Raw genomic sequence first — 265,907 nt, 5'->3', positions numbered from 1 at the left:
CATGCCAACCTTCAATGACTGATGTACCATGACACCCAGGTCTCATTGCACCTCCCCTTTTCCTAATCTGTCACCATTCAGATAATAGTCTGTCTCTCTGTTTTTACCACCAAAGTGGATAACCTCACATTTATCCACATCTGCCATGCATTTGCCCACTCACCTAACCTATCCAAGTCACTCTGCAGCCTCATAGCATCCTCCTCGCAGCTCACACTGCCACCCAACTTCGTGTCATCCGCAAATTTGGAGATACTACATTTAATCCGCTCGTCTAAATCATTAATGTACAATGTAAACAGCTGGGGCCCCAGCACAGAACCTTGCGGTACCCCATGAGTCACTGCCTGCCATTCTGAAAAGTACCCATTTACTCCTACTCTTTGCTTCCTGTCTGACAACCAGTTCTCAATCCACGTCAGCACACTACCCCCAATCCCATGTGCTTTAACTTTGCACATTAATCTCTTGTGTGGGACCTTGTCAAAAGCCTTCTGAAAGTCCAAATGTACCACATCAACTGGTTCTCCCCTGTCCACTTTACTGGAAACATCCTCAAAAAATTCCAGAAGATTTGTCAAGCATGATTTCCCTTTCACAAATCCATGCTGACTTGGACCTATCATGTCACCATTTTCCAAATGCGCTGCTATGACATCCTTAATAATTGATTCCATCATTTTACCCACTACTGAGGTCAGGCTGACCGGTCTATAATTCCCTGTTTTCTCTCTCCCTCCTTTTTTAAAAAGTGGGGTTACATTGGCTACCCTCCACTCGATAGGAACTGATTCAGAGTCAATAGAATGTTGGAAAATGACTGTCAATGCATCCGCTATTTCCAAGGCCACCTCCTTAAGTACTCTGGGATGCAGTCCATCAGGCTCTGGGGATTTATCGGCCTTCAATCCCATCAATTTCCCCAACACAATTTCCCGACTAATGAAGATTTCCCTTAGTTCCTCCTCCTTACTAGACCCTCTGACCCCTTTTATATCCGGAAGGTTGTTTGTGTCCTCCTTAGTGAATACCGAACCAAAGTACTTGTTCAATTGGTCTGCCATTTCTTTGTCCCCCGTTATGACTTCCCCTGATTCTGACTGCAGGGGACCTACGTTTGTCTTTACTAACCTTTTTCTCTTTACATACCTATAGAAACTTTTGCAATCCGCCTTAATGTTCCCTGCAAGCTTCTTCTCGTACTCCATTTTCCCTGCCCTAATCAAACCCTTTGTCCTCCTCTGCTGAGTTCTAAATTTCTCCCAGTCCCCGTGTTCGCTGCTATTTCTGGCCAATTTGTATGCCACTTCCTTGGCTTTAATACTATCCCTGATTTCCCTTGATAGCCACGGTTGAGCCACCTTCCCTTTTTTATTTTTATGCCAGACAGGAATGTACAATTGTTGTAGTTCATCCATGCGGTCTCTAAATGTCTGCCATTGCCCATCCACAGTCAACCCCTTAAGTATCATTCACCAATCTATCCTAGCCAATTCACGCCTCATACCTTCAAAGTTACCCTTCTTTAAGTTCTGGACCATGGTCTCTGAATTAACTGTTTCATTCTCCATCCTAATGCAGAATTCCACCATATTATGGTCACTCTTCCCCAAGGGGCCTCACACAATGAGATTGCTAATTAATCCTCTCTCATTACACAACACCCAGTCTAAGATGGCCTCCCCCCTAGTTGGTTCCTCGACATATAGGTCTAGAAAACCATCCCTTATGCACTCCAGGAAATCCTCCTCCACCGTATTGCTTCCAGTTTGGTTAGCCCAATCTATGTGCATATTAAAGTCACCCATTATAACTGCTGCACCTTTATTGCGTGCACCCCTAATTTCCTGTTTGATGCCCTCCCCAACATCACTACTACTGTTTGGAGGTCTGTACACGACTCCCACGAACGTTTTTTGCCCTTTGATGTTCTGCAGATCTACCCATTAAGATTCCACATCATCCAAGCTAATGTCTTTCCCAACTATTGCATTAATCTCCTCTTTAACCAGCAATGCTACTCACCTCCTTTTCCTTTTATTCTATCCTTCCTGAATGTTGAATACCCTTGGATGTTGAGTTCCCAGCCCTGATCATCCTGGAGCCACGTCTCCGTAATCCCAATCACATCATATTTGTTAACATCTATTTGCACAGTTAATTCATCCACCTTATTGCGGATACTCCTTGCATTAAGACACAAAGCCTTCAGGCTTGTTTTTTTTAACACCCTTTGTCCTTTTAGAGTTTTGCTGTACAGTGGCCCTTTTTGTTCTTTGCCTTGGGTTTCTCTGCCCTCCACTTTTCCTCATCTCCTTTCTGTCTTTTGCTTTTGCCTCCTTTTTGTTTCCCTCTGTCTCCCTGCATTGGTTCCCATCCCCCTGCCATATTAGTTTAACTCCTCCCCAACAGCACTAGCAAACACTCCCCCTAGGACATTGGTTCCGGTCCTGCCCAGGTGCAGACCGTCCGGTTTGACCTGGTCCCACCTCCCCCAGAACCGGTTCCAATGCCCCACGAATTTGAATCCCTCCCTGCTGCACCACTGCTCAAGCCATGTATTCATCTGCGCTATCCTGCGATTCCTACTCTGACTAGCACGTGGCACTGGTAGCAATCCCGAGATTACTACTTTTGAGGTCCTACTTTTAATTTAGCTCCTAGCTCCTTAAGTTAGTTTCGCAGGACCTGATCCCTTTTTTTTACCTATGTCATTGGTACCAATGTGCACCACGACAATTGGCTGTTCTCCCTCCCTTTTTAGAATGTCCTGCACCCGCTCCGAGACATCCTTGACCTTTGCATCAGGGAGGCAACATACCATCCTGGAGTCTCGGTTGCGGCTGCAGAAACGCCTATCTATTCCTCTCACCATTGAATCCCCTATCACTGTCGCTCTCCCACTCTTTTTCCTGCCCTCCTGTGCAACAGAGCCAGCCACGGTGCCATGAACTTGGCTGCTGCTGCCCTCCCCTGATGAGTCATCCCCCCCAACAGCACTCAAAGCAGTATATTTGTTTTGCAGGGGGATCACCAAGGGACCCCTGCACTACCTTCCTTGCACTACTCTTCCTGCTGATCTTCCATTCCCTATCTGGCATTTTGGGACATTTTATTGCATTTGGGATTTTAACTACTTTGCCCAGGAGGAACTTTATATTACGATCTTGCTATTACGTTAAATTCAGCTCACAAAGGATTAAATCAATTCAGCACACAAGCTACGAAAGCAAAATACTACAGATGCTGGAAATCTGCAATATTAGCTCCATTTCTCTCTTCACAGATGCTATCATCATAGGAAGTCCCTCGAAATCGAGGAAGACTTGCTTCCACTCTAAAAGTGAGTTCTTTGGTGACTGAACAGTCCAATACGGGAATTACAGTCTCTGTCATTTCTGCGGCCGCAACCGAGACTCCAGGATGGTATGTTGCCTCCCTGGTGCAAGGGTCAAGGATGTCTCAGAGCGGGTGCAGGACATTCTAAAAAGGGAGGGAGAACAGCCAGTTGTCGTGGTGCATATTGGTACCAACGACAGAGGTAAAAAAAGGGATGAGGTCCTACGAGACGAATTTAAGGAGCTAGGTGCTAAATTAAAAAGTAGGACCTCAAAAGTAGTAATCTCGGGATTGCTACCAGTGCCACGTGCTAGTCAGAGTAGGAATCGCAGGATAGCGCAGATGAATACATGGCTTGAGCAGTGGTGCAGCAGGGAGGGATTCAAATTCCTGGGGCATTGGAACAGGTTCTGGGGGAGGTGGGACCAGTACAAACCGGACGGTCTGCACCTGGGCAGGACCAGAACCAATGTCCTAGGGGGAGTGTTTGCTAGTGCTGTTGGGGAGGAGTTAAACTAATATGGCAGGGGGATGGGAACCAATGCAGGGAGACAGAGGGAAACAAAAAGGAGACAAAAGCAAAAGACAGAAAGGAGATGAGGAAAAGTGGAGGGCAGAGAAACCCAAGGCAAAAAACAAAAAGGGCCACTGAATATAAAGGGGCTGCAGGAGGGGTCAAAACTAGAAATCATGGTTTAAAAACTAGGATTAAAACACTCTACCTAAACGCACGCAGCATTCGAAATAAAGTAAATGAGTTGACGGCACAAATCATTACAAATGGGTATGATTTGGTGGCCATTACAGAAACATGGCTGCAGGGTGGCCAAGACTGGGAATTAAACATACAGGGGTATCTGACGATTCGGAAAGATAGACAAGAAGGGAAAGGAGGTGTTAATAAAGGATGATATCAGGGCAGTTGTGAGAGACGATATTGGCTCTAATGAACAAAATGTTGAATCATTGTGGGTGGAGATTAGAGATAGTAAGGGGAAAAAGTCACTGGTGGGCGTAGTTTATAGGCCCCCAAATAATAACTTCACGGTGGGGCGGGCAATAATCAAGGGAATAATGGAGGCATGTGAAAAAGGAACGGCAGTAGTCATGGGGGATTTTAACCTACATATCGATTGATCAACTCAAATCGCACGGGGTAGCCTGGAGGAGGAATTCATACAATGCATACGGAATTGTTTCTTAGAACAGTATGTTACAGAACCTGCAAGGGAGCAAGCTATCTTAGATCTGGTCCTGTGTAATGAGACAGGAAAAATAAACGATCTCCTCGTAAAAGATCCTCTCGGAATGAGTGATCACAGTATGGTTGAATTTGTAATACAGATTGAGGGTGAGGAAGTTGTGTCAGAAACGAGCGTACTATGCTTAAACAGTGGGATGAGGGCAGAATTGGCCAAAGTAGACTGGGAACACAGACTAAACGGTGGCACAATTGAGGAACAGTGGAGGACTTTTAAGGAGCTCTTTCATAGTGCGCAACAAAAATATATTCCAGTGAAAAAGAAGGGTGGTAAGAGAAGGGATAAACAGCCGTGGATAACGAAGGAAATAAAGGAGAGTATCAAATCAAAGACCAATGCGTATAAGGTGGCCAAGGTTAGTGGGAAACTAGAAGATTGGAAAATTTTAAACAACAGCAAAGAATGACTAAAAAAGCAATAAAGAAAGGAAAGATAGATTACGAAGGTAAACTTGCGCAAAACATAAAAACAGATAGTAAAAGCTTTTACAGATAGATAAAACGGAAAAGAGTGACTAAAGTAAATGTTGGTCCCTTAGAAGATGAGAAGGGGGATTTAATAATGGGAAATGTGGAAATGGCTGAGACTTTAAACAATTATTTTGCTTCGAGCTTCACAGTGGAAGACACAAAAACCATGCCAAAAATTGCTGGTCACAGGAATGTGGGAAGGGAGGACCTTGAGACAATCACTATCACTAGGGGGGTAGTGCTGGACAGGCTAATGGGACTCAAGGTAGACAAGTCCCCATGTCCTGATGAAATGCATTCCAGGGTATTAAAGGAGATGGCGGAAGTTATAGCAGATGCATTCGCTATAATCTACCAAAATTCTCTGGACTCGGAGGAGGTAATAGCGGATTGGAAAGCAGCTAATGTAACGCCTCTGTTTAAAAAAGGGGGCAGACAAAAGGCAGGTAACTATAGGCCAGTTAGTTTAACATCTGTAGTGGGGAAAATGCTTGAAACTATCATTAAGGAAGAAATAGCGGGACATCTAGATAGGAATAGTGCAATCAAGCAGACGCAACATGGATTCATGAAGGGGAAATCATGTTTAACTAATTTACTGGAATTCTTTGAGGATATAACGAGCATGGTGGATAGAGGTGTACCGATGGATGTGGTGTATTTAGATTTCCAAAAGGCATTCGATAAGGTGTCACACAAAAGGTTACTGCAGAAGATAGAGGTACGCGGAGTCAGAGGAAATGTATTAGCATGGATAGAGAATTGGCTGGCGAACAGAAAGCAGAGAGTCGGGATAAATGGGTCCTTTTCGGGTTGGAAATCGGTGGTTAGTGGTGTGCCACAGGGATCGGTGCTGGGACCACAACTGTTTACAATATACATAGATGACCTGGAAGAGGGGACAGAGTGTAGTGTAACAAAATTTGCAGATGACACAAAGATTAGTGGGAAAGCGGGTTGTGTAGAGGACACAGAGAGGCTGCAAAGAGATTTAGATAGGTTAAGCGAATGGGCTAAAACAGGGGCTGCAACCTCGTGCACTCAATAAAAACATGGAACACGGACTCCTCCAGACCGCAGAAATTGCAGGCAGCCTGGGAGTCCATGAACCGGCTTAAAAATTTGTTGCACGGCACTGCTCCGGCCACCACCCTCCAGGCCAAGTCCCCGATGAATAGTGGGAGGACTCCCGCATAGAATGCCCTCCATCGGGGACCCCCGCCTCCTCCAGACGGCCGGCGAGGATGGCAAAGTTGAGAGTGTGCAGGAGCAGCCTGTACAGGAAACCCCTCCGCGCGGAAATGAAAGGCACGGAGGGGATTTCCCCGAGGCGGCTCAAGTTGTGAGGCGCCAGCCCCCGAGGGAGGTTCCGGGGTTTGGCGCCAATGAAGAATTCCGTCCAGATGGGGGTCAGTTCGGACGGGATCTCCCCACGTGCCTGAGCCTCCTCGATGCACCTAACAGAGTCAGGGCTCAAAGCTGTTTTTAGCGACTCGATGGCTTCGGCCGCGCGGCGGATGTCTGCTGAATTTAGGCGCCGCGCCAGCATGCCTGGCGCCATCCAGCCCGCTCCTCCGCCATCGAGCAGGTCCCTGACCCTGGTCACCTCACCAGCCACAGCCCTCTCTTCCGACCGCCACATAAAACCTCGGTCGTGGAGGTACAGATTCCCGAGCAGCGGCTCCTGCAGGACGGCCGCCACTCCAGCCGACGGAGAGCTGCGCTTGGTGGAGACTTTGTTCCAGACCCTGATGAGTTCCTTGTAAAAGACAGGCAGCTCCTGGAGGGCGGTCCTGACACCCCCCAAGTTCACAAACAGGAGCTGCGTGTCGTAATTGAGGTCGCGCTGCTGGCGGAAGAAATATGTCGCCAGAGCACACCACCTAGGAGGGGGCTCGACGTAAAGGTATCTCTGCAAGGTCTGAAGACGGAAAGTCGCGAGCTGGGCGCTGACGCACACCGACGATTGACCGCCCTCCTCAAGCGGGAGACTCAAGACCGCGGCAGAGACCCAGTGCTTCCTGTTGTTCCAGAAGAAGTCCACCAGCTTCTTCTGTATCTTGGCGACAAACTCAGGGGGAGGGGTCAAAGTGACCAGCCGGTACCACAACATTGCGGCCACCAGCTGGTTTATGACTAGCGCTCGACCCCTGTAGGACAGCACTCGCAGCAGTCCTGTCCAGCGCCCTAGGCGAGCGGCGACCTTGGCCTCCAGCTCCTACCAGTTCACCAGCCAGGCTTCCTCGTCGGGGCTAAGGTAGACTCCCAGATAGAGGAGATGGGTCGTGCTCCAGGCAAAAGGCCTGAGCTCCTCCAGCAGGGAGTCCACCCGCCACTGACCCACCAGGAGTCCGGAACATTTCTCCCAGTTGATCCTGGCGGAGGACGCGGCCGAGTAAATCTCCTGGCACTCACGTATCCTCCGCAGGTCAGCGGGATCCTCTACCGCGAGGAGCACGTCATCGGCGTAAACCGAGAGGACGACCTCCATGCCCGGCCCTTGCAGAGCCAGTCCCGTCAACCTCCTCCGCAGGAGGCGCAGGAAAGGCTCCACGCAGACGGCATATAACTGGCCGGACATGGGGCATCCCTGGCGCACCCCTCTCCTAAAGCGAAGGGGCGCCGTCAAGGACCCGTTAACCTTAATCAGACACTCCGCGGCGGCGTACAAAAGTCGGATCCGGGCGACGAAATGCGTCCCGAACCCGAAAGCGCGCAGAGTTCCGAGCAGATAGTCGTGATCCACCCTGTCGAACGCCTTCTCTTGGTCGAGAGATAGGAAGGCGACCGACAGACCAGCCTCCTGGGAATGATGGATGAGGTCCCGGACCAGATGGATGTTATCGTGGATTGTCCGGCCCGGGACTGTGTAGGACTGGTCGGGGTGGATCATGTGGTCCAGCACGGCGCCAAGGCGAGCAGACATCGCCCTGGCGAAGATCTTGTAGTCCGTGCTGAGGAGGGAGACCGGGCGCCAGTTCTTAAGGAGGCGGAGATCACCCTTCTTAGGCAGCAGGACGATGACTGCCCTGCACCAAGAGAGGGGCATCTCCCCGGTCGCCAGACTTTCCCCCAGGACCCGCGCGTAGTCGCTCCCCAGGACGTCCCAGAATGCCCTTTGGAACTCCACGGTCAGCCCGTCCAGCCCTGGGGAATTTCCCCTCGAGAGCCGGTCGAGGGCACCGGTCAGCTCCGCCAGGCTTAGCGGAGCTTCTAGATTTTCGGCGCCCTCCGGGCTGACCTTCGGCAGGTCCTCCCACAAAACTCTACGCGCTTCCTCGCTGGACGGCTCCGGAGAGAACAGGGCCCTCCTTGTGCATGAATCCCAAAAAGTTAGTTTGCAGGTGCAGCAGGTAATCAGAAAGGCGAATGGATTGTTGGCCTTCATTGCGAGAGTGATGGAGTACAAAAGCAGGGAGATCCTGCTGCAACTGTATAGGGTATTGGTGAGGCCGCACCTGGAGTACTGCGGCAGTTTTGGTCATCTTACTTAAGGAAGGATATACTAGCTTGGAGGGGGTATAGAGACGATTCACTAGGCTGATTCCGGAGATGAGAGGGTTACCTTATGATGATAGATTGAGTAGACTGGGTCTTTACTCGTTGGAGTTCAGAAGGATGAGGGGTGATCTTATAGAAACATTTAAAATAATGAAAGGGATAGACAAGATAGAGGCGGAGAGGTTGTTTCCACTGGGCGGGGAGACTAGAACTAGGGGGCACAGCCTCAAAATACGGGGGAGCCAATTTAAAACCGAGTTGAGAAGGAATTTCTTCTCCCAAAAGGTTGTGAATCTGTGGAATTCTCTGCCCAAGGAAGCAGTTGAGGCTAGCTCATTGAATGTATTCAAGTCACAGATAGATAGATTTTTAACCAATAAGGGAATTAAGGATTACGGGGAGCGGGCGGGTAAGTGGAGCTGAGTCCACGGCCAGATCAGCCATGATCTTATTGACTGGCGGAGCAGGCTCGAGGGTCTAGATGGCCTACTCCTGTTCCTAATTCTTATGTTTCTTATGTTTATGTTTCTTATGTCACAGGTGGGACAGACAGTCGTTGAAGGAAAGGGTGGGTGGGCAGTCTGGTTTGCCGCATGCTCCTTCCGCTGCCTGCGCTTGCTTTCTGCATGCTCTCGGCGATGAGACTCGAGGTGCTCACAGCTCTCCCAAATGCTCTTCCTCCACTTCGGGTGGTCTTTGGCCAGGGACTCCCAGGTGCCGGTGGGGATGTTGCATTTTATCAAGGAGGCTTTGAGGGTGTCCTTGAAACGTTTCCTCTGCCCACCTGGGGCTTGCTTGCCGTGTCGGAGTTCCGAGTCAAGTTCTTGCTTTGGGAGTCTAGTGTCAGGCATGCGAGCAATGTGGCCTGCCCAGCAGAGCTGGTCGAGTATGGTCTGTGCTTCGATGCTGGGGTATTGTGTTCCTAACACCGATGAGACTGCACACAGGGAGGTTAAAGTAACAGTGACCTCATTCTTTATTAAGACACTCCAGAGTGAGGAACAGGCCTTGGGGGCGGCTTATATACAGTGCTCCCAAGGGATGCTGGGATCCCTTGGGACTTCAGGAGATGCGCTTCCTGGTGGCGGAACACGGGAGTGCATGCTTTACAGATACAGAACATCACTCCCCCCCCCCAAAGTCAAAGTGAAAACTATTTACAAGGTGAGGCGGTCGGGAGCCTTTCTTTCCCTGGTGGACTGCCTCGGTACAAATGTTTGTTCTGGTGTGTTGGTTGTGCCCTCGCTGGGCTGGCGTGTTGTTGGCCCTGCAGTGCTGCTGGGTGAGCCTGGCCTTGCTGGGCGAGCCTGGCCTTGCTGGGCTGTTGGGCGTGATGGGTTCGATTTCCTGGTCCGGGGTGGTGTCGTTGATCCTTTGGTTGTGTGTTGTGGGCTCGCAAAAGGTGGTGTCTGCTGTGGGTTGTTCAGGACAGTCTGTGAACCGCAGCCTCGTTTAGTCCAGGTGCTTTCTGCAAATTTGTCCATTGTCTAGTTTGACTACAAACACCCTACTCTCTTCTTTAGCTATCACAGTGCCCGCGATCCACTTGGGACCATGTCCATAGTTTAGCACATAAACAGGGTCATTCAGATCAATTTCCCGTGACACAGTGGCACGACCATCGTTTACATTTTGTTGCTGCCGCCTGCTTTCTACCTGATCATGCAGGTTGAGGTGAACCAGCGAGAGTCTGGTTTTAAGTGTCCTTTTCATGAGTAGCTCAGCCGGGGGCACCCCTGTGAGCGAGTGGAGTCTCGTGCGGTAACTGAACAGTACTCGGGATAGGCGGGTTCTGTGACTCGTTTGAGGCTCTGTTTGATTGTTTGTACTGCCCTCTCTGCCTGCCCATTGGAGGCTGGTTTAAACGGGGCCGAGGTGACATATTTGATCCCATTGCGGGTCATGAATTCTTTAAATTCGGCACTGGTGAAACATGGCCCGTTGTCACTGACCAGTATGTCAGGCAGGCCGTGGGTGGCAAACATGGCCCTCAGGCTTTCAATGGTGGCGGTGACGGTGCTTCCCGACATTATTTCACATTCAATCCATTTTGAAAAAGCATCCACCACCACCAGGAACATTTTACCAAGAAACGGGCCCGCATAGTCGACATGGATCCTCGACCATGGTCTGGAGGGCCAGGACCACAAACTTAGTGGTGCCTCTCTGGGCGCGTTGCTCAACTGAACACACACGCTGCATTGCCGTACACAGGACTCTAAGTCAGAGTCGATACCGGGCCACTACACGTGGGATCTGGCTATCGCTTTCATCATTACTATACCCGGGTGTGTGCTGTGGAGATCCGAGATAAATGTCTCCCTGCCCTTTTTGGGTAGCACTACGCGGTTATCTCACAACAGGCAGTCTGCCTGAATGGACAGCTCGTCCTTTCGCCACTGGAACGGCTTGATTAGCTCTTGCATTTCAACGGGGATGCTGGCCCAGTTCCCATGCAGTACACAGTTTTTTACTCGGGACAGCAGAGGATCTTGGCTGGTCCAAGTCCTAATCTGGGGGGCCGTGACAGGTGATTTATCATTTTCAAACGCCTCCATGACCATCAACAAGTCTGCGGGCTGCGCCACCATCAACAGGTTTGCAGGCTGCGCTATTTCCACCCCCATGATAGGCAATGGTAGCCGACTGAGAGCATCCGCACAGTTCTCGGTGCCTGGCCTGTGGCGGATGGTATCGTTATACGCTGACAGCGTGAGTGCCCACCTTTGTGTGCAGGCTGAGGCATTAGTATTTATCCCCTTGTTTTCAGCGAACGGGGATATGAGGGGCTTGTGATCAGTTTCCAGCTCAAATTTTTGAGGCCAAACAGGTACTGATGCATTTTCTTTACACCGAACACACACGCTAATGCCTCTTTCTCAATCATGCTGTCAGCCCTCTCGGCCTTAGACAAGCTCCTGGAGGCATAGGCGACAGGTTGCAACTTCCCCGCAACGTTAGCTTGTTGTAATACACACCCGACTCCGTACGACGACGCATCACATGCTAGCACAACTCTTTTACATGGGTTATACAATACAAGCAGCTTGTTGGAGCATAAAATGTTTCTGGCTTTCTCAAAAGAAATTACTTGGTTTTTTTTCCCCCATACCCAGCTCTCATCTTTACGCAATAACACATGTAGGGGCTCTAAGAGGGTGCTTAACCCCGGTAGGAAGTTACCAAAATAGTTGAGGAGTCCCAGGAACGACCGCGGCTCCGTGACGTTCTGTGGCCTGGGCACGTTCCTGATAGCCTCTGTCTTGGCGTCTGTGGGCCGAATGCCGTCCGCCGCGATCTTTCTCCCTAAAAACTCCACTTCCGTGGCCATGAAGATGCATTTCGACCTCTTCAGTCGCAGCCCTACGCGATCCAGTCGCTGGAGGACCTCCTCCAGGTATTGTAGGTGCCAGTGTCCCGACCCATGACCAATATGTCGTCCTGAAAAACCACCGTGCGTGGTACCGACTTGAGTAGGCTCTCCATGTTTCTCTGGAAGATCGCTGCAGCCAAACGAATTCCAAACGGGCATCTGTTGTAGATGAACAGTCCCTTGTGCGTGTTGATGCAGGTGAGGCCCTTCGAAGACTCCTCCAGCTCCTGTTTCACGTAGGCCGAAGTCAGGTCGAGCTTGGTGAACGTCTTGCCTCCTACCAGCGTCGCAAATAGGTTGGTCACACATAATATGTTGGAATTGCCCCATTCGTGTCAGCACAGTGGAGTCGGGGTGAGGTTGGGGGTAGATATCAGGTTTCGTTGGCAGCTCAACAGGCGAATTGCAAGCATGGAGAGCTGGAGGAGATTTAGAGGTAAGGGGGCCGAAATTGCCCCTTTCTATAAGAGCCGTGACCGCCACGGATCGGTAAGGACTTACCGCTCGGTTGGCACGGAGGGGCCGCCATTTTGAAAATTGCCCTCCTTTATTTTTGGAGCGGTGTATGGGACAGCCCCGACCGTCTTTCCGCCCGTTGGGCACGTGCTGACCCCTTACTGACCGGCAGCAACCCCCTTTCCGTCCCGCTTGGGAAATTGCCCCACGGGAGCGAATTGGCTGCTGCTCGGTGTCCCCGATAGCTTTCTCCGACGGGAAGCTTCTTGTGGCTGGGTGGCGCGTCCGCCCTTAAAGGGGAGGCCGACTGCCAGGTCGGTCCGACAGTGGTGGCCACGGGTTCAGCCGAGCCAACAGGCAGCCCGCCACCCCCTCTTGGGTACCGGGCCGCTGGAAGGCCGAAATCCTCCCTGGTGGCCCAGTGTTTGCCACTAAAGTGGCTGCAGAGTTCGCAGCAGCCCTCCCCTTTAACTGAACTGGATGTTGTGACTTGCTGATGACTTGGAGCGATGGCTGTTCCGACCCGCCCGCCCTTCCACCCCACTGGCAACCCCACATCCGCCTCACTCCAACAAAAAAACCAGAGCTGAATTTCTCTGGATTGTCTGTGCCATGCAGTGGGGCAGACAGAACACTTAAAAAAACGCAAGGTGCGCCAAGTTGCAGAGGGCAATTTCAGCCCCAATGTCTTTTGGCTTTCTGTCTAGCTGAAGTGAAGGAATCAATTTTAAATGCAAAATTAGTTTCAGGGATTTTGCCAGGGCATTGTGAACCAATTTCTAGACCACAGGGTCTGGATCCAGGAATTGTTTATTTTAAAGAAGTTTTTTTATCATGGGGAAAGGAAATAGCTAAATTCTTCTTGTGCTCAAAGTCATCATAATTAACACAGTATTTGTCAAAGAAGATTTGTCAAACAGTCTTCAATAAATAGTCTTCAATTCTGATGAAGAGTTACCCACCTGCAACATCATAACCTGTCTTTTCTCTTTACAGATGCTGACTGACTTACTCTGTATTTCTAGCATTTTCTCATTCTATTTCAGACTTCAATAACGATGGAGCTTCAAAGATACTTGCATCAGACTTGCCCAAGGGCAGGTTACCTGCTGCTCACTTGGTCAAGTCGTGAGTGGGTAACTAGAAAAGATAACTGTTATGTCTTGAATAAAGAGTCAGACTAGGTACTGCAAGCTCAAAGTAAGTATGACCATAGTCCTTTATTGCAAATCTCAGAGTGCCTCTCCAGCCTATGAGGTCTCCTTATATACAGGTGCTCCCAAGGGATTATGGGATCCCTTGGGACTCCAGGGGATAAGCCCTCTGGTGGTCAGACATGGTAAATTTGTTCATAGGATGTGGGCATCACTGGCAGCATTTATTGCCCATCCTTAATTGCCCTTGAGAAGGTGGTTGTGAGCCGCCTTCTTGAACTGCTGCAGTCCATGTAGTGAAGGTACTTTCCACAGTGCTGTTATGATGGGAGTTCCAGGATTTTGACCCAGTGACAATGAAGGAACGGTGATATACAGGTTGAACCTCTCTTATCCGGGACTCCCTTATCCGGCACCACCCCTCATCTGGCACCATTCCCGGCCGCCGGGTGGCGTATGCGCAGACACTTCTCGGGACCCGCCGGCCCACCAACACTTCTCGGGACCCGCTGGTTCCACTGACCTCGGGCGACCTCCCCCCCCACCCCCCCCCGGGCTGATGACCTCCCCTCATCCAGCAAAATCCCTCATTCGGCACAGGCCAGGTCCTGTGGGTGCCGGATAATGGAGGTTCAACCTATACATCCAAGTCAGGATGGTGTGGACTTGGGCGGGCACTTCAAGGTGATGGTATTCCCATGCACCTGCAGCCCTTGTCCTTTTAGATGATAGAGGTCCTGCCGAAGAAGCCTTGGCGAGTTGCTGCAGTGCGTCTTGTAGATGGCACACACTGCAGCTACGGTACGCTGCTGATGTAGGGAGTGAAGGTTTAAGATGGTAAATCGGGTGCCAATCAAGCGGGCTGCTTTGTCCTGGATGGTGTTGAGCTTCTTGAGTGTTATTGGAGCTGCACTCATCCAGGCAAGTGGAGAGTATTCCATCACACTCTTAAATTGTGCCTTGTAAATGGTGGACCGGCTTTGGGAAGTCAGGAGGTGAGACATTCGCCGCAGAATACTCAGCCTCTGACCTGCTCTTGTAGCCACAGTATTTATGTGGCTGGTCCAGTTAAGTTTCTGGTCAATGGTGACCCCCAAGAATGTTAATGGTGGGGGGATTCGGCTATTGTAATGCCATTGAATGTCAAGGGGCAGTGGTTAGACTCTCACTTGTTGGAGATGGTCATTGCCTGGCACCTGTGTGGTGCGAACGTAACTTGCCACTTATTAGCGCAAGCCTGAATGTCGTCCAGGTCTAGCTGCATGCGGGCATGGACTGTTTCATTATCTGAGGAGTTGTAAATGGTACTGATAACTGTGCAATCATCAATGAACATCCCCACTCCTGATCTTGTGTTGAAGCAGCTGAAGATGGTTGGGCCTACGACACTGCCCTGAGGAACTCCTGCAGCGATGTCCCTGGGGGTGTGATGATTGACCTCCAACAACCACAACAATCCCTTCGTGCCAATGGAGTGTTTACCGCCTACTTCTCATTGACTTCTGTTTTACTAGGGCTCCTTGGTGCCATACTCAGTCAAGTGCTGCTTTGATGTCAAGGGCAGTCACTCTCACCTAACCTCTGGAATTCTTTTGTCCATGTTTGGACCAAGGCTGTAATGAGGTCTGGAGCTGAGTGGTCCTGGCGGAACCCAAACTGAGCACCAGTGAGCAGGTTATTGGTGAGTAAATGCTGCTTATTAGCACTGTCAGCGACATCTTCCATCACTTTGCTGATGATTGAGAGTAGACTGATGGGGCAATAATTGGACAGATTGAATTTGTCCTGCTTTTTGTGGACTGGACATACCTGGGCAGTTTTTCACATTGTCGGGTAGATGCCAATGTTGTAGCTGTACTGAAACATTTTGGCTAGAGACGCGGCTAGTTCTCTAAACATTCACAGATGGGAGCAACTGCTGTAACAGGAATAGAGGGCGGAAAGAGGGATTGGAGGTAGATGAGAATGCCAGTTTCACTTCCAAACTGGTCGATTTATTTTACTTTTCTTTTTGCCAACATGAGAATGTAACTGATGACAAGCACTATTTTCCAGCGTTGCTTCTGTTGTATTGTCCACCATTGTCAGATGGACAGAACAGATCCCAGGGCACTATATGAAAAAGAGCAGCTCTCCCAGCTTCCCAAAATCCTTCCGTTAACCAACACCACCAAAAACAAATTATCTGGTCATTCTCATTCGTTCATTTGTTGTTGATGGAGACTTTGCTGTGTGCAAATTTGCTGCTGCAATGACAATAGTGACAGCATTTTTAAAGGAATGCATTAGTTGTAAAGTGCTTTTGGATGTCCTGAAGCTAGATAAGCTTTATATAAATACAAGTTTGTTCATTCTTTTTTTCTTCCCAAACCTTTACTAGAATAAGGTTATCGATCCTGGAAGAGATCATTTACCTTCTCTAGGCAGAATTGTTCCAATGGAAGCCAAGGACAAAAATATATATTATTTGACCCTTTGGGCCTTGGGGAGTTGGGGGGTGGGCGCTCTGTTCTGCTTTAGAAAGGCGGACCAGCTAGGGCTGCACCAGCTATGCAAATGACCCAGTCCCAGCCTTGAGCAAGGGCAGGGTCCCAGGAATTTCCAGGCCAAAGTTCATTTAGGTATGAGAAACAGTTAATATTGATTACCAGGCTGTGAGAAGGTGCCAAAGCTAATTGTTTGGGATTGGTGAGCCACGAGGGTGAAAGACTATCAGTCACTTTATGAGACGTTGCTTTGTTTCACAGATATAAATATATCAGGATAGCCTGTCAAGCAGCCTGTGTGCCTTTGAAATCTATTCATGTTTGATGGCTGAATGAGATTTTGGAAGACACCTTTTTAATATTTCTTTGTCCCAGTAATAGTACAGAAAAAAAAAAATCCAATGAACATTAAAGGAATCACTAGCCTCAGGAATCTTAAAAGTATTAGACAGTAAAATAAATTTTCAGTAAAGGCAAATTTAAAGGGCGGGCCCCTGAAAGAAATAAAAGTCAAAGAGGAGCAGTTAAGAGATGTTAAATCAAAAGGGAAGCACCTGGGAGAACTAGAAGTCAAAGGCCAGGATCTGAAAATGTAAACATTAAAAGGGAGCATGTCAGATAAATAAAATAAGGAGAGCACCCAAGGGAAGTAAAAATAAAAAAGGGCGTCTAATACAAGTACAATTAAAAGATTGCACCCGGGAGAAGGATAATCGAAATGAGAGCACCCAAGGGAAGTGCAATTAAGATGGATGCTATGAGTTGTGTTTGCTATCAGATGTTTATAAATGAGAAAAACAGGTATGATAGATGAAAAAGAGATGCAAATGTTGTCTGTTGACACAACGGCAAACAACTCTGTATTGGCTGATGACAACTGGGTCTTGGCCTGACCAGGAAAAAGACCTAGAAATCAGCCTGGGGACTTCTTTAACCAAAGTTTTAAAATTTCATTGAGTTGGTGCATGGAGACTGCCAGCTGAACAGCAAGATCCTGTTGTCAACCAAAGCCACATATAAGTATGCATTACTGAATCATGACCCCTGTATTTAGGAGTGGGTCTGCTGGAAGATATTGAAGCAGAAAAGGGTTCCAAAGTTCTCCATTATATAAACAGCATAGAGAGGAGTCTTGACAAAAATGGCGAAGTTGGATGTTGCCCTTTAGCCCTCGCCTGGGTGGGCCATTCAGCCATGTGGCCCAATGCTGTGTGAATAATACTTTGAAATTCCATGTTGAGGCTATATTTGAAAAGCCATGTGATAGGCAGACCTGATGGTCAACTAATGCAAAACCAAGCTCTCTTTGAGTCAAGTGGCACACCTAGTTATGAAAAATTGGAACCAAGTCAATACCCTGTAATTGAGAGAGAGAGAGCGAGGTCTACTGTACACCAGGACACTGCTTAGCTTAGCTCATTAATATGACCAAGGGTAGACTTGATGTCGGGATTCTTCCCCAGATAACCATGCAAGCCAATGCCCTAATGGGTAGGTAGTTTACTAGTGTTCTTTGTTGATTGATTGTGCAGTTTTCAGCTAATTCAATTCCAAAGGAACCCCTGAGAATACTTGAAATCCCTTTGCTGTTGTCTATCCGCACTAAAGCTCTCTGGAATTAGGTAAATAAAGTGTGTTCCCACAGGGAAAGATATGTACTCCCCAAGCAGCAAACAGAAACTATCTGTGTGAATTTCTGGATAGCTTGGTTTGGAGACCATGATGGTGGGTTTCTGAAGGTGTCAGACAACCGTCTGATGCAAAAAAATTACTTTTTCCCAAACGCTCCCCATGATACATCAAGATTCATGATTGATAAATACTCAGTCTAACAAATTAAAGGGGCAAAATTGCCCTGCGCCCCGATTAGGTGTAGTAACCTGCTAGGGCCGGAACTTACTGTGCCCGGCGCAGAAGAACCGCCCACCCGCTGAATTAGGCATTCCACCCCTCAAAGGAAGTGGAGCACAATCTCGCTCGCTCCACTTCTTTTAGGGGCGCGATCGGGAGCACTACGTGGATGCTCTGGGTAGCACTGACGGGCTTTAACGTCTCTCCCTGTTAAGTATGGAAGAACTCCACAAGACTGAGTACTGTGAGCTAAGACTGGCGTGACCTTAGTCTCTTTAATACAACTCCAGAGTGCCGAAGCAGCATGGCAGACAACCTTTTATACTCCCTTGCACGAGGCGTGCAGGTGACCCTTGGGCCTCCAACAGTTGCGCCCTCTGTGGCAAGTCTTACACAGTTACAATGTTTACATACATAACATCACTCCCCCCTGCCCCCCCTCCAAAGTCTTTGATACAAATTATTTACAAGTTGAGACGATCCGGGGCCCTATGCTCCCTGGTTGATCGTCTGAGCTCAAACTCTGGCATGGGTGAGTTGGTCGGACCATTGCTGCACTGCAGCGCGGCTGGTCTGACAGGACTGTTGGGAATGGTGGGTTCATCCTCTTGATTGACAGCGAGGTCGATTGCTGATTGGGTGTATGTTGGTGGATCGATGATGGTGATGTCCTCTTCAGGTTGTTCCTGGTTGTCGGTGAACCACAGTTTGGTCTGATCTAAATGCTTTCTGCATGTTTGTCCATTCAGTAGTTTGACTATAAACACTCTATTCCCCTCCTTGGCCAAGACAGTGCCAGCAATCCATTTAGGACCATGACCATAATTAAGGACAAACGCAGGGTCGTTAACATCAATGTCAGGCGATACAGCCACGCGATCATGGTACATGTTTTGCCGGTGACGCTGGGTTTCCACATGATCATTTAGATCTGGGTGGACTAGGGAGAGCCTGCTTTTGAGTGCTCTCTTCATTAACAATTCTGCAGGGGGAACCCCAGTGAGCGAGTGGGGTCGCGTCCGGTAGCTGAGCAGAACCCGAGACAAGCGGGTCTGCAAGCCGTCACGCGTTTCAAGCTCTGCTTGATAGTTTGGACTGCCTGTTCCACTGGATGCGAGCTTAAACGGGGCAGACCTGACATGCTTGATGCCATTGCGGGTCATAAACTCGTTGAATTCTGAGCTGGTGAAACATGGTCCATTGTCACTGACAAGGATGTTGGGCAAGCCATGGGTGGCGAACATAGCCCGGAGGCTTTCAGTGGTGGCAGTGGATGTGCTGGATGACATGATTATGCATTCAATCCATTTAGAGTAAGTGTTCACTGCAACTAAAAACATCTTTCCGAGAAAGGGGCCAGAAAAATATACGTGGATCCTGGACCACGGTTTGGAGAGCCATGACCACAGACTCAATGGAGCCTCCCTTAGTGCATTACTCAGTTGTGAGCACGTGTTGCACTGGTGTACGCATGACTCTAAGTCCGAGTCAATGCCGGGCCACCAAACATGCGACCTGGCTATTGCCTTCATTATGGCTATGCCTGGGTGGGTATTGTGTAGGTCACGTATAAGCATTTCCCTGCAAAAACCACGCGATTACCCCATAAGAGACAATCCGACTGGATGGACATTTCATCTTTGCGTCGGTGAAACGGCTTAATTTCATCTTGCATTTCCCCGGGAACAGCCGACCAGCTCCCATTGAGGACGCAACTTTTTACAAGCGATAGCACAGGATCCTGGCTGGTCCAGGTCCTGATCTGGCGAGCAGTAACGGGTGACCCCTCACTCTCAAAAGCATCCATGACCAGAAGCAAGTCTGCGGGCTGCGCCATTTCCAACCTGGTAGTGGCCAATGGTAGCCGACTGAGGGCATCAGCACAGGTCTGTAGCAGATAACATAGTCATAGGTGGACAATGTTCGTACCCATCTTTGGATGCGGGATGAAGCATTGGTGTTTATACCTTTGCTTTCTGAAAACAGCGAAATGAGCAGTTTGTGGTCGGCTTCAAGCTGAAATCGAAGTCCAAATAGGTATTGGTACATTTTCTTAACCCCATATACACATGGTAACACCTCTTTCTCGACCATACTATAGGCTCTTTCAGCCTTAGACAGACTTCTAGACGCATATGCAACCGGTTGAAGCTTGGCCGATACATTGGTTTGCTGTAACACACAGACGTACTAAGATGCGTCACAAGCTAGCACTAATCGTCTACACAAGTCATACAGTACAAGTAACTTATTAGAACAAAGTAGGTTTCTGGCCTTCTCAAAGGCTGTCTCTTGAGATTTACCCCAAATCCAGTCATCACCCTTATGCAGCAACATGTACAAAGGTTCCAGCAAAGTGCTTAACCCGGGTAGAAAGTTACCAAAATAGTTGAGGAGTCCCAGGAACGAACACAGCTCCATCACATTCTGAGGGCTGGGTGCATTCTTGATGATCTCTGTCTTTGAGTCCGTGGGTCTGATGCCGTCTGCGCAATCTTTCTCCCCAAAACTTCGACCTCTGGCACCAGGAAAACACACTTGGAGCGTTTCAGCCTGAGTCCCACTCTGTCTAGTCGAATGAGAACCTCTTCCAGGTTATGCAGGTGCTTGGTGGTGTCACAACCGGTGATCAGGATGTCATCTTGAAACACAATGTGGGAGATGCAGCAGCCAATTTGTGCACAAGCAAGCTTCCACAAACAGCAATGTGATAATGACCAGATAATCTGTTTTTTTTTTGCTATGTTGATTCAGGGATAAATATTGGCCAGGACACGGGGGAATAACTCCCATGCTTTTCTTCGAAATAGTGCCATGGGATCTTTTACATCCACTTGAGAGAGCAGACCGGGCCTCGGTTTAACGTCTCATCCAAAAGACGGCTCCTCCAACAGTGCAGTGCTCCCTCAGCACTGCACTGGAGTGTCAGCCTACATTTTTTGTGTTCCAAGTCCCTGGAGTGGAACATGAACCCACAACCTTCTGACTCAAAGGCAAGAGTGCTATCCACTGAGCCACAGCTGACACTGTATAACTATATGACTATATAAATGCAAGCTATTTTTTTCTTCCTCACACTCCTACCTGAGTGCTGCTACTACGTGAAGAGACTCTGGCTGTTGCATTCTATAGGCGGGAATTCCTGTCCTTATTAGTGGAAGAAGCGACACGGAGGGAAGGGGTGCCTGGTCCACCCTATGTTTTGTCAGAAAATGTTGATATATGAACCAAGCATCATCATCATAGGCAGTCCCTCGAAATCGAGGAAGACTTGCTTCCACTCTAAAACTGAGTTCTCAGGTCAATACAGGAATTACAGTCTCTGTCACAGGTGGGACAGACAGTGGTTGAAGGAAAGGGTGGGTGGGTAGTCCAGTTTGCCGCACGCTTCTTCCACTGTCTGCGTTTGGTTTCTGCATGCTCTCGGTGACGAGACTCGAGGTGCTCAGCACCCTCTCGGATGCTCTTCTTCCACTTAGGGCGGTCTTGGGCCAGGGATTCCCAGGTGCCGGTGGGGATGTTACACTTTATCAAGGAGGCTTTGAGGGTGTCCTTGTAACGTTTCCTCTGTCCATCTTTGACTCGTTTGCCATGAAGGAGTTCCAAGTAGAGCACTTGCTTTGGGAGTCTCATGTCTGGCATGTGGACAATGTGGCCTGCCCAACGGAGCTGATCAATTGTGGTCAGTGCTTCAATGCTGGGGATGTTGGCCTGGACGAGGACACTGATGTTGGTGCATCTGTCCTCCCAGGGGATTTGTAGGATCTTGCAGAGGCATCGTTGGTGGTATTTCTCCAGCGACATGAGGTATCTACTGTACATGGTCCATGTCTCTGAGCCATACAGGGCAAGTATTACTACAGCCCTGTAGACCATGAGCTTGGTGGTAGATTTGAGGGCCTGGTCTTCGAACACTCTTTTCCTCAGCCAGCCGAAGGCTGCGCTGGTGCACTGGAAGCGGTGTTGAATCTCCTCATCAATGTCTGCTTTTGTTGATAAAAGGCTCCTGAGGTATGTTGTCCAGGGCCGAGCCGTGGATCTTGCTGACTGGGGGGCAGTGCTGTGCGGCAAGGGCAGGCTGGTGGTGAACCTTTGTCTTACAGATGTTTAGCGTAAGGCCCATGCTTTCGTACGCCTCGGTAAATACGTCGACTATGTCCTGGAGTTCAGCCTCTGAATGTGCGCAGACGCAGACGTCGACCGCGTACTGTAGCTCAACGACAGAGGTTGGGGTGGTCTTGGACCTAGTCCGGAGGTGGCGAAGGTTGAACAGCTTCCCACTGGTTCTGTAGTTTAGTTCCACTCCAGAGGGGAGCTTGTTGACTGTGAGGTGGAGCATGGCAGCGAGGAAGATTGAGAACAGGGTTGGGGTAATGACGCAGCCTTGTTTGACCCCGGTCCGGATGTGGATTGGGTCTATAATGGATCCATTGGTAAGGATCACGGCCTGCATGGTGTCATGGAGCAGGCGGAGGATGTCGACGAACTTTTGGGGGCATCCGAAATGGAGGAGGACGCTCCATAGACCCTCGCGGCTGACAGTGTCAAAGGCCTTTGTGAGGCTAAAAAAGGCCATGTATAAGGGTTGGTGCTGTTCCCTGCATTTCTCTTGTAGTTGTCGCGCGGTGAAGATTGCTCAGTAAGATAATGGGACTAAAGGCAGATAAATCCCCTGGACCTGATGGCTTGCATCCTAGGGTCTTCAGAGAAGTAGCGGCAGGGATTGTGGATGCATTGGTTCTAATTTACTAAAATTCCTTGGATTCTGGGGAGGTTCGGCGGATTGGAAAACTGCAAATGTAATGCCCCTTTTCAAAAAAGGAGGCAGACAAAAAGCAGGAAACTATAGACCAGTTAGCCTAACATCTGTGGTTGGGAAAATGTTGGAGTCCATTATTAAAGAAGCAGCAACAGGACATTTGGAAAAGAAAAATTTAGTCAGGCAAAGTCAGCATGGATTTATGAAGGGGAAGTCATGTTTGACAAATTTGCTGGAATTCTTTGAGGATGTAACGAACAGGGTGGATAAAGGAGAACCAGTGGATGTGGTGTATTTGGACTTCCAGAAGGCATTTGACAAGGTGCCACACAAAAGGTTACTGCACAAAATAAAAGTTCACAGGATTGGGGGTAATATATTAGCATGGATTGAAGATTGGCTAACAAACAGAAAACAGAGAGTCTGGATAAATGGTTCATTCTCTGGTTGGCAATCAGTAACGAGTGGGGTGCTGCAGGGATCAGTGCTGGGACCCCAACTATTTACAATCTATATTAACTTGGAAGAAGGGACTGAGTGTAACGTAGCCAAAGATGGGAAGAAGGGCAATGTGGGAGGAGGACATAAAGAGGCTGCAGGAGGACATAGACAGGCTAAGTGAGTGGGCAAGAATTTGGCAGATGGCGTATAATGTTGGAAAGTGTGAGGTCATGCACTTTGGCAGAAAAAATCAAAGAGCAATTTATTATTTAAATGGAGAAAGATTGCAAAGTGCTGCAGTACAGCGGGACCTGGGGGTACTTGTGCATGAAACACAAAAGGATAATATGCAGGTACAGCAAGTGATCAGGAAGGCCAATGGAATCTTGGCCTTTATTGCAAAGGAGATGGAGTATAAAAGCAGGGAAGTTTTGTTACAGCTGTACAGAGTATTGGTGAGGCCACACCTGGAATACTGCGTGCAGTTTTGGTTTCCATATTTACAAAAGGATATACTTGCTTTGGAGGCAGTTCAGAGAAGGTTCACTAGGGGATGAGGGGGTTGACATGAGGAAAGGGTGAATAGGTTGGGCCTCTACTCATTGGAATTCAGAAGAATGAGAGGTGATCTTATAGAAATATATAAGATTATGAGGGGGCTTGACAAGGTGGATGCAGAGTGGATATTTCCACTGGTGGGGGAGACTAGAACTAGAGGGCATGATCTTAGAATAAGGGGCCATTTAGAACTGAGATGAGGAGAAATTTCTTCTCTCAGAGGGTTGTGAATTTGTGGAATTCGCTGCCTCAGAGAGCTATTTAAGACCGAAATAGACAGTTTCTTGAGCGATGGGGAGATGAGGGGTTTTGGGGAGCGGGCAGGGAAGTGGAGCTGAGTCCATGATCAGATCAGCCATGATCTTATTGAATGGCGGAGCAGGCTCGAGGGGCCTTATGGCCTACTCCTGCTCCTATTTCTTATGTTATGTCTGTAATGCATTTATGAATGACTCCATGAGGCAATGTGTTGTACTCAAACTGTAGTGACCTTGGTCCTTTATTCTTAACTCCAGAGTGAGGCACAAGCATGGTGAGCAGCCTTTTATACTGGGCCCTGCACACCTATGCAGGTGACCCTCAGGTCTCTCACCACAGTGCCCTCTGGTGGACAGCCTCTGCCACAGGGGCAGAAAACCCCAGTCTCCACCAGTTGCACCCTCTAGTGGTGCCAGCATAGTATATACACAGTGTAAACCTTATTGATAGTACATCAGGTAACAAGTCTCCATCTTATGCAACTATATAGTGACTACACAGAGAGTATATCTATAGTTTACATATATAACAAAGATCGTGTCTGTTGTACTCCTTAGTGGAATCCGCATTGTGACTCTGGAAGGAGCTCTTCAGCCACAGGGAGAAGATTATTGAGGATTCTAGCAATGACTTTCCCAGTGGTCGACAGCAGGGAGATTCCTCTGTAGTAGCCGCAGTCGGACTTGTCCCCCTTTTTGAAGATGGTCATGATTATGATATCTCTGAGGTCCCCCACGGAGGTGTGTGGGGGACCTGACCCATCCACCTCCATGGCACGAACCTGGTATTGCAGTACTTCCAGGAACGGTGCAGTGGCTCTAGGCCTTTTGGCTAAGAGCATTGGCGCAGAGTGATCCTTGACTGGTGCAGGGTGACCTCTGGCGTTTGACAAAGAATTGTAACGATTGGATAACGATTGGACATGAATTAAAAAAAAAAAAAAAAAAAAAATCTCTGAGATCTCCCGGCATGCTCTCCTCCTTCCAGATAAGAGAGATGAGTTCATGCATTCGTACCAATAGTGCTTCTACACCATACTTTAGTGCCTCGGCGGGGATTCCGTCTGCTCCTGATGCCTTGTTGTTCTTGAGCTAACGGATGTCAGCATAAAACACTTCACAGTTGGTATGTCTGGTACTGGTGCCCTTGAGCTGCACCCCACCGAGGAATTAATACCTTCAGAAAAGGAATAAACCAAAGGAGTGAAAGTTGGACAAAAATTGTGATAATAAGACTGCAGCTATTATTCTAATAGTGAATTTGTGATATTCTAATAACTCGACTTCAAAAATATTCATGACAGTATTTTTTAATTCTCTAGCTAGTGAGTCAATTTATGTTTTCACATTATTTGGGTTCTTCAACAGTTAGTTTTCAATACCTGGGATAGTTTAAGTATCCTGAACTTTTTTAAGAGTTTTGAGCCTTATCCCTTAAAGCCATAATAATGATTAACATTGCACCGATGGTGCTGCAGACTGATAAACAGCTATTGCAGTTTCCACAACCTCGTTTTTGCAGCTTCTTCTAATTAAGTATTATTCTACTGATGTACTGCATCTTTCTTTTATCTACTAATAAAGGGACCTATTATCATTCTGTCAGAATCCGAGCTCCCAATCTCGAGCAACTGATTACTGTAAATAAAAATTCAGCAAATAAAACCGTGACATCAAACCCAGCAGAAAGTTTGCCATCAATTGCAAGGCTTGGAAGTAGTGCAGGAAGAAGGGCCACAAAGCTGATCCTAAGGCTAGAAACCCTTAGACTCATCAGCCTTGTACAGAGGTAAATGAGGCATAATCTTATAAAGGTTTATAGAGATTAAGTGAAATATAAATCCTGACAACTATTTCAAGTTAAACCATGACTGCAGGAGAAAGGAATATTCTAGTAAAAGCCAAGTTCAGAATTGATGTCAGGAAGCATTTCTTCATGTAAAGAGTGATTAATACTGAAATGGTCTTCCAGATAGTGGAAGCAAAATCTTTTGGAATTATTCAAGAGATACCTAGATGCTGTGATGGGTGAACTGTCGGTTTCTATGAAAGAGTGAGCTGAATGGCCTCCTTCACTTGTTCTTGTCATTGTGAATTTCCCATTTTAATCTTTGCTTTCATTTTCTCCAATAATTTATAAACACTTTGCTTCACATCCCGTGACTTGATGTATAACTTCTGTTTGTCCACATTAGTACTGGATAGCCAACATATACCAATATTAAAGACTTAAGGGGCCACATTTGGTCAAGACCTCTGCCCGCCCAAGTGCCGCTGAGGTACCGGACGGTACTTTTGGCAGGGTTTTCATCGCCGAGGTCCCTCGAAGGTCGGCGGGCAGCAAACCAATGACGTATGCTGCCAATGTGGGCGGCAGCGGGCAGGAGGTCTCATTCTCGGTGGCGGAGGCGCTTGCCGCCCAAGTGTCGCCGAGGATGGAGTCGGGCCCACGGAGGGTCGAAGAGGTAAAAATAAAAATCAGCAACAAAAAAAAAGAAACATCTGACGACCTTCAGGGGACCCCATTTAAAAACATTCCACTTACATTTTTTACAGGATCTTGACACTCACCATTCAGGACAGAGCAACCTCCACGCAGTGGTCCACTGCCGTCCTGCTGTTGACTCCCGCCAGGATGAATATGGCATCTCGTCTACTTACGCGCATCGGCCGTCCGCTGACGTCGGCGGCCGCTTCCCAGCGGCTCTCCCCTCCCGCTCGCTCCAGGCCCGTCAAAAGTGGCACCGGGCATTCAAACAGAGGAATGTTGGTGGCAGTGGGCGGTAAGTTCATCAAAATCAGCCCCTAATATTTAAACACAAATATCTGATATACAAGTACAATGTTTGTTATATATTTATTTTATAATATTGATTTTTTTTCCCCCAAACCTCCTCTTCACCCATACACACTGCCTTTCCATAGAAACATAGAAATTTACAGAGTAGAAGGAGGCCATTTCGGCCCATCGTGTCCACGCTGGCCGACACAGAGCCGCACGGCCCTTGATCAGCAGCCCTGAAGGTTACATATAAACCTATGAACAATGACGAAAAGGCAAAGAGCACCCAGCCCCACCATTCCGCCTCACACAACTGCGACACCCCTTATACTGAAACATTCTACACGCCTCCCCAACCGGAACCATGTGATCTCCTGGGAGAGGCAAAAAATCAGATAAAAACCCAGGCCTAGCATTGTTTCTTCTACCCAATTCTAGTCCTCTGCTTCACTTTCCTTTTTCAGGCCTATCATTTGCTCTTTCTTCATTCTTCCAAGCCTCTGCCTCTCTCCAGGTGAGTGAGGGTTATATTTCCGCTATGGGAGACTAAGCTTGCCTATCCTGCATTCATGCTCCTCCTGGTACACAAAAATAAAATAAACAATCTTACCATTCCGTTTTCCGAGCAGCCTCCTGCAGTCCCTTAAAGGGCCACTGGTATGGCCACTCTATGTTCAATTCCACTGGATAAGGCTTGTGCAGTGGAAGCCCAACATTACATCAGGATCCTAAATCAGAGCCTGCGCACATTGGGCAGGCCTCGATCAGAAACTCTGTAATAAGATTTTTGTTCCAATTTTCATCTCGCTACTTTCCCACTCGAGTTGAAAGACAGGACTGCAGTGAGACAAACATTGCCTCCATGATGTCTGGTGGCATGCTGGCACAGGTTGAACCTCTCTTATCCGGGACTCCCTTATCCGGCACCACCCCTCGTCTGGCACCATTCCCGGGTGGTGCATGCGCAGAACATGACCGTCAAAATCCTACTCACCAATACAATCTTTCTCCTCAATAGGCTACCTCCTCCTCATCACCCTGCTGGAACTCCTGCAGCCACAGTTCTCGGGCTGGCTGCTCCTCCCCACAGCGCTCCCTCCAGGGGTTGGGCCGACTCTTCGGGGCCTGCCGACTCTTTGAGGCCCACTGGGGCCTGCTGACGCTTTTGGGCCCGCCGGGGCCCGCTGACTCTTCTCGGCCTGCCGGCTCTTCGGGGCCCACCGATTCTTCTGTGCCCGCTGGATTTTCGGGGCCCGCCAACTCTTTGAGGCCTCCTGCACACTGACTGGCTGACTGACAGTCAATGCAGCCAATCAGCGCACACATGTACTTACCCCAGCAACAGCACTGAAAGGCGTAGTCCACCCAAACACGTGGCCACCCCACATCCGGAAAAATTCTTCGTTCAGGACAGACCTGAGGGTGCCGGATAAGGGAGGATCAACCTGTATTTCTAAAGTGGTGTGCCCATCGAGGGGACCTTTTAGCCCCTCGAGTCTGTTCTGTTATTCAATGAGATCATAGCTGATCTGTATCCCAACTCTATAAACCCACCTTGGTTCCAGGAACATTACAAAGCAAAATTTGACCCCGAGCTACATAAGGAGAAATTAAGGCAGATGACCAAAGCCTTAGGTAGGTTTTAAGATGAGTGCAGCTCCAACAACACTCAAGAAGCTCAACACCATCCAGGACAAAGCAGCCGCTTGATTGACACCCCATCTACTATCTTAAACATCCACTTCCTCCGCCATCAGCGCAACATGGCTGCAGTGTGTACTGTGTTCCATCAACAAGATGTACTGCAGCAACTCCTGATCTGGAGTGCTGCAGTGGAAGCTCAGATATCTGTCATGCAAGCTCAGCTTGCTGCCACGCAAGCTCAGACTGTGTCAGCATGGTTGTGGTTACCAGTGTCAAAAGGGGCTTACAGTGTGTCACAGCAGTCCAGCAATCTGTCCTCCAACAGATTACTAGGATTGCTGAGGCACCAGTCCAGGGGAGTGGCAGTGGCTCTGTGGAGCATGAACCTGCTGTCATCTCTCAGAATAACAGCATTCGTGCTCCCACTGCCAGTGCCCTTGCTTTTGCCTGTCAGCCAGCCTGGACTACTGCCACCCGCTGAGATAGTGCAATCTGAAGCTGGGCCTTCTAGGCACAGAGCTTCTCGAGGTCACCCACCGAGGCCATCTGCAGTCTGAATGGGGAATTGGGGTTCATTCACTGGTATGAGTATTTGGATGAGTCGATCACAGATAGCCCAGCCAGAAAGGAACTGTGCTGATTGCCTTCTCCCTTCCTCCTGCTCCTCTTCCTCCTCCTTTTCCTCCTGCACAGCTCTTCGCCGTATACCTGGTGGCAAGAGCTACGGCCTCATGATAGTGAGGTTGTGTATCATGCAGCAGACCCTGACGAATCTTGAGGTGCTCTCTGCAGAGTACTGCAGGGCTCCTCCAGAGAGGTCCCAGCAGTGGAAACATTGGTTAAGCATGCCAATCGTCTGCTCGATTTTTTTTTCAAATTGGAGAACTGCCCTTATTCTTTCAAAATGTCTTTTTTATTAATTACTTGCAGATGCACACTTCAGCAGAGAATTAATTAAACACAAGTGAATGTCTATGTTCTGTGTTTTAGGAACTGTTCCAAGATATATGATATTTCTTTTGCTCTAATCTTTCCACGGTGCCCTAAATGGTTACTAGCTCTCCAGAGATAACTGTCTTTGTTCTTGCAATTATCATTGCCCCATGATAAAATATTTTCAAAGATAAAGGGATACTTGTGATTCCTGATTTAATTGTTTTAGCAACAGAACTCTGGGGTGCTACTGATGGGATACGAATTAAATGCATCCACACATATACATCTGCACAATCTTAATTGACAAGATACAGTATAAAAGCAAATGAAACTATTTTAAGACCTTTGAAAAGCATCATCATTGTATATCACATAGAATATATTCCTGAGTAGATATTATGAGGACATGATATATATACAAGCTTTGTCTCTGAACTGGAGCTTGAACCCTCAACCTTCTGACCCAGAGGTAAGAGTGCTCCCCACTGAGCCACAGCTGATCACGCCATAGCACTAGTTTTAACTCGGAGACATGAATTACACATTCGAGGGCCGAGACAGCAAACCATCCAGACCTCTGCAGCATGAGACCTAGGAAAGTTTAATTCCCGGGCCTCATCTACATCGGCCCTGTCAGCCTCATGCCCGATCCCAGCAGGAGGTGTTAGCTGCCAGGGACCCGAATGAATTGTCCACAACACCAAAGTTAGTGGTTAGGAGGGAGGAAGTCAGGAGGGCCTCTTGAGTACTCCTGCTCCTTCTGGCCTGAAAAAAAAATCCACTTACCTTTCTGGGCATCTTCTGGCCCCAGCTCCTCTTGCTATCAGGTTGGCCTGGTGACGAAGCCACAACAGCTTCCCTGTGCAGGATCTGGTTAAAATTGTCGACATACCCAGATGATGTAATTGGAGCCCGATCTGCATATTTAAAGATGGACCCCACTACCTTCCAGCAGGTATCTCTCTTGTCCACTCAGAAGAGCAGGATAAGATCGCAACCCACAGGTAGGAAAGTGGTTTGTTGCAGGTAAGTCACACCGACCATTTTAACTACCCGAAACCTGGTTTCCGGTGGACAGGCAGGGTTAAAATCGGCCCTATGTTACCACTGGTCAGAATGCAGTACCTACGATAATTAGTGCTATAAGCACTTTTCATATTATATTAAAATCAACTTTAATTATCTATATGCAAATAGTATAATAAAGATTGGAAAAAATCAAAATACAAACGATAAAGTAAGGAAATAAACTGTAAGTCAATAATGTGCAAGCTTAAGTAGCTATCATACATGCTATAAAGAAAAAAAAGAAAGACTTGTATTTATATAGCACCTTTCATGACATCCCAAAGTGCTTTACAGCTAATTAAGTTCTTTTGAAGTGTAGTCACTATTGTAATGTAGGAAATGCGGCAACCAATTTGTGCACAGCAAGGTCCCACAAATAGCAATGTGATAATTACCAGGAAGTCCGTTTCAGTGATTCAGTAAAAGATAGACATTCTGTAGCCTAAGCGTCAGCATTGTGGAGTCTGGAAAGTCCACCTGGTAGACCAGCATGAAATGAGCACCAATTCAGTAGTTGTATGGCATCCTGAACTGAACCACAGCTTTAATTGCATTGACTAAAATCAACAAAGCCAATAATTTGGACCTTGTCTCATATGAATGAGCTGGGCTGGTGTTTTTCATACTTTGGGGAGTGGAATAAAGCACGTGCCATCTCAATCACACTTTAAATAGTGCTGAAATACATTGCACCTTATTACATTAATACCAGTTTATAAATGTCACTTTTTTCCACTGAGTATAAATGTGTTGGAAATTATATAACTGTGGCTCAGTGGGTAGCACGCACGCCTCTGAGTCAGAAGGTTGTGGGTTCAAGTTCCCCTCCAGACACTTGATCACAAAAATCTAGACTGACATTCTGGTGCAGTGCTGAGGGAGGTCGGTGTTGTTAAACCACTCTGCTCTTTCAGGTGGATGTAAAAGATTCCATAGCACTATTAAGAAGAAGAGCAAGTGTCTTGGCCAATATTTATCCCTCAATCAATATAACAAAAACAGATTATCTGGTCATTATTCTGTTTGTGGGAGCTTGCTGTGTGCAAATTGGCTACTTCATTTCCTACGTTAAAACAGTAGCTCCACTTCAAAAGTACATAATTGGCTGTAGCTTTTTGGGACATCTAGTAGTCGTGAAAGGCGCAAGTTTTTCTTTCTTTAACTGTAAAAATGCATTAACATTCACAATGTTGCACTCATTTAGGATTTTTGGAATTTTAGAGCAATGAATGATTTATAGAAACAACCTAAAATGCATTGTCGTAAAGAGTTGATACAAATATAACATTAATGGAAGTTACATAGTATACTACCGTTCTCAAGAATTACTTGGCACAAGACAAACCATCGTCCACAAGCATACTGTCATTAGGAAAGCTAGACCAAGAGGATGAAACTACCACATGTGCTGACCTTGAAAATATACAGAACCATATACCAGAATCACCTTTGGATTTTTAAAAATATATGACATGATAACTGGTTTCCAGCTTTGACGTGGTCAGCAAATAGACTGCATAGTCGCACTGCATGGATACCTTTCTCCCATCCTAATTGCATACGCTGATGCAAATATGTTGTGTTACTGTGTGCACATACTGCAGCTGGTGTATTATGAAGTGTACTTTAAATACCACCAGGTGGCAGATGCGGAACCATAAAGCTGAACATACCTATACTGTTCTATTCAGATTTAGAAAATAGCAACGTATTACATCCCTTACTGTAGGATACTGGAATTTATCCAGATGGCGAATTCTTATTTCAGATAAGGTTGTATAGTGAGTCACTTCACCAGAAGCAGAGAAATAATCTGAGCCTGAGTACACCAGGGTAACAGACACAACGGTCCTGATATTTACACAGAGGTAGTGCAGGAAAAACTCGGCGAGGCCGGGCACACAGAGGTCCCATCGAATTTAACAGCAGGACCTCATCACAATGTTTTTCCTTTATGTGGATGAATGTGAGGTTATCCACTTTGGTGGGCAAAAACACAAAGGCAGAATATTATCTGAATGGCGGCAGATTAGGAAAAGGGGAGGTGCAACGAGACCTGGGTGTCATGTTACATCAGTCATTGAAAATTGGCATGCAGGTACAGCAGGCGGTGAAGAAGGCAAATGGTATGTTGGCCTTCATAGTTAGGGGATTTGAGTATAGGAGCAGGGAGGTCTTACTGCAGTTGTACAGGGTCTTGGTGAGGCCTCACCTGGAATATTGTGTTCAGTTTTGGTCTCCTAATCTGAAGAAGGATGTTCTTGCTATTGAGGGAGTATAGCGAAGGTTCACCAGACTGATTCCTGGGATGACAGGACTGACAGATTGGATCGACTGGGCCTGTATTCATTGGAGTTTAGAAGGATGAGAGGGGATCTCATAGAAACATATAAAATTCTGATGGACAGGTTAGATGCAGGAAGAATGTTCCCAATATTGGGGAAGTCCAGAACCAGAGGACACAGTCTAAGGATAAGGGGTAGGCCATTTAGGATTGAGATGAGGAGAAACTTCTTCACTCAGAGAGTTGTTAACCTGAGGAATTCCCTACCGCAGAGAGTTTTTGATGGCAGTTCATTGGATATATTCAAGAGGGAGTTAGATATGGCTCTTACGGCTAAAGGGATCAAGGGGTATGGAGAGAAAGCAGGAAAGTGGTACTGAGGGAATGATCAGCCATGATCTTATTGAATGGTGGTGCAGGTTCGAAGGGCCAAATGGCCTACTCCTGCACCTATTTTCTATGTTTCTTCTGTTTCTTGCCTGGCAACCGGCCAAGTTGGCAGGCTGGTCAGCTGTCGGGCAGAAAAACCAGCAGCCAGAAGCCACAGCATGGGAGCTTTGAAGTTGGTACCAGCAATCGGGAGGGAGGGAGCTACAGATTGAGGGGTGCGATTGGCCATCTCGGGAGGGAGCAAGAAATCTGGTTGGAGGGGTTGGCCATCATGAGAGGGAGTGAGTGGAGGGTCAGGTCGGGGGGGGGGGGCGGCGGTGGTCAGCCATCGCAAAAGGAAGGGAGCAGGAGATTTGGTCTGGGGAGGGAGGTTGCGAGAGGTCGCCGATTATGGCGGGGGGGGGAGGGAGATGCCGTGATCGGCAGAGGCAAAGGCTTCCTTGGGTCAGGGGAAGCACTCTGCTCCTCCTGGCCCACAGGATTGCTGCAAGAACATAAGAATTAATAGCAGGAGTAGGCCATATGGCCCTTCGAGCCTGCTCTGCCATTCAATAAGATCATGGCTGATCTTTGACCTCAACTCCACTTTCCTGCCCAATCCCCATATCCTTTGATTCCCCTAGAGTCCAAAAATCTATCGATCTCAGCCTTGAATATGCTCAATGACTGAGCATCCTCAGCCCTTTGGGGCAGTGAATTCCAAAGATTCACAAACCTCTGAGTGTAGTCATTTCTCCTGATCTCAGTCTTAAAAGGCCGTCTCCTTATCCTGAGACTATACCCCCTAGTTCTAGACTCTTCAGCCAGGGGAAACAAACAATATCTATCCTGTTAATCCCACTCGGAATCTGATATGGTTCAATGAGATCACTTCTCATTTTTCTAAACTCCAGATAGTATAGGCCCATTCTACACAATCTCTCCTCATAGGCAAAGTCTCTCATCCCAGGAATCAATCTACTGAACCTAGTGGAAGGTTTATTTTCTTAAGCCAGCAGCGCTTGCCTCCCTTTATCAGTTTTGTCAGTTTTCCCGAGTTCTGGGAAACCTGTGCAGTAACAATTACATTTAAATCAGGCTCCCAATTACACTGTGCTAAACATGTTAAAGTGTCTTGCCTCTCGACGGCAAGTGCACAGTGGCTTGGGGACGCGTTCTCCGTTTTAGATTTTTAACTCCTCCCGATCCTCTCCCGCCCGTTGTCGGAGGGTTAATATCAAGGCCAATGAGTAGTTCCAAGACACATAGATAAAAATCCAGAAGTGTTTCACCTGTGCCTTTGGTAGGAGAGTGACACTGGGCAAAATCTGAAAACTGAAGTGAGGGTGAAGAAATCTACTTTAAAATATTGCTGTTGTTCGCTTCTGTTAATCTATTTCTGTTCCGGGAAGTCAAAACTTGTCCTTGAATTAAATTACAATCAGCCCAGTGGCAACTTAGTACTTTTCTGAATGAAGAAGCCACAGAATATCAATATATTTGGTCGCTTTGGGATATTTATGTCTCCACTAATATGAGCCTCTATAATTACACTTTATTCTCATGTAGCCAGACTCTGTAAAGCAGACTAATTGACTTCAGTCAGATTGCCTTTTCTTTTTGCCACAGATCTGTGAAAATTGCTCACCATAGTGCATACTGCAGTGCAAACCTGCCCAGTGGGTGAAAGTATAGCTGTGAAAATGGAGGCATCAGAGCTGCAACAAGTGATGTACCCAAATAAAACCCCAAAACAGCAACCATGCCTCATTAATATACTTAAAACCGAATATGGTACTTGTACCGAATATGATACTGGTACTTTCCTTATTCTGTTTCCAAATTAATCTTAATCTCAAACTTTACATGCTAAACATTAACTAGTTGATCATAAACATTCTTTACTGTATCTCTGTATGTTCTGACGAAAGGTCATCGACCTGAAACATTAACTCTGTTCCTCTCTCCACAGATGCTCCCTGACCTGCTGAGTTATTTCCAGCATTTTCTGTTTTTATTTCAGAATTCCAGCTTTCTTTTTTTTTAGAATTAGGAACAGGAGTAGGCCATCTAGCCCCTCGAGCCTGCTCCGCCATTCAACAAGATCATGGCTGATCTGGCCGTGGACTCAGCTCCACTTACCTGTCCGCTCCCCATAACCCTTAATTCCCTTATTGGTTAAAAATCTATCTATCTGTGATTTGAATACATTCAATGAGCTAGCCTCAACTGCTTCCCTGGGCAGAGAATTCCACAGATTCACAACCCTCTGGGAGAAGAAATTCCTTCTCAACTTGGTTTTAAATTGGCTCCCCGTATTTTGAGGCTGTGCCCCCTAGTTCTAGTCTCCCCGACCAGTGGAAACAACGGCCCAAGTTTCCACACGCGGCGAAAAAGGCGCACCTCAGAGCTGGGCGCCTGTTTGTCGCGCCAAAAACGGCGCCGGAAAAAAACTGCGGTATTCTCGAGCTCCTTGGAGCTCGATGTCTGCTTGGCGCGGTGCACAGGGAGCGGAGCCTACCACTCGCGCCGATTTTGTAAGTAGGAGGGGGCGGGTACAATTGAAATGAGGCTTCTTGGTGCCGGCAACCCTGCGCGTGCGCGTTGGAGCGTTCGCGCACGCGCAGTCTGAAGTAAACATTGGCACTCGGCCATTTTTAAAAGTGCTGCAGAAAAAGTGAAGATTTGTTTCTTGGACCCCTGCGAAGGCTTGTATTTTAATTTTCTTGATATTTCTGTGTGTGAGGGAATGTTTTTAGCAGCACTGCTGAATAAATCACCTGCTGAAATCAGTGAGTTCAGCTTTTCACTGCTAAACTTGCAGAACCGTTGCCTGAAAATTAAGGACTGTGTGTTTGGAGAAATAAAAGTGCCAATTCAACTTTGCAATGGATCAACTTCCACCAAGAACAAAGAATTTCTTGCATGAGGAAGCAAACCATTGCATAATATGTGGTGCACCCATTCTGCAAATTTAAATATAAAGATGTCGATGTGGCTGCCTCTCCCTGTCCAAATGGCCTCAGTCAGTCCCCCTCACAGCTCGAAGGCTGCTGCTGTTCTTTCTTCGGCTCCCGGCCAGCCACTGACGCCGCTGCAATCCCATGGCCGAATGGCCTCACGTCCGCTCCTGATTCTTCGGCTGCCTTCGAGCCACTGACGCCGCCCCATAAGCGTGGCCGAACGGCCTAAAGAATTTTAAATCTGCAGCTGCATGTGTCCTGTGTTCATTCTTCGGCTCCCGGCCAGCCACTGACACCGGTGCAATCCAATGGCCGAATGGCCTCAAGCCCGTCCAGGTGCTGCATCTTCGCGGGGAATGAGGGCCTGCCTCCAGCACCGCAGCTCAGCTCAAAGGCTGCTTGCTGCCACTGCCGTCGAGACACTGACGCCACATCGCTGCCTGAAAGGCCTGCCTGAAGCACTTTCACACAGGTAGGAACATGGTTTATTAAATCTTTTCTTTGCTTATAAATTTTTATTCAGGTTGGATTTATTTGTATAATATTTGTATAAGTATAACCAAGGATTGATTGTAGAATTTAATGACTTCCCTTCCCCCCCGCCACCTCATTCCCTATGCCTAATTTGTAACCTGCGCCTGATTTTTTAAAGTGTAGACAAGGTTTTTTCAAGCGTACAAAAATCTTCACTTACTCCATTCTAAGTTAGTTTGGGGTACGTTTTCACTGTGGAAACTTTCAAATCAGGCGTCAGTGGCCGGACACGCCCCCTTTTGAAAAAAAAATTCTGTTCCAAAGTGAAACTGTTCTACCTGACAAGAACTGCAGAAAACTAATTGTGGAGAATTCCAATTTCTAAGATACTCCGTTCTACACCAATTGCTCCTAAAAATCAGGAGCAAATCATGTGGAAACTTGGGGCCAGCCTCTCTGCCTCTATCTTGTCTATCCCTTTCATTATTTTAAATGTTTCTATAAGATCACTGCTCATCCTTCTGAACTCCAACGAGTAAAGACATAGTCTACTCAATCTATCATCGTAAGGTAACCCCCTCACCTCCGGAATCAGCCTAGTGAATCGTCTCTGTACCCCCTTCAAAGCTAGTATATCCTTCCTTAAGTAAGGTGACCAAAACTGCACGCAGTACTTCAGGTGCGGCCTCACCAATACCCTGTACAGTTGCAGCAGGACCTCCCTGCTTTTGTACTCCATCCCTCTCGCAATGAAGGCCAACATTCCATTCGCCTTCCTGATTACCTGCTGCACCTGCAAACTAACTTTTTGGGATTCATGTTTGGAGGTGGGACCAGTACAAACCGGACGGTCTGCACCTCGGCAGGACCAGAACCAATGTCCTAGGGGGAGTGTTTTCTAGTGCTGTTGGGGAGGATTTAAACTAATATGGCAGGGGGATGGGAACCAATGCAGGGAGACAGAGGGAAACAAAAAGGAGGCAAAAGCAAAAGACAGAAAGGAGATGAGGAAAAGTGGAGGGCAGAGAAACCCAAGGCAAAGAACAAAAAGGACCACTGCACAGCAAAATTCTAAAAGGACATAGGGTGTTAAAAAAACAAGCCTGAAGGCTTTGTGTCTTAATGCAAGGAGTATCCATAATAAGGTGGATGAATTAACTGTGCAAATAGATGTTGACAAATATGATGTGATTGGGATTACGGAGACGTGGCTCCAGGATGATCAGGGCTGGGAACTCAACATCCAGGGGTATTCAACATTCACGAAAGATAGAATAAAAGGAAAAGGAGGTGGGGTAGCATTGCTGGTTAAGGAGGAAATTAAGGCAATAGTTCGGAAGGACATTAGCTTGGATGATGTGGAATCTATATGGGTAGAGCTGCAGAATACCAAAGGGCAAAAAACGTTAGTGGGAGTTGTGTACAGACCTCCAAACAGTAGTAGTGATGTTGGGGGAGGGCATCAAACATGAAATTAGGGGTGCGTGCAATAAAGGTGCAGCAGTTATAATGGGTGACTTTAATATGCACATAGATTGGGTTAACCAAACTGGAAGCAATACGGTGGAGGAAGATTTCCTGGAGTGCATAAGGGATGGTTTTTTAGACCAATATGTCGAGGAACCAACTAGGGGCGAGGCCATCTTAGACTGGGTGTTGTGTAATGAGAGAGGATTAATTAGCAATCTCGTTGTGCGAGACCCCTTGGGGAAGAGTGACCATAATATGGTGGAATTCTGCATTAGGATGGAGAATGAAACAGTTAATTCAGAGACCATGGTCCAGAACTTAAAGAAGGGTAACTTTGAAGGTATAAGGCGTGAATTGGCTAGGATAGATTGGTGAATGATACTGAAGGGGTTGACTGTGGATGGGCAATGGCAGACATTTCGAGACCGCATGGATGAACTACAACAATTGTACATTCCTGTCTGGCGTAAAAATAAAAAAGGGAAAGTGGCTCAACCGTGGCTATCAAGGGAAATCAGGGATAGTATTAAAGCCAAGGAAGTGGCATACAAATTGGCCAGAAATAGCAGCGAACCCAGGGACTGGGAGAAATTTAGAACTCAGCAGAGGAGGACAAAGGGTTTGATTAGGGCAGGGAAAATGGAATACGAGAAGAAGCTTGCAGGGAACATTAAGACAGATTGCAAAAGTTTCTATAGATATGTAAAGAGAAAAAGGTTAGTAAAGACAAACGTAGGTCCCCTGCAGTCAGAATCAGGGGAAGTCATAACGGGGAACAAAGAAATGACGGATCAATTGAACAAGTACTTTGGTTCGGTATTCACTGAGGAGGACACAAACAACCTTCCGGATATAAAAGGGGTCGGAGGGTCTAGTAAGGAGGAGGAACTGAGGGAAATCCTTATTAGTCGGAAAATTGTGTTGGCGAAATTGATGGGATTGAAGGCCAATAAATCCCCAGGGCCTGATGGACTGCATCCCAGAGTACTTAAGGAGGTGGCCTTGGAAATAGTGGATGCATTGACAGTCATTTTCCAACATTCCATTGACTCTGGATCAGTTCCTATGGAGTGGAGGGTAGCCAATGTAACCCCACTTTTTAAAAAAGGAGGGAGAGAGATAACAGGGAATTATAGACCGGTCAGCCTGACATCGGTAGTGGGTAAAATGATGGAATCAATTATTAAGGATGCCATAGCAGTGCATTTGGAAAGAGGTGATATGATAGGTCCAAGTCAGCATGGATTTGTGAAAGGGAAATCATGCTTGACATATCTTCTGGAATTTTTTGAGGATGTTTCCAGTAGAGTGGACAAGGGAGAACCAGTTGATGTGGTATATTTGGACTTTCAGAAGGCTTTCGACAAGGTCCCACACAAGAGATTAATGTGCAAAGTTAAAGCACATGGGATTGGTGGTAATGTGCTGACATGGATTGAGAACTGGTTGTCAGACAGGAAGCAAAGAGTAGGAGTAAATGGGGACTTTTCAGAATGGCAGGCAGTGACTAGTGGGGTACCGCAAAGTTCTGTGCTGGGGCCCCAGCTGTTTACACTGTATATTAATGATTTAGACGAGGGGATTAAATGTAGTATCTCCAAATTTGCGGATGACACTAAGTTGGGTGGCAGTGTGAGCTGCGAGGAGGATGCTATGAGGCTGCAGAGCGACTTGGATAGGTTAGGTGAGTGGGCAAATGCATGGCAGATGAAGTATAGTGTGAATAAATGTGAGGTTATTCACTTTGGTGGTAAAAACAGAAAGACAGACTATTATCTGAATGGTGACAGATTAGGAAAAGGGGAGGTGCAACGAGACCTGGGTGTCATGGTACATCAGTCATTGAAGGTTGGCATGCAGGTACAGCAGGCGGTTAAGAAAGCAAATGGCATGTTGGCCTTCATAGCGAGGGGATTTGAGTACAGGGGCAGGGAGGTGTTGCTACAGTTGTACAGGGCCTTGGTGAGGCCACACCTGGAGTATTGTGTACAGTTTTGGTCTCCTAACCTGAAGAAGGACATTCTTGCTATTGAGGGAGTGCAGCGAAGGTTCACCAGACTGATTCCCGGCATGGCGGGACTGACCTATCAAGAAAGACTGGATCAACTGGGCTTGTATTCACTGGAGTTCAGAAGAATGAGAGGGGACCTCATAGAAACGTTTAAAATTCTGACGGGGTTAGACAGGTTAGATGCAGGAAGAATGTTCCCAATGTTGGGGACGTCCAGAACCAGGGGACACAGTCTAAGGATAAGGGGTAAGCCATTTAGGACCGAGATGAGGAGGAATTTCTTCACTCAGAGAGTGGTGAACCTGTGGAATTCTCTACCACAGAAAGTTGTTGAGGCCAATTCACTAAATATATTCAAAGAGGAGTTAGATTGAGTCCTTACTACTAGGGGAATCAAGGGGTATGGTGAGAAAGCAGGAATGGGGTACTGAAGTTGCATGTTCAGCCATGAACTCATTGAATGGCGGTGCAGGCTAGAAGGGCCGAATGGCCTACTCCTGCACCTATTTTCTATGTTTCTATGTTTCTATGTCTATGCACAAGGACCCCCAGGTTCCTCTGCACCGGAGCATGTTGTAATTTCTCCCCATTCAAATAATATTCCCTTTTACTGTTTTTTTCCAAGGTGGATGACCTCACATTTTCCGACATTGTATTGCATCTGCCAAACCTTAGCCCACTCGCTTAACCTATCTAAATCTCTTTGCAGCCTCTCTGTGTCCTCTACACAACCCGCTTTCCCACTAATCTTTGTGTCATCTGCAAATCTTGTTACACTACACTCTGTCCCCTCTTCCAGGTCATCTATGTATATTGTAAACAGTTGTGGTCCCAGCACCGATCCCTGTGGTACACCACTAACCACCAATTTCCAACCTGAAAAGGACCCATTTATCCCGACTCTCTGCTTTCTGTAAGCCAGCCAATTCTCGATCCATGCTAATACATTTCCTCTGACTCCGTGTACCTTTATCTTCTGCAGTAACCTTTTGTGTGGCATCTTATCGAATGCCTTTTGGAAATCTAAATACACCACATCCATTGGTACACCTCTATCCACCATGCTCGTTATATCCTCAAAGAATTCCAGTAAATTAGTTAAACATGATTTCCCCTTCATGAATCCATGCTGCGTCTGCTTGATTGCACTATTCCTCTCTAGATGTTCCGCTATTTCTTCCTTAATGATAGCTTCAAGCATTTTCCCCACTACAGATGTTAAACTAACTGGCCTATAGTTACCTGCCTTTTGTCTGCCCCCTTTTTTAAACAGAGGCATTAAATTAGCTGCTTTCCAATCTGCTGGCACCTCCCCAGAGTCCAGAGAACTTTGGTAGATTATAACGAATGCATCTGCTATAACTTCCGCCATCTCTTTTAATACCCTGGGATGCATTTCATCAGGACCAGGGGACTTGTCTACCTTGAGTCCCATTAGCCTGTCCAGCACTACCCCCCTAGTGACAGTGATTATCTCAAGGTCCTCCCTTCCCACATTCCCGTGACCAGCAATTTTTGGCATGGTTTTTGTGTCTTCCACTGTGAAGACCGAAGCAAAATAATTGTTTAAGGTCTCAGCCATTTCCACATTTCCCATTATTAAATCCCCCTTCTTATCTTCTAAGGGACCAACATTTACTTTAGTCACTCTTTTCCGTTTTATATATCTGTAAAAGCTTTTACTATCTGTTTTTATGTTTTGCGCAAGTTTACTTTTGTAATCTATCTTTCCTTTCTTTATTACTTTCTTAGTCATTCTTTGATGTCATTTAAAAATTTTCCAATCTTCTAGTTTCCCACTAACCTTGGCCACCTTATACGCATTGGTTTTTAATTTGATACTCTCCTTTATTTCCTTGGTTATCCACGGCTGGTTATGCCTTCTCTTACTGCCCTTCCTTTTCACTGGAATATATTTTTGTTGAGCACTATGAAAGAGCTCCTTAAAAGTTCTCCACTGTTCCTCAATTGTGCCACCGTTTAGTCTGTGTTCCCAGTCTACTTTGGCCAATTCTGCCCTCATCCCACTGTAGTCCCCTTTGTTTAAGCATAGTATGCTCGTTTGAGACACTACTTCCTCACCCTCAATCTCTATTACAAATTCAACCATACTGTGATCACTCATTCCAAGAGGATCTTTTACTAGGAGATCGTTTATTATTCCTGTCTCATTACACAGGACCAGATCTAAGATAGCTTGCTCCCTTGTAGGTTCTGTAACATACTGTTCGAAGAAACAATCCCGTATGCATTCTATGAATTCCTCCTCAAGGCTACCCGGTGCGATTTGATTTGACCAATCGATATGTAGGTTAAAATCCTCCATGATTACTGCCGTTCCTTTTTCACATGCCTCCATTATTCCCTTGCTTATTGTCCGCCCCACCGTAAAGTTATTATTTGGGGGCCTATAAACTACACCCACTAGTGACTTTTTCCCCTTACTATCTCTAACCTCCACCCACAATGATTCAACATTTTGTTCATTAGAGCCAATATCGTCTCTCACAACTGCCCTGATATCATCCTTTATTAACAGAGCTACCCCACTTCCTTCCCCTTCTTGTCTATCTTTCCGATTTGTCAGATACCCCTGTACGTTTAATTCCCAGTCTTGGTCACCCTGCAACCATGTTTCTGTAATGGCCACCAAATCATACCCATTTGTAATGATTTGTGTCGTCAACTCATTTACTTTATTTCGAATGCTGCGTGCGTTTAGGTAGAGTGGTTTAATACGAGTTTTTAAACCATGATTTTTAGTTTTGACCTCTCCTGCAGCCCTGTTATATTCATACATATTGTCCCTTCCTATCACCTTGTGATTTACAATTACCCCAGTGCTACTCTGCTCTGTTGCCTCCTGCCTTTTGCATTCTTTCGCAATATTTTGCTTTTGGTTTACTGTATCGAATTTTGGATCATTAAATTGCAAATAGCTGTCATTCTGAATTACTGAAAGATATCGGGGGGGAGGGGGGGAATTAAGTAGTGCCCTGTTTGGGGGTGGTAACAGCTGCGAGGGAGGAGTTCCTGCGGCAGGTGCGGAAGTCCCGCCCCGCGACCTAAATTCGAGTTACCGCCCTGAGAGCAACTGGAGCGCAAAATAACACGCTCCACTTGCTCTATGGGATGCAAGCGGGGTGGAAGGACTCCGTGAGGGTGCCTACCTGGACCATTCGGGAGCGGGGTGCCGTGGCATTAGCCAGGTACTCAAGCGGAGTTCCGGGCTATAAGATCGCGACACAGACCCCGTGATCCAACATGAAGCAGGCTGCGACCAGTAGGGTCGGCTGAATTTTTTTTCGAAGCACCCTTCCCCTTTAAATACCACCGCTAAACTCCCACGGAATTTTGCAGGAGTCATGAGCGGAGCCATGCCCAGGTGAAAAGTCGTTTAAAACACAGACGTTGAAACATAAAGATTTCTACAGTATTTATTTGAACCTCTTAAATTATTTTTACATTACATAGAATTTACAGCACAGAAACAGACCATTCGGCCCAGCTTGTCCATGTTGGTATTTATGCTCCATACTAGCCTCCTCCCATTCTACTTCATCCAACCCGATCAGCATATATCCTTCTCTTCATTTCTTCCTCATGTCCTTATCTAGCTGTCCCTTAAATGCACCTATGCTATTTGCCTCAACTACTCCATGTGATAGCGCATTCCGTATGCTAACCACTCTCTTCTCCCACTTGGAATCTGTGGATCCTCTTCTTGTTGGGAGATAGTGATGATCTAGATCACAGGTTACTTTATGATATGGTTCTGCGGTTGTCTTTCTAAAGTTGTAATTCAAGTGGGACAAATCTTTTGCCCCTTCCATGATTTAAGGTTTTCTCTTTCGTGCGCATTTCATCAAGCAGCCTGATCAAGAACTCCTGAGTTTCGGTGATGGGTAACCTTTTGATCCTTTCAGATGAGAGCTTTAAGATCCATCCCTTTGAGCCACTGGATTGCTACCATGCTATTTTTAGACAGGAATATTTTAAATAGAAAATCGTGTGGGCCACCTTCCGTCCTGCCAGTTGGTAGATGCACCCTTCAGTGTCCGAGGTTCAAACCCCAGGCTGTGCTGAGTTCGTTGATCTGAGCTGGGGCAGCAGTAGGGGCACTACAATTGGGCTCAGTGCCCCTGGACTGGGAAGGGGTAAGTGTGAATGTGTGAAAGGAAGAAAAAGATGGAGAAAATTAACAACAGTAAAAGCAGCAAGGTATTGTTTATGCACAACTATCTGTCCCACCTGTGACAGGGACTGTGGTTCTCGTATTGGACTGTTCAGCCAGCTAAAGGCTCATTTTTAGAGTGGAAGCAAGTCTTCCTCAATTCCAAGGGACTGCCTATGATGATGATGATGATTTTGTAGATGGTTAATTGTTACAGTGGCTGTTTGCAAGTAGATTGTAATGTTTTTTTCTTTCTCTCCAGGTCTACCCAGACCTATTGGGCCAGTGCTACACTATCTGATAGTTAGGTTCTCAAAATCGCCCTCCTGATTGTCATCCTCCTTGTCGGGAAGCACCTTCGCTTGGCAATATGGCTGACTTCAGAAACTGGCTCTAAGGGGTATAATGGGCATGAATCAATATTCAGGTTGGAATAGTTCATTTATTTCTGTTTTGCAGGATTGCTTGGCTTTGCAACAATTAATGTGAGTTCTGTGTCTGCCGTTATCTTTAATATTCCCAAACCACCACAATTTGTAAGCTAAAGCTTGTGAAAGGAAGCCTTTAAATGTGTTAGGCTAGGGAGGCAATAAAGATTATCAAGCAGATTCAATGATACAAATTGTATCACTCTTATCATCCTATTACCCCTGTATTTAGTTCTGGTAACTCTTCTGCATTCCATTCCATTGACAGCTCCCTGATAAAATGGATAAAGTAACTGTGCTGTGTTACATTGATTCCTCTCACGCTACATTCATTTTGTGCTCACAGAATTAAATGCATTTCCCCCAATATTATTACATTTTGCAAGATTGACTTTCTGGCCTAAATTCTGGACATAAATTGGGACTGATCAGACATTGGGGTGTTGGCCTGTCACACCAGTTCTCCATCTGTTTATCAACTCCTGCAAGTTTCTACTGCCATTTTCTTCTGGCGCCTGGTAAGTTGATAGTCTTTGTGTGTAACTGAGGTCTTAATGAAGTATCAACATCATTTATGCAATTTTCTGGTGCTCCCATTGGGATATCGCTGTTTTATTAACCATCCAATATAAAATAATAAGACGCCAGGGTTCGAGGGCCTGAGCTGTTGATGGAAGTACTTCTAATCTACCCTTGGGAGAGCAAAGTGTGCACATCTGACAGGAAAGATAATAAGGGAAACATCGACTGAAGACTGATCCTGTCTGTCAACTGTTTCCCTTATGTTTTTTTAATTTCTTTGTTTTGTCACTTAGGGGCTCGGGTACCTATGTGACACCTGTTATGTGATTGTCACTTTTGCCTCAACTTCAGTAATTGTACCACAATGAGTTTCCCCATGGGAACAACCCCATCCTGTGCTTGTGTTTATTGGTCAAAGAGGAAGCGAGCCAATGGAGGGATGCAAGGCAGGTCAGACAGCACCAGAGCCATTCTGCACCCACTCATCAATGCACTCACACCACAGTTACAGACTGAGATGCACATGCCTCCAATTGCAGTCCAACTCATCCACAGGCATGCCACTGTCACTGGCTGTGAAGGTCAAACATTAGTAACATCTTTTAAATTCTGTGCTTCTGGATCATTCCAAGGTGTCCTTGGCAACATCACCTGCACTATTCAATCTGCAGTGCATAGCTGTACAAAGCTAGTGATAGATGCTCTGCTTACTTAAGCAAGCAGTTTGATATCCTTCCCCATGGACATTCAGCAGCAGTATGAGAAATCTGTGCAGAAAGGATTCTGAATGTTCAGCTCATTTTCAACCATCAGCACCAAATTATGCAAGTCAGTGCTCGCTTCCCACGCAGCTGTCGCCATGCACTCATTTTAAGACATTCCATGGTCCCATCAGTATTTGAGCCACAAAGACAAAACCTGTGCTACCCGAAAGATGGCGGATGTGGGATTGCCAGGTGCTTTCTATATATAAGAACCTCTTGGAATTGAAGTGACACTCACCTTCCAGCAGCTGCACACTGACATGGATGAGTTGCAGTAACCGCCAATTCTACAACTGTGCAGACAGCCTGGCACTGCGCGTTGTCTGCCACATGTAAAGCCATCGGAAGGGGCTGGTGGGAGAGACTCGATGTGTTGCCATACTGACAGACAATACCATCATCTGTACCCATTCCAGCTGTGAGTCTACTGCTAGCACTGCCTCATCAGGGCACTGAACGGTGTGACAGCAGAACCAATGACATCAGTGAGATCTGTGAAGCCCTGCCTCATGATTGTCACTAGCCCATCTCCAAGCCTGTCAAAGCGGGAAGACTTTGCCCATTCTACCCTGGAACCAGGCCTATTGTGATAACTGAGCATTCGCCGAGAATCACTAATTGGCTTTAGAGCCTCTAATGGGGAAGGGCTCCACTGCAAACATCCCTAGAGCTGCCGTATGCGCCATGGTGGGACGAAGTGTTGCAAAGCTACATACAAGGCTGTGCACATGCAGCTAGTGGACTTCTGAACCCTGTCAGCAGATTCCTGCCCTCCCTCTGCCACTACTATCTGCTCCTGCTCGCTTGTCCTCTCAGTCTCACCCAATTCACGCCATCTGCAAATCGCTATCTAAATCCCCTGGGGCGATGTATCTGACCTGGTGCTTGAGCAGGCTAGAGTGACGGTGTATGGTGTGAAGCGCAAGCATATCCAGTGTCACTGTGATTTTCCGATACTCCCTAGCGGCAGGCAAGGTGCTTTATTGATGTTGCAGACTTGGAAAATGGAGGCTTCTAGCTTCCAATAGGAGGGGTGACATGGTAAAGTGCTCCAGTATATCATTCGTTACCAATAAGGAAACGAGAATAGGATAAGAAAAAAGCCGACGGAAGTGGTTAGTGGCAACATTAAGCTCAATCAGTCCTCCTACTTCCCCATCTCCAGCCCCTTTATTGGCATATCTGTCCAGAATTTGCAGAGCTCCTTCCGAGTACAGAGTTAGTGCACAAGTGTTAAGGATGCCTCCTCCTGTGTGCGTTCTCGCTTTTGTTACAATCTACCATCTGCTGCAAGCAGAGCAGAAGAGATGAGAGATTACAATTGTCATAATGATATACAGTGTTGCCCAAGTGTCAGCACGCTGCCCACAGTGGGTGTGATGACATGTGTAACATGCAGCTACTTTAGAGGGGACAATTACTGAAAGCAAGTGAGGATGTGATTAAAGAAACACTTTCAGGAGAAGAGCAATGGTGCTGAGTACTGTATACATAATGGACATTCATAGTAAGCATTGCAAATAATTTAAGACAATAGCCCTGAAAATTCGTCAGGACCGTATCCTGGCATAAGTGACAGGATAGGCTTGCCAGTGACCTCTCCTGACCCCACCAGAGTATACAGGATCAAGGGGTTGGGGCGTCACTTCATTTTAATATTTGCGATGAATGCATCATTTGATGGGGAGGCCGGTAGTTCAGTGGTGGCTTCCCACTCCGTGGGAGGAGGGTTCTTGGGCTCAACTTTGGAAACATTCTGCCAGGTTCCCATTGAACGCTTTGTAAAGGAGCTAAAAAAAGAATCTTTGGAATTTGTTTTATGGGGATCCAGGCCACAACCTTTTAGGTAGGCTCCACTTGCAGTCCTGCAGCAGCCAGTGTGCACCCTTTCACTGGGTGTACCAGTCACTGCTGTTCTTCCAGGCCCCTGCCCGGTCAAGCCACCTTTGACTAAAGTTCCACCTTAAACAAGGTCCCACAAAAACTGCCTGGAAGACTAAAATTAGGAAAGGGTGGGTATTGAGGTTCTGGCTTAGTTCCTGCTGGATACTTGGTGGGTATGAGTTGGAAGGGCAATGGATTTTCAGCCCTAATATTGTGGGGGGGGGGGGGGGGGCGGTGGGGACAGTAATTGCAAATGTAATGAATTACCGGAAGCTGTTCTTACCTTGGCTGATCTGGTAAAGTCATTAAACTTCCTCCTGAATTTTAATGCAGGAAGAAATGCAATGACCTCACTCGGCCCCCAATGTTCCATAGGCCGTTATCCCAGCACCTATGTTGGGATCATGCCTGCTGGTGTCCTCCAGCAGTACCCCACCAGAATGTGTGTGGTCAGCAGAAGGGCACCTGATTATTCTGGGGCCAGCAGATGCTCCCTTTGTAAGAGAGCCACAGTTGTGAAAATAATTTCACCATAAATTTTTCTTTGTGGGTCTAGGGGCAGACCCAGACCCAGCTTGTGCACATCAGGAGGTCAGTAAGTCTCTTCTCATTCAGGGTACCAGCCTCCAAAGCTATTCTGGGTCATTGTGAAGCTGGGGACACAGAGCCATGCTCGGTCACAGATTCCTGAAGTGAGTACCCCGGTAAAGCACTGAGTCTGTCTAATCAGGATGCAAAGAAGATGACAATCAGCCCATGGTGTCACCTATGCTAAATGTTTGGAAAGGTATTCCATTTTTTAAAAGATATTTATGTGGGCAGAAACTGCCGAATTAGTTTAGCGGCAGTTGGCAGTGATATATTTGTTGGTTTACAGTGCAGTCTCTCCCTTGTCTTTTAGACTTCTGTTGAAGAAGATTAATTTATTTTCTGGCTCATTAGTGCCTTTGATATTTTGCTTTGTTCTTGTAAAATATGTGGTCTTTTATGTAAAACTCATGGCAATGGTTTTTATTTTCCCAAATTAGTACAGCATGCAAAGATTCTATGTGTTGAAACAAATATGAAATATAGTTATTTTAAAAATAGTATTTTTATATTATATCTATAACTGTTAACCCTGGGAACTTGACATATTATTCCCCCAGCAGTTGAAATGCCATTAATATTTGACATGAATATCTAGTTATTGGACTGCCTGGTCAGATTAAGCACTTAAAGGTTTTCCATAGCACATTATAGTGAATGGAACAGCAATAATAGATTATTGACCAGGCACTTCAGCTTTCCTGAAGTGTCCCACTCAGTACATAAAAGCTCAAGAGTAATTTCATAGAATGTTACAGCACAGATCCAATCTATTTAGCCCATCACATCTCTGCAGGTGTTTTTCTCCACATGAGCCCGTCCAGGGGGAATTTTCTGACTTTGCACTCCCAGCAGGCAGCCTTAGATGTTAGAAGCGCATATTGAAAGTTAGGGTGAGCATTACAGCCATTGAAATTGGTATTGTATGCTGCTTGTCCCAGTCTGTGGGATATTGGGGAGAGGTAAAAATGCAGGGGGCGGGGGGGGTAAGTGGCAAAGCCCAGCCCATTTCTCGCCTTTGTCCACCCCAGTTCCACAGAATAGTTGGCAGAAGAAGGGCAGGAAATCCCAGCCTCACTGTACAGGTTGACACGAGAGTAACAAACACTTGGATAAGTAACCTGGCACTCTAGGACCCATAACCCAGCAAGGAGTCAGCATCTTCGAGAAAGGAAGGAAGGGGCAAAGGGGGGAGAAAGTTTTTAAAATTGCAATCTTAATAAAAGCCAAGATAAAATGCGTAAACTCTACACTGTGAGAACTCAGATTGTCGCAGATGTACAGTTTGCAGCAGCGCAAACGTTCCTGAGTGGCACAACATGGCGGCTCCTTACCTGAACAAACCTAAATGAAAACTCATTAACCCATTGTGAACGCATTCAGTTTTACATAATTAAATGATAATGAACAGGAATCATGTGGTTACCATTGTGTACATGGTAAATTATTCACTTGTCAGGTATAATATACCCTGAAATGAAACTTGTATTGCTTAATGTAAAATATATTATCTGACACACACAAACTCCTCTTAACTATGTTGATCTAGGTAGGGAGTATTTACTCTAGTTTCCAAATTTATAATTATTGAAGTTGAATGAGGATGTGTTCTAATTGCCTGTATATTATATCTCACTTGTAGCAATCCAGTTTACACGTTTCTTGTAACAGTTACCAAACTTGTTTTCATTCTTTTTAAAGACAGAATTAGAAAATTAACAAACCATTTCTCTTCCCTTAATACTCTTTAAATAAACTGAAAATTTCAACTTTGTATCTTTTACATTTGGACAAAATATACTGTAGTCATAACCAGTTTTGCATAATAGCCATAAAATTGTAACAGCTATGGGTGCTAAGAAATTGCACATAGTAATGGTCTGGTTCTGGGATCCTGCATAACCCATTGAGCACTTCCTTTGGAAATCAGAGTCTGCTCAGGCATCGCGCCACATAAAGTTGGAAGCAAAAGTTGCATGCTCTAATACTCTTTTTCCTACATTAAAACACTTCAAAAAATGCTTCGTCGGCTGTAAAGCTCTTTGGAACGTTCGGTGGTTGTGAAAGGCGCTATATAAATGCAAGTCTTTCTTTTTTTCTTTCTGTTGGCTGAATAGCTCCAATGCAGACAGACTCTTCTCTGGCCTTTTTGCTCCTCCTCATTGAGGAAGGCCAAGTACAGAGGAATGTCCAGAGGTAAAATTATTTTCACTGGCACCCTAAAGGGAATTAGGTAATTGAGACTCCTTCTAGACCTCTCCCAGCCTCGCCCAACTGCTTCACTCCGGAGGAATAGGTGCCTTTAAGTACTGATGGGCCTTGTGAGTGATGCATGGAAGGGCAAGATAAAAGGAAATCTTGTGGATTTTGTCATCCTGCCCGCATTTAAATCCTTTCACTGAATTGTTGCCAGATGTCTGGAGGGCACCCTACATTTGGGAGCATAATGCTAAGCCAGTTTCTGCCCACACTCACCACTTCAGCATTCATTTGCGGGTGAGTGGACGAAATATCCAGACCTAGATTTCCTCAGCATGCATTGGATTTGGTATTCAACACACCATGAGATCATGTTGGGAGGCGAGGGGCTTCCGTGCTGCTTTGTGCTTGCAGTAATGAAGTTCCCACCTGTTTTCCACAGGAGCTTCCATTGCTTGTACCAGATCCAACCAGGGAATTTGTCACATAATGGATAAAAATCAGGCAGAACCAATTTACAATTCATTATTCGGGGGCATAATGGACACCAGAGTCAGCCACCTTTTCTGTGAAGAAGATGCCTTGGGATGCCAAGCACTTCTAAACATGCCTGAGCAAATAGGTGATTTGTGCCTTCTCCTTGGGTGACTAGCAAAAGTGAAGCATCCCTTTAAATACCTGCTTCAGCTTCCATGCCCCTTTCTGCTTGTCCCCCTCCACATCCCACCCCCCAACATCCACTGTGGCTATCCTTGGGAAATCCCATGAGATCTGGCCAGTGTGATTTTGGTGAGAGCTACGTTTGCTGCTCCAAGTTGCTGCTAGTGCAAAGCTTGGATACTTTTCCCTTTAGTTCCCAGCAAAACACTGCGGCAAAGAATATTGGTAACAATTGTCACTGAAGCTTTAAACAGAATGTAGTGCAAATTTTATTTATTCAGGGCAGGAAAACACACTTCCTCAGAGAATGCGTATTTTACCTTGGGAATGCTGGGCTGGGTGATGAATTCTGGGTTGGAATGCATGACTTGAACACTGTTTCTGTTTGACAGAAATCCCTTAATTGAGGTCAAACATTTATTTTACATTCTCTTTGATTTTACGGCGTTTTCATCAACCAGGGAGCTTTAATAAGCTGAATAAGAACGAATGAATGAACAAATGAGTGGGTGAGTGAATCATCCTTTAGATTAGATGAACTGCAGCTTTTCAGGTTGAGAATTGACGTAATATGTGAGCATGTGATAATCACTGGTCAGTCTGGTTCTAAAGCCACTATTTCCTCCTTTGTTGTTTGCTTAGCTTAGGCTCTTAAAGGGACACAACCTTCATGGTAAAGTGTTTGCCAATGTTTATTTTTTGCTTAGGTAGAGTGAAAAGACAGAGAACAATGATGCATTGTGATGTGATTTGCATTGATATGAGGCCCAAAACATTTTGAGCACTCTTTCATTAAATGGTACATCCTCAAAGCCGAGGCCCATGCTTTCGTACGCCTCAGTGAATACGTTGACTATGACTTGGAGTTCAGCCTCTGTATGTGCGCGGACGCAGGCATCATCCGCGCACTGTAGCTCGCCGACAGAGGTTGGGGTGGTCTTGGACCTGGCCTGGAGACGACAAAGGTTGAACAGGTAAGACAAAGGTCCTCCACCAACCTATCCCTGCCGCACAGCACTGCTCCCCAGTCATGAAGATCCACGGCGCGGCCCTCGACAACGTAGACCATTTCCCATACCTCGGGGGCCTCTTATCAATAAGAGCAGACATTGACGACAAGATTCAACACTGCCTCCAGTGCACCAGTGCAGCCTTCGGCCACCTGAGGAAAAGAGTGTTCGAAGACCAGGCCTTCAAATCTGCCATCAAGCTCATGGTCGACAGGGCTGTAGTAATACCTGCCCTCCTGCACAGCTCAGAGACATGGACCATGTACAGTAGGCACCTCAGGTCGCTGGAGAAATACCACCAACGATGTCTCCGCAAGATCCTGCAAATCCCCTGGAAGGACAGATACACCAACGTTAGCGTCCTCGATCAGGCCAACAGCCCCAGCATTGAAGTACTGGCCACACTTGATCAGCTCCGCTGGGCAGGCCACATTGTTCGCATGCGCTTCACGGCAAACGAGCCAAAGGTGGGCAGAGGAAACATTACAAGGCACCCTCGAAGCCTCCCTGATAAAGTGCAACATCCCCACTGACACCTGGGAATCCCTGGCCAAAGACCGCCCTCAGTGGAGGAAGTGCATCCGGGAGGGCGCTGAGCACCTCGAGTCTCATCGCCGAGAGCATGCAGAAATCAAGCGCAGGCATTGGAAATGGCGTGCAGCAAACCAGTCCCACCCACCCATTCCCTCAACAACTATCTGTCCCACCTGTGACAGGGACTGTAGTTCTCGTATTGGACTGTTCAGCCCCTAAGGACTCATTTTTAGAGTGGAAGCAAGTCTTCCTTGATTCCGAGGGACTGTATATGATGATGAGTGCCTTACAGAACTTGATGATAAACCAAAATAATCTTAAAATAGACACATAGAAACATAGAAAATAGGTGCAGGAGTAGGCCATTTGGCCCTTCGAGCCTGCACCGCCATTCAATGAGTTCATGGCTGAACATGCAACTTCACTACCCCATTCCTGCTTTCTCGCCATACCCTTGATCCCCCTAGTAGTAAGGACTACATCTAACTCCTTTTTGAATATATTTAGTGAATTGGCCTCAACAACTTTCTGTGCTAGAAAATTCCACAGGTTCACCACTCTCTGGGTGAAGAAGTTTCTCCTCATCTCGGTCCTAAATGGCTTACCCCTTATCCTTAGACTGTGACCCCTGGTTCTGGACTTCCCCAACATTAATAAGAACATAATAACATAAGAACATAAGAATTAGGAACAGGAGTAGGCCATCTAGTCCCTCGAGCCTGCTCCGCCACCCAATAAGATCACGGCTGATCTGGCCGTGGACTCAGCTCCACTTACCCGTCCGCTCCCCATAACCCTTAATTCCCTTATTGGTTAAAAATCTATCTATCTGTGATTTGAATATATTGAATGAGCTAGCCTCAACTGCTTCCTTGGGCAGAGAATTCCACAGATTCACAACCCTTTGGGAGAAGAAATTCCTTCTCAACTCGGTTTTAAATTGGCTCCCCCGTATTTTGAGGCTGTGCCCCCTAGTTCTAGTCTCCCCGACCAGTGGAAACAACCTCTCTGCCTCTATCCTGTCTATCCCCTTCATTATTTTAAATGTTTCTATAAGATCACCCCTCATCCTTCTGAACTCCAACGAGTAAAGACCCAGTCTACTCAATCTATCATCATAAGGTAACCCCCTCATCTCCAGAATCAACCTAGTGAATCGTCTCTGTACCCCTTCCAAAGCTAGTATATTCTTCCTTAAATAAGGTGACCAAAACTGCACTCAGTACTCCAGGTGCGGCCTCACCAATACCCTTTACAGTTGCAGCAGGACCTCCCTGCTTTTGTACTCCATCCCTCTCGCAATGAAGGCCAACATTCCATTTGCCTTCCTGATTACCTGCTGCACCTGCAAACTAACTTTTTGGGATTCATGCACAAGGACTCCTTGGGTTATTTCTGCTCAGGTTACAAATATTTTTGTTAATCTGGTAAACATAATATGCGTTTTGTTCATGTTCTGGGCAGAGTTTTAAAAAAAAGAAAGTCCATCTATTTTCCCTTTTTTCTCCCTGTTCAGCTGTCACTAGGAATGAATCTCCTGCATCCAACAGACCATTGGCTCTGTCAATACCAAACCATGCAACAGCAGCCTGCTAATCAGTTTGCCTCAATTTTCTCTTCCAACTTGCAGGTGGAGAGGATGTGGGTAAGGGAAGTAAATGAGTAGTAGTCAAGTGAATGAGACCAGGACCTCAGTGGAATGCAAGATTCAGTCCTACACTTCCCTATTTTGTGGTAATGTGTGCAGATGCACCAATGCACCGAGGTACATGTTCCAATTTGGGCCTCTCGTCAGATATTAGTTGAGTGGTGTGTTATCAGCACCTGCTTGACCGGTGTGCTGACCCTTTGTGCGATCAGATTCATGTACATAATGTGGGTGAGCTTCCAGTCCACATTGGGGGGGGGGGGGGGGGCGTTGGGAGCTTTCCAGAGGCAACACGAAATATTGTGTATAAGCAGTTCTCTCGTGAATTTTTGTTTTTTCACTTCTCAGTCAGGTGAAGGTGAATGCGCTCTATTTTTTTTTAAATAACTTGTATTTATATACCACCTTTCAAAACCTCAGGATGTCCCAAAACATTTTACAGCCAATTAAGTACTTTTGAGGGGTAGTCAATCACTCTTGTACTGTAGGAAATACGGCAGCTCATTTATGCACAGCAAGGTTCCACAAACAGCAATAATGACCAGATAATCTTTTTTAGTGATATTGATTGAGGGATAAATATTGGCCAAGACAACAGGGAGAACTCCCATGCTCTTCTTCGAATAGTGCCATGGAATCTTTTACATCTACCCGAAAGGGCAGACAGGATCTCGGTTTAAGATCTCATCCGAAAGATGGCACCTCTGGCAGTGCAGCGCTCTCTCAGTACTGCACTGAAGTGTCAACTGAAATGATGTGCTGACATCTCTGGACTTGAACCGGCAACCTTCTGAGTTAGAGGTGACAGTGCTACCAACTGAGCCAAGGCTGACACTATTTTTGGAAGGAAAGATAAACATCACCCAGCAGCTCCTGTCAACCAAATCACAGAATCAAATAACAAAACGATTGAACTGTTTGTAGAGAAGTCTGTGGCTCAGATTGTTCAACCTCCAAGTGGAAAATAATAGGGTCAGCGGTCCCTGTAAAGATTTTCTATGCATTGGCTATGTGATCTTCCCTAATTACATTGGTAGGGCTGTCCCCTTCTGAGCTACTCTTCAGTTCTTATTTTACCAGCATCAGCATCAAATGCATTGTGATCTGTTCTACCACATCGACAGATAAACAGCATGATTTGGTTTCAGAAATTATGGTGATTTTACTTTATTTTTAGGGCTGTTTTCTCTGATTTTTATACAAGATAGTGCATTGAATTTCAATACAAAATGTAAAACGACATATTGCTGAGCAGACTCTCATGCAGAGTGCATCCCGTTTTGCTACATTTTTCGTCAAAGCATCAACCATGTGACCTACAGTCAATGTATTGACCATATTAAATTTGACATTGGTTTAATCCTCAAACAAAGAAACGTTGGCTTTCCAGGCTAGCCATATTAATCCATGCAGAAATGACTGCAGGATCAGGAAAGGCCTCAATATACAAGGTTGCACACCACGGCCCAGAGTTAGGTATGGAGATAGCCCCGGATTACAACACTCTGAAGGGCTTTGCTGAGGCCGCAATTACCAGATCAGGAAAAAGAAAGATTACCAGATCAGATAATAAAAATAATACTTCTACAACAAGACACTTTAAGGAAAGTGCCACCTGAAACTGCATTTGAATAAAGTATTGGATAAAGCAAATGTAGTGTGCTATCAACAAAAATTGCAGGGTTTTTTTTGTTTCTGACAATGATTGAGTTGCAGTCTGAGAAATGGGCACAAGTGAGGTAGATGTTTGATTCAGATGGGCATCAAGGTAGAGACTAACTTGGTGTTGATTCCTTTACAAGTTTTGTTTTAATGAGATAAATAGCAGAATGGCCAACTATTCAAAATGCTTACCTCGAAAGCAGATTATCACAGTACAGCATTCCTACCAAGATTATAAAATGGATAAAGAATGTTACTTTCATAAAGTGGAAGAGATCAACAGGACCTCAAGCATCATACTGGCAGCACAACGATTTCTGTGCCATGGATCTTGTGCATTCAGTTATGAGAAATTGAGAGAGCAGCGCTGATGGATCTCTGTCAGCTTAACCCACAACATAAAACCACAATAATCAAGCCTCCTGTGTCTCTGTTGCCGCCTTTCCTCTCCTAATACTGTTCAGCCACAAAACCTCTTAATTGGTTGTGAAGCACTTTGGGACGTCCTGAGGTCCTGAAAAGTGCTATAGACATATACGTTCTTTCTTTTTCTTTTGGCTTTGGTTTTATTAACGGTAACATGGATATTTGGTAACCCCTTTCTATACTGAAACTAATCACCACTGCTGCTCTGTGACTTTCTGGCAGGAATTACTGAAGTTTGATGCGCGTATCATTTGTTGATTTTAAATCTCATCAACTAGCCGCTTCACCTCTATTTGGTACTATGCAGATGACCTGACAGAAGTTAGCCAGTAGTGAAAAAGGCTCAGTATAGATGCCAGATGACGTTGTCATTTGAGCCTGAGGCCGCCAGTGCATGGATGGCAGAGAGATAATAGGCTTCCCTACCGGACCATCAAATATATTTATTTTAATTGGCATCTTTCCTCAGTATTCTCCCTTCTCTTCTGCAGGGCCTGACTCTCAATGGGGTTTGGTCTCATGAGTTTCAACAGCCCTCTCTGGTACCTCACACAGGAGATTGTTTATGTTTAAGCCTAGATAGTATTAGCTGGCTATTTAACTATGGAGAGCAATACACACAAGCCCAGTCCTATCCTCACTTGATCTCCACATATGCACATTTTCTAACAGAGATCATTGGATAGTGATCAGAAGTAGGAATTCTCTTTAATTGTTCCCTTATCTGGCCCAAGGGGCTGAGATCAATTGCAGGATCCCAACTGCTGCCCTGGCTAACATCAGCTAACTCAGCACAGAGCAAGAATCATACCTACTAATCTGTATGTCACAGCATCACACAGTGCATTTACCCCTCAGGCCATCAGTAGTGCTGCGTATTTCAATTTTTATTAGCTTTGTTACTTGTTTTCAATGGTTTGTTCAGCATTGCCAAAGAGCACATGTAATAATATATTGCCACTGCCCAGGAGAAGTGGCGATACCATATTTGCTGGGGATAGGCCAACTTTAGAGAATCGTTTAGTTTGCACACCTGTCAACAATATTGAGTCTCCCAAACTTCAACTAAAACATGGTAGATCACACCCCTGCCACACCTGTCCTCATGAGACGTTACTGGCTTCCCGTGCCCTGTAAATTTACTTTTAAATCCTATCCTTGCCTTCAAATCCCTCCATGGCCTCGCCCCACCCTAAAGTACATCCAGTTACACTCTGTACTTCTTATTCCCCATTCCCTCTGCTTCACCATGGATGCCCCGTTCCTTTGGAATTCGCTTACCTTTTGTTATTTCCTTTCCTGCATTTAAAGGCCTCCTTAAAGTTCTCCGGCATCTTTACCCCTCCCAACCCATCTTTTTCTGTTTCCCCTCCTCCTCAATGTCTACTTTTTGTCCACATCCTGTAAAATATGTTGAGGTGACCTTCTGCACATGAGTGTTATAGAAATGCAAGTTATTATTGTTTACAGTCAGATAGAGAATGAGCCTTTGAAAAAACACTGGGAAGCAGTGTGATTCAGATGGTAGCACACAATGCCTCTGAGTCAGAAAACTGTGTTTCAGCATTACTCAAGACTTAAGCACTTAATGTGACCTGGCACTCAAATAGTGTACTGAGGGGATCCTGAATTTCTGGAGGTCCTGCCCTATGACTAAGACATTAAAATTAATTACTGTTTGCTTATATAGGTAGACATTAAAGATCCCATGGTGCTAATCAATGAAGGACTGGGAATTCTCCTGGTATCCTGGTCATGCTTTCTCTTTCAACCAACATCATAGAATTACATAAAATATACAGCACAGAAACAGGCCGTTCGGCCCAGCAGGCGTATGCCAGTATTTATGCTCCACACGAGCCTCCTTCCACTCTAATTGCCTCTTCCCACTCTGCCCCCATTACCCTCTATTCCCTTTGCCCTCATGTATGCATCAAGCCTTGCCTTAAATGCATTTATGGTATCTACTTCAATCACTCCATGTGGCAACGAGTTGCACAGTCTCACCATTCACACTAAAGAAATTCCTCCTAAATTCTTTATTTGATCTGCTAGTGGCATCTTATATTTATGAATGCTCTTGTTCTGGATTTACCCACACGTGGAAACAGTTTATTTCACATCCACCTTATCAAATCCCGTTATAATTTGAAAGATCTCTATTAGGTCTCCTCTTAGTTTTTCTTTTGCAGAAAAAAACTCCAGCCTGCTTAATCTTTCCTGATAGTTGCATCCTCTCAATTCTGGTAACATCCTTGTAAATCATTTCTGCTCCTTCTCCTGTTTTCATAGTATAGAGATCAGAAATGCACACATTAATCCATGTGGTCTAACCAAGGTCCTATATAAATTTAACATTACTTCTCTGCTTGCGTATTCTATTCCTCTAGAAATGAACCCCAGTACTTTGTTTTCACTCTATATGCCCTTATCAACTTATTTTACTACCCTTAGCAATGTATGCATCTGTATTCCCATATCTCTGTGCTCCTCTACCCCATGCTCTCTCTCCTGAGTTCACTGCCCTCCTTTCCTCCCTTAATCTCACCCTCCATATAAACTCCCCTACCCATATTCACAGCTACTCCCTTGGCTTCACTACTCCCATCGTGTCAATCACAGATAAGGCCATCTCTGATCAATCTCCTATTGCTCTCCATCCACATCCCCTTCCCCCTTCCAACTCTACTTTTTCCTCTGTCTGGCCCTGGAAAAACTCTCTCCCAATTCACTTACAACTGAACTTTCAAAATCCCAACTGTCTAGCTTTTGATCCTCGATTCACTTCCAAAATTCTGCAGCTACCAAACTGCTCAATCACACCCCCACCTCCACCTTTGATGCCTTGGTCTCCATTAAAACCATTACTCTTGTTCACCCTGATCATTCCCCCGGTATGGCCCTCATCTCCGCTCCCTTAAGTCCAAAGAATGCAGACTTGAACGTTTATGGCGGACAACTGGTTTAGCCATTCATCTTCAGACCTGGCTGGATCACATAAACCACTATTGGGTCCAGCTCTCCTCTGCCAAAACTGCTCACTATTCCAGGATCATCCTGGATTGCAAAGATAACCCCCGGCTTCTTTTTTGCATTACAAACCGTCATTTTAAACCCCTTTCCCCCTACCTCCTCCACCCTCACCTCCAAAGAAGGCTCATGGATTTCTTTGTCACTAAAATTGAGACCATCCATTCTGCTGCCTCTGCCGCTTCCCTCCCTTGCCTTAGCCCACTGGGCCAAACGTCCCCCTTTCCTAGCTCTGAGCTCACATCTTTCTTTAGTTTCTCTCGTTTCTCCTTCCTGCCCTCTCCGAGCTCATTTTGTCCATGAGATCCACCTCCTGCTCTCTTGACCCTATACCAAACTGCTGACCACCCAACTTCTCTTCCATGCCCCCATGATAGCAGATATTGTTAACCTTTCTCTCGCCTCAGGTACTGTCCTCCTCTCCTTCAAATTTTCTGTCATTACCCCCTCCTCAAAAAAAAACTTGACCCCACTATCCTTGCAAACTACCACCCTATCTCCAATCTCCCTTTCCTCTCCAAATTCCTTGAATGTGCTGCTGTCTCCCAAATCCATGCCTATCTTTCCCACAGCTCAATGTTTGAATCCCTCAAATAAGGTTTCTGCCATTGCCACAGTATTGAAATGGCTTTTATCAACGTCACAAATGACATCCTATGTGGCTGTGATCATAGTAAACTATCCCTTTTCATCCTTCTTGACCTGTCTGCAGCCTTTGACACGGCTGACCACTTCATCCTGCTCCAGCGCCTCCTCTGTCATTCAGCTGGGTAGGACTCCACTTGCCTGGTTCCATTCTTATCTATCCAGTCATAGCCAAAGAATCACCTGCAATGGCTTCTCTTCCCGCTCCCGCATCATTACCTCTGGAGCCCCCCAAGGATCTATCCTTGGCCCCCTCCCATTTCTCATCTACATGCTGCCCCTTGGTGACATCATCGGAAAATACAATGTTAGGTTCCACATATATGTTGACAACATGCAGCTCTACCTCACCACTACCTCTCCTGACCCCTCCACTGTCTCTACATTTTCAGACTGCTTGCCCAGTACTGGATGAGCAGAAATATCCTCCAACAAAATATTGGGAAGACATTGCCTTTGGTCCCCGCCACAAACTTTGTTCCCTAACCACCGATTCCATCCCTCCCCCTGGCAACTGTCTGAGGCTGTTCGCAACTTTGGTATCGTATTTGACCCCAAGGTGAGACTCCGGCCACATATCCGCACTTACATCCACCTCTGTAACATCGCCCAACTCCGCCTCTGCCTCAGCTCATCTGCTGAAACCCTTATCCATGCTTTTGTTATCTATAGGCTTATCTGTTTCAATGCTCTCCTGACCGTCCTCCCATCTTCCACATTCCATAAACTTGAGTTCATTCAAAACTAGGCTGCTCATGTCCTAACTTGCACCAAGTCCCATCATCATTCACCCATCATCCTGTGCTTGCTGTCCTCCGGTTGGCTTCCGGTTGAGCAACGCCTGGATTTAAAAATTCTCATCCTTGTTTTAAAATCCTTCTATGGTCTCACCCCTCCCTATCTCTGTAACCTCCTCCAGCCCTATAACCTCCCAAACATCAGGTGCTCTTCCAATTCTGGCCTCTTACACATCCCCAATTTTAATCGCTCCACCATTGGCAGCTCTACCTTCAGCTACCTGGGCCCTAAACTCTGAAATTCCCTCTCTAAAGCTCTCCACCTCTCTATCTCTCTTTCCTCTTTTAAGATGCTTCTTAAAACCTACCTCATCTTAAGTGGCTTTGTGTCAAATTTTGTTTGATAACACTCCTGTGAAGCACTTTACTACATTAAAGGGACTGTATAAAGGTAATTTTACTACGTTAAAGGGACTATAAATGCACGTTGTTGTTTTAGTTTCTTGCCTTCAAATAAATAAATGGCCTCATTACTCCTCCTACTAAAATGAACCACCTTTCCCTTTGTTATATTGAATTACATTTACTATTCATCCACCCACTCTGCAAGCCTGTTTAAGTCTTCCTGCATTTTGGTGCACTCTACCTCCCTGTTAGCTATATCCCTAATTGCAAATTTCAACACCATACCTCCAATTTCTGGGTCTAAATCATTTGTGTACATGGTGAATAACAGTGGTCCCAACAAGGATCCCTGGGGGATACCTTTTTCCACTTTCTGCCAGTCTAAGAAACTTCCCTTAACTCCCACCCTTTTTTTATGTTTTATTGCCATCTTTCAATCCATTCTTCTACCTGATCCCTGACTCTTATGTGGCACCTTATCAAATGCCTCTGAAAGTCCATATATTACACATCTACCGCTTTGCCCTTGTCTACTGTTTCTGCTCCTTTGTTAAAGAATTCAGTGAAGTTGGTTAAACATGGTCTTCCTTTTCGAAATCCATACTGACTACTTTTTATTATACTCAGTCTCTTGACGTTCTGTTATCTGATCATTTAGCAATGATTTTAGTATCTTTCACCAGGGGCCATAGTCTTAGGATAAGGGGTCGACCATTTAGGACTGAGATGAGGAGAAACTTCTTCAAGCAGAGAGTTGTTAACCTGTGGAATTCTCTGCCGCAGAGAGTTGTTGATGCCAGTTCATTAGATATATTCAAGAGGGAGTTAGATGTGACCCTTACGGCTAAGGGGATCCAGGGGTATGGAGAGAAAGCAGGAAAGGGGTACTGAGGGAATGATTAGCCATGATCTTATTGAATGGTGGTGCAGGCTCGAAGGGCCAATTGGCCTACTCCTGCACCTATTTGCTATGTTTCCGATGTACATTGAGCTAACTGATCTATAGTTCCCTGGATTAGCTTTATCTCACTTTTTGAAGAAGGAATTACATTTGCTGATGGCCAGTCCTCTGGCACTATTTCTTTTTCTTTGAATTTTTATATGTGCATATTAGTGCCTCTGTTATCTCCCTCCTAGTTTCCTTGAGTATTCATGTGTGCAGTCCATCTGGACCGGGAATTTTGTTCTCCCTAGGTTTGGCTAGTATCTCCTTTCTTTCTATCTTGACTTCTTCTACTGTTGTAACTTCCTCTTTGTTGCCTCTTCAGGAGGCAAAGTATCTATTCAGCATCACCAAAATTAGATTGTGTGCATTCATCACATTGCTATGTGGCATCTTGCTTTGTTCAAACATGGCAGGTCACACTTGCCTTAACAATCTCTGCACTTCATGTAACTCATTGTATGTGAAGCGGTGTGAAACGTTTCAGAAAATCGTGACATATAAATGCAGGTTCTCTTCTGATGTTTATTTGCGTCGTTTCTAAAATGATTTGAACGCGGATCGCACACAGCTCCATTCTTCACACTACCTGCAACTGAGTAATCTGAAAATCATTCTTTTGAACTGGTTACAATCGCGTTCTACTGTTGCCATCGTAACTTGACAGCAACATTCCAGATTACGTCATAATGATACCTGTCCCGGCCCCGCCCCCACCACCACAAGCAGCCATTCATGAATTTGAGGAGGCGGGAGTCGTCATCGCGCAGTGACGTAGAGCCGGGCAGTGGACAAGTGGTGCTCGCTCGCAGAAGTCAGTTCTATACGGTAATAGTGCAGCTACCTGCAGCGGAGGCTCAGCAGTACATGGTTCACAGCTACCGCGGGAAACGCAGTGAGACCATGTCCAAACACCACAGGACACCCGCCAGAACTGTGGACAATATTGTCGAAGTGAAAAGCAAGGTAAAATTTGCTTATTACTTGATTTCTTATGTAAGTTCAGTATTTCCCTCCATGCGAAACTGGCTTCCTATAGCCAACCTTTTATATCACCGTGGGATTTTTGTTGTTGCAGTGATGTAAGGTGGTTCAGGTTATGTAACAATGCAACAAAACGGGTCTCGGTTCCACCGATCGCTGCTCTCTGGATGTTTACCACGGACTATATATGTGTGTGTCATGTTCGCAACTGCGCACGGACCACGGCTGCTTGGGACGTGCTGCTCCTGGGAGCGAATTGATCCGCTATTCATGTAAACAAACCTCACCTTCCTGAAGAAAAAATCCAAGGCGTTTGCAATGGTTAGAGTCTGGCGGATTATATTGCTGCGGCTCTTGGTTTTCAGCCAATTCTTTTGCTTCCTCGACCGACACACTCTGAGCGATGGTGCCAATTTCTCGCCATCATAATTCACGTTATTGGCTGTTAATATTGGAGCCATATTTAATGATATTACGCATTACAAAGAGTTTGACAGGCAGGGGTTTGCTCCTAGGAATGATTGCCCTGTACAAAATATACATTGCATTTTTCAAACCGTATTTTGGAGCATTCGGTTAGTGTAATTTGTATTTTTAATGAATTAGAAAGCTGGCTACTAACGTGCAGGTGCTGCAAACTCTTCATTTTCCCAATTTATTTTTTTCGCAGTTTGATGCTGAATTTAGAAGATTTGCTTTAAAACGTTCAAATGTTGGAGGTTTTCAGGAATTTTACCAGCTGATTCAAGCTGTCCATCAGATCCCCTACGTGGACGTGTTATTGGGATACACCGACATCCACGGGGACCTGCTGCCCATCAACAACGATGACAATTATCACAAAGCAGTGTCGTCTGCCAACCCTCTACTGCGAGTCATCATCCAGAGACGGGGTAAGTCCAAAACCTGGCAAACGGCAACCTTTCATCGCAACGCTGATCGTCAGAGGTGTTTCGCGTAAAAAGAATTTGCCCTTTCAAGATTTTAGGCGAGAGTGACGCGGAATCTGATAGTGGGCTAAATGTTTTAGAAAACGAGTTGACACCACGGCTGGTGAGAGTGCCCTATTGTAATGTGCCTTAATCACCTTTCATCTTAAATACTCAGGGAACCTTGTAACCCGCATCCGGGCTCTGCCGGTGGGCATAAAGGTCTTAGCTATGCAAGGAATCCAGTTTATCCTGACTGTTTGAAAGAACCAGAAAAACGAATAGCGTTAGTGTGTGGTACTATTTTTAACCAAAGATTTCTCCATTATTCACTCTGGCTGTATCTTATATTTAGCACAAACAAGACGCAGTGACTCACTGCTGCCGGTGCCAGACTTGGGATAAAAATGGCTGTAAAGTAGATTTTGTGAGACATGAACTAAACGCTCGGTTCTTCGTCACATTTATTGACTAAGTTTCATGGGTTGAAGTTTGTTTTTATTTTGAGGCTGGGGCAGTGACTGTACAGGGTTGCTGGTTCCTGGTAAGACTAAGGAGAGCACTTTGAACCAATAATGCTCCTTCTGTGCCCATTCTCACCAAGCTATTGCAAAGGTACCCAAATGCTCACCCCATATTGAAAGTTAAATACTAGTCTTCATGGAGAAAGGATTCTTGCCTTTGTAATGTGCTGATACACAACTGAAATTTTCACTTTCCCCTCCTGCTCATTGTGGAGTTTGTAGAGAGTGAATGAGATGGCTGATGGAACACAAATCAAAACTTCAAATTGGGCTACAAACCATTAAACACATTACTGTAAAAGATCTCTCTTCCTCCCCCCCCCCCCCCCCCTATATTGATATTTAAAAGTGGAGAACAAAACTGTGGGGGTTTGCAGCTTTCAAGTGCCTTGGATCAGTGGTTGGCAATGTGCTCCAAACAAATGTGGTAGGTTAATGGTGTGGCCTATTGGGCCTTAACGATGCAACACAAACCCAAAACAGCACAATTGAGAAGTTATTGTATGCACAAACATAGTTGTTCTTTGATTACCAGCTGTCATTGTATATATAGGTAATAAAACGGGATGAGGTCCTACAAGCTGAATTTAGGGAGCTAGGAGTTAAATTTAAAAAGTAGGACCTCAAAGGTAGTAATCTCAGGATTGCTACCAGTGCCACATGCTAGTCAGAGTAGGAATTGCAGGATAGCTCAAATTAATATGTGGCTTGAGGAATGGTGCAAGGGGGAGGGATTCAAATTCCTGGAACATTGGAACCGGTTCTGGGGGAGGTGGGACCAGTACAAACTGGACGTCTGCACCTGGGCAGGACCGGAACCGATGTCCTCGGAGGAGTGTTTGCTAGAGCTGTTGGGGAGGGTTTAAACTAAAATGGCAGGGGGATGGGAATCTATGCAGGGAGACAGAAGGAAGTAAAAAGGGGGCAGAAGCAAACGGGTGGAGGGCAGAGAAATCCAGGGCAAAAATCAAAAAGGGCCACATTACAACATAATTCAAAAAGGACAGTTTTTAAAAAAAAAAAACAAGCCTGAAGGTTCTGAGTCTCAATGTGAGGAACATTTGTAATAAGGTGGACGAATTGACTGCGCAGATAGCTGTTAACGAGTATGATGCAATTGGGATTACGGAGACATGGCTCCAGAGTAACCAAGGCTGGGAACTCAACATCCAGGGGTATTCAACATTTAGGAAAGACAGGAAGGAAAAGGAGGTGGGGTAGCATTACTGGTTAAAGGAGATTAACGCAATAGCAAGGAAGGATATAAGCGTGGATGATGTGGAATCTATATGGGTAGAGCTGCGAAACACCAAAGGGCAGAAAATGTTCGAGGGGAGTTGTGTACAGACCACAAAACAGTAGTAGGGAGGTTGGGGATGGCATCAAACAGGAAATTAGGGATGTGTGCAATACGGGTACAGCAGTTATGATGGGTGACTTTCATCTACATATTGATTGGGCTAACCAAACTGGTAGCAATACTGTGGAGGAGGATTTCCTGGAGTGTATAAGGGATAGTTTTCTAGACGAATATGTCGAGGAACCAACTAGAGAGCAGGCTATCCTAGACTGGGTGTTGTGTAATGAGAGAGGATTAATTAGAAATCTGGTCGTGCGGGGTCCCTTGGGGAAGAGTGAATATAATATGGTAGAATTCTTTTAAGATGGAGAGTGACACAATTAATTCAGAGACTAGGGTCCTGAACTTAAAGAAAGGAATCTTCGACCGTATGAGACGTGAATTGGCTAGGATAGACTGGAGAATGCCTATCCACTGTCAACCCTTTAAGTATCAATGTCAGACATTTAAATATAACATGGATGAACTACAACAATTGTACATCCCTGTGTGGCGTAAGAATAAAAAAGGGAAGGTGGCTAACAAGGGAAATTGGGGAAAGTGTTGAATCCAAGGAAGAGGCATATAAATTGGCCAGAAAAAGCAGCAAACCTGAGGACTGGTAGAAATTTAGAATTCAGCAGAGGAGGACAAAGGGTTTAATTAGGAGGGGGAAAATAGAGTATGAGAGGAAGCTTGCAGGGAACATAAAAACTGACTGCAAAAGCTTCTATAGATATGTGAAGAGAAAAAGATTAGTCCCTTGCAGTCAGAATCAGGTGAATTCATAATGGGGAACAAGGAAATGGCAGACAAATTGAACAAATATTTTGGTTCTGTCTTCACTAAGGAAGACACAAATAACCTCCCGAAAATACTAGGGGACCGAGGGGCTAGCGAGAAGGGGGAACTGAGGGAAATCCTCATCATTCAGGAAATGGTGTTCGGGTAATTGAAAGGACTGAAGGGCAATAAATCCCCAGGACCTGATAGTCTGCATCCCAGAGTACTTAAGGAAGTGGCCCTGGAAATAGATGCATTGGTCATTTTCCAACATTCCATGGACTCTGGATCAGTTCCTTTTGGATTGGAGGGTAGCTAATGTAACCCCACTTTTTTTTTAAAAAAAAGGAGGGAGAGAGAAAACTGGGAATTATAGATTGGTTAGCCTGACATCGGTGGTGGGGAAAATGCTGGAATCAATTATTAAAGATGTAATAGCAGCGCATCTGGAAAGCAGTGACCGGATCGGTCCAAGTCAGCATGGATTTTTATGAAAGGGAAATCATGCTTGACAAATCTTCTAGAATTTGTTGAGGATGTAAGTAGTAGTGGATAAGGGAGAACCAGTAGATGTGGTGTATTTGGACTTTCAAAAGGCTTTTGACAAGGTCCCACACAAGAGATTAGTGTGCAAAATTAAGGCACGTGGTATTGGGGGTAATGTATTGACGTGGATAGGGAACTGGTTGGCAGACAGAAAGCAAAGAGTGGGAATAAACTGATCCTTTTCAGAATGGCAGGCAGTGACTAATTGGATGCCGCAGGGTTCACTGTTGGGACCCCAGCTATTTACAATATACATTAATGATTTATACGAAGGAATTGAAGATAATATCTCCAAGTTTGCAGATGACACTAAGCTGGGTGGCAGTGCGAGCTGCGAGGAGAATGCTAAAAGGCTGCAGGGGGACTTGGACAGGTTAGGTGAATGGACAAATGTATGGCAGGTGCAGTGTAATGTGGATAAGTGTGAGGTTATCCACTTTGGTGGCATAAACAGGCAGGCAGATTATTATCTGAATGGTGACAGATTAGTAAAAAGGGAGGTGCAAAGAGACCTGGGTGTCTCTGTAAATCAGTCATTGAAGGTAGGCAAGCAGGTACAGCAGGCGGTGAAGAAAGCAAATGGCATGTTAGCCTTCATAGCAAGAGGATTTGAGTATAGGAGCAGGGAGGTCTTACTGCAGCTGTACAGGGCCTTGGTGAGACCACACTTTGAATATTGTGTGCAGTTTTGGTCTTGTAATCTGAGGAAGGACGTGCTTGAGGGAGTGCAGCGAAGGTTCGCCAGACTGATTCCTGGGATGGCAGGACTGACCTATGAGGAAAGACTTGATCGGCTAGGTTTATACTCACTTGAATTTAGAAGAATGAGAGGGGCTCTCATAGAAACATAAAATTTTGACGGGACTGGACAGGTTGGATGCAGGTGGAATGTTCCCGATGTTGGGGAAGTCCAGAACCAGGGGTCACAGTCTAAAGTAAGGGGTAAGCCATATAGGACCGAGATGAGGAGAAACTTTTTCACCCAGAGATTTGTGAACCTGTCATTCTCTGCCACAGAAAGTTCTTGAGTCCAGTTCGTTGGACATATTCAAAAGGGAGTTAGATGTGGCCCTTACGGCTAAAGGGATCAGTGGGGTGGGGTACTGAGGTTGCATGATCAGCCATGATCATATTGCATGGCGGTGCAGGCTCGAAGGGCCGAATGGTCTACTCCTACACCTATTCTCTATGTTTAGTTTGTGTGCAACAATATGCCAAGGTGGCTTCACGAGCCAAGAAAGAGCATTTTCCTTGCAACCCATAAATTGAGAGTGGTTGTGTGTGCTCAGTGGAGGTTATTTAATCATTTAATTAGGTATTTTGAATGCTTAAGGGTAATTGAATGGCATCTTGTTCTGAGGGCCAAGGTACGTTCGAGGCCTTCCATGACTGGAGAGCTTCATCACCCCTGGGAGTAGAATTTTAATTAGATTTATTATGGTTTGTTTTTAATGGGTTTTTTTGTGGTTAATTTACAGGTTTTTGTGATTGTGCCCCTTTTTAATAATAGTTTAAATAAATTGGCAATTGTCAATTTGAGTTGTAGCTACAATTCCACTAGAAACCATGATTTGTATTTTATATCTTTGCCCTGTTGCTGTTGTCAAAATAACAGAACTCACAACTGAAGGCAAATTCAATTACAAAATGTTTTAAATTAAGGTTTGACATGAGTAGGATAGAAAATATCATACTACATTATGGTGCTTAATGGCTCAAGAGCATCAACTGTTTGGATAGAGGAGATTTTGCATATTTCTCTTGGGGGAGACATTTCATGCTTTATGACCAGAACAAGTAAAATGTGACCATTTTCCAGGACTGCTGAACCATATTCTAACAGTATTTAAAGATGCTGCTCTGACTGAAGATGGATTTTGTAATGTTGTCAGACTTGGTGCAGTCACTGACTGAGTTAACTTATTGATGATGATTTGATTGATTTAACCTAACACATTACAAGTAGTTTTTCTGTTTTTAAATGAGACTGTTTATTGTTGCAGTGCTTTCCTGGTAAGTAAGCAAATGGCATGCAGCCAAGATTCAAGAATGCAGGGGCAGATATTCAAGAAGTTTGGCTATAGATGAGCAATGCTGATAAAGATATACAATAGAGATCTCTTAAATCCAATACAGCATCCATGTATTCAGTGTCGATTTGAGTTAATTTTGTGGACTGGTTTCTACTATCTGAAGTATATATATTGAGGATTTTCTGGGACAATGCAAAACTGGCTAGAAAGGGTTAACTTGAAGGTCATTGGTTTCTATGTATTAACATGGTTGTGCTAACTAGGTGAGTAATGAGCCCCCACCCCCCATGTGATCATGCAATTAGAAAAGCCAAGGAGAACAAATGTTGACTTGAATGAGTAAACTGGAGTTTAATGTGCCTTCACAGCAAATGTCTTTTAAAAAGGTATATTAACCATGTAAACCTTGCAAACAAAAGAAAATGGCAAAAAATACTGTCCTTACCAGCCCCTACCCCTTGTTCTGCAGGCTGTATTTTCAATTTTAAATGTGGAGTGAACAGGGCTTCTCAATTCTAAACAGTTGCATCTAACACACTTCCCCTTAAACCTGGGCTTGCAAGTTTTTTGGGAAAACAGAACTACTGCAGCTGTACCCCAGTATTCTTCGTCAGTCCAAAACCTCCACATGGAGTACCAGTGGTGATGCCAAAATGCTACCTGTACCACAATAAATCACTACTGTCAAGTTCATACACCATCCATCTATGTGAGCTTTCCTGCTCCATGTTCACCACCTTGTGAAATCCTCAGACATTCTTTTTAAATGAGTAGTTTTATATAAATGTTCTAGTTGGCTTCAGCTGTACCCACTTTTACCATTTTAATACTGTGTTTGTGTCATGGTGACTAAATCCTAGATAGTGTTTAATAACTTCCATTAAAATCATAGCTTTTCCTTTTACTTGTTGGAAAAGTTTATTATGATGCATTTTTGGGCAAATTTAATGAGAGCTAAAGTGTAACATTTACAAGATGTTTGGCACAATTTGGGAAATCATAGCAAGTTGGAACAATTAAATAAATAATGGATCTGGGTTCATTAATGTAGCTTGCTGATTTATTGTGTAAAGTGCTTTGGGATTTTTTTCTATTACTGTGTCAATAGATGCCATATAAATGCAAATTATTGATCTATTTCTGGAATAAGGAGTAAATTGCGAAGTGTAGCAGTCAGCCACAGTCACGAAGCAATTGTCTCTAGCTTTTAGGAAATGTAGGCGATCAAATTGAATGCTTGCTGATGCAATGTGCCACTAGCTTGGTGACCTCTGACCTTTTAAAAGTGGATAGGACTCTGTCTTTTATAGTACTTCAATTAGCTAGCTGGTAGCAATGCTGTATACATCAAATTCTGGTCAGCAAAATGATTCATTGTGTTCAGCTGACTTTCTTGTCTACAGGATTAAATGTAGCAATGCTTGTATCCTCTTTCCTCCCTCTTTCTCCCCCCCCCCCCCCGAGCCAATTTACAACCTAGATGAATGACCAAATTTGAACTGTCCAATGCATGGACAGGTCCATAGAACTGGTTAATGTCACCCTTTGGTTCTTGCAACAGGAGACCACGTCCACCAGTTTCTCACTTCCTTACAACTGTTTGGCCAAGAATGACACGTTTCCTCCAGGAGAAAATAGAGTATGAATGTAAATCATGGCTTGTATTCCGAGTCTGGTCTCTTGGGTCAGTGTTTTAGGAATGTCGCTGCTGGTCAACTAATTAATCAGTAATTATTTTTAAACTAGCAAATTTGGTGGTTAACCCTTCTATTTGAGGTACATTTGCAAGTGGGAAGCAAAAGATCTGCTTACATGGAGGTTTTAATGGAGCACAGTGTAAATTTTGACATCACTTGCTGTGTAAGTAGTTGGTCTCTTGCTGGATTTAGAGGTTTATTTGGATTTGCTGACCTGTCAATGAGGGTTAGTGTTCCACAATGTGATTCCTTTGTGTCCACAAACAGATTTCTCAACCCTTCCTGCCAACGCTTTGTACATAAAACTCTGACTGTGTGGAGTATGTTTTAAATATACTGCTATTGTTGTAAAACTGTCCATGTAAATGCTACCCGATACACTACATGATCATGAGCGGCTTGTAAATTATATCACTTACCCGCACTGAAGTGACAGGATTTGATTTAGTTGATCTAATGGGCAGGCAGACCAGTGAAATTGGTATATATTAGAGACCATATATGCATTAAGCTAGTTGAATAATACTAATGCTATTGGAGAGCTCTTATCAGGATTTTCTTTTGGATTTCCAGCATCTGCTGTGTTTTGCTTTTTGTTCACCTGAATGTGGGACCTTGATTTCTAGGGTCCAGTTACTCACTGAATGAACTCCTGAGTCATCTATTGGTATCTTAAGATCGCATCCCCACTTTGCATTTTTGCACAATGTGTTGGCATTTCTAGGGTAGATGTTAATTTGTGTGTCTTTATTTCTCTTGGATATTAGATGGACAATTGATTCATCTAACTTCAGCATATCTGTTGCACTTAACTCGTGTGGATTTTTATCATGTCTTCAAATTTGAAGAGTCAAATGTTTTTTTAACTCATTTTGTGTGCTGTAGTTGGCTTGGAGCACTACAATATTATGCAAGATCAGTTTAGTGTAAACTACCTTCTGAGCTACTGCATAAAAGTTGTATTGTTGAATTCTGACTGAGAAGTGATCTGAAGTAAAAACACAAAATGCTGGAAATACCCAGCAGGTCAGACAGCATCTGTGGAGAGGGAAACCAAGTTAACATTTCAACTTGCTGACCTTTTCGTCAGAACTGGGAAAAGTGATCTGAGGTGTCTAATTCCTATTATCTCGGCAAATATTTCAACTGAGCTGTAAAACCGGTTCCAATTGGTTTATCGATAAACTGATATTTTAGCTAATTCAATATGTGGTTGGTGGGGGGGGATGAAAGACCCATGTCTGTGATAATTGTCAAGCAAGTCTTGAGATCTTGTAACGTCCTTTCCTAAGTGAAGGGATGGCTGTGCTGTACGTACAATTGCTTCAAAACCACATGCAGAAAATCTGTTCGTTAGGTTTACGTTTGGGAGTGCAAGTCCCTTGTAGAATTTCTCTACTTGACTGCTGTAATCTCCAGGGTAGGGTTTCTTTTCATGGTTAGGAGTCAGGCAGACCAGAGCTGCTTTTATCCTGAGCGGTGTTGGTGCTACTGGATCCATATGCATGGGTCTTGTGCAGACATTGGCAGACCCAAACATGTCCGTTCTATTTCCCACACCTCTGCTCTCACCCCTTCTCCTTCCTCCCAGAACCATGACTGGGTTCCCCTTGTCCACGCCTTTCACCCCACCAGCCTCCATGTTCAGCGGATCATCCTTTTTGCCATTTCCGCCACCTCCAGCATGATCCCACCATCAATCACATCTTCCCCTCTCAGCATTCTGAAGGGACCACTCCCTCCATGACACCCTGGTCCATTCTGCAGTCACCCCCTCCCCTTCCCACAGCACCTTTTTGTGCAAATGCAGGAGATGCAACACCTGCCCTTTTACCTCCTCCCTTTCCCACTATACAGGGCCCCAATTACTACTTCCAGGTGAAAGTGATTTACTTGTAATTCTTTTCAATTTAGTACACTGTATTTGCTGCTCATAATGTGGTCTCCTCTACATTGGGGAGATCAAGCTTTGCGGAGCACCTTCGTTCAGTCCACAAGTGTGACTGAGCTTCCGGTCACCTTTAATTCTCCACTCCATTCCCACTCTGACCCCTCTGTCCTCGGTCTCCTACACTGTTCCAACGAAGCTCAACACAAGCTCGAGGAACAGCACTTCATCTTTCGTTTAGGCACTTTACAGCCTTCTGGACTCAACATTGAGTTCAACAATTTGAGTGTAACTGCTGCCAAACTTTGGCTCCCTTCCCCCACTTCAGAGCTGCTCTCGCTCCCTTTTTTTTTCCTTCTCCTTGTCTCTAATGGCACCACCATTCACACCCTATCTTGACTGACTAATGTTTTTCTAACTCCTGGCATTATCATTTGAATTTGGGCCATCATCCCTTTTTGTGTCTCATCTCTCCTGTTTTCCAACCTATTGCAGACCTTCCCCTTTGTTCTTTGTTCTTCCCCTCCCCCTTTCAATGCTTAAGAATCTGTTCTTTCCGAACACTCCAGTTCTGACGAAGGGCCATCGACCCGAAACATTAACTCTGCTTTCTCGCCACAGATGCTGCCTGACCTGCTGAGATTTACAGCATTTTCTGTTTTTATATGTCAACTTTGCTAAGACTGACTGCTGGCAAGACTTTATTTTTTTTTTAAAGCAAGTCTTTAAGATGCTGATCTTGGCAAATCTGACAAGATTACTTTGGGGATGCTGACTGCATTAGCATGGCACTTATCCCAATATAAAAGCAACTTCAAGTTACACTGCACCTTGAGAGTTGTGAAGGGTAGGTCATGTCTTACTGACTAATTATAGTTGAATTTTATTCAGGCGGTCACTAGCGTGATGGATAGGGGAGTGCATGAAACAGTTAGTATGCAGGTACAGCAAGTAATCAGGAAGGCAAATAGAATGTTGGCCTTCATTGCAAAGGGATTGAATATAAAAGCAGAGAAGTCCTGCTATAACTCTACAAGGTATTGGTGAGGCCACACCTGGAGTACGGTGTACAGTTTTGGTCTCTGTATTTAAGGAAGGATATACTTGCATTGGAGGCTGTTCAGAGAAGGTTCACTAGGTTGATTCTGGAGATGAGGGGGTTGACTTATGAGAAAAGGTTGGGCCTATACACATTGGAGTTCAGAAGAATGAGAGGTGATCTCATTGAAACATATAAAATAATGAGGGGCCTCGACAAAGTGGATGCAGACAGAATATTTCCACTCGGGGGTGGGGGGGTGGGGGGGGGAACCAAAACTAGGGGACATAGTCTTAGAATACGAAGTCGCCCATTTAAAACTGAGATGAGGACGAATTTCCTCTGAGGGTTGTAAATCTAAGAAATTCTCTGCCCTAGAGTGCTGTGGGGGCTGGGTCATTGAAGGCAGAGATACAGATTTTTGAGCGATAAGGGAGTAAAGGGTTATGGGGAGTGGGCATGGAAATGGAGCTGAGTCCATGATCAGATCAGCCATGATCTTATTGAATGGCGGAGCAGGCTCAAGGGGCCAAATGGCCTACCGCTCCTATTTTTTTAATGTTCTTGTGTCAACAGATGTTGTCTATGGACTTTCCAGAAGACATTTGATAAGGTTCCATGCTAGACTGAGTAAATATTGAAAGTTACATTGTGACATGGCTTGGGAGGCCAAAGTAGGGATAAATTGTTTTCTGGTGAGATGTGATGAGTGGTGCTCCCCCAGAAATCTGTATAGGGGTCTAGCTTTTCATCTTTTCATGATGCATATTAATGAGTTGTATATCTAGGTTTGCAGATGACACCAAGTTGGGAGGCACAGTACGTTGTGTGAATGGGAGCAAGAAGTTACAATGGGACATAAACAGACTAAGTAGGCAAAACTATGGTAGACTGAGTTCAATGTGAGGTAATCCACTTTGGAACTGACCAATCAGAATATTAATGGCAATAGACTAGGAGGAGCAAAGGATATATGAACAAAGGGATGTTCATGTACACATCACTAAAAGCTACTGCAGTTACAAAAAATAATCAAAGTCCAATGGAGTTTGGCCTATATCTCAAGGGGATTGTAATTCAAAAATGAGGATTAATGAGTTGGATGAAGCAATAGTGTTAGAAATCCAAGTTTGCAGATGATACTAAGTTGAGGTTGGAATGCATAAGTGAATCATCATACTTCAATTATACAGAGCCTTTGTCAGACCCCATCTAGAGAACTGCATTCAGATTTGGGTACTGCAGCTCTGAAAGATGTATAGAAGTTGCAGTGCATAATCAAAAGAATGATACCAGGCTAATTAAGGACAGATTGTTTAAAACTTGGTTTGTATTCCCTTGAGCTTAGAATGTTGAAGAGTGCTCTAGAGATGTTTAGAATGATAGATAAATTTGATTGGGTAGATAGATATTTGTCTTGAGAAACATTGTGGGACGTTTTACTAAGTTGGAGGCGTTCTATAAATATGTTGTCAATGATATGGGAGCATAATCTTAAAATTAGAGCACAGTCATTTCAAAATGAAATTGGGAAGTGCTTTCCCACATAAAGGGTAGTGGAAATTTGGATCTTTCTCCTCTCTCTCTCTCTCTCTCTCTCTCTCTCTCTCTCTCTCTCTCAAGGCTGTGGATGCTGGGTTAGTTGGAATTTTTGAGGGATATGAAGCAAAGTCGGGTAAATGAAATTGAGGTACAGAACTGTCATGATCTGACTGGTGGAACAGGCTCAACTGGAGATGTTAAGAATATTTTAAATCCCAGATGAATTTTGCTTTTTGTATTCAAACAAATTCGTTAAACATAAAATGGCTCTCTTCGGTGAAGCATTGTTTTGTATAGTTGACTCTGTTCTAAGCTGGATGAATCCTGTGTAAATACAGAAGCTAAATGAATGTGAATTTATTAACACCAGGAACTTTTATGGTAGAGCTTGGGTTACAGGAGACTCGAGAAATTCTTGGCTAGTAAAATTAAGGAAAAACCTACGATATTCTATAAATGAGTAAAGGGGTAGGGCCTGTTAAGAGACCATGAGGGTAATCTTTGTGTGGGGGCGGAAGATATTGCTAAGGTTCTTAACGAATACTTTGCATCTGTTTTCACAAAGGAAAGGGGCAATGCAGATACTGCTATCAGGGAGGAGTGTGATTTTCTGGATGAAATAAATAGTGAGAGGAAGTATTAAGGGGTTTAGCAGCTTTCAAAGTAGATAAGTTCCCAGGCCCGGATGAAATGCATCCCAGGCTGTTGAGCGAAGTAAGAGGAAATAGCAGAGGCCTTGACCGTCATTTTCCAGTCCTCTTTGGATTTGGGCATGGTGCCAGAGGATTGGAGGACTGTTTAAGAAGGGAGAAAGGGTTAGGCTGAATAATTACAAGCCTGTCAGCCTAACCTCAGTGGTGGGAAAATTATTACAAAAAATCTTCAGACAGGCTAAATCTACATTTGGAAAGGCGAGGATTAATTAGGGGCAGTCAGCACGGACTTGTTAAGGGAAGATCGTGTTTGACTAACCGATTGAATTTTTGAGGCGATACCAGAGGGTCAATGAGGGTAGTGCGTACAATGTAGTGTATATGGATTTTAGCAAAGCTTTTGATAAGGTCCCACATGGTAGACTGGTCACGAAGGTTAAAGCCCATGGGATCCAGGGCAAAATGACAAGTTGGATCTAAAATTGGCTTAGAGGTAGGAAGCAAAGGGTAATGGTTGATGGATGTATATGTGACCTAGAAGGATGTTTCTCGTGGGGTTCTGCAGAGCTCCGTACTGGGTCCCTTGCTTTTTGTGGTATATATTAATGATTTAGATTTGAATATAGGGAGTATGATTAAGAAGTTTGCAGATGACACTAAAATTGGCTGTGTGGTTGATAATGAAGAGGAACATCAGGGGCTGTAGGATAATATCAATCTACTGGTCAGGTGGGCAGAGTAGTGGTAAATGGAATTTAATTCAGAAGTGTGAGGTGATGCACTTTGGGGAGGGCTAATAAGGAAAGGGTATACACATTAAGCGGTAGGCCATTTAATAGTGTAGATGGACAAAGGGACCTTGGAGTGCTTGTCCGCAGATCCCTGAAAGTAGCAGGCCAGCTGGATAAGGTGATTAAGAAGGCATACGGAATGCTTGCTTTTATTGGCCGAGGCATAGAATATAAGAGCAGGGAGGTTATGCTTAAATTGTATAATACTTTGATTAGGCCACAGCTGGAGTACTGTGTTGCCGTATTATAGGAAGGACGTGATTGCACTAGAGGGTGCAGAGGAGATTTACTAGGATGCTGCCTGGAATGGAGAATCTTAGTTATGAGGACAGATTGGATAGGCTGGATTTGTTCTCATTGGAATAGAGGCGGTTGAGAGGAGACCTCATTGAGATGTACAAAATATTGAGCGGCCTGGACGTAATGGGTAGTAAGGGCTTATTTACATTGGTGGAGGGCTCTATTACGAGGGGGCATAGTTTTTAAGGTGGTTGGAAGGTTTAGAGGGGATTTGAGGGAGGACGACTTTACGCAGAGGGTTGTGGGGATCTGGAACTTGAGTGGTGGATGCAGAAACCCTCGCCACTTTTGAGAAGATTGGATGGGCACTTAGTGTGCAGTAACCTGCAGGGTTATGGACCCAGAGCTGGTAATTGGGATTAGACTGGATTACCTTTTGTTGGCCGGTGCAGATATAATGGTAAGTACTGCAGGGAATCTAATATGGCTAGGGTGATCTCTTGGACTAGTTTTGATCGCCTGAATGGGTCGGAGAGGAATTTTCCCAGATTTTCTTTCTCTCTAAATTGGCCTGGGTTTTATCAGGTTTTTGCACCTCCCAGGAGATTACTTGGCTCCTGTTGGGGCGGAGTGTAGAATGTTTCAGTACAAGGGGTTTTGCAGTTGTGTGAGTTGGGCTGGGTGCTCTTTGCCTTTCCGTCATTGTTCATTGGTTTATATGTAACCTTCAAGGCTGTTGACCAGGAGTCGTGCGGCTCTGTCGACTGGCGTGGCCACGATGGGCTGAAATGGCCGCCTTCTGCGCTGTAAATTTCTGTTTCTATGTACTCCAATGGATATGAGTGACCTACATGTTGTACTCTACCAAATTTACTTTGCCATCTGCATCCACTTTTGCTTTGGAGGCTGGCTACTGTGCAACATTGTGCAGGTCTCTGGTTTTCACAACTCTGTATGCATAAACTGGGGAGTTTAGCAAGAATCCTAATCCTATTTACCATCAAATGTAGTCTTTCAAATCCTATTTTCTTGCATCCTATTTTTTTAAGATAGCATCCCCATAATAATATAGGGCAGGCCTGGAAATAGACTGACATCCACAGCACATTGACTTGTGAAGCAAATTCTGTATGTTTTAGCAGGTAAATACCAAAGGCATCAAATCTAATTGGCTAGTGATAGTCCACAAAAATATGTGTTTTACCTAATGAGAAGAGACGATTATATAGCATTGCATAGGGTATACGGCACACAAGCAGGCCATTCAGCCCAACCAGTCCATGTCAATGTTTGTTTATGCTCTACTTGAGCTTCCTTGTCTTTCCTCATCTGAATCTCAGCATAAACTCTCTCTTCCTTTCCCCCTCATGCTTATCTAGCCTCCCCTTTGCTTCTCTAACCCACCCAGACTCTTGCCCTCCAAGTACTTAAGTGACCTCCCTATTCTTCCTACCAAAATGTAAAACCTCACATTTATGTGTTGAAATTCATTTGCCAATTATATGCGCATTCTGCAAGTTCGTTAATGTCTTCTTGTAATTTGTTGCTGTCCTCCTTCGTATTAACTATTCTTCCCCCCCCAATTTGGTGTCATCTGCAAATTTAGAAATTGTGTTTTTCATTCCAAAGTCTAAATCGTTAATATAAATTGTGAACAACCGTGGTTGTAGCACTGATCCTTGTGGAACATCACTACCCGGTTTCTGCCACTGTGAATTGCGACCCTTTACCCCTACTCTATGCTTTATGCTTTCTGTCTTGAAGCCAGCTAGCTAACCATTCTGCTACTTGTCCCTTGACATCACATTCTCTGACCTTATTCAGTAATCTATTACATGGTACCTTATCAAAGTCCTTTTGAAAATCTGGATACATTTCATCTACTGAATTATCCTTGTCTATTCTGTTACCTTCTCAAAAATTCAATGAGGTTGGTCAAGCAAGACTTTCCCTTTTTGAAATATATGCTGACTCTCATTATATTTTCGGCTTTGAGATGTTCTTCTCTTTTCTCTCTAGTAGGGATTCCATTATTTCTTCCTACCACTGATAAGCTGACTAGTCTATAGTTCCCTGGACATATTCTATCTCCGTTCTTAAATATAGAAACATAGAAAATATGTGCAGGAGTAGACCATTCAGCCCTTCGAGCCTGCACCACCATTCAATATGATCGTGGCTGATCATGCATTTCAGTACCCCATTCCTGCTTTCTCTCCATACCCCTGCATCCCTTTTAGCTGTGAGGGCCACATCTAACTCCCTTTTGAATATATCTAATGAACTGGCCCCAACAACTTTCTGTGGTAGAGAATTCCACATGGCCACAACTCTGAGTGAAGAAGTTTCTCCTCATCTTGGTCCTAAATGGCTTACCCCTTATCCTTAGATTGTGACCCCGGTTCTGGACTTCCCCAACATCGGGAACATTCTTCCTGCGTCTAACCTGTCTAAACTCATCAATTTTACATGTTTCTATGAGATTCCCCCCTCATTATTCTTCTAAATCCCAGTGAATATAAGCCTAGTCGATCCAGTCTTTCTTCATGTGTCAGTCCTGTTATCCCAGGAATCAGTCTGGTGAACCTTCACTGCACTCCCTCAATAGCAAGAATGTCCTTCCTCAGATTAGGAGACCAAAACTGTACACCATATTCAAGATGTGGCCTTACCAAGGCTCTGTACAACTGTAGTAAGACCTCCCTGCTCCTATACTCGAATCCTCTCTATGAAAGCCAACATGCCATTTGCCTCTTCACCGCCTACTGCACCTGTATGCCAACCTTCAATGACTGATGTATCATGACACCCAGGTCTCGTTGCACCTCCCCCTTTACCAATCTGTCACCATTCAGATAATCAGCCCTCCTGTTTTTACCACCAAAGTGGATAACCTCATATTTATCCACATTATACTGCATCTGCCATGTATTTGCCCACTCACCTAACCTGTCCAAGTCACCCTGCAGCTTCTTGGCATCCTCCTCACAGCTCACACTGCCACCCAGCTTAGTGTCATCTGCAAACTTGGAGATATTACATTCAATTCCTTTGTCTAAATCATTAATGTATATTGTAAATAGCTGGGGTCCCAGCACTGAACCTTGCGGTACCCCACTAGTCACTGTCTGCCATTCTGAAAAGGCTCCGTTTATTCCTACTCTCTGCTTCCTGTCTACCAACCAGTTCTCTATCCACATCAGTACATTACCCCTAATACCATGTGCTTGAATTTTGCACACTGATCTCTTATGTGGGACCTTGTCGAAAATCTACTGGCGCTTCCTTGTCCACTCTACAAGTTGCATCCTCACAAAATTCTAGAAGATATTTGTCAACATGATTTCCCTTTCATAAATCCATGCTGACTTGGACTGATCCTGTCACTGCTTTCCAAATGCACTGCTATTACATCTTTAATAATTGATTCCAACATTTTCCCCACCCACCGATGTCCGGCTGACCGGTTGATAATTCCCTTATTTCTCTCTCTTTCCCCCTCCTTTTTTTAAAAAAAAAGTGGAGTTACATTAGCTACCCTCCAGTCCATAGGTATTATGTTAGCTACCTGCCAATCCTCTGGCACTATTAGTCCTTTGTGATACTATCATGCCCTTGTATTACAATTTGAGGATTAATGGCATGCTGAAATCTGTTCTGTAAGAGCAGTTTTATGGTTCCTATCAGTCACAAAATAATTCATGCTGGAATGAATGAGTCATTGCTGGTTTCTACATAAATTAGACTAGTCTAAGCTCATTGTGTTCTGTTACTACAAAATGTTGATTGTACTAGTAAAATTCATATTATTCCAAACTAATTTACCTAAATAAAAATGTTTCAATTCGAACCAATCTTGGCACAGATTTGACATTGTGCATGTATATTGGATCTTTGTACCAGTTTTGTGGAATTGTCAAACAGTTGATGTAATTGACGTGCCCTTGAGAGATTTTATGGGAATTGGAAGCTGGTAGTATACTGTCATTGTGGTATATAATGGCATTCGATACGTCTTGGCAAGATGGTGAAACTTTTGGTAGTGGCACTGTAGAGTTTTGGTTGAGTGAAATAGTAATGGAATATATCCACTTTTTTTTTGTGGTGGGTAAAATTTGTGTTGCCTCTGGAGAATTTCTAATGAGATTCTGATTGTCTGTCTTTAATCCGAGCAGATTAATTAACAAGATAATGTGGAATATCCATCCCCCCCCCAAACTGGTGGTGGTGTTGAAACACATCAAAGGAAAGAGGGTGCCAGTTCTTGCCAGGATCTAGGTTTTGGCACATGTGAAATGGATTTCAGCCTATGGACCTTCATTGTCAGCCTACCGAAAGCCTGACTTGTACTGACACACTTAATATGAATTGGATCCAGGAATCAATGAGCAGCTGGCAACCAACTAATGCTGACATGCTGTTTCAAATTGCTAGCTGCAAAATTTAGATGGTTAATTTTTGCTGGTTAAGGATATATCGGAAGCAGAAGGAACCATTATAGTGGAACAAGTCTGGATTTAATTGCATCAATGCTCAAGCGAGGGGGGAAAAATTGTGCCTGACAGACTGTGAAAATTAGGAATACAATCCAATTTTGCTTCCAGGAAAATGAGCCCCCTACCAAATAAAAATGGATATTTAGATTGTCACATTGACCATGTAACTGCACAGGTCAGTTCTACACTGCTGCAAAAATAGTATAGAAGTAACTTTAGCATTGCTTTGTGTAAACTGTTTTAAAAGCTGTTTTGGTTTGGGGTACTGTGATCTAATACTGTTAAATATGTAAAGAATGGTTTTATTAGAACTAAAATTTGCTACTCCATCTTTTATATTAGTAATCTTGCATATTTCAGAATGTATGATGTAGGAAATATTAATTCCTACAGCAAACCCTGCCTGCCCCCCCCCCCCCCCCAAAAAAAAACATGGCAGCATTCATGTTGCTGGCTGCCAAAAAGTCCTGTATGAAAGGTGACTGGTATAGAGTGGTAATCAGGAAGTATGAATTACAAGATTGTCCCCAGTGTCCATGGGATGAGGTTTTCATGAATGGTCAGTTCTTTAGTGGTTTATTTTTCAGCGAGATTTTGGTTTGAGGGGAAGGGGAGAGAAACTAACCCTCAACAGTCCTAAACAGAAAATGTTGGTGACTCTCAGCAAGTCAGTCAGCATGTGGAGAGAACAGAATATTTTGCAAAAAGTTGTACAATTTTGTTTTTAAATGTTTGAGCAATGCTCTGAGGGAGATCTATTTATCTGTAGATGTGTGTTATTTTTCATTAAACATCACTGCTTATTACTGCTTGTATCACTCCAAGTTAATTTAGATGCACTCCGACACTGCACCATCAACCCCAGCTTTTCCAACCTCTTGTGTATTTAGAATTTGTCCTGTGTTGTCCCACCAACCCTCAAATTTCATCCCACCCACTAATAGGGGAGGAAGGCAAACTAGTTTATTTTTAATTTGATCCAATTTCTTTCCCCTTGTGAATACAGCTATATAGTACCTCCTAGGTATCTTATGAGCTTGCCTTCTATCAGTATTAGTTTTACTTTTCATTGTTAAGGAGCTACCGAGGCAGTGGGCTCATGATTGCCCTTGTAGTGTAAAATTCTGTTGGGTTGGGAGTCACCTTGGTACAGAAAATGCAGTTTTCCAGCTGTGGTTATCGCATCAGTATGACTTCACAGTTTCACTATTTAGAATGTAAATACTTGCCCTTTTGTGTCATGCATATAATCCTTTTGCGGGAGAATTGTTGCCCTCTAGCCAGAGGCTAAACTACATTCCATTAAACAGGAAATGGAAAGGTGCTAAAATAGGATTGTGTGCAAGGTGTGCACTTTGAAATGTCACTGATTTGCCAGTGTTTTGCAAAGCTATATGTGGGCCAAAGGTGTGCTGTTGGCTTGTGGTGAATGTAGGAAATCTTAGCTGGTACCAAATATATGCATCATGATGTAATTTTTACAGACTGGGTTGCCCCCTCAAGCAACATCCATTTCCATTCTCTTTTTTTTTTACACACTGGCTGGTATGCATTGAATGACTTCCATTTATATAGTGCCTTTTAAATTAGAAAAGCATTAAAGGTGCTATGCAAGTTGTTCACTAATGTTAACTAACAAAGCTCTTGGGAGTTGTAAATAAAACTCGTGTATGAAGCTCATGTAGAATTTGAAAATGACAAGATGTAAATACTTCATCTTAAAACAGCCAATTCCATATCAAAAATGGTTTTATTTCCAGTCATGAAAACTTTGTTATTTAGCTAAAAAGCTATATAAATTTAGCCAGTTACTCTTGGATTTGTTTAACAATTGCCAAATCTAGCTTTCTAACTTATCTTGTTAAAAATACTCTTTTTTTTTTTATAAAAGAACCCCTGACATTCTAGAAAAGACCAAACATTGAATGTATCCACTTCCACATCTCCTGCGATCGGAGATCAGTGTTAGCTGTTTTGACTCTCCAAGCAGAGGGTGATCATTTCCTGTTAAGTAGCAATCCTGCCATCATGACAAGATTAATTATGCTTTCTGAAATGACATCCTTATTGAGTGTTTAGTGCACATGATGGGTTAGTCCAGAGTTCTTGAACAATAATTTAACCCTGACTCTGAGGGGGTGCACGCAATTTCATTTATAATCATTAATGTTTATGCCTCACCTAATAGCAAATCCTCACACGGCAAGTCAATATTTCCAAATGGAATTGGACTCGTGGACTATAACTGTCTGAGGGCAGGCAAGCTGTTTTAGGTGCTTATTGTCCTTTGCTAAATGAAGAGAAGGCACATGACTTCATCTCATCTGCACTTGACCTGTCTAAGTATTTACATTTGATAGCTTCCTCAATGAGAACAATAGCTGATACATTATACCACCTCCAGGAAAGTGCACCAGAGACTCAGCAGCTTAATTCACTGTGTAGAATTAGAGACTGCAGGTAGTGTTGGTGTACAGAGCTGGGGTTGCCTATTAATCCTTTTTGATCAAACAAGTCAAAAATAGAATTGCTTTATTGACTTATCTTATCAAAGTTTACAATTTTACCTGACAATTAAATGTCAAATAATTTTAACCAAGATGTACAGTACCTTCAGTTGTAATGCATGCATAACTGCACAAAGTTTTGCATATTCCATTTTCTGTTAGGATATAGATGCAGCCAACTCTAGTCCTTCACTCAACTGTCTGCACCCTTCTGATATTCATGTATGCTTCCAGTAGGGGGTCAGTGCATCGTGAACCCGGATGAGAATCTCAGCATTTTTCACCCTGTACCTCTTGACTTGGCAGTATTGAGGCCAATGCTGTCTTGTTTGCAGTCAGCTAACTTGGCACCTGGAACTTGATCCATTCCATTTAGAATTGCTCAACTCAAATTTTTTTTTGCACTAGTTGGTATGTTGTTTTCATTGCTTAATTAAAATAATTAAAAGTTCAATTTATTATCTCAGAACTGACTGGATTATTAAGGGTACACTGTTATACCACTTGGAGCTATAATTGTGTCTTTTATTTTATTTATTTTTTATTTATTTTATTTATACATCTGATATTTTATGCTAAATATACCAACCGGAATTACTGAATTGCTTAAACTTGAAATCAAATTAGGATAGTTTCTGTAACTTGCCAGTCTGACTTGTGCTGCAATGATGTAGCATCACTACAAACAGTCCTATTCCAACTACCCTGTATACTAAATGAGCTGGCACTCGTCTTCGGTGGCAGAGTGCCAAGAGGTGCTTTCTCAAATGTAAACTGATCGCACGTTAAGTTATTTGAAGAAAATTTTGATTTTCCATTATATTTTTCTTTGGTCACATTTTGCAGCTTTAGAAAAAGTCACCGGACATTTTCAGATACATCAGTTAGCCATGAAATCACATCGATGTCTGACAAATAATAGTGAAATTTATACATCAAACACAGGCTGCAATTTACAATAAGAACTTTGTATATCAACACTAATGCGAAGCCAATTCACAAAACATAGGTAACTAACCCCTGTGAACTAGAAATTTTGTTAAACCATGTTTGGGAAGGATACTGTGCTTTTTTTAAAAAAAACATGCAGCTAATCTTGGAGGGTTGTGGGGTTGGAGGAGGTAACAGATGTGAGGGGCGAGGCCATGGAGGGATTTGAATTGCGACCAGGGAGCACAGAGGTGATGGGGACGATGCAAGTTCGGATGCAGGAAGCAGAGTTTTGGATGAGCTCGAGGTTACGGGGTGGGTGCAAGATGGGATGCTGGCCATGAGTATTGGAATTGTTGAGTCTTGAGCTAACCAAGGCACAACACTTGTGTTGTAAATGGCACATGAACTAAATTGAGTTAAAGTACCCGGAGGAATGTATCTATGCTTAGCTTTACATTCAAGTTAGACCATAACATCTTTTACATTTATACAAGTTTAGTATTGGCGCTAAGCTGACCTGCTTTGCACCAGCACTGACCTTGTGTAACTGCACCCTTTATTAAGCACGTGCTCTTGTTCTATTGCCAAATTTTGTTTAAGAATAATAGTATTAATTACTTCACCTAGTGACAACCACAGTCAGTTACTGAGAAAGCAATGCTTTTATTTAAATTGTTTGTGACATTTAGAAACTTGAACACTTTTTTTGGGTAGGGCCTAAAACTGTGATTCAAATTGTCATTTTAACTATTGTAACAAATGTCACTGAAGGTGATGATCTCCTCCCATTATTGACTCAATTCTCAGGAGGCTCATCTGTACATTGTGATCTTCTACGTCACACAAGTGGAGAAAATTACCTGAATCCAAAAAATATTGTGTGGTCTAAGCATTAGAGTGCTGTGGTTTTACAGTCTATTGTAACTCCAAATCAATTGAGTCATTCCAATATAAATACTCATAACATGAAAAGAGATTCCTTCATTATTGGCTGAAGAAATGATGTTGATTTTAAAGGGAAAAGCCTCTAATTATACATAACTCCAAATTACTCTCTCTAAACTACTTTTAGTTGCAGGTGACTGGATGTGAGTGGTGGTTTTTATGGACAATGCAAATATTTAGTTTCCGATGGGCAATCTGATTATGATCCTGATGATGACTGGAAGGATAGTGGTGGGTTTCTTGGAGGTCCTGCTGAATTTAATGGTGGGACCTGATTTTTTTTAAATTCAGTTTCCTGGCCACAGCCAGCCAGGTTAAGGCTCGGCTGGCTGTTGGGCAGATAGACCTGTGGCTCCCGGCCCCATCCAGGGATCTGTCATTGGGAAGGAAGGGGGGGAGGGGGAGAGAAAGGTCAGTCAGGTTGTCCAGGGGAGGGGGTCAGACAGAGAAGATTACCCCTACATGTTTAAACTCAATGGGCTCATTTTATTAATTATCATTCAGGTTGGTCAACATTTTTTTCTATTGGCTAAAACCTATTAATTCTCTCATGCCACTCCAGGATTCTTAGTCTTCAGAAATGTCTCCATTTAAGGTGTGGGAGAAGATTTGTTTGTTCCTAGTGGATTTTAAGACATTTTATTCACTGAACTGCATTTAATCACACTTTCCAAATGTTTTGGGTTGGCACTATTTTGGTCTATATCTGGTATAACACTTTGTTCCTCACTCAAATTAAATTGTATGAAAGCACCATCAGTGCCTTTTCAGAGAAAAGTACAAAATATTAAGCAAGCATAACCAGAAGAAAATTGTATTTTCTTTTTGAAGTAAGATATTGGCAGTAAATAGGGATACTTGTAATACATCTCGGGAGTCATTTTATTTGGCCTTCAGCAGATCTGCTCTAATTAAAGAAAGGGATGTGCTACTGTGTTTCTTCAACTTTTTAATTAAAAAAAATCTAAAGTTGCTTTGTGGCAGGTCTGCAATGGTCACCTCCCAGTAAGTAGTGTGAGCATAAAGCATCTTTGTGTAGTCTGAAAACTCATCTTTTCTAGTGAAAGTTAATGCCGGGCAAGTGCCCACTTCCTACACTTAGCTCTTACTCTCGCCCAACAGATATTACGAAGAACCTTTTCTTTAAACTGATAACTACCTTTTTTCCCCTCCCCCTGTAAATTAAGAATTCCAGTCTGTCTAACCCTCTCCTCTGCTGCTGAGAGGAAGGCCTCTGGCTTCATGGGTGGTCATCTGTGCTGCTGTAGCTGAGTGTTGAAAGTTGATTGGGTACAACCCATTGTGACTTTTTTTCATTTCCCTCTCACCCCCACCAGGTAGATGTGGTATTCTCCACTTGGATTCCACCCACAACTGATATGTCCTTACTATACAGTATAAATGCACATGAGGCCCATACTTGAGAGAAGGCCACTCTGTGACCAGTTACCTTTATTACCAAGATCTCAAGTGATGAAGGTGGGTGGAACTTCCCCTTTCCCCTTTTATACCTGAGAGTCCAGGTTAGGAGTGTCTCCCACAAGTTCACCCCCTTGTGGTCAATGTTCTCAAGGTGTATAACTTGGGTCAGCTTACACATGGGTTACAATGATAGTTGAATACATGACATCACCTCCCCCTCCCCCACCCCCGCCCCCCCCCCTGCCCGAAGTCTTATTGGGCTCACAGCTTGAGTCTCTCTGGTGGTTTACGCACCCTTGTAGAGCACCTGAGTTGGGGCTCCGGTTGTTGGGCGCTGGCCTGAGTGTCTGCTGTTTGGGGTGCCTCAGGCCTGTCCGGATTGCCCACAGTGACTGGGCTCTCCTCCACTTGGTTCCGGTGTTCGGTCACCTGTGGTGGAGTAAACTCTACGTCGTGTTCTTCCTCTGCTTCTATGGGGTTGCTGAACCTCCTTTTTAGTTTGATCCATGTGTTTGCAGCAGATTTGTCCATTGGTAAGTTTAACTACCAAAACCCTATTTCCCTCTTTGGCAATCACAGTGCCTGCAAGCCATTTGGGCCCTGCAGCGTAATTAAGGACAAAAACGGGGTCATTGACATCAATACATCGCGCCCTCGCATTCCTGTCATGGTAGGCACATTGTGACTGACGCCTGCTCTCAACAATTTCTTTCATAGTGGGGTGTATAAGGGATAACCTGATTTTGAGCGTCCTTTTCATTAGCAGCTCTGCGGGTGGAACCCCTGTGAACAACTGTGGTCGGGATCTATTGGCCAATAGGAGGTGTGATAAGCGGCTTTGTAGGGAACCCCCTTGGATTCTGAGCATGCCCTGTTTGATTAGTTGCACTGCTCGTTCTGCCAGGCTGTTTGAGGCTGGCTTGAATGGTGCTGTTCTGACATGGTTGATTCCATTGCCTGCCATGAAGTCCTGGAATTCAGTGCTTGTGAAGCACGGGCCATTGTCGCTGACCAAGACATCCCGTAGACCATGGGCGGTGAACATTGCCCGTAGACTTTCCACCGTGGCAGAGGATGTGCTTGAATTTAAAATGGCGCACTCAATCCATTTTGGAGTAGGCGTCTACTACAACCAAAAACATTTTTCCCATGAAAGGACCTGCGTAGTCCACATGGATGCGTGACCATGGCTTGGCAGGCCAGGATCAGGGGCTAAGGGGGGCTTCCTGGGATGCGTTGCCCAGCTGAGCACACGTGTTGCACCTGCGAGAACAAAGTTCCAGGTCTGCATCTATCCCTGGCCACCAAACGTGTGACCTGGCAATTGCCTTCATCATGACAATGCCCGGGTGCTCATTGTGAAGTTCTCTGATAAACACCTCTGCCCATCTGGGACATGACTACTTGGTTTCCCCACAGTAGGCAATCAGCCTGAATTGAGAGTTCATCCTTGCGCCTATGAAACAGTTTAAATTCCTCAGGGCATGCCCTGTATGTGGCTGCCCAGTTCCCATTCAGGACACATTTCTTAACTAAAGATAGTAGCGGGTCTTTATTTGTCCAAACTTTAATCTGACGGGGCTGTCACAGGTGAGCCTTTGCTTTTGAAAGCTTCAACAGCCATGACCATCTCAGCATCATGCTCAGTTGCCCTCTCAGTGGTGGCTAGTGGGAGCCTGCTGAGTGCATCGGTGCAGTTTTCAGTGCCCGGTCTGTGCCAAATTGTGTAGTCATAGGCGGCTAACTTAAGTGCCCACCTCTGTATGCGGGCCGATGCATTCGCATTTATGGCCTTGTTGTCGGCCAAAAGGGACGTTGGGGGTTTGTGATCTATCTCCATCTCAAATTTCCTGCCAAACAGGTACTGGTGCATTTTTTTAAATTTTTTACTGCATATACACATGCTAGCGCTTCCTTTTCTACCATCCTGTAGCCCCTTTCTACCTGGGACAGACTTCTGGTGGCATAAGCTACCAGCTGTAACTGACCATTGGCATTCACATGCTGCAACACACACCCGACCCCATAGGATGACTCATCGCACGTTAAAACAAGCTTCTTACACGGGTCATATAATGTTAATCGTTAGAGCACGCAATTTGTTATGCTCCATCAAAAGCCCTTTGTTGGCTGTCCCCCCAGACCCAATCGCGACCTTTGCGTAGGAGCACGTGTAACAGCTCTAACTGCGTGCTCAATTTGGGAAGAAAGTTACCAAAATAGTTCAGGAACGAACGCAGCTCCGTCGTGTTACGGGGTCTGGGTGCTCTCTGGATCGCTTCTGTTTTGGATGCTGCTACCCTCCTCCCCAGGAATTCTACCTCTGGAGCTAAGAGGACGCATTTCGCCTTTTTCAGTCGTAGCCCTACCCGGTTCAGTCTGCGTAGCACCTCCTCCAGGTTGTAGAGGTGTTCTTCAATATCGCGACCCGTGATGAGGATGTCGACTTGAAAAACCACCATCCTTGGAATAGACTTGAGGAGGCTTTCCATATTTCGCTGAAAGATCACGGCAGCCGAACGAATCCTGAACGGACATCTGTTATATTCAAACAACCCCTTGTGTGTCGTGATGGTAGTCAGCTTCTTCGACTCACTCGCCAGCTCCTGGGTCATGTAAGCTGAGGTCAGATCCAATTTTGAAAAATGTTTGCCACCGGATAGCGTCGCAAAGAGGTCCTCCGCTCTTGGTAGCGGCTACTGGTCTTGGAATGACACCTGATTGATGGTGGCCTTGTAATCGCCACATATCCTGACTGACCCATCCGCCTTGAGCACCGGTACAATCGGGCTCGCCCAGTCACTGAATTCGAATGGCGAGATGATGCCTTCCCTCAGCAGGCGGTCCAATTCTCATTCTATCTTTTCCCGCACCATGTACGGCACCGCTCTGGTCTTGTGGTGTACTGGCTTGCCGACCGGGTTTATGTGAATCACTACCTTGGTCCCCATGAAAGTGCCGATGCCGGGTTGAAAGAGTGAGTCAAATTTGTCCAGGACCTGTGAGCATGATATTCGCTCCACAGAAGAAATTGCATTGACATCGCCCCATTTCCAGTTCATGACAGCAAGCCAACACCTCCCCCAGTAGTGCGGGACCATCCCCTGGGACAATCCAGAGTGGCAACTTGTTCTCCGAACCTTTGTGGGTCACGACTACCGTGGCGCTGCCTAGCACCAGAATGATCTCCTTTTGTATATGTCCGTAGCTGTGTGTCAATCGGCGATAATTTTGGCCTCCTGGCCTTGGACACCCACAACTTGTTGAACTGTTTGATACTCATCAGGGACTGGCTGGCCCCCATGTCTAGCTCCATTAATACTGGGATGCCATTGAGGAGCACTTTAATCATTATTGGTGGCGTCCTGATGTATGAATTGTATATGTGTTCCACATCAACTCTCTGAACTTCAGATTCCAGCGATTTCCCCCAGTATTCATTTGGCCTCGTAGGGCTTACATCGGGCCCATCCTCCTTGTACATCAATCTGGCTGCAGGCTTCCTGCACATACCGCTGGCGTTGCAGTTTCTGCAGGTATATTGCTGATACCTGCAAGCTCTGGCTGGATGTTTGCCTCCACACCTCCAGCATAAGCTGGAGGCCCCGTTGTTGGAAACAAAAGGTCCAATACCAGTCGATCATCTCTGACTGTCTCTGTAACTGTCCTTAAGTGCACCATTAACAGGTGTTGATGGCCGCATTGTCCATTGCGATGGCATGAATCGCCATTCAGCTAGCCATTGTCTCTGTTGAATTCCCCCTTTGGATTCGACTACATGCTGGGACCGATTGCCCTTGTCTGCCTAGAGAACTGTGTGCTGCGTTAACAATGTTGACTCCCTGATCATTTGCCACATTTGAGCTAAGATTGCTGCCATAAATCATTCTGGTCTCTTTCTCCCCTGAGATAATTGTCTGGACTATCTGAGCTGCCGCTTCCAAGGTCAAGTCTTTGGTCTCAATCAGTTTCCTGAAAACCCCAGCGTGCCTGATGCCCTCAATAACAAAAAAAGTCTCTCAGCATCTCCGCTCTGCATGCATCTGTGAACTTACATAGGCTCGCCAGTCTTCAGAGATCTGCCACAAAGTCTGAAACGCTTTTCCCTTCTTGCCGCCGGTGCGTGTAAAACCGGTGTCTCGCCATGTGCATGCTGCTCGCTGGTTTAAGGTGTTCCCCGATCAACTTACTGAGCTCTTCGAATGTCTTGTCCGCCGGCTTCTCTGGCTTCATGGAGTACGTTCTGTATCCACAAACCATCAGATGAGCCCTGCATTTGTCGGCCGAATCCTGTCCCAACCATTCCTTAGTGACAAAACTTTGCTGTAGTCTCTCAATAAAGTCGTCCCAATCATCACCAACACAGTACCTCTCTTCTGTGCTGCTAGTGGCCATGCTTGCGTGGCTTAAATCCCAGTTTATCGTCGTCAATGATATGTCCTTACTATGCAGTATAAATGCACACGAGGCTCATACTTGAGAGAAGGTCACTGACCAGTTACCTTTATTACCAAGACCTCAAGTGATGAAGGTGGGTGGGGCTTCCCCTTTTATACCTGAAAGTCCAGGTTAGGAGTGTCTCTCTCAAGTTTGCCCCTTGTGGTCAATGTTCTCAAGGTGTACAACTTAGGTCAGCTTATACATGGGTTACAATGATAGTTGAATACATGACGACAACCAACAAAAAACCTGCTGTGGTTTCTAAATAATGCAGAGCATTGTTACCTTTTTTTTTAAAAAAAAAAAGTATGGTGCTCTTCTAGGAAGTGGTAATTTTTTGGGACAGTTTTAGTTCCTGGAATGGCAATACTGTGAAAACTCGTAACAATGAGGTTCTGTCATTGAGAAAGATTAGATGTAGCTGATAATGAAAGCTATTGTGGCAGTTTCATGCGTTGTTTTATTTCCCCCATTTTGGAGCAAGGTACGATTTTTGACTGTGCAATTTTGTATTCGTTTATAAATATCTCGTAAATTGATCATTTTACCAGCATGCAGGTTCAATATTCATTCCTTTTTGCCATCTATTTTCCACTTGCCATTTCCCTACTTTTCTCCTCACCCCAAACTTAGTTTCCTCAACATTGTAGTCAAAACTGAGGCCAGGCATCCTCTGCACAAAGGATGGAAAATTATACATGGAGGCATCTTTCCATTTGCAACACCAGTAACCATAACACTTCAAACCTAGGCTGGAGCTGTGTGTGTGTGTGCTTCCTGGTAGCTGGTATGTTGGCCATAAAGCAACATATCTACTTTAATCTCTGCTGCAGAAAGGATAAAGGAGAAAAAATAGTAACAATGTCGAGGCACAAGTATACATAATCTGTTACCATTTGTACATTAACATTTTTTCTTAAAGCAATTGTACAAGTCTTCAAAATGCAACCCAACCCTTGAATTGCAAAGTAAAAATGAAAGATTTAATGCATGGATATCTCTGACCCCCTCTGAAATTTGAAATATATTTACAATAGATGTACAGTACCTTTTTGCTAAAAGATAAACTTTATGGACCAAAAGGACTGCAGATTCCTGCAGTGCTTGTCTGCAGATTTCTGCTTCACTGCTGTGGGATGCACAAAATTCACTTGGGCATCTCATAACGAACTACTAGTCGCATTGGGTGGTGAGGTTTTCTCAATTACTGTTTACTGCTTGGATAAAGCAAAGAGTTCAATCCATCCATCAAAAAAAAAAGGTATTTCTTGCAGGCTGAAGTATATTGGAAACCATTAGCACCATTTCCTCTAGGTTTAGGAGATGTGCTGAATCCTCCCCAGGGCTCAGTTTATTGATCGGAGTGCACTTGCATTAGACTAATTTAATAGTGCGGGCTATACACAAAGCATGAATTCAACAACCCATGTCGTCAAGGGCTACCAAACAAATATTAAGAGCAGTGGGTCTAGACAATAAATAAAGGTTGTCCATTTCAACCAGGCCACAAATGTTGGGAAGCACTACTTAAATTTGCATCCAACTAAGTGCAATATTTAAGATTAAAAAAAAAATGCTTTGCTCCTTGTCTGTTGCTCACAAATTTAAATGTACACTATTTACCTTTTCTAACAATACTGTAGCCTTCCCAAAAGGTTCAGTACTATTTCAAAATAATTTTGTAATTTTATATAGCACTTTAGAAAAATGGCCCAAGGAACATCAATGCCATGAGGGGATAAAAATGGACACTAAGCCAAAGAAAGGAGATATTGGGAAGGGTGACCAAAAGCTTGGTCAAAGAGATGGGTTTTAAGAAGGAGGAGATGAAGGGGGCATCGGGAGGGAATTTGAGTTTTGTAGCTGAAGACAAGGCTGTCAACATTGGGGTGGAAAAAGAGGGGTATGCACAAGAGTCCTGAGTCAGAGGAACAGAGATTTGGGTTGTAATGGTGAAGTTGGAGATAGGGAGGTGTGAGGCCATGGAGTGATTTTTTTTTTTTGGGTGGAGAATTTTAAATTTGAGCTGTAGGGGAATCAGGAACTTGGGTCAGCAAGAACTGGAGATGGGCAAGCAAGACAGTGCAGGGAAGGACTTTATGGAGTGTGGAAGATGGAAGGCCGGCCAATAAATCATTGGAATAAGTAGTTTGGATGTAACAAAAGACATAAGATGGTTTTACCAGTAGTTAGGCTAAGGTAAAAGTGGAGGCAGGCACACAATCTAACATGGTCTTTGTGCTGAATAGAATATGGGATCAGAAACTTGGCTCTGGGTCAAATAGAACTCTCTTGGCCAGCCTCCCAGCCTCCTACCCTCCACAAACTTCAATTCTACAGTTGAGAAGGATAGGGTGGATGATGCACCCCGGTCACGTTCGTGCAGAATGTTTGGGTTATTGTGGTGCTCTGAGGGGGCTGGAAACCTGATTGGAGCAATTCAAATAGGGTATGCACGTGACGGCTGACACAAGATCACAAGAGTGCCTCATCTTTTTAACATTTTGTCTGCATGTGAACCAAAATTGCATTCACCTTGAGCCACATTAATGTTGCATTCTTTAATTTAAATTAAAAATGTTTTTATTTCAGATTGGATAAAAAAATAAATTTGTATGCCAGTTTTGATTTAAAAGCGGCCAATGGAAATTGAATGAAAGGACCTCTTATTTCGAATTTATTTTCTTCCTCCTCCTGAAGACTGATTCTTTCCTAGAGCTTGGTTGCTCCTTGATGGTGTATGGTGTACAGCTAAGCTAGATCCTGTCCTGTCGTCCCTTTACTTGTACTCCTGATCCTTGGGTTACTGGATAGTGATTTGATTTTTGACATGTTCCCTTCCTTAAACTGGTAACATTAAAGCCAGTTGTAGCTTTATTATCACAACTGAGTTCAGCTAACACTGCACAGTGTGATCAAACCTGGCACCTTGTTGGTCTATGTAGGTTAGCTACTCAGTGGACAAACACGGATATATGAAGGACATTCCACTTTTGGGATCATTATTCATTTTCAGCACATCTGATAGTGGAAATAAACAGTTGTAATAATCACTCCCATGTATGACAAATGATTAAGCTGGGAGAAAATGTATTTATTTGATATGATCCCATGTGAAAGTTGCAGATTTATAGGGCAATAATAGAATTGGCCATTTATAACACTTGAGTGTTAAATATAAAGTCGACAGGCGAACAGCCAAAATTGTATTCACAGAATCGGACTTGCTATTTTTTTCACGCAACCAGCAATTTATCAAGTTGGTCATTAAGTTCAATTATACAAGCCATTACTATTCAAGATTGTCATACGAATTATAATTTAAAACAATTTATTAAATTGGAAGCCTGCCAAGGTGGCATCATATATTTTTGTTTCTTATTACTATGTTTGAGCCCATATTCCTCTTCCTACATAATAATTGGAGAAATTACAAGTTTGATTTTGGTGTAAGTGACACAATATTTTAAGTGCAATGCAGAACGGTACCAAAGTGTTCCCCCTCGAGTTTGGCAGACATTAAAGGGAATGAAGCATTCTTTGATTTGGAAGGAAACTCAATTACTTTTTTTAGTTAAGTAAGTACAAATGCTGTCACTTCCATCTGGTAAGCAAGTAAAAGTGGATTGTTTGGCGGTGTAATGCTTTCAACACTCTGGTGTTCTCAAGTGAAACTTTATCATGATACATGATGTAATCCACATTTATGAAACCTCTTCTGCTGACAACTGCTCAGCATCTAAACAATACAGTTGTATTATAAATGTGAACAGCATTATTCTTGATGTCATTAAAAACATAAGAAATAGGAGTAGGCCATATGGCCCCTTGAGCCTGCTGCGCCATTCAATAAGATCCTGGTTGATCTGTCAATTCATTTTAGATTGTCTATCCTTTCCAGGCATTAATAGTCTACTGAAGCTTTTTCCAGAGTACTGGCCTAGGTTAAACGGCAGCCTGTCAGCCTCACAAAAACCTAAGCATCTGGTGTACAGCTGTTGCTCCTCACTGAACAATTGAAGTATTTGCCTTGTGTTTCTTCAGTGTTGTCTCCAGCTGTGGACTACTGAACAGTTTGGTTAATGGGTAAAGTGAGAAGCACAGCTCTATGCCAGGGTCCTGGCAGCAGAACTGTGTTTAACTTTGTGATCTGGAAAAAGCTCTTGCACTCCTGCTGTGAGGGTACCTAACTTGGAAAAAAATGTATATCCATGCAGATATTTGGAATTCCTTCAAAAGAAAGTGGAAGGTTCAGTGGATATGGGGAGAGAAATTATATATATTGTGTGTATTTTAGTACCCAGTCATCAAGATCCACGGCATGGCCCTGGACAACGTGGACCATTTCCCATACCTCAGGAGCCTCTTATCAACATCATCATCCTAGGCAGTCCCTTGAAGTGAGGATGACTTGCTTCCATGCCAAAAAGGGATGTGTTCACAGTTGTTTCAATGAAAGACCTAATACTCCAGATCCCGAACTACATCTTGAAGGGTGGAAGATGCCTGTGCGTGGATTTTTTTTTAAACGTGTGGTGGCCGTTGCACACCAGCCACCACAACAAGAGCAGACATTGATGATGAGATTCAACGCTGAGGAAAAGTGTGTTCGAAGACCAGGCCCTCAAATCTGCTACCAGTAGCTTATGGTCTACAGGGCTATAGTAATACCTGCCCTCCTGTATGGCTGAGACATGGACCATCTACAGTAGACACCAAGTCGCTGGAGAAATACCACCAATGATGTCTCCAAGATCTTACAGATCCCCTGGGAGGACCGACACATCAACGTTGGCGTCCTTGATCAGGCCAACATCCCCAGCATTGAAGCACTTGATCATCTCTGCTGGGCAGACCACATTGTCCGCATGCCAGACACGAGACACTCAAAGCAAGCGCTCTACTCTGGATTCCTTCACAGCAAAAATGCCAAAGGTGGGCAGAGGAAACGTTACAAGGACACCCTCAAAGCCTCCCTGATAAAGTGCAACATCCCCACTGACATCTGGGAGTCCCTGGCCAAAGACTGCCCTATATGGAGGAAGTGCATCCGGGGAGGGCGCTGAGCACATAGTCTCATCCCTGAGAGCATACAGAAAACAAGTGCAGGCCGCGGAAAGAGCATGCGGCAAATCTGTCCCACCCTCCCTTACCTTCAACGACTATCTGTCCAATCTGTGCCTGGGACAATGGCTCTTTAATTGGACTGTTCAGCCATCTAAGAACTCCTTTTTAGAGTGAAAGCAAGTCTTCCTCGATTCCGAGGGACTGCCTATGATGATGATGATGACCACTTTAAAAGATGCCAAGGATCTAAATTAAATCTGGATGCTACAATGTACTAAAATTAAAAATCTTGCTTCCTTTTACATATGTTTGAAATATTTGTGTTGTAGGCATGAGAAAATGGTATTTTTCTTTTTCTTTTTAAAAGGTGAAAAATGCTTTAACAATTGGCTAAAAATGAACAACCTACCCTGTAAAAGGTAATGGCCCTGAAATTCCGGTCTCCCCGGATCTGTACAGAGTTCCGACGGACCTGGGAAGGCATCGGGATTTGCTGGTTTCCAGTGCGCAGTGCGCATGCACTGGAAACCGGCATTTCTGATCTGTCAAGTTTCTGGCTTGACCGATCGTAGCCAGATCAGGTACGAGGACACTTACAAGTGTAAATTTCTGATATTTACGCTTACAAAAGTCCTCAAAAAAATGTGCCTGAAAAAGCAGGCACGTGGCCTACTTTTACAGGTGCATGTGTTTTTTTAAAAAAAGACATCTTAAAAAAAAAGTTATTAAAACATATCATTAAAACCCTCCCCACAATGGTAAGTTTATTTAAACAAACTTAAAATTTCCTGTTTTTTTTTAAAAAGACTTTAATAACTTTAATTTAAATGAATGTAGTTTAATTATTTTCTATTGATTACTGTTTTGGGTGTTTGGGGCTATGTTTTGGGTCTATCACAATCATAGTAATAGGAGTTTAGGACCCTACGGAACTCCTATTACTATGATACTTTACCTGATTGGCAGCCCAGAGCCACGTGAGTCCAGCTTGAGGCCCGCGCACGCGTCAACTTGCACGCGCTGCGACTTGCAGTCGAAGGAGGCCACAGCATTAGAATGTCCAACGTGGGCACCAGCTTTTTCTAAAATGCCCGCGGGAAGCCAAATGTTTCGGGGCCAATATGTTTAACTATATTATGATAAAGCATGATCCTTTTAAGACAACAGTGTGCTTTGCTGAGCAGCAGGACACTGGTTTTGAACATCATAGCTGTTCATAGAAACATAGAAAATAGGTGCAGGAGTAGGCCATTCTGCCCTTCGAGCCTGCACCACCATTCAATAAGATCATGGCTGATCATTCCTTCAGTGCCCCTTTCCTGCTTTCTCTCCATACCCCTTGATCCCTTTTAACCGTAAGGGCCATATCTAACTCCCTCTTGATGCCAGTTCATTGGATATATTCAACAACTTTCTGTGGTAGGGAATTCCACAGGTTTATAACTGAGTGAAGAAGTTTCTCCTCATCTCAGTCCTAAATGGCCTACCCCTTATCCTAAGACTGTGCCCCCTGGTTTTGGACGTCCCCATTCTTCCCGCATTTAACCTGTCCAGTCCTGTCAGAATCTTGTAAGTTTCTATGAGATCCCCTCTCATCCTTCTAAACTCCAGTGTATAAAGGCCCAGTTGATCCAGTCTCTCCTCATGTGTCAGTCCTGCCATCCCAGGAATCAGTCTGGTGAACCTTCGCTGCACTCCCTCAATAGCAAGAACGTTCTTCCTCAGATTAGGAGACCAAAACTGAACACAATATTCCAGGTGAGGCCTCACCAAGGCCCTGTACAATTGCAGTAAGACCTCCCTGCTCCTATACTCCAATCCCCTAGCTATGAAGGCCAATATGCCATTTGCCACCTTCACCGCCTGCTGTACTGCATGCCAACTTTCAATGACTGATGAACCATGACACCCAGGTCTCGTTGCACCTCCCCCTTTCCTAATCCGCTGCCATTCAGATAATAATCTGCCTTTGTGTTTTGCCCCCAAAGTGGATAACCTCACATTTATCCACATTATATTGCATCTGCCATGTATTTGCCCACTCACCTAACCTGTCCAAGTCACCCTGTAGCCTTTTAGCGTCCTCCTCACAGCTCACACCGCCACCCAGTTTAGTGTCGTCTGCAAACTTGGAGATATTACATTCAATTCCTTCATCTAAATCATTAATGTATATTGTAAATAGCTGGGGTCCCAGCACTGAGCCCTGCGGTACTCCACTAGTCAATGCCTGCCAATCTGAAAAGGACCAGTTTATCCCGTCTGCTTCCTGTCTGTCAACCAGTTCTCTATCCTTGTCAGTACATTACCCCCAATAACATGTGCTTTGATTTTGCACATCAATCTCTTGTGTGGGACCTTGTCAAAAGCCTTTTGAAAGTCCAAATACACCACATCCACTGGTTCTCCCTTGTCCATCCTCAAAAAAAATTCCAGAAGATTTGTCGAGCATGATTTCCCCTTCATAAATCCATGCTGACTTGGACCAATCCTGTCACTGCTTTCCAAATGTGCTGCTATTTCATCTTTAATAATTGATTCCAACATTTTCCCCACTACTGATGTCAGGCTAACCGGTCCATAATTACCTGTTTTCTTTCCCTCCTTTTTAAAAAAAAAAAAAAAATGTGGTGTTACATTAGCTACACTCCAGCCCATAGGAACTGATCCAGAATTGATGGACTGTTGGAAAATGATCACCAATGCATCCACTATTTCTATGACCACCTCCTTAAGTACTCTGGGATGCAGACTATCGGGCCCTGGGGATTTATTGGCCTTCAATCCCATCAATTTCCCTAACACAATTTCCTGCTTTATAAGGATATCCTTCAGTTCCTCCTTCTCACCTAGACCCTCGGTCCCCTAGTATTTCCGGAAGGTTATTTGTGTTTTCCTTCGTGAAAACTGAAGCAAAGTATTTGTTTAACTGGTCCGCCATTTCTTTGTTCCCCATTATAAATTCACCTGATTCTGACTGCAAGGGACGTACATTAGTCTTCACTAATCTTTTTCTCCACATATCTATAGAAGCTTTTGCAGTCAGTTTTTATGTTCCCAGCAAGCTTCCTCTCATACTCCTATTTTTCCCCCTCCTAATTAAACCCTTTGTCCTCCTCTGCTGTATTACAACATTCTCCCAGTCCTCAGGTTTGTTGCTTTTTCTGGCCAATTTATATGCCTCTTCCTTGGATTTAACACTATCCCTAATTTCCCTTGTTAGCCACGGTTGAGCCACCTTCCCTGTTTTATTTTTACTCCAGACAGGGATGTACAATTGTTGAAGTTCATCCATGTGATCTTTAAATGTTTGCCATTGCCTATCCACCGTCAACCCTTTAAGTATCACTCGCCAGTCTATTCTAGCCAATTCACGTCTCATACCATTGAAGTTATCTTCCCCAATTTCAGGACCCTAGTCTCTGAATTAACTGTCACTCTCCATCTTAATAAAGAAAACTCAAGGAAATCATTATTAGGTGGGAAATTGATGGGATTGAAGGCTGATAGTCTGCATCTCAGAGTACTTAAGGGCTCCTCATAATTTGCTTTCCCACCCATCTTTGTATCATCAGCAAATTTGGTGACGTTATACTCTGTCCCTTCATCCTAGTCATATAAATAGTTGAGGCCCCAGCACTGATCCCTGCGGCACCCCACTAGTTACTGTTTGCCAGCCTGAAAATTAACCATTTATCCCGACTCTGTTTTCTGTTAGCCAATCCTCTGTCCGTGCTAATATATTACCGCCAACCCTGTGAACTTTTATCTTGTGCAGTAACCTTTTATATGGCACCTTATCGAATGCTTTCTGGAAACCCAAATACACATCAACTGGTTCCCCTTTATCCACTCTGCTCGGTACATCCTCAAAGAACTCGAGCAAATTTGTCAAGCATGATTTCCCTTTCATAAAACCATGCTGACTCTGCTTGACTGCTGCATCTATAATTTCCAAACTTATTTCTTTTAGTACCTTAGTCCTGAAGATTTGTCTAACTTAAGTCTCATTGTTTTTTTCCTTTTTTTTTTAAACTTGTGTTAAATCCACTAAGTACCTCCCCTTGACTTATTGTTGGGTTCCCTTATACCACTGGTATTCGTCCTCTTTCTCCACTCTGGAAAAACGGATACAGAAGTATTTAATGAATCTGCCATTTTCTTATTATCCATGACCGCCTTGCTTACATCTGTCTTTAATGACCCCACATTCCCTGTTGCCACTTTCTCAATATATTCATAAAACCTTGCTGTTAAACTTGCAAGGGATATCAAGGCTTTTAAAAAAATCTCATTACTTTCTTTATATCACTTTGTTGCTTTTTATAGCACTCAGTTCGCTGGTTTTCTACTTTTCCTTGTATTTGTGTAAGCCTTGTTTTTAAGCATGATACTGTCTCTTGCCTCATTTGCTGTCCACGGTTACTTAACTGCACGTTGTACCTTTGCTTTTTTAGGGGCATATACTGGTCTTGTATTGTATCAAATACTTCGAATAATTCCTACTGTTTGGTTAATGGCTGAACCTACAAACATTCAGCCCAACTTACCGTGGTTAATTCATTCCCGCTCCTTCAAAGTTTGCCTTAATTAAATTTTAAAACAATGATTTGTGACTCGCTCTCGCTCCTCCTTTTCAAACCCCCTACTCCTTCACAAACCGAATATCAAACTCAATCATTATGATCACTCCAAGATGATCTCCTACCGTCAGATTGTTAACTAATTCTGGTTTGGTACACATCATCCAGTATGGTCGGTTCCATTGTCAGTATTACAAAACATATTGGCCCAGATTTTGGAGTGGTAATGACAGTGAAACCTCCAGCATTCGCCGTCATTACCCCTCTGAAACTGACCATAACTTCAGGATTTAGCGCAAGGGCAGATAAACACGGAAAGCCTGAAATTGTGTTCAGTTATTCCCTGCTCCACCACTGGCTATGGTGTGGATCTCCCCAGAGCTGTCAATTGGGGAAATCAGTTGAACTGGCTCAAATTTCTGCTTTTAATTTCACTGTTAAACATCTCATTAAAAAGTTAAGCTGTGTTGGAATAGGTGGAATTGGGGTTTTAATGGTGTATTGACTACCTGAACAACCATTCTAGCCCTGAAAAAAAAAAATTATATTTGTGGAATGCCAAATTTCTCCATTATTTTAAAGTTTCTGATATTTCAGCTTCTACCTTAATGCCATGTGTATGCCCTAATCTTTCTTTCACTCTGTTTTAAAAGTCAATTGATGATTGGTGCTTTTTATTTTATGGTTTGCTGTCTACTTCAGTATGATTGGCTGCTTAGATAGCTTGATGACATCACTGTTCTATGCTGGAGATCCCCTTTTGACCGCTACAATCAAATTAAGGTTGGGAAAGCTAAAGCTTTCGCCACAGAGATCGTGAGATCTTTGTGGGCAGCTTTCTTCTAGGTCAGCGGCGATCGCTATCACTTTACTGCTGACCGCAAATTCAAGGCCAATGTTCTAGACAACTATCCTGAATACATTCTAAAAATTCGTTGCCTCTTCTGCTTCTGCTTCTTCCATCTGAAAAGTAAAACATCCCATTTTAACCATTGTTTTTGCTATATGCATTCCTAATCTCCATATTTATTCCCTTTCTCTTTCCTGACCCCAAGCCCACTGCATCATTACTATCAGAAGGCCTGTAGATAACTCCTACCAGAGTCTTGCATCCTTTTTGTTCTTTAACACTACCCATACGGCTGGATTTTCGGGTCCTTTGTGCTCAGAGTCTCACCCTGGAGTGTTGCGAAATGGGGCGGCAAGGTCTTCTGCGTCCAGTCGGGAGCTTTGGGTCGCGTTTTGCGACAGCACTTGGAGGCATCGCCGGGAAGAGCTGCGCCTGGTGTGCAATGCCTCTCGTGCAAATTTGGCACCAATTTTTACTCTCATCCGACCCGTACGCCCTGAAGCGTGCCCCGCGATGACCAGCAGGTAAAACAGAGCAGTCCAGCCATGCCGGCGGCGGTGAGGTAAATGAAGTGCTGAAAAGTTAAGATAGTGGGTTTTTTTTGTTAGCAGTTTGTGTTGTGGTGGCGTGGGCAATGTTTTTAGAATGTTTTTGTGATTGTTTCCGCACCACACCCCCCTCCCCCAAAGGCCTCTTTTGGAGCGCTCCCGGCCCGCACTTTAGTGAGGTTCCCATTTTTGCACCACACAAATTGTACAACTCCTCCCTTCGCGCTGCACCCCTGGCGCAGGGCCCAGATGACACAAATTTCTCCCCAGAGCGCAGACGTTCCCCAGCTGGGAACTTTCCCACCCCGCCTCAGTTTTCACCCCAAAAACTGCAAAACCAAAAATCCAGTTTCCATTGCCCAGTCACCCTTACTAAAATCCTGTTCTGTTGTAATTTCATTACATCGTTTTAAAAAGACCCAGTCTCCAGATAAAAATATGATGTGCTTGTATAAATGTTTTCTTCTTGCTCAACTAGTTTCTGGTAGCTGGCATAAACTGTAGTGCAAACAACCACCTTTTTTTTTTGGACTGTTTTGTGTTTCAACACTCTACTGCTTGTGCCTATAGCCTGGTTTGAAGATGCTCGTAAGAAATAATTCAAATTTTGGGATGCAAGATTTTTGTGCTGAAGCGTGCTGTCAAGAGTAGTTCATTGGCACCAATTGTCTTGATCTTGGTGGCTGAGAAGTGGAGGTGAGGTATTCTTTCCTGATTATTTTTTTGGGAAGGTGGGAGGAAAGAGGGGGAAATCAGGAATAAGTTGTCTTGTTTTACTCTTGTAAACCTTTTGTTAGCACGCTCCAGTGATCCTTTGGCACAGGCCACCTCTTCCCCCTTTCAGCTACAAAATGGTTCATGATACTAAAGGAGAGCAGCAGAGGGTTCATGCGGAACCAAAAAAGGAAAGAATATTTAGAACAATTTTTTTTTAGTTCAAGCCATTGGTGTGAAGGGATTAAACAAACTTGTCTTGTGGTAGCCTCACTCAAGTAACTGACACTTGATAGGACTGGACTTGCTGAAAGGAGGATTGTATCACAAGATAATAGATTTTCCATTTCTCCCTAATGATGTGAGTCCCAACCCTCTGTGCTGAACATTGTCCCTAAGTTGCACCAGCTATGCTATATTTGTTGCTCTGGCTTCCTCTGCAATCTGCCTAAGCACAAGGAGCCAGCACATTTTGGCTGGAATATTACCTGTTACCTGTGGGCTCATCTGTCCACCCAAGGATTTTGTCTGAGTGATTAGAAAGTTGGTATAAATGGATGTATTAAAATACTTGTAAAAATATTACTTGAATTTATATAGCACCTTTGTTTTGGTCAACAATGTCTCCAAATGCATCCCATAATTATGATAACTTTGAAGTATATGGACATGCCTGTATTCTAATAATGCATTTGATTATGCTGTATTGTGTGGACCACTGGTATTACGACACCATGTTGGGAAGGGCTCTATAAAGAGGTCTGTGGTAGTTTGTATTCTTCCATGTGTTTGGAGTTTTACTTTACATCAATGCTACAACAATCTGGCATGAAAATCCCAGTATAACCAGGGCAGGAATGTACAAGATGTTGGTTTCATTCAAACTGATCGCTATATTTACAAATAGCACAGTGGCTGTGCTGGTAGTCAAAACTGATGCATTTAAATGGTTAAATTATCCTACTAATATGATCCTATAAAACTAAGGATTTTTTTGTGTTCAGTAAATGCAACATCATTAATTCTAGATATGCAATTAAAATGTAAATGCTCCTATTGTACTGCAGTTGTTGCAACCTGATCTTGTAGACTGGCAGTGCTATGCTGTGGTAGCATTTTCTTTCTCTCGATTATCATTGACACGTGCCACAAGGCTAGCGGGACAACAGCATTAATGAGGTACAATGCTGTTTATAACGTTATGCATTTAAATGGGCAAGATTTGAAAATAAACATGTTGGATATGTCAGAGCTATGTGATCATGTGGAACAAATGAAGTGATTCATGTCATTGTTTAGTAACCTTTTATTTCCATGTGAATATAGGACATCAAAATTTCTCACTTTTAAAAAAAAAAAATAGGATTTCCATACTGTGTGTGTGTGTATAGTTAAGCACATTTTTCTAGGCCAGAACTATTACAAAAATAAATATACTAAGTTTCCTTGCTGTGTTTTTCAAAATTAGCGCCACGCAGCCTGTCCAGTAGCTTCGGGGTGGGGTGGAGGCTACTGTCTGTGCTGAAAAAACGATGCTGTGCATGCGTGGGGGGGGAAAAAAGGATGTTTTGACATGCTTCCTATGGGCATGCATGCACAGTACAGCTCCTGGTCTGCAATCGGCCACTTTTAAAGAGCCAGTTGTGTGTGAGAACTGTAATTATCAATCGAAAAATCGGAGCTGCAATAAAAGATACAACGAGGTGCCAGGACCATGAATTTCTTACAGGATGAAGTGGAGGCACTAGTTATTGTGATTGAGGGCAGATGGCAGGAGCTGGACACCAGCAGAGGTCACACAAGTTCCACCCAAAGAAATGAAGAAACGCTGGAACTAACTTGCACAAGATTACTGTGCAATGGTGATCACCCAAAGGTCTGGAGGCCAGTGCAAAAAGAAATGGCAGGACCTTGGTCAAGTAGTTAGTGTAAGTAATATTTCCGTTTTTCAATGGAATTACAATTGTAAATGTGACCATCTATATATGTCCCACCCAGCAGAAAGACACCCTCTCTTTAAAAAGTTATATTTGAATCTTTGCAGAGGAAGGTGGCACATAACAAAAGAGAGAACTCGAACAGGAGGAAGCATGGCAAAGCTGCATCCGTTGACACCCTTGGAAGAGAGGATCGCTGCTTTGATGGGTCCTCCCTGGAGAAAAGCAACCACCACTGCACAAGCTGGGCCCACATTCGAGGGAAAGGGCAAATCCTGCAAATTCCACAGTCTGGCTTTCCTAAATGTTAAATACTGCATGGTCTAGCCATGCTTCAGTTCATGGGGATGTCTTGGTCAGCTACGCTTTGGTTGATGCAATGTGCTATCATTCGCTGTGGTCCTTCAAATCAGACTGCTGTGTCTGTGCTGTGTGAGCCTACTCATGCCACCCTGCCCCCTCCTCTGCTGCTAACCATTTGTCTGATCTGTTACATTTTGCAAAACTTGAGGCCAATTCAGACTAGGAAGAGCCTGAAGAGGAGAACCTCTTCCAATTCCACCTTCCAGACCAAGAGCATGGGGTGAGGGATAGTGGGAGGGGATGGATAAAGCCCCTACTATTTGACTTTGGAGGAGGGGCAGGTGCCACCCATTGAGGTGCCAGCCCCTTCCCTGACTAGTGGTTTGAGTGTTGGTGGGACATTCCATGGTTTTCCACACTCCAAGGCTTGGGATTCCAGTGGGGTGCAGAGAGGCACACCCAGGGCCCCACCATCTGAAGTTGCGGGTCCCACTGGGATGCTGCGAGCCATACCCAGGGTAAGGAGTGAAAGGAGAGCTTGACCGTGCTCTCCTGAGGTGGAGGATCTAATAAATGTGGTTCACTTGATGGCAGAGTGCGGAGAGCATTGACCTTGCACGATCATTCCTGGGCGCCATCAGTGGGGTGGGTGATGAGGTTTTAGGACTGTCGGGAGATATAACAACACTCAATGTCTGAACGTGAGTGAGGGAATATCTGTCAGCTGAAACCATGTCAGTGCACATGAGGGAGGGAATTTTGGAGTTGGCTGTTGCAATAAGGGAACACACCCAAACCCCACGCCCATTGGCAGAATCAACTCTCCCACTCCAATCTCCAGACTAGCATCTGAAGAGCCCCAAGCCAGGCCTTCCACATTGCCACCTGCCCCCCCCGCCCCCCCACCATCAACAGGTGCACACTACCCGAGATGTTGGAAAGAATAAGCTTGGTACTAACCCGAGAAACCCTGCGTCGTCCTCCTTCTCCTCCTTGTCATCTGCATCTTCCTCATATTTATCATTAGCCACTCTCTCCTCAGATGGGTCGTCTTCTACCATCTGCTGCTGCGTCATGATGGCTAAGGCATGCAGCACACAACAGTGAACTGACTGACAATTTCAGGGGAGTATTGCAAGTAGTCTCCGGAATGGTCCAGGCATCAAATGCTGTTTCAAGATGCTAATGGTCCTTTCTATTGTGCTGCGCATCGCAATGTGCGACAAGTTGTATTTCCGGTCAGCTTCCGTCCGGGTTACGTGTAGTGGCGTCGTGAACCAGGTGGCGAGGCCGTACCCTTTGTCTCCCAGTAGCCAGCTTTGCCCTTTTGGCTGCAGCTGAAACATGGCAGATATAACACTCTTGTGTAGGATGAATGCATCATGGGTGCTTCCAGGGTAACTTGCATCAACTGACATGCTGCAATGCATGTCGTTGCACACAAGCTGCACATTAATGGAATGGAAGCCTTTTCTGTTCCTGTTCATCTCTGAATCCTCCAAAGGTGCCCGCAAGGCGATGTGGGTACAATTAATGCAGCCCTGTACCTTTGGGAAGCCAGCAATCTTGGAGAAGCCCACAGTCCTGTCATTCATTGCCTGGGCGGTCATGGGCAACTATGTAATCATTCCTCTGGGTATATAGTGCAGCTGTCACCTGCTGAATGTAGACATGTGGTGCATGTTGAGAAATGGTGCACATATCCACAGTTGTAACTTGGAACGATCCGGATGTATAGAAGGAAAGTGCAGTTGTAAACTTCACTTCAACTGACAAAGCAGTCCTCCTGACACTTCTAGGTTGCAGGTCTGCTTTCACCAACTCTCAGTCTCAGTTACAACTTTTGTGCAAACATCGTCTTCCGACACAGTCTGCAGGTACGAACGCCTGTCTCGATATACCAAATGTGGGTAAGGCCTTCTGCCCATTACCCTATGGGCTCTGAGGTTTCTCATGCGATGACGTCGAATCAATTGTCTCCTCTGCGGCACCATCATGCAAAAGGCTTGCACAAGGTATGGCATTGTCAGTATTGCCCCCATGCTTAAATTTTACCTTTTGCAAGAAGCTCAAAACGGCAGGCAGGGCAGGCAAGGTTTTTTGTTCTCTCTCTCTCCACAGGTCTGTATGGACCACATCCAGATCTGAGCAGGCACAGTGATCTGGCAGTCCCTCGTCCCAACCCCCTGGGCTACATTTGATGTATAGTGCAGTCTTGTGATGCCTTCCATAGCTGCCCCACCCATCCGGGCTTGATTTGATGGATAGTGCTGTCTTGTGATGCCTTCTGATCACCTTCCACAGCACCCCACCTCCTTTCTCCCATTCCCCCCCCCCCCACACCTCCCCAAGCTTCTTTTGCACCTGAGCCAGTGTCCGGGCGCAGGACCGATTCTGCCGGCCGAGGCTCTGACTCTCTCCAGTCCTCTTTGCAAATGTTCGGTGGTGGCGTGTCAGTTGAAAGAATATGAAAAGTTATAAAATTCCAGCAAACTTCCATTTACTGTGTTATAAGGTTAAAAGAATAATCTTATGTATATTTTGTTTTCTTAACTCCCTCAAACTTCGCTGAAAAACAATGGCATCTTTCTGCGCTAATTTTTTTCAAATGTGCGCTGCTTTTTCTTAACTCTCAGAAGGTTTTTCAGGAAAGGTCAGATAAGCCAACCTAGGAAAAATCTTTTTTGGCCAAACTTCTATAATTGATGACAACTGGCACAGAAATCATGTTACGCCCCCATGACGCACAAAAAACTAAGTTTAAAAAATCGTAACTAACTGTTACGCTGACGCAGATTCCTTGGGGAAACTTTAATTTTTTAACTGGCACCATTTTTTTTTGGTGTAAATCACTTTGGGGGCGGGGGGGAAATTGAGCCCCAAGTTTCCAATCATCTGAGATAGCTGCTAAGCCAATAAGAAAAGAAAAAAAACTTTTATAGCACCTTTTACGACTAAGTCCCAAAGCACTTACAGCCAATTAAGTACTTTTGAAGTGTATTCAGTCACAATGTAGGGAAACGCAACAGGAAATTTATGCACAGCAAGGTCCCACAAACAGTAATGAGATAATGACCAGATAATCTGTGATGTTGGTTGAGGGGTAAATATTGACCAGAACACTCAGATCTCTCCTGCTCTTCGACTAGTGTCATGGCATTGATTATGCCCACTGAAGGGGGCAGACGGGTTTAATATCTCATCTAAAAGACGGCATCTCCGACAGTACAGTACTCCACTGAAGTGTCAGCCTAGATTTTATGCTCCAGTCTCTGGAGCAGAACTTCAACCCACAATCTTGCTCCGAGGCATGAGTGCTACCGCTGAGCCAAGGCTGACAACTTGATGTCGGTCAGCCTCTTCAAATTATTATTTCTATTTTGTCCTTAATGTATTTCTTTTTGAAGTGAAGTCCCTTATTATGGCAACCAATTTGTGCATAACAATGTGCCACAAATGGTAAACTAATAAATGACCAGATAATCCATTTTTGGTAGTTTTGATTGAAGATCACTAGGACACTAGAAGAATTCCCTGCTTCTCTTCAGATAGTGCCGTAGGATCTTTGTACGCCTGAGCAGGGCGATGTTAATGGGACATTAAACTGAGGTCCCAAGATGGCACCTATGACAATGCAACACTCTGTACAACACTGAAGTGGCAGCCTAGATTATATGTTCAAATTCATAATAGGGCTTGAGCCCACAGTATTGCCAACAAAGTCAGAAGATTATCAACTGAGCCAAGCTGACATGGTATTTTCTGGGATGGATGCATGAATTCAATACTTGGCTAAATAACATTTGAAGTGGCCTGACACCGGTCCATTACAATTCAAAATACTAATTTTCACAGCCAAACACAATTTTTATATAGGTGAGCTCGTGCTCTTCCCATGATCAGAAACCTAACCTAGTGCATTGTGGGTACCTCGGGGCAAGCTATCTTCTTTTTTGTTCCTGTAGACTTCCTACAAGATAGAATTCCACTGTCTTGCAACACTCAAAAATCATATCCATCAGACACTTCTTTTGTAACAGGCTAAACTATTGCACATGCTAATTCACCAAAGCAAATAGCATGGGTGAGATATTCATCAATCGAATACAGTAGAATCAGACACATTAGTCAGACAAACCCTTTGATTTCTTCTCTCGGAATTTATGAAGCACTAATCTGAAGTGAGAAATCTTGTCCTTCAGCAAAAACAGCCTTTTGATAAATTGTCAGTGCAAGTTTAAAGTTTTAATTCAACTCCATGAATTTTTTTTTAAACAATCCTCCAAACAGAAGGCACTTGCTTTGAAAGTCTGTCAGATAGTTAATTGTCTGAACAATACCAACAATTTATAGACACAAGCATGAGGGTGATTGTGTGGGGTATTGCTAAGGACTGCAAATATATACAGTTTGGGTAGACAAGTTCTAACTCCATACATTTTAGTCACATTCCATTCACTTTTAACTGAATTGATTGTTTCTAATTTAGAAAAATCAGTCTTCCCACAGCTTGTCCTGATAAAATTGTAGGTGGTGCTTTTGTGATGCATCAAAACAATAACATTAGCATACGTGTTTCTCTCTCTGGCAGCAACTTGGACGTTTGGTGGTAGATTTTTGTCTTTGCCGCTTGGGTGTTAATTTAAAAAAAAAATATCCCCTGGTCAGACTGCACAAAGGAAAATCAGGTGGAGAGCAATGTTCCCTCTGTTTTTTTCCTGTGCAGGCCCTTGAAATTTACGGCACGGTATCACTTCCAGCAACTGATTAGCAGCCTGCGCACAACCTCGCGATTGATATGCGGCCGCACACCTAAGGGGGGGAGAACATTGGTGGAGAGGATTGCGCATCTGTAATGGAGCTGATTTTTCCATCTGTTGTGTGGAAGGGAAATTGAATGGGCTCTGCTCCAGGTGTTCCAGTGACTGAGCAAAACCAGAAAAATCATGGACAAAGTTGCACTTTTATCACAAAGTTGTCTGCCCATTCTTTTAAACAGGTCAAAGAACAGAAGCTAGTGAAATGGAAGAAAAAACCCTGAAAATAAACACTCACACCAGAACATCTATGTTCACAAGTTGTGCAAACATTCCATACTTCTGGTTTTACTTCTGGTGGCGCAGGCTTTTGGAGCAGTGTTTTTGTGAGCACTATGCTAACTTTCTACACCCATAAATCCTGTGCCTGTGAAAATTAATTAGTCATCCTTATGCTCTCTTTAATTTGGATCCTGGGAGAACTGTGAAGTAGCTCTCTGCCTTTTATACAGCTAAACCTTTCTCCCTTATCCTGGCAATAGACTTGTGGACCCATGAAAACCAGGTCCACGAGTTTGTTGCCAGGTATAGCAGCACAAAGGGCAGGAGCCAACAAACTGATGCTGATCATCTGGAATTTGAGTTAAAATAATGGCAATATAAAAGAGAGAACTTGGCTTTCTCATGCTTTTTGCTACCTCTGGCCATCCCAAAGTGCTTTACAGGAGAGTGACACAGTTAATTCAGAGACTAGAGTCCTGAACTTAAGGAAAGGTAACTTCGATGGCATGAGACATGAATTGGCTAGGATAGACTGGCAAATTATACTTAATGGGTTGACAGTGGATAGGCAATGGCAGATATTTAAAGATCACATGGATGACCTACAACAATTGTACATCCCTGTCTGGAATAAAAATAAAACTGGGAAGGTGGCTCAACCATGGCTAATAAGGGAAATTAAGGATAGTGTTAAATCCAAGGAAGAGGCATATAAATTGGCCAGCAAAAGCAGCAAACCTGACGACTGGGAGAAATTTAGAATTCAGCAGAGGAGAACAAAGGGTTTAATTAGGAGGGGGGAAATAAAGTATGAGAGGAAGCTTGCAGGGAACATAAAAACTGACTGCAAATGCTTCTATAGATATGTGAAGAGAAAAAGATTGGTGAAAACAAATGTAGGTCCCTTGCAGGAACAAAAATGGCAGACCAATTGAACAAATACTTTGGTTCTGTCTTCACTAAGGAAGACACAAATAACCACCTGAAAATACTAGGGGTCCGAGGGTCTAGTGAGAGAAGGAGGAACTGAAGGGAATCCTTATTAGTCAGGAAATTGTGTTGGGGAAATTGAAGGCTGATAAATCCCCAGGGCTTGATGGGCTGCATCCCAGAGTACTTAAGGAAGTGGCCCTAGAAATAGTGGATGCATTGGTGATCATTTTCTAACATTCTATTGCCTCTGGATCAGTTCCTATGGACTGGTGGGTAGCTAATGTAACACCACTTTTTTTAAAAAAGGAGGGAGAGAGAAAACAGGGAATTATAGACCAGTTAGCCTGACATCAGTGGTGGGGAAAATGTTGGAATCAATTATTAAAGATAAAATAGCAGAGCATTTGGAAAGCAGTGACTGGATCAATCCGAGTCAGCATGGATCTATGAAAAGGAAATCATGCTTGACAAATCTTTTAGAATTTTTTGAGGATGTAACTCAGAGTGGACAAGGGAGAACCAGTGGATGTGGTGTATTTGGTTTCAAAAGGCTTTTGACAGGGTCCCACACGAGATTAGTATGCAAAATTAAAGCACATGGTATTGGGGGTAATGTATTGACGTGGATAGAGAAGTGTTTGGCTGACAGGAAGCAAAGAATCTGAATAAATGGTCCTTTTCAGAATGGCAGGCAGTGACTAGTGGGGTGTACAGAGTTCAGTGCTGGGACACTAGCTATTTACAATATACATTAATGATTTAGATGAAGGAATTGAATGTAATATCTTCAAGTTTGCAGATGACACTAAGCTGGTTGGCGGTGTGAGCTGTGAGGAGGATGCTAAGAGGCTACAGGGTGACTTGGACAGGTTAGGTGAGTGGGCAGATGCAGTATAATGTGGATAAATGTGCAGTTATCCACTTTGGCAAAAACAGGAAGACAGAATATTATCTGAATGATGACTGATTAGGAAAAGGGGAGGTGCAACGAGACCTGGGTGTCATGGTACATCAGTCATTGAAAGTTGGCAAGCAGGTACAGCAGGTGGTGAAGGCAAATGGCATGTTGGCCTTCATGGAGGGGATTTGAATATAGGAACAGGGAGGTCTTACTGTAGTTGTACAGGGCCTTGGTGAGGCCACACCTGGAATATTGTGTTCAGTTTTGGTCTCCTGAGGAAGGAAGTTCTTGCTACTGAGGGAGTGCAGCGAAGGTTCACCAGACTGATTCCTGGGATGGCAGGACTGACATATGAGGAGAGACTGGATCGACTGGGCTTGTATTCATTGGAGTTTAGAAGGATGAGAGGGGATCTCATAGAAACATAAAATTCTGACTGGATTGGACCGGTTAGAGGCAGGAAAATTGTTCCCGATGCTGGGGAAATCCAGAACCAGGGATCATAGTCAAAGGATAAGGGGTAAGCCATTTAGGACAGAGATGAGGAGAAACTTCTTCACTCAGAGTTGTTAACCTGTGGATTTCTCTACCGCAGAAAGTTGTTGAGGCCAGGTCGTTGGATATATTCAAAAGATAGTTGGATATGACCCTTATGGCTAAAGGGATCAAGGGGTATGGAGAGAAAGCAGGAAAGGGGTACTGAGGATGAATGATCAGCCATGATCTTTTTGAATGGTGGTGCAGGCTCGAAGGGCCGAATGGCCCACTCCTGCAGCTAATTTCTATGTTTCTATCAGGTACTTTTTGAAATGTGCTCACTACTGGTGTAGATTGTGGGCTAAAGTCTCTGGAGTGGTACATGAACCCAAAACCTTCTGGTGAAAACTGACTTCTGCCAGTGAGCGGATCATAAATTGGCATGAGGAACCACTCCTAAGGAAGTCTGTTGTCAACCACCCAAGAGTCTGAAGACGAACAATTATGTGGCGGAGGGGGTGGTGATTTGGGGAGGGAAGGTGAACGAATGAGGTATCTTGTAGAAAAACAAGTCCTATAAATTGTGGCTTAACTAGTAATTTATCAATTTTGCATGTAGACACACAACATTTTGCTAAGTTACTTGTTCAGTTTATAATTCCTAGTTACTTTGAGATATTGTCATTGTGGGTTGGACTAAAGAAATTGCAATTGAAAAAACTTTAGTTAGTTAATTGATGCACTTTGACCTACTGAAAAATAAAATGGAACTTGGGTGTTTAACATAAAGGCCGACAAAGGAATCATCTGTAAACCCAGTGGCTACACACCCCACTGTCTAGAATCAATATCAAAATGTGTCTCGTTGAACTGATGTGTATTTACTAACCTTGCCTCGAGCCTAGCTCTTCCAGTACAGCTACAACACTGGCATCTGTCCGACAATTTGGAAAATTGTCCAGGTATGCCCTCTCTACAAAAACAGGACCAGTCCAATCTGGCCAATTACCGCCCCTTCAATCTACTCTCAATCATCAGCAAAGTGATGGAATGTGTCATCAACAGTGCTAATAAGTGGCACTTATTTACCAATAAACTGCTTACCGATGCTCAGTTTGGGTTCTGCCAGGAACAGTTGGCTCCAGACCTCGTTACAGCCTTGGTCCAAACATGGACAAAAGAGCTGAATTCCAGAAGTGAGGAGAGTGTGACTGCCCTTGACATCAAGACAGCATTTGAACAAGTGTGGCATCAAGCATCTCTAGTAAAATTGAAGTCAATGGGAACCGAGGGGGTAGTGGAGAGAAACTCTCCATCTAGCACAAAGGAAGATGGTTGTGGTGGTTGGAGGTCATTATCTCAGCCCCAGGACACTGCTGCAGGAGATCCTTGGGGCAGTGTCCTAGACCCAACCATCTTCAGCTGCTTCAACAATGACCTTTCCTCTATCATAAGATCAGAAATGGGGAAGTTCGCTGATGATTGCAGTGTTCCGTTCCATTCGGAACTCCTCAGATAATGAAGTAGTCCTTGCCCACATTCAGCAAGACCTGAATGACATTCTGGCTTGGGCTGATGTGTGGTGCGAATGTTGTTTGCCACTTAAGTGCCAGGCAATGACCATCTCCAACAAGCCGAGAGTCTAACCACCCTCCCTTGATATTCAACAGCATTAGTGTCGCCGAATCTCCCATCAACGTGCTGGGGATTACCATTGACCAGGAGCTTAACTGGACCAGCCACACATACTGTGGCAACAAGAGCAGGTCAGAGGCTGAGTATTTTGCGCAGAGTGTCTCACCACCTGACTCCCCAAAGCCTTTCCACCATCAACAAGGCACAAGTCAGGAGTGTGATGGAATACTCTGCACTTGCCTGGATGAGTGCAGATTAAACAACACTCTAAGCTTAGCACCATCCAGGACAAAACAACCCACTTGATTGGTACCCCACCACCACCTTCAACATTCACTCCCTCCACCACCAACACACTGGCTGCAGTGTGTACCATCTATAAGTTGAACTGCAGCAACTTGCTAGGGCTTCTTCGACAGCACCTCCCAAACCTAGGACAACGGCAGCAGAAGCATGTGAGTTCCCCTCCTAGTTATACACCCTTCTGACTTGGAAATATATCCCCATTCCTTCATTGTCACTGGTTCAAACTCCTGGAACTCCCTAACAGGACTGTGGGAGTATCTTCACCACAAGGACTGCAGCTCACCACCACCTTCTCCAGTGAAATTAGAGATGGGCAACAAATGCTGTCCTTGCCAGCAACACCCACATCGCAGAACGAATAAATAAACAAAAATGTAACTGATTTTGTTGGTTCTTCTGGTCAATAGGATGGATGGTTACCCTTCTCGTGAGCCTTTGTCTTGACCAATCTCATTCTGCCGGTTAGGCCCTGGTGGGCATGGTAACTCCCTTTCTGTGAAGTAATGTCTGACCTCCACATTATTTATATTTGACAACATGGCTGAGGGTCAGACCCTTCCACTATGAATTGTGAGGGTGAAGGAAAGACTTGCATTTATATAGCACCTTTCAAGACTACCAGACGTCTCAAATCACTTTACAGCCAATGAAGTACTTTTGAAGTATAGTCACTTGTAATGTGGGAAACACGGCAGCCAACTTGGGTGAACCAGTGTTGCACTGCCCTGTTGCTGCATTGGAGCAACACACACCAATGTGATGGTTTCATTAGAAATTATAAGTCCATGAAATAATGCTTTTAAAGGGCTGGTGGCATGGTATGAGTGACCATGTTCTGAATTGGCAGACTCCATGCTGGTTGTCAGCAATAATGGTTTTGCACCTTCTGCATCTATGGAACCAGAGGGAAAAACTTCATGCTACATATACTTCCACAGGCTGATTATATATTGATTTGAAATTAGTGCACCCAGGAAATATGCGGTAATTGCTGGATGTGGGCAGAAAGTGAGCTTGAGCGACCTTGTCTTTGCATAAAACTACCTGGAGCAGCTAGCCTAATCCTCATGTTTCCACATTCCAAAGTTTGTTGATCAGATTAATACGACTTTGTTCTGGTCAAACAGTTTTATCAGCCTGGTATGTTTAGGCGTTGCTATGTTTTAATATGATGGGGTAATTGGAGACAATTCGGGTCATGTTTTGAGTTGTGTGCGACTTTTTGACATGTGGGTTGGGTTTAGTGAGTCACATTCCACAAGTAAACTTACTCCACTGGTCTGAATGTTTAACTGAGTGTCTTTCCAACAATGTCAAAAATGCAGGCTGCTTTTAGACTAGTTTTAAGGATGACTGGTTGTTTTACATTTCTCAACCTTATCAGGTAGTTAATATTTCTCTGTCCAGTATTTTCAATACCAGTGATACTTATTCAGTTAGTAACAGTACAGAGTTGGTGAGGGAGAACTGCAATAAATCAAAGTATGAATTATGAATGCCATGGAGAAGTGAACTCTTGCAATCTTTCAGTAACCCCGGTTGGTCTAAGAAGTTTTATAAATTTTAAATGCTACTGCTGCTATTTTGTGTGAATTATTGTAGATTTTCACATGTCTGAAAATCAGAAGCTGTGGGTAATATTGACCTAGCCAGAGAATAAATTGCATTACATTGTGATGCACAACTTGGTTGACCCCAGGGACTGGAATATACTGTTGAGCATGGAGACCATTCTTTTTTTTAATCTAAAATATATGATCCATCAATAACCACTTTGAATTTTCATTATTTGATTCATTAAAATATATCTAGCCTTTTGGTAGGGCAACTGCCATCACACTGAGATTCATTTGCTTGTTTTTTTTGGTTTTTAAAGAAAAAGCCCTAGATATGGAGATTGGATTCTCATATCTTTTTTCTTTTAATAAATTGTGGGGAAAATTAATTTTGCTTGCTTGCTTTTCAAATGGCTCATGAGCTGGGTGAAACTTTCAATATAATGTCTGTGCACAGTGGCATATGCCAGGCATTATAGCATGACCAATAGAATAATGAGACCACCTCCCAGATCCATTATATAGAAATAAACATTTGGAGAAACTGTCAGCAAGCAGCTCAGTCGTCATTGGTGCTAGAATGATGGATGTTTGTCTTTAAATTATTTTTGAAATCTCTCATCCATTATTTGTTTCTGGGGGTAAAATGCCTTCTGATTGGTACTTGTACTGATGATTGATTACGAATAGCAGGAGTTCAATACAGGGAGCATTAACTGGTTGAGATCCTAAGTTCATAAAATAGTACTACACAGAAGAAGGCCATTCAACCCATTGAGTCTGCACCTGCTCTTTTGAAGAGCAATCCAGTTAGTTCCACTCCCTGCTCTTTCCCCATATCCCTACAATTTTCTCCTTCAATTATTTATCCAATTTTTTTCCAAGGCTACTATTGAATCTGTATCCACCACCCTACCAAAGTGTGCCTTCCAAATCCTAACCACTCGTGTGTAAAGTTTTCCTTCGTGTTACCTCGAGTTGTTTTGCCAATCACCTTCAGTCTGTGCCCTCTGGTTGAGATCCTTCAGCCTTTGGAAACGGTTTCTTTGTTTACTCTATCTAAACCGTCCTTGATTTAAACACCTTTATCAAATCCCCTCTTGGCCTTCTCTGTTGTAAGGAGAATAAACCTAGCTTCTCCGATCTATCCACGTAACTGGAAGCCCTCATCCCTGAAACCATTCTAGTAAATCTCTTCTGTGCCCTCTCCAAAGCCTTCACATCCTTCCTAAAATGTGGTGCCCAGCATTGGACATCATAGGCAGTCCCTTGGAATCGAGGAAGACTTGTTTCCACTCTCAAAATGAGTTCTTGGGTGACTGTACAATATGAGAGCCACAGACTCTCTCATAGGTGGGACAGATAGTCGGTGAGGCTAAGGGTAGGTGGGATTGGTTTGCCGCACACTCTTTCTGCTGCCTGCGCTTGATTTCTGCATGTTTTCGCCGATGAGACGCGGTGCTCAGCGCCCTCCCGGATGCACTTCCTCCACTTAGGGCAGTCTTTGGCCAGGGACTCCCAGGTGTCGGTAGGAATGTTGCACTTTATCAGGGAGGCTTTGAGGGTGTCCTTGAAACGTTTCCTCTGCCTACCTTTAGCTCGTTTGCTGTGAAGGAGTTCAGAGTAGAGTGCTTGCTTTGGGAGTCTTGTCAGGCATGCAAACAATGGCCTGCCCAGCTGAGCTGATGAAGTGTGGTCAGTGCTTCAATGCTGGGGGATGTGGGCCTGGTCGGGGACGCTAATGTTGGTGTGTCTGTCCTCCCAGAGGATTTGCAGGATGTTGTGGAGACATCGTTGGTATTTCTCCAGCAACTTGAGGTGTCTACTGTACATGGTCCATGTCTCTGAGCCATACAGCAAGGTGGGTATTACTACAGCTCTGTAGACCATGAGCTTGGTGGCAGATTTAAGGGCCTGGTCTTTGGAGACTCTTTGCCTCAGGTGGCCGAAGGCTGCACTGGAGGTGGTGTTGAATCTCGTCCATGTCTGCCCTTGTTAAGAGAGTCCTGAGGTATGGGAAATGGTCCACGTTATCAAGGGCCGCGCCGTGGATCTTGATGACTGGGGGGCAGTCCTGTGCAGTGGGGATAGGTTGGTGGAGGACCTTTGTTTTACGAATGTTTAATGTAAGGCCCATGCTTTCGTACGCCTCAGTGAATATGTTGACTATGACTTGGAGTTCAATACTCCAGCTGGGGCTGAACTAGCATATTATAGAAGTTTAGTTATGGGATGTTGATTTTAATATTGTTCCTAATTAACATTCTTCAACTGTCATTTTGGCTGTATCTATATTGTGAATATTGCCCTATTGAGTATCTTGAAACTTGATCCTTTTTAAATACACTTTCATTTACATAGCATCACATCACTGTCTCCAAGCACTTTGCACAAATTACTTGGCAGCAACACAAACATGGAAATAAATGACCTATTCTTTTATGTTGAGGAATGATGTTGTGCAGAACACTGGGGGAAAACTCCCTGTTCTTTGCTATGGAACCTTTTACATCCACCTGAAATACCAATAGGGAGACCGAACCTCTGTTTAATATTTTGCCTGAAGGACAGCGTCTCTATCAATGGAGTACTCTTCAGTTTCTGCCTATATTGAGCTCAAGCCACATGCGCTTAAACTCTGACCTGAACTGTCAATGAGAGTACCACCAACTAAGCCTAGTCGACATGGCTAGCTGAACTGTCTGTACAGGAGGGGTACAAAGGAAAACATGATCTTTGTACAATGGTGCTCTATTAATCAAATGATTCTTCTAGTAATGCTCTTTTACAATGCAAAGTTTTCAAATTTAGGTAGTTAAACTATTTTTTTAAAGCAAGCAGACCTGAAAATGTAGTTGAAACTGAATCCATAAATAATTAATTAAAAGGGAGATAGACAGGTACTTGAGGATCAGGAACCAACAGGGTTATGGACAAAAAACAAAGGTTCACAGACAAAAAGCGAAGTGTGCGACTAAGCACGACTGGCTGAATGGCCTCCTATGCTGCAGGTTTCTATGATTCTAAATTTAATTAATGCTTTACCTTTACAATGTTTGCTATTGGTGGGGTTTTTTTTGTTACATTTGATTAAAGTCGCTTTTAACTTGGGACAAATGCCCAGAGACCATTCTTGGGAGCTATATGCTCAAGTGCTCATTCAGAGAACTATAAGGGAGCTGTAAACCATGTAGTTATGTAACACATTTAATGCATTGGCTTTTGTGGTAAAGCACCAATATACTTCAAAAACAGTATTATGGGTCTGAGCAAATAACTGAAGCCCCTTTATATCGGACAGTGAATGCCAACAGCTGACAGCATCTCAAAAGATCCTCTGTTCTCCTAAGCCATCAAGCCCATATAGTGAAGGTATGTCAATAATTAAAGTTGTGGTGGTAGCTGCCCAGTATACTGCCCTTGGTGATTTGGTACTGATTTGGTAAAACTAGAAGGTTTCTAAATTGAATTCTCAGTCTACGCTAAGTTAAGCCATTTTTATTGCACTTTAGCTGCTGATTTCTATAGGGTGGATCTCCTGCAACTGGTGGCCCCAATTAGGTGAGCCAACCAAGTTTTCTTTTTTTGGTCTGGTCTCTGTTGGTGCAAATTGCTACTCCATCTCTAACCTCCCTTTCCTCAAGTCCTTGAACTTATTGCTGCCTCCCAAATCCATGTCTATCCTTCCTGCAAGTCCATGTTTAAATCCCTCCATCAGGTTGTTGCCTCTGCCACAGGACTGAAATGGCCCTTATCAAACTCACAAATAACTTCATTTGTGACTGGCTCAATATTCTTTCTATGCCTTCTCGACCTATCTGCAGCTTGTAACATGGTTGACCACACCATCCTCCTCCAACGCCTCTCCTCTGTTGTACAACTGAGTGGGACTGTGCTCACCTGGTTCCACTATTGCCGAGTGAACCTCCTGCAATGGCTTCTCTTTCCTCCCCTGTACTATTAACTCTGAAGGTGTTATATATGCAGGCTATAGATATACTCTGTAGTCACTGTATAGTTGCATAAGATGGAGACTTGTTACCTGATGTACTGTGTATATACTATGCTGGCATCACTAGAGGATGCAACTGGTGGAGACTGGGCAGAGGCTGTCCACCAGAGGGCACTGCAGTGAGACACCTGAGGGTCACCTGCATAGGTGTGCAGGACCCAGTATAAAAGGCTGCCCACCATGCTTGTGCCTCACTCTGGAGTTACAAATAAAGGACCAAGGTCACTACAGTTTGAGTACAACACATTGCCACATTACAGACATAACGGAAGGCCCCAAGGATCTTTCCTTAGTCCCCTTCTATTTTTCAGGTTCCACATGTACACTGACGATGCCCAGCTCTACCTTGTCACCGCCTCTTGTCCAACATCCAGTCTTGGATGAGCCGCAAATTCCTCCAATTAAACATTGGAAAGGTCAGTGCCATTATCGTCAGCCCATTACCTGGCCACTGTTTCAGGCTGAACCAGACTATTCGTAACCTTGGCATCCTATTTGACCCTGAACTGAGATTCCAACCGCATACCTTCTCCATCACAAAGACCGTCTACTTCCACTTCCATAGCATTGTTTGTCACTGCACCTGCTTCAGCTTACCTACTGCTGAAACACTCCTGATCATGCTCCTGTGCAACCCTGTTGGGACATTTGACTACGTTAAAGGTGTTATGTAAATGCAGGTTATTGGTGGTTAGGAAGAGTTGTTTTTTTCCATGGATCTTCCTGGCAGCTGCCATTGGAGCAGTGCATTTCTGTGGCAACATCTTCCCCATTTTCTTTGAGGTGGTGTCATGTCACTACAATGTGGGCAAGTACACAGGCCAAAATGCCACTGCCAACCCTGCAGATGTATGGTATGTTGGGCCCCATAGTGCAGCCAGTTCACAGGAACTTTGGCTGCATGTTACCAAATAAATGCAGGAGAGTGACTTAGTTGGCTCCCTCCAAGACCTGGGTTGCAAAGTAAAGGTAGTGCTAATTGATCTCTGTTGGGGCAGTGCCTTTAGGTTTGTTGGACTAGCAGGAGGGAAAGAAATTGGCCACTGTTACTGCTCCAGATGCACACATGAATGTGGAAGGAACTGCATGTGTAGAGATCTTGGGCTTTGCTGTAATGCCCCATTATTAAGTATCTTGCTTTCTAGTTGGCCCTGAGGTATTGAAGGGTTACTGGCATCTGTGAAATTCTAATTACCCCAACTTGAATGATACCTTGTGCAGGAAGGGTGTGGCACAATGCCTCTGTGCTTTGATTTATCACCAGGTAATGCAAACACCATTGGCACAAAAGTACTTTGAATATGTAGGAAAATAGGCTTCGGGCTCAAGTTTCAAGTTGCTCCTATTTTTTTTTAAGCTACTAGTTTAGAATGGAGTATCTTAGAAATGGCAATTCTCGGCATTTAGTTTGCTCCAATTCTAGTGAGTTACAATAGTTTTGTTTTAGAACAGTTTTTTTTTTCAAAATGGGGCATTACCAGCCACTTATGCCTGTTTTGCAAGTTTAGGCAGCGAAAAGTTACTCCAAACTAACTTAGAATAGAGTAAGTGTAGATTTTTGTACGCTCAGAAAAACCTTGCCTACACTTTATAAATTAGGTGTAGGGAACGAGAGAGATTGCGGGGGGGAGGGAGTTCACAAGCATTAAAAACTTCTCTTTTACAAATAAAGAGCCATCATCAATAATAAGTGATTGATTTATTGGTTGGTCGATATATAAAAAAAAAAATGATTTATTATCTTTTAATCAGTAAATAAAAATGTTAAAGTTTCTACTCGCCTACTGCAGCACTGGGAACCCTCCAACAGCATGCTGGGATGGGGCACCCCCAAGAGATGCCGGTTGGGCAGGCTCCGCCGCCGACCAGGACTTCGGGCAGGGCCCGCCCCAGCAGGCTCCGCCGCCGACCAGGACTTCGGGCAGGGCCCGCCCCAGCAGACGACGAACCGCCGACCAGGACTTCGGGCGGGCCCCAGCGAGATGGCGGGTAGGCCCCGACGGCGACTAGTTCGGGTGGGGCCTGCCCCCAGGAGATGCCAGACGGGCCGCCGCGGAAGAGTTAAGTACTGTCAGGCTACTCTGCCTAGGATAGGTGCGTGTCCCTTCGGCCAGGGATAGGGTCGTCGCCTGGAGACAGGACGCGCTGGGAGGGCCAGGAGCTACTGAGTGGAAGCTCGCAGCTGCCGGCACTGTTTTTGGTGCAGGGCTGTAGCTCTGCCCCCAGCAGCTCCTGCTGCGCCGTGCCAAGCTGGAAACGGCCCTACAGATATTGGAGAATCGCGAAGTAAGTATTTGCCGCTTTTTCAGTTCTACAAATTAGGCGGGCCTCTCCGATGTGCATAGTTCTAGTGGGGGTCTGAAACTTGAGCCCTTCATTTCAGTTATTTGTTCACTTTATGCATGATGGTCCCTCCCTTGCTAGCCAATGGAGAAGATGGATGGGGGTAAGCAATCTTAAATTCTTGAACTACCTGCTAAGAGGTCTATAGTTTTGTTTAGATTTTCTTTCCACTCTGTCTCTTCATGCTGAATAATTACCATGTAATGGTATCTATGAACTGTACATATTAAAGGTATTAACCTCTCTCTCTCTCTCTCTCTCTCTCTCTCTCTCTCTCTCTCTCTCTCTCTCTCTCTCTCTCTCTTTCCCCCCCCCCCCCCCCCCCCCCAAGACTGTTGTATTTGTTCCATTATTAAATGCATATTGGTATCTTAACTCTTGAGTTGGTTTGAATTTTTTCTAGGAGTAATATTTTTGTAGCTGATCCTGAGGCAATGTCTCTTTCTGTTCCTTCTTTTTTTAAAAAAAAAATCAGTCTTTTCAGCTACTGCAAGAAATATTATTAGTTAGTCTCCCATAACTTGTTCCAGAACAGTCATTGGTTTGTATAACTTGAGTGTCTGGCATTGCTGTACTTAAATTTTCAGTTGAACTATAGGGAAAAGATTTTGATCAGAGTTTAAGTTGTTGCTGACGCAGTTTTTTGAAGTGCCCAACATAAAGCTGGCACTTTCCCTGATGACGTAATGGGTATAAAGTGTGAAACTGAGCCACTCAGACCAGAAAGCCTGAGGTTTGATCCCTGGTCTATGCTGATTTCAGCTAGGGTGCTACAGTTGGCTCAGATTCCCACTGCTAATTTGCTATACTTGCTGGAATGTGTGTTTATGTACACTAGGTGAGCACAAAATCCAGCGTGGTATTGGTTTTACAGGCTAATGGTTAATAAGTGAACATTGAATGGGAGAAAGAAGGAATTAGAAGCTTCTTTAGGACATGAGGTGACTAGGTGGGGTGCTGAGTGTGGTACAAAAGGGACACCGTGGCTGAAGATATGACCATAGATGGAGTGGGGAGCAAGAAGATCAGTGTTGAAGATGGTACAGAAAGGGACATGGGGTTAGAAACATAGAAATTAGGTGCAGGAGTAGGCCATTCGGCCCTTCGAGCCTGCACCGCCATTCAATAAGATCATGGCTGATCATTCAACCTCAGTACCCCTTTCCTGCTTTCTCTCCATACCCCTTGATCCCTTTGGCCGTAAGGGCCATATCTAACTCCCTTTTAAATATATCTAACGAACTGGCCTCAACAACTTTCTGCGGTAGAGAATTCCACAGGTTAACAACTGAGTGAAGAAGTTTCTCCTCATCTCGGTCCTAAATGGCGTACCCCTTATTCTTAGACTGTGACCCCTGGTTCTGGAACTCTCCAGCCACGGGAACATTCTTCCTGCCTCTAACCTGTCCAATTCTGTCACATTTTATATGTTTCTATGAGATCCCCTTTCATTCTTCTAAATTCCAGTGGATACAAGCCCAGTTGATCCAGTCCCTCCTCATATCTCAGTCCTGCCATCCCAGGAATCAGTCTGGTGAACCTTCGCTCCATTCCCTCAATAGCAAGAATGTCCTTCCTCAGATTAGGAGACTAAAACTGAACACAATATTCTAGGTGTGACCTCACCAAGGCTCTGTACAACTGCAGTAAGACCTCCCTGCTCCTATACTCAAATCCCCTAGCTATGAAGGCCAACATGCCATTTGCCGCCTTCACCGCCTGCTATACCTGCATGCCAAACTTCAATGACTGATGTACCATGACACCCAGGGCTCGTTGCACCTCCCCTTTTCCTAATCTGTCACCATTCAGATAATCTGTCTTCCTGTTTTTGCCACCAAAATGGATAAGCTCACATTTATCCACATTATACTGCATCTGCCATGCATTTGCCCACTCCCCTAACCTGTCCAAGTCACCCTACAGCCTCTTAGCGTCCTCCTCACAGCTCACACCGCTACCCAGCTTAGTGTCATCTGCAAACTTGCAGATATTACACTCAATTCCTTCATCTAAATCATGGTATATTGTAAATAGCTGGGGTCCCAGCACTGAACCCTGTGGCACCCCACTGGTCACTGCCTGCCATTCTGAAAAGGACCTGTTTATTACTGTCTTCTTGTCTGCCAGCCAGTTCTCTATCCACGTCAATACATTACCTCCACTACCATGTGCTTTAATTTTGCACACCAATCTCTTGTGTGGGGACCTTGTCAAAAGCCTTTTGAAAGTCCAAATACACCACATCCACTGGTTGGAGAAGATTGTGGTAGGAAATGGTGATGTGGAGGGGTTTGAAAGCATGGATGAGGATCTTGAGTCAAAATCTGGATAAGGATGGGAATGCTGAGGATAGAGTTACATAAGTGATTGCAGTGATCAAAATGAAAGGCTTTCACTTTGTTTAATTGGATGAAGTTTTGGTTTGTGTGCGTTTTAATGGTGAGAATGGCAACAGATTCACAAATAATTTTTTTGGTCGTGCAGCCATTCTACACTAGTGAACAAACATGAAACAAATGATCAGACATTAGATGATTTTGTTATGGAGTTGATTAAAATAAAAGGGCACTATAGTAGGGCTTTCAAGCATTATAGTTCCTCGAGCAATTGAAATCTGTCTTGAAATTCATTATGCTTTCCCTGCTTATGATTGCACTTGTATTGATTCAATACTATCACATTGCTCATAATGAGTCTGAGATTCTGTTGCAAAGAGGGCAAGAGGTGGGGTGGGAGTTTACAAGATGGTAACAAACAGCAACTCTTGGTATATTCTGTGAATAGCCTCTGCCTTGCTGTCAATCAAAACGATTGTGGGAGTTGCAGGCACAGGTGTATGCTATGACTCTAATTTCTAGTCTCCCTAGCGGTAGCTCTCTGAGCTCCCTTTAACTCCAGCCTAGGTTTGTCACAAAGACAACACCATTAGTGGAAAGCCTTGTTAGACATTTTAAACGCATGCTGCAGAATGAGTAAAATCGGGTGGCTTTTTGGGTAGAAATTTTGTAACTTTATAGGTCACATTATTACATTAGTAAGAAACTTAGTACTACAAATAAGTTTCTCATAGTGACTGTTCAAGATGGCGGCTAAAAAGAAGTTCAAAGGTCTTGAGTGATTTTATTGGTTCGCCGTTTCCTTTTATTTACTTTTTAAAAAAAAAAAAATTAGGTGCTTATTGAAATGCCTGATGGCAGTTTGTTTGGTATATTAAACTTTTGGAATTGTGATTTGTCAACTATCAAAAACAAGTGACGAGTGGTATTGACAAAACACATGCTGGACAACGTGTTTAAATATATATGCATGTGATGTGCCAACTCTCCTCAGTTTGCCGACTTCTACAGTAAAAGTTACTTCATCTGTTTTTAAGGATAAGAGTAAAACAGTAGGAAAATTGATTGTGGGTTTCTTTTTAATGAGTTATGCAAAGTTCACAGTTTAAGTCATGGTAATTTGAAGTCACATGGCATTTGTAAATAAAGTAAGATTTTGGTTCTGCACAATTTGAGGAACACCATTTATTGTCTGGGATATTTTTGGCAGGGGATAGCTTCGCTTAACACTGGGTATCCAAACATATTTTATTTTTTTTAAATATGGTTTTAAAGCCTTCCAAATGTACTTATTTAGAAGGCAAAATTTTGGTTCATAATTTTTGAAGAAACTCTACGTGATTAATAATAAAACAAACTGCTGGAAATACTCAGCAGGTCAGAAAGTGTCTGTGGTTAACATTTCATGTCGGTGACAGTTCTGACAAAAGGTCATCAACCTGAAACGTTGCACCTCGTTCTCTATCCACAGATGCTGCCTGATCACCTAAGTATTGCCAACATTTTTTGTTTTTATTTCAGATTTCCAGCATTCTCAGTATCTTGCTTTTGCTAAATTGGAAGCTGCATAGTCAAGCTAGTCAAGACTACCTCATGCTAGCTTCCCATATCATGGTGTCACACAAGACATTTCATTTGAAAAGCACAGTTGAGATTTGTTTGTGCCAGTTTGAGATTTGTACTACACAATGGATCTAAAAACTTAATCCTGAATGCCAATTGCAGTCACTCATCTGCCATTTCCAGAATTGATAGCCAAATATTAACATTTCAGACAAAAGCAAAATACTGCAGATGCTGGAAGTTATTAATAAAAACAGAAAATGCTGGAAATACTCAGCAGGTCAAAGGGAGGGAGGAGAGACCGTGTTAACAGCTGAGCTGATTTTTGCTCATTGGATACGCACTTTACCAGAAGCTAGATTGCTAATAGGAGCAAGAACCCTGTGTTTTTGCTCCCTCACTAGCCCAGGAGTGTGAAGGCCAATTGCCACCATGACTGCCCACCAAGTCAACACTAAGGATTGAACCTTTCTTGCTGACGAGGCTCAATTACACTGTGCTTTTATCAACTGATCCATTACATAGTATTTACAGCACAGAAACAGACATTCCAACTTCAAACCTTGTATTCAAAATTAATTTAATTTCGGCAAATGCACTTCGTAATGCAGGTAAAAGTGGGTTCTGTTATACATCTCTTCCAATTTTTATTTCCATTGGAGTCAAGGGAAATAAAAATCAGGAGAAATGTAATATGTGCTGCCGATTTGTTATTTTTACACTTGGTCAAAGGCCCAGATTTTGCAGTTAGTGGCGAAGGAATGGCGCTCTCTGTTCATAGAAACGTAGAAAATCGGTGCAGGAGTAGGCCATTCAGCCCTTCGAGTCTGCACCATCATTCATTATGATCGTGGCTGATCATGCAACTTCAGTACCCCATTCCTGCTTTCTCTCCATACCCCTTGATCCCTTTAGCTGCAAGGGCCACATCTAATGCCTTTTTAAAATATATATCTAACGAACTGGCATCAACAACTTTCTGTGGTAGAGAATTCCACAGGTTCACAATTCTGAGTCAAGAAGTTTCTCCTTATCTCAGTCCTAAATGGCTTACCCCATATCCTTAGACTGTGACCCCTGGTTCTGGACTTTCCCAACATCGGGAACATTCCTCCTGCATCAAACCTGTCTAATCCCATCAGAATTTTATGTTTCTGAGATCCCCTCTCATTCATCTAAAATTCAGTGAATATGAGCCTAGTCGATCTTGTCATCCCAAGAATCAGTCTGGTGAACCTTTGCTGCACTCCCTCAATAGCAAGAATGTCCTTCAGATTAGGAGCCCAAAACTGTACACAATAGTCAAGGTGTGACCTCACCAAGGCCCTGTACAACTGCAGTAAGCTCTCCCTGCTCCTATACTCAAATCCTCTCTCTATGAAGGCCAACATGCCATTTGCTGCCTTCACTGCCTGCTGTAACTGCATGCCAACTTTCAATGACTGATGTACCATGGCACCCAGATCTTGTTGCACCTCCCCTTTTCCTAATCTGTCACCATTCAGATAATCTGCATCCCTGTTTTTGCCATCTGTGGATAACCTCACATTTATCCACATTATACTGCATTTGCCAAGTCAAGTCACCCTGCAGCCTCTTAGCAGCCTCCTCACGGCTCACACTGCCACCCAGCTTAGTGTCATCTGCAAACTTGGAGATATTACATTCAATTTCTTTGTCCAAATCATGAATGTATAGTGTATATAGCTGGGTACCAGCACTGAACCTTGCGGTACACCACTGGGTGATGTGTAATGAGAAAAGACTAATTAACAATCTTGTTGTGAGGCCCCTTGGGGAAGAGTGACCATAATATGGTAGAATTCTTTATTAAGATGGAGAGTGACACAGTTAATTCAAAGACTAGGGTCCTGAACTTGGGGAAAGGTAACTTCGATGGTATGAGACGTGAATTGGCTAGAATAGACTGGCGAGTGATACTTAAAAGGTTGACGGTGGATAGGTAATGGCAAACATTTAAAGATCACATGGATGAACTTCAACAATTGTACATCCCTGTCTGGAGAAAAAATTAAACGGAGAAGGTGGCTCAACCATGGCTAACAAGGGAAATTGGGGATAGTATTAAATCCAAGGAAGAGGCATATAAATTGGCCAGAAAAAGCAGCAAACCTGAGGACGGAGAATTTTGTAATACAGCAGAGGAGGACAAAGTGTTTAATTAGGAGGGGGAAAATAGGGTATGAGAGGAAGCTTGCTGGGAACATAAAAACTGACTGCAAAAGCTTCTCTGTGAAGAGAAAAAGATTAGTGAAAACAAACATTGGTCCCTTGCATCAGTAATGTGAATGTATAATGGGGAACAAAGAAATGCCGGACCAGTTAAACAAATACTTTGGTTCTGTTTTCACGAAGGAAGACACAAATAACCTTCTGGAAATACTAGGGGACCGAGGGTCTAGTGAGAAGGAGGAACTGAAGGATATCCTTTATTGTTGTGTATCTGTAAAGTGTGCATTCCCATGTTCTGCCACAAGGGAGTGCATCCCCTGAAGTCCCAAGGGATCCCAGCATCCCTTGGAGCACTGTATATAAGCCATCCCCTAAGGCCTGTACCTCACTCTGGAGTGTCTTTATTAAGACTGAGGTCAATGTTACTTTAACCTCCCCGTGTGCTGTCGCATCTGTTAGGAACACAATACTTTTAAAGCGGGAAATTGATGGGATTGAAGGCTGATAAATCCCCAGGGCCTGATGGCCTGCATCCCAGAATACTTGAGGAAGTGGCCCAAGAAATAGTGGATGCATTGGTGATCATTTTCCAACAGTCTATCGACTCTGCATCAGTTCCTATGGACTGGAGGGTAGCTAATGTAACACCACTATTTGTTTAAAAAGAGGAAGAGAAAACGGGTAATTATAGACCGGTTGGCATGATATCAGTAGTGGGGAAAATGTTGGAATCAATTTATTAAAGATGAAATAGCAGCGCATTTGGAAAGCAGAGATGGGATCGGTCCAAGTCACTATGGAGTTATGAAAGGGAAATCATGCTTGACAAATCTTCTGGAATATTTTGAGGATGTAACTAAGAATGGACAAGGGAGAACCAGTGGATGGGTGTATTTGGACTTTCAAAAGGCTTTTGACAAGGTCCCACAAGAGATTGGTGTGCAAAATCCAAGCGCATGGTATTGGGGGTAATGTATTGACATGGATAGAGAACTGGTTGGCAGACAGGAAGCAGAGAGTCGGGATAAACGGGTCCTTTTCAGAATGGCAGGCAGTGACTAGTGGAGTGCTGCAGGGTTCCGTGCTGGGACCCCAGCTATTTACAATATATATTAATGATTTGGATGAAGGAATTGTGTAATATCTCCAAGTTTGCTAATTACACTAAACTGGGTGGCGGTGTAAGCTGTGAGGAGGACGCTAAAAGGCTGCAGGGTGACTTGGACAGGTTAGGTGAGTGGGCAAATGCATGGCTGATGCAGTATAATGTGGATAAATGTGAGGTTATCCACTTTGGGGGCAAAAACAAAGGCAGAATATTATCTGAATGGCGGCAGATTAGGAAAGGGGGAGGTGCAATGAGACCTGGGTGTCATGGTACATCAGTCATTGAAAGTTGGCATGTAGGTACAGCAGGCGGTGAAGAAGGCAAACTGTATGTTGGCCTTTATAGCGCGAGGATTTGAGTATAGGAGCAGGGAGGTCTTACTGCAGTTGTACAGGGTCTTGGTGAGACCTCCCTTTTGAATATTGTGTTCAGTTTTGGTCTCCTAATCTGAGGAAGGACGTTCTTGCTGTTGAGGGAGTGCAGCGAAGGTTCACCAGACTGATTCCCGGGATGGCGGGACTGACATATGAAGAGAGACTGGATCAACTGGGTCTTTATACACTGGAGTTTAGAAAGATGAGAGGGGATCTCATAGAAACTTACAAGATTCTGACGGGACTGGACAGGATAGATGTGGGAAAAATATTCCCGATGATGGGGAAATCCAGAACCAGGGGACACAGTCTTAGAATAAGGGGTTGGCCATTTAGGACTGATGAGGAGAAACTGCTTCACTGAGTTGTTAACCTGTGGAATTCCTTACCACAGAATTGTTGATTCCAGTTCATTGGATATATTCAAGAGGTAGTTAGATATGGCCCTTACGGCTAAAGAGATCAAGGGGTATGGAGAAAAAGCAGGAAAGGGGTATTGAGGTGAATGATCAGCCATGATATTGAATGGTGGTGCAGGCTCGAAGGGTTGAATGGCCTACTCTTGCACCTATTTTCTATGTTTCTATGTCACTGCCTGCCATTCTGAAAAGAACCTGTTTATTCCTACTCTTTTTTTGCTTCTTGTCTGCCAGCCAGTTCTCTATCCACGTCAATACATTACCCCCAATACCATGTGGTTTAATTTTGCACACTAATCTCTTGTGTGGGACCTTGTCAAAAGCCTTTTGAAAGTCCAAATACACCACATCCACTGGTTCTCCCTTGTCCACTCTACTAGTTACGTCCTCAAAAAATTCTAGAAGATTTGTCAAGCAGGATTTCCCTTTCATAAATCCTTCCTGTCACTGCTTTCCAAATGCGCTGCTTTTACGTCTTTAATTGATTCCTACATTTTCCCCACTACTGATGTCAGGCTAACCGGTCTATAATTTCGTTTTCTCTCTCCCTTTTTTTTAAAAAGTGGGGTTACATTAGCTACCCTCCAATCCATAGGAACTGCTCCAGAGTGTGTCGAATGTTGGAAAATGACCACCAATGCATCCACTATTTCTAGGGCCACTTCCTTAAGTACTCTGGGATGCAGACTATCGGGTCCCGGGGATTTATCGGCCTTCAATCTCATCAATTTCCCTAACACAATTTCCTGACTAATAAGGATTTCCTGCAGATCATCCTCCTCGCTAGACCCTTGGTCCTCTAGCATTTCCAGAAGTTATTTGTGTCTTCCTTAGTGAAGATAGAACCAAAGTATTTGTTCAATTGGTCTGCCATTTCTTTGTTCCCCATTATAAATTCACTGGATTCTGACTGCAAGGGACCTACATTTGTCTTTGCTAATCTTTTTCTCTTCACACATCTATAGAAGCGTTTGCAGTCAGTTTTTATGTTCCCTGCAAGCTTACACTCGTTCTCTCTTTTCCCCCTCCTAATTAAACCCTTTGTCCTCCTCTGCTGAATTCTAAATTTGTTCCAGTCCTCAGGTTTGCTGCTTTTTCTGGCCAATTTATATGCCTCTTCCTTGGATTTAACACTATCCCTAATTTCCCTTGGCCACGGTTGAGCCACCTTCCCTGTTTTTATTTTTACTCCAGACAGGGATGTACAATTGTTGAAGTTCATCCATGTGATCTTTAAATGTCTGCCATTGCCTATCAACCATCAACCCTTTAAGCATCATTCGCCAGTCTATTCTAGTCAATTCACATCTCATACCATCGAAGTTACCTTTCCTTAAGTTCAGGACCCCAGTCTTTGAATTAACTGTGTCACACTCCATCCTAATGAAGAATTCGACCACATTATGGTCGCTCTTCCCCAAGGGGCCTCGCACAAGATTACTAATTAATCCTCTCTCATTACACAAGACCCAGTCTAGGATGGCCTGCTCTCTAGTTGGTTCCTCAACTTATTGGTCTAGAAAAGCATCCCTTATACACTCCAGGAAATCCTCCTCCACCGTGTTGCTACCAGTTTGGTTAGCCCAATCTACATGTAGATTAAAGTCACCCATGATGACTGCTGTAGCTTTTTTTCGCACGCATCCCTAATTTCCTGTTTGATGCCATCCCCAACCTCACTACCACTGTTTGGTGGTCTGTACAAAACTCCCACTAGTGTTTTCTGCCCTTTGGGTAGAGCTGCGGAACACGTACAGATTCAGCATCATCCAAGTTAATGTCCTTCCATACTATTGCGTTAATCTCCTCTTTAACCAGCAACGCTACCCCACCTCCTTTTCCTTTCTGTCTATCCTTCCTGAATGTTGAATACCCCTGGATGTTGAGTTTCCAGCCTTGGTCACCCTGGAGCCATGTCTCCGTAATCCCAATTATATCATATCCGTTAACTGCTATCTGCGCAGTTAATTCATCCACCTTATTGCGAATGCTCCTCGCATTGAGACACACAGCCTTCAGGCTTGTTTTTTTAAACACTCTTTGTCCTTTTAGAATTATGCTGTAATGTGGCCCTTTTTGATTTTTGCCATTTTGATTTCTCTGCCCTCCACTTTTCCTTATCTCTTTTCTACCTTATGCTTCTGCCCCCATTTTACTTCCATCTGTCTCCCTGCCATATTAGTTTAAACCCTCCCCAACAGCACTAGCAAACACTCCCCCGAGGACATTGGTTCTGGTCCTGCCCAGGTGCAGACCGTCTGGCTTGTGCTGGTCCCGCCTCCCCCAGAACCGGTTCCAATGTCCCAGGAATTTGAATCCCTCCCTCTTGCACCATTCCTCAAGCCAAGTTCATTGCGCTTACAGTTTCCTGCAGACTTTTTGCGGACTTTTGAGCAGCAATGTACTGTCATTGGCTGTCTGATCCAGTGTGGCCCCCTCTACAGGAGATTTGTGGCGTGAGAGCAGGTCAAGCAACTGTGTGCCTCTTCAAACAATCAGATTAAAGAATCCTCAATGAGACATGCAGAGTCTAAACCAGGAAGCATATATTAGAATATTTAATTAATTGTGAAACATTTTTTTAATTTATACCTGGGATGTGAGTGCCAGCATTAATTGCCCTTGTGAAGGTGGTGGTGAGCTGCTACCTTGAACCGCAGCAGTCCTTGTGGTGAAGGTACTCCCACAGTGCTGTTGGGGAGGGAGTTCCAGGATTTTGACCCAGTGATGAAGGAATGACTATATATTTTCAAGTCAGGATGGTGTGTAACTTTGAGGGGGACGTGCAGGTGATGGTGCTCCCTTCGCCTGCTGCCCTTGACCTTCTAGGTGGTAGGGAGGTGCTGCCCATGATTTGCCAAGTTGCAGCAGTGCATCTTGTAGATGGTGCATACTGTAGTCACGGTATGCTGGTGGTGGAGGGAGTGAATGTTGAAGGTGGTGGATGGGGGCTGCTTTGTCCTGGATGGTGAGCTTTTTGTATTGTTGGAGCTGCACTCAACCAGGCAAGACTCATACAAGCAAGTGGAGAGTATTCCATCACGCTTCTGACTTGTGCCTTGTAGATGGTGGAAAGGCTTTGGGGAATCAGGAGGTGAGATACTTGCTGCAGACTAACCAGCCTCTGACCTGCTCTTGTTGCCACAGTATTTGTGACTGGTCCAGTTAAGTTTCTGGTCAATAGTGACCCCCAGGATGTTGATGGGGGTTTTGACGATGGTAATGCTGTTGAATGTCAAGAGGCAGGATAGACTCTCACTTGTTGGAGATGGTCATTGCCTGGCACTTGTGTGATGCAAATTTTACTTGCCACTTATCAGCGGAAGCCTGATTGTAATCCAGCTCTTGCTGCATGTGGGCATGGAATGCTTCATTAACTGAGGAGTTGTGCATGGAACTGAAGACTCTAATCATCAGCGAACATCCCCCACTTCTGGCCTTTTTATGAGGGAGGGAAAGTGATTGATAAAGCAGCTGAAGATTGTTGGGCCTAGGACACTGCCTTGAGGAACTCTTGCAGCGAAGCCCTGGGGCTGAGCTGATTATCCTCCAACAGCTATAACCATATTTCTTTGTGCTTGGTATGACTCCTGCCAGTGGAGAGTTCTGGCCCCCTGACTTCAGTTTTACTCTGGCTGCTTGATGCCACACACTGTCAAATGCTGCCTTGATGTCCAGGGCAGTTACACTCAATTCGCATCTGGAATTCAGCTCTTTTTCCCATGTTTGGACCAAGATCATGTACATAAAGCAAAATAGAGACAGAAGGAAAGATGGGATTGAGAAAGAGGGGGAAAAAAAGTCTCCAATAATTAAATTCTGAGACTCCACACTTGTGCAATTACATTTTTCAGGGACAGAGGTTGTTTGGCAGTATGACTTATCTCATCATTTTAAATATTCACTTGCACCTGAATGCACCAGCCCTAACTTTTTCTGGCATGTTTAGTGAGTAACTAGTGGGTAAGTACAGCAACTTCACAACCTTGCATAGATTTCAATGCTGAGTCTCTTGAGAGGTACTGGTATAACGTAGCTTGTGTCAGGTAACTGACTGCAATTCCGGATTTCTGCATTTAATTGTGCACATGTGGACTCCAGAATTTGCTGTCTAATTACTCCATAATAATGGTGAGCACTATTAGCCTCACCATTATTCTTGATGTAAAATCTGGGCCAATATCTACTCCCTGAATCTATTTTCACCCCCTCCCCCTTTTTACCTTCCATTTTCTCCTACCAGTTGCAGTTTGTAATGCATGCACCTGGTGAGTATGCTCACAGGTTTGTAGAGCTGCTGGCCATCAGCCGGTCCAGGCAGCAGGCGGTCGAGGGGGCCATTCAGCCTGACTGCCTGCCTCTCTTCTGCACGTACATCCGGGCCAGGGTGTCCCTGGAGATGGAGCATGCGGTGTCCACCGGTACGCTCGCAGTCTTCCGCGAGAGGTGGGCGCCGGAGGGACTGGAGTGCATTATCACCCCGGCAACCAAATTTTAATTTGATTTTATGTTTTAAAGTTTAATTTGTTTTAATTGCTGGGTTTTTAGTGTCCCCTCCCCTTTTATGGGGGCACTTGTAAAATATATAATTTTAATGCCCCCAAATTTTTAAAAAAAAAACACAAATATTTTTAAAGAGGGCAGTTAAAGGTGTCCTGGCATGTCCCCCCTGATCGGGGGGGGGGCACTTGATCTAATGTTTGTTTTGTTTTCCCCCCCCCAAAAGAGTTGTAGAGCTGTTGGCCATCAGCTGGTCCAGGCAGCGGGCGGTCGAGGGGGCCATTCAGCCTGACTGCCTGCTTCTCTTCCGTGCTTGCATCCGGGCCAGGGTGTCCCTAGAGATGGAGCATGCGGTGTCCACCGGTACGCTCGCAGTCTTCCGCGAGAGGTGGGCGCCGGAGGGACTGGAGTGCATTATCACCCCCGGCAACCAAATTTTAATTTGATTTTATATGTTTTAAAGTTTAATTTGTTTTAATTGTCGGGTTTTAGTGTCCTCCTCCCCTTTTATAGGGGGCGTGTGTGTGTGTGTGTGTGTGTGTGTGTGTGTGTGTGTGTGTGTGTGTGTATATATATATATATATAAATATATATATTATGTGTGTTTTAGCACCCAAAAAAACTACAAAAAAGGGCCTGGAAAAATGGTTGGAGTGTCCCCCAGATCGGGGGGCACTTGTTTTAACTGGTTAATTTTGTTTACCTCGAGTTGTAGAGCTGTTGCTTTGTGGCTTAGCCAGTCACATGATGTTCACAAGACTCAATAAAACCCCAGTCAGTTGGTCTAGGCCATCCACGATGTTATGCAGTTGTGAGTCTAGTGGATGAATTGAAAATATGTAGTGTTTGTTAATAAACCAACTAGTTCTTAATAGCAATGTGTTGCTATGAATTATTAAGCAAAGAACCCATGAAGCAAATACATTAGAGTCAATGACTTGTCCTGACATACTTCCATAAGTGTCTGCTCACACATCTTGCTCTTTCTTGATTCTGTTCATGCACAGTGTGATACTGTAGTAAATCACCAGCTTTGCAGCAAAACAGATTTATATATAGCTTAATTATATATTTTAACTAACGAACTTTTTATAGTTTGAATTAAATAATGCAACACTTTTATTAGCACATGCTGAGAATTAATTACAATGCAAAACTGTAAAGTAAATTGGGATTGAGACTTTCTTAATTGGACTATTGAATCAGCATTAAGAGGAAAACAATTCTAGATAAATACCTGCAATAGCAAAAAATAATCTGGATTGTAACTGATAAATTAAATATACTGGTCCCTCTTATACCACCTTTTCCTACTAGAAAATGTTTGACATTTGGAATGAAATGTAAATAATTAGTAATGCATAACCATAGATCTTTATAACCTTCTCTGATTGCAGTATTTGTATTGCTGCAATTACATTGTTGGTTTACCATGGAGAACAATTCTGCTGATTGATTGCAGTGAATAGACAATGTAGATGAGGTGGTCACTGAAGGTTATGTATGCACAAAAGATAGTTTTTACAAGTGGCTCCCTATCCCACTGACCATAAGTAGAATATGGTTGGTTTTATTTTTTGGTCTCAGTGGACTGATTGCAGATCAGGGAAATCAAAGAAGTTCATATTTGCTACTCTATATGTAGCTTCACCAGTAAATTTTCGAAGGTACGTCACCAACAATGTAGTTGAAAACTGCAAGTTTTAAAGAGATTCTACAGATGCAAAGTTGTTAAGTGGAATTTCTGTTGCAGAAGCCATTCTTCAGTGTTACCGATATACAAAAGTAATTTCTGCAGCAAGCCTGAGTCAATATTCCAAGCAATTCCATAAATATAAGTGCACTGTAAGAAGCTTTCCCAAAATATTCCAATTGTCTCTCTTCCTGAATTTGTATAGATGCCAACTACACACCTGTACCTCGCCCAAAGGCATTCTTTGCATGTTGGCGAGTTATAGTGCTGTGTGTAATCGACAAGCCCAGCCTTATGACATTCACACATGCATACTTTCCAACTGAGGTCATATAAGGAGGGTAGAATGGAATAGAATTGCAATATGTAATTCTGCTGAAGATGTTTAAATGCCACTTCATCTGTTTTATCCAGCCTGAGATCGGGCATACACAGCCATGGCACAGGAATGAATAATAACTTGTGAATGTTTACTCGCCAGTGTTAGCCGTGAAATGTTGTATACAGAATTACTTTTTAACTACTTGCCTTGTTACTAACTATGCTGCCAGATACATGATGTTTCACTATCCTAATATTTTTTTAATGAGCATATTTACTGTAAACTGCTTCTCCCCCTCTTTCTCCTATCCCTCCCTCCCCCCCCCCCCAACCACCACGCATTAACAAAATTGCAATAGAATGTTTTTGTGATTCTAGAATGGTCCCTGTGGATTGGAATGTAGCAAATGTTTTTGGTTCAAGAAAGGAAATGGGGAACTATAGGCCAGTTAGCCTGACAGTAGGAAAAATGCTAGAATGTATTGAGAAAGTTGTAACAGAGCCATTGGAAAATCACTAATTAGGTAGAGTCAACCTGGTTTTATGAAAGGGAAATAGTGTTTGACAAATCTATTAATTTTTTTTTTTGAGGGTGTAACTACCAGGGTAGATAAGGGGGAACCAATGGATATTAGTATAATTGGATTTTCAGAAGGCATTTGATAAGTTGCCATACGAGAGATGGTAGCACAGATTAGGGCTAATGGGATTGGGGGTAATATGGCATGGATTGGGGCCTAAACACTGATCCTTGTGGCACTCCACTAGTTACAGAGTCATCCCAAAACTGATCCATTTTTTTCATACTCTTGCTTCTGAGCATCCGCAGCCCTCTGGGGTAGAGAATTCCAAAGGTTCACAACCTTCTGAGTTGTATAGGGCTTTTGTGAGATCACACCTGAAGTGCTATATACAGTTTTAGTCTCCTTGCCTAAGGAAGGATATACTTGCCTTGGAGGTGCAATGAAGATTCACTGGACTAATCCCTGGGATGAGTGGATATCCTCTGGAGAGAATGAGTCTATGTTCTCTGGTTTAGAAGAATGAGCGGTGATCTCATTGAACGTATAAAACTCAGCGTTTGACGGGGTAGATGCTGAGAGGCTGTTTCACCTGACTGGAGAGTCTGGAACTAGGGGACAGAGTCTCAGGATAAGGGGTCGGCCATTTAGGACTGGGCTGACTAGGAATTTCTTCACTCAGGGTTCTGAATCTTTGAAATTCTCTACCCTAGAGAGCTGTGGCTGCTTGAGTATATTCAAGACTGCGATCAATAAACTTTTGGGCACTAAGGGAATCGAGAGATAGGGTGGGAAAGTGGAGTTGATGTAGATCAGCCATGATATTTGACTAGCACAGCAGGCTATTTCTTCTGTAGCTGGATTTGAAAATTTGGAGCATGTTTGAGCCAGGAACTGGATCTAGTTTAAAATCTTAAATTTGAGTTAAAAAGCCTTTTCAATTATATTGATGATCTGTCTCATTTGGCATACCTATGCCTTTTTATTCTATTGTTCAAACTCTCTTTGGATTTGTCTTGATCAGTTTGAGTGCAATGTAATTCTTTCTGGAGCCCACCTTACAGCATTGTGGATAATAGTACATGGTCCAAACTGAGCTTTGAATAACTATTCCTGGGTTGGTCATTACTACTAGTTTCAAATGCTGTTTGACTTGACTGCACGATCATTACTGACTTATTTACTCATCTAATTTGGGATGATTTGCCACTTAATGGCAAGTTAAGATTTTTTTTCCTGCTGTGTGCAACACAAATATGTAAAGCGTATATTTGGAGACAATAGGAAATTGACAACAAATGATCATATTGTGGATATCGATTGCTATTTGAAACTATTGCTCAACTGAGCACTGCATAACTCTTCCGGCCATGAATTGATTGTCCATTACTAGTCAAAATGTTTAACTTTTTTAAAATGGGATATGTGCAAATATGTTTAAATGAATTTAAGGTGGGGAAAATGGAGCATTTCAAAGGTTGATCTAATTGAAACAAAATGAATGTATTGGTGAAGATGGGTTAGTGGAAAGTAAATGTCTGTTTTCTGCTGAAACTATTCCAACATGAATGACAGAGTGACTTATGTTAAGTGCACCTTCTATGGAAAACTTGTGCATTATATTACAATTTAAAAAAAAAACAAGTCTATCCTCTGTCTAGACCATTTTGTTCTGCAATATAGTTCAACATTTATTGTCTTGGACATGCTTGGAATAGGGGCAGTACCATACTCTTGCTGAATCGACCCGTGATTTACCCAGTTTGTACTTGCACAATTAATCCTAAATAGATTGTTTGAACCTTTACACACACTTAAATCTATGGAATTTTAAATGATTTTTTTTTTGTGAAATAAAGATTTACCTTTGAACATCAATTTATTAGTTGCACAAATAAAATGCATTCTTCTGTGACCTACCATTATGTAATGTCTCTGGATAGGTAAGAAAAACGTTGTACGCCACTTTCATTTTGTATTGTTTGTTTTCGGCCATCATCATGGGCGGTCCCTCAAACGAGGATGACTTGCTTTCACACCAAAAAGGATGAGTTCACACATGTTTCAATGAAGGACCTGATATTCCAATCCTAAACTCCAATTGAAGGGGTGGAAAATGCCCGTGCGTGGGTTTTATTTTTAACGTGGTGGTTGTTGCACATCAGCATCACACAGGCTTGACAGAGCTAGGCCTTTATCCAGTGGCAAAGGTTGACCAGGACGACTGGAGACCTGTTCTGCTGCACAGACTTAGTGCGCGCACACATCGCAGTGTGGGCTGGCTTGTGCTACCCCTGGGCCCTTTGCTCCTCTGGGCCCTGTACCCTCATTTGCCGCATCTCCACCACTATCTCTCGCCGCTCCTCCACCACAAAACATTCGCCGCACCTATGCCATGATCTCTCACCGCACCTCTGCACCAAACATTCACCGAACCTTTGCCATAATCATTTGCCGAATCTCAGCCACGATCTCAACGTTCCTCTGCCTCAATCACTCACCACACCTCCACCACAATTTCTCGCTCATCCGTCCCGACCTTCCCATTCCTCCGCTCTACCTGGGCCCTGTCCGCGCTCCAAATAGCAACTTGGGTTTTGATGATGTCCACCTCGCAATTGTCACACTGGAAGTTGTAGTGGTATGCTCTTTTATAACCTGACCTGCGGAGGTGTTTTCTCGCAGGTCGGGGTGCAAGCTATAGGGAAGAATCACATGTCCTGTTTAATGTTGTAGTGAGCAAAATAACTTATGTAACTATCATAGGGAACTGTGGAATAATATTTGAGTGATTTCAGAGGTGAGAAGCTCTAACTGATACTTGATGAGAACAGTTACACAGATAAGAGGCATCCAAGTGCAGTCATTTCAAGCCTTGTTGAGTAGTTATAACCCACATGGCTCCCAAATCCAGGCAATCTGTTTTGGGTAGTGCAGAAATGTTACTGCAGTCACAACTCAACCAATGATGAGCGGTCAGTTAGCTACACTGGAGTCTACATGAAGTGAAATTGTTAGTGCTGGCATCCCTACAACTACAGTCCTGGAACTGGATTTCTTAAAACTGTAAAGTGCTAGTCTGAAAAGTAAGATGTAATGAAGGGTATTGGCTAATGTAACATGACAATAGACTAGGAGGCACTAGACTTGAGGCAGAGTCTGCTCTTAAAATCTAAAAATTGAGGTTTATGTCAAAGGTGGGATAAAGGGGTGCCACTTGGGACTCGTGCCACCTACAAATCCACACAAATACTGGTAGTTTCTAAAAGTAGAGGGGCCTGAAGAGTTCATACCAGAGAGCAAATTGGCAAGTCCACATTTTTCCATTAACTCTACTGCTTGCTCCAAGCCTTTCTTTCAACAGTAATTAAGTCTGCATTACTTTGCCCAAAACAAATGCCTATCATTTGTAAAAACATCTTACATTTTCATATTGAATTGAAAAAAACTTGCTCTTCAAAACTAATAACTGCTTGTAAAATATGACTTGTGTAGGAATTTTTTTTCATTTACTCCACAAGCACATTAGTTTGATCTATCCTATTCCATTGGATCGGGTAACCTCTGTAGCGTTAGCTTCAATTTCACGCACATCCGAGGGAGAATAAAGCTAAATTATTTAAGGATCTTAACATGATAGCGATAGACTTTAGCTGCTGGTTCTGCCATGACATTTTACTGGTCCTCAAATGCTATAAGAAAGGGGGATGGGGAGAAACTGAGGGAGGAGGAAGGTGTGAATTAAACTTGCACCAACGACAACAGGTCATATTATACAATCCCTTTTACTCACACTTCAATACAACTGGCATAATTTTAATTCTTCACAATTGACAGCTTTTGCTGGAACAGGAATGACGGAGTGTGTCATTTGAAGGTGGTGGTCTTTGAACCAATCCAAATGACAGTCCCATTTTAGTATATTTTGTGGATTTGTTTTCTACCTTGTACATTTTTAATAACTAATAAGCTATCTGATAAATTTCTGTTCAAAAAAGCACTCCAATTTTTGCATCCATTCTCTAAGCACATTTTGAAGTATTTGTCTGCTGTCCTTTTGGTGATATTGAACAGTTTGACTGAGGTAGGTTTGGGACTTTTGCAGAGCATACACCAAGAACAAGGAACATTGGCTGCTGAGACTAAGCAAAATGTCATGAAAGGTCTTGGTAGTGTAGGTTTGTGAGGAGCTGAATACATTTTCTTTCTGAAAATCCCTTTTGGCTTTTTTTTGTTTAGTTGAGGTCAAATTTGTAAATTAAGCTAGTTTGTGCATCTTTTAGAATGGGAAATGTGTTAAACATTGAGAATAATCACAAATATTAATGCAAGAAAATGCTATCAAATAATTGCGCTCATACTGAGCTGTGGTCAAACTGACAAAATTCAGTTGCTCATTGTGCAGCTATTCAAAACTTCTTACCTGCCGTAAGCATTTGAGCATTCAGCCTGTATGCCACATCTCTGATCAGCGGCCCATAACATTCCTGCAACTTAATAAATGATTGGCATTCATGAACCTACTGGTAGTGAGCAGAGCATTAAAACCACAACATTCAAACTAGTAACTTGAGAACTTCTTGTAGTATTGTACTAGTAATGACACTTGGGTATGTTTTTGTATCAACAGTGGTTGAATGATTATCAACCACTTGTCCAGATAATTTTTCAGGCATCAGGACAAATTGTGTTTGTGGCCATTGGTTGTGAAGTTCATTTAAAAACAAATGCAGTATTTCACTGAAATAACATTTATTTCATGTGTTTTTTTTAAAAAAAAAAGTCTTTTTTCAGAACAAAATGATTCTATTATGAAATGATGACGGTCTGGACCATTGTAACTTATAAATAGTGGGTGCGGTAGCTGGACTAGCAACCCAAAGGTCATGTTAAAATTCTACCATGGCAAATTCTGAAATTAAATTCAATAAACCTGGTAATTTGTGAGCTGGCACCAGGAGAAACAATGACCATGAAAGGTGTTGGATTGTTGCTTAAAAAACCCAAATGATTCACTAATCCCCTTTTTTAAGGGACGAAACCTGTCTTCCCCCTAACTGATCTCTCCTACATGCAACTCTGGTCCCACACAATGGTTGACGCTTGCTGCCCTTGGGGCAATTGAGAATGAATGAGTTTTGCCCACATCCGAAGAATTAAAAAAAAAACACAGATCTGAAAAGAAAACAAAATGCTTTTCTTTTTCCTTCCTGGTTTTAATTTTTAATTTTTCTTACTCCCCTCAATCCCTTTCTAGCTTTATTAGCAACATTGCATGTTTTTGCTTTGGCTACATTGTCCCCACTTCAATATTCTCACCTTTCATTTCTTTTCTTTCATATTAATGTCTTTTTTTTTAGTTGCCTGCTTCTCATTTTAAGAACTTCTCCCAAGTGAACCTGCTTTTGAAACAAATACAGAAAACTAAATCCCATTTACTAAATTAACTTTTTTTTTTTTACATACTCTAGTGGGAAAATTGTAATCATATGTATATTCATTCTGGAGGCAAATCTTTCCAGTATAAAATTTTTTCTAAAAGTCACCTCTCCCTGTAACACTGCCTGTAGCCCTATCAAAACACATAAGTAAACTTTGTTATCCTTTAGAGCTAGAACAGGTCAATATTTTCTTTGGAGCATAACCAGTGACAACCTGAAAGTAGCACAAATCTATGACTACAAGTGTAGAGGTCAATGTGGTGGCACATATTGCTAATGCAGCAATAATGCAGAAATATCACACTAATTTCCATGGAGCTTTGAAATTTAGTTCCATCTTGATGGGTTTTAGTGTGGGTTAAGACATTGTAAAAATTATTAATCTGGTCTTCTGGCCTACTGAACCCTCATTCACCACACAAGAACATAAGGAATAGGAACAGGAGTAGGCTATATGGCCCCTCGAGCCTGCTCCGTCATTCAATAAGATCATGGCTGATCTGATCTGATGGACTCAGCTCCACTTCCCTGCCCCCTCCCCATAACCCCTTATCCCCTTATCGTTTAAGAAACTGTCTATTTCTGTCTTAAATTTATTCAATGTCCCAGCTTTCACAGCTCTCTGAGGCAGCAAATTCCACAGATTTACAACCTTCAGAAGAAATTTCTCCTCCTCCTATTTTAAATGGGTAGTCCCCTTATTCTACGATCATGCCCCCTAGTTCTAGTCTCCCCCATCTTGGAACCATCCTCTCTGCATCCACCTTGTCAAGCCCCCTCATAATCTTATACGTTTCGATAAGATCACCTCTCATTCATCTGAATTCCAATGAGTAGAGACTCAACCTTTTCCTCAAGTCAAGCCCCCTTATCCCTGGAATCAACCTAGTGAACCTTCTCTGAACTGCCTACAAAGCAAGTATATCCTCTTGTAAATATGGAAACCAAAACTGCACGTAGTATTCCAGGTGTGGCCTCACCAATACCTTTATATAGCTGTAGCAAGACTTCCCTGCTTTTATATGCCATCCCCTTTGCAATAAAGGCCAAGATACCATTGGCCTTCCTGATCACTTGCTGTACCTGCATCCGAACCTTTTGTGTTTCATGCACAAGCACCCCCAAGTCCCGCTGTACTGCGGCACTTTGCAATCTTTCTCCATTTAAATAATAACTTGCTCTTTGGATTTTTTTCTGCCAAAGTGCATGACCTCACACTTTCTAACATTGTACTCCACTGCCAAATTTTTGCCCACTCACTTAGCCTGCCTATGTCCTTTTGCAGATTTTTTTTGTGTCCTCCTCACACACTGCTTTTCCTTCCATCTTTGTATCGTCATCAAACTTAGCTACGTTACACTCAGTCCCTTCCAAGTCGTTAATATAGATTGTAAATAGTTGGGGTCCCAGCACTGATCCTTGCGGCACCCCACTAGTTACTGGTTGCCAACCAGAGAATGAACCATTTATCCCAATTCTGTTCTGTTAGCCAATCCTCTATCCATGCTAATATATTACCCCCAACCCCGTGAACTTTTACCTTGTGCAGTAATCTTTTATGTGGCCCCTTGTCAAATGTCTCTGGAAGTCCAAATACACCACATCCACTGGTTCCCCTTTATCCATCCTGTTCGTTACATCCTCAAAGAACTCCAAGTTTGTCAAACATGACTTCCCCTTCATAAATCCATGCTGACTCTGCCTGACTGAATTTTCCTTTTCCAAATGTCCTACTACTACTTTAATAATAATGTTACGTTTTGAATAACTCCAAACTCCAAGACTGTATATCTTGAGCTCAATCTGTTGTGACCTTGGTCTCATTATAATTCCAGAGTGAAGAGACTGCATGGTAGACTGCCTTTTTATACCTGCTTGCCCTGGGTGTGCAGGTGATCTTGGGTCTCTCACAGGTGTGCCCCCTAGTGGCAAGTCTTACACATTGGTAATGTTTACATACATAACAAATGGACTCCAACATTTTCCCAAACACAGATGTTAGGTTAACTGGTCTATAGTTTCCTGCTTTTTGTCTGCCTCCTTTTTTTAAATAGGGGTGTTATAATTGCAGTTTTCCAATATGCTGGGACCTCTCCAGAATCCAGGGAATTTTGGTAAATTACAAACAATGCATCCACAATTCCTGCTGCTACTTCTCAAGACCCTGGGATGCAAGCCATCTGGTCCAGGGAATTTATCTGCCTTGTGTTCCATTATCTTACTGAATACCCGCTCCTTAATGATTGTGTTAAGTTCCTTCCCCCCCCCCCCCCCATAGCCCATTGACTATCCACTGTCAGAATATTGTTAGTGTCCTCTACCGTAAAAACTGATAGCAGAAACTCTAAACAAGTATTTTGTATCTCCATGTTCCCCATTACTAATTCCCTAGTCTCGTCCTCTAAGGGACCAACATTTACTTTAGCCACTTTTTTTTTCTTTTTTTATATACCTAATAATAGAAACTCTTACTATCTGTTTTTATATTTTGTGCTAGTTTACTTAGTCTATCTTCCCTTTCTTAATCATTTTTTTTTGTCGTTCTTTGCTGGCTTTTAGAAGCTTCCCAGTCTTCTGTCCTCCCACTAGTTTTGCCCACTTTGTTTGCCCTTGTTTTTAATTGGATACCATCGTTTATTTGTTTAGTTAGCCACGGATGGCTATCTTTTCTCTTACAATGTGAGAACTAGTAATCTCCATTAAGAGCCTGACAACCCCTATAACAGGGAAGATATTTAAAGTCAGGTGGTCTAGTCACATTGCTGTCATTCTCTCATACCACTTGATTCAAAAGAGGATTTCTTAAATATTTTCAGTGGTAGCATGCACTCCTCCTGAGTCAGGAGGTCAAGTTCAAGCCCCAGTCCACAGACTTGAGTACATAATTTAGGCTGGGGTGTCAAACTCCATTTATTCGGTGGGCCTGTCTGACATCCTGGCACTTGGCATAGGCCACATTCAGCAAATGTTATTTGGGTACACTGGTGTAGAGATAGACATTCTTGCCTATTTTTGGGTGTAAAACAAGCGCAATGTGTACCAATTTCTAGGCGCTGGGTCCTGCACCGCTACCATGTTGGCCCTCACTGTTTTTAGACATATCTGGTGGCTGTCTGAAATAAGTGTTGCATCAATTTAAATATGCAAAACTTGGTCCTGTACCTGTTTTGGGAACCTACTGAAAAATGTGTAGGAAAAACTAGGTGAAGCTTGTGCCATGGAAGCACAGACTAGCTTTTCTAATTCTACAGCAGACTAAGCAGCTATCCTTAAAAGGACTGCTGAAGAAATGGTAGTTTTTTTAGTACCCCTTCTGTGGAGAGGAGGAATGCTCCTCCCAGCTCTGCAGGACTATTGTGGGCCACTGCCAGCCCTCCTGTATCTCACTCCTCCATATAGAATCGGAGATGTAGAATCTGAGCGTGCAGCTCCCTGCACGCAGAGAATCCTCCGTCTCTGTACCTTTTTGTTCCTCATTTGTCCAACAGCAGAAAACCATCTTCCACTATTTATCTACGAGTAGAGGCCCCAGATTTTACTCTACCTTTTACTGGCTCTCTCTCTCTCTCTCTCTCTCTCTCTCTCTCTCTCTCTCTCTCTCTCTCTCTCTCCTGTTTTTGCGCCCCTCAGTTTTCCTGACCCACAATTCCCTTCCACCTAGACCCTGTTTACCCTCTTCAGCTCAACCCCTCTGTCTGTCTCTCCCTTGCAGCAGCCGGTTCTGTGTGCCGGAGCTGCTGCGGTACAGAATTTTAAAAGGAAAGTTGTCCAGGGCTGCTGGAAGCCCTGCTCGGGAGATTCGTGTCCCAGTCAGAGAGCCTCGGCTACGTGAGTTTCAACAAGGCTACGTGGACCAGATTAAACTGTTCTGCAGACCGTACATTCACCATCCCTGATCTAGGCTGACCCTTGTTGGAGGTGTCTTACCTCAGATGACTGGTTAAACAGAGCCCTGTCTGCTCTCTCTCGAGTGGATGGAAAAGTTCCCATGGCCAAATCTGAAGACATGCAGGCCAGTATTTATCCCTCAACAAACAACACCTTTAAATTTAAAAAAAAAATCTGGTGATTTATCTGATTTTGTTTGTAGGACCTTGCTGTATGCAAATTTGCTGTTGCATTTCCTTGCATTAAAGCAGTGATCGTTCAAAACACATTCATTGGCTGTAAAGTGCTTTGGGATTTCCTGAAATTGAAAGGCATTATATAAATACAAATTATTCTAGCTAAAAAAGGCTACTGCAGTGAGATGGTTCCTACTGAAGGAAAATGATTAGATGTTGGCAATTTACTTTTAAAATTACATTCTAGTAGAGTTGCATTTTTTGCAATCCATTTAGCTCTGGTGGCAATCGTTATCTACATTGTGTTTATCAGTTCAGCATTTGAATGCTATGCAGGAACTCTATCTGCCCTTGTTGCTGTGGAATACAGCCAGTACAACCAATACTAGTTTGCACTGGAATAGTGATCTGTGAAATGGCAGAGGAATTTTCCTGAAATTCAGGCCAACAGAACTTCTACATACCCGGAAAAATTGTTTGAAATGTTACAAAATGTCACTAACTTACAAAAGGCTCCTGTAAATAGATTTAATATATAAAACAGCAATAGCTCATACAAGGTTGAGGGCTTTATCGTTTTATTGGAATCCATCTTTTAGAATAACTATAGATTATCTGTTGTACAATTTTCTAACCAAGATTGTGTTGGTACTCAGTCTTTTTGCATGCATGACTGAGGTTGCGGATAATAATTTGTAATCAAACACATTGATCACCTTTTTGTTCTCATTTGGATTAAACTTTCCTTTTTGGAGGATGATGAAACTATCTACTTTCTCAGTGGTAATCTGGTTTTATTTTTTTTTTTCTTTTTCCTGTCCCAAAATTGGGGTTTTCGTGACACACTTTCCCAGGTGATTGCCTTCTGAGAGAATGCGATGGTGCTTGGGCGTGGCGAAAGCAGCAGCAATAGGAGGAGGAGAGTCCCCTTATATAAAATCAGAAAGCAATGTTACCTCTATTTGGAACCTATGCTTGAGCCTAGCCAAGATTGATTCTGTGTGTAGCATGGTGCAGTTAAACTAATGTGACAAACCCTTGGGTATTTTTGATGTTTCCATCATAACCATTATTCAGGACAAGCACTTAATACTTTCCTGCCCTTGAGATCTGGGCTGTTTTACAAATATAGCATGTTATACAAGCACTTAATGCTTTCTTGCCCTTCAGTTCTTAAAATGTAAAAAAAATAAAGGTGTTAAATATTTTTTTAAATAACTGGACTTTGGAGTTGGGAAATTTGATAATTCTGAAAGAAATGGAATGCAAACCCTAAGTGAATGTTCGGTTAACTTTCATAAAGTTGGCAAAAGATTTGCAGCATTAATTATTTTGCCATTTACATTTACTTGATTTATAACAAACTCAATACTTTAATTTAGAATTAATGCTTATTTCTAAGTCTCTCGAGTTTGGTTGAGGAAGATGGCTCATGCAATATGTCGTTCTAATGAGCCTAAATTTGTCCAGGAGTAGCATTTTTTTTTGGAGCAACTTGATTTTTCTGGAGTATCTTAAAATCCCCATTCTGCACATTTAATTTGCGCCAGTGTACGCGAGTTAGGATTTTTTTAGTTTTGTTTTTTTCCAAAAGGGGGCGTTACCAGCCACCTAGGCCTGTTTTGGCCATTTAAGCCGGTTTGGACAGCTAATAGTTGCTCCAAACTAACTTAGGCCAGTGTATGTGGCTGCACAGAAAACCCTTGCGGAGACTTAAGAAATCAGCGCAGGTAGCCAGAGATTGCAGGGGTGGGGTGGCGGGGGGGGGGGGGGAAAGCGGAGAGGACCTTGCAAAGCACTGACGCCTTAACAACATTCAAGAAGCATAAAAACCATCAATAATAAATTTAAAAAAAACTTAAGTCCTACCTTCCTAACTTGGCCCGGGAAGTCAGTGGGCCCTCTCCGAGGGACTGGACGACTTCTCCTCAGAGACCTCCAGCTGGGGGCAGGAGCTACTGTGCATGCGCGAAGCCTCCAGTGCGCATGCGTTGAGCTGTCGGCACTGTTTCTTGCACAGGGCCCTAGCTCCGCCCCCAAATGGACAGACAACGTCACGTCAAGCCATGGGAGAGGCCACAGAGCGGCCAGAATCCAGGGAGATCTTTTCAGCACCGTTTTCATCCTAGGAAGTTGGCACATCTCCGGTGAGTGCACCGAAAAAACAGGTGGGCCAAATTTGGGCCCTTTGTTTCTACTCCTTTTTAATCCCTTGAGCAATTTGCTCTTGCTGTTACTCATACTAAATTGGTATATTTTCTAGTGCCATAATGAATAAAGTGCTCAATTCCCAATATTCTGCTTGTGGGATCAATCCTGTTGGAGAACTGAACTATAACCTGCTTCGCAAGGCCTGGCTGAGATAGAACATCCCATTTTAGCACTTTATTGGATCTAAATCAAATGGACCACTTGCACAACATTTATAGACAATGTTACGTGTGACGTGTTGATGTGGCGGGGGGGGGGGGGGAGGGAGGGAAAGAGTCTCATTTTGTAAATTGGTTCACGTGTTTTTCACAGTACTGTGGAATTTGGATTAAAGTGATGAGATGGTCTGTAGTGCACCATTTACTTTGTAAACTATTGGTCTTGTCATTCTGTAAATCATGGTTTGCTCTAGTCAATATTAAATGTCCATTATATGTTATGGTCAAATTGCTGTTTTTCAAATGTAAATTTTTTTTTAAGGAAGTATTATCTTACCTGCATGTAGTGATCCATGTTACTGACACTTGACATTGTTCTGTGCACCCAAACTATGCCAGTGATCTTGTTCGGTTATCCCTGTAACTGCTGTACAATTTCCTGTGTCAGACAGCACCCGTACACAAGGGACTGATCCTTGGACATCCTGATCCATATGGTCCAGCACCACACACTTACACTGAGGCCCTTTTTCATTCAGTTTATATTTTTAAATTGTAAAAGCTGACTCCCAAGTATTGCCCTAGGTGATTGACGTGGGGAGGGAGTAAGACTGTTCTTACGACAGAGAAGCTACATATTTATTAGCAAACTTTCCAGCTACTGCAAGATAGCTACATATGTGTGCCTGTGCACCTTGGTTACCAAGTGATGTGCTACTTGTGGTATTCAGCACCACATTCCATTCAATTCAGAGTGATTGATCACCTGATTCCATAATCAGTTGTTGAGAACAGTCAGATATGCACACTGCCCAGAAAAGAATACATTTTAAAAAGCCATTCAGGTAAAAGAATGAGGAATGACTGGTTGGTTGGAATTATTCATTCCAGCAGTATCTGTCAAGCAGTGACTCATAGATTGAATAGTTGGAATAGATGCACTCCCTGCCTACAAATAAATCAGCCATGCACTACTTTTGGTGTATTCAGCTTAGGCTCCTGCCCCTGACTTTCATTCTCCTCCAGCTCCAATCTAACCTTCGCTGCTTTACTTATTATTATTTTTGAGGATTCTATGCTAAATAAAGCATTTAAGAACATGAAGCCTGGGGTCCCAACCCCCTGTTGTACATTATGCAACAAAAAATCCAGTAAGTCTAAACAAATTCTGTTTATTACAGAATGTTCTTTCCCCTCGTATCAGCTTATCTGCTATCACTTTTTTGAAAGAAGTTTCAAAATAAATCCTTCAAGGAGAAGGAAGGTTTTGGGGAGTTCATTCTTTCAGGTTTACACATTCACCTTTCCCCATAATTTTGATTTTTTTTTTCTCTCTGCCTCATCCTTCCTTCCCTACCTACTCCAGTGAGAAGGATGGAATGTGACTTGCTCCTGGATCACGGCTATTCATCTGCTTGAAAGCCAATGGAAGCTGCAAAAGGGGAACCGGACTGCAGCCCACAGATCCATTATACCTTTGCTTTTGGTGGCTTTTACAAAATAATGGCTGAAATTTTTCTTGTCACCTAACACTACCTAATTCATGTAAATTTGATAGTGAAAGTAGTTATGCTTAAGCTCTACTGCTGGTGTTGTGAATTGAGATGTGTATTTTGCTTTTGTGTTTAATTTAATGATTTGGGGTTCGACTATGTTCTTGCATAAGACTCCTTAAACGTGATCACAACAAACAACAATTTATGGGGAAATCAATGTTCACTTGACCTAATTATCTGTTGCTTCTTTGAGTCCCAATAGTAGCTTTCCACCAGAAATGGTGGAAGCAGAATCCATAACTTTTAAAAGGGAAATGGATAAATATTAAAGATAAATTTAAAAGAATATGGAGAGGGGACAAGAAAATGGGACTAAGTAGTTAGAAAACCAGCACAGAAACAATGGGCCAAATGATGGCCTCCAGTGCTATAAGCTGCTTTTGATTTTATGACCCTGGATAAAGGAGGAAAGTGAAGATTGACAGTATTTGCGCCATCAGAACCAGAACCACGGTGCTGCTGCTGTAGTTCGAGTACCATGGGGAATCTCGTCTATTAAAATGGAAATTATAAATTTGTGTACTTCTCCATCTCGATTGGTCTGAAAATGAATATATGGATTTTTCAAAAAGAATAAACCCATTTTAGTGAAGACTTATCTTCAGTATATGTCCTAAAATGTAAATATGCAAACTAAAACTTTTTAGGTTTGGATTTTGGTCTGAACCTGCATTTGGGGCCCAGATTTAGCACTGCAACATCAGTGCATACCTAAAGTGAGAGGCATGGAAATTGGTCCATGGCCTTCAACAGCATACTCTACCCAAGCAGCTATCGCTGGTTGCGCATCCACGGGCAGCTAACCCAAGCAGAGATCAGTATTTGGATGCCGGCAGTGGCCGTTGTGGGTTGTACACTTAAACATTTTCTATTTGTATTCTCTATAGAAAGGTGCTCGTAATGGATTTTGAATGCAGGCTAAATTTTATCTGGTAAAATTGTTGCTTGGTGAGTTTTCACCACAACTGCCTCTTCGTGACTTGAATTTGACAACTTGAAGCAAATTATAAAATGGCCATGCTGTGCAGACAGATTACATGGGAGTGTAATTTTTGAAATGCCATCTCTGCTGGTGCAGCAATTTGTGACCTGGTATCCAGGCAACAGTGCCTCACAATTAATTTGAACACAACCTTGTGTAGTAACCTACAACCAGAATTATATTGCTATGGAAAATAAAAGCATAATTGGCTTGATCAGCCAAGAGTACAACATCTAAGTCAATGCTATTTATTTATAAGGTACCTTTTAAAATTGATTTTGACTGGCTTTACACATGCAGCTGTGTACAAATTTATTTTAAACACCAGGGCAGAAATTAGTTAAGTATGGACTGACTACCAACTTTCATAACAAATTTTGTCCCATTTTATATGGAATTTTTATTGAGTCCAGTCATTGATTCTGTTCTCACTTGGTTATGCAAAATGCTGTACTGCTAAAGTGGTGGACATTTCAATGACACTTACTTTCTATAGGTGTAACCAAACTGTCCAGCCTAAAGGCATTGTTCATAATCTTGAAGCTCAAACTTTCATCCAAATCTAATTTTTACTTCTGATATTTCCCCCTTCTGATTCCTCTATCCATAGCATCAACTTCTAGATCCCATTTTCATAGTCCTGACTTATTTTTGCATGTGTTTAAACCATGTGAAAAATTCTTCCAATGGATGTTTTATGGCTAACTAGGCTCTTGATGCATTAAATGTAGCCATGGGTTACCAGATGATTGAATTTTGACCCCGTGTTTGTGCATTTTTTTGCATAATACCAGAACACAAATGTTGCAACATGTTCAAGACCATTAAGTTGTTTGATTTGATTAGGAGTTTGCTTGGCTCAGCAGCAGCACTCTCTCCTGAATCAAAAGGCAATTGATTCAAGCCCCATTTGAAGACTTGAGTATGTAAACTAGGTTGACGAATTCAGTGCAGTACTTGGGAGTGCTGCAATGTCTGAAGTGGCATCTTCAGACAAAATGTTAAACCAAATCCCTTGTCTGCTTGTTGGAGTGAATGTAAAAGATCCCAAGGGATTATTCGGAGAGCAGGACAATTCTCCCAATGTTCTGACCAACATTTATCCTTCAATCAACACCACCAAAAAACAGGTTATCTGTTCAGTAATCTACCTGTTGTATGCAAATTGGCTGCAGCATTTCCCTACTGAAAGTAATTTATTGGCTAAGTACTTTCTGCCAATGTAAAAAGTTACATATAAATGCAAAATCTATTTTCATAAGCTGGTTTAAAAACAGGTGCCACAAAATACTTTCGTAGGATATAGAATTTGTAGACATTTTTTCTGAAATGCACCTTGCTCTACAATTTATGTAACGATAGTGGACTTTCAAGTGGCAAATTTTAAAAGTTCAAAGGAAAATCATTAAAGCTGATTAGTGCAAGTATCTCGGCTGGAGAATGTCACAAGCACGTCAACACCACAAATGCCCCTCTCCAAGAAGCAGACTGCATGCAAATGCCACAGTATTGATTCCCATTCTAGTCGCCACTGGTGTTCAAAAACAAGATTTATATAGTGCCTTTAAAGTAGTAAACAAGGTGCTTTTGCAGGAGTGTTGTCAAACAAAATTTGACACCAAGCCACGTAAGTAGATATTAGGACAGAACTTTGTCAGGTAGGTTTAAGGGAGAGATAGAGATAGATGTACAGAGGCAGAAAAGTTTAGGGAGGGAATTGGCCTGGAACCTTGGCAGCTGAAAGCACGGCTGCCAATGGTGGAGGGATTAATATCAGGGAGGTGCAAGAGGCCAGAAATCTCGGAGGTTTGGAGGGCTGGAGGAGGTTACGGAGATGGGATGGTCTGAGGCTATGGAGGGATTTAAGAGGATAAGAATTTTTTTTTATTGAGGCCTTGTTAGACCTGGAGCCAATGTAGGTCAGCAAGCACAGAGGTGATTAGTGAATGGGACTTTGCGAGTTAGGATACAGGCAAAGAGTTTTGAAGGAGCTTAAGTTTATGGAGGGTGGAAGATAAGAGGAAAGCGTTGGAATAGTCAAGTCTAGAGATAACAAAGTCATGGATGAGGATTTCAGGAACAGATGAGCTGAAGCGGGGGGGGGGGGGGGGGAGAGAAAGAGAGTCAGGCGATGTTGGAGGTAGAAGTAGGCAGTCTTGGTGATGGAGTGGATATGTGGTCAGAAGCTCACCATGATCAAATACGACAGTGGTTGTGAGCATCTGGTTCAGCCTCCAACAGTTGCCAAGGAGAGGGATTGAGTTAGTGGCTATGGAATGGAGATTGTGGTGGGGACTGAAGACTTCCCAATATTTAATTGCAGGAAATTTCTGCTCATCCATTACTTTGTGTCAAACAGTAAAACAAATTGGTGACCGTGGAGGAGTCGCGAGGTGGTGGTGAGGTAGAACTGTGTGTCTGCAGCGAACATGTGGAACCTGATTGTTTTGGATGATGTTGCCGAGATGCAGCATATAGATGAGAAACAGGAGGGGGCTAAGGACAGATCCTTGGGGGACTCCAGAGACCATGGTATGGGAGTGGGAAGAGAAGCCATTGCAAATTGATTTTCTGGTTACGACTAATGCAAGAATGGAACCCAGTTGGAAGACCAAGGAGAGGTGTTTGAGGAGAATGGTGTGGGCAACCATGTCAAAGACTGCAGACAGGACGATGTTTGTGACTTTGAAGGGCCGTTTCGGTACTGTGGTCGGGGCAGAAACCTGATTGGAGGGATTCAAACGTAACGTTCCAGGAAAGGTGGGCACAGATTTGGGAGGTGATGGCATTTTCAAGGGCTTTGGAGAGAAAAAGGTGGATGGGGGATGGTGTGGTAGTTTGCAAGGACTGGAGCGTCAAGGGTGTGTGTTTTTTTGAGGATGGGCATGATGACAGCAGATTTGAATGGGTGGGGGACAGTACCTGAGGCCATGGAGGGATTTGAAAAATAGGATAAGAATTTTTTTTTATTGAGGCCTTGTTTGACCCGGAGCCAATGTAGGTCAGCAAGTACAGAGGTGATTGGTGAATGGGACTTTGCGAGTTAGGATACAGGCAAAGGGGATCTATCCTTAGCCCCCTCCTGTTTCTCATTCTGTGCTGCATCTCGGTGACATCATCCAAAAAAATTAGGTTCCACATGTTTGCTGCAGGGAAGTTAGGTGGGAATGGTGTTGAAGGAGCAGGAGGTGGGTCTCGTGGACAAGTTGAGCTTGGAGAGGGCATGAGGAGATAAACTAAAGAAAGGTGAGTTCAAGGCTGGGGGGGGGTGGGGTAACTTTGAAGTTTGGCCCAGTGGGCAAGAGAAAAGGAAAGGTGGCAGAATGGATGGTCTCAATCTTGGTGACAAAGAAGTCCATGAGCTCCTTGAACTGATTGGTAGAGGAGTGCAAGAAGACGGTTGGTAGTGAAGAGAAGCATTCCAGGATGGTCCTGAGCAGTTTTGGCAGAGAGCAGGACCCAATAGTGGTTTATGTGGTCCAGAATAGATCTGGTGATTGGCTAAACCAATTGTTCGCCATATCCATTCTTGTTTGTGTCCCCTGGACTTAAGGGATCAGAGGTGAGGGTTGTACCAGGGTGAGAGCAACTGTATTAATGGGAACTAGGACATAAAATGTGGAGGTGAGGGTGTGATTGAGCAGATTGGTAGCTGCAGAATTGTTGTAGTGAATGACAGGCCAAAGGCTGGACAATTGGGAATTTGAAAGTGCAGTAAGTGACTTGACAAGAGTTTTTTTTTAGCAGGCATGGGCACAGAAGGATGTGGGGTTGGAAGGGGGATATGGGTGGAAGTGATCAGAGATGGTCCTGTCTGTAATTGACATGACTGGAATAGTGAGGCCATGAGAGATGGCAAGGTCGAGGGGGTGGCTGCGAATATATGGGTTGGGAAGTTTATATGGAGGGAGAGATTAATGGAGGATAGCAGGGCAGTGAATTTAGGAGAGAGGATAAGTTGAGATGGAGGTTGAAATCACCTGAGGATGAAAAGTCCGTGCTGAGGGAGGAAAGCAGTGAAGCTATCTCGGTAAGAAATTTGACATGGTCCTGGAGTTGGGCGGAAGAGAACAAGGATTTTAAATGAGGCGTGAGGGGTGGAACCAGGTGAGCAGTTCAAAGGAGGAGAATGTGCCAGAGAAGTAACGGGACAGACCAAGGTGTGATTTGGTGATGAGAGCCACACTGCCACCATGTGTTTGGGGGGTGGGGAGGGGCGCGCATGTGCGCGCAAGTCGTAGAAGGTATAGACAGGCTGGGAGACTTCATTTTAGGGGGAAGGTGTCGACACCCCTCTGGCAGGTTTCTGTCAAGGCCATGATGTCAATGCAATCATCACAATAAGCTCATGGATGGCAAGGGCCTTGTTCAGGTGAACAAACATGCTGGAGAGAGATAGCTGAGGGGCACAAGCTCGGCATTGGGAGGATGAGTGGAACGGGAAGGAGGTAGGAGAGATTAGTCCCCAGCAGGCACTCAGCTGGAGGGTCGGTGAGAGTAGGCTGGGGTAGTTGGGGTTGCTGCTCATAGGAGGTCACAACAAGTGCCTTGATGGGTCATCTGGAAGATGCAGAGAGGAACACAGAAGGCAGTTGTAGGCTTATCTAAGAGGGAGTCAAGCCTGAGGCAGTAGCAGGAAAGTAGGAAGGTTGTGAAGTGCTGACTGTTTGGGGTAGGGATTTGAGAGGGGAGAAATGAAAGGAGGTATGATGACAAATGTTTAGGAGGGGTAAGGGGAAATAGGAATGATGGACTCTGGTCTGGAGCAGCAGCCAGAACAAGTCGCGAATGGACGCAGGGAATACACCAGTTACATAGGCCTGATTACATGGCAAGATATGTCCTGGTAATATACGGGGAATGGAGAGGAGTAAATAAGAGGGAGTCCAGAGTTGAAGTCCGAGGTCTCGTGGTGAGATAAGCTGACTTGGGTAGGGTGGAGTCCGCTTGGAGCATTGACGAACTGATGTCCAGGTTTGGAGACAGGTGTGGAGAGCGAGTGAGCTATTTGAAGGGTAGAGTATTAGAGGACGCACTGCTGGAGGTATTTCAGTGGGAATGAAGAGCTAGAAAGTGTGCAGAATCTGACGCGAAGCAGAAAAACTGTGGCGATGTTGGATGTCTCAATAAGATCCAGAGGTGGAAGAGAAATGGACTTTGGCCCAGGGGAGAGTGAATTTCTGGCCAGGAATCAGACTGAAGGTGAAGCTGGAAAACCAGTAAGACAGTCATAAGCTCAGCAGGCAACAGCAGCAGTGGGGGATGGGCTGTCAGCTGGACAAAGTTACTTTACACTTTAAGCAACTGAATAGCTGATCGGAATTTAGCCCAGGTAACTTTAAACTACTAGTTAACTTGTAGAGGCTAAAATGCACCCACTATTGGAGCCAAGGGAAGTTAAACAATTGAACAGAGGATTGGGAGAGAAAAGGAAATGGGTGGCCAAGGATAGAGTTGTAGAGCAAAGGATCTGCCTTGGGAACTGCCAGCCCAGGAGCCACCTTAGGGAAAAATGATAGCACTGTGGCCAATGGCCGTTCCTTTTAATCAGATGTCCATTCACAATACTACATGGCTCAAATCTGTGTAATAAAACAAAATATGGGCCCCAAGTTTCCACATGATTTGCTCCTGATTTTTTAGGAGCAACTGGTGTAGAACAGAGTATCTGAGAAATCGGAATTCTCGACATTTATTTTGTTCCAGTTCTAGTCAGTTAGAACAGTTTCACTTTGGAACAGAATTTTTTTTTTCAGAAGTGGGTGTGTCCGGCCACTTACGCCTGATTTCAAAGTTTCGTGAGTGAAAACTTACTCCAAACTAACTTAGAATGGAGTAAGTGAAGATTTTTGTACGCTCGAAAAAACCTTGTCTACACTTTAGAAAATCAGGCGTAGGTTACAAATTAGGCGTAGGGAACGAGGTGGGGGGGGAAGGGAAGTCATTAAATTCTACAATCAATCCTTAGTTATACTTATATAAATATTATACAAATAAATCCAACCTCAATAAAAATTTATAAGCAAAGAAAAGATTAAATAAACCATGTTCCTACCTGTGTGAAAGTGCTTCAGGCAGGCCTTTCATGTTGGAGACAGGCAGGGATGTGGCGTCAGTGTCTCGACGGCAGCGGCAGCAAGCTTCGAGCTGAGCTGCAGTGCTTGAGGCAGGCCTTCATTCTCTTCGTGGCTGGCTGTGAAGAAGCAGCATCGGATGGACCCGAGGCCATTCGGCCATGAGATCAGCGGCGTCAGTGGCTGGCCGGCAGCCGAAGAATCAACGCAGGACACACGCAGCTCATTAAGTTTCTTGAGGCCATTCGGCCACGCTTTAGGGGCGGCGTCAGTGGCTGGCCGGCAGCCAAAGAATCAGCAGCGGACGAACGTGAGGCCATTCGGCCATAGGATATCAGCGGCGTCAGTGGCTGGCCGGCAGCCGAAGATACAGCAGCAGCCTTCGAGCTGTGAGGGGGACTGAGGCCATTTGGACAGGGAGAGGCAGCCACGTCGACAGTTTTATATTTAAATTTGCAGAATGGGTGCTGCATTGTTAACACCACGTATTATTGCAAAGTTGAATTGGCACTCTTATTTCTCCAAACACACAGTCCTTAATTTGCATGCACCAATGCAGCACCGGTTCTGCAAGTTTAGCAGTGAAAAGCTGAACTCACTGATTTCAGCAGGTGATTTATTCAGCAGTGCTGCTAAAAGCACTCCCTCACACACACAAATATCAAAAAAAATTAAATTACAAGCCTTTGCAGGGGTCCAAGAAACAAATCTTCACTTTTTCTGCAGTATTTTTAAAAATGGTCGAGTGCCAATGTTTGTGTGAGACTGCGCACGCTCCAACGCACACGCGCAGGGTTTCCGGCACCGCAAAGGCTAATTTAAATTGTACCCGCCCCCTGCTACTTAGAAAATCGGCGCGAGTGTTAGGCTCCGCCCCCTGCTGCGCCGCGCCATGCAGACATCGAGCTCCAGAATATCGGACTTTTTTTTAGGCGCAGTTTTCGGCGCGAAAAACAGGCGCCCAGCTCGGAGGTGCGCCGTTTTCACCGCGGGACGAAATTTGGGGCCATGAAGTGGACCAAGAGTCAGGAACTTCAAATAAATACTTTTTTGTTGAGAGAGAAAATGTTTTCAGAGAAATGGAAAATTCCTTCCTCCAATTGTTCATGCACATGCAGGAGCATTCTTGTTTGAGAATGCTGTCTGCCTTTGATGTTTTTAAGGTATTTATGGGTCACATTTGTGATCCATTATTTTTTTAAACAATACAGCCATCAGATGGGTTTAGTTAAGTTTTGGCACATTGATGCCTGTGGTGCTTGTTGCTAAGGGAAGACCTGTAGGAACAGTGCTAGAACATATAGTATAAACATCTAGCAATACACAGATTAGTTCTTTGATAAATTGCAGCATCTTTGGGCCCAAGTTTGCCCCTCTGCTAGTAGGTGGTGTGCCAAATTTGTAGAACAGAAATGGCGCCGATTTCTTACCTCTGTATTCTTCACGTTGGTTCCAGGCCTGTAGTGCAGCGCATCGGAGTCTGCGCGCATGTGCAGTAGGTCCTGGCAGGCCATTTCTGCAGGCGCTGTGGGAGGGGCCTGAAGCACGCCACCCCTAGCCCTGGCCGAATGGGCTCCCTCATCGACGGCCAGAGTGTGCCCTGCAGGCTGTATCAACTCTGACCTGATTTGTAAAACTCCTGAAGAGTTTCTGGGGGTCTGGGTTTGTAACTCTCGACTGGATGAACCGGAGATTCATGTGGGTGTTTGATGCCATGCCGAACATCAGTCTAGATGTGCCAAACTCTTACAGGACTTTTGAAGGGGTTTGTGGACCATTGTCATCACCAAAGTCCTCCAAGATCAGTGCCCCAAACGTGAAGCCAGGTCCTCTGAGCGAGGACTGGAGTAACTGCGTTGAGCAGGCAGCCCTGACAGCAGGAACAGATGCGCCTGAGCGGAGGGAACGTCCACCGTATCTCAGGCGAACAAGCTCCTCCGGATACTGAAGTCCAAGGGGCTGGCTCCAGACCTTGCAGAGGATTTGTACCATTTGATCAAGAGGGTGCTCTCTCGCGCTCTCACTCTCTCGCAGCCCTGGACGAATGGTCTCCCTCATCGGCAGCCCGCTGCCTTCCCAGCCGTGTTTTGGTCGGACTTATATTTTTTAATTTGTTATTGGTTGGTTGCTTATTACTTTGGTCTTGGTGCTTTAGGTGCAGGGTTCCTTCTATTTTTTTATTAATGAATTGCTTTATTACTTTTTGTGCTTTGGTACTTAATGTAGTTACTTGTGCTGATTCCTTAACTCTAGGTAAGGTTTTTCTGTGTGGACAGAAGTGGCAACATACGCTGGCCTAAGTTAGTTTGGAGCAACTATTTGTTGGCCAAATGCCTAAAACGGGGGTAAGTAGCTGGGAAAGCTCACTTTTGGATAAAAACACTGAACTTAAAAAAAAACTTAACTAACTCACTTACACTGGTGCAAATTAAATGGCCAGAATTGCAACTAAAAAGATGGTCCAGAAAAATCAAGTTGCTCCAAAAGAAAAGGAACAACTCCTGGGGAAACTTCACCCCTATAGATTGCTAGTAGAGTATAATTGGCTTGTACATAACCAACTAATCTTTATATAAACCAATATATACTGACTGAGTTATGACCTCATCAGCTGTTATCATTGGATAAGCTTACATTGATTGTCACAATGTAACAATCTTTGGTCTTGGTGCTTTAGGTGTATCCTGGCTCTTAATGTCTGCAATGACACCACTGCAGGCCCGTAATAAAGACTGAAAACAAAGCTATCATTTCCTTTTGGATTCAGATGAGCACTTCACTCTTGTGGTTTATGACACATGAGATTACTGCCTTGTAATAAGTTCCTAATAGCCACTGTTCAGTTATCTTACTACAGTGCAATACAACTGTGACTAGAATTATTACTGCTATAAATCTGTTGGGGAAGGCAGTTTGCAATGGTGGTATGACATTTGGAGTCTTGTAATATGAATATCCAAGCAACATTTGTTTCTTTCTGTCCAACAGCCAGCAGTCCCAACATGACTCTCTCCCCGGTACAATTCCACAACATCAACAGCCCACTGGTACCATACCCAAATGGGCAATCTTTAGGTCTGAGTCTAGATAGTGAATTCTGACAAACTTTGTGCACGTCATCGCAGCTGAGCCTGATCCTGGCCTCACCCATGTGGACTCTCTAGCAGGAGTCATTGGGCAGCAAAGTGGAGGGGGTAACATTGGCACTGTTTTCCATCTTTGTAGCACAGGGGCATTAAAGCCAACTGTAGCAGCCCAGTTACTGTCCTGGCTCAGAGCAGCTAATTCAGCAGAATTCAGGAATTGAATCTGGAACCATTTTTAAAAATTTTATCTATGACTAGTGGGTAAAGACACCACCCAGTACACTACAAGTTAGGCTAACCTCCTAGAATCCTGGAGCTAAATAGCCATATCGGCTCACTGCCTTGCTCACTAAAGCAGTAATCTTTAGGTCAGATGTAGCTACATCTTCCCCTTTTATACCTGAAAGTCCAGGTTAGGAGTGTCTCCCACAAGTTTTCCCCTTGTGGTCAATGTTCTCAAAGTGTACAACTTGGGTCAGCTTATACATGGGTTACAATGATAGTTGAATACATGACATCACCTCTTCCCGCCCCCCCCCCCCCCCACAAGTCTTATTGGGATCATAGAAACATAGGCCCCAAGTTTCCACATGATTTGCTCCTGATTTTTAGGAGCAACTGGTGTAGAATGGAGTATCTTCGAAATCGGAATTCTCGTCATTTAGTTTGCTCCAGTTCTAGTCAGTTAGAACAATTTCACTTTGGAACAGAATTTCTTTTTCAAAAGGGGGCGTGTCCGGCCACTTACGCCTGTTTTCAAAGTTTCGTCAGTGAAAACTTACTCCAAACTAACTTAGAATGGAGTAAGTGAAGATTTTTGTACGCTCGAAAAAAACCTTGTCTACATTTTAGAAAATCAGGCGTAGGTTACAAATCAGGCGTAGGGAATGGTGGGGGGGAGGGGTGTTTAAAGGGAAGTTTACAAACATTAAACACTTCAGTTTTACAAATAAAGAGACATCATCAATAATAAATGATAAATACATCAATAAATCAACCAATAAATCAATCAAAAAAATTAATAAATTTTTTAAAAAATCAATAAATAAAACATTTTCTACTTACCGACTGCAGCACCGGGAGCCCTCCAACAGCATGCTGGGATGCTCCCCTCAGTGTGTCGCTGTCAGTGTCTCTATCTCTGTCTGTGTGTCTCTCATTCTCTGTCTGTCAGTGTCTGTGTTTCTGAAAGTGAGGGTAGGGGGAGCAGAGGGAGGGATGGGGGAAGGGGTTAAAGGGGTGGGGGGAGAGAAGGAGATTTTGGTGGGGGGGGAAGGAGATTGATGATGAGGAGGAGGGAGGCTGAACGGGCCAGGCCCGAGACTTCGGGCAGGGCCCGTCCCCAGCACCAGATTTACAAGTAGGTGGCGTTTGGTCGGGTCTGAGGGGGAGGGAGGTCAGATCGGGTCAGGGGTGGGTGTCTGGTCAGGGCGGGGGGGTGGGTGGTGGTGTCTGGTCCGGGCGGGGGGGCGGGGTCGGGTCCGGGCAGGGGGGGAGGGAGTGGGTGTCTGGTCCCGTCCGGGGGCGGGAAGCGGGAGTCGAGTTGGGTCGGGAGGAAGCAGGAGCTGGCTGTGGAAGGAGCCTTATTCACGCAGCCCCAGTGAGGCCATTCGGCCAGGGCTAGGGGCTGCGTGCTTCGGGCCCCTCCCACACAGTTTCAGGCGCCTGGAGCTACTGCACTTGCGTGCCCACTGTAGCGCGCATGTGCAGAGGTCCCGGCACTGTTTTCAGCGCAGGGACCTGGCTCCGCCCCTACAGCTCCTGCTGCGCTGCGCCGAGGGCCAGAGGACCTGCAGGGAGGTGGAGAATCTGGAGGTTTTTTTTAGGCGCACTTTGTGGTGCGAAAAACGGGAGTCCAGGTCGGGACTGCGCCGTTCTAGGCGTGGCTCGAAACTTGGGGCCTATAGAAACATAGAAAAATAGGTTAAGTCTCTCTGGTGGTTTATGCTACCTTGTAGAGCACCTGAGTTGGGGCTCCGGTTGTTGGGCGCTGGCCTGAGTGTCTGTTGTTTGCGGTGCCTCAGGCCTGTCCGGACTGCCCACAGTGACTGGGCTCTCCTCCACTTAGTTCCAGTGTTCGGTCACCTGCGGTGGAGTAAACTCTACGTCGTTTTTTTCCTCTGCTTCTTCTATAGGGTTGCTGAACCTCCTTTTTAGTTTGATCCAGATTGGTAAGTTTAACTACCAAAACCCTATTCCCCTCTTTGGCAATCACAGTGCCTGCAAGCCATTTGGGCCCTGCAGCGTAATTAAGGTCAAAAACAGGGTCATTGACATCAATACATCGCGCCCTCGCATTCCTGTCATGGTAGTCACATTGTGACTGACGCCTGCTCTCAACAATTTCTTTCATAGTGGGGTATATAAGGGATAACCTGGTTTTGAGCGTCCTTTTCATTAGCAGCTCTGCGGGTGGAACCCCTGTGAGCGAGTGTGGTCGGGATCTATTGGCCAACAGGAGGCGTGATAAGCGGCTTTGTCGGGAACCCCCTTGGATTCTGAGCATCCCCTGTTTGATTATCTAAACTGCTCGTTCTGCCTGGCTGTTTGAGGCCGGCTTGAACGGTGCCGTTCTGACATGGTTGATTCCATTGCCTGCCATGAAGTCCTGGAATTCAGTGCTTGTGAAGCACGGGCCATTGTCGCTGACCAAGACATCCCGTAGACCATGGGTGGCGAACATTGCCCGTAGACTTTCTACCGTGGCGGAGGATGAACTTGAATTTAAAATGGCACACTTAATCCATTTGGAATAGGCGTCTGCTACAACCAAAAAAAAATTTTCCCATGAAAGGATCTGTGTAGTCCACATGGATGCATGACCATGGCTTGGCAGGCCAGGACCAGGGGCTAAGGGGGGCTTCCCTGGGTGTGTTGCCCAGCTGAGCACATGTGTTGCACCTGTGAACACAAAGTTCCAGGTCTGCATCTATCCCTGGCCACCAAACGTGTGACCTGGAAATTGCCTTCATCATGACAATGCCCGAGTGCTCATTTGTGAAGTTCTCTGATAGAAAATATAGAAAATAGGTGCAGGAGTAGGCCATTCGGCCCTTCGAGCCTGCACCACAAACGCCTCTCTGCCCATCTGGGGCATGACTACTCAGTTTCCCCACAGTAGGCAATCTGCCTGAATCGAGAGTTCATCCTTGCGCCTATGAAACGGTTTAAATTCCTCAGGGCATGCCCCGTACGTGGCTGCCCAGTCCCCATTCAGGACACACTTCTTAACTAAAGGCAGTAGGGGTCTTTCTTTGTCCAGACTTTAATCTGACTGGCTGTCATAGGTGAGCCTTCAAAAGCTTCAACAGCCATGACCATCTCAGCATCATGCTCACCCCCTCAGTGGTGGCTAGTGGGAGCCTGCTGAGTGCATCGGCGCAGTTTTCAGTGCCCGGTCTGTGCTGAATTGTGTAGTCATAGGCGGCTAACGTGAGTGCCCACCTCTGTATGCGGGCCGATGCATTCGCATTTATGGCCTTGTTGTCGGCCAAAAGGGACTTTGGGGATTTGTGATCTGTCTCCAGCTCAAATTTCCTGCCAAACAGGTACTGGTGCATTTGTTTTTTTATTGCATATACACATGCTAGCGCTTCCTTTTTTACCATCCCGTAGCCCCTTTCTGCCTGGGACAGACTTCTGGAGGCATAAGCTACTGGCTGTAACTGACCATTGGCATTCATATGCTGCAACACACACCCGACCCCATAGGACGACGCATCACATGTTAAAACAAGTTTCTTACACGGGTCATATAACGTGAATAGTTTGTTAGAGCACGCAATTTGTTATGCTCCATCAAAAGCCCTTTCCTGGCTGTCCCCCCAGACCCAATCGTGACCTTTGCATAGGAGCACGTGTAGCGGCTCGAACAGCGTGCTCAATTTTGGAGGAAAGTTACCAAAATAGTTCCAGAGCCCCAGGAACGAACGCAGCTTCGTCGTGTTACGGGGTCTGGTTGCTCTCTGGATCGCTTCCGTTTTGGACGCAGTAGGGCTGATCCTGTCTGCTGCTACCCTCCTCCCCAGGAATTCTATCTTTGGAGTGAAGAAGACGCACTTTGCCTTTTTCAGTCGTAGCCCAATCTGGTCCAGTCTGCGTAGCACCTCCTCCAGGTTGTGGAGATGTTCTTCAGTATCGCGACCCGTGATGAGAATGTCATCTTGAAAAACCACCGTCCTTGGAATCGACTTGAGGAGGCTTTCCATATTTCGTTGAAAGATCGCGGTGGCCAAACGAATCCCGAATGGACATCTGTTATACTCAAAGAACTCCTTGTATGTCGTGATGGTGATCAGCTTCTTCGACTCACTTGCCAGCTCCTGGGTCATGTAAGCTGAGGTCAGGTTCAATTTTTAAAAAAGTTTGCCACCGGATAGCGTCACAAAGAGGTCCTCCGCTCTTGGTAGTGGGTACTGGTCTTGGAGTGACACCCGATTGATGGTGGCCTTGTAATTGCCACATATCCTGACCGACCCATCCGCCTTGAGCACAATCTGGCTCGCCCAGTCACTGAATTCGACTGGCGAGATGATGCCTTCCCTCAGCAGGCGGTCCAATTCGCATTCTGTCTTTTCCCGCATCAAGTAATGCACTGCTCTGGCCTTGTGGTGTACTCGCCTGGCGTCTGGGTTTGTGAATCAATATCTTGGCCCCCATGAAAGTGCCGATGCCGGGTTGAAATAATGAGTCAAATTTGTCTAGGACCTGTGAGCATGATACTCGCTCCACAGAAGAAATTGCATTGACATCACTCCATTTCCAGTTCATGACACAAGCCAACTCCTCCCCAGTATTGCAGGACCGTCCCCAAGGACAATCCAGAGTGGCAACCTGTTCTCCAAATCTTTGTGGGTCACAACTACCGTGGTGTTGCCTAGCACCGGAATGATCTCCTTTGTATATATCTGAAGCTGTGTGTCAATCGGCAATAATTTTGGCCTCCTAACCTTGGACACCCACAACTTGTTGAACTGCTTGATACTCCTCATAGACTGGCTGGCCCCCATGTCTAGCTCCATTAATACTGGGATGCCATTGAGGAGCACTTTAATCATTATCGGTGGTATATGAACTGTATATGTGCTCCACATGAACTCACTGAACTTCAGCTTCCAGCGATTTCCCCCAGTGTTCATTTGGCCTCGTAGGGCTTGCATCGGGCCCGTCCTCCTCTTACATCAACCTGGCTGCAGGCTTCCTGCACATATGCGTCAAGTGACTGCTGACGTTGCATTTCTGCAGGTATATTGCTGATACCTGCAAGCTCCAGCTGGGTGTTTGCCTCCACACCTCCTGCATGAGCTTGAGGCCCTGTTGTAGGAAACAAAAGGTCCATTATCAGTCTATCATCTCTGACTGTCCTTAAGCGCACCATTAACAGGTGTTGATGGCCCGGCCCCATTACTGGCCACATTGTCCATTGCGATGGCATGAATCACCGTTCAGCTAGCCATTTTCTCTGTTGAATTTCCCCTTTGGGTTTGACGACATGCTGGGGAATGTCCGATTGCCCTTGTCTGCCTAAAGAACTGTGTGCCGCATTTGAGCCAAGATTTTTGTCATACATCATTCTGGTCTCTTCCTCCCCGAGATAATTGTCTGGGCTATCAGAGCCGCCACTTCCAAGGTCAAGTCTTTAGTCTCACTCAGTTTCCTGAAAACCCCAGCGTGCCCGATGCCCTCAATAAAAAAAAAAAGTCTCGCAGTATCTCCGCTCTGCATGCATCTGGGAACTTACATAGGCTCGCCAGTCGCCAGAGATCTGCCACGAAGTCTGGAACGCTTTGCTCTTCTCGCCACCGGTGCGCGTACAACTGGTGTCTCGCCATGTGCATGCTGCTCGCCGGTTTAAGGTGTTCCCCAATCAACTTACTGAGCTCTTCGAACGTCTTGTCCGCCGGCTTCTCTGGTGCTAGAAGGTCCTTCATCAGGGAGTACGTTCTGTATCCACAAACCGTCAGGAGATGAGCCCTGCGTTTGTCGGCCGAATCCTGTCCCAACCATTCCTTAGTGACAAAACTTCACTCTAGTCTCTCAATAAAGTCGTCCCAATCATCAACCCCAGTGCCTCTCTTCTGTGCTGCTAGTGGCCATGCTTGCGTCGTTTAAATCCCAGTTTCTTGTTGCCAATGATATGTCCTTACTATACAATAGAAATGCACACGAGGCCCATACTTGAGAGAAGGTCACTATGTGACCAGTTACCTTTATTACCAAGACCTCAAGTGATGAAGGTGGGTGGGGCTTCTCCTTTTATACCTGAAAGTCCAGGTTAGGAGTGTCTCCCACAAGTTCACCCCTTGTGGTCAATGTTCTCAAGGTGTACAACTTAGGTCAGCTTATACATGGGTTACACTGATAGTTGAATACATGACAAGGGCCATAACATTTGTTAGCAGTCAGTATGCTGTTAAAACCCCAGTTACTCCTAATCCAGCAAGGTCTAACTTTTAATGGGGTATTTAACAGTGATATTAAAAGTTTCCTGATTGCCGGCTATAGAGTGGGGCCACAGTGCAGAGCAGTGAATGACTGACTGCAACTTCAGGATTTCTGTTAGATGTGCATGTGCTAAATCCTGAAGTTGTGGTCCGTTTCAAAGGCGGAATGATGGAGAATGATATTAATTTGCTGTTATTACCCACTGCAAATTCTGGGCCAATTAATGTGTTCCTTAATGAATAGGACAGCTACTACATTGAGTAGATAACTGAAATTGAATTTGACTGTACCTGGTCTTAAGTTCTGAATCCATAGATTCTTTCCACACATCTATTGGATACAATCACAGAAATGTTCAAATGTGGTCTGAGCTGTATATTTTAGTCTCCATACCTTAATAGACTTCGATTCCATTATTCTATCTTTACATCCCAATATTCTGTTTGCTTTTTTAATTGCCTTGCCACTTGTCTAAACATTGAGGTTAGTTCCTTCCAGGTCTGAGGTTGACTTACTAATTCTGTTGTATTCATTTGGTACTTGCACTACACAATTTCATCAGGTATTCATTTCACCTGTCATCTGTGTGCCTATTTGCATAAATTATCCAAACTCCTCTGCAAGGCTGCACCTTGTTTTTTTTAGTTTTCTGCCTACCTTATGTCATCCACAAATTTGCAGTTAGTATCAAGTTTTATTTTCCTTGCAATAGCAGAGTTCAAACACTGACCCCTGAGGAAAACTGTTTGATTTCATCTCGTGCCCGCCCCCCCCCACCCCAATCCCCAATATATATATTTTTTAACTTTAATCATGTTTCTTAACTTGAAGCCAACTCCCGTAATCTACCCTGGATTCTCATGGCTTTCAGCCTATTTAAAAGTCACCCATGTGGAAGCTTCGCAAAAGCTTTCTGAAAGCCCAAGTAAACTCTATCATGGAGAATTTCACTACTAGTAATGTCCTCAAAAGTCTAGATGTGTCTGGTATGACTTTCCATCACCAAAACAATGTTGACTATTTGAGGTGATTTATGTACAAAAACAACTACAGCCTACTCCTTGGGGTGGTTTCCATTATTTTGCCTGGTTTGGAGTTTGACCTGTAGTTTTCTGAATAAGATTTGTCTCCCTGGTATGTACAGGTTGGACCTCTGGTCCGGCACCCTCAGGACCTGACCGACCCGGAACAGAGAAATTTCCGAACCTCGGGAGGTCATGCCAAGCCTGGACTTATTGGTACCTGAAGACAGCACCCGGGCTCCTAAACGCCTCCGGCTCAGGCTGCGAAACTCGAGCCTCTCTTTTTCCCTTCTTTTTTTCTCTCTCTCTCTCTCTCTCTCTCTCTCTCTCTCTCTCTCTCTCTCTCTCTGCCACATTTGTTAATTAATGTGCTGGTTTAGTGCTTTTTTAAATAGAAACCCTCCTCTCCCGCAGCTACCTGCCCTTCTCTTTCCTTGCTCGGCCACTTCACTGAAGTGCAGGAAACCACACGCAAAGCGGTAGTTATACACTGATCAATGAGAGCCAGGAAGCACGGGATACAGAAGACGAACCATGAATGTTTCCAGACCAGAGAATACCGAACCAGAAAGTTCAAACCCTTATTGCATTTATCTGCTTTACAAATCTCATCCTTGATTATACTTGACACTCTACCATTAGGTCCAGGGGTTTTAGTTTCCTTCAGTCCCTTTCTCCAGTGTCTGTCACACTGACCTCTCTTTGATGTACAGGTACCAACTGTACAACAGATTGGTGCTACCCCCTTCAGTTACTGTATAAAATATTCATTTGGTGTGGTGATTATCTTTTCTACTTCCTCAGCCTTGCCTCCATTATTTTTACCTGCCTTTTATGCTATTCCAACTTCCTCTTAATCTACTCTTTTTACCATGATGGTTATCTTTTGTGCACCTATGAACTCAGCAGTTTTACATATGGGTGATACTGGTGTGTCACACACTTGTAATTCCATAGATATATTGCATAAATGCCAAACTTGGAGATTAAGGATTCAAGAACATTCTAAACCCATCACTCACTGGTGAAAAGACAATAGTTTCTGCAGCACTCCACACAATTCACTTTGCTCTTAAATGTGTGGCTTGACGGGCATGAAGGATGCATGCCTCACAGGATATGAACTACATTCATTTCTCTTGCAGTCATCCAATGCATGTTCAGTCTCCCATTGAAGCTCATTTTTAATCTTTAGAATTTTTTTTTTAAATGAGTTTGTCCCATGTTAATTTATATCTGAACATTGGCTTTATATTTTCTGTTGTGATGTAAACTTTGTCCAGATCTCTTGGCTTCTGGCAGTGCAGAAAAATGAGGCATTGAAATTCAGGATAAATTGCTCAACCTGGTAAGGCTAATCCTTAGCAAGTGGCCACTTCTTATTTAAAAAAATAAGCTTGTTTGAAGAATTTCTCCAGGGAAGACTCTCAATAACTGCCAGTAACTAAGGAAGGCTGACACAATGTGGATTTCTAAGATATGAAATTACATTTGATCTTGGTGTTTTAAGTCCCATATAGCAGAATAATTGCAGCAATTGTCACACATCACTTCTAATTTTCAGAGTCCCAATAGCCCCTGATGTGAGGAAGGGAAGTCTGGATTCAGGTTTTGTACTCCAAATTTTATTGAGCCAACGTACTTCCTGCTGAGAGGACAGTAATTTGCTGTAATGAACTGTTGCTGTTAATTGGTGCTGAAGACTTGTCAACCTCCGTTCCCATGTTATCCTCTGATAGTTCTGTAATCTGTTCCTGTGCTTATTCTGGGGGACAAACTTTGCAAGAGAGGGCACAGGAGCAGATACTTTAAAAAGCTCCTTGGTATCTTCCATTCCTAAGCAAAGGTTTACAAATACTATTGATGTGAACCTTTCATAGTGCAAATCTCAGAACTGAACAGTGTATGCATCACAGGTGGGCAATTATTGTTTATATAAATGACTGTTTGCCAATGTTTAACTGATGTATATTCTATACCACATGCAAGAGGTTTTTCATAAATGCTGAATTCATCTGAACTGTGACCAGCCAGATTTCCATTCCACTATTTATTATTTATTAGCAACAGAACAAAAATCTTTTGTTCCATGGTGCTGAAGACCTCACAAGTGATGTAAATAATCTTGGATTTAAAACTAAAAGAAAATTCCATATGGCAGGCATAGATCCATAGATCGGAGCTAACTTCTGTTGTGCAGGAAGATTTTTCATGATGCCAGATAGTTGTTTGTAATCTCTGGCTATGTCTCCCTAATTATCTTGGATGCCCTGGCTCCAGTTGTTGTGAGTTCAGGTGTTACATCAATGCTACTCTGAACTGCTTACCTCTTCCCTAGTTGGCATTGCATCACTGGCATGATCATGTAATTACAATTCCAAAAAGTTCTTAATCACCTTTTTTAATTGACCATTGTAAGCTGGCATGTTGATCTGGTGTGGTGGTTTGAGACAGCTGACTGAATAATGGGATGTTTCCTGCTCTATGCTCTTCATTACATCTTTTAAAACTTTGTTTTTAGCTTAAAGTTGCAACTTTTGTTCATAAAAAATAGTCGCTGTCACTGAATTCAAAGATCCTTGTTTGAAAGGATTGTCTTAATATACCTTTTTTTTATTCTCTCAATCTCTCGCTCGCTTTCTGAAAATAGACACTGAATAAAAAGAACTGGCTCCCTAAAGCAGCTACTATTATACTCGAGTCTGTAGTATCCCAAAAGATGCCTGACCGCAGTTAAGAGAGTATCATCTTCATGTCCATTTCAGATTGGATAGGTGTATGCACGTCACTATATTTCAAGATGGAAGAAGACAAAATGTGTTTTGATTTTCTAGAACAGCACATCAAGCAGGTTATTATGGAAAAATAAGAGGCAAGCTGTGGATCTGGTTCATGTATATTGCTGACCATCTGCAAATTAACTTTGTGGGGGGGGAGGGGGGTGGTGCAGTTGAAATGGACAAAATGCTGCACATGACGGGTATTGCAATATTTTCTGTGGTAAGGTTAGTTAATTCTTCTGCAAGGCCACAGGGAACCAATTTCTGCAGAGAGTTTCCTGGCGAGGAGGAGGTAGTTTTTATGACTACAGCTAAGTTTATTTTCAATGACAAACCTCAGACTACAAATGACAACTCTTTGCCCAGTAGAACATTTCTGATGGATAAACCTGTCTGTAGCAGCAGGCTTTTTTAAAAAAAAAGTAACCTGAAGCTCTGGCCAGTCCCCAGCTTCCAGTTTAACAGAGTGTTGTGTGACCTGCCAAGGAATTAAAGTTTGAATCTCTAACCTGTGAACTATATGGGAGCTTTTTTTCTTACTGCAAATGACCAGTTACAAGATTACTAATAACTTTGCTGCTCTGCTCTAGGTAGACAAGAAATCTGGTTCCTCCTTCCCTGTAAGAAGGGGAGTATGGATATTTGGAGGTTTATTATAATTCAATTTAAAAGTATTTGCCCAGTGGCAGGCCAAGGTTTTTTTTTAAAAAGAAACCATCCTTGGCCACTGAACAAAACCATTTTCTTAAAGTGCTTCAGTGTACGTTTATTATATTTTTTAATTGGTGCCATAAGCTGCTTTTATACTGTGCTAAATCCCATGCTAGCAGCATCGGCATTCGATGCACAGGTCTGCTGCAGCCAGAAAGTATATTTGCTGGAATTTGCTAAGGCCTAGCAGCCAGGAAGACACCAGATTCCTGGCAAGGTTCAAGCTGGCTGCACTAGAACCACATTTCATGAACCAGTGTTACGAGAATAGGTGTAACAACTCTCAATTTGTGTATTTGGTGGCTTTTGTATAACAAAAAAAGGCAGCTGAATTGATGAACAAGTAACTACAGTCTATTTTGCAGCATGATTCTCTCTCCCTCTAGCATATTTGCCTGACCAGTTTCATTCCTTTTTGGAGTATGTAACAATAGGAATTTTAAACACCAGTGGTCAATAATTACAAATGTTCCTACTGTATAACTTCTACCAATGTGCATTCACACCAGCTGCCCAAGGCCACAATATTATAAAAGTGCGATCGTGTGCGTGTATGTCATCTGATCAATCTGGGATGAGTTTGGCACTTGGAAATGCTTGTGGAGCAGCCCAACTGATTTTTATTTCACTTGGGCTAATGAAATACTACAATTAAAAACAGAAAATGACCTTTTGCTGACCTTTCAACAGAATTGACCTTTTATCATCGACCTGAAACGTTAACTCTGTTTCTCTTACCACAGATACTGTCTGACCTGAATATTTCCAGCATTTTCTGTTCGTTTAGATTTCCAGCATCTGAAGTATTTTGCCTTTGTAAATATTACTACAAAGTAGGCTATCAAAAGAAGTTGTTAATTATATATTGCATTTCCAATAGTCGTTCTGGAAGAAGTGAATGAAACCTGGTGTTTCTCTCAAATTTGACAGTTATGACTTGCCCATTGGTACCCCAGTATTATTTCAACCACCATGTTCAAGTGATAGTTAACTTCCAGTTAGATTAGGGAGGATCAAGCTTCACAATTTTAAATTGTGTAAGATCAGAGTTCGATGTCAGGAGGTGGTTCTTTGCCCAGAGAATACTGGACCTCTGGGACAGGCTGTCGTCTCGTATGGTGGATGTCAATTTGCTGAATTCCTTCAAGCGAGAACTGAACCTGTTTCTGCTTTGAGTGGACATCACTTCTTACAAAAAGTAGGTGCTTTGGGAATTCAGGTCCAGAGTGATCTGGGCTAGTTTTGATTTGAAAGGAAGTTCCTGAATATACATTCACAAATTGGCATGTTTTATTTTTTTTGGGGGGGAGGGGTGGGGGGTGTCACATGGATGGTTTTGGGTAGGGTGGAGAATGTACATATTGTGATACACGGTATCACAATTGTGTGGGACACGCTGGATGGACCAAAGGGTCTTTACCTGTCTGTCATTGTCTTGGAGCGGCTGCAGCGCATTCTGGAGGGGGAGGGTGAACAGCCAGCTGCTGTGGTACATATCGGTAACAACGATATAGATAAAAACAGGATGAGGTCCTACAAGCTGAATTTAGGGAGCTAGGAGTTCAATTTAAAAAGAAGGACCTCAAAGGTAGTAATCTCAGGATTGCTACCAGTGCCACGTGCTAGTCAGAGTAGAAATAGGAGGATAGTTAAGATGAATACGTGGCTTGAGGAATGGTGCAAGAGGGAGGGATTCAAATTCCTGGGACATTGGAACCGGTTCTGGGGGGAGGTGGGACTAGTACAAACCGAATGGTCTGCACCTGGGCAGGACCGGAACCAATGTCCTAGGCGGAATGTTTGCGAGTGCTGTTGGGGAGGGTTTAAATTTAATATGGCAGGGGGGTGGGAATCTATGCAGGAAGGCAGAGGGAAGTAAAAAGGGGGCAGAAGCAAAAGGTAGGAAGGAGAAAAGCAAGAGTGAAGGGCAAAAATCAAAAAGGGGCATATTACAAAATTCTAAAAGGACAAAGTGTTTTTAAAAAAAACAAGTCTGAATGCGAGGAGCATTCATATTAAGGTGGATGAATTGACTGCGCAGATAGCTGTTAACGGATATGATGTAATTGGGATTACGGAGGCATGGCTCCAAGGTAACCAAGGCTGGGAACTCAACATCCAGGGGTATTCAATAGTCAGGAAGGAAAAGGAGGTGGGGTTAAAGAGGAGATTAACGCAATAGTAAGGAAGGACATTAGCGTGGATGATATGGAATCTCTATGGGTAGAGCTGCAAAACACCAAAAGGCAGAAAACGTTAGTGGGAGTTGTGTACAGGCCACTAAACAGTAGTAAGGAAGTTGGGGATGGCATCAAACAGGAAATTACAGACGCGTGCAATAAGGACACAGCAGTTATCATGGGTGACTTTAATCTGCATATTGATTGGGCTAACCAAACTGGTAGCAATACTGTGGAGGAGAATTTCCTGGATTGTATAAGGGATGGTTTTCTAGGAATCAACTAGAGCAGGCCATCCTAGACTGGGTCTTGTGTAACGAGAGAGGATTAATTAGCAATCTGGTCGTGCAGGGTCCCTTGGGGAAGAATGGCCACAATATGGTAGAATTCTTCATTTAAGATGGAGAGTGATGCAGCTAATTCAGAGACTAGGGTCCTGAAGTTAAAGAAAGGAAACTTCGATGGTCTGAGATGTGAATTGGCTAGGATAGACTAGAGAATGATACTTGAAGGGTTGAAGGTGGATTGGCAATGGCAGACATTTAAATATCACATGGATGAACTACAACAATTTTACATCCCTGTGTGGCGTAAGAATAAACAAGGGAAAGTGACTCAACTGTGGCTAACAAGGGAAATTAGAGAGAGTGTTAAATCCAAGGAAGAGACATATAAATTGGCCAGAAAAAGCAGCAAACCTGAGAACTTGGAGAAATTTAGAATTCGGCAGAGGAGGACTAAGAGTTTAATTAGGAGGGGGAAAATAGAGCATGAGAGTAAGCTTGCAGGGAACATAAAATCTGACTGCAAAAGCTTCTACAGATGTGAAGAGAAAAAGATTATTGAAGACTAATGTAGGTCAGAATCGGGGGAATTCATAATGGGTAACAAGGAAATGGCAGACCAATTGAACAAATACTTTGGTTCTGTCTTCACTAAGGAAGACACGAATAACCTCTCGAATACTAGGGGACCGAGGGTCTAGTGAGAAGGGGGAACTGAGGGAAATCCTTATTAGTCAGGAAATGGTGTTGGGGAAATTGAAGGGACTGAAGGCTGCATCCCAGAGTACTTAAGGAAGTGGCCCTAGACTTCTGGTTCAGTTCCTATGGATTGGAGGGTAGCTAATGTAACCCCTCCTTTTTTTTAAAAAAAGGAGGGAGAGAGAAAACGGAATAATAGACCGGTTAGCCTGACGGTGGTGGGGAAAATGCTGGAATCAATTATTAAAGATGCAATAGCAGTGCATTTGGAAAGCAGTGATAGGATCGGTCCAAGTCAGCATAGATTTATGAAAGGGAAATCATGCTTGAAAAATCTCTTTTTTTGAGGATGTAACTATAGAGTGGGTAAGGGAGAACCAGTGGTTGTGATGTATTTGGCCTTTCAAAAGGCTTTTGACAAAGTCCCACACGAGATTAGTGTGCAAAATTAAGGCATTAGGTATTGGGGGTAACGTACTGATGTGGATAGAGAACTGGTTGGCAGACAGGAAGCAAAGAGTGGGAATAAATGGGTCCTTTTCAGAATGACAGGCAGTGACTAGTGGGGTGTTGCAGGGTTCAGTGCTGGGACCCCAGATATTTACTATATACATTAATGATTTAGACAAAGGAATTGAAGATAATATCTCCAAGTTTGCAGATGACACTAAGCTGGGTGGCAGTGCGAGCTGCTAGGAGGCTGCAGGGGACTTGGACAGGTTAGGTGAATGGGCAAATGAATGGCAGATGCAGTATAATGTGGATAAGTGTGAGGTTATCCACTTTGGTGGCAAAAACAGGAAGGCAGAATATTATCTGAATGGTGACAGATTAGTAAAAGGGGAGGCGCAACGAGACCTGGGTGTCATGGTACATCAGTAATTGAAGGTAGGCATGCAGGTACAGCATACTGTCTGCTGTATCTGCATGCCTACCTTCATAGCGAGGGGATTTGAGTATAGAAGCAGGGAGGTCTTACTGCAGTTGTATAGGGCCTTGGTGAGACCACACCTTGAGTATTGTGTGCCGTTTTGGTCTCCTAATCTGAGGAAGACCATTCTTGCTATTGAGGGAGTGCAGCGAAGGTTCGCCAGACTGATTCCCGGGATGGCAGGACTGACATATGAAAAAAGACTGGATCGACTAGGCTTATATTCACTGGAATTTGGAAGAATGAGAGGGGATCTCATAGAAACATATAAAATTCTGACTGGATTGGACAGGTTAGATGCAGGAAGAATGTTCCCGATGTTGGGGAAGTCCAGAAACAGGGGTCACAGCCTAAGGATAAGGGGTAAGCCATTTCGGACTGAGATGAGGAGAAACTTCTTCACTGAGAATTGTGAACCTGTGGAATTCTCTACCACAAAGTTGTTGAGACCAGTTCGTTCGATATATTCAAAAGGGAGTTAGATGTGACCCTTACGGCTAAAGGGATCAAGGGGTATGGAGAGAAAGCAGGAATGGGGTACTGAAGTTGCATGATCAACCATGATCATATTGAATGGTAGTGCAGGCTTGAATGGCCTACTCCTGCACCTACTTTCTATGTTTGTATGTACTTTCGTATGTAACTCTACATATGAACTTGTGTACGAAAGTTCCAGATCCCAATAGATGGAGCCAAAAGCAATCTGTTAACCTTCCTTAGTGAGCATGCTTCATGGATGATCTGTGTATTGGTGGGCTCTGCAGCTGAGTCTTGTACTGTTCCATCTCTCATACACCTAGCCAGTAAGGGTCATGAGATGGTGTCTGTGAGCTGGGGTCCTGCCTGATTTGTGTTTTGTTTTCCTTCTCTGATGCAAGTTGTTGTCTCCACTGTTTATAACTGAGGGACTGCGTAATCCCACACTGTCAAATGTAACTCCTGTATTGCGAACACCCAAATGAATACTTGTAACTTAATCTGGGGTCGATCTGACTGTTCTGCTTTAAAAGCAATTACAGTGCTAAAAAAAGCTGCCACATGTTGAAATACTTGCATCTCACGTATTTCTGAATTGTATTATATGCATAATTGGCTACCTACTGCAGTTCAATGAAGCATCACTCGGGAATGCTTTTTAACAAACAATAACATGTCTACTGTCTGTCAAAGCTTTCTAAGTCACTAAATTCATGTACGTGATGGAGGATGAGTTTGTGGTAGATATCTTAATTCCTACTGACTGAAATACATGAGTTGCTATTATGCCTAAATCTGCTGGAATATTCTCAGTTCTGCAAAGGACCACCTCCAGTTTGAAACTGAACATAGCTTTGTATTTGCTAAACATTTTTTTAAACTTTCCTTTTTAGTGTATGTTTGCAATTATGCTCCCTGTAATCTTGCAATATAAAGCTTGTAGGCCCTAATTTTGCCCATCACTGGACACTGTTTTTTCAGAACAAGAGTTTCAAAGAAGTGAAGGACATCACATAATGGCTATTAAATATTCCTACCACCAATCTTGAATGTTTAAATGGAGCTTTGGTAGACAATAAGACTAAGTTGTTCATGGATCCAGACTGGGTGAGGGTCACTGATTCATGCACCATGGTACTTTGTGACATGCATCAGTGACCCAGAACAAGGCAGGATCATGAACACCTTAGTACTGGAACCTGCCCCTGTATCATTTAAATCAATAGGTTGCAAGGGGTGATGCCATTTTACATTTTTAGTCTGGTTCTCCTGCAAGATTTATTAGTGCAACATTAAAAAATGAAGTGCGGGAGTCAGATTTAAAAGTCCAAAATTAAAATGTTTATTAAACATTTGTATAGCACAGTTGTAATTAGCGTGACTTCGTTTATGTTTTGAAGGTTTAAACATTTGTTCAGAGCCGTGGCAAACTTAAGAACAATCAACTAAATCAACCAAAAAACAAAAGATATCTATCCTCTTTAGTGCTGTGCACCAATCCTGCCCCAGTAGATGCCGCTACCCCTGCATGTGCCTGTAGTTGCAGGCTTCTGCTTCCTTGCCCCCCGTACCCCCAGGTGTAGTCTGTTCCTTTTCCGGCGCAGTGTTTCTTGATGCTGGGCTACAACAGGGACAGAGTCAAAATGTGTCATGGTGGAATGCCTGGGTATCTTTGTTGTCAACCTCATCCTCAGGATCATCCCTTCACTCCTTGCATTAAGGACAGCCTGGATGAGCCCTCCATTGCCAATACTACTTAGTTTAACCATCCCGAAAGTCTTTCAACCTGCAATGACAGTCCCCCCAACACTGCCCTCACCCCACCAATGGCTTCCAGGAGTAATCGAGATTGTTTGAGAACATAGGACATCTTGCGGGGAGAACATCAGAGTCCAGTGTTTCTGGATAAGGTCTGGAATTCGCCCTCCTACGACGTCTTGCAGGTGTGGCTTGCTGCGACACACTTGTACCTGCAGCCTCAGACATCACACCGAGAAAAGTCCTCTCTCTTGATTCGCTCATGGAAGATGAAAGGGCTTGGAATCCTCTGAGTTCAACACCTCCAAATCCAGGGTGACCATCTTGTCTTCTATGACTTCTTGCTGCCAATCATTATCCTGACTTGTAATATCTGATGTGTAGTTTACTTGAACATTCTCACCTTCAACTTCAGGTGCACCTTCTGTCTCCTCCTGATGCTCAACCTCTGCAAAACAAAAGATAGATGTTTGGTTAGCAGCGTTGAGGAAGGAGAAACGTAAGGAGCACATGCATGATGTAACATTTAGCCAACCCAGACTGCAATTTGCAGGGCTTGCCCTCCAATGGAAAACTGGGCCCAGCATTGATTGATTGTTCTCCTGTGGCATTTAATCATTGACACTTTCCTCTACTCCACGGCTGTTAGTTGCAGCCTACTTGGCGGACCTCCTCCAGTTTGTGATCGTTCTCGGTTGATCTGTGACACTGTCTTCTGCAAAGATGCAAATGGAACTTGAGAGCGTCCGTCTGAACACGCAAGTGCATCACATTTACAGAAGTTATTGCTGTGCATAAATATACATATATTAAAGCCCTAATAAATGTAAATTTAACTCATTATTTAGTCACTGCTTGTTCGAGGTCCTGTCATTTCTTTTTGAGCTGCGCACCAGTTCTCTATGGATATTCCATTAAACTCGACTGCGACCTGGTCCCAAACTTAAGCTTATTTTTTCCAAAGCTGCCCTTGTTCTCTAACTCCTCATCCAATCTCGATTAAGTCTACCAGGCGCTCAACTTCATCTGCACAAAATCTCTTCACCTTTTAGTTTCCCCATCCTTGACCCTTTCGCCTTCTCTGTGCCCTTTCATTGCAGCCATCTTGTGAACAAAGCTGTATTTCCTACCTGCGAAACTACCTCTACCACCAATGGATTCTCAGTGGTGATCCACACAGTCCTCACACATGCTGTTTTATTAATTTCTACTGCGCATGTGCAGATGTGTCCTTTTTTTAGGGGTTCGAAAATAAAATTTTCTTCACATGCGCTGTTTCAGCGCACATAGGATGCTCTGCCCAGGAGAGTTGGATTGGGTAGGGCTGGCACCAGAGGGTGCGCATATGGTGAGGAAACTACGCACTTATTTTCAGCACTGAGGGACCAAGGCATCCAGGTAAGTTAAGGCCTCTTTTTTTTTTTTCTTTGGGGAAAATTGGGGCCTATATAGTCTCTCCTGTGTGCATCCTGCTTAAATAGTTTTCAAATTTGAGAACCAGGATCAGATCTAATCAAGCGGAGTAGGACTAATTGGAAAGCTCTTTTAAAAAGCTGACATGGGCACAATGGGCCAAATTGCCTCCGTCTGTGCTGTATTATTCTATGATTTTCGTAGTTGGGCTAATTTTGACCCAGTCAGTAGTAATCTGAACACCGAATTGTAAACCTATAGTGATGAATAATATATTGTTTTTTAATCAAGTATCATGTTATGTTTTGTTTTTAAGGTACTGTAAAAGGGCAAAAGTAAAGGTTTAATTTGCATTTCACTATTTATGGATCCAGTTTTGTTCAAACTGACAAAATGAAGCATCTTTAGCTAAGATTTAACTTGGTATTGGCTGTTTTGATTATCATCATATAGAAGGGGTTAAAACCAGCTTCACACACAAATCATGTTTCATCTTAATGTGGCATATTGGGGGTAACTTTACAAATTTGTTGTCTGGGCTGTGATTTGGGGCAATCCATTCCCCGAGGTCACTGGCCACGCAGCAAAGTTGGAAATAGTACCTCCATTGTTGTGGCGATGGGTCTGTTGGTCACTGGGCAGTTGGCTTGAGGGATGAGCTAAGTCTCTCAATTGGAAAACAAACAAGCTGTGATTTCAAACGTCGGTCTGATTCGTAGCTCTTTGAATGAAATAATCAGTTATTTAAATTTACAAAGCCCTAGTTACTGTTTCGAATGGTCTTGCCAAAACAGATCATTAAGGCAATGAAGCTAAGCTCATCTTTTTGGTTTGAATTTTTTCTTGTCTTTAAGATATGGAGGCTTCCTGCAACAAAGCCATGTAGAATGGCTGAAAACTTACCACAATTCCACTTATTGCACAGTATTTTGCACAATGATTTTTAACTTGCGCCACAATAAATGTTGCATTTTCATCATCCAATAGACAGAAAACAACAGACGAAAGGTCATCAACCTGAAGTTAACTCTGCATCCCTCTAGTGCCTGACCCAAGTATATCCAACATTTTCTGTTTATTTCAGAAAGACAACAGATTTGAAATGCAAGAAAATTGGAGTCTGCATAGAATGTGGTGGGGTGGGAGGGGGAGGAGGACTTGGGGTGGGAAATTCATCTGTGGTTTTAATCTGTTTTGTAATTGCCTTAAATAGAAGTTTTAATATCACCTTCAAATACTTGCAGTATCAAATCTGAAGGACAGTAATGTGATTATGTAAATATGTTACAGTTGCGCTCAATGATATAAATTGAGGTTTAAATAATCATCCATTACATCGCTGTCAATAAGCAATATATCCAGTTATGCCGTCAGTGAGCTGTAACACTGGAAGAAGTGACTTCTTGCATTTCAAGTACTGAATTTGATGTAATGTGAATTTTAATATTCAAATTGAAATGCATGTTTGAACAGGAAAAAACTACATTTTGAATTTGCATCTTAGAAGGAATGTTAAATTGAAATGTTTACAAATGCTTCATTTAGCTAATCAGTCCAAATTAAGTACATCACTGATGTAATAGACTGACAATTTAATGCTTCGATCAGCAATCAATTGACCTAATTTTTTTTGGCCTTTCCCTCTCTCCCACCCCCAACAAAACTTTTCCCATATTGATATTTTTTTTTCAATTTACCATCCAAATTTTAATTGGATTGGCCCTACATGAGAATGTATTGCTTCAAAGTTGCCAGGCATTACACTAACATAAATTGACCATAAAGTAATTCCAATTTGTCACAAGGAAAAGTTAATCTCTTGAAGTGGTCTGGTAGACTAGCAGTTGCAGTAATGGTTTATCAGGCAGTAGTGGGTTGAAGTCCCAGGGGTTGCCAATCACTTGAATCCAGTTAGAATGGATTTTCAGGTCAGTCAAAGGGCCACCAAAACAATGTGGCACAATATTGTCTCATCTGAGGATGGATTAGCTGTAGTGCACAATTTTATAATCTCTTTACCATTTTGAATCCTGTAAGAGTGGGTGTGAAGAGAGAAAACAGTGGGGGAAACTTTGCTTAATCTCATCCCTAACAATGTAATTTTTATAATGGCTTGCAGTGATACCTCCAGTGCACAACCTAAATTGCAGTTCTTAATCGAGAGTTGCATAAGTGAAGGATGTGAAGACCTTTCTTCTTGCTGTATAAAATATTTTATAAGGTTTTCTATGGGGGGAGGGGAGAAGGAACCTACAAATGATTAGGCATTGTATCTACCTTTGTGTTCGTGGTACATTTTGTCTGCCATGGAGATTTGTCATTGTTTCCTATCCTGAGCTACTTCAGTGTGTGTTATTGGGAGGGCAGGAGGTTAGTACCTCTTGGAATGGTCACTTTCATTTTAATGGGAGCAGCTGCTACTGATTGCCCTGGAGTCTAATTTGTGGAGACAGAAGAAAGGTTTGTAGAGTGAATTACGTCTTCACTCCCTTCCCTCTAGTTTTTGATTCTCCTGTGTATTTATCGGTGATAAATGATTGTAGGGAATGAATATTGCCTAGTGATCATTCCGTACATCTATATGCCTAAAGGCCAAATTCAAACAGTAACATTTGTCGACTCAGTATGACTTGCATTTCCCATACAATTTATGCTAAGACCTACCATACTGTGACAGTGTAGTTAAGTAACTGCCAGATTTAAGTGTACTTTTGACAGTCTACTTCAAACTTTTTGCTTTGGAAATATTGACTGATTAAACAGTGGAGATATTCATTCTGTCTGGAACAGATCGACAACCGAGAAAACTGCCAAATCCTTTGGATTTAACTTTGCTCTGTTTTGTGTAAGCTCAAATGTTAGTTCTGATGCAGAAATGTAACCAAATGTTTTCATCTTTCTGCAGCTGAAGGTGACTCTGGAGCATTTGGAACCAATTCTCTCCTGCGCAAGAAGAAAGGGCTTCATGTCCTGCGCCCTGTCCATCACAAGTCAAAGCCTCATATCTTAATTGGAATGCCTCAGGATTTCAGACAAATTTCTTCTATTATTGATGTTGACATCCTTCCAGAAACTCATCGTAGAGTTCGTCTTCACAAACATGGCTCTGACAAACCACTTGGATTCTATATTCGTGATGGGGTGAGTGTGCGGGTAGCCCCTCAAGGGGTGGAGAAGGTTCCAGGAATCTTCATCTCGCGGCTTGTCCGAGGTGGCTTAGCAGAGAGCACAGGCCTGCTCGCAGTGAATGATGAAATCCTAGAGGTAAATGGAATTGATGTCGCTGGGAAGTCACTGGACCAGGTGACTGACATGATGGTGGCAAACAGTCACAATCTGATCATCACAGTGAAGCCAGCAAATCAACGAAATAATGTCATTCGCAGCAGCAGGGCCTCTGGTAGCTCTGGCGTGTCAACAGACAGTACTCCAAGCCAGCACACCGTAACAGCTACTTCACACTATGCTAACCACTATAGTACAGGAGAAGGAGAGAGTGAAGATGAAGGTGATATAATAATTGAAAATGATATGCCATCATACATTCCAAAAACAGTATTCCCCAATTATGTGAATGGAGACCTAATCAAAAAGCTGCAGCATAACATCTCTCTAAACAGCCCTTTGTTGGACAGCAAAGAAAGCAAATACAAAGGCTCATTAAACTCTTTGAACACACACAGTGACAGTCCCAACAAAATAAGTTCAAGTCACGGAAACATGCGAGAAGATGGAACAATGATAACATTATAGACTCTTTCCTGTTTTATCACTTTTTTAATATATAGAGCATTCAGAATAACACTTTATATTTCTCGGTCAATTTGTTGTTGACATGAGCCTTGTTGAGGAGGTTGGAATTAAATTAATATCCACCCAGAAATATTTTGACACTGGTGAATCAAAAGGTATAGGTAAACATGAAAGGAGAATTAAAATTGCAATCACTTTTTTTTATATTAAGGATCTTTTGAGAATTATGCTTATTCACATTATTTTGGAAATGAGACTATGTATATTTGTTAATGACCAAGGTTCTGTTAGCTAGACATTTAGGAGCCGACCTCCTGAACTGGTTCCATTTTTATAAAACTGGAATGCATCACTTCACAAAGTTGCAATTGAACAGTTGTTGCCTGCAATTGGAGACAAATAAATGCATCTTGTGAAATTGCAAAACAAGTGCTTAAAATTTTAAGTTTAACAACCTCATACCACAAGAATGTGCACATCTCATCAGTGACCTCATTACTATCAATTTATCAATTTAAAAAAAAAACTTACTTGGCAATTTCCATTGAGAGCAGACAGCCCCTTTTTCCTATGGAAAACTTTAATTATGAAATGGACTAAATGTGAAAGTAGCAAAACCTTTCACAATGTAGTTGTTCTGCTCCCTGAGAAGAAAATAATCTGAGTGCTTTGAAATTTTAAACTCTTAGATTTGCTGCTGTAAAGCAAGTTTCCTCTTTGGTGGTATGAGGGTGTCCTCTGTAGCTATCTTTTTAACACTACCTGTATCTTAAAATTAAGAGACCCTGCTGGTTTCAATGCCCTTTATCATGCTGCTTGACATGTTCTCTTTGTGTTGTAAATGTTTGTTACAGCCTTTGCTCTTTTTTTTTTGTCGAAGCAATATTCAACATTGAGATAAATGAGACTGGACCTGAAGAAGGGTTCTTGAGCCCAAACAGACTCTCGGTGACAAAATTTAAAATGCACTTTTTAAATTAGGGTATTAACTTCTTTCCATGGTTAATATTTTACAGTTGTGTAAAGTCAAAAATTAATAGCTCAACTAGTTGATCTCGCGAGTTTCTCTGACCTTGACCTCTAATAAACAGAATCAGTAAAATGGAAGCTCTAGTAAAATGGAAGCTCTAGTTGACTGGCAATCCTTGATTCGTGCATTAAACGAAGCAGCACTGTCAGAACTATTACATTGACTGTAAATGGTTTTTACTTTTTCCATTTTAATTCTTTACCGGTACTAGAAATGGAGTGAATTCAGAGTGCCATGAAAGTAGGTTTTTTTTCACTTTTAATTTAAAAATGTTTTTTTGGGCAGCCTAAATTCCCAGAAAAAAAACTGCTATAATACCACCATATTGACAGTTAAAGCTTTTGCAGCAGAACCGACTCCATTCTGTTTCAGTATAAACTTCTGCAGTGTGACTAATCTTCCTTTATTAAAAATTATAATCACAATTAACATTTCTAAGTCATGAGCTGCTTTCCACATGCAAACCTTGCAGACCCTCTACCTTAGTAACAAGGGGCCTTTAACAATAAAAATGGGGATTATTGGAAAAGCACATCATCAAGAAATACTATCTAAATTTTTATTATGGTCCCAGCCAGCCATTTACATAGCCTAATATGTTTAAATTTAAACCTAGAGTCCATTCACTGTTGGCCACTGGATTAAGAGCAATAATCAAAGTATTTGCATCTCTGCACACTTCAAAAGCATTTTCACTGGTCTGAAGCACAATGACTCTGCAGTTTTAATAAGCTTCCTGTGGAATGAGCACAGTGTTTTTTTGGCTCTTTTCGCCCAAAAACAAAACTGGGATTGCCAAAAACGTTACTGAAGACAATATTTCCTTAATACAGAAAAAGGCTCTTGCATTCAGGGAAAAACCACAAATTGAAGTGAAAATGCTTTCAGGAATCCTAAGTTTTAAATCACCATTTAAATATAAATGATGACTACTACCACCCAACCACATTAATACATAGCTTCAAACAATGTTGTATGCAGAATTTGGTTACCTGGTTGATTTGACCATTCTATTTTAATTTCATTTTAACGGACATTGTTTCCTTCCCCCCCCTGCTAACCACATTTTAGGGTTTTTTTTGTGGTAGTTCTGGGCCAGCAGGGTTCAATGGTGGGTTATGACTTTTCTGAATTTTTTTTTAGACCACTTATGTATTTTTGTCAATGTTATGCATCTAATCTGTTTAGTAAAGAGAGAGAGGGGCAATTTTATCTAACTGGGAATATTTTGTATAAATTTTTTATGAAATGAGGGCAGTATTTTTCTTACTTTTTGTATTTGACCCCACTCATGTCCTTAGCCTTTACCTGATTTCCCTTTAAACTGTACAAACCTTGTATTTATAATATTTAACAGATAAGCAGTCTTAAAAGTTCAGGCTGTAGAATATTGTGAATGTTACATAGGTGTATGCTGATTATTCAAATAAAAATTCTAACAAGTACTGAATTGTGTTTACTTTAAGCTTTGTGAATCACCAGTAATCTATTGGAACTTGCATTTATAAAGCACCTGATATACAAAAAAAATCCCAAGGTGCTTCACAGATTGACGTGGGAAAACTTCTGAGCCAGGAACGAGATCAAGGGGCTTGGTCCAAAAGGCTGGTCGGAGATGGGTTTTGGGGAGGTTTCTCGAGGGGGGAGGAGACTGATGGAGAGACAAAGGAATTTAGGGAGGAAATTCTAGAGAGTAGCACCCAGATGGCTGAAGGCTCTGATGTCAATGTTTGATCGAAGGGAAGAATTGTGTGCAAGAGATCAGAGTTTGAGGAATGGAATTTGGAGAGGATACAGGAGGAAACATAGAAACATAGAAAATAGGTGCAGGAGTAGGCCATTCAGTCCTTCGAGCCTGCACCACCATTCAATAAGATCATGGCTGATCATTCCCTCAATACCCCTTTCCTGCTTTCTCTCCATACCCCTTGATCCCCCTCAGCCATAAGGGCCATATCTAACTCCCTCTTGAATATAGCCAATGAACTGGCATCAACAACTCTCTGCAGCAGGGAATTCCACAGGTTAACAACTCTGAGTGAAGAGGTTTCTCCTCATCTCAGTCCTAAATGGCCTACCCCTTATCCTAAGACTGTGTCCCCGGGTTCTGGACTTCCCCAACATCGGGAACATTCTACCTGCATCTAACCTGTCCTGTCCCGTCCCGTCAGAATCTTATATGTTTCTATGAGATCCCCTCTCAGCCTTCTAAACTCCAATGTATAAAGGGCCAGTTGATCCAGTCTCTCCTCATATGTCAGTCCTGCCATCCTGGGAATCAGTCTGGTGAACCTTCGCTGCACTCCCTCAATAGCAAGCACATCCTTCCTCAGATTAGGAAACCAAAACTCAACACCATATTCCAGGTGAGGTCTCACCAAGGCCCTATACAACTGCAATAAAACCTCCCTGCTCCTGTACACAAATCCCCTAGCTATGAAGGCCAACATACCATTTGCCTTCTTCACTGCCTGCTGTACCTGTGTGCCAACCATGACACCAGGTCTCGTTGCACCTCCCCTTTTCCTAATCTGCCGCCATTCAGATAATCTATCTTCGTGGTTTTGCCCCTAAAGTGGATAACCTCACATTTATCTACATTATACTGCATCTGCCATGCATTTGCCCATTCACCAAACCTGTCCAAGTTACCCTGCAGCCTTCTAGCGTCCCCCTCACAGCTCACACCGCTACCCAGTTTAGTGTCATCTGCAAACTTTGAGATATTACACTCAATTCCTTCATCCAAATCATTGATGTATATTGTAAAGAGCTGGGGTCCCAGCACTGAGCCCTGCGGCACTCCACTGGTCACTGCCTGCCATTCTGAAAAGGACCCGTTTATCCAAACTCTCTGCTTCCTGTCTGCCAACCAGTTCTCTATCCACGTCAGTATATTACTCCCAATACTATGTGCTTTGATTTTGCATACCAATCTCTTGTGTGGGACCTTGTCAAAAGCCTTTTGAAAGTCCAAATACACCACATCCACTGGTTCTCCCTTGTCCATTCTTAGTTACATCCTCAAGATTTGTTGAGCATGATTTCCCATTCATAAATCCATGCTGACTTGGACTGATCCTGTCACTGCTTTCCAAATGCACTGCTATTTCATCCTTAATAATTGATTCCAACATTTTCCCCACGACTGATATCAGGCTAACCAGTCTATAATTACCTGTTTTCTCCCTCCCTTTTTTAAAAACAAAAAGTGGTGGTACATTAGCATCCCTCCAGTCCATAGGAACTGATCCAGAGTCGATAGACTGTTGGAAAATGATCACCAATGCATCCACTATTTTTAGGGCCACCAAGTTCTCTGGGATGCAGACTATCAGGCCCCGAGGATTTATCGGCCTTCAATCCCATCAATTTCCCTAACACAATTACTTAACACAGGATATCCTTCAGTTCCTCCTTCTCGCTAGACCCTCGGTCCCCAGTACTTCCGGAAGGTTATTTGTAGCTTCCTTAGTGAAGACAGAACCAAAGTATTTGTTCAATTGGTCTGCCATTTCTTTGTTCCCCATTATAAATTCACCTGAATGACTGCAAGGGACCTACGTTTGTCTTCACTAATCTTTTTCTTTTCATATCTATATTTGTGCAGATAGAGGTGAGGCCATGGAGAAATTTAAGGACAAAGATGAGAATTTAAATTAGAGGTATTGGGATAGGGAACCACTGGGTCAGCAAGGATCTTTGGACAAGTTGGAGTTTTGGAGGGTTTGGCGTGTAGAGGACAGGAGGCCAGTCAGGAGTGTGTTGAAGTAGTAAATCTGGAGCTGATGAAAACCAGTGTAAACTGTCGATGGGCTGGGGAGGTGGAGAGTGTTAGAGGTGGAAATAAGCAGTCTTCGTGCTGGAGAAGCTTTGAGATTTGAAGCCTAGCTCTGGATTGGACAGGACACCAGGGTTGCAACCTGCTTCAGTCAGTAGGAAGGAAGCATGGTTGTGAGGGAACCAAGTACAATTGCTTTGATTTTTCCAGTGTTGAGCTGAAGGAAGTTACGATTCATCTAAGATGGTAGGCTGAGATCAGCCTGACCCTAAATGCCAGCACCAGCAGCAACCACTTAGCTTTGCTGTTGCATATAATCGTGTAAATGGAGTTGGGAGTTCTGTCTACCAGTCATTGAGTTACTACTTTACTTCAGTTAATTTAATCCACTGGCCCGATCACTAATAAACTGCGATAAGGTGTGTTTTTATTTAGGGAGAAACACATGGGTTAAAATGTTACAATGAGGAGAAACTTCTTCACTGAGTTGTTAACCTGTGGAATTCTCTACCACAGAGAATTGTTGATGCCAGTTCGTTAGAAATATTCAAGAGGGAATTAGATATGGCCCTGACGGCTAAAGGGATCAAGGTGTATGGAGAGAAAGCAAGAAAGGGGTGAATGATCATCCATGATCTTATTGAATGGTGGTGCAGGCTCGAAGGGCCAAATGGCCTGCTCCTGCACCTATTTTCTATGTTTCTATGTTTCAAGCTGTACTCATGGGTGGGAAAAGATTCCCTGGTACTTAGTAAATATTAACCAGCACTGTTCCTTCTCATGGGAAAAATTCCAATTAAGTGACCTCTTGTATATTGACACAAACAAAAGTGTTGATGATCTCATCAGGGAACTGACAGGAATTAAGACTGGAGTAAGGAAGTTGAATTAATATCTGAAAAGAAAAAATAATTATCTCCATGTTCTGTCTTCTGAGAGCTTCATGTCATTTCAATTGTTTACATGTGTTGATTCAGCTCCCTTTCAATGTTAAGTTCAATAACTCCTTTGAGCCAGTTTTCCCATTATTGTTAATACTCTGTTTAAAATTATGGAAAGATACCAGAAAATATCAACTGTAAAAATGCTGTACTGGGGTAGAGCTAATTATAGTGATTTTAAGGCCCTAGCACAGATTAGATTGCAAAAGGTGATTGCAGGGTAAAGCAGTAATGGAAGACATTTAGGGAAGAGAAGAGTTCCGGTACAAACTCGGCATATTCCTTTTTCGAAGGGAAAAGGTAGAGCATCCAAAACTAATGTGTCCTGGATGACACAGGAAATAAAAGTTTAAAATAAAACACAAAAAGGAGGCTTATGAAAAATGTCAGGAGCAAAATTCAGTTAATAACCAGAAAGATTATAGAAAGTAAAGGAGAGAATTGAAAATGTTAATATGGGAGGCAGAAAGGTTAGAAGATTAGCAGGCAACTTTAAATTGAACCATAACATTTTAGAAACATGCACGGGCCGGATTTTCGGCAGGTTTGCGACCGGGTTTTTGCCGCGATTTGACCCTCCGCGGGACGGGATCCACGGGTACCTGTTTGTGGCGGCGCTTTCAAGTACTGCTGGGGAGAGGTGCGCCGACTTGCATTTGCTGATTGCGTTTGCGTCCGAGTTCAGGCGCTCTCCCGACCCGTACGCCGCGCCCAGATTAGCGACAGGTCAAATCTGTCTCTGCAGCCCTGCCAGCAGTGGTAAGTATGAAAACCTGCAAAAAAAGGTAAGTTAAAGTTTTTTGTAGCAATTAGATAACAGTCTTGTGAATGTTTTTGGAATGTTTCTTTTTTCCCCCTCCTCCCAAGGCCTCTCAGCACTCCCGGCCACGGACTAAAATTGCTGAAACTCGCATTTTGTGCCGCGAATGCTTGTGCAATGCCTCCCTTACTGATGTGTCCCTGGCGCAGATGTAAAGGTCGAAAGTTCGGGCTAAACAGTAGCGCAGCGAAAACATTAAGTTTCACGTATTGCTACCGTTTTTGCCGAAAAACCCTGAAAGCCACAAATTCGGCCCATATAAAGTGAAAATGATTATTTTTTTCTATTTGTCACTGACACGGCCAGCATTTATTGCCCATCCCCAATTGCCCTTGAGAAGGTGGTGGTGAGCCGTTACCTTGAACTGCTGCAGCCCGTGTGGAGATTTTCCCACAGTGTTGTTGGGGAGGTACTTCCAGGATTTTGACTCGGCGATGGTGAAAGAACGGCGATATATTTCCAAGTCAGGATGGTGGGGAACTTGCAGGTGATGTTGTTCCCATGCGCCTGCTACACTTGTCCTTCTAGGTCGTAGAAGTCATGGGTTTGGGAGGTGCTGCCGAAGAAGCCTTGGCGAGTTGTTGCAGTGCATCTTGTAGATGGTACACTTTCAGCCATGGTGCGGGCGTGGATGGCTTCATTATCTGAGGAGTTGCGAATGGAACTGAATACTGTGCAATCATCAGTGAACATCCCTACTTCTGACCTTAGGATGGAGGGAAGGTCATTGATGAAGCAGCTGAAGATGGTTGGGCCTAGGACACCGTCCTGAGGAACACCTGCAGGGATGTCCTAGGGCTGAGATGATTGACCTCCAACAATCACAACCATCTTCCTTTGTGTTAGGTTATCATCATAGGCAGTCCCTTGAAATCGAGGAAGACTTCAAAGTGAGTTCTCAGGTGACTGAACAGTCCAATTCGTGAATTACAGTCTCTGTCGCAGGTGGGACAGACAGTCGTTGGAGGAAAGGGTGGGTGGGGAGTCTGGTTTGCCGCACGCTCCTTCCGCTGACTCCAGTCAGTGAAGAGCTTTCCCCCTGATTACCATTGACTTCAATTTTACTAGGGCTTCTTGATGCCACACTCTGTCAAATGCTGCATTGATGTCAAGGGCAGTCACTCTTGCCTCCCTTCTGGAATTTAGTTCTGTTTGTCCATGTTTGGATCAAAGCTATAACGAGGTCTGAAGCTGAGTGGTCCTGGCAGAATCTAAACTGAGCATCGGTGAGCAGGTTATTGGTGAGGAAGTGCCACATGATAGCACTGTCGACAACACCTTCCATCACTTTGCTGCTGATTGAGAGTAGACTGATGGGACAGTAATTGGCCGGATTGAATTTGTCCTGCTTTTTATGGACAGGACATACCTGGGCTGTTTTCCACATTGTCGGGTTGATGTGCCAGTGTTGTAGCTGTACTGAAACAGCTTGGCTAGAGGCGTGGCAAGTTCTGGAGCACAAGTCTTCAGCACTACAGCCGGGATGTTGTCTGGGCCCATAGCCTTTGCTGCATCCAGTGCGCTCAGCCGTTTCTTGATATCGTGGGGTGAATTGAATTGGCTGAGACTGGCTTCTGTGATGGTGGGGACTTCAAGAGGAGGCCTATATGGATCATCCACTTTGCACTTCTGGCTGAAGACAGTTGCAACCACTTCTACCTTGTCTTTTGCACTTGCGTGCTGGGCTCTGCTATCATTGAGCATGGGGATATTCATGGAGCCGCCTCCTCCCGTTGCTTAATTGTCCATCACTATTTACGACGATGTGGCAGGACTGCAGAGCTTTGATCTGATCCGTTGATTGTGGGATTGCTTAGCTCCGTCTACTGCATGCTGCTTCCGCTGTTCAGCATGTGTGTAGTCCTGTGTTGTAGCTTCCCGAGGTTGACACCTCATTTTTAGATACTCCTGGTGCTGCTCCTGGCATGCTGCTATTCACTCCTAATTGAACCAGGGTTGATCTCCCTGGCCTGATAATGGTAGTGAGGGATATGCCATAAAGTTATAGATTGTGGTGGAATACAATTCTGCTGTTGCTGATGATCCACAGCACCTCATGGGTGCCCATTTAGCATAGTGGTAGTGCCACACGATACGATCCTCAGTGTGAAGACAGGATTTCATCTCCACAAGGACTGTGCAGTGGTCATAGATGCATCTGTGACAGGTAGATTGTTGAGGATGAAGCCAAATAGGTTTTTCCCCTCGTGTTGGTTCTCTCATCACTTGCCTCAGTCCTAGTCGAACAGCTATGTGTTTCAGGACTTGACCAGTAGTGGTGCTACTGAGCCACTCTTGGTGATGGACATTGAAGAACCCCACCCAGAGTATATTTTGTACCCTTGCTACCCTCAGTGCTTCCAAGTGGTGTTCAACATGAAGGAGTACTGGTTCATCAGTTGAGGGATGGCTGTAGGTGGTAATTAGAAGGAGGCTTCCTTGCCTATGCTAGACCTGAAACCATGAGACTTCATAGGGTCCGGAGTCGATGTTGACTCCCAGGCAGGGCTGGTGCAACCATTAGGCGAACAAGGTAGTTGCCGGGGGCGCCAAAAAATTGAATTAAACTAATCTCTCCAAGGGACGTGCTGGGAAATGGGTGTGAATCAGCGGGAATTCTCCTAACTCGAGCCCTTAATAATGAGCCTTGAGTATTTTGTACCAGGGCGCGAACTGCAGTGCATTTAATGTTAATAAGAACACCGAGAACCCACAGAACTAAAAGGAAGCAGATTGGCGGGGCGAGGGCAGGGGAGGAATAAAGGTACCCAAGTTATATCGCCCTCTTTCTTCCTGGCTCGTTAATCTGACGCTCCCCTGCGCTGTTCTTTCATTTAACCACCTTGACATATTTGAAGATCAGGGCAAAGTGGGAAGATTTAGAACTGGAAAAAAAGATGTAGCCAGGCGCTGTTGGTTGCTGAGCAACGGGAGAGCATCAAAGTTAGCAGTGGGTTCCCAGCTTTCCTTTCGATTTAATTTTCATTTGATTTTCTTTGCTTGTGCAGAGTGGGCTTTTTCTTTTACTGTTCATACGGCGCACCATGTGATACGCCGAATTGACTTCCCCCCCCCCCCAGCTGGCCTTCCAGAGATAGGGGGTGAAATGGACACAGTGAAACTCTCAGCGGGAGGTGGCAGACACACTCCCGCCATCCCATGCAGATCAGTGCAGCTCAGCTCAGATCAAATCAGACAACCATCCAGCCCCACGCATTAAAAGGACAAGCACTGTATGAACAGTGGGTGAACACATCCTTTAAATGGAAACAGCTCTGATTTATCCTTTTAAGATCCTTTGTGTCTTCCGAATGATTCCCCATTACAGATACTAATCTTGAAAATGTCCTACTTTCTCGCATCTTTATCACACTTCTCTGTTATGTATGAAGAAAGAGTCAGACTGAACACTGTGAGTTCAAAGAAAAGTGTGACCTTAGTCTTTTATTGCAGGTCTCCAGAGTGCCTCTCCAACCTGTGAGGCCTCTTTAAATACCTGAGCTCCCAAGGGATTATGGGATCCCTTGGGACTCCAGGGGATGAACCCTCTGGTGGCTGTACAGAGTAAATACAGGTTTACATATATAACAACACCGCCCCCCCACCCTCCCCCCCCCAAAGTCAATAGTGTAACTATTTACAATGTGAGTCGATCTGGGGCCCTGGTTGATCGTCTCGGTGTGAAAGCTGGTATTGTTGAATCACTTGGGCCCTCGCTGGGCTGCTGTGCAGCTGGCCTTGCTGGGCTGCCTGGTGTGTTACATAGAAACATAGAAAGTAGGTGCAAGAGTAGGCCATTCGGCACTTCGAGTCTGCACCACCATTCAATAAGATCATGGCCGATCATTCACCTCAGTTATCCTTTCCTGCTTTCTCTCCATACCCCTTGATTCCTTTAGCTGTAAGGGCCATATCTAACTCCCTCTTGAATATATCCAATGAACTGGCATCAACAACTCCCTGCGGTAGAGAATTCCACAGGTTAACAACTCTGAGTGAAGAAGTTTCTCCTCATCTCAGTCCTAAATGGCTTACCCCTTATCCTTAGACCGTGTACCCTGGTTCTGGACTTCTCCAACATCGGGAACATTCTTCCTGCATCTAACCTGTTCAGTCCCGTCAGAATTTTCGCTGAGATCCCCTCTCATCCTTCTAAACTCCAGTGAATACAGGCCCAGTCGATCCAGTCCCTCTTCATATGTCAGTCCTGCCATCCCAGGAATCAATCTGGTGAACCTTCGCTGCACTCCCTCAATAGCAAGAATGTCCTTCCTCAAATTAGGAGACCAAAACTGAACAGAATATTCCAGGTGAGACCTCACCAAGGCCCTGTACAACTGCAGCAAGATCTCCCTGCTCCTATAATCAAATCCTCTAGCTATGAAGGCCAACATATTATTTGCCACCTTCACCGCCTGCTGTACCTGCGTGCTAACTTTCAATGACTGATTTACCATGATACCAGGTCTCATTGCACCTCCCCTTTTCCTAATCTGCCGCCATTCAGATAATATTCTGCCTTTGTGTTTTTGCCACCAAAGTGGATAACCTCACATTATACTGTATCTGCCATGCATTTGCCCACTCACCTAACCTGTCCAAGTCACCCTGCAGCCTCTTAGGGTTCTCCTCACCGCTCACACCACCACCCAGCTTAGTGTCATCTGCAAACTTGGAGATATTACATTCAATTCCTTCATCTAAATCATTAATGTATATTGTAAGTAGCTGGGGTCCCAGCACTGAGTCCTGTGGTACCCCACGAGTCACTGCATGCCATTCTGAAAAGGACCCGTTTATCCCGACTCTCTGCTTCATGTCTGCCAACCAGTTCTCTATCCACGTCAGTACATTACCCCCAAAAACAGGTGCTTTAATTTTGCACACCAATCTCTTGTGTGGGACCTTGTCAAAAGCCTTTTGAAAGTCCAAATACACCACATCCACTGGTTCTCCCTTGTCCACTCTACTAGTTACATCCTCAAAAAATTCCAGAAGATTTGACAAGCATGATTTCCCTTTCATAAATCCATGCTGACTTGGACCGATCCTGTCACTGCTTTCCAAATGCACTGCTATTTCATCCTTAATAATTGATTCCAACATTTTCCCCACTACTGATGTCAGGCTAACCGGTCTATAATTACCCGCTTTCTCTCTCCCTCCTTTTTTAAAAAGTGGTGTTACATTTGCAATCCTCCAGTCAATAGGAACTGATCCAGAGTCGATAGACTGTTGGAAAATGATCACCAATGCATCCACTATTTCTAGGGCCACTTCCTTAAGTACACTGGGATGCAGACTATCAGACCCCGGGATTTATCAGCCTTCAATCCCATCAATTTCCCTAACACAATTTCCCGCCGAATAAGGATTTCCTTCAGTTCCTCCTCCTCCTCACTAGACCCTTGGTCCCCTAGTATTTCTGGAAGGTTATTTGTGTCTTCCTTCGTGAAGACAGAACCAAAGTATTTGTTCAACTGGTCTGCCGTTTCTTTGTTCCCCATTATAAATTCACCTGAATCTGACTGCAAGGGACCTACGTTTGTCTTCACTAATCTTTTTCTCATCACATATCTATAGAAGCTTTTGCAGTCAGTTTTTATGTTCCCAGCAAGCTTCCTCACATACTCTTTTCCCTCTCCTAATTAAACCCTTTGTCCTCCTCTGCTGAATTCTAAATTTCTCCCAGTCCTCAGGTTTGCTGCTTTTTCTGGCCAATTTATATGCCTCTTCCTTGGATTTAACACTATCCCTAATTTCCCTTGTTAGCCACGGTTGAGGCACCTTCCCCGTTTTATTTTTACTCCAGACAGGGATGTACAATTGTTGAAATTCATCCACGTAATCTATAAATGTTTGCCATTGCTTATCTACCGTCAACCCTTTAAGTATCATTCACCAGTCTATTCTAGCCAATTCACATCTCATACCATTGAAGTTACCTTTCCTTAAGTTCAGGAACCTAGTTGGGTCATGCTGGGCTGCTGTGAATGATGGGTTCTGCTTCGAGGTCAACCGTGTTGCCGATTGCCACTTGTGTGTATGTTGGGGATCAAAAAAGGTAGGGTCCAAGGTGGGTTGCTCAGGATAGTCCGTAAATCTGAGTTTGATTTGGTCCAAGTGTTTCTGGTGAATGAGCCCATTTGAAAGCTTGACCTGAAACACCCCGCTCCCCTCTTTGGCCAGTGCCGGGAAGCCACTTGGGACCTTGTCCATAATTCAATACAAATACAGGATCATTGATTTCAATCTCACGTCACACATTTGCGCCATCATGGTATGCACTTTGTTGAAGCCGCCTGCTCTCTACCTATCCATGTAGATCAGGGTGAACTAACGAGAGCCTTGTCTTAAGTGCTCTTTTCATGAGCAGTTCAGCAGGTGGGATGCCAGTGAGCGAGTGGGGTCTCGTGCGGTAGCTAAGCAGGACTCTGGATAGGCGAGTCTGCGGTGAGCCTTCAGTTACTCTCTTCAAGCCTTGCTTAATGCTTTGCACTGCTCTCTCTGCCTGACCATTAGATGCTGTTTAAAACGGGGCAGATGTGACTTGTTTGATCCTGTTACGGGTCATGAATTCTTTGAACATGGCACTGGTAAAACATGGCCCGTTGTTGCTCACCAGGACATCGGGTAAGCCGTGAGTGGCAAACATGGCCCGCAGGCTTTCAGTAGTGGCAGCGGATGTGCTAGCCGACATTATCTCACATTCAATTCACTTGGAATACACGTCTACAACCACAAAGCACATTTTACCCAAGAACGGGCCTGCATAGTCGACGTGTACCCTAGACCTCGGTTTGGAGGGCCAAGACCATAAACTTAGCGGCGTCTCCCTGGATACATTGCTTAACTGCGAGCATGTATTACATCTGTGAACGCAGGACTCTAAGTCCGCATCGATACCGGGCCACCACACGTGGGATCTGGCTATCGCTTTCATTATTACGATGCCTGGGTGGGTACTGTGGAGGTCATTGATGAAGGTGTCTCTGCCCTTCTTGGGGATCACTACTCGATTGCCCCACAGAAGGCAGTCTGCTTGTATAGACATTTCATCTTTGCAATGCTGGAGCGGCTTAATCTCTTCCTGCATCTCCACTGGGACACTGGACCAGCTCCCATGAAACACATAGCTTTTGACTAGAGATAATAAAGGGTCCTGGCTTGCCCAGGTTTTGATCTGTCGTGCAGCGAAGGGTGATTGCTCACTCAAATGCTTCCATAACCATGGCTAGATCTGTGGGCTGTGCCATTTCTACTGGGCAATGGCAGTCTACTGAGAGCATCGGCGCAGTTTTCTGTGCCTGGCCTGTGGCGGATGGCGGACAACGTGAGCGCCCATCTCTGGATGTGGGTCTCTCTGTGTTTCACTCTCTCCCTGACTCTCTCTCTCTCTCTCTCTCTCTCTCTCTCTCTCTCTCTCAGAACAGGGATATAAGTGGCTTTTGGTCAGTTTCCAATTCGAATTTTAGCCCAAACTGGTATTGATGGATTTTCTTTACTCCATAGACACAGGCTAACGCTTCTTTCTCAATCATGCTCTAGGCGCTCTCAGCCTTAGACAGACACCTGGATGCATAAGGAACCGGTTGCAATTTCCCGAAATCATTAACTTGTTGCAATACACACCCGACGCCATATGATGACGCATCACATGCTAGTACCAAACGCTTACATGGATCATACAACACAAGCAATTTGTTTGAGCATAACAATTTTCTTGCTTTTACAAAGGCATTTTCTTGGCTTTTGCCCCAAACCCATTCGTCCCCTTTTCGTAGTAAGACATGCAGTGGTTCTAACTGTGCTAAGACCCGATAAGAAGTTATCAAAGTAGTTCAGGAGTCCCAGAAACGACCGCAGCTCCGTCACATTCTGTGGCCTCAGTGCATTCTCGATCGCCTCCGTCTTCGCGTTGGTGGACCTGATGCCGTCCGCCGCAATTCCCCTTCCCAAGAGCTCCACTTCAGGCACCAGGAAATTGCACTTCAAGCATTTTAACCTGAGCGTCATGCAGTTGAGTTGACTAAGAACCTCTTCCAGGTGCTGCAGATGTTCGACTGTGTTCCGACCTGTGACCAAGATGTCGTCCTGGAAGACCGACTTCAGTAAGCTTTCCATGTTTCTCTGGAATATCGCCACCGCTGATCGGATTCCAAACAAAAAGATCTTTGTGCGTGTTGATGCAGGTGAGGGCCTTCGATGATTCCTCCAGTTCCTGCATCATGTAGGCTGACGTCAGATCCAACTTCGTGAACGTCTTTCCTCCCGCCAGCGTTGCAAAGAAGTCTTCGGCCTTTGGTAGTGGGTATTGGTCCTGCAGGGAGAAACAATTGATAGTTACTTTGTAATCGCCACAGGTTCTGACGGTGCCGTCTCCCTTGAGGACTGGGATGATAGGACTGGCCCATTTGTTGAACTCAATCGGTGAAATGATGCCCTCTCTTTGCAGTCGGTCTAGTTCGATCTCTACCCTTTCTCTCATCATGTACGGTACTGCTCTCGCATTGTGATGGATGGGTCGCGCTCCCGGAATTAGGTGGATCTGCACTTTTGCTCCTTGGAATTTCCTGATGCCTGGTTTAAACAGCGAAGGAAATTTGCTCAAGACCTGGGCACAAGAAGTGTCGTCAGCGGGCGAAAGCGCTCCGACATCGTCCCAGTTCCGGCGTATCTTTCTCAGCCAGCTCCTGTCGAGCAGCGTGGGACCATCGTCCGGTACCACCCAGAGTGGTAGCTTGTGCACCGCTCCATCGTAGGAGATCTTTACGGCAGCACTGCCGATTACAGGAATCAGTTCTTTTGTGTAAGTTCTTAGTTTCGTGTGAACTGGAGTTAAGACTGGCCTTGAGGCTTTGTTGCACCACAATCTTTCAAAAGTCTTTTTGCCCATGGTGGACTGGCTTGCATCCGTGTCCAGCTCCATTGACACCGGGAGTCCATTTAGTTCAACATTCGGCATTGTCAGGGGACAATTTGTGGTGAATGTGTGCACCCCATGTACCTCTGCCTCCTCGGTCTGAGGCTCTGGTTCGTCGTGATCCTCCATGGATCTGTCCTGCTCTGCAACATGGTGGTTTGCAGGTTTAACAGGATTAGCAGCTCGCCTGCACACTCGTTGGAGGTGTCCCATTGTTCCACAGCCCTTGCAAACGTACCCTTTGAATCGCATGAATGAAACTGATGATCACCCCCGCAGCGCCAACAAGGTGTTAATGGCCTTGCATTCATCACCCTTGATGGTGCACTCTGAGACAACGGCGGACGTGCACCTGCAGGTATGTGTGACCTGCCCTGTGCGTTACGATTTGAAAATAGCATCACTTTGTTCACAGTACTTGTAGCAGTATTTGTGTGCTGCGAGATTTGCTTCATATTGTTACTGGTGGCAATGAAAGCCTGGGCTATCGTTATGGCCTTACTCAAGGTTGGGGTCTCTACAGTCAAAAGTTTGCGAAGTATGGTTTCGTGGCCAATGCCAAGTACGAACAAGTCTCTGAGCATGTGCTCCAAATGTCCTTCAAATTTGCAATGTACTGCAAGGCGTCTTAGCTCAGCGACATAACTCACCACTTCCTGACCTTCAGACCTTTTGTAGATGTAGAACCGGTACCTCGCTATCAGAACGCTTTCCTTCTGGTTCAAATGCTCTCGGACCAGTGTGCAGAAATTGGCGTACGATTTCTCCGTGGGTTTCGCTGGAGTGAGCAGATTCTTCATGAGGCCATACGTTGATGCCCCACAGACGGTGAGGAGGATCGCCTTTCGTTTGGCAGCATTCTCTTCCCCATCTAGCTCATTGGCCACAGAGTATTGGTCGAGTCGCTCCACAAAGGTTTCCCAATCATCTCCCACCGAGAATTTCTCCAGGATGCCCACTGTTCTCTGCATCTTTTGGGTTCACTATCTGTATCTCATCGCCAGTTGTTATGTATGGAGAAAGAGTCAGACTGAACACTGTGAGCTCAAAGTAAAGTGTGACCGTAGTCTTTTATTGCAGGTCTCCAGAGTGCCTCTCCAATCTGTGAGGCCTCCTTAAATACCTGTGCTCCCAAGGGATTATGGGATCCAGTGGATGAGCCCTCTGGTGGCTGTGCAGAGTAAATACACGTTTACATATATAACATTCTCTTTCCCCAGTAAATTATCAACTCTCTGGCAAATGTGGTGCTGTATTTTTTTTTTAGTGTCGCCTGGTCCAAAAAAAATGAATGAAGTGCCATTTTATATAATCTACTTTAAAATACAACAGTATTGTCCTCTGCAGAGTGAAACATATCTGGGTCATGATACATGGATGGTCACAGGCTACTCGCCAATACAGATTGTGTTTTGTATATACTGGTGTATAGTACTACTGGTATATGGTACTATAGATACGCAGTTAACATAGAGGTATACTTAGAAAACTTAATATACAAATGTATATTATGTGCACTAAATATTATCGGACAACCTGATTACGCAACAAGTTGAATATATTTTATCACAATAGTGCCTATTGCAGCTTTTGATCGCAGGGTTTTACTGTGTTAGCAGTGATCAGTTATCGTCCTTTCTCCAGTATTTGGAGCTTTCAAGGAATATTTCAACCAGATATTTTGTAACCTCAGTGTTCTATTGGACCCCAAGCTGAATCTCCAAACCCGTATTCTATCCATCACGATGACCGCTTATTTGCACGTTCATAACGTCATCTGTCTCCCCCTCTCACTCAGCCCATCTGCTACTGAAACCCTCACTTCATGCCTTTGTCACCTCCAAACTCAACTACTGCATTGCTGTTTGGCAAGCCTCCATTCTCCAATCTTTTGTAACTTCAGCTCATCCACATTCTGGCCTATTAAAGGGATACTGCCTCCAGGAACAACCCTGTTTGCTAATACCTGCGGACAAAGGGGAGATTAATTGGAAATAGCAACACAATTCTGTTCAAAACCTATTTTTGTGTAAATAATACATTGAGAAAGACAGCAAATTAGCCATCTGTATCCTGTCCCTCACGTATCCTATCTCTGCTCCTCAATACCTAATTCTCATCCTTGTGTTTAAATCCCTACCTCTGTAATCTCCTCCAGCACTATAACAATACCTGCCCGCCCCCTCCACCCCCCCCCCATCCCAAATTCACAATCACTCTGGTATCTTATGCATTCTTCCCTCCCATCATAGAAACATAGAAACATAGAAAATAGGTGCAGGGGTAGGCCATTCGGCCCTTCGAGCCTGCACCGCCATTCAATAAGATCATGGCTGATCATTTCCTCAGTACCCCTTTCCTACTTTCTCACCATACCCCTTGATCCCTTTAACCGTAAGGGTCATATCTAACTCCCTCTTGAATATATCTAACGAACTGGCATCAACAACTCTCTGCGGTAGAGAATTCCATAGATTAACAATTCTGAGTGAAGAAATTTCTCCTCATCTCCGTCCCTAAATGGCTTACCCCTTATCCTTAGACTGTGACCCCTGGTTCTGGACTTCCCCAACATCGGGAACATTCTTCCTGCATCTAACCTGTCCAATCCCGTCAGAATTTTATATGTTTCAATGAGATCCCCTCTCATCCTTCTAAACTCCAGTGAATATAAGCCGAGTCGATCCAAGCTTTCTTCATATGTCAGTCCTGCCCCCGGGAATCAGTCTGGTGAATCTTCGCTGCACTCCCTCAATAGTCCTTCCTCAGATTAGGAGACCAAAACTGAACACAATATCCCAGGTGAGGCCTCACCAAGGCTCTGTACAACTGCAGTAAGACTTCCCTGCTTCTATACTCAAATCTCCTAGCTATGAAGGCTATCTCGTCATTTGCCTTCTTCACCGCCTGCTGTACCTGCATGCCAACTTTCAATGACTGATGAACCATGACACCCAGGTCTCGTTGCACCTCCCCTTTTCCTAATCTGCCGCCATTCAGATAATATTCTGCCTTCATGTTTTTGCCACCAAAGTGGATAACCTCACATTTATCCACATTATACTGCATCTGCCATGCATTTGCCCACTCAACTAACCTGTCCAAGTCAACCTGCAGCCTCTTGGCTTCCTCCTCACAGTTCACACCGCCACCCAGCTTAGTGTCATCTGCAAACCTGGTGATATTACACTCAATTCCTTCATCTAAATCATTGATGTATATTGTAATTAACTGGGGGTCCCAGCACTGAGCCCTGCGGCACTCCACTAGTCACTGCCTGCCATTCTGAAAAGGACCCGTTTATCCCGACTCTCTGCTTCCTGTCTGCCAAGCAGTTTTCTATCCACGTCAGTACATTATCCCCAATACCATGTGCTTTAATTTTGCACACCAATCTCTTGTGTGGGACCTTGTCAAAAGCCTTTTGAAAGTCCTCCCTTGTCCACTCTACTAGTTACATCCTCAAAAAATTTTAGAAGATTTGTCAAGCATGATTTCCCTTTCATAAATCCATGCTGACTTGGACTGATCCTGTCATTGCTTTCCAAATGTGCTGCTATTGCATCTTTAATAATTGATTCGAACATTTTCCCCACTACTGATGTCAGGCTAACCGGTCTATAATTACCTGTTTTCTCTCTCCCTCCTTTTTTAAAAAATGGGGTTACATTAGCTATCCTCCAGTCCATAGGAACTGATCCAGAGTATATTGAATGTTGTAAAATGACCAATGCATCCACTATTTCTAGGGCCACTTCCTTAAGTACTCTGGGATGCAGACTATCAGGCACTGGATTTATCGGCCTTCAATCCCATCAATTTCCCTAACACAATTTCCTGACTAATAAGGATTTCCTTCAGTTCCTCCTTCTTGCTAGACCCTCGGTCCCCTAGTATTTCCGGAAGGTTATTTGTGTCTTCCTTCGTGAAGACAGAACCAAAGTATTTATTCAACTGGTCTGCCATTTCATTGTTCCCCATTATAAATTCACCTGAATCTGACTGCAAGGGACCTACGTTTGTCTTCACTAATCTTTTTCTCTTCACATATCTATAGAAGCTTTTGCAGTCAGTATTTCTGTTCCCAGCAAGCTTCCTCTCATTCTCTATTTTCCCCTTCCTAATTAAACCCTTTGTCCTCCTCTGCTGAATTCTACATTTCTCCCAGTTCTCAGATTTGCTGCTTTTTCTGGCCAATTTATATGCCTCTTCCTTGGATTTAACACGATCCCTAATTTCCTTTGTTAGCTACAGTTGAGCCACTTCCCCGTTTTATTTTTACTCCAGACAGGGATGTACAATTGTTGAAGTTCATCCGTGTGATCTTTAAATGTTTGCCATTGCCTATCCACCATCAACCCTTTAAGTATCATTCGCCAGTCTATTCTAGCCAATTCACGTCTCATACCATCGAAGTTATCTTTCCTTAAGTTCAGGACCCTAGTCTCTGAATTAACTGTGTCACTCTCCATCTTAATAAAGAATTCTACCATATTATGGTCACTCTTCCCCAAGGGGCCTCGCACAAGATTGCTAATTAGACCTTTCTCATTACACATCACCCAGTATAGGATGGCCAGCCCTCTAGTTGGTTCCTCGACATATTGGTTTAGAAAACCATCCTTAATACACTCCAGGAAATCGTCCTCCACTGTATTGCTACCAGTTTGGTTAGCCCAATCTATATGTAGATTAAAGTCGCCCATGATAACTGCTGTACCTTTATTGCTGCATCCCTAATTTCTTGTTTGATGCTGTCACCAACCTCACTACTACTGTTTAGTGGTCTGTACACAACTCCCACTAGTGTTTTCTGCCTTTGGTATTCCGCAGCTCTACCCATACAGATTCCACATCATCCAAGCTAATGTCCTTCCTTACTATTGCGTTCATTTCCTCTTTAACCAGCCAACACTACCCCACCTCCTTTTCCTTTCTGTCTAACCTTCCTGAATGTTGAATAACCCTGAATGTTGAGTTCCCAGCCTTAGTCACCCTGGAGCCATGTCTCCGTAATCCTAATTATATCATATTCGTTAATGGCTGCCTGCGTAGTTAATTTGTCTACCTTATTATGAATACTCCTCGCATTGAGGCACAGAGCCTTCAGACTTGTCTTTTTAACACACTTTGTCCCTTTAGAATTTTGCTGTAATGTGGCCCTTTTTGATTTTTGCCTTGGGTTTCTCTGCCCTCCACTTTTACTTTTCTTCGTTCTATCTTTTGCTTCTGCCCCATTTTACGTCCCTGTGTCTCCTTGCATAGGTTCCCATCCCCCTGCCATATTAGTTTAACCCCCATAAACTTTAACTGGCACCAAGGTGATCGGTACCATTGATGTCTGAGCTGCACACACACAGCAGTGTGTCAGTGCTGTCACTCACATCAACTTTCTTTCAGGAAAATCGTTCAGATATCAACTCCTCACTTACTGCAACAAATTAAGGCTGTTCAAGATGCATCATGGAGCCACATCAAGAAACTAAACCAGCTGTTTATGGAATTGTTCATCAGGCCAAATCTAGATGAAATTGGAGTATTTATTTGGAAAAAAATTAAGACACTTAGTTTAGGTGGCATTTGTGCAAATAAAATGCCTCAAGACCATATGTTCAAAAAAATGAGCCCCAAGTAATTTTTTTTTCCTCTTAAGTTTGAATACAAACCTCAGTGTTTTATTTAAAAGTTGGATTTAGAAAAGTGACCCAAAAGAACCATCGAACATACGAAAATGACAGACAGGAAAAGCTGAGGCGTGATCACGGTCCTTAATACTCCCACCCACTAGTAGTTAAGTAAGCCTCTGGGAGAGGAAAAACCTAGGCTAATTCAGGGATGAAACTAAAACTCTGGGAAATTCCTCTTCAACCCGCAAAGCAATGCAAAATAAATGGTGAAAGTACTTACTGATGGACTTGATGGCTACAATTTGCACTTGTAAAACTAACAACCATCTGCAATTTCTCTGTAGCGTAGTCTACAAACTGGCGCTTGAAAGCTCTCTCCTTTGCCTTTGTTGTCCATGTCAAACGTTCATACATGTATAATATACTGTAGGGACTTAGAGCAATAGCTATAAGCCTCCAGCCCACAGCTCTGAAAATCTATGGCAAGAATCATGAGAAAATATGAATTTACAATCACACCGCACTATTTATAAAATAATACTGTAAATCTGATAAACAAATTACACCTTCGCCCACAAAATATGATAGGAAGAGATTTAGATTTTGTCTGCCTATCTAGGCTAAAAGTCTTGGGTGAGCCCCCATGCACTGTTTTTTTTATATAATAGCTTAACTATTCATTATTAAATGTTTCTGCTGCTCTTTCAATTATTGGTAGAATGAAAATCCTATAACCAGCAGCACCTTATTTCTTGAACTGTTACAATATAAATAGAGACTATGGGGGAGAAATTTGGGAGCGCTAAAAGTTTGTAAGATTAGCGCCAGACATTAATGGTTTTAAACTTTTTCAAAAAATTGGCGGTTGCGCTCCAGGAAGGAAATCAGGCACTCCACTTCCTTCCTGGAGCGATCAGTAGCAGGCGGGGCGGTGAGTGGAGTAGTGCTGTACACTGGGCCGTGCAGCACTACCACGTTCAAAGGCTCCTTCCCTTCCTGGTAGGCATGCTTTCAGCCAGCTAGACCCTACTCTCCAAAATTCCCTCCTTTAAGGCTCTCTTTAAAACCCACCTCTTTGACCAAACTTTTGGTCACCCCCTCCTAATATCTCTTCTGCCTCAGCATCCATTTTTGTCTGTTCCTTCTATGAAGTGCCTTGGGATATTTTTCAACGCTAAAGACACTATGTTTAGCGAGACCTCTGATAAGTCACACAGCGAAGAGTAACATTAGAGGGCAGATGTGCTGCAGTGACTTACACATGTATACTGCTGACATCAGTTATGAAAGCATTCATTAATTGTTTTCATACAGATGACTATAACTCGATATTCCAGTTGAGATGAAAATTGGGTACTTCCTATAACTGGTGGCCAAAACATAATGGCAGTTTTACCCCCCCGTGGCAAGTTGAACATCTACTCTATTGTATGTCGGTGCACATCAGAATATTTTCCTTTCACTTGTTTTAAGCTCTATTTTGGAATCACACGAAGAGATCCTTCATTCAAGCTTCGATGTCTCCTTGAATAATGGGAAGCTAGAAAAGCGAATGTGGGAGGCAATTCTGTTAATTAACCATCCAGCACCACACATTTGCCTTCGGAGCCTTCTATTATCTACATTTGCAGGAATGTTGAAATGAAAAACCATTCTCTATGGTCTAATTTGTAAAGTTTATTGTGGCTAATGGAGCTAAATCACCTTATTGTGGGTTATTTCCCTGTCAAATTGGCTCTAGTTAGCATGGTCCAATATAACTAAATGTCCGCCTTTGTTTGGTAACAAATTAGTTTTTATTTTTACCAAAAAGTGTGAACACATCAATGATTTTTCTAAGCACACTATTAAACATTGTACCATGAAATTCCATTAAAATGCGAATCTTTATTGTCTTATCAATTCAGCTGGACTAGAAAGATGGATACAACCAGGCAGTAAAGATGAAACGTACCTGTTACTAAGGCTTTTTAAGACAAGAAAAAGGTAATGAGTTACTGTATGCTATATAAAAAATAATTCTTGGAGGGTGGGGAGGGGTGGGGAGTGAGTTCTGGTGGGTCAAGAATTACACTGTTGGAACACTTCAATCTCCAGGTTTTAGGAATGAAAAAATGGTGTCATTTTACAAAGACTCTGTACTTCAAGCAAGGGTACTGCAATGGGACAAAGAGGGTTTTGTATAAATCTGTTTTATATAATACAGCGTTCCAAAGATAGCATTGTGTTTTCTCCAGAACAGAAGGTCAGTCAGCAATACTGGAGGATTGTATCATTGTGACCTGATATTAAACAGTTTGTACTGGACGCAATGCACAAAGAATCTTTGTAAACATTGTAATGTATGCTCCTTTTTTCCATCTTTAGAGAAACTGATTTCATATTACAAAGTTGGGGGAGGAGCGGCTTGTGTACTTTCCTAATTTGTTTCACAAAGTAATGATTAGGTCATTCATTCAACCCACTCAATGTAACTGATAATGAATGAACAATAGTTAGTCATTTGAATCACCAGGCAAATAATTTTAAATTATTGAGAACGTGGTACAAATCAAGACACACTCAAGCTTAAGACTCCCAATTTTATTTAATTTGCGTAAAAGGTACAGTTCTCTGCAATTAGACGTTTTAGCTGGTCAACTTGCAACCACATCACCTCTCTGTTAGCAGAATTACAGACACTGCTATCACTTTGACTAACAAAATATGACGTGTTATCCTAACCTATGGAGAATGTGGATTTAACTAAATACTGACTTTTGAGAACCCACCTAATGGTTCATCTTTAGGGACCTCTAAGGAGTTGGTTGTGGTGTTTTTTTAATGAAACCTTTCCTACACAATTCTTTTTCAAATCTATAATTCATAAACTAGCAAGCATAGAAACATAGAAAATAGGTGCAGGAGTAGGCCATTCGGCCCTTCAAGCCTGCACCGCCATTCAATGAGTTCATGGCTGAACATGCAACTTCAGTACCCCATTCCTGCTTTCTCGCCATACCCCTTGATCCCCCTAGTAGTAAGGACTACATCTAACTCCTTTTTGAATATATTTAGTGAATTGGCCTCAACAACTTTCTGTGGCAGAGAATTCCACAGGTTCACTACTCTCTGGGTGAGGAAGTTTCTCCTCATCTCGGTCCTAAATGGCTTACCCCTTATCCTTAAACTGTGACTTCCCCAACCTAGGGAACATTCTTCCTGCATCTAACCTGTCTAAACCCGTCAGAATTTTAAACTTTTCTATGAGATCCCCTCTCATTCTTCTGAACTCCAGTGAATACAAGCCCAGTTGATCCAGTTTTTCTTGATATGTCAGTCCCGTCATCCCTGGAATCAGTCTGGTGAACCTTCGCTGCACTCCCTCAATAGCAAGAATGTCCTTCCTCAAGTTAGGAGACCAAAACTGTACACAATACTCCAGGTGTGGCCTCACCAAGGCCCTGTACAACCGTAGTAACATCTCCCTGCCCCTGTACTCAAATCCCCTCGCTATGAAGGCCAACATGCCATTTGCTTTCTTAACCGCCTGCTGTACCTGCATGCCAACCTTCAATGACTGATGTACCATGACACCCAGGTCTCGTTGCACCTCTCCTTTTCCTAATCTGTCACCATTCAGATAATAGTCTGTCTCTCTGTTTTTACCACCAAAATGGATAACCTCACATTTATCCACATTATACTTCATCTGCCATGCATTTGCCCACTCACCTAACCTATCCAAGTCACTCTGCAGCCTCATAGCATCCTCCTCGCAGCTCACACTGCCACCCAACTTAGTGTCATCCGCAAATTTGGAGATACTACATTTAATCCCCTCATCTAAATCATTAATGTACAATGTAAACAGCTGGGGCTCCAGCACAGAACCTTGCAGTACCCCACTAGTCACTGCCTGACAAGCATAAACTACCAAACCACTCATAATTTCTTCACATTAATTTCAGCCGCCATTTTCCTTCTTCATTCAGAGTAATAATTGGCTAGTACCTGTATATAAAATGCTGAAATACATAAAATGACACTTAAGAAAAAAAATCCTAAACTTACCCTTGATATTTTTTTTATTTAATGTTAAATATGCCTGGAAGACATTTTGCACACACATAGGGCTAGAATTTCACCAGCCTAACACTTTAAAGGTGCTTTTTTTGTTCTTAAAATGAAATGCACAAAATTCCCCAAACCTTAAGAATGGCATTTTGAAAATATCGACAAAAAGCAGCTAGCCCTGGTGCAGTGCAAAAAAAACCCACAATGCCTAAGTTTGGCCATTTTTTGGAATGAAAAAAAAACCGCATGAGAAAAGCAGGCATTGCAGCCTCAAATGTCGGCAAGTAGGAAGACCAGCAAAAAAGGTAAGTTAAAATTTTTATTTTAAAATTTTTCTGCAGCAATTACTTAGTTAAGGGTCTTGTAAATGTGTTATGATTTTTGATTTGTTTTTTGCATATTTTTGTGTGTTTTCTCCCCTTCTATAGTCCTGCTCTTCTGTCTGGGCTCTGAGATTTCCAGCTACTGTGGACAAATTCTGGAAACAGAAAATTTCACGGCTAGATAAGTCCATTTAGAATGCCATCATGCTGTCCAAAATGTTTTAGTTGATAATGTCATTCTCTTTAAGATTCTTGTCCGAGTTGAATTTGAGATTAAGTTACTTGCCCCTCAATGATGGTGGAGCTCAGCACATGAGTGAAAAAGATAAGGCTGAAGCGTTGGCAACCATCTTCAGCCAGATGTGCCGAGTGGATGATCCATCTTGGCCTCCTCCTGAGGTCCCCACCACCACAGAAGCCAGTTTTTAGCCAATTCGATGCGATTCACTCTGCATGGTATCAAGAAATGGCTGAGCACACTGGATACAGCAAAGGCTATGGGCCCCGACAGCATCTCGGCTGTCGTGCTGCAGACTTGTGCCGCAGAAATAGCTGCGCCTCTAGCAAAGCTGTTTCAGTGCAGCTACAATGTGGAAACTGATACGTCCTTACTACACAGTATAAATGCACACGAGGCCCATGCTTGAGAGAAGGTCAGTCTGTGACCTGTCCTTTATTCCTTAGCACTCAAGTGATGAAGGTGGGTGGAGCTTCCCCTTTTATACCTGAAGGTCCAGGTTAGGAGTGTCTCCCACCTAGTGGTCGGTGTTCTCACGGTGTACAACTTAGGTCAGTTTATACATGGGTTACAATGCTGGTTGAATACATGACATCACCTCCCCCCCAAAGTCTTATTGGGATCACAGGTTGAGTCTCTCTGGTGGTTTACGCTCCCTTGTAGAGCGGCTGAATTGGGGCTCCGGTTATTGGGCGCTGGCCTGAGTGTCTGCTGTTTGCAGTGCCTCAGGCCTGTCTGGACTGCCCACAGTGACTGGGCTCTCCTCCCTTTGGTTCCGGTGTTCGGTCACCTATGGTGGAGTGAACTCTATATCGTGTTCTTCCTCTGCTTCTTCTATGGGGTTGCTGAACCTCCTTTTTGTTTGATCCACATGTTTGCGGCAGATTTGTCCATTGGTAAGTTTAACTACCAGAATCCTATTTCCCTCTTTGGCAACCACAGTGTCTGCGAGCCATTTGGGCCCTGCAGCGTAGTTGAGGACAAAAACAGGATAATTTACATCAATACATCGCGCCCTCGCATTCCTGTCATGGTAGTGATATTGTGACTGGCGCCTGCTCTCGACAATTTCTTTCATGGTGGGGTGTATAAGGGATAATCGGGTTTTGAGCGTCCTTTTCATTAGCAGCTCTGCGGGTGGAACCCCTGTGAGCGAGTGTGGTCGGGATCTATAGGCCAACAGGAGGCGTGATAAGCGGGTTTGTAGGGAACCCCCTTGGATTCTGAGCATCCCCTGTTTGATTAGCTGCACTGCTCGTTCTGCCTGGCCGTTTGAGGCCGGCTTGAACGGTGCCGTTCTAACATGGTTAATTCCATTGCCTGCCATGAAGTCCTGGAATTCAGTGCTTGTGAAGCACGGGCCATTGTCGCTGACCAAGATGTCCGGTAGACCGTGGGCGGCGAACATTGCCCGTAGACTTTCTACCGTGGCAGAGAATGTGCTTGAATTTAAAATGTCACACTCGATCCATTTGGAGTAGGCGTCTACTACAACCAAAAACATTTTCCCCATGAAAGGACCTGCGTAGTCCACATGGATGCGTGACCAAGGCTTGGCGGGCCATGGCCAGGGGCTAAGGGGGGCTTCCCTGGGCGCACGGCCCAGCTGGGCGCACGTGTTGCACCTGCGAACACAAAGTTCCAGATCTGCGTCTATCCCTGGCCACCAAACGTGTGACCTGGCAATTGCCTTCATCTTGACAATGCCCGGGTGCCCATTGTGGAGTTCTCTGATGAACACCTCTCTGCCCATCTGGGGCATGACTACGCGGTTTCCCCACAGTAGGCAATCGGCCTGAATCGAGAGTTCATCCTTGCGCCTGTGAAATGGTTTAAATTTCTCAGGGCATGCCCTGTACGTGGCTGCCCAGTCCCCATTCAGGACACATTTCTTGACTAGAGACAATAGCAGGTCTCTATTTGTCCAGACTTTAATCTGGCGGACTGTCACGGGTGAGCCTTCGCTTCCAAAAGCTTCAACAGCCATGACCATCTCAGCATCATGCTCGGTAGCCCCCTCAGTGGTGGCTAGTGGGAGCCTGCTGAGTGCATCGGCGCAGTTTTCAGTGCCCGGTCTGTGCCGAATTGTGTAGTCATAGGCAGCTAACGTGAGTGCCCACCTCTGTATGCGGGCCGATGCGTTTGCATTTATGGCCTTGTTGTCGGCCAAAAGGGACGCTAGGGGTTTGTGATCTGTCTCCAGCTCAAATTTCCTGCCAAACAGGTACTGGTGCATTTTCTTTACCGCATATACACATGCGAGCGCCTCCTTTTCTACCATCCCGTAGCCCCTTTCTGCCTGGGACAGACTCCTGGAGGCATAAGCTACCGGCTGTGACTGACCCTTGGCATTGACATGCTGCAACACACACCCGACACCATAGGACGACGCATCGCACATTAACACAAGTTTCTTACATGGGTCATATAGCGTTACCAGATTGTTGGAACATAACAAATTGCGTGCTCTATTAAAAGCCCTTTCCTGGCTGTCCCCCCAGACCCAAATTGCGTAGGAGCACGTGTAGCGGCTCTAGCAGCGTGCTCAATTTGGGAAGAAAGTTACCAAAATAGTTCAGGAGCCCCAGGAACGAACGCAGCTCCGTCGTGTTACGGGGTCTGGGTGCTCTCTGGATCGCTTCCGTCTTGGATACAGTAGGGCTGATCCCGTCTGCTGCTACCCTCATCCCCAGGAATTCTACCTCTGGAGCTAGGAAGACGCACTTCGCCTTTTTCAGTCGCAGACCTACCCGGTCCAGTCTGCGTAGCACCTCCTCCAGGTTGCGGAGGTGTTCTTCAGTATTGTAACCCGTAATGAGGATGTCGTCCTGAAAAACCACCGTCCCTGGAATCGACTTGAGGAGGCTTTCCATATTTCGTTGGAAGATCGCGGCGGCCGAGCGAATCCCGAACGGACATCTGTTGTACTCAAACAACCCCTTGTGTGTCGTGATGGTGGTCAGCTTCTTCGACTCACTCGCCAGCTCCTGGGTCATGTAAGCTGAGGTCAGGTCCAATTTTGAAAAAGGTTTGCCACCGGATAGCGTCGCAAAGAGGTCCTCCGCTCTCGGTAGCGGGTACTGGTCTTGGAGTGACACCCGATTGATGGTGGCCTTGTAATCGCCACATATCCTGACCGACCCATCCGCCTTGAGCACCGGCACAATCGGGCTCGCCCAGTCACTGAATTCGACTGGCGAGATGATGCCTTCCCTCAATAGGCGGTCCAATTCGCCTTCTATCTTTTCCCGCATCACGTACGGCACCGCTCTGGCCTTGTGGTGTACTGGTCTGGCGTCCGGGTTTATGTGAATCACTACCTTGGCCCCCATGAAAGTGCCAATGCCGGGTTGAAATAATGAGTCAAATTTGTCCAGGACCTGTGAGCATGATACTCGCTCCACAGAGGAAATTGCATTGACATCGCCCCATTTCCAGTTCATGACAGCAAGCCAACTCCTCCCCAGTAGTGCGGGACCATCCCCTGGGACAATCCAGAGTGGCAACCTGTTCTCCGAATCTTTGTGGGTCACGACTACCATGGCGCTGCCTAGCACCGGAATGATTTGCTTTGTGTAAGTCCGTAGCTGTGCATCAATCGCCGATAATTTTGGCCTCCTGGCCTTGGATGTCCACAACTTTTCGAACTGTTTGATACCCATCAGGGACTGTTGGCACCCGTGTCTAACTCCATTGATACTGGGATGCCATTGAGGAGCACTTTCATCATTATCGGTGGCGTCCTGGTGTAAGAGCTGTATACGTGCTCCACATGAACTCGCTGAATTTCCGCTTCCAGCAATTTCCCCCAGTGTCCATTTCTGCAATTTCTGCAGGTATTTTGCTCATCTCTGCAAACTCCGGCTGAGTGTGTGCCTCCACGCCTCCAGCATGAGTTGCGGTTTGAAACAAAAGGTCGCTTGCCAGTTGATCGTCCCTGACTGCCCCTGTTATTGTCCTTGAGTGCACCATTAACAGGTGTTGATGGCCCCATTACTGGCCGCATTGTCCCTTGCAATGGCGTGAATCGCTGTTCAGCTAGCCATTGTCTCTGTCGAACTCCCCCTCTGGGTTCGACTACATGTTGGGGCATGCCTGACTGCCCTTGTCTGCCTGGAGAACTGTGTGCTGCTTTAACAATGTTGAATCTCTGTCCCAACCATTTCTTAACACAGTACCTCTCGTCTGTTCTGCTCGTGGCCATGCTCGCGTGGTTTAAATCCCAGTTTCTTGTCGCCATTGATACATCCTTACTATACAGTATAAATGCACACGAGGCCCATGCTTGAGAGAAGGTCAGTCTGTGACCTGTCCTTTATTCCTTAGCACTCAAGTGATGAAGGTGGGTGGAGCTTCCCCTTTCATACCTGAAGGTCCAGGTTAGGAGTGTCTCCCACCTAGTGGTCAGTGTTCTCACGGTGTACAACTTGGGTCAGTTAATACATGGGTTACAATGCTGGTTGAATACATGACAGAAACGGCCCAGGTATGTACTGTCCACAAATCCAATCCAGCGAATTACCGATCTATCAATCCACTTACAATCATCAGTAAAGTCATGGAAGGTGTTGTTGACAGTTCTATCAAGCTTAACTTACTCCCCAATAACCTGCTCACCAATGCTTAGTTTGGGTTCCGCCAGGACCACTCTGCTCCAGACCTCATTACAGCCTTGGTCCAAACACAGTCAACATTATACTCAAGATAAAAGTTCACAGGGTTGGGGGTAATATATTAGCATGGATAGAGGATTGGCTGGCTAACTAACAGAAAACAGAGTCGAGATAAATGGTTGATTCTGTGGTTGGCAACCAGTAACTAGTGGGGTGCCGCAGGGATCTGTGCTGGGACCCAAACTTTTTACAATCTATATTAACGACTTGGATGAAGGGACTGAGTGTAAGGTAGCCAAGTTTGTTGACAATACAAAGATGGGAGGAAAAGCAATGTGTGAGGACAACACAAAAAATCTGCAAAAGGACATAGACAAGCTAAGTGAGTGGGCAAAAATTTGGCAGATGGAGTATAATGTTGGAAAGTGTTAGATCATGCACTTTGGCAGAAAAAAAATCAAAAAGCAAGTTATTATTTAAATGGAGAAAGATTGCAAAATGCTGCAGTACAGCGGGACCTGGGGGTACTTGTGCTTGAAACACAAAAGGATAGTATGCAGGTACAGCAAGTGATCAGGAAAGCCAATGGTATCTTGGCCTTTATTGCAAAGGGGATGGAGTATAAAAGCAGGGAAGTCTTGCTACAGCTATACAGGGTATTGGTGAGGCCACACCTGGAATACTGCGTGCAGTTTTGGTTTCCATATTTATGAAAGGATATACTTGCTTTGAAGGCAGTTCAGAGAAGGTTCACTAGGTTGATTCCGGGGATGAGGGGGTTGACTTATGAGGAAAGGTTGAGTAGGTTGGGCCTTTACTCATTGGAATTCAGAAGAATGAGAGGTGATCTTATCGAAATGTATAAGATTATGAGGGGGCTTGACAAGGTGGATGCAGAGAGGATGTTTCCACTGATGGGAGAGACTAGAACTAGAGGGCATGATGTTAGAATAAGGGGCCACCCATTTAAAACAGATTAGGAGAAATTTCTTTTCTCAGAGGGTTGTAAATCTGTGGAATTCGCTGCCTCAGAGAGCTGTGGAAACTGGGATATTGAATAAATTTAAGACAGAAATAGACAGTTTCTTAAAGGATAAGGGGTTATGGGGAGCGGGCGGGGAAGTGGAGCTGAGTCCATGATCAGATCAGCCATGATCTTATTGAATGGCTGAGCAGGCTCAAGGGGCCGTATGGCCTATTCCTGTTCCTATATCTTATGTTAATGTTCTAAAAGAGCTGAACTCCAGAGGTGAGGCGAGAGTGCCTGCCCTTGACATCAATGCAGCATTTGACTGAGTGTGGCATTAAGGAGCCCTAGTAAAATTGAAGTCAATGGGAATCAAGAGGGAAAACTCTCTATGGGCTAGAGTCATATCTGGCACAAAGGAAGATGGTTGTGGTTGTGGTTGTTGGAGGCAAATCATCACAGCCCCAAGAATTCGTTGCAGGAGTTCCTCAGGGCAATGTCCTAGGCCCAACCATCATCAGCTGCTTCATCAGCTGTCAGAAGTGGGGGTGTTTGCTGATGTTTGCACCGCGTTAAGTTCTATTCGCAACTCCTCAGATATGAAGCAGTGCATGTCCACATGCAGCAAGACCTGGATGACATTCAGGCTGGGGCTGATAAGTGCCAAGTAAATTCACGCCACACATGTGCCAGATATTCAACAGAACTACCATCACCAAATTCCCCACCATCAACATCCTGGGGGTCACCATTGACCAGAAACTTAACTGGACCAGCCACATAAATACTGTGGCTACAAGAGCAGGTCAGAGGCAGGGTATTTTATGGCAAATGTCTCACCTTCTGACTCCCCAAAGCTTTTCCACCATCTACAAGGCACAAGTCAGCAGTGTGATGGAAAACTCTCCACTTGCCTAGATGAGTGCAGCTCCAACAACACTCAAGAAGCTCGATACCATCCAGGACAAAGCAGCCCGCTTGTTTAGCACCCCATCCACTACCTTAAACATCCACTCCCTCCACCACCGGCATACCGTGGCTGCAGTGTAGCATGTACAAGATGCACTGCAGCTGTTATGTTCAGAATAACTCCACAAAACTGTATATTGTAAGCTCAAACTGTTTGTGACCTTGGTCTCTTTAATGTAACTCCAGAGTGAGGAAGCAGCATGGTAGAATGCCTTTTATACCTGCTTGTCCAAGGTGTGCAGGTGACCCTTGGGTCTCACACAGGTGTGCCCCTGGTGGTAAGTCTTACACCTTGGTAATGTTTACATGCATAACATCATTCCCCCCCCCAAAGTCTTAGATACAAGTTATTTACAAGTTGAGGCGATCCGGGACTCTGCGTTCCCGAGTTGATCGCTGGAGTTGAAGTCCTGGCATGGGTGAGTCGGTCGGATCATTGCTGCACTGCAGTGTAGTTGGTCTAATCGGACTGTCGGGCATGGTGGGTTCATCCTCATGGTTGACCGCAAGGTCGCTTGCTAGTTGGGTGTGTGTGGGTGGATCATTGATGGTAATGTCCTCTTCAAACTATTCTTGGTTGTCAGTGAACCGCAGTTTGGTCTGATCCAAGTACTTTCTGCACGTTTGTCCACTCAAAAGTTTGACAACAAACATTCTATTCCACTCCTTGGCTAACATAGTGCCAGCAACCCATTTGGGATCATGACCGTAATTAAGAACAAACACAGGGTCATTAACCTCAATGTCACGCAATACAGGCGCGCAATTGTGGTACATGTTATGCTGGTGACGCCGGGTTTCTACATGATCATTGAGATCCGGGTGGACTAAGGAGAGCCTGGTTTTGAGCGCTCTCTTCATTAGCAATTCTGCAGGGGGAACACCAATAAGCGAGTGGGGTCGCATGCGGTAGCTGAGCAGAATCCGAGATAACCGGGTCTGCAGGGAACCATCCGTCACACGTTTCAAGCTCTGCTTCATGGTTTGGACTGCCCGTTCTGCTTGACCGTTCGATGCGGGCTTAAACGGTGCAGACCTGACATGCTTGATGCCATTGCGGGTCATGAACTTGTTGAATTCTGAGCTGGTGAAACAGAGTCCATTGTCACTAACAAGAACGTTGGGCAAACCATGGGTGGCGAACATGGCCCAGAGGCTTTCAATGGTGGCAGTGGACGTACATGACGACATTATTATACATTCAATCCATATAGAGTAAGCGTCCACTGCTACGAGGATCATCTTTCCTAGAAAGGGGCCAGCGAAATTTATGTGGACCCTGGACCACGGTTTGGAGGGCCATGACCACAGACTCAATAGGGCCACCCTTGGTACATTGCTTAACTGTGAGCAAGTGTTACATTGGTGTATGCATGACTCCAATTCTGAGTCAATGCCGGGCCACCAAACGTGCGACCTGGCGATAGCCTTCATCATGACTATGCCTGGGTGGGTACTGTGAAGGTCGCGTATAAATGTTTCCCTGCCTTTTTTTGGCAAAATTACACGATTCCCCCATAGGAGGTAGTCCGAATGGATGGACATTTCATCCTTGCGTCAGTGGAACGGCTTAATTTTGTCTTGCATTTCCCCTGTAACCGCCAACCAGCTCCCATTGAGGACACAGCTTTTTACTAGTGATAGCACTGGATCCTGGCTAATCCAGGTCCTGATCTGGCGAGCCGTGATGGGTGACCCCTCGCTCTCAAAAGCATCCATTACAAGAAGCAAGTCTGCGGGTTGCGCCATTTCCACCCCAGTGGTGGGCAATGGCAACCGACTGAGGGCATCCGCACAGTTCTCAGTGCCTGGTCTGTGGCGGATTACATAATCATACGCAGATAACGTTAGTGCCCATCTTTAGATGCGGGACGAAGCATTGGTGTTAATACCTTTGCTTTCTCAGAACAACTAAATGAGCGGCTTGTGGTCGGTTTCGAGCTCAAACCGGAGTCCAAATAGGTATTGGTGCATTTTCTTAACCCCGGATGTGCATGCTACTGCATCTTTCTCAACCATACTGTAGGCTCTTTCAGCCTTAGATAAGCTTCTGGACACAAATGCAACCGGTTGCCGTTTGCCTGACCCATTGGTTTGCTGTAACACACAACCGACCCCGTACGAAGATGCATCACAAGCTAGTACAAAACTTTTACACGGGTCATACAATACAAGTAACTTGTTAGAACATAGCAGGTTTCTGGCCTCGTTACAGGCTGTCTCTTGAGATTTACCCCAAACCCAGTCGTCACCCTTGTGTAGCAATAAATGCACAGGTTCCAACAAAGTGCTCAAGCCCGGTAGAAAGTTATCAAAATAGTTGAGGAGTCCCAGGAACGAACACAGCTCCAGCATATTCTATGGTCTGGGTGCATTCTTGATGGTCTCCGTCTTGGAGTCCGTGGGTCTGATGCCGTCCGCCGCAATCTTTCTCCCCAGAAATTCGACCTCTGGTGCCAGGAAAACACACTTGGAGCGTTTCAGCCTGAGTCCTACTCTGTCCAGTCGCTTGAGAACCTCTTCCAGGTTGTGCAAGTGTTCGGTGGTGTTGCGGCCAGTGATCAAGATGTCGTCTTGAAACACCACGGTGCGCGGAACCGATTTCAGCAGACTCTCCATGTTCCTCTGGAAGATGGCCACAACCGAGCGAATCCCAAAGGTATGTGGTATGTGAACAGTCCTCTGTGCGTGTTGATGCACGTCAATTTTTTTGAAGGTTCAGCCAGCTCCTGTGTCATGTAAGCAGAGGTTAGATCCAGCTTGGTGAACGACTTCCCCCCTGCTAGCATTGCAAACAGGTCACCTGCTTTGGGTAGTGGGTACTGGTCCTGTAACGAGACTTGGTTGATCGTTACTTTTTGTTCCCTGCAGATTCTGACCATCCCGTCGGTTTTCAACACTGAAACAATTGGACTGGCCCACTCATTGAACTCGACTGACGATATGATCCCCCCCTCGTTGAAGTCTGTCCAGTTCGATCTCGACTTTCTCTCGCATCATATATGGAACCGCTCGGGCCTTGTGATGAACGGGTCGTGCATCAGGGACTAGATGGATCTGCACTTTGGCGTCTGTGAAGTTGCCGATGCCTGGCTCGAATAACGACGGGAATTTGTTTAGCACTTGGGCGTACGAGGCATCATCCACCGAATACAGTGCTTTGATGTCATCCCAGTTCCATCGGATCTTTCCTAGCCAGCTTCTGCCGAACAGCATTGGGCCATCACCTGGTACTATCCATAGTGGTAAATCATGCACAGCTCCATCGTACGATACCTTCACTGCTGCACTGCCAATGACTGGTATGAACTCTTTGGTGTAAGTGCGCAGCTTGGTGTGGATCGGGCTTAGTTTTGGCCTTTGTGCCTTGTTGCCCCACAGTTTCTCAAAAGCCTTCTGGCTCATAATTGACTGACTCGCCCCCGTGTCTAATTCCATGGAAACTGGAATGCCATTTAATTTGACTTTTAACATTATCGAAGGGCTTTTGGTGGTGAAGGTGTGTACCCCATACAATTCCTTTTCAGCCTCAGGTTGAGTTGCCTCTCTTAGTCGTTCAATGTGATCCGTGCTGGATCGGTCATCTTCTGCCGACTCTGCCACGTGGTGAGTCGCAGCACGTCTGCACATTTGCTGGAGGTGCCCCATTGTTCCACAGCCCTTGCTTGTGAATCAACATTGATGGGCTCGATGATTACCCCTTCAGCACCAACATGGCGCTAACAGATTTGCATTCACGCCCCACGGCGGACTCAGTCATCCTAGGTCTGGCCTCTGCGGGCGTGGAGGCCCTGCCATGTACAGTTCTGCCTGCTGAAGGCGTTATTTTATGCACAGTACTTGCCGGTGAGTTCCGATGCTGCAATGATATCTGTTTAGTTTATCGTTTGTGGACATAAAAGCCTGGGCTATCGTGATGGCCTTGCTCAGATCTAGGGATTCGGCAGACAGCAGTTTGCGAAGAATGACCTCGTGGCCGATTCCAAGCACGAAAAAATCCTGCAACACTTCCCCCCAAAATCCAGCAAATACGCACGATCCCACAAGGCGTCTTAGGTCAGCGACATAGCTCACCACGTCCTGGCCCTCGGAGCGATGGTGCGTAGAAAAGCGATACCTGGCCATCAAGATGCTCTCCTTCAGCTTGAGGTGTTCCCGAACCAGCGTGCACAACTCTTCATATGTCTTCTCCATTGGTTTCATCGGTGCTAGCAGATTTTTGATGAGGCCGCAAACGATGAGGAGAATCGCCCTGCACTTGACCACGGTTCTTCTTTTCCAGCTCGTTGGCCACAAAGTACTGGTCATGACCCTCAACAAAGGTTTCCCAATCATCACCCTCAACAAATCTCTCAAGAATACCAACGGCAGCCATAACCGTGTGAAAGTTCGTGATCTGTTACTCATCGCCAATTGTTATATTCAGAATAACTTCACAAGACTGTATATTGTAAGCTCAACCTGTTGTGACCTTGGTCTCTTTAATGTAACTCCAGAGTGAGGAAGCAGCATGGTAGACTGCCTTTTATACCTGCTTGCCCAAGGTGTGCAGGTGACCCTTGGGTCTCCCACAGGTGCGCCTCCTGGTGGCAAGTCTTACACCTTGGTAATGTTTACATACATAACAGCAGCAACTCGCCAAGGCTTCTTCGACAGCACTTCCCAACCCCGTGACCTCTACCACCTAGAAGGACAAAGACAGCAAGTGCTTGGTAACTCCATCACCTCCAAGTTTCCCTCCAAGTTAAACACCATCCTGACTTGGAAATATATCACCGTTCCTTCATCGTCGCTGCGTCAAAATCCTGGAACTCCCTCCCTAACTATGGGAGTACCTTCATTGCAGGGACTGCAGCGGTTCAAGAAGGTGGCTCACCACCACCTACTGAAGGGAAATTAAGGATGGGCAATAAAAAAAATTCCCTTGATAAATCATTCCAAAAACTAACCACCCTCTCAGTGAAGTAATCTATCACTTTTTCGTTTTTACTGTATCCTCTTGTTCTGCTATCTTATACCAAATCAAATATCCCTGTTTGTTCCTCCACATTCCTGAGCCTTATTAATTTGAAACCTCCATCATACCTCCCTCGGTCTTCTCCTCCACAATGCGAAGAGTCCCAGTTCTGTGAGTCAATCCTCACGTTTTATTATCTAGTCCCCGAAATCATTCTAGTAGTTAGTTGCTGTACTGTTTCCAACTCGGTGACAACAACAACTTGCATTTATATAGCACTTTTAACATAGCAAAATCTCCCAAGACACTTTACAGGAGCATTAACAAACAAAAACCTATTGGCACTGAACCAAAGGAGACATTAGGACAGATGACCAAAAGCTTGGTCAAAGAGGCAGGTTTTAAAGAGCGTCTTCAAGGATGAAAGAGAGGTGGAGAGGTTTGGAGAGGGAATTCGAGAGCTTAGGGCTGAGACAAATGGAGGCACAGCTGCTAATAGTGGAAAGAAGTCTTCTTTCCTATAGTGAGGATGCAGGACTACATAAAATACACCAGGTGTAGCATAACCAACACTCTATACCTTTTGATCTAGACTCTATTCCTCTTTTTATAAAACCGAATATCCTATTTGTTTCCTTCACTGCAGCCAGACACTGGTTTGATGTTTTGAACTTATTTCCTGTGTCTCGCAAATCTATTTCCTGATTTATCTTTGTCAGTATTTTTCTATTAATCCTATAATCTGCTTATTTCATGTCCCTAAGTGCATGACTTTATACTTATCTACATTAAGCTGCATCTACCAATTGTCAGCCCATGTCCCTAAACAATCTAAGCCCCCATGTGGCTTGTCCCCATCTCCCACCACATTAGCTACTCCTACTTTATCTGCAAACTTTGAGTTTGTGTGTGTGTCTGAAACAGATGGTCACAGTAGTTGTAATTTTTTGGAACTGTGATACTATTGGAAAGAAAAGTTACACACAACTGTGAGGCGGCTGCGGCAGATTTGAGACCGTGTTGGCCTTAGTTAGGCTTGCAGTTAAAATGCTGTTCGTATCCTAATGATACTGGGATGCGACATTGCCATTTAAATTAGGTCCCACTCCTCTAGGATGGGTGATTTACCTGTGTTTGACTTCAGGCTAGTTATAATGGGGGGGCGGAACCTAACCCCCCCCCCTACCCTGCCATTTTAACCCCCTAACCACCACCCCCCTCCTCTGCCCGCACCATTCTCGTGGGCAGAGGTGGTTCAAATACCCTCTTGTATGGTTGGAAGCCTTTGATACTGGATTTACAGAAGGACAAGAGGAGGGTGAATAGGAAATGGGTTCATGGGATGTGAATGTTAAGTCACCGTGCTTGGATGGTCTATAATCCAGAATATTGAAGAAGGTTCCCTGGAAACTGAAATTATACCAAACGATTGGAAGTTGGTGAATTTCCAACAATGTTCAAAAAAGGGGAAAGTGATAAGGCAGGTAGTTTTAGACCAGTAATCCTCATGTCAGTTTAAACAGCCTCTCCTAAATTAGAAACTAAACATTTTTATGACTGTTGCAAAATATAGTCTCTAACAAAGGACATTAAAAAGAAAGCATGTTACAAATATGCAGCATTTCCAGATGACAGAATGTGCTCTGAGATTGTAACTAAACCGATTTGTAAATGACATTTGAATCCAAACAGCACTTCCAGCATGGAACACATTGCAAATTTTGAAGAAAATGATCAAACACAGAATGGAAATCTTACATTTTCTGTTTTTTCCATTTGAACTTTGCCAGTGGAATTTGTATCTTTGATCACTGCTGCCAAATTTTCATTGCCACCACCAACTGTTTTGCATTGTAGATTTTTTGTCATGCCACAAGAAGGAGTGGCGGGGTATTTTACATGATAATGATGGCAGACCTGGGTTAAATAGGATCACTGGACAAACTCTACATTTCATTTTACTGGGTAATAATATTCCTGTACATACTACAAGGTGGATGCCTAATTTAATCATGGGTTCAAGCTCTATGCCAGAGCATGTAATCTGTGCTGATATTTCAATGCAGTTCTGAGGGAGTGCTGCATTATTGGAGGTGCCACCTTTCCAATAAGGCCCTGTTTACCCTCCAATGGATGTAAAGAAAGACTTGCATTTTATATAGTGCCTTTCACGACCACCAGACGTCTCAAAGCGCTTTATAGCTAATGAAGTACTTTTGGAGTGTAGTCACTATTATAACGTGGGAAACGCGACAACCAACTTGCGCACAGCAAACTCCCACAAACAGCAATGTGATAATAACCAGATAATCTTTTTTTTAATGTTGATTGAGGAATAAATATTGGCCAAGACACTGGGGATAACTCCCCAGCTCTTCTTTGAAATAGTGCCATGGGATATTTTACTGGAGTGACTATTTGTCCTAACTCGCTTCTGTACATGCGTCTCCCAATGCATGCACAGAAGCGAGAGTTAGGACAAATAGTTTCTGATTCCGCCCCCCCCAAAGCGCAATTCCCACTAACCCTTTTCTGTGCATGCGTCCTCCTCTCCACTCTTCCCCCTGTCCCCCGCCGACACCCGATCCGAAACCGTAACCGGCTCCACTGTCTCCGATCCATCAGCAGTCCCGAGCCTCCAATCGGGCAGCGGATGGCCAGGACCAGTTCGAGCGGCAGTTTGAGTGAAGAGTGCAGGTGGCGGGGAGAGTGCGAGGAGCGGGTCGGTGGGGAGAGACGGAGGAATGGGTCGGTGGGGAGAGACGGAGGAACGGGTCGGTGGGGAGAGAGAGCGAGAAGTGAGTTGGCCAGGAGCAGTTCTTTTTCTTTCAATGCCAGTTTGAGTGAAGAGTCAAGCGGCACCGTTAAAGTGTTCCGTGAGGAGAGAGACACATGGGGTGAGGGGGGAAAGGAGCGAGAGAGCTTGTGGCGGTGAGGGGAGGGGGGGAAGGAGCGAGAGAGCTTGTGGGGGAGGGGGGAAGGAGCGAGAGATCTTGGGTGAAGAGGAGGGGGGAAGGGGGAAGGAGCGAGAGAGCTTGGGGGGGAGGGGGGAAGGAGCGAGAGAGCTTGGTGGGTGGGAGGGGAGGAAGGAGCGAGAGAGCTTGGGGGGAGGGAAGGGGGGAAGGAGCGAGAGAGCTTGTGGGGGAGGGGGGAAGGAGCGAGAGAGCTTGGGGGGTGGGAGGGGAGGAAGGAGCGTGAGAGCTTGGGGGGAAAGGAGGGGGGAAGGAGCGAGAGAGCTTGGGGGGGAGGGGGGAGGAGGGGGGAAGGAGCGAGAGAGCTTGGGGGGGAGGGGGGAGGAGGGGGGAAGGAGCGAGAGAGCTTGGGGGGGAGGGGGGAAGGAGCGAGAGAGCTTGGGGGGTAAGGAGCGAGAGAGCTTGGGGGGGAAGAAGAGAGAGAGAGCGCACTGGGGGGAGGAGTAGGGAGAGAGAGCATGCTTGGCGGGGGGAGGAGAGAGAGAGAGCTTGGGGGGAGAGGAGGAGAGAGAGCTTGGGGGGAGAAGGGGAGAAAGAGCTTGTGGGGGGAGGAGGGGAGAGAAAGAGCGCGCTGGGGGAGATGGGGTGAGAGAGTGCGAGCTGGGGGGGTGGAGAGAGAGAGCTTGGGGTGGGGATGAGGGGAGAGGGAGAGCGCGTGGGGGGGGGTGAAGTGAGAGAGCTGGGGATGGAGCGGGGAAGAGAGAGCTTGGGGGGAGGAGGGGAGAGAGAGAGCACTTGGGGGGGGGGAAAGAGAGAGAGAGAGAGAGAGAGAGAGCGCCGGGGGGGGAAAGAGAGAGAGAGAGAGAGAGAGAGAGCGCCTGGGGGGGGGGAAAGAGAGAGAGAGAGAGAGAGCGCCTGGGGGGGGGGGGGGGGAAAGAGAGAGAGAGAGAGCGCCTGGGGGGATGGGAGTGAGAGCAAGCTTGGGGGCGGGGGGTGGTGGGGGAAGAGAGAGAGAACCTGGGGGGGTGGGAGAGAGACAGATCGGGGGGAGGGGGGATCAGAGGGGAAAGAGGGCATACACAGAAGATGGATCATGTTCTTCTAACCCCCTTGCGTTTGCAAGCTCGGTGCGTGTGTTACAAGGGAATAAACCTGTTAACAATCCGCACACAATGCCCCATCTATTTGGGGGTGGGCGGGGGAGGGTAAGATCTTGTGCTTGGGTAAGGGACTTCGGCTGGGGGAGGCAGCACATGTGCTTGGGTAAGGATCTTCAACTGGCAGTGGCAGCACTTGCGCTGGTGTAAGGGACTTCATCTGGGAGAGGGATGCACTTGTGCTGGGGTAAGGGAATTTGGCTGAAACTTGGTGGCTTTTGGGGAAATCTATCCTCTGTGGCTTCTTGTCAAAATGGATCGAATTATAAATTGGAAAGTCAGTCAGAACTTGGACTGGACGGTTCCAGTTACACATTCCAGAGGAACGTCAGGGTGTGGCTTATCCTCCAAGGGAATCAATCAGTAATAGGTCATGTGAAAATGGAGAGCCAAGCAGAGAAACAAGTACCTTTCAGTTAGTACAAATAGACGCATCCATATTTTATGTCCACCTGAGAGGGCAGACGGGGCCTTGGTTTAATGTCTCATCCGAAAGACAGGCACCTCCGACAGTGCAGCACTCCCTCAGCACTGCACTGGAGTGTCAGCCTATATTTTTTGTGTGTGTTCAAGTTCCTGTAATGGAACTTGAAAGCACAATCTTCTGACTCAGAGGCGAGTGTGCTACCCACTGAGTCACAGCTGACACCAAAGGATCCACTGAGACTATATGAAACAGAGCAGGGGCATTCTTCCTATTTAGCCTTGGTGCCATCTAACAAATGGTACCAAGGCAAATGTTACATTATTGCTAATGTATTAAATTATTACACATCAAGGCACACTTGTGCCATGTGTGTTATTTCTAATGCAAAGAGGAATATTGCTCCGTAGTGTCAGCAGGCTATTTGACTTTAAAGGCCTGTGGGTCCTGTGCCACCCAAAATCCACATGGACATTTTCCAACACTGGTGCCTGGATAATAATTAGAAGCAAGACATAGCTAATGAGTGTGGGGAAAATTAACAAAAATAATGGAAAAAAATTACATGAGGGCATTGCAGCCCAAATCCCATGGACAGAATCATTTAAATAATAGACAGGCACTTGCAACATTGCAAAGGGGCATCCATCGCAGCTGTGGCTCAGTTGGTAGCACTTTCACTCCTGATCAGAAGGTCGTGGTAATCCAGGTTGACACTCACTCCAGTGCAGTACTGAGAGAGTGCTAGTAGGAGGTGCTATCATTCAGATGAGTCATTAAAATTAGGCCCCCTCAGGTTGACATAAAAGATCCCATAGCACTATTCAAAGGAGTTCGCCTCGGTGTCCTGGCCAATATTTACTCCTAAACCAACATCATTAAAACAGATTATCTGGTCATTAACACATTGCTGTTTGTGAGAGCCTTGCTATGCGCATTTCCTACATTACAACAGTGACCACACTTTAAAAGTATTTTATTGGCTGTAAAGCACTTTGGGATATCCTGAGGTTGTAAAAACTGTTATATAAAAGTAATTCCTTCTTTCCACCGACTGTTGCCATCAGAATATTAGTGTGGCATCCTGCTACTCCAACAGGGGAAGCCACTGGTTAGTCGGACAAAAATATTGAATCTTTTTCTTTCCCTTGTCCATTCGCCCCGCTATTGGCGGCCCTGCCTTCAGCAGTCTAGCACCCTAAACTGCTCCCCCTCATCTCTTCTCTTTCAAGCACCTCCATAAAACCCACCTCTTTCACCAAGCTTTTGATCACCCCTTCTAATAAATGCTTCTTTGTCTCGGTATCCATTGTTGTCTGATTATTCTTCTGTGAAGTACCTTAGGACATTTTTCTACATTAAAGACACAGGGGCTAGACTTTCGGCATATATCCGCCCATTTACCGCCGAGATTCAGTTTGCCGCCCATATTTGATTATAAATGGAAACTAACGCCCAATTATCGCCAGCGGAACTTTCAGCATACAATTACCGCCGGAAATTAGCTGAACCGCCCACCCATATTTTTTTTAATAAAATCTGACGTCATCACGTGCATCACCCAGAAGACTGTTTATTATGGAAACTAACGCCCAAATACTGCCCAGATTATCGACGAGCGCTACTTTTGGCATTTCGCCCATATACCGTCCAAATGATCGCTCGCCCAAAAAGACTCTCAAGAAAAGCTGCACTCACCTGACCTTAACCTAATGGTATGGATGCCATTTTGTAAATCGGAGGACTTTTAATAAAAGGCTGCTTCAAGTTGATAGGAGCATTGAAGTAATTTGTGAGTGATTTTAAGGTCATTTTAAAATCTTGACAATCATCTAATCACACTGTGGTGAATTTTGAGTTTATATTGCATTTGTAGAGGAAAATTTAATAATTTTGAAGACATATTAGGGCATTTATAGTAACGGGGTCTGTAATTTCTCTGCCAGTATTGATGACTGCTCACATGCTGCAGAATAGAGATGGGAGAAGGTTCATTGAAGAGCATTATGTGCCCAATCAAAGAGGTGGCAGACTGCTGAGGAGGAGACCTTACACCCAACGCATTTACAGGGATAAACGATCATACCTGGACTTGTCCGATAACACGTGCGTTTGGAGGCTGCGCTTCCGAAAGGAAGTCATCAGTGAGATATACCAGCTAATTAAGGGAGATCTGCATCCTACCAGCACCATCAGGACCGCACTGCCCGTTGAGGTTAAGGTTAATGCGGCACTTTCCTTCTAGGCATCGGGCTCCTTTCAGGCCTCAGCTGGCGACATTTGCAGCATCTCAGTGTGCCACACATTGCTGCATTCGACAGGTGACTGAAGCCCTTTACGCTCGCAGGATGGACTTTATAAACTTCCCTATGACCAAGGAGGCACAGAGTGAGAGAGCTTTGGGGTTCTCGAGAATAGCAAACTTATTCAAGGTGCAAGGAGCAATAGACTGTACACACATTGCTCTGCGAGCACCTTTACAGAATGCAGAGGTGTTTAGGAACCGAAAGGGATTCCATTCCCTGAATGTGCAGCTCGTTGTCGACCACAAGCAAATAATCATGGCAGTAAATGCAAATTTTCCAGGGAGCGTCCATAATGCGCACATCTTGCGTGAGAGCACTGTCTCTGACCTGTTTACAAGGTCACGGTTGGATGCTGGGGGATAAAGGAGCTGGCTCATGATCCCACCTCAGGGGAGAAGGGAGGTGGAATAGGAGCAGGAGGAGGATGAGGACCTCGGGGAGGACAATCAACCTGGCATTGAACCCATGGCTCCACCCACCCTATACCGCAGGAAAAGCCCCGTGGTAGTTACGCAGCTGCAAGATTGTTGCGTCAGCAGCTCATAAAAGACCACTTTGCGTGAAGTTACGTTGGTGACAGTTGTAGTTGCGTTACATTATGTTTCATCCTTGCCTGGCCTCGCCATTGTTTGCAACCCTTGTATTGATGTTTAACCTTTCTGTTATTAGAAGACGCTGCACAACAATGTTAAGTTAAATAAAAATACTTAATAATTTCACAAACCAAATAAAGTGAAAAAACAAACATAAACATTAAATAAATAATTGAATATTAACACCCGTCTCCCCCTCCCCCACCCCAACAGTCAATTTTTTAAATAACAATATTTAATAACAATTTTTCAATAACAATTAAAATATAACAGAACACAAACACACACCCACCCACCCCTCCAACAGTCAACAAATTTTTAATAACAAAAACAACCCCAACAATCAACAATACAAAAACAAGAATAATGCCCCCACCTCCCCCCCTACCTGCGGCCACACTTCCCTTTGCCTTTACCCCACTCTGGTCTGAACCCCCCCACTTTCCCACTTACATTCCCCCTTCTACCCGCATTGACACCAAGCCTTCTTGCAGCAGAGCACCTCGAGCACTGCTGCTGTGTGATTGGTGGGGGAACGGTGGCAGAGTCACATTCTCTGGTGAAGCTGGAGAAGACGTTTCCAAAGAAACATCTTCCGAGTCAGAAGCAACTGCTTCCACCTGACTTGCATCTGTCGGCATGGGTGGCAACGCACCTTGGGGTGCAGTGCCATACCCCGAGACCACGCCTGCTGCATTGCATTGATGGAATCGGTCATTCTCCGCATTGCCGCAACCGTTTGCGCCATGTCTTCCGAAATACGCATAATCAGTGCAGCAATGATACCGGTCAATCCACCCATTGCCTGGAGGAGTTCTCAACCAATGTTGACGCTCGTCCTCGACAGTGCAATCATGTCCAGGTTGACATCTGCCTGTCGTTGCGCAATCCTACCTCGCCGAACCAATCTCTGCGGGATCGGCGTAGGCGCTGGACCACTCGGGATGCCATCTGCAAGAGGCTTGGCCCCGCTGCTTCCTCAGTGGAAGAAGACATGGCCTCAGGAATATTAGAGCAGCACGCTTGTAGCTCAACATCCTCCTCACTAGTCTCCTCCGTGGTCAGCATGACCTGCACGAGAAGTGGTGAAGCTCTAGTGGCCTCCACATTCCTGACTTGCTCCTGGGGAGCTTGGGGAGCTAGAAAACATAATTGAGGTTAGTGGAAGAGAAAGGAAGGCCAGGGTGACAGGAGAATGCTTACGCTGTGCAGGCATATGTACAAGGAGCAACACTACTGCAATAAATATCACCGACAGATGTCACATATAATTAACATCATGAGAGTACAGAGGCTGCATGGCATTACAATATGATTTCATGATCCCATCATTAATTACGTAACACTACATCTTTCATATATTATACTCAAATGGCATTAAATTACTTTAAATCACCAATGGTTTATACATTACTCATGTGGCGCAACAACGGGATCAACACCACCACGGGTGACCGAACGATTATGCACACCAACAAGTGCTAAGGCCCGCTTCTCCAGGTTTGTTAATTGGCATAGTTCATCTGGCCCTCCTCCTGTGCGCCTGTGCTCAGCTCTATTCTTAGATATCTTCCTCTGCAAAGGTGACAAGAGCATGGCATAAGCTAATTGCCTAGGTACTATTACAGATATTACTAGGTACTATTTATTACACAACACACAGAACACACATATTATAATCCACAATTAGTCATCGCCCATGCTATTCATCATTAACGTTATATGCTAATACTCTTTGTATGCAATTGATGCATGGTTATTGTTATGTAATGATGTGTGTATCGTCCCAGTACCTTAAATGTAATGTAAGCACTATGCCACACCACAGAGGGCGCTGTGGTGGGAAACCCTGGTAGTACCTGCAACAGGTGCTATATAAGGCTGACCACCACACCTGAGAGGCACTCGAGCTGAACAATAAAGGACGATTTACACCAGGCCGTGTGGAGTCAGTGATTTGTGTGCTACATACACCACAGTTATATCTACGGTCGGAGAGTAAATTTAATAAGATCGTGGTTAGGAACTAATGCATGACACCAAGATTACCAGCTTAATTACAATCTGGCAGATTTACATTTTAATTAATGAGTTATTGCAGCATTACAATTATAATGTAATAATTTACTCTTCCAGACCCAACCAGGTCGTTCCAGTGCTTGCGGCACTGGTTTGGCTCTCAGACATCGTGGGCCGCTGATGATACAACTTCGGCGATCTCTACCCAATTGGCATCTCCGAGTTTCCACCTCGTGGACAAGGGCAGCATTTGCTTCATCAGAAAATCTTTTGGCTCTCCTTCTCCTTCCAGCCTCCGCCAAATCATTCCCTCTGCCACCTCAACAACATCACTCACTCCCGACTCCTCATAATCCATCTCCATTCTAGAATCAGGTTTTTTAATTTTCTCTCTGCTTGCCTCGACAATAATGTGGTCTCTCTCTCCCTCTCTTTCAGTCTTCTGAGCATGTGCAGATGAACCCGGACCTCCTAAATCGCGGGAAAAGTTAATTACCTAAACAAAAACACACATGCGCAGAATGGCCGTTGCTATGGTCATCGGCCATGCACGATGGAATACATAGCTATCACCCATTTCACATTGCTACAGCTATTACCCAAATTAAAAAGGCGAAACTAGCGGTTTTTAAAATGGGCGATATTCCAGCGATCATGAAAAATAATACAATCACTAACGCCGGCGATATCACCCATTTCTGGATGATAGCGATGATCATGGAAAGTCTAGCCCACTATATAAATGTATTTAGTTGTTGAATCAGTGCATTTGGCTTCCATGATAGCAAGTAAAGGGCCAGATTTGTGACCGGGTTTTCGCCGCAATCTGCGGCGAAAATCCGGTCACGAAGCCTGGGTGGGATCCTCGGTTACTTTTATGCGGCGACGCTTTCAAGTACCGCCGGGGTGAGGTGCGGCGATGTGCAACGACGCGGATTGCGTTTGCGTCATACTTTCAGCACTCACCCGATTCGTATGCCGCACCCAGAATATCGACGGGTCAAACCTGTTGGTATAGCCCTGCCAGCAGTGGTAAGTATGAAAACCTGTAAAAAAAAAGGTAAGTTAAAGTTTTTATTTTAAAATTATTTTTCAGCGATTTGGTAGCTAAGGGTTTTGTGAATGCTTTTGGAATGTTTTTTGCAATTTCCTCCCCCCCACCCCCGCCCCTCCCAAAGCCTCTGTCGGTCCCAGACTAAATTTGGTGAAACTCACGTTTTTGCCCCGCGAATCCTCGTGCAACACCCCCCTTACAGATATGTCCCAGGCACTGACATAAAACCCGAAAGTTCCCCCTAAAAACGGTAGCACAGCGAAAATGGTAAGTTTCACGTATCGCTACAGTTTTCGCCGAAAAAACACGAAAACCGAAAATCTGGCCCAAAAGGTCTGTTTCATCACCGGCAGACTTTCCTCGTGAGCCCACTTTAGGTCCACAGAAGCACCTACACCTACTCTCAGCAAACACAGGTCCCATTGAGCCTATCAGGGACGCTTCTGGTAGGATTTGTTGGGTAGCCCAGGAATGCGCCCCAAACACAAACCAAACTGTAGGCAAAACATAAGTAAGGTCTATTTTTTATGAATGAGGCAGTAACCTGACTGATCCAGATCCTGTTCCAAATTCCAAGCCCTCGCCACCACAATTTTGTCAGGATTCCATTCCATCTACCCTCATAAATCAATGCTTATGGAAGATTATGACCAACATTACAACTGTAATAATGTGTTTCTACAAAGTTAGGTTATTATTACTGTAGGGTACTAGAGTTGACACATTCACCACTTTGTTTTACAGAAAAACATTACCACAGCTAAAACCCTCATGTACACCACATGATTTTTTTTTACAGGATTACAAAACTAGACTAAAACCTCTGTCAAATCTGAAAATATCCCCAAACAATAACTTTTATTTTAGAAAAATTGAGCAAGGAGAATATAATAGGTGTTTGTCAGTTGTGGTACACCTCGGAGAATCATAAGAACATTTGAACATAAGAATTAGGAGCAGGAGTAGGCCATTCGACCTCTCAAGGCTGCTCCGCCATTCAATAAGATCATGGTTGATCTTCTACCTCAACTCTACTTTCCTGCATTATCCCCATATCTCTTGATTCCCTTAATATCCAAAAATCTATTGATCTCTGTCTTGAATATACTCAATGACTGAGCGACCACAGCCCTCTGAGGTAGACAATTCCAAAGATTCACCACCCTCTGAGTGAAGAAATTTCTCCACAACTCAGTCCAAAATGGCTGACCCCATATTCTGAATCTGTGACCCCCCAGCCAGAGGAAACATCCTCCCTGCATCTACCCTGTCAAGCCCTGTAAGAATGTTGTATGTCTCAATGATTTTGTGTATGTAGGCACCTGTGATGACTCCATGAGGCAGTCCTTTATTTACAGCTCCTCGAGTGAGGACACCAAGCTGTGAATTTCCTTTTATACTGGGTTACCTGCAGTGTGCAGGTAACCCTTAGGTCTCCAGCAACAGCACCCTCTGGTGTACAGGTAAGGTGTGTACAGTGTAAAGGTACATTCAGTGTTACAGACATCATACAACAATACAAGCATGCATACATGACAACACTCCCCCCCCCCACCCTAAGCATTTTTCAAGTCCTTATTGTAATGACCTGGGGAGGTGATCAGTAGTGGGCTATGGGAGGTTGTGGTGAGGGTTGTGTGGGTGCCAGGTGTGATCACTGTACTTGAGGCTGGTCTCATACATTTCCCCCCCCTCACAGACCATGTTGGTGTCACTGTTGTGGGATCCCTCAGTGGGGTAGCCAGTGCAGCAGTGGGTAGGGTCCATACTCTGTGGTGTGGGTGAGTATGTGGTGGTGGACAGAGCCACAGGACTGTGTGGGCTCCTTGTCCTCCATTTGGGATCCGAGTCTGGTCATCCCAGGGTTCGCCAGGAAAGCTAGAGGGTACTGGCCTCTCGCTCCTGGTGTTGGCCCTGGTGGCCAGGGGGTGTAGGGCCGGTCTGGGGCAGCTTGCCAGTGGTGGTGGCTGTGCTGCCCATTGACCACTGTCCCTGTAGTGGGTCTGCTCACACTGGGTGTGTGTGGGCCCTTCCTGGGGCATCACACTAGTTCCAAAGGTCCAGGCTACATAGTCTGGTAGCCAGCTGGACCTGGGGGTCTCCCACAGGGGAATTCCTCTAGCATTTGCATGGTCCCTGTAGAACCCAGTGTCCTTTAACAGTGTCCTACCTGTATACACGACACCTTGGCTCTGATCACACATAGTCAAGCCTACATTATTGACTGCCTTTACATTATTAATTACAGCATTTGCATCACTTTTTGGTGTCATGGTCTCACCAGACATGGTTACATTAGGCATTTCAAACTCTCTGTCATAATCATCAAACATAACAAGCTTGTTCTTACCCTTACACAAGCATTCATTTCATTTGTCACATTAGTTACACCAGCATCACAATTCATGGTTACATTATCATACGTGCACCCTTTTACTGCATTTTTAGCTTTAAAGTTCCTGGCATCATTAAGTTGAAGCTGTCCCTTTAAATTTTTTTGGTTACCAGTCTCCCTTAAGGGAGCCTTCTCATCCGATTGGCCGCTCAGTGCCACGTGTCTCTCCTCCAACGCTGCCCCTCATGGTCTGGCCGTGGCCATTTTGATTGTTGGTTCTTCTCCTCGTGGTTCAGCCGCCATCTTCTGGCTCTCCTCCAGGTAGGCTGTGGTGGTCTTTTCTTCCTCAGGTTCAGCCATGGACGTCGGGAATCCACTTTCGATGACGTTTGCCTCTTGGAGTCCTGCCCCGGCCCGGAAGGTGGAGTTTGGGTTTTCGGTCCTGGAGATTCCACCGTGATGTTGTGGAGTCATCGCTGCGCAGTTGAGCTGGACGGTGGGATCTCTAGATGCAGCGATGAATCCATGTTTGATGTCGATTGCTGGAGCCCGGAGGCTGTCGCCACCTCAACCGACTTGGACCGTGTTTTCCAATTCCTTCCCAGCAGCGTGGGACCATCACCGGCTATGATCCACAGGAGAAGTTTGTTCCACATGCCGCCCTGGGGGACCTGGACATCCGCGCTGCCAACGACTGGGATTTTACCTTTGGTGTAGGTGAGCAGCTTCATTTGGACAGCTTGCAGTTTTGGTCGATTGGAGGGATTTATCCAAATTTTTTCAAAGGTCGTTTGGCTCATCAGAGACTGGCTTGCCCCTGTGTAGATCTCCATAGAAACTAGGACTCCATCGATGTCGACTTCCATCGTCCACGGAGAACTTTTGGTGGAGCAGGTATAAATTCCATACTCTTCTTCCAGGGGTTGAGCAGCTTCATCTTCATCTGTGACGGAGCCCCGGTGATCAGCCAATTTTCAGAGACTCAATGAGTACAGCTTTTTCTGCACATTCTTTGAAGGTGCCCTTTCTCTTTGCAGCCTTTGCATGTATAGTCTTTGTAGCGGCACTGGTGAGCCCTATAGCTTCCTCCACAGCGCCAGCATGGGGCCATCTGGTTTGCCCCATGTGGCGTACTCAGGGTTGCGGGACTCAGGGCAGCATTTCTGTCTTTAGAAGTAGCCATTTGGTGCACTGCGTTCGTCGGTTTAGAGTCCTGGGTCAGTATTCGCTTGGAGTCGCCGACCGAAATCATGTAGGCCTGACTCACTTTAATTGCTTTCTGCAGGGTGACTGTGGTGTCCGCAGAGAGCAATTTGTGGAGGAGGCCCTCGTGGCCGATTCCGATGATGAATATATCCCTTAGTGCTTCGTTAAGGTGATCGCCAAAATCACACGGTGCAGCCAATCTTCGTAAATGTGCAGCATACTTGGCAATTTCTTGGCCTTCGGGTCGCCGGTAAGTGTAGAACCGGTGCCTGGCTGGGAGAATGCTTTCTTTTGGTTTTAGTTGCTCCTGTATTAGTGTTACAAGTTCCTCATAGCTCTTGGTGGTTGTCTTTGCTGGGGCTAGTAAGTCCGTAATGAGACAATGAATAGTGGGCCCACAACTACTAAGCAGGATGGCCCTGCGCTTGTTCGGTAGTGTAGCTGGTGTGTCCCCATCCAGATCGTTGGCTATGAAGAAATGTTCCAATCTTTCTACAAAAGCATCCCAATCATTCCCATCGGTGAATTGCTGAAAGTTGCTGAGATTCGACATGTTGAGTGTGTAGTTCGTGACCTCGTCGCCAGTTTTTGTGTATGTAGGCACCTTTGGTGATGACTCCATGAGGCAGGGTATGGTACTTAAACTGTGTAGACTGTAGTCCTTTATTTGCAGCTCCTCAAGTGAGGACACCAAGCTGTGAGCTTCCTTTTATACTGGGTTACCTTAGGTCTCCAGCAACAGCACCCTCTGATGTACAGGTAAGGCGTGTACAGTGTAAAGGTACATTCAGTGTTACAGACATCATATAACAATACAAGCATGCATACATAAAAAATGAGATCTTCTCATTCTTCTAAACTCGAGAGAAAATAGGCCTAGTCTACTCAATCTCTCCTCATAGGACAATCTCCCCCATCCAGTAACCAGTCTGGTGAACCTTTGTTGCATTCCCTCTGTGGCAAACATTCCTTCCTTAGGTAAGGAGGCCAAAACGGTACACAATACTCCAGGTGTGGTATCATCATGGCCATGTATAATTACAGTAAGACGTCTTTACTCTTATACTCTTGTAATAAAGGCGAACATACCATTCACTTTCATAATTGCTTGCTGTGCCTGCATGGTAACATTCAATGATTCGTGTACAAGGACACCCAGGTCCTTCTGAACACCGACATTTCCCATGCTCTCACCATTTAAAAAATACTCTGCTTTTCTATTTTTCCTACCAAAATGGATAACCACATATCTCCACATTATGGGCCCAAGTTTCCACATGATTTGCGCCTGATTTTTAGGAGCAACTGGTGGAGAACGGATTATCTTAGAAATCGCAATTCTCCACATTTTTTTTTCTGCAGTTCTAGTCAGGTAGAACAGTTCTACTTTGGAACAGAATTTTTTCTTCAAAAGGGGGCGTGTCCGGCCACTGACGCCTGATTTCAAAGTTTCCACAGTGAAAACGTACTCCAAACTAAAGTAGAATGGAGCAAGTGAAGATTTTTGTAGAACTGAAAAAACCTGTTCTACACATTAAAATATCAGGCGCAGGTTACAAATTAGGCGTCCAGAACGAGGTGGGGGGGGGGAAGGGAAGTCATTAAATTCTATAATAAATCCTTATTTATACTTCTACAAATATTATACAAATAAATCCAACCTGAATAAACATTTATAAGCAAAGAAAAGATTAAATAAACCATCTTCCTACCTGTGTGAAAGTGCTTCAGGCAGGCCTTTCGGGACCGAAGGCTGCCGGCCTGTCCCCAGCACCAGATTTACAGGTAGGTGGTGTTGGGTTGGGTTGGGTCGGGTCGGGTCAGGTGGGGGAAAGGGAGAGAGAAGGGGGGAGAGAGAGCGAGGGGGGGAGAGAGAGAGAGAGGGAGAGGGAGAGGGGGGAGAGGGAGAGGGGGGGAAGAGAGAGAGAGAGAGGGAGAGGGAGAGGGAGGGAGGGAGGGAGGTAGGTAGGTGAGGGAGGTCAGGTCGGATCCAGTCCGGGAGCGGGGGTCGGGTCCAGTGGGGGGGGAGGTCGGGTCGGGGGGGCGGGAGCGCGGGTTGGGTCGGGTCAGTCGGGGGGGCGCGGGTGTCGGGTCTGGTCCGGAGGCAGGGGGGGGCAGGGAGCGGGTGTTGGGTCTGGTCCGGAGGCAGGGGGGGCGGAGAGCGGGTGTTGGGTCTGGTCCAGAGGCAGGGGAGCGGGTGTCGGGTCTGGTCCGGAGGCAGGGGAGCGGGTGTCGGGTCTGGTCCGGAGGCAGGGGGGGGCAGGGAGCGGGTGTTGGGTCTGGTCTGGTCCAGAGGCAGGGGAGCGGGTGTCGGGTCTGGTCCGGAGGCAGAGCGGGGGCAAGGGCGGGGAGCGAGTGTCGGGTCTGGTCCGGAGGCAGAGCGGGGGCAGGGAGCGGGTGTTGGGTCTGGTCCGGAGGCAGGGGGGGGCAGGGAGCGGGTGTTGGGTCTGGTCTGGTCCAGAGGCAGGGGAGCGGGTGTTGGGTCTGGTCTGGTCCAGAGGCAGGGGAGCAGGTGTCGGGTCTGGTCCGGAGGCAGAGGGGGGGCGGGGAGCGAGTGTCGGGTCTGGTCGGGAGGCGGGGGGGGGCGGGGAGCGAGTGTCGGGTCTGGTCGGGAGGCGGGGGGGGGCGGGGAGCGAGTGTCGGGTCTGGTCGGGAGGCAGGGTGGGGGGGGAGCGAGTGTCGGGTCTGGTCCGGAGGCGGGGGGGGGAGCGAGTGTCGGGTCTGGTCGGGAGGCGGGGGGGGCGGGGAGCGAGTGTCGGGTCTGGTCCGGAGACAGGGGGGGGCGGGGAGCGAGTGTCGGGTCTGGTCGGGAGGCAGGGTGGGGGGGGAGCGAGTGTCGGGTCTGGTCCGGAGGCGGGGGGGGGAGCGAGTGTCGGGTCTGGTCCGGAGGCGGGGGGGGGAGCGAGTGTCGGGTCTGGTCGGGAGGCGGGGGGGGGAGCGGGTGTCGGGTCTGGTCCGGAGGCAGGGGGGGGGAGCGAGTGTCGGGTCTGGTCCGGAGGCGGGGGGGGGAGCGGGTGTCGGGTCTGGTCGGGGGGGGGGGGGGGGAGCAGGAGCTGGCCGTGGGAGGAGCCCCAGTGAAGCCATTGGGCCAGGGCTAGGGGCTGCGTGCTTCGGGCCCCTCCCACACAGTTCGGCGCCTGGAGCTACTGCACTTGCGTGCCAACTGTAGCGCGCATGTGCAGAGGTTCCGGCACTGTTTTCAGCGCAGGGACCTGGCTCCGCCCCCCCACAGCTCGTGCTGGCTGCGCCGAGAGCCAGAGGACCTGTAAGTAGGTGGAGAATACCGAGGATTTTTTTAGGCGCACTTTGTGGCGCGAAAAACGGGCGTCCAGGTCGGGACTGCGCCGTTGTAGGCGCGTGTGGAAACTTGGGCCCATTATTCCATTTGCCATGTTCTTGCCCACTCACTCAGTCTGTTCATATCCTGTTGAAGCCCCTTAGCATCCTCCTCACAACTTACATTCCCACCTAGCTTTGTATCTTCAGCAAATCTGTATATAATGCATTTGGTCCCCTCATCCAAATCATTGATATAGATTGTGAATAGCTAAGGCCCAAGCACTGATCCTTGTGGTACCCCACTAGTTACAGCCTGCCAACCTGAAAATGACCCGTTTATTCCCCATCTCTGTTTTCTGTCCGTTAACCAATCCTCAATCCATGTTAGTATAGTACCCCCAATCCCATGAGCTTTAATTTTGTTAAATCACCTTTTGTGCGGCACCTTATCGAATGCCCTCTGAAAATCCAAATACACCACATCTATTGGTTCCCATTTATGTATTATGCTAGGTGCAACCCCAAATAACTCTAATGGGTAGAAATTATGCCCCGTTTGAGAGTGGTAACATGCGGGTGGCAGGACATTCTGCGCCAGGCGCAAAGTCCTGCACTGCTGGAAAAATTTGGGTTACCGTCCCCGAAAAGAAGTGGAGCACAAAATAATGCGTAGGAGGGGCTCTTCCCTTAATTAAAGGGAAGCTCCAAAGCTGCAAACTCTGCAGGTAAGAACCGGGCCTCCATGGACCACCAGGGAGCGGGGATGCCATACCAACAGTCCGACTCTCAAGCAGAGTGCCGGCTGAACGATCGTGGCATGGACCCTGCAATCGCGGCGTCAAAGAAAAACAGCAACATTTTTTTTAACATGGCCGCCACCTCCCCTTTAACTAGCACCCCGCGAGTGGACTGCACTCCGGTTCACATCCCCTGAAGCTGTCACTGGCATCGCCCGGCCCAGCTTCAGGTGGCGCTCCCCAATTTTTGTTCCGGTGCAAAAATGTCATCGCCGGCACAGCAGAGCGGGGCTCTACGGGTTACCGCCGTCACTAAACTCCAGTGGAATTTAGAGGAAGTTGTTTAACGAAAAGTTTTCTGTGTCTCGTTATCGCCCCCGGGGGTGCTAATGGGAGGAGCAAACAACCCGCATTTCTAGGCTTAATAGGTTTGTCAAACATGATTTACCTTTCATAAATCCGTGTTGACTCTGCCCAATCTAAGTGCCCTGTTACCACGTCCTTAATAATAGATTCTAGCATTTTCCCTACTCGTGGATGAGTGCAAATTGGCATGTTACACAATTATTATGTTGAAATATTTCAGAGCATAATCAGAAGTTTGTTCAACTTGTTGTAACCAGTTGTCAAGGTTTAGGTTTAAGGCATCAAAGTGGGAAACTGGCAACAAATGTGTAAACAGCACATTCCCTTCAACAATGTGAACATTCTGCTAATATACACACTTATGACCTGATATGCTTAGTGTGTTTTTATGCGGATAACACAAGCACTGAATTAAACTGCATGTATAACATTTTAAGCACATTAGATAGTCACACATTGGTTGTTAAGGTCATGGTGTATTTGGATTTTCAGGGTCAGAGAGAACACTCGTATGCCACTGTTTGTTCCCGTGGTCATGGTATTATCGAGCCAAAACTGAGGTTTTTAAGAACATGCTACGTGGGATTCGTTTTTTTCACCCACAAAGTTATATTACCACTATTTTATTACTCTGGTCTCTCGTTTTTAGTAAGTTATTTTATATTTTTCATCCCTTTCCCAAAGATCATATTCTGACTGCTGCAACCTGCTTCCAAGCCTTTGCTAATCCAAATCTGTAATCAACCAATAGGGAATATATCAGAAGAGCCTGTCCCTCCAGGGAACCACCTGGTCCCTTTATGACACTTGCTCTGAGGGCATTGTCAAAATCAACAAACTCACCATCTTGGGATTATTGAGTGTGAAGCTATCACCTACCATTCCATATGTAGTATGCTGGCGCTTTGCATGCGGCATCTCTGTCTTTCCTCGTGTTTTTACCAATTATTTTCCCCCTTTTGACCTCCTCTCCTGGTGGCTGCCTTTTGCTGGGATACAGTTCTATGGTTAGAGGCAACTTTCCAGTACATCACCCAAGCGGCAATTCTTCATGCGCAAGCCTAGACTGTAAGCAAGAGTCATGAATTTTAACAATTTTTAATTCTTGGTTTAATTAAAGAATCAGATGGGATCTTTTCCCTGGACAGATTGGATGGTAATTTAAATTGCTAATGGCTGCATTAATATGAATAGCTGAGATTGCTCTGTTCTTAAAAAAAAATTGTTTTTTTCCCCCATTGTGAAATTCTTATCATGCTTAGCTAAAAGCTGTAATTCAATTTCTTTGGAATTTTATATATTAATCCAGTCTTTATAGATATAAGTGGATGTTTATATTTGCAACTCACAGCCATAAATATATTTTCTTCGTGATTGAATTGTGAGTTAATATATTAATTTATTCGGATATTGTTGTACAAGCATTGTTAATTGTATTTTTGGATTTAGCCTCATTAAGTTGTTCTAAACATCTTGATTTCAAAGGAATTAAGAGGTTGAAAACTGGTCATGGTTTGAGTTTAGCAGTTTTCTTTTGAATGAATGGTCAAACAGAGGACAGTTTCATCATCATAGGCAGTCCCTCGGAATCGAAGAAGACTTGCTTCCACTCCCAAAGTGAGTTCTTTGATGGCTGAACAGTCCGATACGAGAGCCACAGACTCTGTTACAGGTGGGACAGACATTTGTTGAGGGAAGGGGTGGATGGGGCTGGTTTGCTGCGTGCTCCTTCCGCTGCCTGCGCTTGACCTCTTCATGCTCTTTGCGTGAGACTCGAAGAGCTCAACGCCCTCCTGGATACACTTTCACCACCTCGGGCCGTCTTCGGCCAGGATCTCCCAGGTGTCAGTGGTGATGTTGCACTTTACCATGGAGGCTTTGAGGGTGTCCTTGTAACGTTTCTGCTGCCCACCTTTGGCTCGTTTACCATGAAGGAGCTCCACAGAAAGCATTTGCTTAGGGAGTCTTGTATCTGGCATGCGAACTATGTGGCCTGCCCAGCGAAGCTGATTGAGTGTGGTCAGTGCTTCAATACTGGGGATGTTAGCCTGGATGAGGACACTGATGTTGGTGCACCTGTCCCCCCAGGGGATTTGCAGGATCTTGCAGAGACATCGTTGGTGATATATCTCCAGCAACTTAAGGTGCCTTCTATATATCGTCCATGCCTCAGATCCATACAGGAGGGCGGATATTACTACAGCCCTTGGACCTTGAGTTTAATGGTAGATTTGAGGGCCTGGTCTTCAAACACTCTTTCCCTTAGATGGCCGAAGGCTGCACTGGTGCACTGGAGGCGATGTTGAATCTCCGCATCAACGTCTGCCTTTGTTGATAAGAGGCTCCTGAGATATGGGAAATGGTCCCTCTGTTGCATATATCATGGACCAGATTTTGTGATAAGAATAACGGTGAAGCTAACAGCGCTCACCGTTATAATGGGTAAATCGGGCAGCAACTTCTGGTGTTCGTACAAATGTGGAAATCCAGAAGCTGCTGTCAGAGATACACCGTTCCTCTACAGGGTGTGCTGTTGCAGTCCTTGCTGATAGACTCGGCACTGAAATGAATGGAACGCCGTGAACTTGGGGTACTTGCCCACAATGTTCCCTGTAGTCTGCGTGGCCTGTTTCTTTCAATACTCGGTTCCATTAAATTCTGTGCATGCGCGGTATTTCCAATGTAAAAGCTTGTGAGCGACATGCATGGGACCTTGCAGATTACTGCGCGGCCATGCAGGCGCGTAGCTTAGAGGGAACATTGCTCGACGCTGACCACAAAATCTGGGCAAATGTTTCAAATTGGCTTGTCTATACCAAAGGTGAACTGAAATGACTAAACCACTTGAATTGCCAGCACCAGGTATTCAAATAGAAAGGTCTATCAGGAGAAATTATTAGAGAAAGATTTTTCAGTGACAAACATTCCAAGTTGTATTTACAATTTGTATTAGTATGTTGGAGATGTGCCAAATGTTTGGTGCTTCAAGTATAAATAAGCACATTAGCTGTTTTAGTCTGAAAATCCAATGGGCTATACTTTCCACCAGTTTCGCCTCGCTACCGCCCACTTACCGCCCATTTTAACCGCTGAGATGAAGTATAATGCCCATTTTCCCTGAAAATGGAAACTAACACCCATTTATCGCTCATTTATCGCCAGCGTTAGTTTCGGCATAAAGTTAACGCCGAGAATTAGTTAAACCGCCTGCCCATATTTTTTTTTAAAATTATGACGTCAACAATAGTGCACCACCCAGAATACTGTTTAGAAAGGAAACTAATGCCCAGAAACCGCCCAGAATATCACCGAGCGTTACTTTCGGCATCTCACCCATATGTCGCTGAAAACATCGCTCGCCCAAAAAAATGCTGAAAAAAAGCTGCACGCACTTGACCTTAACCCAGCAGTATGAAGTCACTTTGTAAATCATATAAAAGGCTGCTTCAAGTTCTAGGAGTTTTGATTTAATCTGTGAGCGCTTTTAAGGTGATTTTAAAATCTGAACAACCATCTAATCATATTGCAGTCGATTTGAATTTTTTATATGCTTTTGGAGGATAATTTATTATTTTTGAAGAATACATATAATAGTAATTGTAATGGGGCCTGCAATTTCTCTGCCGGTGTTGATGACTACTCACATGCTGCAGACTAGAGATGGGAGAACGTATATTGAAGAGCATTATGTGCCCAATCAAAGAGATGGCAGCCTGATGAGGATAACTTACACCCAACGCACTTACAGGGATAAGTGGTCATACCTGAACTTGTCCGAGAACACGTGCCTTAGGAGACTACGCTTCCAAGGAGGCCATCAGTGAGATATGCCAGCTCATTAAGGGAGATCTGCAGCCTAACAGCACTATCAGGACTGCACTGCCCGCTGAGGTCAAGGTTACTGCTGCACTTTCCTTCTATGCATCGGGTTTCTTTCAAGCCTCAGCTGGCGACATTTGCGCTAACTCTCAGCATGCCACACATTGCTGCATTCAACAGGTGACTGAAGCTCTTTACGCTTGAAGGATGGACGTTATAAGCTTCCCTATGACCAGGGAAGCACAGATTGAGAGGACTCTGGGTTTCTCGAGAATAGCAAACTTCCCCAAGGTGCAGGGAGCAATCGACTGCACGCATTTCACCATACAAGCACCTTTTCAGGATGCAAAGGTATTTCGGAACCGAAAGGGATACTATTCCCTGAATTTGCAACTCATTGTCGACCACAAGCAAATAATCATGGCAGTAAATGCAAAATTTCCAGGGAGCATTCATGATGCGCACATCTTGTCTGAGAGCACTGTCTCTGACTTATTTAAGAGTCAGCCACAAGGTCACGGTTGGATGCTAGGGGATAAAGGATATAGTCTTGCCAGCTGGCTCATGACCCCCTGCGTAAGCCCCAGATAGAAGCCGAGATGCGCTACAACGAAAGCCATATAGCCACACGCAATATCGTCGAAAAGACAATTGGAGTGTTTAAGCAGCACTTCAGATGCCTGGACCACTCAGGAGGCGAATTACAATGCCACGCTGAGCAGGTCGCTCAATGCATTGCACTTCTCAGAGTTCTGGAGGTCCGAGAGTTTGGGAGGTCTATGAGTTCAGGAGGTCTGAGTGTTCGGGAGGTCCGGAGGTCCGAGAGTTTGGAAGATACAGGTTAAATCTGCAATCGGGGAGGAGTGGCGAGGTCTATAAAAGGCTCAGCAGCAGCGAGGAGCAGTGGCAGTCGGGGAGGAGCGGCGAAGCCTATAAAAGGCCCAGCGACAGCGAGGAGCAGCGGCAGTTAGGGAGGAGCGGCGAGGCCTATAAAAGGCCCAGCGACAGCGAGGAGCAGCGGCAGTTAGGGAGGAGCGGCAAGGCCTATAAAAGGCCCAGTGGCAGCGAGGAGCAGCGGCAATCTGGGAGAAGCGGCGAGGCCTATAAAAGGTCCAGCACAGCGAGGAGCTAGCTACACCTGCAGCAGGGTCAAAAGTAAGAAAGAAGTAAAAATTAATCGAAGTGTGACATCACAGCCAAGAGGGTAAGTGATTGGCTGGTTCATTGGTGAATAGTTTTCTTTTTCCTTATCTTTTTTCTTTTCTTATCAGTAAGAAACCTTGTTACTGTTGCCAAATTGTTAATTTAAGGGTTAAGTCATGGCAGGAGAGCCCAGACCCATGTCATGCTCTTCCTGTGCTATGTGGGAAGTCAGGGACGCTCTCAGTGTCCCTGACTACTATGTGTGCGGGAAGTGTATCCAGCTGCAGTTCCTGACAGACCGCATTGCAGCACTGGAGCTGCGCATGGATTCACTCTGGAGCATCCGCGATGCTGAGGATGTCGTGAATAGCATGTTTAGTGAATTGGTCACACCGTAGGTAAAGGTTCCACAGGCAGATAGGGAATGGGTGACCATCAGGAAGAGCAGTGGAAGGAAGGTAGTGCAGGGGTCCCCTGTGGTCATCTCCCTCCAAAACAGATATACCACCTTGGGTAATGTTGGGGGAGATGGCCAATCAGGGGAGGGCATCAGCAGCCAAGTTCATGGCACCATGGGTGGCTTTGCTGCGCAGGAGGGCAGGAAAAAGAGTGGGAGAGCTATAGTGGTGGGGGATTATATTGTAAGGGAAATAGATAGGCATTTCTGTGGCCGCAATCGAGACTCCAGGATGGTATGTTGCCTCCCTGGTGCAAGGGTCAAGGATGTTTCGGAGCGACTGCAGGGCATTCTGGAGGGGGAGAGTGAACAGCCAGTTGTCGTGGTGCATATAGGTACCAATGATATAGGTAAAAAGCAGGATGAGGTCCTACAAGCTGAATTTATGGAGCTAGGAATTAAATTAAAAAGTAGGACCTCAGGATTGCTACCAGTGCCACGTGCTAGTCAGAGTAGAAATAGGAGGATAGTTAAGATGAATACGTGGCTTGAGGAATGGTGCAAGAGGGAGGGATTCAAATTCCTGGTACACTGGAACTGGTTCTGGGGGAGGTGGGACCAGTACAAACTAGATGGTCTGCTTCTGGGCAGGACTGGAACCAATATCCTAGGGGGAGTGTTTACTAGTGTTGCTCAGGAGGATTTAAACTAATAGGGCATGGGGATGGGAATCTATGCAGGGAGACAGAGGGAAGTAAAATGGGGGCAGAAGCAAAAAGTAGAAAGGAGATAAGGAAAAGTGGAGGGCAGAGAAATCAAAGGCAAAAATCAAAAAGGACCACATTACAACATAATTCTAAAAGGACAAAGAGTGTTAAAAAAAACAAGCCTGAAGGCTCTGTGTCTCAATGGGAGGAGCATTCGTAATAAGGTGGATGAATTAAATGCGCAGATAGCTGTTAACGGATATGATGTAATTGGGATTACGGAGACATGGCTCCAGCGTGACGAAGGCTGGGAACTCAACATCCAGGGGTATTCAATATTCAGGAAAGATAGACTGAATGGAAAAGGAGGTGGGGTAGCGTTGCTGGTTAAAGAGGAGATTAACGCAATAGTAAGGAAGGACATTGGCGTGGATGATGTGGAATCTGTATGGGTAGAGCTGCGGAACACCAAAGGGCAGAAAACGCTAGTGGGAGTTGTGTACAGACCATCAAACAGTCATAGTGAGGTTGGGGATGCCATCAAACAGGAAATTAGGGATGCATGCAATAAAGGTACAGCAGTCATCATGGGTGACTTTAATCTACATATAGATTGGGCTAAACAAACTGGTAGCAATGCGGTGGAGGAGAATTTCCTGGAGTGTATAAGGGATGGTTTTCTAGACCAATATGTTGAGGAACCAACTAGAGAGCTGGCCATCCTAGACTGGGTGTTGTGTAATGAGAGAGGATTAATTAGCAATCTTGTTGTGTGAGGCCCCTTGGGAAAGAGTGACCATAATATGGTAGAATTCTTCATTAAGATGGAGAGTGACACAATTAATTCAGAGACTAGGGTCCTGAACTTAAAGAAAGGTAACTTCGATGGTATGAGACCTGAATTGGCTAGGATAGACTGGCGAATGATACTTAGATGGTTGACGGTGGATAGGCAATGGCAAACATTTAAAGATCACATGGATGAACTTCAACAATTGTACATTCCTGACTGGCGTAAAAATAAAATGGGGAAGGTGGCTCAACCGTGGCTAACAAGGGAAATTAGGGATAGTGTTAAATCCAAGGAAGAGGCATATAAATTGACCAGAAAAAGCAGCAAACCTGAGGATTGGGAGAAATTTAAAATCAGCAGAGGAGGACAAAGGGTTTAATTAGGAGGGGGAAAATAGAATATGAGCGTAAGCTTGCAGGGAACATAAAAACTGACTGCAAAACCTCACATTTATCCACATTATACTGCATCTGCCATGCATTTGCTGACTCACCTAACCTATCTAAGTCACCCTGCAGCCTCTTAGCATCCCCCTCATAGCTAACACCGCCACCCAGTTTAGTGTCATCTGCAAACTTGGAAATATTACACTCAATTCCTTCATCCAAATCACTGATGTATATTGATTCCCAGGATGGCGGGACTGACCTATCAAGAAAGACTGGATCAACTGGGCTTGTATTCACTGGAGTTCAGAAGATTGAGAGGGGACCTCATAGAAACGTTTAAAATTCTGATGGGTTCAGACAGGTTAGATGCAGGAAGAATGTTCCCAATGTTGGGGAAGTCCAGAACCAGGGGTCACAGTCTAAGGATAAGGGGTAAGCCATTTAGGACCGAGATGAGGAGAAACTTCTTCACCCAGAGAGTGGTGAACCTGTGGAATTCTCTACCACAGAAAGTTGTTGAGGCCAATTCACTAAATATATTCAAGAAGGAGTTAGATGAAGTCCTTACTACCAGGGGGATCAGCCATGAACTCATTGAATGGCGGTGCAGGCTAGAAGGGCCGAATGGCCTACTCCTGCACCTATTTTCTATGTTTCTATGTTTCTAAAGAACTGGGGTCCCAGCACTGAGCCCTGCGGTACTCCACTAGTCACTGCCTGCCATTCTGAAAAGGACCCGTTTATCCCGACTCTCTGCTTCCTGTCTGCCAACCAGTTCTCTATCCACATCAGTATATTACCCCCAATACCATGTGTTTTGATTTTGCACACCAATCTCTTGTGTGGGACCTTGTCAAAAGCCTTTTGAAAGTCCAAATACACCACATCCACTGGTTCTCCCTTGTCCACTCTACTAGTTACATCCTCAAAAAATTCCGGAATATTTGTCAAGCATGATTTCCCCTTCATAAATCCATGCTGACTTGGACCGATCCTGTCACTGCTTTCCAAATGCGCTGCTATTTCATCCTTAATAATTGATTCCAACATTTTCCCTACCACTGATGTCAGGCTAACCGGTCTATAATTACCCCCTTTCTCTCTCCCTCCTTTTTTAAAAAGTGGTGTTCCATTAGCTACCCTCCAGTCCATAGGAACTGATCCCGAGTCGATAGACTGTTGGAAAATGATCACCAATGCATTCACTATTTCTAGGGCCACTTCCTTAAGTACTCTGGGATGCAGACTATCAGGCCCCGGGGATTTATCGGCCTTCAATCCCATCAATTTCCCTAACACAATTTCCCGCCTAATAAGGATATCCTTCAGTTCCTCCTTCTCACTAGACCCTCGGTCCTCTAGTACTGTCAGAAGGTTATTTCTGTCTTCCTTCGAGAAGTCAGAACCAAAGTATTTGTTCAATTGGTCTGCCATTTCTTTGTTCCCCATTATAAATTCACCTGATTCTGATTGCAAGGGACCTACATTTGTATTCACTAATCTTTTTCTCTTCACATATCTATAGAAGCTTTTGCAGTCAGTTTTTATGTTCCCAGCAAGCTTCTTCTCGTATTCTATTTTCCCCCTCTTAATTAAACCCTTTGTCCTCCTCTGCTGAATTCTAAATTTCTCCCAGTCCTCAGATTTGCTGCTTTTTGTGGCCAATTTATATGCCTCTTTCTTGGATTTAACACTATCCTTAATTTCCCTTTGAGCCACCTTCCCCTTTTTATTTTTACTCCAGACAGGGATGTACAATTGCTGAAGTTCATCCATGTGATCTTTAAATGTTTGCCATTGCCTATCCACCATCAACCCTTTAAGTATCATTTGCCAGTCTACTCTAGCCAATTCACACCTCAAACCATCGAAGTTACCTTTCCTTAAGTTCAAGACCTTAGTTTCTGAATTAACTGTGTCACTCTCCATCCTAATAAAGAATTCTATCATGTTATGGTCACTCTTCCCAAAGGGGTCTAGCACAACAAGATTGCTAATTAGTCCTTTCTCATTACACATCACCCAGTCTAGGATGGCCAGCTCCCTGGTTGGTTCCTCGACATATTGGTCTGGAAAACCATCCCTAATACATTCCAGGAAATCCTCCTCCACTGTATTGCTACCAGTTTGGTTAGCCCAATCAATATGTAGATTAAAGTCACCCATGATAACTGCTGTACCTTTATTGCATGCATCCCTTACTTCTTGATTGATGCTGTCCCCAACATTACTACTACTGTTTGATGGTCTGTACTCAACTCCCACTAGCGTTTTCTGCCCATTGGTATTCTGCAGCTCCACCCATACTGATTCCACATCATCCAAGCTAATGTCCTTTCTTACTATTGCATTAATTTCCTCTTTAACCAGCAATGCCACCCCGCCTCCTTTTCCTTTCTGTCTATCCTTCCGAAATGTTGAATAACCTCTGGATGTTGAGTTCCCAGCCTTGGTCGATGAAGAGTTGGACGATCATCCGGACTCCAGCGACGATGAAGAGTCCATGAGGCAGCTCAGCCCCACGATGAGGTGTACGGAGTGTTTACCTGTACCACCGAGAGTTCTCCATTGAAAATGGAAGTCGAAATCAACGATGTTCCAGTTACGATGGAGGTGGACACAGCGGCGAGCCAGTCACTGATGAATCAGGCGGCCTTTTCGAAACTCTGGGACAATCCAGTTGAACAAACTAAAATGATCCCGATCCAAGTGAAGCTGCTCAACTACACAAACGACACCATCCCAGTCGTTGGCAGCGTGGATGTCCAGGTGTCCCATGTCGGCGCGATGTATAAGTTACCTTTGTGGATCGTTGCTTGTGATGGTCCAATGCTGCTAGGAAGAAGATGGATGAAAAAGATCCTTTGGAGCTGGGAAAACCTCCAGTCTCTGGCGATCGACGTCCTCCGCAGCCCTGAAGTTGGATCCACCACAGCACCTGAAAAACCAGCCGCCCAACTCGACTGTGTGGAGACGATATAGACCGCTCAACCCAACTGCGAGATGATCCAACCGAAACGACCCAACCTCACCTTCCAGGCTCCAGTGGCAGGAAACCGGAGGAAGAAAATCAGCACAGAAGGCAACTCCCCTGCTTCCATGGCAGAATCTGGGGAGAAAAGGATCACCGCAGCCTACCTCGTGGAAAGAAAGAAGATGGCGCCCGAACCACGAGGTGAAGCGCCTGAAGTAAAGATTGCGGCGGCCAGACCACGAGGGACAGCATTGCTGGAGCAACATGTGATGCCGAGCAGCGAACTGGATTGGGGTAAAGATTGCAAGGCTCTCTTAAAGGAGACCGGCAACCCATCCCAATTAAAGGGACAGTTCCACTCTTTATACAGCGATGCCGGTGATACATATGTAAGAGATGTAACTGACAAATTCAAGTTTGTAAATGTAACTAACCAAAATAAGTCGGGCGATTGTAGTCGGGACCAATGTATTGTGAGAGTAAATGAAGTAATGATGTGCGATGCCGAGATTTACATGCATGCCGACAAAACCAAGGGCAACCTCCCGTCGGAAGCACCCAAGTCCAGCGGGGTACCCGATCATGTATCCTGCGCCTCCGGGACCAATGTGATGCCCCAGGGAGCGTGGCCACACACAGGAGCATATCAGCTGCAGGGCCAGCGATCAGCGGACGGCAAAGGCACCACTACCGGTATCCTGCCCCTGATCGGCTCTACCTCTCTGGCCACCAGGGCCAGTACCAAGAGCAAGAGGCTAGTACCCAATGGGACCTGGGATGACCAGGCTCCCACTATCGCTGAAGGGCAGCAAAAAGACACCGCAGCCCTCAAAGGAGGACAGGGAGGTCACACACTCCTGTGGCTCTGGCCACCACTAGGCAACGGCAAAGGTTCTGAGACTCAGCCAGATGAGCGATCCGAGCCCACCCAGCTGGCAGGTGGTGCAGCGCCGCCATCAGATAACCTGGACACAGTCCGGTCACTCTGGTACTAGCATCCTCACCCACCTGAACCTACACAACCCAGGGGTTAGACTGTGATGCCACGTATGCACCTTATCTGTAAAATGTACTTGTTCCACTACTGCAGAACCCAAACAGTGATGTAATTAATCCTATGTTTTTGTTCTTTCTTTCTTTCTTTCTGTACATGTATGCACATGCAGATATTGAGCCACACACATGGTCTATGTATGGGGAGGTGGGGGGAATGGATGTATGTAGCCATGGACACACATGGATCACACCCAGAACCCACTCAACCCCCACTGCAACCTCAAACCGTCCACTGCTGACCATTTCCCAATGTTGTGGCAATAAGGCCAACAGGGAGAGAGCCAAGCCACAGCATAGACAAGGTGCAAGGGCTTTGGGCACTCAAGTCTAGGGCCAGAGGACACAATGCAAAGGCCAGTGGCACAAGACTTAGGGGAGAGTGATGTTGTGTACGTATAATATAAGTATACTCCCTGTACACTCCCTTACATAAGACTACTGGATGTGTGAATGTTTAAAAATGTATAGAGACATTGAAGTTGAGAACGTGGGAATTGTATAGGGACAGTATAAGCTAACAAAGAATTCATGGAGGAATAGCCATGACATCTCAGACTCGAGACTGCGAAATGTTACAACACTAACACATATTGAAACAAAACCCACAGCTTGCAGAAAAACCTCAAGGTCTTATTAAATCATGTTATTAACCTGAAACATTAACAGAAGGTCTTTGTTTAAAATCAGACCATACTTAGGTCGGCTTATGAGTGGACAAAGGGAAAGAGGGATCTAAGAGGATAGGCTGGACTAGGATGTCACTCTAGCCCTATCTTGTTATCTTTTGCCGAAAATGTATAACCATCGTGCCTTTACAATGTAACGTCACTTTGTCCGTAGGAAGTGAGTGCGTTCGAACAGACTTGCATTCCTTCTGTCTGATAAAGTCCCCGATTGGGATTTGCTTTTTAAATAAAAGCTTGCTTTGTTTAAAGCACAAACGGGATTCGTTTCAGTAATTTTGCTGAACCAGATTGAGGTAAAAGAATCCAGAAATCAACATTTGGTGTCAGAAGTGGGATCTCAACGGACGACTGCCGAAAACTTACGAATTAAGAGCCAGACTAGCCTTGGACGAGACGAGGGGAAAGTGGCCACTGGAGTGAGTATGATTTCAATACTGCTCCAGTTTCCCCCGGTTTCAAAAGTCTGAGGAAAGTTTAGCCACTCGCTGGTTCTCAGATAGTGTCTGAACGAGATCCAGGACAATCTGGTGAATACCTTTCAAACTTAGAATAGGGATAGAGATAGGGAAATTGCGCGATGACGCAAACCAAGCGACGACTTGGAAAGATAGGTTATAGTTAGAGCTAGATAGGGATAGATGATCAATCATGGATCCAAAAATTAATAGGAAAGAAAAGAGACTCTTGTGAACGTCTGTTTAAATGAGAAATGCTTCTGTGATTTTTACTGTAAAAAAAAGCCGGGGAGTTGTGGTTTGTTTTAGCTCCACCTACTTTTTCAAACAGAATGAAAGTTTTTTTAACACTTCGTAGTGTTGTCCTGTTTGTGGGAAGTTTAAGAATGTGAACCTTATTAAATTACGTATATTCGGATGATAAGTTACGGAGCCAGGAAATGCACAAAGGATAGGTTTGTTGAGTAAAAAAAAAGAAAAAAATACATGGTCCCGGTGGTTAAAAAAAAGGATTTAACATGCTCACTTACTTGTCGAAAGAAAACATTCAGAGAAGGCACAGCAAAACAACTGAGATGGATTCAAAAGGATTAAAAAAATATATATATTAAATAACACGACCTTGAGGCTGGAACAATTGAGATAACGAAAAGCAGTCCACAGCCTACGTGCCAGACTTCTCTCTAGTTATGGAAAAGACAAAAAAAAAGTAACGTACTAAATAGGTGCTAAAAAAAAATGTTCTGAGATTTTAAATTATGAGAAAAATTCCACTGCAGTCTAAAAAAAAAATCACTCCTGTCCAGTTGGCAGAAAAACTCCATTAAATTAGGGCTTTCATTGACTGATTGGATTTAAACTGTGCAGTGACGCGAAAGGATAGGGAAATTTGGAGACTAAAAGAAATTAAATAAGGCTCATAAGAAATCAAATTTAGAAAATTAGGCTCACAGGGAATTAAGTAAGGCTTATGGGGAATTAAATAGAGGATAGGTGTTCAAGTCAGGTGTGATGTCGACCTCGTATATCACTTGGCCCGTCTAGGCACTGATTGAATTTAAATCACGCAGCAACTCGAAAGGTAGGGCTAGATAAGCGCGCGGCGGCGCGAACGCGCAGCGGCGTGGGACGTGCGGCGGCGCGAGCGCGCGGCAGAGTGAACGTGGGCCGACGCAGACACGCAGCAGCATGAAACGCGTAGCGACGTGGGACGTGCGGCGGCGTGAGTGCGCGGCAGAGTGAACGTGGGCCGACGTGAACACGCAGCAACGCGAACCGCGGGGTGATGCCGAAGTCAGTGATAGTTTCAGTAAGTCTGTGTTTATTTTAAGTTTGTTAAATCGCGCGGCGACGTGAACCGCGGGGCGACGCGGAAGTCTGTGTTTATTTTAAGTGTTTCAAATCGCGCGGCGACGCGAACCGCGGGGCGACGCGGAAGTCTGTGTTTATTTTAAGTGTTTCAAATCGCGCGGCAACGCGAACCGCGGGGCGACGCGGAAGTCAGTGTTAGTTTTAGTAAAGTCTGTTTATTTTAAGTGTTTCAAATCGCGCAGCGACACGAACCGCGGGGCGACGCGGAAGTCAGTGTTAGTTTTAGTAAAGTCTGTTTATTTTGAGTTTGTTCAAATTCAGTGTTAGTTTCAGTAAAGTCTGTGTTTATTTTAAGTTTGTTCAAATCGCACGACGATGCGAACGCGTAACGACACGGTAATTAGAGTCAGTTTAAATAAGAGGGGCAGCGTGAAAATGGGTAATCAGTTGGATAAAACAACGGATGCGGATAGTCTGCTACAAAAGTTATGTGAGGAATTCCCTGAAAGAGCTGAAGACTTTAGAAAATTATCAGGAGCCCTGAACAAATTATTAGGAGATGACCAGTGGCCTCTAGGTGGCACTTGAAGCGTAGAGGTAGCAAAAAAAGCACAGGGATTGTCAAAAATTAAAAGATGCATCACTTCTGTCAAGTTGGCAAATAAATGCTATTAAATTGGGACTCTCATTGAAAGAGGGAACACCTGTTAAAACTGTAGACGTCTTAAAAAAAAGAATGTGCGCACGAGAAACTTACTAAGAGATCCTCTGGGACCTCTGAGAAAGGTATTGACCGACTACGTAGTCAAATGGCTGGCTTTGTGTTAACCGAGGCTGATGATGAAATTGATGAGTGGTCACTGACTCAGCGCCCAACGGCGCCTCCCGCACCCCCTGGCCCCTTGCTCCAGTCCTCTTCCCAACACCTTCCACCTTATACTCCGGCGAGAGGAGTTAAAAATAACCCATACCACCAAAGCAACAAACCCAAACTGACTCCTCATCCTCTGATAGTGATTCGGATCCCCAGTTCACAAGCAATATAGCCGAAAGGACCAGATCTCACACTCGAAAGGGCAGAACTATATCTCGATATCACAGACAGTCCTGTAAATCTTCTAGTCAATCAACCAGTCCAAGTTGTGAAAGACATAGCAAACACCCCCGCCGATCGAGACGCAGAACTGTCAAGCAGTCAGACAGCTCCGAAACATCCTCCGACCTAGAAATGATTTCCAAGATCCCAAAGTCCCGACACCAATTCCCTGTCAGACCAATGCCAAACCCTGATGCACAACAAACTGCAGACCACCCCACTATAGATGTCTATGTGATCTTCGAACAACTATTTCAGTTTATAATGCAGAATCAAGGGACCTGTGGGTCTTGGTAAAGCAAACCTTGAGCCCAACTGAACACACCCGATTTCTAACTCACCTAGGACGTGCTACTCATGATGCATTGTTGGTTGCTCACCCTAACGATATCCAGGATCGCCTAAACGCTATCTTTAATTCTCTCACCACGACCCTTCAGAAACCCATCAGTATGGCCACAGTATTAGAAACTAAACCCAAGCGTGAAGAAACTGCCGATTGAAATATACGGGAGTCAATCAGGAGATAATGCCTTCAGGGCAGGAGAGGATTCTCCTCAATTCTGCGCTATCCTACTTCAGTGCCTGCCCTATTCGGTTGCTCACGCTATCCGGACAAATAATTGGGCAGATAATAGTAAAGCCCAGATGGAAAGGGCGGTTAAATATTATTGGCAGGAAAAGAAAGGAGAGGGGGAGGTGCGCCCCCAACCCGGGTCAAGACTGAATGCGTGACTAGAAAGGAAGAGCCGCCTCGGGTGGAAGGACCAAAACCCGACCCAAGGGGATACCAGATGGAACTGCAGTATTGCGTGCAGGGTTGGGTGGATAAACAGGGATACGGTTATATCAAACATCCAAATGGCCCGGGCCCTGCTAATTACGGACCGCCCTACTGTCCCCGGCCTGGTATGGGAAGAGGTCGGGGCTGGGAAAGACGAGATGGATGCTTTATGTGTGGGCAGGAAGGACATTGGAATAAAAATTGCCCCTACCGTCAGCGTGGAAAAGGAAGAGGAGGAAGAGGAGGGGGGCAAGGGGGGAGAGGAGGATCTTACACTAACTTCTCCCAGAACAACCCCTTTGGTCAATTGTCCCCTGATGGACTACGCAGCTTGATTGTGCAGGGATCCTCCCCGGACGACGAACCAATGATATTGTTAAAAATTCTGAATGAGTGGCAACCCTTTTTGATAGATACGGGAGCCTTCATGTCTTCTGTACAATCAAAGCTTAAACTCCCTGCCTCTACTGAAACACAGGAACTTTCAGGATTTCTGGGACAAATCTCGACATTCCCGGTGTCAGAACCGGTTAAAATGCTTACCAGGAAGAATCGGTGGAACATCGATTTGTTATCACAACCAATCTGGACTGTAACTTGATGGCTAGAGACCTCCTCTGCAAATTCCAGTTGCATTTGGAGTGTGGAGATGATGGGATTATTGTAAAACAGGGAACCCTTAAGCGGCAGTATTATACCACTAGAATCCCTCAGTGGTGGTCTCTGGACCTGCCGCAGGCACCCTATCACGTGACCCTAGCATACGATCCCAGTGGAAAGAATCAGGACCTGCAGAACTTTTATCAGGATCACGAAGGGGAAGTGAAGGAAATTCTATTAAGGGCTAGAGTGACTGGACCGGAAGGGAAGGCAGATTTTGTGGAAATGGACAGCCCCCAACGGTGGCACCACATATTACTCGTGAAGTATTACCTCCCCAACACGCTAAAGATTTGGGAGTTATGGTGCGCCAGGCTATAGACGAGGCTGACCCTACCAGCCGGGATGTTCAAATTGTAAAACATGGCCGAACAGTCCAATTCCACGGGGACCCCGAGAAGGTCTTAACGACTCTGCAGCATCATACTGGCTCTGACATACCTGACTATGTGGATCCTCATGTGTGGGCAGAGGACCCCTCCCAAGTGAGTTATCACAGGCAATACCGAGTATCCACCGAGCTTTGGAGGCTAGTCGAGTCGAACCAATTTGCCAGTTTCCAGTCCCTAGCACGGCTAAACAAATGCGACAGTGTTTGGGGATGATCAATTACTGCAGATCCTGGATCCCTAATGTTGCCCTGATGACTAAGCACCTCACCCCGTATACAAATAAGTAAGGCAGCTTTGAAATAGAAACTGTAGACGTCCAATCCTAAGCTGACCTTTCGGCACTGTACTGCAATTAATCCGGCCTGTTTTCTTACTGAGCCACCCCAAGATGAGGAAGAACCCAGTCATGATTGTTTATCTTTAATTCAAGAGGCCACATCAGTCAGGGAAGATGTTGACGGAAGTTCTTCTATTAATCCAGAAGGTACACAAATCTCAGGATACGCCATAGTAAACCAGGAGAATCAGGTCTTGGAATCTGCCGCTTTTGAAACCGCCTATTCTGCCCAACAAGCTGAACTATTCGCCCTCACCCGAGCCTGTATCTTGGCCAAAGACCTCAAAGTCAATATCTATACCGACTCTAGGTATGCCTTTGGGGTGGCCCATGATTTCGGACAATTATGGAAAAATAGGGGATTCCTAACCTCACAGGGGAATGAGATATCCCATAAGCAACTAGTATCTGATTTGTTGCAAGCCCTCATGCTCCCCAAGCACATTGCCGTTGTTAAAAGTACCGCCCACACCACCGGAAAATCCCCGGTTGATATAGGGAACCACTGTGCTGACAAAGAGGCTAAACATGCCTCTCGTGACCAACAGATGGTAGTGCCCAAAATGATGAGTCAGACTAAAAATCCTGCGAAGGATAAGTTAGCCTCGGAAAAACCAATGCCAACCATCCAAGATGTTATAAAAGCACAGGAGGACGCTCCTGAAAAAAATAAACTGTTGTGGAAATATTATGCATGTACTTATGACAATGTTTCTAAACTCTGGACCACTCCCGCAGAACAGACTTGCATGTCTGACGAGTTGGCTCTATGGGTTATTGATTGTATGCATTTTGCTACTCATTGTGGAGCAAGAACCACGAGTGATATACTTTTGGCTACTTGGTGGCACCCTAGACTCCAGGCGCTCGCCCAGAACAACAGTAGTCGTTGCCTGGTTTGCCAGCAACATAATCCAGGGAAGGGAGTCCCCTGTGATTGGAGTAAAACGCCCCTACCTGAAAGTCCCTTTGAGACATTTCAGTTGGACTACATTGAGTTGCAAAAAGTTCAGTGTTACAAATATGTTAGTAATAGTAGATGTGTTTAGCAGATGGATTGAAGCCTACCCAACCCTGGACAATAAGGCTCAAACTGTTGTTAAGGTGTTAATGAGGGAAATTGTTCCTAGATATGGTATCTCAGCTCGACTGATGACCACCTATGTTCTTTCTCTGACTCAGGCTCTGCGACTAGCTCACAACCAGGTTCAAGATGCTCACCTCGACCTCCCAGTTTTACCCGAATTGTCCCTCGTGGCACCAGGGAAGTATGGATTCGGAAGGGATTAGAGCCACAATGGGAGGGGTCTTTTCAGGTGTTACTCACTACCCCAACTGCAGCCAAGGTTGAGGGGAAAAGTGCCTGGGTTCACCTGCACCACTGCAAGCTCACCACCCTCTAACGAACCTATTTTACTGGTTATTCTAATTCCTGTTTCTGTTCCAGACTTCCTCTTCTCCATAGCTGAACAAGGCCATTGGCATCCTAATTGGAACGTGGACCAGTTTGAACTTTTACCCGTAGTGATAGACAGCCAGCTACACTGACGGTGACCTGAGAAGAGAGACGGGAAAACTGAACTCTTTTAATCAGCAAAATAATTGGACTATTTATCTGAATCCTGAGCCATAAGATGAAACTGTGTCTGTATGCCACAGTCTGTATAATAGTGTTGATATATGACAGTTTCGGCGCATGGGAGGGGAGACAGAGACGAGAGCTCCATGTAAACACCTTTTTGTACATGTCTTATGTTTATGCGCAAAATGGGAACTTTTCTAGATGTTGGGTGTGTTCACATTCCCTATACATTCCAAAGGGGGAATTCCTTTGCGCCCCGTTCCACTAACCCTAACTGAGACTGTCAGATGGATTCAGAGCCAAACTATCACGAGAGGAGGGGTGCCAATACAATACTGCTGAAGCTCTGGAGGGCATCACAGCTGAAATGGTAGCAATAAGGACCGTAGCATTACAAAACCGAATGGCCCTCAATTACCTGTTATCTGAGAAAGGGGGAACGTGTGCCCTGATAGGATCTGAATGTTGCACTTACATTCCTGATAGTTCAGAAAACATAACTAATCTCGCTGATCACATAAGAAGGAAGGTGAAGAAGTTATCCACACCAGCAGAAGGATCTAGCTGGTTTGATTGGCTATCAGATGGATCTTGGAGATCCTATCTAATTGTTGGTTGCCTTAACCTTTGTTGTAAAGTAATGATGGCAAGGTTAGCAAACCCTCTTGTGGTCAAGGGCTCCCGAGTTATGATCCAACGAACTAAAGAACTACTCGACACTAACAACAATATGATTCAGGAAATAGAGTGTGAACGGATGAATGCGATACTCCTAGAATGATCCTAAGTGTTATCATGGAATGATAAAAGGGGGGAATGTGAATGTTTAAAAATGTATAGAGACATTGAAGTTGAGAACGTGGGAATTGTATAGGGACAGTATAAGATAACAAAGAATTCATGGAGGAATAGCCATGACATCTCAGACTCGAGACTGCGAAATGTTACAACACTAACACATATTGAAACAAAACCCATAGCTTGCAGAAAAACCTCAAGGTCTTATTAAATCATGTTATTAACCTGAAACATTAACAGAAGGTCTTTGTTTAAAATCAGACCATACTTAGGTCGGCTTATGAGTGGACAAAGGGAAAGAGGGATCTAAGAGGATAGGCTGGACTAGGATGTCACTCTAGCCCTATCTTGTTATCTTTTGCCGAAAATGTATAACCATCGTGCCTTTACAATGTAACGTCACTTTGTCCGTAGGAAGTGAGTGCGTTCGAACAGACTTGCATTCCTTCTGTCTGATAAAGTCCCCGATCGGGATTTGCTTTTTAAATAAAAGCTTGCTTTGTTTAAAGCACAAACGGGATTCGTTTCAGTAATTTTGCTGAACCAGATTGAGGTAAAAGAATCCAGAAATCAACATATGTACCTTCACAATGTATACACAATGCTTGTACCACCAGAGGAGACCTAGGGGTCACCTGTACACGACAGGTAACCAGGTATAAAAGGGAGCTCACCATGCTATACCCTCACTCTGGAGCTGTAATAAATGGACTAAGGTCACCACAGTTCAAGTACAGTACCTCACCTCGTGGAGTCATTACTAGAGTGCTTACAGACACAATACCCAGGGCCTGATAGTCTGCATCCCAGAGTACTTAAGGAAGTGGCCCTAGAAATAGTGGATGCATTGGTGGTCATTTTCCAACATTCTATAGACTCTGGATCAGTTACTATGGATTGGAGGGTAGCTAATGTAACCCCACTTTTAAAAAAAGGAAGAGAGAAAACAGGGAATTATAGACCGGTCAGCCTGACATCGGTGGTGGGGAAAATGTTGGTATCAATTATTAAATCTGTAATAGCAGCGCATTTGGAAAGCAGTGACAGGATCGGTCCAAGTCAGCATGGATTTATGAAAGGGAAATCATGCTTGACAAATCTTCTAGAATTTTTTGAGGATGTAACTAGTAGAGTGGACAAGGGGGAGCCAGTGGATGTGGTGTATTTAAGACTTTCAAAAGGCTTTTGACAAGGTCCCACACAAGAGATTAGTGTGCAAAATTAAAGCACATGGTATTAGGGGTAGTGTATTGACGTGGATAGAGAACTGGTTGGCAGACAGAAAGCAAAGAGTAGGAATAAATGGGCCCTTTTCAGAATGGCAGGCAGTGACTAGTGGGGTACCGCAAGGTTCAGTGCTGGGACCCCAGCTATTTACAATATACATTAATGATTTGGACAAAGGAATTGAATGTAATATCTCCAAGTTTGCAGATGTCACTAAGCTGGGTGGCAGTGTGAGCTGTGAGGAGGATGTTAAGAGGCTGCAGGGTGACTTGGACAGGTTAGGTACGTGGGCAAATACATGGCAGATGCGGTATAATGTAGATAAATGTGAGGTTATCCACTTTGGTGGTAAAAGCAGAAAGGCAGATTATTATCTGAATGGTGACAGATTAGTAAAAGGGGAGGTGCAACGAGACCTGCTTGTCATGGTACATCAGTCATTGAAAGTTGGCATACAGGTACAGCAGGCGGTGAAGAAGGCAAATGGCATGTTGGCCTTCATAGCGAGAGGATTTGAGTATGGGGCAGGGAGGTTTTACTACAGTTGTACAGGGCCTTGGTGAGGCCACACCTTGAATATTGTGTACAGTTTTGGTCTCCTTATCTGAGGAAGGACATTCTTGCTATTGAGGGAGTGCAGCGAAGGTTCACTAGACTGATGCCCGGGATGATAAGTCTGACTTATGAAGAAAGACTGGATCGACTAGGCTTATATTCAATGGAATTTAGAAGAATGAGAGGGGATCTCATAGAAACATATAAAATTCTGACGGGATTGGACAGGTTAGATGCAGGAAGAATGTTCCCGATGTTGGGAAGTCCAGAACCAAGGGTCACAGTCTAAGGATAAGGGGTAAGCCATTTAGGACCGAGATGAGGAGAAGCTTCTTCACTCAGAGAGTTGTGAACCTGTGAAATTCTCTACCACAGAAAGTTGTTGAGGCCAGTTTGTTAGATATATTCAAAAGGGAGTTAGATGTGGCCCTTACGGCTAAAGTGATCAAGGGGTATGATGAGAAAGTAGAAATGGGGTACTGAAGTGCAAGATCGGCCATGATCATGTTGAATGGTGGTCAAAAGGCCGAATGGGCTACTACTGCACCTATTTTCTATGTTTCTATGCTTCATAACATGGTTATCAGGAGGGGACAAGAATTGCCAGATCGGACTGCCGGTTCACCTCAGGAGAGAGGAGAGGCGGAAGAGGAGGTGGACGATGACCTCGGGGAGGACAATCAGGCTGGCATTGATACCATGCCACATGCAATAGCGTCGAAAAAACAATTGGAGTGCTTAAGCAGCGCTTCAGATGCCTGGACCACTCAGGAGGTGATTTACAATACCAACCTGAGCAGGTGATATTAATGAAATTCTTTTTTTTAAAAGCACAACACAACAGTCCCACTCCCCTACCCCCACCCCAACTGTGAAACATTTATGAATAACAATAAATTTTATAAACAACAACAACAATTTTTATAAACACGCATGAACCCACCCTCCCCCAACCCAACCGTGAAAAAGTTTAAAATGTACTGATCAATGAACAACAACGGCAACATCAACATAATGTAAACAATTTAAACTATTCAAACACCCACCCACCCAACATTCAACCAATTTTTTAGAATTAACAGTAACAATAACCCTCCTTCCCTCCTTGCCTACCTGCGGCCATGACCCCACCTCCGCCCCCCCCCTCCCCCACCCCGGTCTGTACCCCACCTCTTCCCCTCCCCCTACCAAGTCCAAGTCATTTTGCAAGAGGGCACCTCAAGGGCTGCTTCGATGGCGGGGGGGGGGGGGGGAGGGCGGTGACGGTAGATCCATTGATTGGCTAGTAGATGGAGAGGACATGTGTCTTGATCAATGGGGGTGCAGCACCTTGGGGTGCAGTGCCGGATTCCCCGACCACTGATAGCTTTCTGGCATCCATGTTCCTGGCTATTCTCTCCAGTGCCACTGCTATCCACGTCATCTTCTCAGTAACGATCGCGGACAGAGTGGCAACCTGGCCAGATAACCCACCCATTGCTTGGAGAAGCTCCCGACCAATGTTGACGTTCATCCTGGACAAGTTCACAATGCCCACACTCAGATCTATCGCTCTTGGAGCAGTCTGACTGCGCCGAACCAACCTCTGCGGGGTCGGTGCCAGCATGGAACCACTTGGGGTGTCTTGCTGCAAAGAGCTTGGCCCTGCTACCTCCTCGGTCGAAGAGGATGTGGCCACAGGAACACTTGTAGACAGGGCTGCAGGCTCCTCCTCCACCTCTTCACTATCCTCAGAGGAGAGGAGGACCTGCAGCAAGACAGGCAGCACCCATGCCTCCTCGCCTCCCGAGACGACTACTATAGCAGGATCCTGAGGCGCCTGGGGTTCCTGCAAGTCCTGCATTATCTGCTGATCTAGAAAACATAAATGAGGTAATTAGAAGAGAAGGGGGTGCTGGGGTCACATAGGAATGCTTATGCTACACAGGCATATGCACAAGAGCAACACTACTACTATAAATATACTGACAGACATCACATATAATTAACATCACAATAGTACAGAATCTGAGTTGTATTACAATAATATTTTGTGATCCCATCATTAATTACATAACATTACATAATATTACATCAATCATATATTATACGGAAATGAATGGCATTAAATTACTTTAAATCACCCAATGGTTTATATTTACTCACGTGGCACGAGAACGGGTTCAGATGCTGCACGGTGGCCAACCGGTTGTGGACACCCACCAGTGCCAACGCCTGCTCTTCAAGATTGGTCAGGGCACAAAGCTCAGCTTGGCCGCCACCCGTGCACCGCTGCTCGGCCCTATTCTTCGAAAGTTTCTTCTCAAAGGTGACAAGAGCATGGCATGGTATATGATCATTGCTAGGTACTTTTACAGATAAAACAGATAGCAGATTACTGACAGATATCATATTACACAACACAACACAATACACAGACAATCCACAATTAGTCAGCCCATGCTAGTCCACCGTAAACGTTATACATATCGCTGCATGGTTATATCTACCGTGTACAAATAACTTGAATAAGATTGAGGTTTGGTTCAAATGATTACTGGTTTAACTACAATACATCAGATCTGCATTTAAAATTCATCATTTCATCATTACAATTACAATTATATAAATAAATATAAATAAATGTAATACTTACTCTGCCTGATCCAACAAGATCATTCCAACAAGATCATTTCAGCACTTCCGGCACTGGTTGGGCTCCTTCACCTCGTGAACATTAGCAGATATGACCTCTGCAATCTCGGTCCAAATCCTTTGATAAACCTGGGGAGGGGTTCCCACGGGGGGTTCCCACGCCCACCCCGGGTCAATTTTGCCCACCGATTCTCCATCTCTGCCACTAAGGCAGCATTGGCTTCCTCGCTAAAGCGCTTTGCGTGCCTACGTCCTCCCATTTCTACGTCCTCCCATTTCTACCCCTTCCCCTACTCCTTCTTCCTCCTCCTCGCTCATCCTCTTTCCATGAATTGATTCAGTTGGATCCATTATTAGATTAGATTAGAAAGATTATAATTTCAAATAATTCAGAAATTAATTGCTGAAAATTTTCTGAAAATTGGTGAAAAATAATCCAATACTCCACACAAATAACCAAATACTCCATACGCCACATTACCAGCTTTATCCTCTCTCTCTCTCCTCTTTTACTCTCTTCTGTGCATATGCAGATGACCCCTAACCTCGTGAAACGCGGGAAAGGACCGTTGCTATGGACGTCTTGCACAACTGAAAAAAACACTAATGCACATTTCACATCGCTTCGGCTGACGCCCAAATTAAAAAGTGGAAACTAGCGGGTTTGAAAATGGACGATATTCCGGTGATCACAAAAACCAATATAAACGATAACGCTGGAAATACCATCCACTTTTGGGTGATCTGGAGATTAGTCCCATATGTGTTTTAAAATCCTGGAGGGGTTGTCAAATCCTGAACTGCACTACGTGGCCGAAATTGCCCACTGCCTGAAACGAAGCGCACCTACCATTTTTGATGTGTTCTGGCTGTCCCAGTGCACGGGGAGGACTAACTGTTGAAATTCAGCACTTCAGGGATTTTTTTTTGGAGCGGGCGGGTAGTGGGGGCGGGGCGGACTGGCTGTCACTAGCAGGGCGGAAGTGAGGGAGGGGCAGAGTAGCCGAGGAGGTCAGTCATTAGGGTCGCGTTGATGACATCATTGCGCTGGCGCGTCATAACGTCTCTCCCCTTCAGTTAAAGAGGAGGGTCACTGCGAACACTACAACCATTTTAGTGGCAAATATTGGGCCACCAGGAAGGCTTTTGGCTGGGCCGGCGGCCTGGCACCCAAGAGGGGTTGCCTGGCTGCCTGTTGGCGGCCCGGCCGAACCTGCGGCCATAATTGTCGGCCCGACCTGGCAGTTGGCCGACAAAAAAAATAAGATGCCATTGCTGACAGCGATATCTCCCCTTTAAGGGCAGCCGCGCCACCAAGGCACAGCAAGGGTACCAACAGCAAAAGGAAAAACAGGCGGAGCGGTCCCGGACACAGCTCCAAACCTGAGCAAGGGCAATTTTCAAAATGGCGGCCCCGCCGCGGAAACTCGGCGGCCATTCCGCAGCAACCTGTGGCCGCCGCTTTCAAGTGGCCTTATAGAAAGGAGCAATTTCAGCCCCTACACGTTTTACATCTACCTGAAGCAGTTTTAGATGCACATAAATTGCAAACCTGGCTGTAAACTGCAGCCTAGCATCAGAAAAGCTAGTGCCTGGTCATATTTTTCCTCTCAAATGGTTCATTTACTGCAGCTGATCCCTTAAAACTGTTTGTGCTTAACTACCAGTTCTCAGTGAGGCCGTTATGTAAATCTCTGAAAAACAGTTAGACAATCCATCTCAGCGAGTGGTTTCTGGCTTATCTTGTTAACCATTGCTTACATGCCTTTGCCAATCCAAGTCTGAAATCAACCAATAGGGGATATATTAGAGGGGCCAGAGATGATTTCGTCTTGGCTAATAAGGAGCCAGAAATGGTGTCATGTATTCTTTTAAACTTTTTAGAAGATTTATGCCACATCATACTACCACCTATGAAAAAAGTGCAGATTTAATGGTAAACTTCATAGAGGGTTAAAGCATCCTATTGGAAAAGAAATTGCATTTACACAAGTTTTTCAACAGGCTTAAAAAACAGAACAAGCTGCACCAATGGAAATTAAATAAATCTGTAACACGGTTAATTATAAAACAAAATACTTAAAACAAATTTGAATCCAATAAATGTTTTTCTGAGAAGTACTGAAATCTACTTTGCTAATTTAGTTAATAATTTCAGCACAGTAAACAATGTTTTGCAGCAATAATTTCAGGATTGCAACAGTCTTTCAGGTTTTTTCTCTGCATGTTTGGGTTTTGGTTACCAGTACTGTATCCATTACTGTATAGTTCAAGTTGAGAGTTTTGTCCTCTTAAAAAAAGTTCTTTTGAATTATAAGTTTG

At 44.6% G+C, this 265,907-nt stretch overlaps 1 protein-coding gene and 2 long non-coding RNA genes across 3 annotated transcripts; 2 read left to right on the top strand and 1 right to left on the bottom strand.

Annotated features, from left to right (window-relative positions):
- The first annotated feature begins 62,991 nt into the window (after nt 1-62,991).
- Nucleotides 62,992-186,591, top strand: pard6a (par-6 family cell polarity regulator alpha). Its single transcript, XM_070897958.1, has 3 exons — nt 62,992-63,133; nt 63,822-64,044; nt 183,310-186,591. The coding sequence occupies exons 1-3, from the start codon at nt 63,035-63,037 to the stop codon at nt 184,155-184,157; spliced, it is 1,170 nt and encodes a 389-aa protein (XP_070754059.1). The 5' UTR covers nt 62,992-63,034; the 3' UTR covers nt 184,158-186,591.
- LOC139278808 (uncharacterized) lies at nt 178,552-190,929 on the bottom strand. The gene is made up of 2 exons (XR_011596353.1): nt 190,512-190,929; nt 178,552-179,439 (listed from the first exon to the last, which is right to left on the bottom strand). It is a non-coding gene; the product is annotated as an uncharacterized lncRNA (long non-coding RNA).
- Nucleotides 190,615-230,713, top strand: LOC139278807 (uncharacterized). Its single transcript, XR_011596352.1, has 3 exons — nt 190,615-190,694; nt 207,187-207,265; nt 227,842-230,713. It is a non-coding gene; the product is annotated as an uncharacterized lncRNA (long non-coding RNA).
- The last annotated feature ends 35,194 nt before the right edge of the window (nt 230,714-265,907 follow it).

Source organism: Pristiophorus japonicus, chromosome 13, assembly GCF_044704955.1.
Source record: "Pristiophorus japonicus isolate sPriJap1 chromosome 13, sPriJap1.hap1, whole genome shotgun sequence".
NCBI lineage: Eukaryota > Metazoa > Chordata > Chondrichthyes > Pristiophoridae > Pristiophorus > Pristiophorus japonicus.
The sequence above is the reverse complement of the archived record's forward strand: the minus strand, read 5'-3'. Positions and strand labels throughout refer to the sequence as shown.

Bases quoted from the DNA above. Each gene is read 5' to 3' on its own strand.
- pard6a (XM_070897958.1), top strand. From the start codon at position 63,035: ATGGTTCACAGCTACCGCGGGAAACGCAGTGAGACCATGTCCAAACAC. The intron at 63,134-63,821 runs GTAAAATTTGCT...TTTTTTTCGCAG, and splicing joins TTGTCGAAGTGAAAAGCAAG to TTTGATGCTGAATTTAGAAG. The intron at 64,045-183,309 runs GTAAGTCCAAAA...ATCTTTCTGCAG, and splicing joins AGTCATCATCCAGAGACGGG to CTGAAGGTGACTCTGGAGCA.